This window comes from Podarcis raffonei, chromosome 12, assembly GCF_027172205.1.
Source record: "Podarcis raffonei isolate rPodRaf1 chromosome 12, rPodRaf1.pri, whole genome shotgun sequence".
In the NCBI taxonomy this organism is placed as follows: domain Eukaryota; kingdom Metazoa; phylum Chordata; class Lepidosauria; order Squamata; family Lacertidae; genus Podarcis; species Podarcis raffonei.
Window position 1 is genome coordinate 44959629 of NC_070613.1, and position 256909 is coordinate 45216537.

The following is a 256909-nucleotide window of genomic DNA, read 5'->3' on the forward strand; positions in this document are numbered from 1 at the left end:
GGTCTTTAGTCTTGCTAATAACTCGTTGAACGAGTCCATGGCCTTTTCCCCGGTATTAGCTGATACAATGGCTGAGTAGATGGTCTTCACGTCTTCCGAATGGAGGAGATAAGTTAATCCATGTACAGTTGTACCTCAGGTTACAGATGCTTCAGATACTTCAGGTTACAGATGCTTCAGATGCTTCAGGTTACAGATTCTGCTAACCCAGAAATAGTACCTCGGGTTAAGAACTTTGCTGGGGGTTGGACTAGGCGATCCTTGAGACCTCTTCCAGTTCTACAATTCTATGGTTCTGTGATCAGAGAACCTGGAGAGAAATTCCACTCAGTTTCGATTAAGTGATGGCCACCTCTGGCTCCTGTTTGGCCTTGACTGGCCACTAGTACCTACTAAAACGAATTGGCAAAAGCTGTTGTCTTATGCAATGCAAAGTCTGACATATTTGCTAAATATGCTTAAAAGCAATCCATCGCCAACAAACCTTTCCTTCTTTCCCCATATGAATATTGTGCAAAAGATTGCTTATAAACACCCTGTTTCCAAGCTTTAAGATACATACCATCACCGCACTGGGGAAAATAAAACGAAGAACAGTCCGTTGCACAATTGCTGACAGTCAGACTAGCCTAACACAGCACTGCCTGTCTCTTTGACACAGTTCTTGCTCAGCACAGCTTGATTTGTTTGACACCAGGGAATTGGTGGGGTTAGTTACTGCCATTAATGTTCAGGGGCACCCTGACCCAATTATTTGGCTTGCACAAGTTCAAATAACTTAGGAGAAATCTGACGAAGGTTTCAGTGCCTTTTCTGTTATTAGGATCATATAATGTGAACGATGCTATCAAAAAACAAACCCTGTAAAAGTCTAATTTTACACTTTACTGTGGACTGACTTGCATGGATTATTGACCTATTTCGCTCTGACATATTTGACATGACGCATTCTGGTTAGTTTTTAATGTATTAATAGTGCGATCCAGGGGTGCCAACTTGAATAAAATATTGGAGGGGGGCAAAATCCTACCCCACATAATCAATCACATTATGTGATTTGAATAAAATATTGAAGGGGGCTAAATCCTACCCCACATTATGTGGTGCATGGAAACCATTTGAATACCAATGCCTATCAACTAGGGGGGGCGCTCAGATATTTTATTGAGGAGGCCCCCTCGCCCCCTAGGAGTTGGCTCCTATGGTGCAATCCTAGGCATGTCTACTCCGAAATTCAATGGGACGAGTCCCAGGTATGTGTCCATCACAGGGATAGAAACCTGAAGCCTTGTAGATATTCTTGGACTCCCATCTGTCCCAGCCAACATAGCCAGTGATCAGGGATGACACAAGGATATGCCAGCAGAAGAAATCCTGAGTTGGTTAAAGGTAAAGGTAAAGGGATCCCTGACCTTAGGTCCAGTCATGGCCGACTCTGGAGTTGCGGCACTCATCTCGCTTTATTGGCCGAGGGAGCCGGCATACAGCTTCTGGGTCATGTGGCCAGCATGACTAAGCCGCTTCTAGCAAAGCAGCGCAGCGCACGGAAACGCCGTTTACCTTCCCACCGGAGCGGTACCTATTTATCTACATGCACTTTGATGTGCTTTCGAACTGCTAAGTTGGCAAGAGCAGGGACCGAGCAACGGGAGTTCACCCCGTTGTGGGGATTCGAACCGCCGACCTTCTGATTGGCAAGTCCCAGGCTCTGTGGTTTAACCCACAGCACCACCCGTGTCCCTCCTGGGTTGGTTGCTGTTCTTCAAACCATTGCAAAGGAGCTTACAGAAAGCCACACATGATTCAGTGCTTGGCCCAAGCACCCATCTTGACATAACGTGCAGGGAATTGTAACAGGAGCACACAGCTGGATTTCAGCTCACCTTTTTCGTGCAAAATGTCTTGTGCTGTGAAAAGCCCTTTCATTTGTGGAAGGCCATCACTGGATCTAACCCAATATGAATGACCCATCTTTGCAGGGCTTTTTAATGGGCTGCTGCTGTGATAATTTATGTGAAGTGCTTGGAATGTACAAGCACTCAGAAGCGCCATATCAAAAAGCAGCATATAGCAATCATTTTTTATGAGGGAAGTACTTGATTCAGAAAGAGGGCAGGGCACTAGGTGAAATTATAACCTCGATTACAATTAAAGGATTCACATCTTGCTGTTCCACTATCTTACTCATCTTAATCCTCCTATTTATTTATTTTATTAAATGCTGAACTCCCACCACTCCCACCTGGAATGTAGCTTTCTGCATTTTTAAAGGCAGCTTTATATGCGCTTATGTGCAGAAGTGAAGAATGAATCTTGGATCTTCTTTAATGGGTCCTGAACCACTGGAATCCGTAAAGCAGAAATATTTCCTCTGGCTGTCTGGCCATGATGCTGATTTATGGCTTGCTTTCTGGTCGAACCACCGTAATTTTGTGAAATGATAGAAGTATTGATTCTAGAAACAGTTTCACTTTTCTGAAACTACCAGGCAAGAGGAACTAAATGAAGCCCTCAGAGTGAACAATACAGCTTTCTGCTTTATCGGTTCCATGTGCTTTTGCCTAACCTTTGCTTAACAATCTGCAGCGCTTCCCTTTTGGATCTCTTTCTCTCTTCCTGGCTGACTCTACGGTAAACAAACAGAACCTTTCAAGTGTACCTATGAGCCTTGAAAAGCTATTCTACACATGTACATTATTCTGCATTAAAATCAGTGCAGGGAATCGCTTGTCAAGGATGTCAGGATCACTCACGCCGCTTCTCTCCTCCAGGGTATTTCCTTGGGCCTTAATCCTGATCTTGAGAAATATTGATGCAGGGAAAAGTTTCTTCTCAAATCATGTTCACTGCATTTGCTATCACCATGTTTATATTCCTCTGACCACCTGCTCTTCCTTGCAAAGCTCAACCCAACTTATACTGGGCAAGACTACGATGGCTTTAGGAGGGTAGACAAAAAAAGCTGAAGTTGTAGGGTGGGTTTTAATGGGTAGGGGAGGATATATTAATTGCAATTTATCCCTCCAGGCGCCCATGCATGTGGGTTAAACAGAGTTTCGAAATCCCATCCTTGGCAGTAAAATTAAAAGTACAGTGGTACCTCGGGTTACATACGCTTCAGGTTACATACGCTTCAGGTTACACACTCTGCTAACCCAGAAATAGTGCTTCAGGTTAAGAATTTTGTTTCAGGATAAGAACAGAAATCAGGCTCTGGCGGCAGCAGGAGGCCCCATTAACTAAAGTGGTGCTTCAGGTTAAGAACAGTTTCAGGTTAAGAATGGACCTCCGGAATGAATTAAGTTCTTAACCCGAGGTACCACTGTATAGGAATTAGGCTGCAAAACCTTGTTTTGAGCAAGTCTCGCTGTGGAGTAGGTTGGCTCTCCCTTCTTACCCCATTTAGCAAATAAACAAGCAACAACTTGTAAAGTATAATTTAAAATAGAATTTACTTATTATCATGCATTGGTTCACAGCAATGGCAGCAGTAAAACCGATGCAAGCAAAATACTTATATTTACAGTACAGTGGTACCTCAGGTTACATACGCTTCAGGTTACAGACTCTGCTAACCTAGAAATAGTGCTTCAGGTTAAGAACTTTGCTTCAGGATGAGAACAGAAATCATGCTCCGGCGGTGTGGCAGCAGCAGGAGGCCCCATTAGCTAAAGTGGTCTTCAGGTTAAGAACAGTTTCAGGTTAAGTACGGACCTCTGGAACGAATTAAGTACTTAACCTGAGGTACCACTGTGTAACCATTGCGGTTTGGCATAGTGGTCAGAGTGCCTGTCTAGGTCCTGAAGACCAGAGTTCACATCCCCACTCAGTCACAAAGCTCACTGGGTGACTTTGGGCTAGTCAGTGCCTCTCAAACTGACTGACCTCCCAGGATTCTTGTGGGGTTTAAATGAGGAGGGAGAACGGTGTATGCCATTTTGAGCAACTTGGAGAAAAGGCGGAATGTAAATGCATCAGTTTAATGAATACACAAAATCATGAATACTCAATCTAGAATGAAGTTCATGCAATTTTACTTCTAGAGAAGCAATGTAGAAATGCCAGGGTTGAGAGGATTTAATTTTTTTGAAAATATTTTAAGCCAGGTGATATTCTGCCTCTCTGCTGATTGTTGTGACTGCCTTATAGCTGTGACAATTCAGCACACATTATCATATTCATCATGTGGGAAAAGCTGATCCATTTCACTTTGCCCAGATCAAGCAAATACTGACAGTGTTTACATCCATTGTTTCATTGTTGTCAACAGTTTAACCAAATTGAGATACGGCTACAATGAATAATTACCAGTTTCAATTTTGGGGTGAAAACAAGTATTTTCCAAGAAGTAGACTTAAAAAATAATAATACTTCAGCTAAACTTGAACAGGGATTTAGGAATTCTTAAAACCAATTGAATCAATTAGCTTACATATGCCTGTATATTGAATTTTGGCTTTAGATTGTACAAGTGTTCATCCCCCCCCCCCCGTTCAAAACCATTTCGCCCCCACTCCATGCTTCTTTCCCCTTCTTATTTCTGATAATCCTAAATCAGGATCATGTAGTAAATGAGAGAACATCACAACACTGTCTGCTTGAATTGTCCTTCTCAGTCTCCCCCCGCTCCCCGAAATCCATCAAATATTTTTGTTTTGCTCTGTTTGCAATGCACCCTTTTCTTGTTTCGACCAGCGACCATTACGCAATCTCTCCCACTCCCATTGGTTCACAGCCGTTCCAGATCTCTTAAATTCTCCTTTTCTCAAAAACCCTCTCAGAAATAAATTATCCTTGATTGCATCAGCAAGGATGACAGCGGCAGAGCTCTTCAAACCTGGTCTTCCCCACCGACGCGCTTAATCAACGAAGCACTTCCATCTTTGGCAAATGGGCTCCCGCCACTGACAAAGCAAATACCCGCAGAGACCATTTCATGAAATGTGTTAATCACTGCAAAAACGAGACCGATGCCACGGAGGGGGCCAAAGAGAGATCTGGTCCTTAAGAGCTCATCATGTTAGGGAACAAAGGGGATCTGTAGAGTTGCCATTTGCGAAAAGGAAAGTCTCCTGAGCCATGCCTGGACGTGTCTTTCAAAGTCATTCCCTGCCTTATGTATTTCACATGGAAAGCCTATTGTTTTGCTATCAGATCCTTGGCTTTTCAAGGAAGTCTCCGTCAACATTGTCATTATGTCAAATATGTCAACCATCGGCTCCCACAGAATGCCATCCTTTTAAAACACTTCTCTTTGCTAAGAAGCAAAAATCGTGGACACAGAAATGTGATGAGCATGGCATTCCCACCCTGCATTCCGCCTTCTCTTCCTCCATAACCTTGAGTTTGGCTGTCATTCAGGAAAAGAATCACATCATTATGGGAATCTTCAAGATGCTGAGCTTTGCTGTACCTTTATGAGTCGCCACACTTCTTCCCGTTCTTTGATGAGTCAAAGAGCTGGTGTGTGCTGCTTCTTCAACACTAATAATAATAATAATAATAATAATAATAATAATAATAATTTTTTAATTTATATCCCGCCCTCCCCAGCCAAATCCGGGCTCAGAGCGGCTAACAACAGTAAAATAAATACAACATTCTAAAATCATTTCATTCTAAAATCAATTCAAATCAAATTGATGGCAACCATTGGGCTAGAGTTCTGTGAAGATTGCCAAAGGAGGGGGTCAGGCTGTGCCCTGGCCAAAAGCCTGGTGGAACAGCTCTGTCTTGCAGGCCCTGCGGAAAGATGTCAAGTCCCGCAGGGCCCTAGTCTCTTGTGGCAGAGCGTTCCACCAGATCGGAGCCACAGCCGAAAAAGCCCTGGCTCTGGTTGAGGCCAGCCTAACCTCCTAACCGCATGTCAAACCTCGTACCTGACATGGTAGAAGCAGATGCATCCATAATATTTAGCATGTACCCCCCCCATCCTTTGTGGCATGTGAGGCAGTCCCGTCCCCCCCGCAAATGGGTACATTACTGGTGGAACCCGAAATAAAATCTTGTAGTGTCGATTGCTCCTGAAGTGTCAGCTGTCATTCCATGCTCAGCCCTGGCCAGACCATTTTGCAGCTTTGCTCCGCCCCAATGAATGCCTCCCCCAAATATTGCTTGGATTTCTGCAAACCTTGGGGTTCCCCTGAGCCCATTGATACCTCTCTCATGTCCATGGATGGTGCCATCTTGTTCTTGGTCTTCTGTACTAAATAAGCAGCAGCCCTCAGTAAATCGAGATCACTGTTAATGCATATGGTACATTAGCCAGTTAATCACTACCAGTTTGCACACAGTCGTTCCACCAGAAAGAGCTCTCCACCCAACACAACAGGATCCCTCCATATCCAGAGAGATACACTTACGTTACCATCTCCAACGCCAAAATGAATGGAACTCCATATTATCCACTGACCGTATAGCATAGTCTCTGTTGTCTCTGTGATATTTAACTCTGCTGTTTGAGCTATATTTATTATTATCATTAATAATAATAATAATAAATTTTTATTTATGCCCCACCCTTCCCGGTTTAAAAACTGGGCTCAGGGCGGCTAACGGCAAATATAAAACATTAATTAAAATGCAACTTAAAAGCAGCATAAAATACAACATAAAATGCAACATCAATATCAATAAAATTCAAAAATCCAGGGGTCATTTTGTGGGGAAAAGGGGGGAGGAACCCAGTCAGTAGACATCAAATGATCACCAGGGCTAAGTGGCCAAGTTGGTCCTACTAGGGCCAGCAAGGAGACCAGAAAATAATTTAAATGTGGGGTCCCAGAAAGGGTTTCTTCATAGAAGAGGAAAGGGGAAAAGGGAATAGAGGATCAGGCTAAATCAAATTGAAGGCCAAGGGTAGCTCTGTCTTACAGGCCCTGCGGAAGGAGATCAAGTCCTGCAGGGCCCTAGTCTTGTAGGACAGAGCATTCCACCAGGTCGGAGCCGTCACTTAAAAGGCCCTGGCCCTGGTGGAGGATAGTCTGGCTTCCTTATTTAAGTCACGATTAGCTCCATAAGAATATAAGAAGAGTCTGCTGGGACAATTCAATGCAATGTCCCATTTAGTCCAGCATCCTGTTCTCACAGTGACCAACCAGATGTCTGTGGGAAACCCACAAGCAGGATTCGAGCACAAGAGCTCTCCCCCATCCTGCGGTTTCCGTCGTCTGGTATTCAGAAGCATTGCTCCCCCCAATTGTTGATTCTCTTGCTATGGTATCCACATAGAATCATTAAATTGCAGAGTTGGACGGGACCCCAAAAGTAATCTAGTCCAACCCAATGTACAGCATGATGTGTAACATATGGTGCATTTTGTCTTTGTTTTATGGATGCAATTCTGTTGCTGATTTTATGCTGTCCACCGCTGTGATATTTTGTCTTAATGTACAGATTTTTTTGCAAGCTAGCAAATAAATAAGTTTAACCACATAGTATGCATATTAGAAGGGATGCGGGTGGCGCCGTGGGTTAAACCACAAAGCCTAGGACTTGCCAATCAGAAGGTCAGCGGTTCAAATCCCCGCGATGGGGTGAGCTCCCGTTGCTTGGTCCCTGCTCCTGCCAACCTAGCAGTTTGAAAGCATGTCAAAGTGCAAGTAGATAAATAGGTACCACTCCAGCGGGAAGGTAAACAGCGTTTCCATGCGCTGCTCTGGTTTGCCAGAAGCGGCTTAGTAATGCTGGCCACATGACCCGGAAGCTGTACCCCGGCTCCCTCGGCCAGTAAAGCGAGATGAGCACCGCAACCCCAGAGTCGGTCATGACTGGACCTAATGGTCAGGGGTCCCTTTACCTTTACTTATACATATTAGACCACAGGAATCCGATGGCAGGGTTGCTCGTAGCACTTTTGGCTGCCTTGAGAATTTAAACCAGGGATGGGGAAACAGCGGTCCTCCAGAAATTCTTGGACTGCAAATCTCATCATTCCCAACCATTGGCCAATGCTGGCTGGGATAAAGGGAGCCAAAATGTCCAACGGCATCTGCGTGGGTCACGTGTTCCCCCGTTCCTGGCTGAAACCAAACTGCCAAGGAAGCATCCTAACCTGTTCGTTCTTCCAGTCGGGTTCCTCTTGTGTGCCCTCCATCAAACAAACACACGCCCATTTTCACATGGAGACCCACCCCATCTGTCGTGCGAAGATGGAATCACTCATTCTTTGCAACTGTTGAGCAAGGAGAGTGCAATAAATCAAATTAATAGCCAGAAAAGGAATAGCTCAGGATGGGGAAGGGAAGGAAGTCATTGGCTCCAACCGGTTTAGTGTCTTCCTGAGGAATTCTGTGAAGCAGCAGCTACGCACCCAAGGAATGTTTAAGTGCATCAACGTTGGGACACTTAACCTTGGTAATAGACCTCAGTCCTATCCTGCCCAGTTAATAATTGATGCAAGGATTCTGAAAGGCAATTCCCATGTGTAAATCCCATGCGAAACCTGATTTAATATCTGGACTGAAATGAGAGTATGCTGGGAGAGGAGGGGGGTCATCCTTTGTGCTGCTCAGCAATGAGATCCACAAAGCTCATATTGCAAACAAACAAACAAGACCTCTGGAACAACACTTTTGGTTGATCTAGTCTCGTTGCAAGGCATTCATTATAAGTCTTCATTATAATGGGTGCTTTTTTTAACACTTTCTCCGTGCTTCGGGGAGGTGGGTTGGAAATAAGGTGTCACAGGAGAGGATGGCAAGTTTGGCGGGAATATTCAAGGACAATCAAACAAATACTTAAATATTTCAGTATAGTATAGTAATATTTGGGGGGGGGGATATACAACCAGAAAACAATTCCGTACCTCTCTTCAAGAGCACCAGCTATTCTTCTGCAACTTTCCACAGCATATTGTTGTGAACAGAGATTTTCAACTCTGACAAATATGAAAGATCAGAAAAGAGAAAGGAGAAAAGAGAAAGAGCAGATGAGAGTTTGTTTGTCTCAAATTAGACCTAGTATAAATGAGATTCACCAGCAAAAATAGTTGTGTTCTATGTTGCCAATCAAGCACTGCTAGGAGTTGTTTCTTTTTGTTTTCCAAGGTACTTAAATCCCTTAAAAAATTAGGTATGGCACGAACAAATTGTTACAGTGGTACCTCGGGTTAAGAACTTAATTCGTTCTGGAGGTCTGTTCTTAACTTGAGGTACCACTTTAGCTAATGGGGCCTACCACTGCCACCACGCAATTTCTGTTCTCATCCTGAGGTAAAGTTCTTAACCCGAGGTACTATTTCTGGATTAGCAGAGTCTGTAACCTGAAGCGTCTGTAACCCGAGGTACCACTGTAATCTGAAAGTGTGGCCCAGAGAAAAAAGTGGGAAAACCAGTGTTGGACCCAGGGCCTGGGAGACCAGGATATGAATCTCCACTCAGTCAGAAAACTCAAGGGATTACCTTGGGCCTGACAAACAAGCACTCTCACCCTGGCCTACCTCACAGGGTCATTGTGAGGCTGAAATGGTGAGATTGGTACCATGGGGTATATAAATGCAATGGATCCCTAAATAAGCTGAAATACAAGCTCTGTGAGGGTGGCATAAGGATGCTGGGCCTTGCAGCATCCTCTTCTGAGCAGAAGTGCTGACCACATTCCCCTGCCGCCGCCTCCTCCTGCTGCTGCTGCTGCATTTGCTCTCTGGCACTAATGCCCACGTACGCTGTCCATAAATATATTTATTCTGTGTTCCTGCCAGTCCCAGACTAATAGGCCTAATGCTTCCTGAGGAGCAGCCCAAAGCTGCATTAGCCACAGATGTTTGATTGATTTAAAACAAAGAGCCTGACCACTGAGCCGCTCTCTATGGCTTCTCTTCCTGTCACTTTGCCTGTAGGGTTATCTCTGAAATGCAATTAAGGTGCTTAAAAGTACATTTTCAGGAAGATGCGGAATTGATGATGGTATCTGTGCCAATGGGTGACTCCGAAGGGGGAGCGTTGCAAAGTCATGCTTTACCCTTTGCAGCCATGCGCAAGACGCACCCCACTTAGCCGGGCCTTTTGAAACAGAGGGCAAGGGTGCAAAGTGGGGGGGGGGGCGCCTCTTCATCACGAAGACTTCGCATTAGACATCCCGGGCCACTTAGATCACCATCTTCTGATCTTTTGTTCATTCATCTATTATTGAAAGTCAAATCGTTCTCTTATTAGACGTTTGCGCAGGAAGTTAATCGCGAGGGCATGCTGCCATTTTCCATCTCTGCCGCCCTCGCTCGCTCGCATCATCTCTTCAAGGGGCCGTGTTCTTCTTTTAGCTCGGCGGTGGAGAACCTCTCCCAGAAAAAGGGCTGCATTCCCTTGGAGCCAGAGGAGAAAGCAGGTGGAAAACTACTGTATTTTTCGCTCTATAAGACGCACCAGACCACAAGATGCACCTAGTTTTTGGAGGAGGAAAACAAGAAAAAAAATATTCTGAATCTCAGAAGCCAGAACAGCAAGAGGGATCGCTGCACAGTGAAAGCAGCAATCCCTCTTGGTGTTCTGGCTTCTGGGATAACTGTGCAGCCTGCATTCACTCCATAAGACGCACACACATTTCCCCTTACTTTTTAGGAGGGAAAAAGTGAGTCTTATAGAGCAAAAAATACGGTATTTATTTATTTATTTATTTATTTATTTATTTATTTAACGGCCCTATACTAGTAGGTCTCAGAACAGTTCACAACACAAAGTTACGATATACAAAGCACAAAATACAGTGGTACCTCGGGTTGCATCATACGCTTCGGGTTACATACGCTTCAGGTTACAGACTCCGCTAACCCAGAAATAGTACCTCGGGTTAAGAACTTTGCTTCAGGATGAGAACAGAAATCGTGCTCCGACGATGCAGCAGCACCATTAGCTAAAGTGGTGCTTCAGGTTAAGAATGGATCTCCAGAACGAATTAAGTACTTAACCCGAGGTACCACTGTACATAATAAAAATAATCAAAACATAATCAAAATAATCAAAACAATTGGTTAGGCTGTCTAACCAACAATTTCAAAAAGGGTGGGGAGTGTATAGAGATTACTTTAAAAAAAACAGTGCCCCCAAATCAAAACCTGGACTTGCTTTGAGTAATTTTTGCAAGACAAATTATGGCCTACAAGCATAGTATATGGAAAAGGATAGAAATGATGAAACGAGAAAAAAACAGTTTATCAGACACGAAACCAGAACCGCTTTGAGGAGGAAGGAAGTCTATTAGAATAGAATAAGAATCGGAAAGAGAAAATAGGGTAACATAAGTCCGTATGTAACAACTTTCAGATTTATGGCTGTATGTTTGTCATTTGTTTTGTGGTTTGTTTGTTTTTTGTTTGTTTCTTAAGTGTTGTGTGCGTGCGTGCTGCAATGAAAAGTTAATAAAAAGCATAATAATAATAATCAAAACAATGAATACTACTAATGTATACGCACTAATAAACAGTACGCTCCCTGACAAAAACCCCTAAACTGTACTCCAGCCCACAAATACAAATATAACATGAGAACAGATCTTTTCTGCTTATATATGAGAAAACAAAACCACGGCGTATATTCTCAAAAGCCCTACTTATATAGGTCATTGTGGAAATTATGGCTCTAGAGATTCGCAGCCGTTCTCCCTGCAACATGCCTAATAAGGAACACGGGCCATTAAGGATTGGAACAAATTGCCTAAATGAGAAAGACAAAAAAGAAATTCTGCAGTTGATCGTTTGTTATTAATAAATCATTATGCTCCTCTAGTCTCTCGCTCTTTCGGTGAGATTGATTTTTAAAAGCTTTGCAAAGAAGGCTGGGTAGGGAGCTTCAGAGGACGGCATGCGGCAGCTCCTATCAAAGGGTGTGGCGCCCACCCGCCATTTTGGATCTTCTTTAGCTGAGCCTCCCTCCATGGCTGCGAAAACCCATATGTTTTTATGCGTTTCTAATACTTCTCCCCGTTCTAAAGAGCCAAGAAGCTCTCAACGCGGCTTACAAACCATTCTTATGATGAAACCACACTCTAGTCTGTACCCTTCAAGGTTCGCTCCTTTTTTCCAGAGACAGTCCCGGAATTACAAAAGCCACCCCAGCTTCTGATTTGATCCCGGAATGTCCCTAGTTCCCCCACCACTGAGCTTGGGGAGGACATGGTCCTGAATGGGGTAACTGTGACCCTGAAGGACCAGGTGCACAGCCTGGGGGTCATTTTGGACTCACAGCTGTCCATGGAAGCATAGGTCAAATCCGTGTCCAGGGCAGCTGTTTACCAGCTCCATCTGGTATGCAGGCTGAGACCCTATCTGCCTGTGGACTGCCTCGCCAGAGTGGTGCATGCACTGGTTACCTCCCGCTTGCACTACTGCAATGCGCTCTACGTGGGGCTACCTTTGAAGGTGACCCGGAAACTACAACTAATCCAGAATGCGGCAGCTAGACTGGTGACTGGGAGTGGCCACCAAGACCAGTCTTGAAAGACCTACATTGGCTCCCAGTACATTTCCGAGCACAATTCAAAGTGTTGGTGCTGACCTTTAAAGCCCTAAACGGCCTCGGTCCAGTATATCTGAAGGAGCGTCTCCACCCCCATCATTCTATCCGGACACTGAGGTCCAGCTCCGAGGGCCTTCTGGCGGTTCCCTCACTGCAAGAAGCCAAGTTACAGGGAACCAGGGAGAGGGCCTTCTCGGTAGTGGCACCCTCCCTGTGGAACACCCTACCACCAGATGTCAAAGAGAACAACAACTACCAGACTTTTTGAAGATATCTAAGCCCTGTTTAGGGAAGCTTTTAGTGTTTGATGTATTGCAGTATTTTAATTTTTTTTTGGAAGCCGCCCAGAGTGACTGGGGAAGCCCAGCCAGATGGGCGGGGTATAAATAATAAATTATTATTATTATTATTATTATTATTATTATTATTATTATTATTATTATGGCAGCAGTGGCAGCTGTGAGGGAGCATCCTATTGCCTCTCTGTGGCCTCCCTGTGGCTGCTGCTGCTGCTGGCTTCCTCCCCTGGGTAGCTTATAGTGGCAACTGGAGAACAGGTGAGGTGCAGCTCTGAGGGACAGGCAGAGGGCAGGGCCGCCCTTGGCAGGAAGAAAGGGGGAGCAGAGCGGAGCGCAATGAGTATTGGTTTTTATTTTTTATTGTAATGTTTTGTGCATCCGCAACTAATTTCCCCCCTTTCTAAAATTTATTTATCAGTTATTTACCAGTAAATAGAATTAAATCAAGATTGAGGGGTTGTCTCAGGATAGTGGAGGGTTGGTGCACTGTCCCATTGGTATGGTGCATTGGTATGGTGCATTGGCCCAGGGGCCGGATCCGGCCCAATCGCCTTCTCAATCTGGCCCACGGATTGTCCGGGAATCAGCGTGTTTTTACATGAATAGAATGTGTCCTTTTATTTAAAATGCATCTCTGGGTTATTTGTGGGGCATAGGAATTTGTTCATTTTCCCCTCCAAAATATAGTCCGGCTCCCCACAAGGTCTGAGGGACAGTGGACCAGCCCCCTGCTGAAAATGTTTGCTGACCACTGGTATAGTGGTAGAGTGTTGTGGGGTGGGTGGGGGACAAAAAATGGGGGGGTTGAGGAGGGTCAGTTGGGGGGCAGGCGAGTGAGAAATGTCCCTATTTTCATTTGAGGAATGTTGGAGTTTTTGCAGTCTATTCTGTGCCCCTAGCATGCTTTGGGTCTTCCTTCCGGGCTTGCAGCCTGCCCCGAATTCATTCCTTGTCTTTCCCGATCTCATTCCTTGTCTTCGACCTGATCTAACTTGCCTTTTTGATAGCCCTGCTGTCACGCCTCCCCTTGATCCTACCAAGACTTACAACTCCGGTCCTCATTCTGCAGAGACTATTCACGCCAGCGACGCGGACTTATAAAAAATATTGGGGGGGCCCGGGAAAGCTCATGAATAATAAATAAGCTCATGAATATGCAAATAAAGTGGCGCCGCCTCCTCGTGAGCGAATAGGGGAGAGCGTGCTGCGCCTATTAATCAGCTCCAAAGGAAATTGGGTGGAGCTTTTGCTCGGGAGGGAGGGCAGGAGGCATGCAGCCCGCCCCCCCTGTGCATTTTGGGCTGGGGGAGGGGCGGCGATGGCGCTCTGCTGGAGGGGCGCCGGAGATTATTGGGGGGGCGGAGCCCCCCCAAACGAATTTTTGAGGGGGCTCGGGCCCCCTCAAGCCCCATGGAGTCGGCGCCTATGATTCACGCCCACAGGACTTATTTAGTTGCAGATCCCATGAGGTGCATGATGATCTGGGGAGATGGAATGTGACTTGGGAGAGTCTTGAGGGCCACACAGAAAGGCTTGGATGGCCACATTTGGCCCTGGGTCTGAGGTGCATCGTTGTCTCTGCCTTATCTGATTCAAACAGCCTGCTGGATCAAACCAGTGGCCCATGTAGCCCAGATTGCCGGCCTCACGGTCGCCAAGCAGGAAGCCTTTCCTGCAGTTTCCAGCAGCTGGTTTTCAGAAGCATACTGTCTCCAAACCGTAGCACATACATCTACTAAATTTGCAATACAAGACCTCCTCCATTCATGGCTCTGCCACCAGATCCTTTGGTTCATCTGCATCTGCATACCCTCCAACCTTTTTCCGATGACAATAAGGACGTCCCATTCCATAATAATAGTAATATTATTTATACCCTACCATCTGACTGGGTTGCCCCAGCCACTCTAGGCGGCTTCCAACATATATAAAAACATAACAAAACATTAAAAACTTTCCTTCAGATGTCCTTCAGTTGTATAGTTACTTATCTCCTTGGCTCGAGGGTTACATAACTCCATACCCTCCAAGATTGCTCTGATGAAAATAGGGACATCCTAAGCAACAAATAAGGATGCGGGTGGTGCTGTAAGTTAAACCACAGAGCCTAGGACTTGCCAATCAGAAGATCGGTGGTTCAAATCCCCGCAACGGGGTGAGCTCCCGTTGCTCAGTCCCTGCTCCTGCCAACCTAGCAGTTCGAAAGCACGTCAAAGTGCAAGTAGATAAATAGGTACCACTCCGGCAGGAAGGTAAACGGTGTTTTCGTGCGCTGCTCTGGTTCACCAGAAGCGGCTTAGTCATGCTGGCCACATGACCTGGAAGCTGTACGCCGGCTCCCTCAGCCAGTAAAGCGAGATGAGCACCGCAACCCCAGAGTCGGTCGCGACTGGACCTAATGGTCAGGGGTCCCTTTACCTTTAAGCATCAAATGTAAATCTGGGGCTGTCCCTGGAAAATAGGGACACCTGGAGGGTCTCCAGCTACATTTGCTTTGCAGTTGCAGGGAACATGGCTGAAATAGCCTCTTTCTCCTGGAGATTATCATCAGCTGCCTGTTAAGATTTCGCTTTCAGTGCAAAAACAGAAATAAATAAATGGTAGGAACCCGGATTGAATGCAAGGAGTCGGCAAGCAGTGGGGGCCGAGACTACTGAGCGATGCCAGCAAGAATAAATAAATGGCATCTTGCGCTAAGCAAAGACTGCTGACGTGGCTTGATCTTTTCACAAAGCCCAAGGCAAACTCGACAGCAATAATGGCAGCCTTTTTATCAAGTGTCCTTCTCATGGAGTCATCGGATGGTGATTATTTGCGATAATAGCAAATATGGGTAGTGGTTTTTGTTGTTGTTGTTGCTTTTCAATAAGGCTGTCTGCAAACAAAGGGATCACTTCCTCCTCCTTGGCTCTGGTAGAAAAGAGAAAGAAAGCAAGTAGAATTATGACAGGCTGGGGAGGCTTAGTGAGAGATGGTCCCCCCACCTGCTGGCTCTGCCTGGGAATGGCAGCCTTGACCGAACAAAGCCACATAATGCATTGTTTTAGAATGAATCGAGCGCTAGGCGAAATTGCAGTAATGTGATCCTGAAATGAGTATGGCCGGCGTGCATGCGTGTTGTGGCTCCAGATCAATAAGCAGCACTTATTAGATTCTAAAAGGTCTTTAAAAATAACTTTCATGTTTAAAAGACAATAAATTACTGGAAAAATCTCTCTCTCTCTATATATATATGGGATATGCAGCCACCTCTGTGAGTCAACATTTTTATTCACCCAACCCCAACGGCAATATAAATATTTATGGGGGTGAGGGAAATAAAAGTCTAACAAGCTGAAGTAGCAGGGGCTATAAAGGGACCTACTGAGTTGCCTAGCCTTTTGTTTGTGCAGAGAAAGTGTGCGTTTTTAAAAGTCGTGGGACAGATTCAGAACTGAAAGGCCGCAATGTTGCAGGTGCCAACATGGCTAAGGCTCCTGTTTACGCTTGGGCTTCAGAGTTATTGTGGAGTGCAGAGTACGCTTTAAGCCCTGGGCTGAGGAACAAACAGAAAAGCAATTGGCTTTGTATGCTGCCTGTCAAAGGTTTTTTGTTTTTAATGCTACTATAGGGCAGGGCTGGCACCGGGGATCAGCATGGCTGGGCATCTGCCTGCAAGCCAACAGATAGCCCCCCCCCCGACAATAGCCGTTTGGACCATCTCCTCTTCTTCACCATGGCAACCTGCTTGCTTGTTCAGGCCTGGCATAGGCCTAGTCAGTGTTGGTGGTGAGGAAAAGCAGCGCTCGGCCTGGCAAGAAGGAGGCAGTAGCAAGGAGGAGATGCTAAAGGCCGCAAGGGGGCAGACCTGCTCAGGGAGAGAGAGTCCTCGAAAGGTGTCTTGCTCGAAGGCTCTCCAAAGCCTGCTAGGCAAGGCCGGCCCACCAGTGAAGCGGGCTGAAGAAGCTGCCTCAGGTGGCAGAATCCTGCGAGGCGATGCCCCGTTGGTGCTCCACCTGCCACCTCAGCCACCACTGGGTGTGTGTGGCAGTGGCTTCTTCTTTCCATGGTTCATTTTACATATCTTAAACCCCTGCATATTTTACAAAAAACCATACCATTCAGAATTCCCTTATTGCATCCATCAAAACTTGTTTACACTGTTGAATTTAGCTTAATGATGCCAGCGTTTTCAGCTGTACACAGTTATTTCCCATATATTCAATAAACGTTTTCCAATCTTCTTTAAATGTATGTTCTTCTTGTTCTCTTATTCTATATGTTAAGTCTGCAAGTTGTGCCTATTCTGTCAACTTAAGTTGCCACTCTTCTTTGGTTGGGACCAGAGCCGTCTTACCCATAGGCGCTAGGGGTGCGGGGCACCTGGATGCCAGGCTCTCAGGGGCACCAGGCCAAGAGTCCAGGGCCCGAGAGTTGAGTCAGGGGAAGAGCCCGCCTGTCGGTTGGAGTGCCGTGGCGGGCTCTTCTGCTGCGGGCGGCTCTGTGCCGCGAGTTCGGGGGCGATCGAGCCAGTGAGACGCTGAGGCGGTGGTCCGACTCTGCCCTCCTGTGCGCCTGGGACTGGGCAACCTGAGGGGGGGGGGCGCTAGGCAGATCTTTGCACCCTGGTGCCACATATGCTTAAGACAGCCCTGATTGGGACCTCGCTCGTTTCCCATTTTTGGGCTAACGAAACATGGGCTGCAGTAGTGGCATACATAAATTGCCTTTTAGAAGAACCACAGCCCTTTCCAGCAGCCCTGAAGGCCCATCTGTTGTAAAATCCAGATCAGCCCATGGTGAAAACTATGGACCCTGTGACACAGGTCTAGATTAAAAACCAGCTGCACCCTTGTCCCGGCACATCTTTAGAGCATAGATATGGCCCTTCAGGTGTTGTTGCTCTGAGGTGAGGGGAGGAGGACTTCAACAACATCTTGGAGGGCAGCAAGTTCCTGACTGGCCTTTGCTTCACACTCTCCCTGAATGGCCGGAATGCGGCTTTGAGCTGCTATAATAATGCCTCTTTTTGTGGGTTACGATAGCGGAGATTAATTCTTGCACTTTCTTTTTGATGTTCAGACAATAGATAGCTACTGAAAACAAGCCAAAAGCCATCTAGAGTTCATAGGTAATGTTCTGCTTTTTTTTACGGACGGCGTCTGGTCTGACTCATTCTCCTTCAAAGTGGCAAACTTTGGAGGATAACATCATCATGGCAGCCTTGAACTGATCTTGCCTGAAGCTGTGGTTTTTTGACAGTTGCTAAAAAGTGATATAAATGAAGGTGGAAATCTGGATTACTGGATGTAGGCAATAAATTATTGCAGGATCCTGTCTGGAAAATGAGCACCAATTCTGAAGCACTGCATTAGTTTGCCACCTATTTGCACTAACTTGTCTTAAGTTCCGCTGTTTGCCTCATATATATTCCTGTCAGCCTCCAAGCGTCTCTTAACATTCCCATCTACTCCACAAGTGCATTTGAAATCTTTGTTAAGACGGGCTGGAAGTGAGCAGGAAATGAAACGTTCCTGATTTAAAATAGCTTCTGTATATTCTCTTGACTCTCTCAATGTGGCACACAATTAGAATGTTAAAAGAAAGGGGTTTTTTCCCCTTAAAAAAAGGGTATTAGAAGAAACAAAATCGCCTGTAATTTCATCTATAGGTTCCTTTCACAGATCTTTCCATGTGTTCATTAGAGAAATAATATTAATACTGCAATAACTGTAAGTGATTTTGCTAGAATGCTTCTACATCACAGGTCTTTTGCATGTACAAGGTGAATGAGAATCAGGCTACATAAACACCATACATTTATACTGCACCCCCCTCAAGAATCCTGGGAACTGTAGTTTACCCCTTCACAGAGCTGCAGTTCCCAGCACCCATAATGAACTACAGTTCCCAGGAAACTTTGAAGGAAGCAAGGTGCTTTAAGTGTGTGGCATGTGCACAGTTTCATGTCTATCCAAATGAAAATCTAAGTACCTCCATGTATGTAGCATACTGATATTCAGCAATCTATAAGGAATCATTAGTATGGAAAAAGTTGTCCTTTATCAACACAGGAGCGAGGCCTGCAACAAAATGGTTGCCCATCTGTCACAGGAGTGCTCCTGTTCAGGGTTCCAGCCAGATAGTCACATTCTTTTCCAGGTTACCATAAACTGGTTTCCTAGTTCCAGTCTACGAATGTTGTCTGACAATATGAGTGAGGGGCTTGAGAAGAGGACAATGAGGATTTGGGGCATGGGTGGAGGTAATAGAGGAAGGCAAATGACTGAGCAAAATAGCAGGGATGCATACCCTTCAACATTTCTCTGATGAAAATAGGGATGTCAATAATAATAATAATTAATAATAATAATAATAGCAATAGTGGGTTTTTTGTTCTAAAAAAATGTTTAGGGGTACTCTCATTTTGACTCAAGAAAATCACCATTTTATAGTTCAAATTGGGGAAAATAAATATGGTAAATAGACAAAAGTACAAAGATTCACAAAATGTTTAGGGGCATGTGCACCTCTGCGTCCCCCCAGAAAAAAGCACTGATAATAGTTATTATTATACCCCTCCCTCCACAATTATGGTTCTAAGCTCCCAGATTATACAAGTGAAAAAGCTAATGAGTGATGAATTCTAGGTCATTCATAAACCTGAAGAGCTCTACAAAAAGTGACAAAAAGCGGTCTTGCAAGAGAGGGGCGTCCCCTCCCCTGGTTCTTTTTCTCTGAGCACTATGGTCTCCTAGGTTGTGGGTTCAAGTCCCACGTTGGGCAAAAGATTCCTGCGTTGTAGGAGGCTAGATGACGCTTGGGCTCCCTTCCAACTCTACAGTTCTATGATTCTATGAAAAGATGCTGTACTAAGGTCCGTCAGATGTTGGGTCTCCAGCTATACAAGCGATGCAGTGGGACAGATTTTAGAAGCTGGCTGAATAAGTGCACTTGTGTTGAGTGGAAACTAAAATGTTGCCTTTTCTCCTGGCTATAACCCTCCCCAACTGCATGGGACACTCGGTTAGCATAGAGGCTTTTAAAACAGAGGTGCAAGGACCACTTTTAAGGGCACTTCCTGCACTGACAAAAGGGCTGGTGGTCTTTAATGTCCCCACCATGGTTCTATACTTCTATAGATCTCGCCAATAGCACTGGGGGTCCTGCATGCCTTTTGGAAGAAGGGAAGAAGTTGCAGAAGCTCGATGGGGTTCGAGAACGTGCGCTTTTCCAGAAACTGGTGGACTCCAAGTCCTATCAGCCCCAGCCAGCTTAGCCAGTGAACAGGGATGATGGGAACTGGAGTCCAACAGCATCCATGTGGCCACATCCCATCTTAGAAGGAGTTTTGCACAACACCATCCATAAGTGCTCTAAGCACTTGGTGCAGGCGAACTCGGCAATCCTTGTAACAAGTCTCTGAAATAGACAACATTAGAGAAGCCAAGTTACAGGGAACCAGGCAGAGGGCCTTCTTGGTAGTGGCACCCGCCCTGTGGAACGCCCTCCCACCAGATGTCAAAGAGAAAAACAACTACCAGACTCTTAGAAGACATCTGAAGGCAGCCCTCTTTTAATGTTTACTAGGTTATTGTATTTTAGGGTTCTGTTGGAAGCTGCCCAGAGTGGCTGGGGAAACCCAGCCAGATGAGTAGGGTATAAATTATTATTATTATTATTATTATTATTATTATTATTATTATTATTTATATCACTCACCAGTGAGTTACGGCTGAGGTCAGGACTGAAAGGGGTTTCTTGGCTCACAGCTCTGTGTTAGAGGCACGGAAAGTCTCTGGTGGCAACGCATAATCTATAAACGCATGTTTCTGTACAGCAGTGCCTTCTTTCATTGGCACCGGTTCTGTTGCAGAGAGTGCTTGGCATCTAAGAATAGTACTCCTTGTCGGTCGCTTTCTTTACAAAAAAAGAAGGGGGGAACTGTGTTGATTGGCAGCTGCATCCTCAGCACAGATGCAATCATGGCTGGTCTCAGCAGGATATTTAAAAAGCAGAGAATATATATATATATATATATATATATATATATAATCTCAATACTGAGATAAAGTTTGGCACATAGTATGGATACTTATCTCACCTCTGAGATTTGCATTTAGAACACAGGAAGCAGCGACTGCAGAAAAAAACTCTTGGAATCTTCCTCAAACCAAACAGGGATATGACAGTTTCACTGAAAGCAATAATAGATTCATAGAACTGGAAGGGACCCCAAGCGTGATCTGGTCCACCCCCCGCCCCCCGCAATGCAGGAATATTTTTGCCCAACATGGGGCTAGAACCCACGACCCTTGAGATTAAGAGTGATATGCTGCACTGACTGAGCCAGCTCCCTATATGCTAATCATTTATAAGCAGAACTGTTTGATACTTTGGATTTGCGAAGTGCTTCAAAATCTCTACTCTGTGCTGGGCTTGACACAACTGATGTGGCTGACAAATTAGCATGAGATTGTAATTTATGAATCCGTTCCAAGTGCAATGGTTAAGTGTAAAAGAATGAAATAAATGCACATTCCCTTTGAGTCACTTTTGAGATGAATTTGGCCAGAGATGGTCCCCCATTAGGAGTGTCCAAATGAATGCTTGACTATACTGGTTTGTTTTTATTCTTATTTTGTGTGTGTATATATAATTACACACACACACACACACACACAATTTACATATAAACATATAAAATTACACACACAGTGTTTGTGTGTGTGTAATTTGTGTGTGTGTGTGTGTGTGTGTAATTTTATGTTTGAACCACCCTGAGATCTACAGATGAGGGGCGGTATAAAAATTTAATAAATAATAATAATATCTCCGAATATTCATGTGGAAAATGGACAAGTAGCAACCAATTTACTTATTTAACTGAGTACAGTGGTACCTCGGGTTACATACGCTTCAGGTTACAGACTCTGCTAACCCAGAAATAGTACCTCAGGTTAAGAACTTTGCTTCAGGATGAGAACAGAAATCATGCTCCGGCGGCCTGGCAGCAGCAAGAAGCCCCATTAGCTAAAGTGGCGCTTCTGGTTAAGAACAGTTTCAGGTTAAGAATGGACCTCTGGAACGAATTAAGTACTTAACCTGAGGTACCACTGTACTAGGAAATTGAGTCGTACAATAGAGATTCAAACCACCACCACCCTTTTTTTTGGATCTCAAGTATCAGTTCAGTTTGAGTCTTCCTAATCTGTGGTTCCCAAAACAATTTGCAAACCCAAAATCACAGATACATTTTGAAATCTGCTCTTCTCCAAATGTTGCGATGCAGTTCTCCAACAAAAACAAGGTGCACAAAACATATAACAGGGGAAACCTGCATAACTGCCTATATTATAGAAAATAACATTGAAATTCCTTACATTCAGAAAAAGTGCTTGCAAAAATATGGAGATCAGGCAAAACTGCACATACCAATGTACATTAGAAATGCACACTAGAATGCTGGTGAGGTCATAAGGATATTATTATTATTATTATTATTATTATTATTATTATTGCCAATTCATGCAAATAGGGGAGAGGAAGTAGCTCCGGTTTTGGAACTGACAGCCCCCTGCCCCCTCATCAAGATCATTGAAACCATACCCAATACTGTTTGGCAAGTAATCCATAAAGTTAGAAAAAGTAAAAATTCATTTATTTATTTTTGGAGTGGGGAGAGTTGTTCACTCAGTGCGCATACTGTACTCTGCAGCACACAGAATTAGCAGTGAAACACTCATCAGAGGACAGCTAATACATTTTGAAGGAAATTAATAAATCAACATCAACAATACATTCAGTTCCATTTATTAATGCCAAACATTCCTATGGCATTTTGTTTTGAAAAGTATTCGAAATGCAGCTGGAATCTGCAAGCAGAACTGCAGAATGCAAAACATTTGTGTGTGTTTTGCCTCTTAAGAACAAAACCCCAAACCATCCCTGAAGTAATGATCTCCATGCCTTCCTTTTTTCTTCAGCGGTAACTACTCTGGCAAGACATGTAGGTTTCTCAGATTCACCCACAAGTGGCGGAAAAAAACATTAACTTTCCCTGTCATTTCTTGTTCACAGCTTTAGCCGGAAAAAGTAGAGAGGAGAGATGCTCTGAGGAGGGGAAAGAGGAGATTAGTGTTCACACATCTCTTTGAAACATGGTGAGTCTCCTGTGACTTTAGAGGAAGGAAGCTGGTTTACACTGAACGTTGCTGGTGGCAGCAGCAGGGGGAGTCTTTCCTGTGTCAGGCCATAGCTTTTTAATCTGATGCACACACAGCATGGCACAGCTGGCTTGCAACATCCAGCTAAACCTATAAATCTGTGGAAATAAAACCTCTCTCATTCAGATAGATAGATAGATATTAGTGATGTATGGAAGTGAGTGGAAGTGAGAAGTGAGAGCTGGACCATAAAGAAGGCTGATCGCCGAAGAATTGATGCTTTTGAATTATGGTGCTGGAGGAGACTCTTGAGAGTCCCATGAACTGCAAGAAGATCAAACCTATCCATTCTTAAGGAAGGAAATCAGCCCTGAGTGCTCACTGGAAGGACAGATCCTGAAGCTGAGACTCCAATACTTTGGCCACCTCACGAGAAGAGAAGACTCCCTGGAAAAGACCCTGATGTTGGGAAAGATGGAGGGCAGAAGGAGAAGGGGACCACAGAGGACGAGATGGTTGGATACTGTTCTCGAAGCTACTAGCATGAGTTTGACCAAACTGTGGGAGGCAGTGGAAGACAGGAGTGCCTGGCGTGCTCTGGTCCATGGGGTCACGAAGAGTCGGACATGACTAAACGACTAAACAACAACAACAACAAATATATATGTATATATTCCTCTCTTTTCTCATCAATTCATTCCTTCTGTTGCTCATTTTTTGGGGGGGAAATTCCTATTTATTTTGTTGTTGTTCATATATTTATTTAATCTCCTCCTATAATAAAGAGTTAACACATACAAAAACCCAGCAGTTACATTTAAAACAGAACATACTCGTGGCAAAGGTGCATTCATCCAGCTGGGAAAGCCTGGCGGAACAGTAATTATCTCCACTTGCTTCTGGGAAGTGCAGGTTTGATGTTAACATTTGGGACCCAATGCTGTAACATAGCAACTATTGTGTAAAGGGCCTGTTTTGGCACAGTGACCTGTAAGGAGGCCGACATGGGACTGCAAAGCTTTGTTTGCCTCATAACGCCAATATAGCCTATAAGCAATTCTTCCTTTCCACCCATTTTCTCCAGATACAAAAAATAAGTTTGGCTAGGTCAAAATGGCCTTGGGAGAGGAACAGAAGTGGAGGATCAGTGTCAGGGAACGGCCATCAGCTCAGAGGCGAGAGGTGGAAGGGCAGTTGTGTTATAGGGAACCTCCGAAAATCTTGCGAAGCAGTTCCTTCTCTGGCGAGGAGGGAAGCCCCACTCCAGTGGAGAGGAAGTGGTGGGAGCAGGGGATGCTAGGGAGAGCCTCAACATTGAGCCTGAGCAAACCGGAGGGGAGGGAAGTACCGTATTTTTTGCTCTATAAGACTCACTTTTTCCCTCCTAAAAAGTAAGGGGAAATGTGTGTGCGTCTTATGGAGCGAATGCAGGCTGCGCAGCTATCCCAGAAGCCAGAACAGCAAGAGGGTTTGCTGCTTTCACTGCGCAGTGATCCCTTTTGCTGTTCTGGCTTCTGAGATTCAGAATGTTTTTTTTTTCTTGTTTTCCTCCTCCAAAAACTAGGTGCGTCTTGTGGTCTGGTGCATCTTATAGAGCGAAAAATACAGTACCCCTTTACCAGCACCCATTCTGCGCAGTAGGTTTAGGCGCAGGGAAGGGAGGAGAAGGTTGGGGGTCACACAGCTGTTATGCTGGGGGAGGTATAAGGACTGCCCACTCCCAGATTCTACTAGCGAGTGAGCCAGACATGAACTTGTGACGCTCTTCACTGTAAATAAAGGTAAAGGGACCCCTGACCATTAGGTCCAGTCATGACCGACTCTGGGGTTGCGGTGCTCATCTCGCTTTACTGGCCGAGGGAGCCGGCGTACAGCTTCTGGGTCATGTGGCCAGCAGGACTAAGCTGCTTCTGGCGAACCAGAGCAGCACACGGAAATGCTGTTTACCTTCCCGCCGGAGCGGTACCTATTTATCTACTTGCACTTTGTGCTTTCAAAATGCTAGGTGGGCAGAAGCAGGGACCGAGCAACAGGAGCTCACCCCGTCACGGGGATTCGAACCGCCGACCTTCTGATCAGCAAGCCCAAGGCTCAGTGGTTTAGACCACAGCACCACCCGCATCCCTGTAAATACTTTGCACTAATAATAAAGCCTGGAAAAGACAGGTCGGAGTCTTGCCTGTTTGCTCTTGAGCAACCACACCAGCACCTGAGAATCAGTTTCCAAGGAAAGGGCTAAGCATGACTCCAGCTACCCTGCTGAAAGAGGCTACTACAGACGGTGGGTGTGGAATTCACTGCCGGTTGTCATGACGACTATAAAATGCAGCCCATAAGCAGATAGCAATCCTAATTTTGTTTGCTTACAGCATTTCTATCCCACCTTTCCTCCACAGAACTCAAGGTGACGTACATGGATTTTCCTCAGGGATTCTTCAGCCAGATCTCACTGGAATTCAGTTCCAGCACCTCTCAGGTGGGCACCATTGCTGTTATAAGAGAACATGGTGAGTTCTGGAACCTCTTATTCTAGAAAAAAAATAGCACTGGCTCTCCTCTTCTTTACAGTGGTACCTCAGGTTACATACGCTTCAGGTTACATACGCTTCAGGTTACATATGCTTCAGGTTACAGACTCTGCTAACCCAAAAATAGTGCTTCAGGTTAAGAACTTTGCTTCAGGATGAGAACAGAAATCGTGCTCCAGCTGCGCAGCGGCAGCAGGGGGCCCCATTAGCTAAAGGGGTGCTTCAGGTTAAGAACAGTTTCAGGTTAAGTATGGACCTCCGGAACGAATTAAGTACTGAACCTGAGGTATCACTGTTCTGTTATCCTCACAACCTCATTGTGACATGGGCCAGTCAGTCTCACCTAACAGCCAAGTGCTGGGATTCTCTGTAGCGGCTCTCCGTCGGTGGAATGCTCTCCCCGGGGAGGTTCGGCTGGTGCCACCATTATACATTTTTAGGCGCCAGGCAAAAACGTTCCTCTTCAACCAGGCCTTGGGCTGATTTGACATCTGATGCCCTTTTAAATGTGTTGCTGGGGGGCAACAGTTTGTTGCTGTTCTTGATTTTATTATTTATACTGTGGGTTTTATATTGCCATTTTATGTTGTGAACTGCCCTGAGCTCTACGGATGGAGGATGGTATGCAAAAGAATAATTTGAACACTGGTTCCCTCGATCCCAGTCCCACAAAGGACAGACAATCTGCCTTGTTTAAAACAGTAATTCCCATGGACACAATGGCTTCTACTACAGCGCTAGGATATTGTACCTGCTGTTTAGCTATTGCTAAAGGGGACAGAGGTGTCCAGAGTGCATGTTGTTGTTGTTTTTGCAAGAGAAGGGTAATTTGGGGGGACGGACCCAACAAACCTCTTCCTCCTATCCAAACAAGGAAGTCTCTGCTGAATCAAAGAGCGTTCCATCAGTGGAGAAACACAACTAGATATAGTGGTACCTCAGGTTACAGACGCTTCAGGTTACATACACTTCAGGTTACAGACTCCACTAACCCAGAAATAGTATCTTGGGTTAAGAACTTTGCTTTAGGATGAGAACAGAAATCGTGCTCCAGCAGCACAGTGGCAGCAGGAGGCCTCATTAGCTAAAGTGGTACCTCAGGTTAAGAACAGTTTCAGGTAAAGAACGGACCTCTGGAACAAATTCAAGTTCTTAACCAGAGGTACCACTGTATAACTTGCCATGTGGAGTGTCAAACATTGTGCCTGTCTAACATAATGATATTTGTTCAAAAACACGCTGCCTATTTTTGGGTTAGCCAGCATTTAGGGAAGCAGCTGTAAATGTACAGCTGCTGATTGCCACAGAGTCATCAGAGTTCTCCGTTAACTATGCAACTCCTTAACTTGAGAAATGCACTTAAAATAAAAGCAAGGTTCTGCATTACTGATTTAAGTAAACTGGACTGTTCAATGATGACAATACTCAGCATCAATTTCACACTGCGATCAAGGAGTTGTGGTGACTGAGTTTATCATAGCAAAAGGGAAGTCCCGTAATATCAGACCATAAGACGCACCTAATTTGGGGGGGAGGAAAACAAGAAAAAAATTATTCTGAATCCCAGAAGCCAGAACAGCAAGAGGGATCCGCTGTGCAGTGAAAGCAGCAATCCCTCTTGCTGTTTTGGCTTCTGGGATAGCTGCGCAGCCTGCATTCGCTCCATAAGACGCACACACATTTCCCCTTACTTTTTAGGAGGGAAAAAGTGTGTCTTATAGACCGAAAAATACGGTTATGTTATCTCTTGGCCAGGGAACACGGTCCATTACTCTAATACAACCCAAGGTTATATCTTTAAGGGATAGCAAAATAACTGATTTTCAAGCATCATTTCAGACTGGTTCAAAAACTTTATGTAAGAAAGATTGAAGATTCAGTAGTTATTCCAACATTCACAAGCTAACCAATAAGTTATTGTGCAGACAGTTTGGTTTACAAGCATTCCATTGCTGTAAAGTTGACCAAAAACCCCCAGCTTATCTTATTATTAACCAAGTACCTAAAAACATACTGTTCTGTAAAGAACCAGAGCCTAAATAAGCTCTTATTAAAAACACTGCATAAAATCAAGTATTTTAATAAAAACATTTTGAGGTAAGATTAGGTTTCTTGATTCATCTGTCTTATTTAATCTAAAATGCCTTCTTCTTACAGGATACCTGGGTTTTTGACTGTTAGGCATTTTCCAGTCAGACTGGCTCAAAATTCCAATAGTTTATAAGAAAAAGCATATTCACAATTGAGACCACTTTATCCAAGGACTAATTAAACATGGAATTCTATCCCAACTTGTACAAACATGAGAATCAGTTCCGAAGTAGATCTTCCAATAATCTTATCACCAAATGAACAGGTTGTATGAAGGCAATTAGTCTTCAGATCCACTGGATTCTACATTGTCTCTTTAAAAGCATAAGCATTAGCAATATTAGCATCCCACAAAATGCAGCTCCCCTAGGAAAACAAAGACCCAAGAACAACAGTTACTGCAGCGAACAAAGGTTCCAATATAACTACTTGAGTCTTTCCCTAACTTTTCCTACGTTGGTTCTTTTCCTGGGTGTTCATCGTTGTTAATTATTTTGGCAAAGTCCACTTCATAAGGTACAATAAAATGTGAAGATATCCTACGCAAATCCTTCCTATCACAATGAAAAACTGAGAAGCTACAACGTATGGGTTCTGAATGCTGAAGTAGCCAAACTGCAATTTTGCTATGTATATTATTATTAAGAATGTTGAAACGCTCGCTGTATGTGTAGAACACCATTTTAAAAGCTCTACATTCTTCAAAAAAAAAAAAAATTAAAATCCAGTTTTAAAATGTGTTTAACATATGTATATAGAGAGACAAACACCTTATCTAAATATATAAAGAACAGCATCCAACTAAAATGTACAAAGTTTCCTCTCCCCATCCCAGCAAAAGGCACTGCATGGTTTAAATTGTGCAAACGTTTTGAAAGGTGTGGTGCAAGCAAAATCTGTGTTTGCTTGCTAAACCTCTGTATTCCTTATCTTTTATAATATACTGCAAAGTATTGCTTTTAATTGCAATTGTGTCTGGCTTTTGCGAAGAAGAGAACGCCGTCAGTCCACAGAATTGCAGATCTCTTTTATTTTCTGGTTGAAGTCTTCAGGTTGATCAGCATACACATAATGACCAGCACCAAGGATAGCCTATGGAAGAGGAGAAGGGGAGGGGGAATCAATTTAAGGTACTTGCAAGAAAAAGAGCTTTTCATAGCCAATGAAGTGATTAAATTTTAGGTGATGTCAACTAAGTCATACAGTCGTACCTTGGATTCCGAACACCGCGGAACTCAGACGTTTTGGCTCCCAAATGCCACAAACCTGGAAGTGAGTGTTCCGATTTGTGAACTTCTTTGGAACCCAAACATCCAAGGGGACTTCCGCAGCTTCCAATTGGCTGCAGGAACTTCCTGCAGCCAATCAGAAGCTGCACTTTGGTTTCCAAACATTTTGGAACTTCCTGCAGCCAATCAGAACGTTTTGGAAGTCAAATGGACTTCCGGAACGGATTCTGTTCAACTTCCGAGGTACGACTGTACTCAGAACAGACCCACTGAAGTAAATTGATTTAAGCTACTTAGGTCTATCAATGACTTTAGTCTTAAAACGGCTTCGTTGGCGTACGAAAATATATCCTCTCCCAAAATCCACACTTTTACAACAGCATGGGCAAAAACTCAGGTCAAGGGTTGCTGGCTTTACTTGCAGCTCCACTGTAAAACATCCAACTATTATCCAGTTCACGCTCGCTTTGACACAGGTGGCTCTGTAGAGCCATAACTGTTTTAGGTTCCGAGGTAAGCAAGCCACTATCACCCCCCTTTTCCAGTTTGGGATACCAGCACATTGCTGAAATTTTGCACCAGTGTAATGATAAGGAACCAAGTCACTGCGCACACACATAATTTTAATTTCAACTTGAGTTCTGTCTCTAGCTGATAAAGTCGACAAAACCAAACAGGATGTAGGAAGAAATTGTGACAGGAATACTAAAACGCAAAATGCTTAATTCCTTCCTTCCACCCAGATTTTCTCTTTTCTCTCTGACTCGCCTTTTTCTTTAGATTGTGGTGCTGCAGGCAAAGGCTCTGTTCTCTCTATTTATGTGTAAAACTCAGTACATAGGAGACACTTTTAAATAAACAAACTTCATTTAAATAAATTTTAGAAACAAGATGATGGTATTCTTGTTTATCATCTCCCTGCCCCCACCCCCCACAATCACGAGTGCTTAAACTAGTTTGCCCCAAACAGCAACTGAAGCTGTAAGAGTAATTTGACGAAGGCAAAAATCACTTTAAAAAAGGAAATGCAAAAGTTGTCTTACGCTTCAGGGGTGTTTCTTACACATACTATGCAAAAAATAGATGGGGGGGGAGAGGAGAAATTAGTTTTAGATTTATTGGGTTTTTTCCTATGGCAATCATGCTGAAGCTGGAAAGAATAAAATTCTTGAAGCAGCACTTTGCTGAAATTCACATTTTTTATGTTTGCCACTGGCCGTGGCAAGGTGCATCTATGTAAGTGTAGCAGCCTAACTTGCGGAAATGGCTCTTCCCAAACCCGAAAAATTTGCAAGTGTTAAAGGGAACAGGTCAAGGGCAGAAATCCTCTTCACCCTTATCTGTTCAGCAAGGGGAATTTAGCCAGCATTACTGTAACCACAGATTCTCTGCAGCACGGCAAACGAAGTTCTGAAGCAATCTACGCGGATACATATTACATTTTGCATTTATGCATGAAAGGTAGGGAAGTCTTACAGTGGTACTGGCAAAGCGTTGTAAAGGGAAATTTCATTTTTCATTTTGGGTTTTAATTTTACGCTGCGATCTTACAATCCTAAAGCTGTCACTGAAAGGCGAGAAGAGCAGGCGAATTCCTAATAACAAACACGGCGTCTAGAATGTCCCACTTACTATCGTTTTCACATATGAATTTGGTCGCAGAGACTGGATGGTGGTCCCCGAATTGCCATCTATGCACGATCGTGCTCCATAAATCACAGTGATAGGAATGTCTTGGTGCATGTGGGCAATCCGCTGCAGCATCGGTCTTTTCGCCCATCCATAGGGAACCGTCATGTTTTTGAAAGCCGTTTCACCACTTAAAAGATATCAATGAAAAACGAAGCTGAATTTTCGGGCACAGAGTACCTGGCCTATATCAATCTGCTACTCCCTAACACCACAGTTTTTGGTTTTTTTTAAAAAAAAGCCTTCTCTGAGTTTTGTCATATGTGAAGTATATTTAAAGTGAGAATACACATCAAGGTTTGAAGCTTCCCATTAGCACAAACATCCATACAAAAACACATTTCCGGAAGTTAGAAGAAGAAGAGTTTGGATTTGACATCCCGCTTTATCACTACCCTAAGAAGTCTCAAAGCGGCTATCATTCTCCTTTCCCTTCCTCCCCCACAACAAACACTCTGTGAGGTGAGTGGGGCTGAGAGACTTCAAAGAAGTGTGACTGGCCCAAGGTCACCCAGCAGCTGCATGTGGAGTAGCTGAGACGCGAACCCGGTTCACCAGATTACGAGACTACTGCTCTTTAATGCTTTAATAAGCACAGCAATAACGCAGGAGCCTTGCAAGTATAGCACAGCAAAAAGAAAGACATATTGATGCTTAGGTGGTAGTACCACCAACTCTCTCTCTCTCTCTCTCCATGGATAAGTTACAGGTAGGTAGCCGTGTTGGTCTGCCGTAGTCGAAACATGTGTATCTGAAGAAGTGTGCATGCACACAAAAACTCATGCCAATAACAAATTTAGTTGGTCCCTAAGGTGCTACTGGAATGAATTTTTTTATTTCCATGGATAAGAAGCAGCTTCCTCGGGATGGTGTGCTAAAATCGTAAAACCATGGAAAGTGTACGGCAAATGTTCAATCAAAATGGCGCCAGAGGGCTGGCAAAGCAACCTCAAGACCTCTCATCCCAAAAGTTTGCTGAGCTGCACAGCCCCCAGATGATTAAAGTGGATTTTGTAGCCCATCAGCTGGATTAATTAATGGCGAAAAGGCAATTTATTCTACAGTTTACTAAAAATCACAGTAGAACTCCCCATTTATTATATTAAGCCATGTAGAAGAAAAAGTTGTACTTCAGTCCCACTTAACTTTCCCTGCCATCTTTAAACATGAAATTCTAACCTTTCCAGGAAGTAGACTTTGCCTGCCTGCTAGGGCAAGAGAGTTTTGCACGTGTATCCTGTCTGGGCAAGGATATCACGGTCAAGGTTATCCTAGCTGGCAACCTATGCTACGCCCCATGTGCTGCTACCACTGTGAGCATCTAGGACTGGCTAACTTATGCTTACCTTGGTGACTGCACATTGCAGTGGTAGATATATTCAGTGACTGTGTCATCATCAAACATGGACGAGTACTTTCTCTTGAAGTCGGGCCTAATGCGCTGTACAAGGCTCAATCCTGTCGTGAATCAAGGCGAAAAAGAATTAGAACCTGGCAGGTGGATGCAGGGTGGTGCTTTAAAAATGATCAGCAACAGTGCTTCGCAGCTGTGGATCGTCAAGAATGAAGATTTCCATCTCTCTCTCTATCCGGAGTGATCTGTCCCCCTCCCCAGCAGCTAGAAGACAAATGGTGGGCTGCCGGCCTCCAGTATGTGCCCCCGTCCCCGATTACCCGCAGCCTTCAACAGCAACGAGAATGCAGCTCGCAACAGTTTTGTCATCTTAAGGAGAATTAAACATGGCTGATTCTGATCCCCATCTCTGCTTTACTCTAGTGAGAGAGGCACAGGCCAGAGCAATTAGGCAGAATGGTAGTATCTGCACACACTGAGCATCACTGCAGATGGCAGTCTCCTCCTCATATAATGGAACAAATACATCATTACAGCATATGAGGAATCTGCAAAGCAGAAGCAGTTAGGGAAGGAGTGCTTATGCTCAGCTTAGGCCGATGCACCAGCTACAGCTGTTCTTGGAGTGGGACAGCCAGGCTTCGGCTGTCCATTCTCTGACCTGCCATCTGGACTGCTGCAATGCACTGTTATGTGGGGCTGCCCTTGGAGGCCGCCCAAAAGCTGCAGCTAGTGCAGAATGTGACTGCTTGGATGGTGAGTGGGGGAGCCCATTGGGATCATGTGTCCTAAAAATACTGCACTGCCTACCACACTAGACTGCTGGTGTGTGGCAGATGGGGACTGAAAGCCGCCCTAAAGTCTAAGCTATTACATTTTCAGAACTGATGGCAGACGGTAATCCCTTTGTTAAGGAGGCAATGGCACCAGCACAAACCATTAGCTAGTACTCACCAAAGGGTCCTGCTATTCTGAGACCAGCCAGTGGATTAAATGGGCTCAAAACTGCTCCAAGTGCTTTGATCCAGATTGGAATGGGCCTCTCATGTTCGGCACTGGAAGGCCTCTCTGGGAAACCCCACGGCTCCACTAATATGAGATGTTTTGCTCTGCAGGTATAAAAGTTAGGACGTTTTGTCAATAGGAGCACATATATTATAGTACACGTGGTATTTCAGAGCCAGCATCACCAAGTGTATTTCTACCCCACCTAAGCTTTCAAATGAAATGATTTTAGGTTGCTCCTGCTCTTAACACAGAACAAAGCTCTGCCACCTGCTACTGCCTCAACTCCTTTTAAGTATTACTCTCCCTATAGAATAAATGCTACAATTTCAAGAAACAAGAGGAGATTATGGGCGGTCAAAATTTAAAGGACATTTACTGCGCAGCCGCTGGTAGTATTATGCAACCCAGAGTATTTCCTACAGTCTGTGCAAATCTGTGCTTTAACCTGTGATCAGAGATAGCTAGCTGTGATTCTATGTGACACATAATCATATACGTGCAAGGGATTTTCTTGGAAGTACATGTGTGTAAGATGGCAGCCTTGCTGAACTACTAAAATGTCACATCAGAATATTCTTGAGATACACTAGCCAATCGCTAGGTATATGTCATTTGAAGATCTCAATACAGCTAAGTACTAAACAGATCTCCATATAAGCACTCTCTTACCACTTGCATACTCTAGAATAACATTTGTAATTGTCCAGCCATATATGATCTGGAATTGGCTTAAGGTGATAAACTGCATGAAGAACTAATATGTGTATTCACTAAGAAGCAAGCAAGGCTCAGTTTTTCTTCAGAGTGAAAAGGGGTGCATCTCCAACTAGCTGTTTTTTTTTATCACATGATACAAAACTGATATTTGTGCAAGGAAAGTCACCATCTTCATAGTGATGTGTTAGTCTTTTATGTTCCATTACTGTTCTCTTCCTCTGCCAAACTTGTACAGAATTAAAAAGGCAACAAGTATTTGCATGACCGTCCACTAAGGCATTCTTGCCTGTCTGCCTTTCCAGCTTTTTCTTTTAAAAAATATATAAAGATGAGCAACAACAATCATCTAGACAGCTTAGTAATTTTGCATTAAATTTGTGAAGCTTACATCCAAGAAAAAAGGCTAGGATTGGGCTGCAAATTGGTTTGCAAATAGAAGTACACTATTTTTTAAAAAAAATCGTGGATCACCTGTAGCTATTCTTGGCATGTTTGATTCCAGCACTATACCATTACTGGTAAGAAACTCTTTTTCCTGAATACTATTACAGCTACCTGGTATGAAAGGTACTTATAGCTGATAAGCTTGAACATCACATTTTCATCACAGATGCACAACTATCAAATCATACTTCATGCATCTGTATTTCATTTCTTAAAAGCCTGCCAGAAATATATCCCAACTAGTTTCCAGATAGTTTCATTGGGAATTGCCTGTTTAAGATTTGCATTCTGTAGCATTTAAGGAAAAGGTCAGCCTTCTTTCTTTACATAGAAAACTTCTCTTAAACATACTTGTCCTGCAGCATAAGGAATGGTATTTACTTCCTTTAAATGTAAAGCTCAACTCATTTTGCAAATATTTGTCCTTTATACTCCAATCCTTTGGGTCCGTCAGCATTCTAGTTCTTGAGAGATAGTGGTATCTGCCCAGTTAAACACATCAATTTCCTTAGAATATATGACATTCCAGAGATAGCCAAAGCAAACCATCATGTTCTATTTTAATTTCCAAAAACTGCCTACTTATTCAGCTCCAATAAGTTACACATTATAACGTAGTGGGTTAATCCAGCAATTGCTTCTGTAGCTCTGTAATAGAGGAAATGCTTTGCAAACAAAAATCCCAAGTTCAATGCCGATTATCTCCAGGTCGGCCTGGGAAAGACTCCATTTAGAAACCCTGGAGAAACTGTTGCCAGTCAGTGCTGGCAATACTGATCTATATGGGCCAATTATCTCATTCAGGACACGGCAGCTTCTAAGTGCCTATGACGAGAACCAACTGACCATTCGCCATAGCCACTAGCTAGAAATGAAACCAAACCAAACCAAACCAAACAAAACCAAACCAAACCAAACCAAACACCCTCCTTTAGGTTCTGTTCTGTAGTTGTGCTCAAGCCCAGCTCATAATCCAAGTAGCTAACAAAGAAACGAGTATGCTATAGTTAGTATTAACTGTCTTGCACTTGTTATTCTGCTGTGTAACTAAAACAAGCTTTCTCCTAAAAGCATTAAAAAAATAAATGGCCAGTGTGATTGCATGCTAGTAATGTGACACGTGGCTGTGTAAAAACAGTGGGTAGTCTGGCTACACCACAACTTACAAGTACTCTGCGGCGACACCCTGGACACAAAATCTAAGGTACGCTGAGAAATTTGAGAGTAGAAAACACCCTACATTGCATGCAAGTGCAATCAGAGGAAAACATATGATGCAAGTTAAATACAATTTGCATTTTAAGTTTAAAGTTATGAAACTAGTTTTTCAACAATGCTCTATCTCAACCTCATTAGAGAATGTTTTCTAACCAGACTGCCTCATACAGGTTTGACAGTGTTCTGCTGTCAAACCTATAACTGAATTTCAAATGAAATGCCGGAAGAACTTCCGCTTGTCTATTATTTTCAGATACCTTGATGGGTACTTCAGTGAGTAAGCAGCTGCCAGGAATCCTCCCAGGTTGTGCCCCAGTAAAATCATTCTGTCCAATCCCATTTTCCGCCTCCATTCTTCAATAGATTCTACAAACTGGTTTTCTGCTACTTCTGCGTCTGTGTCAAACTGCGGTCTACTGCTGCGTCCAAATCCCAAGAGATCAAATGCATACACAGTCCTGTTTTCACAAAGGTCTTCAAAGTTCAGTGCCCAAAGTCCAACACCTCCTCCGAACCCATGGAGGAGGACAAGGGGAGTTTTCTGAGAGAGGCTGTGGGAGAACGTTAGCGTCCATATTTTGTTTCCATTGGATATGAAGACATACTGTTTACTGTATGTACTTGTGATACCTGAAGAGAGAGAAGTGCAAATCTTATTAAACAACGATACCTAAACAGCCCTCTAAAACTATATACCTAAACAGCCCTATAAAAATAAGGGCGTTTATTGCAGCATGTCCACAGGCAGATACTCCCACTTCCATCATAGCATTTGTAACAAAATCAGAATGGCAGGGATTAGCGCCTGCCATAAAGGTGGCAGAGTTACGTTATGAGGCTCACATTTCTCCTCCTTTTGAGGACTGTGTAGCCTTTGCACAACTTACAAGACCTCATAAAGGCAAGTGTAATGGTTCTAGGGGTTGCTCGTGCGTAAACCAGTGCCAACACCTGGCTGGGTTGCCTGAGTGAACCTTTCCTGTCCAGACAGTCACTCACCCGTGGCTGTCTCAATCACTGGCAGAATCCGTCAGTGGGCGTTTCTTGAACTTCTTCCAGCAAAGAAGCTCTTTGACGCCTAGTCTCCTCCTACTCTCCCTGCGCGGAAGCCTTCTGCGCAAGGAGGGCGTAGGTAGCGGAGGACCCTTACTCTCCCCACTGGTCCCCGGCAAGGAGTCATGGGACTGCCTCGCTGATTCCCCCATCTGCCCCCCTTCTCCACTGGAGCTACGCTGATTCCCTTCCCCAGAAGATGGGCTGCCCTGAAGGCAGTTCCCTGACAGCAAGAATCTGTATAAGCCAAACATCCATCCCTTATGCTCTACATTCTCAAATGCTAAAGAACTAAACACAGATAGATCCGGAAGGATAACAGGGTTACAGAGTCATTTTTTAAAAATTGCTGATAAACAAAGGTGTGGTACCTCAAGAGCCTCCTCTTTCGATATGAACCTACCTGAACCATGAGATCATCTTCTGAGGCCCTTCTTCGTGTGCCTCGAGAGGTCTAGAGGGTTGCAACACAAGAACAGGCCTTCTCTGCAGTGGCTCCCCATTTGTGGAATGCTCTCCCCAGGGAATTTCACCTTCATTATACACTGGTACCTCTGGTTACGTACTTAATTCATTCCGGAGGTCTGTTCTTAACCTGAAACTGTTCTTAACCTTAGGTACCACTTTAGCTAATGGGGCCTCCTGCTGCCACCGTGCTGCCGGAGCATGATTTCTGTTTTCATCCTGAAGCAAAGTTCTTAACCCGAGGTACTATTTCTGGGTTAATGGAGTCTGTAACCTGAAGCGTATGTAACCTGAGGTACCACTGTACACCTTTAGGTGCCAGGCAAAAACGTTCCTTTATAACCAGGCCTTTGGTTGATCTGATTGATATCCTATACGCTTTTAAAACGTGTTTTTTGGGGGGTGGGGGCTATTGGGTTGCTGTTTTTATTTTTATCATGTATTTTGTGGTTTTATATCTTGTTTTTATTCTGTGAACAGCCCTGATACCCCCAGGTATAGGGCAGTATATAAATTCAATCAACAACAACAATAATATCATATTAGATTTGTATAGTACTATACTTGCTTATCTTTTGTAAGTCTTTTTTTGTGTTCAAATAAGAGAGTGCACAAATGAATTAATTTTAGGAAAAGCTAAAGAAAAAAGAAGGTAGGGCAATGGTCAAAAAGTGCAACAGTATCTCAGGACCAGTCACACCAAAAGGAAAAAAAAGGGGGGGAAAGTTCAAAGGCGGAACTCATACTGCAGTCCGTCCTACATCCTCAAAAATTTATTCACTGATGGCATTTATCTGGAGCAGATCTCACAAGAACTGCCTGTCTGGATGTGTAACTAGCATAACTTTGGTCCCACTCATTCTTCTTTTACAGGGAGGGGGGGAAATCAGCCTAATGAAAATTTCACAAAACCCTCAATCCCTAGCAGAAGATATTGACAACTGTGCTTTGAAGAAGGCCTGATGAAAACCCCACATTCTTTCCACGGTGCTCACGTGTAGTAATTCCTGAGGTTTCTTACCACAAAGTGCTTACATTTCAATATTTTCTCTTCAGCATCCTTAAGATGTACCAGTGATGTAGGACACCAAGCAGGCAGCCAACTGGACAGCCATCCTGACCTAGAGTAATGAGAGTGAAACAACTGTATTAAACACTTATATGCTACTAACTGTAAGTAGGCCGTGTGCAAGGGATTAAGAGTTCTTGGCTAATCACTGGAGAGAATTAGAAACTCATTTGGACTTGCATTTGGTGGCCATCACCAATACACTCAGCAATATCTAAAATATCTTACACACAGTGTTAGAAACTCAGATATATAACCTAGGTGAAAAATGGCTCCTTAAGCCAACATTACAGTTGCCAAAACAGGATGTCTAGTTGCCATTTTGGGGCAAGACAGCCCTAAAGTCTTATTTTTCAAATGATGGACTGACTGTGATTGATGCTAAGTTAAACATCTGGCTAGTTCAGTTGACAACATTCAGCTAGGTTAAGAACTTCAAGAACTTAAAAAAGCAAAGTCACTTGATCCAGGGACAGGTCCCCCCACCCCAAATACACACACACACACACACACACACACACACACACACACACACACACATATTGGCCTATTCCTACTATTCAAAACAGAAGAACAACTGTGAGCAGGGCAGTGGGGTGGGGTAGGTAAAAAAAAGCTACAATAATTAGCTATAACATTCACTGCTCCTGCTCAGGCTGCACATAAGAAGCATTTTGCTTCCTTGAATTCATTCTGATTATGCAGATAAAATATAACTGATCAAATTCTACAGGACGAGGTATTAGTGTATGAAAACAGTCCAGGTCCCAGGCATGCACCTCCAGATGGTGGAGATGTCAGGCACTATCTTGGCGCCCAGGCATCTTCCCTTGATCGCAAATGGCCAATAGTCAGGCGCAAAATGCGGCTGGCTAATTTCAAACACTGCTTATACACCTTGCCGTCAAAAGCCGGTGGCAGTCAAAGCCAGTTCTAGTCGCACAAACCTGAAGTGCCGCAGATCATAACATTTAGTAACATCTGGTACCTCACAAATCAGTGATAATTAAATTTAGCCTCTTCAGGGGAATCCAAAAAGCACCTCTTGAATGGTGCCTACATCTGGGGTAAAACAGTATTGCTGTGGGATGGTGGTTAGAAGTAAGGGCATGAAAAGGAGTGGTCAGGTCAGTGGAGCAAAGCAGGAAAACAACTGCCGTCTTGGTAGTTAATTATAGCACAGGGTAGGAAGAAACACTTTATCTCATTTATTTGTGTGTGCGCATTATTAGCTTGAATCATGACCTTACACAAAAGTTTTATGGCACAGGATATAAAACAGGTCACGTCCGAGGAAAGTCCATAGCCATTAGTTATGCAACTGACCAGCTATGTGTGTGTATGTGTGTGTAACTATACAACCCCCCCCCATTTTATACAATATGCTTTTTAAGTGCACCTATTGTCTCCAACGCGGGTGGCGCTGTGGGTAAAAGCCTCAGCGCCTAGGGCTTGCCGATCGAAAGGTCGGCGGTTCGAATCCCCGCAGCGGGGTGCGCTCCCGTTGCTCGGTCCCAGCGCCTGCCAACCTAGCAGTTCGAAAGCACCCCCAGGCGCAAGTAGATAAATAGGGACCGCTTACTGGCGGGAAGGTAAACGGCGTTTCCGTGTGCTGCGCTGGCTCGCCAAGATGCAGCTTTGTCACGCTGGCCACGTGACCCGGAAGTGTCTCCGGACAGCGCTGGCCCCTGGCCTCTTAAGTGAGATGGGCGCACAACCCCAGAGTCTGTCAAGACTGGCCTGTACAGGCAGGGGTACCTTTACCTTTATTGTCTCCATATATATGCATACATGCATATGCTTTTTTATTTTTTTAAAAACCACCACGCATAACATAAATGACAATAATTTTTACGTTTATATCTAGCCCCCCTCTCGTCACGAGACTCAAAGCAGGGTACGCAGACTGGCCAGGGAGTTTCATGTCCAGACAGGCACTGACCAAAATCAGATCCACTTAACAGCAGCGAGCCTGCTGTTATCTATCACATACCTTCAGACCGTGTTCTGGGACCTTTGAAAAAACAAAACAAAAACCCCTACTGCCACCAAAGGCCTTGACCTTAATGCAACTTTTACACAAACAACTTATTTCTCAATCCTTCCTCCCGCTGCCTTCATTTAAACGTGCGCACGCAAAGGGAAATAAGTTTGACAAAGGTTCATTCTAGGTAACGGAGGCTAGAATTCTAAAAAGCAGTATGTATCTATGGAAAGCCACATGCACCAATAATGTGCATCGTCAATCTCCCTTGCCCACTGGCTGCATCACACCTTGCCCGGAGGGGACTGGGTTGGTTTGGGGTTTTTTTTTCAGGGACATGGGTGCAGCATGAAAGGGGTCAGAAAAGCTCACGTTTGTGCAAAAAGCACCACATACAGCCACCTGGAATCCGGCCATTTTTGTGTGTGTTTGTTCTTTAAAGCGTATCTGAAATGGAGTATAGGCAATTCTAAACTTACATGGTGGGACGTGGGTGGTGCTGTGGGTTAAACACAGAGCCTAGGACTTGCCGATCAGAAGGTCGGCGGTTCGAATCCCTGTGACGGGGTGAGCTCCCATTGCTCAGTCCCTGCTCCTGCCAACCTAGCAGCTCAAAAGCACGTCAAAGTGCAAGTAGATAAATAGGTACCGCTCCGGCGGGAAGGTAAACGGCACTTCCGTGCGCTGCTCTGGTTCGCCAGAAGTGGCTTAGTCATGCTGGCCACATGACCCGGAAGCTGTACGCCGGCTCACTCGGCCAATAAAGTGAGATGAGCACCGCAACCCCAGAGTCGGCCACGACTGGACCTAATGGTCAGGGGTCCCTTTACCTTTACCTTTAAACTTACACGGGGTTTACGTTCCAGGGATAGGTGCGTACAGCCAAAACCACATCTAGTAAAAACACACTGGGTTCAATGGTGGGCAGGACTGCCAAATTCTTTTTCCCCAGGCATGTAAAACAGAATGCACACAAGGTAAATGCCCGTAAGTTGCATGTTACCGGAACAGCAAAATAGCCAAGTCTCTAAAATTTTAAGATCTGATTTTTTAAAGATGTACAAACATATGTTTCAGAATATCTTGCATGCATGGAAGCATCAGACAATTTCCCCCCAGGCCTGCAATCCACAAAGAGATTGCAAACACCTGTGTTATTAATGTATTGCATTAATGGACTGCCTTTCTGTGCCAAGGTACCCAAGGTGGTTTGCAATTTTAAAGTACAGGCAACGCCCAATTAATGTGCATCCGATTGATGCGTGACTGCGCATGTGTGCACGACAGTGAACCAGAAGTGGCCGGAAAAGGGGGCACTTTTGGTATGCTGTAGGGTGCTATCCTGCCACCAATATCTCTATCAGGGTTTCCCAAACTTGGGACTCCTGCTGTTTTGGGACTACAACTCCCACCACTCCTAGCTACCAGGACCAGTGTTCAGGGATGATGGGGATCGTAGTCCAAAAAGAGCTGGAGACCCAAGTTTAGGAAACTCTTGATCTATAGGAAGCCATTGGGGATGGTCATTAGAAGTCGTGGGGCAAGGTGTCACCAGACTGCTACTGGTGATGGAGTTTAAAGGGGATTAAGACAAATTCATGGAGGAGGGGGGTATACTATTAGTCATAGCAGCTCAATGCAACGTCTGGGTTCAAAGCCAGCACATCACTGAATACTGGTTGCTGAGGGCAAAGGATAAGGATCACTGCCTTCATACATTGGCTTGGTGGTTTCGCAGCAACTCTTGGTTGCTGACAGCTACGGGGATACTAACCTAGACAGTGATCTGATCCAGCAGGGTATATATATATTTAAATTAAAATTAAGCGAGTGACCACATGTTCTATTACACATGTCAACAGCAAACCCTCAAACCTATCATCTCACATTTGTAAACATCTGTACTAATACCCTTAAGATTGTCTGTAATATAGGCAAGTGACACATAAACTTAGCAGATATTGCCTGAGTAGAGGTGGTACAATGAATCAACTGTGCTGGAACAGAGAAATCAAAGTCCATTGCTCACAGTCATAAAATGCGTACTTCCTGCCCTCAAAATGTACATGCAAGTCACTCAATTCTTTTTTGTACCTGGATGTTACAAACCACCCTTTTCCTGTGCATAGTATCAGTTAGCCCTTCAACCATCATCAAAATGCCAATGCGGTCAACATTTTAGTACTACAAATTATTTCACAGACTACTCATGATGTCATATTGTAGCATATCTACAACAGAGGATGGCTGGAAACCAGATCTAGATGTGCAGGCAAAACACTTGATAATTTTCCAGATCTGCAGGCAGCCCCTTATGTTTCATGGGCTGTGACTCTGGAGAGTTCCCCGACCTTCAGGAGAGGCTTCTGGGGGATGCAGGGGCTGTTTCCAGAGAAGAGAACTCTAAACTGCTCTGTGCATGCACAGAGTACTATGCGTGACGTTCTAAACCCAAGTCTTTATTAATATTGTTTTGCCTTGAACTACTTTGTTTTGAAATAGGGCTACGTATCTAAAATAGAATATGATTTTAAAAAGTAAACTAAAATATAGTTTTTAAAAAGCATCCAGTTTTTTGAAAGCACAGGAACAAACCTTGGAGGTAGCTGCACTTGAACTTTAAATATAGTTCATGCGCCTGTGTAATTTCATTTCTTAATGCGCCTGGCTATTTTCAAACACTGTGTTGTAGCCCTCCCACTCAAGATCCCCAGAAGCTGCTATTCAGAAGCACTCTGCTGCCAACAATGGAAGAAATATTGCCATCATGACCAGTAGCCACTGACAGCTTCATCCTCCATAAATTTCACTAATCCATTTTTAATCCTCCCCGCCCTAAATTAGGATTCTCCAACAACCCACCCTACAAAATCATTAGCACTACAATTAGCACAGTATGCCTGGGATTCAGCAAGCAGATGCAGACTTGTCACTCCTCCCATTAATAAGAACAATTCTCTCCTGAAAATGAGCAGAGTATGGAGTTTTATGCAACCCATCTGGAGAAAGTACATTCATATTCTTAAGAAAGATGTTCTTTATTACAGAGAAGGAAGTAATAATAATAGTAATTTATTATTTATACCCCGCCCATCTGGCTGAGTTTCCCCAGCTACTCTGGGCGGCTTCCAATCGAATGTTAAAAACAATACAGCATCAAGTATTAAAAACTTCCCTAAACAGGTCTGCCTTCAGATGTCTTTTAAAGATAAGATAGCTACTTATTTCCTTCACATCTGAAGGGAGGGCGTTCCACAGGGCAGGCGCCACTACCGAGAAGGCCCTCTGTCTGGTTCCCTGTAACCTCACTTCTGGAACTGCCAGAAGGCCCTTGGCGCTGGATCTCAGTGAACGATGGGGGGTGGAGATGCTCCTTTGGGTATACTGGGCCGAGGCTGTTTAGGGCTTTAAAGGTCAGCACCAACACTTTGAATTGTGCTCGGAAACGTACTGGGAGCCAATGCAGATCTCTCAGGACCGGTGTTATGTGGTCCCGGTGGCCGCTCCCAGTCACCAGTCTAGCTGCCTCATTCTGGATTAATTGCAGTTTCCGGGTCACCTTCAAAGGTAGCCCCATGTAGAGCGCATTGCAGTAGTCCCAAGTGTCAAATACTTACTAAGGAATTCTTTCTTTTTTGTCTTCTTGAGGAGAGTAAACCCCCACTGCAACTTCAAGTAACTAACCTGGTTTCCTATAGCAAGAAGACCCTGCAGCATCCCCCCAGATGCTGCCTAAAAGGTGATAAAGGCAGCAAACCAGAGTCTCGTCCACTACGGGGGGCTGCTTTCACTCTGCCTTCTCTCTCTCCCCCCCCCCCCGTGTCTCTTTCCCCCACTTCCTCTCGTCCTCGCCTTCTTTCCCTCCCGCCCGCCTCGAGTCCTGGCTTCCTTTCTCTTCCCCCTCCCTTTCCTTTCCTTCCTTCTTCTCTCCTTCCCCGCCAACCCCCCATCCGCCAGGTGTGAGCCGAAGATGGCAGGCTGGCAGAGCTACGTGGATAACCTGATGTACGATGGCTGCTGCCAGGAGGCCGCCATTGTCGGCTACTGTGACGCCAAGTACACATTACGCCTGTAGAAATAGATATGATTGTAGGAAAAGACCGCAAGGATTTCTTCACCAATGGTCTAACTTTGGATGCAAAGAAGTGCACTGTGATCAGAGATAGCCTCTATGTGGATGGTGACTGTACAGTGGACATCAGGACAAAGAGCCAAGGCGGCGAGCCAGCATATAATGTTGCTATTGGCAGAGCTGATCGAGTCTTGGTCTTTGTAATGGGCAAAGAAGGGGTCCATGGAAGCGGATTGAATTCTGTTCATCCTTGTTTCCTTGTGTACTCCAGCATTGGTTATGGGCATGGGAAAGGGAAGGTGTGTCCATGGAGGGACACTCAACAAGAAAGCTTATGAACTGGCTTTACACCTGAGGAGGCCTGATGTCTAAGCAGCCTCTCCCCATCCACATAGCAGCTGTTTTCATCACCATCACTTGTGTTAAAAGTACTACCAGCCTACAGATGGCGGTTTCATTTGCACATTTCCCTATTGTCATGGCTCCAGTTACCCTTTTCGCTTGTATGTAATCAATGTTGCACCCATGTTCTGTATCTGGCACCATCTTTTGCAACACAAAGATGATATGCATGATACGTTGAAGCCTTGGGGGGCAATCATGCCAAGCCAAGGCGTTACTCGTTTTAGCAATTGGTGTGACACTGAGAACCAAACCAATTTAAACTAGATAAGGTGCCGATTGTACAATCCAGATTGATCAATGCCTCCTTAGCACTTTGAGCATTTACACAGCTCATTATTCCTTTTGTAGAGCATGGTTGGGAGGGGAAAAGTGCATGCATATCTCTACTTTCTTCCCCCTTTCCTTACCTTTAATCTACTCTTCTTTTTTGTTTGCTTCCATCTCTATCTACCTATATATATACATTTTTAAATACAGTGCCTGGTTTGTTTAACCAATTTGCTGCTTGAAAGCTGCCACAAGTGTTGCTTTAGTTTTGTTGTTGCTCTTCTGTGTAGACTTGCAAAACTCTTCATGGTTTTGTTTTTGCCAGCTCCTGTTCTGTAGTTGAAATGTAAAAAGGCTGCCATCATGGACTTTAGATATCCCAGTGTAACCATCTGGAGTGTGTCCGGTTTCATTTGATTTGCAGCTTGGGTTTTTATATGAAACTGCATTGTCGTTGTCAACAAACTACTACCTCCAGCTATACACCTATAGCTTAGTCTGAGATCAGTCTGTCAGATCATCAGCTGAGAAATAAGATTTGCTGCTCTGATATCAGTGTATGTTTTGAAGGTTGGTAGTTGTAAGATAAAAGGGTCAAAACGGATACCATTTCAAATCTAATCTTCATTTGGCCTGTTATGCCCTTGCTGCAGAAATTGTGAACTGCCTTGTGTACTAGTCATCCGAAACATGTGTAACCAAATTGTCAGTTTGAACACAGTACTAACTCGTATGTCCATTTAAAAGAGAACTGCAGAACTCTGTATACAAAAGAGAAAATGGAAGGTGGTCTTGGTTGGAATAACTGAGTTGGTTGTCTTGTGATGAATTTTTAATGTATTCTGTGCCATACTAATGTTTTTTAAAAAATGAACTGTTGCTATTGTGAGATGGATTTTAACTGACAAGAAAGATTTCTTCTGAATGGCACTACTTTAGGGACACTAGTATTTGCTTCTATTGTTCGGGCCTTTGTGGATAATGTACAGACTTAAAACAAATTCTTGTTGCTGATTTGTCCATTTATTTCCCTGCACTTTGTTACATCTGGGATACAGTCTAACTCATGGCATTTTTTGAAATGCATATTAAATCAGATAACTATTTAACACCTTGTTTACAGACAGATGAAATTTATTCCAACCAGAAAAAAGAAAAAAAGAAGGCAAACCAGGCAAACGTGTCTAGCGAGTTAAGTCCCACAATTCAGACCACCACAGGAAAGGCCCTCTGCTCCAGCAGCACCCACTTAACCTCTGACAGTAGGGGCACATGGAGAAGATCTTAACTTACAGCAAGTTCATGTGGGAACAGACAATTCTGTCCCAAGTGTAGAAGTAGACCACAACAGATGATCATCTGCAAAATCTAAGGGCTGTGTCACATCTATTCTCAAAGCTGGCAAATTCAGCACTTACACCTCCAAAACAACAGCTTGCCCACTGCTTTGAGGAAAACGGTTTCTTGTGTGAGCTTTTCTGAGGTTGAATTTGCAAATTAGCTGGGACACTGCAGCTCCTGACACTTTGCCAAGATACCCTGACCAAGACAAACCTGTCCGCAAATCCGAAGCAAATCAATAGGCTGCAACAGGAAATTTAGATAGAAAAATATTATTTTGAATAAATGCAAGCCCAAGCTTTCTTGACTGTGGCATCTTCAACTTGATGCTTAAGAACATTAGATGTATTGATAAAGTGGTGAAGATTACAGACAGGATCTAAAGAACTGTGAAACTAGCTCCATGAGCCAAAGGGACCTTCAGATTCCTTCTTCCCCTCATGTGTAGCTCTGGTGCTGCATAGTAAGTTGTCTTTTAAAATGAGGGTGCTTCAAAGAAGTTTCCGATATGGCGCAGTGGTCCGCGAGTCAAGGGAAACATTTTGCTGGGCTAGATCATGCCCTCTGCATGAACCTAAGTAGGTCCATGTCTTGAATGGTGTTTCACTTCAATAAGTTAGTTGCCGGGTGGCACACTACAAACATATGTGAGAAATGAAATACAAAATAAAAATAAAAGTAGTTAAGGAATGTCAGCACGTTCTACTATGGAAACCATGCCAGTATCCTGACCTTCATACAAGCCTGGTTTATTTGCATGAGGAAAACATTTTCTACAAAGTTAATCCAGTTTAAACCATAACCTTAAGCAACCACCGCTCCTATTCCCAGATTTCCACACAGGGCTCAATGATTGTCTTGTCGCAGAAAGGAAGTAACAGAATCCAGCATGCTTTGCTAGCCAAGCATTACTGTGAATGGAGATAGCGACTTCGAGAGACAGTGAATTGAAGATCTGGCCGCAGTGGTCTTTAGTGTTTGCACAGGAACAAAGTTGAAACTGGCACTGGTATAAAATGCGGCACTGTGGAGGCAGCACATTTCAAATTCTACTTCGATGACAGAATTTTACAGCTGACTGACATGGAGAAACACGAAACCTTTTGAATACAGCACAGCATTATTTTAAAGAGCATTTCCATTCAGTTTGCTTTCTGGCTTATATAAAGGAGAAAGGCAGGGTGGGGCAGAACAGAAGTCATCTCCTGCCCATGAGGACATGAGAGGAGTAAGGGACATAATATATGGAAAGTCAGGTTTCATAATTAAAAAAGCACAGTGATATAGCCAAATGCTTCCTGGACATTCAGTGTTATGAACCAGTCCATAAGGCTTTTCACAGAAGGATAATAAATTTGGCATCATGCTACTACCACATCCTGTGATGGTATATATGACCAGGAAAAACAGTAACTACCACATAGCACCCTTACGTCGTCACACAATGACACTGTGCAAAAAATAACCTGAGGCATAACCTAGTAATTCAAGAGCCACGTTGCAAGTAATGTCAGCACAAAACCACATCCCTCATATTGTAAAGTCAGGTGTAAGAATGCAATTTTAAAATAAAACTAAATAAATAGAACAGTAGAACACACTAAGTGTGTGTGTGTGTGTGTGTGTGTGTGTGTGTGTGTAGAGCTGAGGCAGTGGGCAAAGTTGCTAAAATTATTTAGGAAGCTACCAAAAACCGAAGACAGGATTTGAAGCTCCAATTTTATATCAGATCTGAGTAACTGCTCAGAAGATCCAAATGGAACACAGTGGAACACAATTAATCCATGCAATAAATATTACTGAGGCATGAGTTTATTCACATTAATAAGTATACATCATTTTCTTTTGGCTGGGGAACACAGCCAAAGAGTGGGCATCCAATTAAATCCCTCATTGCATGTTAGCAGGAGAGCTTGCAAGAGGAAATGGATCTCAAGACCCAACAGCAACAACAGGTCCATGGAAAGGAAATGGTACAGAGGGTGGAGACAGCTCCTGGTGCTGGATTAAGATTACTTTGAAGTGACATGGGATAATCTGAGTCACTTGCACTATGAGCGGTTAAACTATCCGAGTCACATACACTGCTGCAGATTAAAAACACCATGTTCGCCGCAACCATTGTTTATCGAGCTGCTCCTGACAGGTAGTTCATTCCGAAGATATCTCAGATGGGGCTTCGTTCCTCACGGTGGGTACATTTAATCCGCTTCTGCGAGTTTATCTTTAAAACAAAGTAGTGGGTTATAGTTCCTACGCTGGAGAGGAATACCAAGGGAGAGGGGAGGGAGCTACTGCACAATATTTCTAGGAAGTGTTCTGTACGCCAGCTGTTCCAAGAGCCCTTGGCAGATAATTGCAGAACGTTGCTACATTAGGTCAGAGGTAAAAACAGCTCTTTCCTTGTATAATTATTGCCTCTTGAACTTTGTATTGAGAAAAGATGGCACTCAAGCAACCAAAGGGGAAAAAAATATTATAGAAGAGAATTCGTCCACCCGGAGTTTTCTAAGCACACAACTGGAGACTTACATTGGCCCTTGACTTGCCAAACACCAACATGAGATTGTAAATAAGATAGGCCATTTAAGGGTTTCTCTTGTTTTCTCAGCCTCCATGATATTAGGACCAATTCTAATAATCTGCTGCAGACGTAGTGTATCTTGATTTTAGTAAGGCTTCTGACAAAATGTGGGCTGGATGAGGTTAACTGTTAGGTGGATTTGTAGCTGGTTGACTGGCTGAACTCAAAGAGTGCTTACAAATGGTTCCTCATCATCCTGGAAAAAAGGACAAGTGGTATACCGCCGAGTTCTGTTCTGAGTGGGTCTGTTGCTGTTCAATGTCTTTATAAATGACCTGCCTGAAGGATCTGAGGGGATGCTCATCCAATTTGCATATGACCCCAAACTGGGAGGGGTAGCTAATGCCGCAGAAGACAGAATTGGGATTCAGGATGACCTTAACAGTTTTGAAAGCTGCACCAAAACTAACAAAATGAATTTCAACAGGGTCTACACTTAGGCAGGAAGAACCAACTGCACAAATATACAATGGGGGAACACCTGTCTTGCCAGTAGTACATGTGAAAAGGATCTACGGGTCTTAGTAGACCACAAGCTTAACATGAGTCAACAGTGTGATGCAGCAGCAACAACGGCTAATCTTCTGTATGCGAAGCAGTTGCTATACCACTGAGCTAAGATCCTTCCATGTGACATCAATTTTATGCAAGTTCCTTATTGTCTCAGGTCTTGGTTGTATTCAAACCAATGGCTATCTGCCTGCCTTCTGAAAAGCACGAGAGGAGACCAACAAGCTGCACTAGTACATTCAGGCTGCTTACATGAACTGCCACAGACCCACCTGGGTTGGATCCCAAAGCTGCTAGAGTGGCAAACTAGAAAATAAAATAAACCCCCAAGGTATTATTTTTACTTGCAGAGGGATGAAAGCTACAACTGAAGCTATATAGCACTGTGTGGAATCTGCAGTCCTCCTTTTAATGAGCCGTTCAGTCTCATATCTCAAATCCTCATACTAGTCCATGATCTACATTTGCTTCCTATTGTCAAGAGTATACTAAATCCTGATTCAGATGGAACAGAGAAACAGACCTGGGTGTCATCTACATATTGATCACACCGAAACTCCTGAGGACAGCGCACAGTATGGGGAACATGACGACACCTTGACAAACAACATACCATAGTTTCCATGGTACGGAACAGTGGCCTTCCATAATCACTTTCTGGAAGCTGTCCTGGAGATAGGAACAGAATCGCTGAAGTACTGTGCCCACTCTCCTGAGATGCTCCAGAAGGATACTGTGGTCAACAGTATCAAAAGCTGCTGAAAGTTCAAGCAAAACAACCAGGGTCACACTTACCACCGTATCTCTCCCAGCTGATGGCGTCAACTAGGGCAAAGAATGCTTTATCAGTGTTATGGCTAGGCCTGAAGCCAGAGCAACATGAACCCAAGTACTTGGTTACCCAAGTAATCAATTTCTTCCAAGAATGCTGGAAGCTGGAGCCTGCCACTCTCTCAAGCACCTTGCCCCAAAGGGGCACAGGGAGGTCTTCTTAAGGAGTGGGCACGCCACTGCTTCCTTCAAGGCAGATGGAGCTTCTCCCTCCTCCAGTGAAGCAATGGTCCTTGGCAGCACTTCAAGCAGCTTGTCCACATCCTCAGGCCACAATAATCCAGACTGCTCCAATATAGATGGAACCCTAGTAGGGTGCAGTACCCAGCCTAAACTCCACCAGGGAATGATCCATTCATCACAACGAACTCACAAATGAGCCCCCGATTTGCTCTGTGCCCCTCCAAAAAAAGGTCAAATGTATGTCAGGCAGGGCTGGGGGATACGTGGTTTTCAACATCTCAAAATACTGATATATCACAATATCTAAAATAAGGGTGGGGCTATGTAGAGGCACTGGTTGGCTTCACAGTTTTCCCACATTGTGATTGTTGCACAGCACAATTACCGTAATTAGCGATATGATGCCAGGTCTAAAATTGTGAAACCAATATTACCATATGGACTTGAAACAGATTTTGGATGAGATATTGCCCAGCCCTAATGTCAGGCCACATGTGTTGTGCCATTGATGGTGAAATTGCAGTGGCAAGGCTGCAATCTGGAACTTGTTCCAAATTTGGATCGGGGGCCCATGCCTGCTTTCTGCTGAAAATCACTCCTCCCATTCTGGCTGCTCTTTGCCTGCAGAGATGTTGATTATAGTAAGCATCACTGTTAGGCAGGCATAGGCAAACTCAGCCCTCCAGATGTTTTTGGACTACAACTCCCAGTGGTCAGGGATGATGAGAATTGTAGTCCCAAAACACCTGGAGTGCCGAGTTTGCCTATGCCTGCTTTTAGGGGTAAAAAGCAGCCAGGAGGGAGTGGTCTTTAGCAGGAAACAGGCAACTGACTATGATTAACAATTCATCCATTAACGCTTTTTTCTCCAAAGCAGAAGCAGCCAAATTAAAGATTTCTGTTAGACCCTTACCAAAAGAGCCATTGAGAGGAGCATGTAGAAGAAGAGTTTGGATTTGATATCCCGCCTTTCACTCCCTTTAAGGAGTCTCAAAGCGGCTAACATTCTCCTTTCCCTTCCTCCCCCACAACAAACACTCTGTGGGGTGAGTGGGGCTGAGAGAAGTGTGACTGGCCCAAGGTCACCCAGCAGCTGCATGTGGAGGAGCGGAGACACGAACCCGGTTCCCCAGATTACTAGACTACCGCTCTTAACCACTACACCACGGGTGTCAAACACAAGGCCCGTGGGCCGAATTCGGCCCGCCAGACCTCGCCATGTGGCCCGTGTAGCCGCTTTTTTTTTGACACAAGAAAGCCGCCTCTTCAGCGCATGCACGGCAGCCTACAAGCCAGAGAACGTCTGCCCTCTAGCGGCGCCATCCGTTCTACACAGGAAACCTCCACTTTACATGCATTCAGGAAACCTCCACTTGTTTTTATATTGAGCGCATGCCATCCTGTGATGTGACAGATCCAACAGCTGCCTGAACAACCGGCCCTTTGAGGGTGACCAAACTGCTGATGCGGCCCCCCGATGAATTTGAGTTTGACACCCCTGCACTACACCATACTGGTTTAAAATCCTCATAGCACTGTGATTCTACATGCAATTTTGACATGCATTATTCCTGATCTACCACAATGCTGGGCATAACGAAACTGCTGAAGAAACACATAATGGGGGGCAGAGGTTACATGACTGGCTCATCCTGTAGAATGTGACTAAGTACAGCAATAGAAATTAATACCACGCAAATCAGTCATATGACATCAAATATCACACAGGTATCTCACTGATTTCATTTCCCAGAACAAGAGACGTGACTGTCTTATTGAGCATGTCCAACAGGGCAAGGTAGTTCAAACTAGTTTTTTGAACTGGTGTGGCACTGTGGCAAAGAGACTATATATATAAAAAAATAATAAGAGAAGCACAACAGCGTCCTCCCCACTTGGGCTTTCCAGCAACGGATATCCAGGGGCATATCACATATATATTGGCATAATATAGATATAATGGTTAATAGCCATTGGCAGCTTAATCCTCCATGAATTCACCTGATCCCTTTTTAAGCTTCCATAATGATAGTCATTACTACATATTTTGGTAATGAATTTCATAATTTAGATACGAGCTGTGTGAAGTGCTTCTTTATTATCTATCCAAAGTCTTCCCAGGTTCAGCTTGTTATGACTTGAACAGGCCTCTACCACTTCACAGAAACTACTGCACATTTGCAAAGCTAAGCAGGGTCTGGTACGGCTTCAAATTGGATGGGGAACCATGTGTTGAGATTCCTGTATTGCAGGGAGTTGGACTAAATGACCGCAGGATCCCTTCCAGCTCTACAGTACTATGAGAAGAAGAAAAACTTCTATCCACTAGTTCAAATCTCAAACCACCTATGAACTTACAAGAAAGTCCATGCCCCTTTTTGCAATAAGTACATACCGTATTTTTCACTCTATAAGACGCACCAGACCACAAGACGCACCTAGTTTTTGAGGAGGGAAACAAGAAAAAAATTCTGAATCTCAGAAGCCAGAACAGCAAGAGGGATCGCTGCGCAGTGAAAGCAGCGATCCCTCTTGCTGTTCTGGCTTCTGGGATAGCTGCACAGCCTGCATTTGCTCCATAAGACGCACACAAATTTCCCCTTACTTTTTAGGAGGGAAAAAGTGAGTCTTATAGAGCAAAAAATATGGTAAATCTTGCCTGCCTTGAAGGAGGATTGTACAAATTACAGAAACAATGCACATGAAACAGCTTGAATCCCCTCAAATGCTGTATCAAAACTAAGCATTAATTTGTTATTTTTGGTTTGCGTAGGTCAAGTGTGCACTTGGGAGACAACCATGATTTGTGGGAATTGTTTTGTGGCAGAACAGAACATATACATCATGGAGAACAGACAAACTCAAGGAACTGAAATAACCAGGACAGCAGGTACTTAACACATAATGTGCATTGTGATCTAATTAGACAAAGGCCAACAGTACAAGTTCTAGGAGAACAAATAAACTATTGTAATCTATACTTGGGATAAGCTACCGTAAGTAACAGAGGAAGTAAATGTAAAGAATAAACTATTTTGCAATATATACATAAGAATAATTGAGGGTACACAGCAGGAAGCTTAGAGGGGCAAGGAGAATTTGAGAAAGCATAATACTGAGTATTTATTGAGTTGGGTTTGTATTTTGAAAAGATGGAAGGAATGGGAAAGTGGGGATTTTAGCTCAGCGGTAAAGCACATGCTTTTCACACAGAAAGTTCTAAATACACCCCCTGCCATTTCTACACAAAAGTATCTGATAGAAGATGACCTGAAGAGATGCAGGAGAGCTGTTACCAGTCAGTCTAAGTATTATTATTACTACGGTATTATTATTCTCTGCCTTTTTCCCTGACAGGAAATAAAATAAAAAGCTAAAAACATAAAACTAAAAGACAATTAAATAGAATAAATATTAAAGATCTATAAAGACATATGGATCATTACAATGAAAACAGCATGGCACCTGTGTTTTCATTAAAAGTTCCCAAAAGCCTGTTGAAATAAGGTCTTCTTCACCTGCTGGTGGAAGGACAAGGAGGGAGCTAATAGACAGAATTGATGTAGAAGATGGAGAAATATGTGAAACTAGAGAACAACATATCTAGGTAAGATGCTACTAAATATACATCAGCGACTGAGAAGGCAGAAGCAGTATGTCTATCAAAGGTGTTTTTTGAGGAGACAGGCTGAATATCCAGGTACTGTACAAGGAAGTACAAAATGGATAATACATATACAAAAATGATAAAAAGTGGGTGCAGACAAAGTTCAAAAGATAAAGTCAGCGGAAGGTGGGGGCTCGAGTACATTGTGCTCGAGTGCTAAAATTGAGGCATTTTTTAGGTTGTCAAGTGCACTTGAATGATTTCTGGAGAAGCCATATGGGGAAACAGCAAAAAAACCTGCTTTAGAGACAGCATAGTATATGGATGTGCCAGCATCTATCATTGTGTATAAATACAGTTGGAATAATATACACACACATCTGAGTAACCATACACAGTGATTTTATTATGAAAGGGTTATGTGGGATGATTTACAACAGCGGGAACCACTTTATATGGGTTGAACCTGAGCCAGAACTCACCAAGATATTTAACCCCCCCTTGACATCCTCAAAATGTGAAGCTCAACAAAAAAAGGGCCTGTCCAGACATCATTTTTAAAAATTGTGCAACCATGACAACTTGTGCCCATTATGGTATAAGGGAGCTTATACAAAACCCCTCTCTCGATACACTTCACACCAGCAAAGGTTTCTTTCTTGCTTTGATTCCTTGGTTTAGCAAACTGGTCCCCCAAACGCCAAGGCCTCACTAGGAGATGCCTGAAGGCAGCCCTGTTTAGGGAAGTTTTTAATGTTTGAAGTTTTATTGTGATTTTCATATTCTTTTGGGTGCCACCCAGAGTAGCTGGGGAAACCCAGCCAGATGGGCAGGGTATAGATAATAAATTTATTTATTATTATTATTATTGGAGCGCAAAAGCGCCAGAAACACTTGTTATGCCTATGATGTAAGGAACTCACATTTCTAGAGAAGCCTTTATGGGAAAACCACCCAGCTGCTTGAGAGACAGCACAGATCTTGCTGTCCTGGCTCCTATGTGGCAGCATCAAACTTCTCCCCATGGCTCCATCCCCAAGTCAATGTTTTGGAGAGGGAACCACAGGGGAAGACGGCTGGGTTTCAACACCCCTTTTTTAAAATAAAAGAAGAGGGGGGCACCTTTAAATCAGCCCCATATTCCCAGCAATAAAATAACAGTACCTCTCACACACACCCTTCCCCCCTTTCTTTTTTTAAAAAGGAACTTTAAATCAAACCCTTATTCCCAGCAATAAAATAACACTACCTCACTCCCTCCCCCCCCTTTTTAAAAAAGGACCTTTAAATCAGCCCATTATTCCAAGCAATAAAATAACACTACCTCTCTCTCACACCCTTCCCCCTTTTTTAATAAAAAAGGACCTTTAAATCAGCCCATTATTCCCAGCAATAAAATATAGGGCTACCCAAGTTGGGTCCTGAAGGATGCAATGGGGGGGACACTTCCTCGTGTTTACATGGGCTAACAAGAGCGCGCGGTTACGTAAGGCGTCCTCCTCTGCACTCGCACCTGCCTCACGCAGGTGCCCCCGCAGCACAAAACCGAGGCGCGTCTACATGCGTGTAGCCGTATGTGTGTATGCGCGTTTGCGTGTGTGTCCCTCCGCCCGCCTGTTTCGCCGAACCGGCCTCCCCCCCCCTTCCCCGCACTCACCCTTCGCCGGCCGACTCCGGGCTCTCGTCTTCGGCCATGGCGTCGCGGAGGCTGCGTCCGGGAACCGGTCCTGGGGCAGCAGCAGCCGGGAGCGCGCCGACTGACAGAACGACGGCCGCGGCGGCGGCGGCCATCACGGGACCCGCCCGACGGGCCGTCGTCGCGTCAGCGCGTCGGCCCCGCCCTCCGCTCCGCCCGGCCATAGAGAGCGCGGCGGCCGGAGCGGCGGGGTGGGAGGGGGAGGACGCTCCCTTCGCGCCTGCGCACTCTCTCTCTGGGCGGAGAGTTCGGGGCTGTTCCCTTTCGCGGTTGCTGGATGGGGTCGCTTGCTCCCGGTTACACAACCTGGTGGGGGTCTCCGTGGGGTTGGGGGGCGTGGAACGGCGGCCCTTGGCAAGCGCCACCCGTTCTGGAGCCCGTGTTGCGCTGCCACCCGCGGTCGCTCCGGCAGCCGACGGCTGCCTTTGCCCCGCTATGTAAGGTTTGGAGTTTGCTCTGAATTTGTTTTTCGGGAGTCAAGCCATTGCCGGATTTACGTATAAGCTAAACAAGTTATAGCTTACGGCCCCACTCTCTTGGGGGCTCCCAAGGGGGAAAAACCTGTATGTACATTTGCAAAATATAATATAAAAAACAAACAAAATAATTGTTATGAATAAAGAATCATTTAAAGTTAATTATTTCACTATTAATAGACTTCTTAATTGTATTTCAGTTCAACAATTACTTTGATAAAATACATATTTTGTTAGGTGCAAATGGCTTTAGATATCTATTAGGTCCATATATTACCATATTGTATGCGCTGTGGGTTAAACCACAGAGCCTAGGACTTTGCCGATCAGAAGGTTGGTGGTTCGAATCCCCGCAACGGGGTGAGCTCCCGTTACTCGGTCCCTGCTCTTGCCAACCTAGCAGTGCAAGTAGATAAATAGGTACTGCTCCGTCGGGAAGGGAAACGGCGTTTCCGTGCGTTGCTCTGGTTCGCCAGAAGCGGCTTAGTCATGCTGGCCACATGACCTGGAAGCTGTACGCCGGCTCCCTCGGCCAATAAAGCCAGATGAGCGCCGCAACCCCAGAGTCGGTCACGACTGGACCTAATGGTCAGGGGTCCCTTTACCTTTACCTTATATATTCAGCACAAAAAACAGTGACAGTTTGCTGTTGACAAAGGACAGCTGCACATATAAAGGGCCCCATTACCTTCAGTAGCTTAGGGTCTCATCAAACCTAAATCTGGCCCTGGGTCAGGCGTTTGTTCTCTGCGCTCCCAGTGTGGAAGCTGAACGTGGGACTGACTTCCACGCAACTTACTTAGGATTGTATTTCGCCACCGGGGTCGCTGCCTGCTTTGTGGATGCTGCGCTGCTAAACAACTGGGCAGAGGTTGAGATGCCCTGAGTGTTTTTGTTTGTTTTTGTTTTGTGGGGAGAAAAAAAAAATAGAATTGTGGAGTTGGAAGGGTCATCTTTTTACCTTTACCATCTAGTCCAAACCCCTGCAATGCACGAACCTTTTTGCCCAACATTTAGCTCCAACCCTTGACTCCTAAGGCAGAACTTTCCAAACTTTTTCACGTTGGTGACACGCTTTTTAGATCTGCATCATTTTGCAACGCAGTCATTCAGTTTTACTAGCAAACCGGAGGTTAAGCAAACCCCTTTCTGCCCGGGAGGACACATCGCGTGACATATCTACACACTGCAGCTGACACTGATGTGTCACGACACACAGCTTGGAAAGCTCTGCCTTGAAATTAAGAGCCGCCTGCTCTACTGACTCAGGAAGTTCATTTGGTGATCTTAATCCGGCCACACTATTTTCCTGCTTGATGGGGTTGCCAGTTTGTTTTAAAGCCCGGAAGCATGCCTGTTTCTCTGCACATGGAGGAAGGGAGGGGGATAAATACTGTAAATAGGTTATATAAAGCATGGTGGTTATGTCCTTCTTGGGGGTTCCTCATAAGCACCTGTTTGGCCACTGAGAACAGGATGCTGGACCAGGTGGTCTTTTCAGCAGGCCTACTACAGAACCTAGGACTTGCTGATCAGAAGGTCGGCGGTTCGAATCCCCACGACTGGGTGAGCTCCCATTGCTCGGTCCCTGCTCCTGCCAACCTAGCAGTTCGAAAGCACGTCAAAGTGCAAGTATATCAATAGGTACCACTCCAGCAGGAAGGTAAACGGCGTTTCTGTGCGCTGCTGTGGTTCGCCAGAAGTGGCTTAGTCATCCTGGCCACATGACCCAGAAGCTGTACGCCAGCTCCCTCGGCCAATAAAGCGAGATGAGCGCCGCAACCCCAGAGTTGGTAGCGACTGGACCTAATGGTCAGGGGTCCCTTTACCTTTACCTTACTGTTTCCTCAAAGCTGCTTCTGGCTGAGAAAAATTTTGCATATTGAATTCTGCATTGGATGACTTTAAAGGGATGGAAGAGAGGGCTATTGATGGCTAATAGCCATGATGCCTATGCTGTACCTCCACAGCAATGCTTTCAAGTACCAGATTCTGGAAGGCACAGGAGGGAAGGGTGCTCTTGTGCTCATGTTCTTGTTTCCCAGCTAGGCATCTAGTTGATGGCTGCTATGAAAACAGGTTGCTAAGCCATTGGTCTGATCCGGAGTACTATTCTTATGTTCTGAATAACCTTTGTAATTACTTTCGGAACAGCATACTGATACAAAAGTTAAGCTGATGTTGCAGCCATAAGGTCTATAAAGGTGTTGCCCAACTGCATTTTGGAGGGTTGTTTTTTCTTTCTTAGAACAGGTTAGAAAGAAAGAAAGAAAATAAAGGAAGAAGTTTAGGCAATGCACCTTTATCCTATACTGGCTCTCCACACCCATCACAAATTAATTGTGATTGCCTTTAAGTGCTCAAGAGCCTTGCCTGTCTTCCTTGATTTCTTAATACTGTATATCAATCTGCCTATGACCTTCGCTCCTCCAACAAAACCATTTTCAGCTACCCAAAGGTCTCTTGCCCACAAACAATTTCATTTTCTATTACTATCTGGAACTCTGAACATAAGTGTGATATTGTTTCTATTCCTTCAAATCTTTCTCCATATAAAATGTGGGCTTTCAAGTCTTTGCATACACACTATACATTTGAAGCATATGCCTTCCTAAAAATAATCCAGGAAACTGGATCCTGGAAGACCTGCCTGCAGGCCTTATTCTACCTAGCCTGGGAGGGCGGGACCCTGGCTGACTCGAGCTACAAAAGCTGAGGTTGCTGAAGAGGCCAGAGACCATCTTGGTGTCAGGAGTGCGTGCAGGAGCCAGGCCCTGTGACCTGTAGGGCTTTGCAGGACTGAGGCCTTCTTAAGTTTTTTCTGGAGAGGCAAGGCACGGCTGCACAGGTGAGGCTGCTTGGTAACTCACTGCACCTGGTGTCAGAAGTTGAGAAGGGATATAAGGTCAGCATTTCCCTTCGGCTCTTTGCCATAGCAACTCATTTCTCGCCTTGCTGCGTTTGGCTTCTTGCTTCCTGATCCTCGGACCCTTCACTTTGTCACTCCCTGCTTCCTGATCCTCGGACCCCTGGCTTCTGGACTCTCTTTCCTGCCCCCACCCTGCCATCTTGCCCCCGGTCCCGACGTCCTCAGCCAGGACTTTGACCGCCCGCAAACTGGACCGTGACACTTGGCTGTCTCTTAGTGCGGAACCAGGTCATCAAGTCTCAGCTTCCACAGCTTTTGCCCACCATGAACCACTATTCATGCTGCTGGCAGCAACATCAGCGAAAATCGAACCATAGAATTGTACAGTTGGAAGGAACTCTGGGAATCATTCTAGTCCAACTCCCTGCAGGAATATGCAGTTCTCCTATACAGGGATCAAGACTGCAACCTTGACATTATCAGCACAATGCTCTAACCCAGGGTTTCCCAACCTTTTTCCGACCACAGCCTCCTTCCAACCTTGTTTCCTTCCTGTGACCCCCGCTTGGGCATAGACAAGGGGGTGCAGGGGGGCAGCTGTCCCCCCAAATAAGTAAAAATCAATACAAATCTGAGGTTCTACGCCCATCCCCACTCCATCCTACTAGTAGATAGGCAGCTATTTAAATGTTTTGTTTGCAAATAGAACATGCTTTCTTTACCATTTTTATAATTTATCCAAAATACAGTTACATAAAATGATAGGAACAGAAGGAGAAAAACAGAGAACCATGGAGCTGGAAGGCAACCCAAGAGTCATCTTTCTAGTGAAACCCCTTGCAATGTAAGAAACTCTAAAGCATTCATGACAGATGGCCATCCAACCTCTTCTTAGAAACCTCCAAGGAAGGAGAGTCCCGAAAGTAAACAACACTTATTTGACCCCAGTTATTTGACACAGAGAGGGAAACCTCCTGTATAAAGCCTTAACTGCTCAGGATTGCAATACCTCAAGGACTGCCTCTCCCTATATCAGTGTTGAGTCTAAATGTTGGTCTTTAGCAACATGTTATTGTGATACGGAACTATTGCCTAGTTCCTTCCATCCAAAATGCAATTGTCCAACACCCCACATCATCTGCAAGGGTGGCAGAGAGAGTACTTTACAACCCATTAGCCAATACTCAGCTATGTTAAATTCTGAGGATCTCCATTGTGAAAAAGGCACAACCCAGCAAGAATATTCTTGTGGGCAATAATTATCGATCTGAACTGTGCACACGCCTTCGTCCTTTTTTATTACTCCACAGGCAGCTAGCGCTATCCAGGGAATTGCAACACAACCATCCTCTAATGAGGCAACAACAAATAGTGTCTCATCTCATTTACATCATTTTAAAAGCATAAATCAAACTCTCAGCCATTTTGCATTTATTAGAGAAAGATGTTTCATAATGTGGTATCCTCAACACATTAATTAGGAAGGTCCATCTCAGAGATTTCCATGGGCGCCTATTTCCCGTTGTATGTTATCAGAGTAGATCCACTGAAATTAAAGAACCTAATTACGCATGTCCATCAATTTCAATGGGTGTATTCTGAGCCTATCGATTTCAATTAGTCTATTCTTAGGACTAATATTGGCTACAGCCTATTCTATTTAGAATATCATGGTGTTGTTATTGTATTTAATTGACAATAGCTAGCTGATTAGACCACACAACTTTTTGGCTTATGACTAAGGGCTCATGTTTAGGGAAGGTTTTAATGTTTTATCGCTTTATTATTATTATTATTATTATTATTATTATTATCATCATCATCATCATCATCATCATCATCACCACTATTAATACTCTGTTGGGAGCTGCCCAGAGTGGCTCAGCCAGATGGGCAGAGTATGTATGTATGTATGTATGTATAAATATTATTATTATTATTACTGTTATATCATTCCCAGGGCCTGGGTGGACTATGTAACAAATGATAGGATTTCGTTTATTTGGGATATGAAGTGAAAATACAACTCCTGGCCAAGATCCTAAAAAAGGAAAAAAATTCAAAATAAGCTTAACAATTTTGCAAAAAAAAAAAAAAAAGCAAATGGCAGCCACTGAGATCTGTTGCTACTGTTGCTGCAGGCAATTGGATCTGTTGCACTATGGATCTTAACTGCTTGAAGCGGTCACCTCATCATGCCTCATGGGTGGGCCGGCCCAAAAGCATTATTCAGCACAGCAGCTTGCACAACTTACTGAGGAAGATAGCGACACAGTAAAATTCAAAGTACATAGGAACCATTATTTACAAATTTATTCAAAATCCAATCAAGACTGTTGAGTCAACCAAAGCGATGGGATTTGATCCAGCGATAACCAGCTTCCCAAAGCCCTATAGTCATTTACACCTGCAGTGCCCCCTAGCTATGAACACTCCCCCAGGTACGCCGCCCACCTTGAGAGGTGCCAGGTGCTGCCCACTTTGGGGGGTCGCTGAAAATTATTTCCCCTCCCATACTAAAAACGGCTTTTAGAAAGGGCTCCAAAACTGCGTGAACTCAGAACTTTTGAATTATGCAACATTAAGGCCTGTGTGTGTCCCCACCATAGGGGACATAGAACTCCTAGGGGCTGAGTTCTCTTTGCTCTCCCCCCAATAAAGTATTTGAGTGCCCACCCCAAAAGTTGATGGGCATCGCCATTCAAAAAAAAGTGTGTTTTGTGTCATGTGATTAATTATGTGGGGTGGGGCCTGCCACCCCATATTTTATTTATCCCTGATCCCCACCCCTCGCTCCCAGTCCCAAGATCCAAGACGCCTTCCCTGCAAAAACCCACAAGGAAGACAAGAAGAAAGAAAAAACAACAGAAATCGAAAGAATCAGAAAATTTTAAATAAAGAATGGGGAAATTTTACAATTTATTTTAAAAAACCATTGTAAACAGTTAAAATTGTTATCATCATCATTTTTAATTTGTATACTGTATTTATATCTTACAACACTCAAGGCGGTTTACAAGCTAAAGAAACAAAAAATGTACATCTTATAACAATCTAATGGAATAAAAAATGTGATAATAAAACATAACTTAAAAATAGGCAACCTACATCAAAAAAGTAACATTCAATCATTATATAGTAGAAAATAATATCAGCATACAAAAGTTAAACTGAAATCCACTCACCAGTTACAATAAATAATATCTAAACTATAACCAATAAAACAATGGCAAGCCACAGTACATAAAACAAAATAATACACATTGAAAAGCATTGGATTGGAATAGCACTTGTAGCTTAATGGCGAATTTTGGACATAATGGAGATGTAAAAGATTTGGATTATTATAAAAGATGCAGGAGGAGATGATTAATAAGAAGACCCACAAAGTGGAGGAGGCAAGTCCAGGAGATTCTACGGAATCTTGTCTTTATGTTGTATATGTGATTGTAAAACTGTAAATTGGAAAACCGAATAAATAATTAAAAAAAAGAAGAAAGAAAAAAGTCCGAAACCACCAACGGCGGAAGAACCCCTTCGGAGGAACTCTACGCTCTTCGCAACTAGACCCGGAGTTGGGGGCGGGCCCAGTGACACGCAGCCCCGTCCTCGTGGCCCGACCGGCTCCTCCCGTTGGCGGCTGTCCCCGCCTGTCTCCTCCTTCGCGGAGAGAAGAGGCCGCGGGTGAGTGAATGTGTGAGGGCGGCCGGGGCCGGGCTAAAGGGGACGGGAGCCCCTTTTTCTTTCAGTTCCCCTCAGAGCGAGGGGGAGGAGAGGCGGGAGGGGTCTGCGACGCCGAAGCCGTTAAAAGGGCGGCGGTGGGGAGAGAAACCCGCGGCGTGGGAGTTATGTGGAGGCTTAGGATAAACATTTAAGGGGAAAAAAATAAAATTAAATAAAATTTGTGTCAGGAAGATGAGGGGCGTCGACCCTCATCCTTTTCGCCCCGTTTACACGAGCGCACACCCGTATTTGGCGCCGCCCGGCCTCGCCTCTCGCCTGCTCTCCGTGCGCGAGAGCCATGAGGGGATGGCAAGCCGGGTAGCCGCGTCTGACAGGCTTTCCGGAGCAACTCCCTTTCCGACCCCGTGAAAAGAGCGGCCGCTCTTGGGTTGAGGTGTTTTATTTCCCCGCGTTTCCCAGCTAAATCCCTAACGGGCGCTTCCTCCACAAGGACTAGCGCCTTGAGAAGTTCGCCCGTTTCCCAACGTTCCGGTTCTCGGGGCGTCACCCCAAATCCTGCTCCAGGCAGGGCTTTCTTTAATCGAAAGTAAACTGACATCCCCAAGCGCTCAGGAAAAAAACCCTTGTCAAAAGCCCTACTTTTAGTTAAGTATTTTTATTTATTTACTTGATGCTCTCTCTCACCCACCCACCCATGGTTTTTGTAGCGGAGCGAGGGGGAATTTCAGGGCAGTCCTGTCAAATGAATCAGCTTATTTCGAGAGAGAAGTCAACTAACTGCAGAGGGAGAGACTTGGCATGACAACACTGCAACTTTTCTAATGAAAAATCACATATACACACCACAATTTTTTTTATTGGCCAAGCCAGATCCCGAGGAAGATTTTGGGACTATGAAAACTTCCCGTCAAACTGATTATGAAGCAAAGTAGTAGTGGGAGGAGGAGAGAGATCATGACTTTTGAAGCCACGTAGAATTATCTCTACAGTATTGGCCAAAAAATTATTTTATAGACTTGAAAAGGCCGTGGCGGGGGGCCATTGTCACGAAGAGCGTGCTCCGCCACTTGTAAATGAGTCGTTGAGATGATGCAAATGGAAAATTGGCACACACATATGAAAACTTACTGGATTTCCTCCAGAAAGGGTAGATCCTGATTGAATTGGGGCAGGGGGGAGACTAGCATTTTGATGGCAGTAATGTTATGTAGGAGGGACGCGGGTGGCGCTGCGGGTTAAAACCCCAGAGCCTAGGATTTGCCGATCAGAAGGTCGGCGGTTCGAATCCCTGTGACGGGGTGAGCTCCCATTGCTCGGTCCCTGCTCCTGCCAATCTAGCAGTTTGAAAGCACGTCAAAGTGCAAGTAGATAAATAGGTACTGCTCCGGCGGGAAGGTAAACGGCATTTCCGTGCGCTGCTCTGGTTCGCCAGAAGTGGCTTAGTCATGCTGGCCACATGACCTGGAAGCTGTACGCCGGCTCCCTTGGCCAATAAAGTGAGATGAGCGCAGCAACCCCAGAGTCGGTCACGACTGGACCTAATGGTCAGGGGTCCCTTTACCTTTAATGTTATGTAGATGCTGCAAAATAATAATTGCATGCTGATTCTACAATAAGCATACATCTGGAATAAGTGTACATCTGGAAGCGCCTTTTGTCTCAATGGCACCTTGAGGTATACATCTACAGTGGTACCTCAGGATGTGAATGGGATCCGTTCCGGAGCCCCGTTCGCATCCCGAACAGAACGTAAGACGCAACAGCTCGTCTGCGTTTGCGCGGGCCGCATTTCGCCGCTTCCGCGCATGCGCGTGACGTCATTTTGACCGTCTGCGCATGCACAAGCGGTGAAACCCAGAAGTAACGCGCTCCGTTACTTCTGGGTCGCCACAGAGTGCAACCTGAAAGCACTCAACCTGAAGCGTATTTATCCCGAGGTATGACTGTAAATGCATCATATGAATGCCCTGGATAAACTGCTTTCAACCACATGTATATCTGAGAGGTACATCCGTCACTTTACCCATGCCTCCTTGGTGGAGTCTGACAGCTGTATACACATGCGTTTTTCTGCCACGGCAGTGTACACACTGGGAAGTATACACTGGCTAATTATCTGTTCCCATTTCAGGGACCAATATATCCATATATGATAGATCATGCAACAGCTTCTGCAACTCAACTCAAATAGGGAGATTTTTTTCTATGTAAGGGGAAGGGTGAGGTGTAGCTCAGTACATTTTCCTGCCTGATTTGGAGCAGCTGACTGCTCCCTAGCTCCCCCTATGGCGCATAATACTCAAGGCCTGCAAGGTATTTTGACGCCTGAGGCAGAAAATCTCACTTAACTGTACTTTTTTGGGGTGCCCGCCAAAAACATTATTGTTTCAACCCAGATGCTTAGGAAGTTGAGGTAATTTTAATCTGTTTTAGTATTTTAACTTTTGTATGTTTTAAAGTATAGTAATTTTTTCTTGATTTTGTTTTATCTTTTTATAAACCACTTTGAGGTGGTTTTGTTTTGTGTTTGTTTTTTGCAAACAAGCAGTGTATAAATTTTATGAAAACAAACAAATTCTTCATATGATTAAAGGATAACAATAGTACATTAAATAATCTGCTTTCACGGCGCCCAAAATCAGCCTTTGAAGATGACAATCGGCCTCTCTTGGCACAGCCTTAAATCATGATAAAAGCAGTGTTTTCTGAACCCTTAGTGATGCGTTGCATCAAGAAAACACGTGTTCCAGCTGGGTTTCGAATGTTTTTGTATATAGAAGTTGTAGATAGAACTTAAATCTTCCTGGAATCCTTGTTCTCTAATTGTAACTTTGTGCTTGACTCTAATGTGTCCAAACATTCAAACTGCAGTCAACATAGCACTTACGTGGTGACACCACCTCCTTCGTTGCTTATCTGAACTTTCCCATGCAAATAAACGCTCACTTAGGAGGAAAATGGTAATTTGTCAAGACACTAGACTTGTATTATTTGCAAATCTAACTAAGGCATTTGAAACATCAAGGAGTGGCTCAATCTTGTTTGACATGAGTATAAATCACACAATATCCTAATTTAGTAACTGGAATTATCAACAGATTGTTCCTAAATAATTTGAGAATCATTCCCTAGTTTTAGGATCATATGATTTCTGATCATACAGTAGTATTAATATATTCTGAGAGAAGCTGGCTAGAGAGTCTCCATCCATTGTTATAGTATTGCTAGTACAAGCTCTTACGATCAAATTTAAATAATGTTATTACCATAAATATATATTGCATGTATATATAAGCAAAAGGAAAAAAAAGTCTTTCGAAATGTTACCTAATAGTACAGTGGTACCTCAGGTTATAGATGCTTCAGGTTACAGACACTTAAGGTTACAGACTCTGGTAACCCAGAAATAGTACATCAGGTTAAGAACTTTGCTTCAGGATGAGAACAGAAATCGTGCTGTGGCGGCAGCGGGAGGTCCCATTAGCTAAAGTGGTGCTTCAGGTTAAGAACAGTTTCAGCTTAAGAACGGACCTCCAGAACGAATTAAGTTCTTAACCCGAGGTACCACTGTATATTAATTTGATTTAGACAGAGTCTATCTCTGTTATGCTTGCACAAGGGAGAGAGGATAACAAATGATTCACTTATGGCCTAGCCATTAATGCTGATGATGTAAAGTGCTAACACCAGTTATCTTGGCTAAAGTTTGAATTGAGAAACTAAATTAAAGATTTGCAGTGTACAAAGGATATTCCTATCTATTTTCGGAATTGGGTAAATGTGTTAACTTTGTAGCAGTGCAATCCTTTGCTATGCTGCTTTAGATTGCAACCCCTGGGCATAAGCCCATATTGAAAATAGGGGGGTTTACAAACAAATTAATTTGCCATTAATATGGGATTGTGCTCCATGGCTACAACTACAATTCATTGGGGCTTACTTCAGAGTAGATACAAGATTTCATAGTATGGTACATTTAGGAAACTATACTTTTTAATTTCACTAAATGAGATCTAGGGAGCAAAATGCCCTATTAAATAACTTAAACTGTAACTTTTCAATTCAACATTTTCATTTGATTTGATCAGAGGGCTTGCCATATTTGATAGAAAATAATATATATTTGGGTTTTTCTAATGCAGTCTTTACAGCTGAACTTTGTCAACAACATGTCTATAATTGTAGTCTAACAAGCTATGTGGAAATACTGGAATATCCTTTCTTCAAGGCTGAAGGTGAAATGTTGCTTTTAGCAAAGCAAAAAAACTGGGGGGAGGGGGGAAGCAAAAGAAAAGTAGGTGATAGTGCTACCCAGTTGTTGATTTACAGTAAATTGTATACCCTTGAATGTTCATTTCTTCTGCAGCACTCAAACTATTTTATTCTTTTTTCCTTCCTTTGGTAAGCCAGTTATCCAAAAGATGAAGATAAGCTGGTCAGCGTATGACACATTTGAGGCGAATTTCAAACCACTTGTGGTGGTTGAGCTTGCAAAAGACACCAAAGATGAAACGAAAGAATGGCTGACACAAAAGATAATAGAAAAGAAGAAAAATGGAGGTTGGTACTCTTTACTTTTATGGAAATCTCTGTTTCTTAAAGTATGAAAATACAATTATACAAAGACATTTTAAACAGAACAAAAATAGAACATTATATATAGTTTATTTAAATATTTCTTAATGAAAAAGGATCTTATTCTGAGATTTTATTTATATAGATGAAAGTTGCATGGTTGAATATTATCTTGATACTTCATATTCAACTGATTGACAAATTAACTCTCCTTTTTTGCTGAAATTGTGTGGTGAACATTTTCTTTAAGTCTCCTTTAATATATGCGAGCCTAATTAGCAAGGCTGCCATCCACATTTGCACGAAATCATCTGTTTCTAAAGGTTGTTTTCGTGTAAGCATTCATTTACCAAGCTACAAGTCTTATGTGCTAAGTCAACTCCAGATGCTCTTAGATGAAATGGTTTCTCTAGGTCCATTTCAGATGGGTTTTTTATTTTAGAACTGAGACTGCCAAAATAAAGACACTGTTCATTCTCTTCAGCTGTTTTTTATCTCATTGACATCCTTCTGGATAGGCTGCCTGAGTTGGATTTTGGAAGTACATTAGGATGGCCAATTTGGATGCTGTTGAGGGTTCTATTCGCCGGTGCTATTTTTCATCTACATGAAAGTACTGGGCAAGGGCACCTAAATATTTCAACTAAGATGTTGCCAATCTACAGTTGACACTCCGCTCTGTCTCTCCTTTTTATCAAATCCAGGAGAGGTTTTGTTGTTGTTTAGTCGTTTAGTCGTATCTGACTCTTTGTGACCCCATGGACCAGAGCACGCCAGGCACTTCTGTCTTCCACTGCCTCCCGCAGTTCGGTCAGACTCATGCTGGTAGCTTCGAGGACACGGTCTAACCATCTCATCCTCTGTTGTCCCCTTCTCCTTGTGCCCTCCATCTTTCCCAACATCAGGGTCTTTTCCAGGGAGTCTTCTCTTCTCATGAGGTAGCCAAAGTATTGGAGCCTCAGCTTCAGGATCTGTCCTTCCAGTGAGCACTCAGGGCTGATTTTCTTCAGAATGGATGCGTTTGTTCTTCTTGCAGTCCATGGGACTCTCAAGAGTCTCCTCCCAAGAGTAGTGCTTGGCCGTGCTAATATATTGGATGAGGGCCAATAAACCCTGCAGCTCAAGAGGGTCTATTTATTGAGAATTCATCACGATTTGCTTGTACAAAAGTTATGCAGGAGTTAGATTGTATGCAGTCTTTATTGAGCATTCATCTGCTGTTTTTTAGTGGATTTGTTGCGCATGGGAAACACAGCACTTTAAATCCCCTTTAAATTCTGGTCTCCCTCCTGAAAAATAGTGACAGCCTGGAGGCTTTGATTTGATTTAAGATTTGTATTTTGCTTTCCCAACAACAAACGTTGAGCTGAAAGCAACTCACAAAAGCATTAAAACAGCAACAAATGCTGCAACTATCGTACCAAACACAGCATATAAATAAAGCAAACAACAGCAACTGTTTCAGCAAAACAATTAATACAATTCAATGGACTCCTAGTAACTCATAATATTGCCAGCATACTTCCTAATCACATGGAACCTAAATCCAGAACAGCAAGAAATGGATTAGCTGTTCCGTGTTGCTGCCCTTAGATTAGAAAAGATAGAGGTATTTTTAATGGATGACTCATTCAGCTGCTTGAGTGGTGTTCCATCTGTTCTGGAGGGGATTGCATTCCCCCTAAAGCAGGGCTGGGAAACCTGTGTCTCCCAAATGTTGTTGGATTCCCAACACCCATCTGAGCCAGCCAGCATGGCCAATGATCAGGAGTGGTTAGAGCATCTGGAGGGTACATTTTCCCCATCCCTGGGCTTGCAGCTTTGTCTGCGGAAGCACAAGTGGCCTCTAGTTCATTATCAATTTAGGCTGATTTACCAACTATGGCCTTTCCTGGACAGGTAGCCTTACAGCAATTATCCATGCTCTCTTAACCTCTCTCTTGGGTTGTTTTTCTTTTCCCCATCAGCCAAGGGCTCCCTCAAATTATTGCTTCTCTGTTTTTAACTACAGTGGTACCTCAGGTTAAGTACTTAATTCATTCCGGAGGTTCATACTTAACCTGAAACTTCTTAACCTGAAGCACCACTTTAGCTAATGGGGCCTCCTGCTACTGCCGCTCCGCCGGAGCCCAATTTCTGTTCTTATCCTGAAGCAAAGTTCTTAACCTGAAGCACTATTTCTGGCTTAGTGGAGTGTGTAACCTGAAGCGTATGTAACCTGAAGCGTATGTAACCCGAGGTACCACTGTACATACATCTTAAGTGGTTTTTCTTTTTTTGTATATAATTTGTATTAGATTTTCTGTTTTACAATTTAAAATACTCATTTTACATCCTTAAGATATCCATGACTTCCCTTCTTCTCTTTCCATGGTTCATTTTACATATCATAAAACCCTGCATATTTTACAAAAACTTTATCATTCAGTATTCCATTATTGCATCCATCAAAACTTATTTACACTGTTGAATTTATCTTAATGCTGCCAACGTTTTCAGCTGTACAGTTATTTCTCATATATTCAATAAACGTTTCCCAATCTTCTTTAAACATATGTTCTTCTTGTTCTCTTATTCTATATGTTAAGTGTGCAAGTTGTGCATATTCTGTCAACTTAAGTCGTCATTCTTCTTTGGTTGGGACCTCGCTCATTTGCGATTTTTGGGCTAACAAAACACGGGCTGCAGTAGCAGCATACATAAATAACCTTTTTTGACACCCAGGAATTTTAGTCTGAATTATCCCCAACAGAAAGGACTCTGTTTTTTTTTGGGAAAAGTACTTTTAAATTATTTGGGAAAGTATTTTTTTTCAATTCATTATGGATCATTTCCCAATACTCTCTTACCCTTTTAGAAGTCCACCACATATGAAAGAACGTTCCCTCGACCTCTTTGCACTTAAGTGGCTTTTCTTAAAACACACACAAACCATAAGCATCATTGAGATTCTTATATGCATGTTTTCTCCTAAGGTGTGTACTTGTTCCTTAGTTGTAGCTCACAAGCAGAGGCTTGTGCTCCACTTGCCTTTTAAATCTATCTAACTCTGGCCACAATCCAGCCAAACTTAAGTATTTTCAAATCTTAATGATTTGATGGTTGGATATTTAAGTATGTCCTTACTACTGAATGTTCTGTTTTATTATCTTGATAACCCAAACTTTTTCTATAGATAAGGAATCATTTCTATATAACCCTTTAGATGTTGTGCCTCTTAAACTCGGCCTGAGCAATGCATGGGTCCAATTCATTAGGTATTTAAAATATCTTATATTAAAATGACATTCCGTTTAATTTCTTAACTTATTTTGAAGGAGCCCAGCTTTTGGTGAAACCCTTGATGGCAGATGGGAAGAAAATAGAAGGGAACCAGAATATTTATCTTGTTGGAGCATCTCACTTGAGGCTGCTTCTGGGAGCTGAAACAGTGGGGTTGGTGAAAGAATGTAATGATAACACAATGAGAGCCTTTACATATACCGCTAGAAAAACCTTCAAAGATTTTGCAGGTAAATTAAACTGTTTTTAGAATTGTTTCCAACATAATTGCATGTTTTGCTTTTTAGGGCATAAAAACCATTTAAACTGAACATTGAACTTTCACCTCTCAGTCATGAAAATATATGCATTTCTGAGTTTTGAAATGTGATCATGCTTTTCTACATTATGTGGAAATTGGTTAGCTTAATTTTCATGTCATTACTATAAAACCTGTTGAATTTTAAATTTTGACTGTTAAGCAACTTTTTAAAAAAGTGGATTCCAGTGTTTTTTAATAAATGGATCTGAACAAGTAGCTATCCATTGTAGGGGGCTGGAGGTTTGACACTGTATACAAACTTCTTTGACAGTACGTTTCATTGAACTCAGTGAACTTTTCTTCTAATTTGACATTTATAGGATTGCATTTTAATGTCTTGGTTAGTTATTTCCTTAGGAGACCTCTTTCTTTGGTGACATATTGTGCCTCCCAGATAATTGCTTCCTCTAGGTATTTTGCAAGATAAGAGAACACATGTTCAACCATATCAACTCTTTTCTGATTTAGAGGACAATCATGATTTCCTTACGATGGCAGAGTGTCAGTACATCATCAAACATGAACTTGAAAACCTGAGAGCCAAAGATGAAAAAATGATCCCGGGTTATCCTCAGGCAAAGCTTTATCCGGGAAAGTCAATTAGTGAGTAACTTTGCATTGAAGTTGTTAATTGCATAAGCTCTGATATTGGGGGAAAATGGATGTGAAACCATCATTTTTGTTAGCTTTGGGGGAAAACTTAGATATTGCAAGTTGGCATGTGCAGTTTGCCACAGCTTCTGCTTACATTAATTTTATATAACTAATTCCTATTATTCCTTGATGGAACAACCTAAAAGAAGTCTAGACATGCCTAGCAGCTTAACTTCCTTAACATATTTTGATTGGTCCTTCTGCAGCAGGTAGGTTTTAGGTTTGATTTATTCTGCACTTAGGTGCTGCTTGCTTCCATCACTCTATATGTATATCTATAGGCAAAAAGCCTATTTCATAATATTTGGCACTTGCAAAAGTGCAGACATGTAGGAATATTGTATCCAAATCAAATTCCATTATTTATGTAATGTTTCTAGAGCTTAGATCTGTGAATATGATTTGATAGAAATTTAGAATTGAGCTCATGGATCTGCCTTGGAAAAAGTAAGTCTGATACTTTAGTGGTTTTAATATCAAATTACATGCCCGCGTAGGCTTTCTGGAACAAATTTTTTTGTAGGAGTTGCCAAAAACTCTATACAGTCGTACCTTGGATCCTGAATGCCTTGCAAGTCAAACGTTTGACTCCCGAACCCCGCAAACCCGGAACCGAAGGTTCTTTGGAACCCGAATGTCTGACGTGGCTTCCATGGCTTCTGATTGGCTGCAGGAGCTTCCTGCAGCCAATGGGAAGCCACGCCTTGGTTTCCGAACATTTTGGAAGTTGAACAAACTTCTGGAATGGCCGTGTTTTGGTTTCCGAACATTTTGGAAGTTGAACAGACTTCTGGAATGGATTCTGTTCAACTTCCAAGGTACCACTGTATTGTATAACCTATGTAATTGTTGTTGTTTTGTTGTTGTTTTATTTATACCCTGCCCATCTGGCTCGGTATGGGAATATGATATCAGGACTAAAAACTATAATAAAAAATATAGATTGAAAAATGTTATTCAGAGAATCATTTAGTGTGGTCTGGATAAGTCAGATGAAGCATATTTATTGTGCTACACAAACCATTCCAGAATTAAGACACTGTCCCTCATTTCTTTTTTTCTTTCAGTGCGAAGGCTAATATCCAATGGTATTCTACTTCAGATTTTTCCACTTCATGACCCAGAAGAACTAAAGAAACTTGGACATACCTGGTACAAAAAACTGAAAATTAGCTACCAGCCTTTAGGTAAGATAGCCTTACAATCTTGCCTTCTTCTGGTATGAACTGTGCGATTTTATTGGGGCCTCATTACTTATAAGGCCATGTACATCAGCCTTTGATGTGAGATACAGATTCAAGACCACAGCATACCAGAACTGTGTAAGCAACAAACAGATTGAGAAAGTTCACCAACAAATAGTCTGCGAAGGTACAGAAAAGTAAGTTAGGTCATGTGTTGAAGGGGACCGGGAAGCAAAACCAAAGGACACTAGCCAATCTGTCCTGGAGGAAAAGTCCCTCTGTTTAGAGAGAAACAGACCACCAGCCCAGGTTTAGACATCATGACAAACTTGCCTCCCAGCAGCTCACCAAGTGAAACGGCACAGTCCTTGTTTGCATTAAGCCAGAGTTTATTTTTAACCATGGTTTAAAACACCAGGGCTTTGTCACAATGTACTGGATTCTTACACTGTTCCAAAGGCTTTTGTGTCTGGACTTCCTAAAGCGGCTACCCTTGGAGCACAAAGAAAGCTCAGTAGTGCAAACTTTCACATTGTTACACAAGTAACTGGAGTGCTTAAAATCAGGCAACAGTTAAAAGGATTCAGCGGTACTGGCAAAAGCCAGAACTGCTTCTACATTAAGCTGACTGGGGGGAAACCATTGTTTCATAAGAATTTGTCAGCTGCAAAGACAAGCACATGCCAAAACGCAACAGAAGGAAACATAAGGTGATGAGATAATATGCCATATTTTTGAAGGATGGCTCGGTATTATTTTCCCAACAGCCAGCTCTCACACAATACAATCCTATGCATGTTTACGTGGAATTAAGTTATTCCATGTTCAATGGAGTTTACTCCCAGGTAAGTGGGAAAATAAGTGCAGCCTAACTCAACTTATTACGGTTGACAAGGAGTGTCACAAACTACACTGTACATTCAGCACTTAACCTTCTTAAAGCTGGAACAACTCTCCCCAAACTAACAGACATTAATACTTTTCCTATCCTTATTCTACGCAAGAGCAAATTTCACAAGAAAAAGTCAAAGTAAAATAGAGGCTCATATACAAAGCACTAAGATACACGCTTAAGACTAGAGACATTAATACTAATGGAGTGCTTTAAATTAGCAGTCCCATTTGACCCATTTCAAACGTACAGGTATTAAAAATGTGCTACCACCATTGGGTTTAAGCCCTTTGTGGAGTGACCAACGTGTTCAACTGCTTTTGAAGCTATACATTTAATTGGCAGAAAATTGTTCTTCTGATGCCGCTGGAAGTTCATGAGTAGACAATCACACACACTAAAGCTCACAGAAAAGGAGTGATGCAGCCACCTGAAGGAGGCGTTTTTCAAGGTGGTAGCTCATGTTCTGCAAATTTTGATATTTCTGCAGTAGCTACCATAATTTATAAACATAAATATTTCAGTACCTTTATACATATGGAAGAGGTAAAAGAACCAGGAACTTGTCTATTTAGTGTCACTGAATCTAAAACAGCAAACTAGTGGTGCTGCCTCAGATTTTACCCGTATTTTAAATAAGTCACTTCAAACTTGCTCTCTTCACTTCAGCTACTCACATTAGATTTTGCTCTCTGCGTTACCCCAATCCACCTACTCTTGCTTTTAGTCAAACTGTCACTCTGAAACAACATGATCAAATGACTCTAGCAAAGAAAATGCTGATAATTGCACTTCGTAACCCACACCTTTCACCGTAGGAAAACATCCATTAGGAAACTAAACAACTAATTCCCTTCTCCCCACTGCAACCTTTAAAGAGCACCCATCCCCATGTAAAAAAACAAAAAACAAACCACCAACCATTTCCCTCTGATCTGTATGGTTATTACTCTGATCTGTCATGGGATTTAGTTTGTCTTATCCTGAGCTTGAGCTAATATAAATGGGCATTTCACATTGACAGACTAACAATGGAATCCCAACCAAGTCTAGTCAAAAGTACATCTTACTGAATTCAACAGGGCTTATGCCTAGGAAAGTGGAACTAGAATTGTAGTTCATGTGATTTATGTGTGCTTTTTAAAATTACTGAGCAATGGGAGACTGCCTGAAATTGTCTGCACCTGGGAGCAGTTGCATACAACTAGATAAATGTGCATTTACTTGCCACATGGATCAGGTGTGGAAATACATCCTTTCAGCAGTTGGAAATGGCCTGGAGAAAACTGCCTAGCAGAGCCTGATTCATGTGGTGAGCCAGATGATTTTGGGAAGTGGTCCTAATTTACACTTATCACTGCACTTGCAAAGCAACAGCTTAAACTCCGGTATTGCTCTATTTTTGAGGAAAATGAGGTACAAATTATTAAGTACTCCATATACTACATAAGGCACTTGATGCTTCAGAATGTAATAGAGTGGTACCTTGGTTCCTGAATGGCTTGGCTCCCAAACAAATTGGTTCTTGAACGCCACAAACCTGGAAGTAAGTGTTCTGGTTTGCAAACGTTTTTTGGACGTCAAACGTCCAATGTGGCTTCCGCAGCTACTCCAGCTACCACTTGAGTGCAGGAAGCTCTTGCAGCCAATTGGAAGCCGCGCCTTGGTTTTGGAATGGTTTCAGGAGTTGAATGGACTCCTAAAACGGATTAAGTTAGAGAACCAAGGTACCACTGTAACCCTTTTTATTTCTATAAATGCCCAACAGCTAATGTAAGGCTGCCAAATTTTGTGTGTATGATACTTACGTTTATTCTCTTTGTTTTCCCACAGATGACATTCGCTGCTATTTTGGCGAAACCATTGCTTTCTATTTTGCCTTTTTGGAGTATATCACATTTGCTTTGGTTCCAATGGCTATCATTGGGATTCCTTATTATATCTTTGATTGGGAAGATTATGACAAGTATGTGCTGTTTGCAGGTTTCAACCTGGTTTGGTCTGCTATTCTCCTTGAACTCTGGAAGCGGTGTTGTGCTCTAATGGCCTACAGGTGGGGGACACTTGTGATGAAGCGACAGTTTGAGGAGCCCAGGCCAGGGTTTCATGGAGTTTTAGGCATTAATCCCGTGACGGGGAGAGAGGAGCCGGTATACTCTAGCTTCAAAAGACAGTTACGAATTTATTTGGTCTCCTTACCATTTGTGTCCCTTTGCCTCTACTTCTCACTTTATGTCATGATGGTTTACTTTGAATTGGAATACCAGGCGCATTTATATCATGAAGAGAACCAATCCGAATTAAGCAGCTTAATATTGTATGTGCCCAGCATAATTTATGCTGTTGTGATTGAAGTTCTGAACCGCATCTATAGATACGCTGCAGAGTTCTTAACCTCATGGGGTAAGATTTCTCTCTTATGTTGAATCATGTTCTAAGTATCGATTCAATGATCAGGTGATCGTTTGGCTGTTATGAAAGAACCTCTTTATTATGTGAGCTATAATACCTACCACTGTGAAGGAAGCTTATTGCAAAAAGGTTGCGCTAGAAACAATGTAGAGAATTTTGTTTGTGCCAGATAAGATGCCTATGGATGTGTGATATAGATAACATTTTTGTTCAGTCATGTTGACCCCTCAAGAATCCCCTCCCACTCCCACTTTTAGAAACATAGTACAGATTCTTAAATAATCTGTGGGCCACATTTTAAACAATTAACAGTGAAATCATATATTTGTCTACTTAAAAGTAGGCTCTGTTTAGTTCAGTGACACTTATTCCCACCACCATCCTAATACAAGTGTGTGTATAAATTAGTGGAGACTGAAGGTTTTTTTTCCAGTTGGGGTTAGTGGCCTGAACATAGAAAACAAAAACTCGACCTTTTCTCTCATTTTGGGGTGGAATGAAGCCAGAGCTATGTGATCTGAGGGCTCCATACACTCCTTTCCTAAAATACATTTTATAAGGACAAACTGGCAGCTGTTGTATATTTGTAGGAAGAAAATGTTTGAATTGTGCTTAACATGGGAGAGTGCCCTGATTGAATGCTTGCAAAAGTGCAAGGAAGACGCTGTTTGTTCAAGTCTCATGGGCTGCAATCTGACAACAGGGGTTTCCATGACTGCAAAACAGAGGTGGATCTGATCGCTAGACCATGGCCAGGAGCAATCCAGCATTGCCTGAGCTCTGTGAGTGCAGCTTTCTCCCGATTGAAGGGCAGATTGTTTGAGGACCGGGAAACCAACATGCTTGTTTCCAAAGCTATTGTACTACCAGTCTTACTGTATTCTTGTGAAACATGGATCAGTTATAAATGCTATCTCCAACTCCTCGAAATATTCCATCAACAGTGTCTCTGAAAAATGTTACGTATCACTCGGGAAGACAGGCGAACTAATGTCAGTGTACTGGAAGAAGCAAAGATCACCAGTGCCGAAGCAATGATTCTTCAACATCAACTTGGTTGGATTGGTCGTGTTGTGCAGATGCCAGATTATCATCTTCCAAAGCAACTACAGTAGAACCTCTACTTACGACCGCCTCTACTTGGGCCTGATCCAAGTCGCAACCAAGGAAAACCCAGAAGTAAATACTGGGTTTGCTGCAATTCGCTCACACGCAGAAGTGGCTTCTGCTGTTTGCACATGCGCAGAAGTGGCTGCCACCGTCTGCACATGCACACAATGGTGCTTCTACCAGCGACCCTTTTCTCCTAAAGGTTGGGCCGCCAGAATGGATTATGGTGCTAAGTAGAGGTTCCACTGTAATCTATTTCGAACTTAAAAATGGAAAGCGTAATGCCGGTGGTCAACAAAAGAGGTTTAAAGACTCTCTCAAGGCAAATCTAAAGAAAATGTAGTACAGTGGTACCTCGGGTTAAGTACGTAATTCGTTCCGGAGGTCCGTACTTAACCTGAAACTGTTCTTAACCTGAAGCTTCACTTTAGCTAATGGGGTCTCCTGCTGCTGCCACGCCGCCGGAGCACAATTTCTGTTCTCATCCTGAAGCAAAGTTCTTAACCTGAAGCACTATTTCTGGGTTAGCGGAGTCTGTAACCTGAAGCGTATGTAACCTGAAGCATATGTAACCCGAGGTACCACTGTATAAACACAGACAACTGGGAAACACTGGCCTGCGAGCGCTCCAATTGGAAAACAGCCTTTACATTGTTTCCAATCAAAACCGGAGAGGTTAGCTTTCTTTTTCTGGGCGCCTGATTATCTGGACAGGTGACTGTCAGTCATGATGCTTCCCTAGGCGTTAAAACCCTCCACCAGCAACACTTACCAGCTGCAGGTCACCCCGGCGACATGTCTTGCCTGTTTGCAGCTCCCGGTCTTGAAACTTTAAATGTTCAAATGTAAAGAAAATCGATCTGGAGACAAGTCTGCTCGTTCTTGTTTTTTGAGCAGATGTTTTGTAGAGCCAAAGTGTGCCTCCACGTCGAGAGGTGAAATGGAAAACCGCTGTCAATCGAGGCAAAAAAAATTCCCCCAAAGAAAACCCAGAAAGTGTTGAGCCAGTAGAAATGCTGAAATGAACTCCGCCGATATCCATTTCGGGGAACCGCGGAGGAAGAGGGAGAAGCCCTGTCAGCAGTGCTGGGAAGAGGGGAGAGACTCCCAGAATCCTCTGCAACCTGGCCTGATCCTGCAAAGCTGTCCTTCGCCATCCCTACCTGGGCTTCCCTCCTCTTCTGTCTGCCACTTACCTCCTTTGAGGTCTCCTGAGTCCCACGATGTGTTGCTCTAGTAAACTTCATGGTCTAAGTTCAGCAGGCTGTCTGAGCCAGGGTCTCTCTGGGGTGCAAGGGGTTTCTACCCATTTGTGGTCCTGCACACAACTTCAGAGTCGCCGATATCCATTTCGGGGGAACTGCGTAGGCAGAGGAAGAAGACCTGTCAGCAGCACTGGGAAGAGGGGAGAGACTTCCCAGAATTCTCTGCAACCTGGCCTGACCCTGCAAGGCTCTCTTTGGCCACTCTGTTTGCTACGTACCACATCCGTGAGGTTTCCAGAGTCCCCCAAGGAGTCACTCTCATAACCTTCATTGTCTACGCTCAGGGAGCTGTCCGAACTGGCATCCATTTCGGGGAACTGCGGAGGAAGAGGTAGAAGACCTGTAAGCAGCACTGAGAAGAGGGGAGAGAATGTGTGGCAGCTGCTATACTCAGAAGCTACAATCGGAGGCTGACAAGAGGGAAGGTGTTAGCATGAGGAAGAGACGGGTGGATCAGAGAGGCAATTTGTGCAAAAGCCTTTCCAGGAAAGTAAACTTGGGACAAAGACTTGTATCTGACATCAGAGTAGACCCATCAAAATGAATGAGCATGAATGACTGTGATCCATGACTCTGAATGGGTCTACCCTGAGTGGTATCTAATGGGAACCACGGCATGTTTCCAGAAAGAGGGATTTGAACGGGGGGAGAAAGAGAATGATTATTTTTTATTAATTCATCTACTATAAATGGCTTCTCAGCTTTTTCTAACCAGTAACACGAACATTAAAATACACAATAAAACATTAAAATACAAGGCACCCATAATTGAAGCAGCACAATAAAACAAGGACTCAAAGCCCCATTAACAATTGGCAGTTACCAAGAGAGATCAGTCCCCTCACCAGTTTCCCCACCATTGATTTCCAGAATTTGCTGATGCACAATTTGCTTTTCTTGCTTTCTCAAGCAAGTGGGGATTTTTTAAATCTAAGCCTTTTGGGGGGTGGGTTGCTATTTACCAATTCTATCCAAGCCACCGACAAACTGCTGATCCACAGCTCCTCAACTGCAAAGGTGGGTTGGGGTTCTGAGGCGACATCACAAACGGGTTCCGGATGTGGGAATGTAGTGGGTGGTAGGAGAGGATATATTGATTAAATATTATCCTTCCTACTCTCGCTAGTTAGCCATATAGTAGAACTCATTCCCCTTTACACAACAGGAAGCTAGTTGCAGATTTGTTTGAATCTCTTTAGTTAAGCAATCTAATCTGTCTGATCCTGGTAAATCCCCTTTTGTTCCCTTCTAAAAAGAACAAAGACAAAGGATTATCCCGTATAAATAATGAAAAGCTTACTTACATTCAGTTCGTAGTATGATCCCTGAAGGCAGGCTTTGACTTGTAGTTACAGATACATAGAAAGGTGTGGATTCATCTCAGCAGTGCAGTTCAAGAGAAGCAAGTGGCTCCGAGAGGAGAAAGATGGCAAGAGAGTCCAAAAGAGAGAGATGGCTGTGTGACTGGACCTTTTGTTAGGTCTGCCAGGGTCACCCCCACCTACCTGGTCACATGCAGGGGGAGGATGCTCTAGACAGGTGTAACAGGAAGTTCAACGGGCTGGATCAACATCCCCCTGTCTTGTGTCCACCCTAGGGAAACAAGGAATGTTGTATTTGACTGCTACAAGGATTACATCCCACATATTTTACTCTGTGCACTTATAGTTATATACACATTGCTTTTTATCTTTCAATAAAGAATATAGAATGATGACGATGATGATAATAATAATAATGGTGCTTAACATAAATTGCATCTATTCTGCTTTGCGTTTATGTATGTTTCGTTAATTGGGATTTTTTTGGTTAAATTTCAGAAAACCATAGATTGGAGTCTTCATACCAGAATCACTTAGTTCTGAAAGTCCTGGTGGTATGTAGAGTCAGAAATACTTTCTTATTATTTGGGAATAGCTCTTGTCAGGATCCATTGAAATGAAGAGTTTGATCTTTGGCTCCAAACCAATATTTTTTACCAATGTTTCAAGCAAAACACACTTACATGTGTGCATGAATAAATGTAAACTCTTACTATTTCAGTGGCGTTTACATGGATTTAACGAGGGAAAATAATGTCTCCTGTAAAGAAAGAATCAAAGTTCATTTGCAAAAATGGTGGAGTTCTTGAAGGATTGTTCTGATCAGGGGTGTGAGCTAACAAAGCATTATTTCGTGGATATTGCATAACAGTCTTGGCTGTTAGTGGAAATCCCTGTGATCTAGTTTAGGATAGTCGTGTGCTCATTTTGCAAAAGCTTCATCAAAATGAATGGGGATTGTGTAGGACAAGACTGGGGAAACTGAAGACTTTATTTCTAAACACACACACTTCTCTTTCATACATACACCCCTAATTCACACGAATGCACCCCATACTCATGTACAACCCCCCCAATCCTCTACAGACAAATTCCACTTATGCATCCATATACGTACACCTCCATTCACATCCCACACAAACATGCCTATGTCCATAGACACAGAACCAGCTGCTAAGGACTGTGAATGGAGGAAAAGAGAGAGCCCTTTCTTGGCTTCCATGCTGCATGGTGAGACAGGGAAGATCGTTTCTCTCCAGGTAGCGCTGAGATGCATCAAGCTCCTTCTTTCCTCTTGCTCCAGAGCAGTGCGGAGTGGGGAAGACCATAGGGACCGAAGTTTAAACTCCTTCCCTACTGCCGTTGATTGGAGATTACACTCAGCAGTGGGAAAGGGAACATGTAACCCAGGGCAAATTGCAAGGGCCAGATTCAGAGGCTTGGCACACCAGAGGTCCCCTGGGTGTTAAGACGGGTATGTGGTAGATTAAATCTATGGTATCCTAAAATCTGTGGATTTTTGCTGTGTATGTGCCCATAGATCTGTGTTTAAAAACCCCCAAAATCAGACATATTCGATATGAATGCTAAAAAAACTGATAAGGAAACCTGATTAGCCAGATGTGTTCTTTTAGTGCATAATCTGGAGTATAGCTGTTTGACTAAATTACCCAAGATTAATTGGCAACATAAGGTCTCTTGACCAGATCAATCCCATTTTCTCCTTGGGAAGTTTATTTTCTAAAATAAAGATTGTAGAGGAATCACCACAGGATGGCAGATGGGGGGGAGGGAAGAGGCCTTCCTGAGATTGTTATGTCACATGGTCCTTAGTTTTCCCATCTTGAGCTGATGATGGAATTGAATATATATTTCTTTTTTTCTTTTGCAGTTCAACTTTTTAAATTGCTTTGCATCGTTATTCTACATTGCTTTTGTCATGTTTGATATGAAACTTTTGAGACAGGTGAGTGATCTTACATTGTTTCAGTTATCTGATTATCTTAATATCTCCAATTTTTTTTAATTAATTTACATTAGACTGATTCAGATAATAATTTCAAGCTTGGAAATATCTTCCAGAATCTCTGCAGCTGATGTGCTGTGATAGGTAGTCCTTAAGACCGAACTTAAGGCTACTGTGCTGTAATGTGAAATAATTTATTCATGTTTAATATGGCTCTGTGCTTCTTTGCTTTACTTGCCGTACATTGTAGTGACTTTTCTACTCTTTTCAGTCTTGTAGTAGCATTTACAGCTGCATCCTTTCTTCACACAAGTTTGAGATACTCTGGTACAAGTGGGTTGCAAATGATATTTTTGTGTGATTTAGTTTTAAGTCAAATTTCTGGGTCTGTCCTTTCTTTAGTAAACAGCTGACCATGAAATTGTTAACATAGTAAGGCTAGTGGGAATGAAAACTGCTACCAAAATGAGCTGCTTCAGTGATTGCTGCCATCCTTATTTTTTCAGATTCAGCCTAAAAATTTGCTTTGCTTCAGTTCAGTGTATTGTGGAATTCTTAGATCTGTAGTGCTTGTTACACAGGACATGCTCATTAGTTAATTGAATGTAGATATAATACCCTTTTTAAGAACTGCTACAGTCTCATTACATGTTTGCTTTGCTTAATTTTCTTAAAGAGCTTGGCAACTTTGCTGATAACTTCCCAAGTCCTTAATCAATGTGTAGAAGCTGTGCTGCCGTATTGGCTCCAAAAGAGGCGGACCAAGAGTGTGAAGAAAAAGGTGAAAGCTTTGGATATAGATACTGACCTGACTTTGCTTGAGCAAGTTAATCTGGAAAAAGGGATGGATACCTATCCGGTAAGTTGACTGAATCCTCTTCCATGGTTCATTGCATCTGAAAAGTGGAAGCTTAAGAACAAAACAAAACAAAAAACAAATTTGACTATTGCAAATATTGGAAACCTTAATGGAATTTACAGTGGAAATAAATGCCCCCCCCAAATAGTTAGAAAATAAACATTTTTGTGCTAGTTCAAGCCAGTGGTCTAAAATCATGCTTTATGTTGAGTTCACCCCCCCCAATCTTTTCCCAGCAGGTAAATCCTAGTGCATGTGACATAGTGGTACCATCAGGACTTTAGGGTCCAGGGCCCCACTCAGCAGAAGGGCTGGCTTACCATATCTATCTCTATCTATCTATCTATCTATCTATCTATCTATCTACAATCAAACCTTGGTTCCCAAATGCATCCGTTATCGCACGTCTCGGCTCCTGAAATCCGAAAACCCGGAAGTAACTGCTCTGGTTTTTGAACGATTTTCAGAAACTGAATGGCTTCCGGGGAGTTTTTTTTCTTTTTTCTCCATTGACTTTGCTGACCGCCCTTTGATCCTCGGTTGTCAAACGTTTTGGAAGTCAAACGGTTTTCCAGAATGGATTACGTTCGACAACCGCTGTTTGGCTGTATCTGTCTTCTGATAAAACGTATGTCACATCTTTCTTCATTTTGAAGTAAGTGAAGCAATCCACATCGTATTCCAAAAAGGGAGCTCCCAGTAAGACCATTCTAAGCTAATTCCATTCACCCGGACCACCTGTTGCACTAGCTTTAGGAGTTTTTGATTTAGGTTTTCGTATAATAAGAATTGTCAAGAGGTTGGGGGTCGTGTACTCGGCCCTGTTCATCAACGTTGGTTCTGCCTGGAGCTCAGACTTCCGGGTAAAGAGGCAAGCTCATGAGGAAGCAGTTTTTCTTTCTACTGGCTGCTAACACTCTCTTTAATTGCACCTGGGTGCTGGCTTGTCTCTACCAGGGCTTCAAGGCCAGCGACGATGACTTCATTTATTGGGAAGAATTTTGCAGTTGTGGAGTCACACATACACCCTAGACTCTCAGCTCTGGAAAGTTTTGGCCTAGACATCTTCTGATTTGCTGGTTATTAAGTATTACCCATGGGCCGCGTGTGATGCCTCACCTTTTCCCTTTGCTTCCCTGACTGTCACCTGTGTTATAGGGCCATGGATTCATTGTTAATGTATCAGGCTAGATTAGCTTAGCCTTTTTGCCTGTTCTGTGATTTCCCAGATAGTCCTATATTCCTAATACCATTTTCCTTTCTTATTTTTCCTATGCGATAAGCTGACTTCATGATATGCTGCTATTTTAATTGTGATTAGAAAACCTCTACATCTTCATTCTGAGCCATTGTCTAGACTCTTTTAGTCACATCTGTGACTGTATAATTTGGCTTCTTTTGCATGAGACCTCGAAAGCAGAGAGTGGTACTTCAGCTCTTGGTTCTTGGGATCTTAGGGATGTCTGGAATCTCCTGACTCAGATTGGGTGGACAAACAGCCTTGGGGGCAGCTGTTCAACCTAAAAGCAGTTTGTTTACTCCTTGTGTGTTGGCCGCATTTGAAACACCAGTAAACATTTACTTGGGTTTGGGGTAGATTTCCTGACAATAATTAGTAAGGTTTTATTTAGTAAATTTAGAGTTGAGGCAAAAGCACATACCAAGCACAGTTCTTTAAGAGAGGATGTAATTATTAAAACATCACCTTCATTCTAACTGGTGATTTATGTTGGGCATGGAGCAGCGCTGTACACCGTCTCTTATGTTCCACACAAGATGAATTAATTGATCTTCAAATGAATAGAAATGAAGACAAATAGTTGGTATGTATACTCTGCTCACGTCAATCTTCCACTCCCTGCTTTTTATTTTACACCCACGCTCTCCACTTTAATATTTCTAATTGTGAAAATACATAGGTCTGCCAGGATCTGTAAAGCTGCTTCTAATCTTGTATTTATGGTTAAATTATTCTCTTTTCTTCCAGGGTACTTTTGATGATTATTTGGAGTTGTTCTTGCAGTTTGGCTATGTGAGCCTTTTTTCATGCGTCTACCCTTTGGCAGCTGTTTTTGCAGTGCTCAACAACATCACAGAGATGTATTCTGATGCCTTAAAAATGTGCAGGATCTTTAAACGCCCGTTTTCAGAGCCTGCTGCGAATATTGGTGTATGGCAGGTAATCCTTTCAGATGCATAATGTTTGAATAACTTCGTCATTTCTTTATTTGTTTCTCTATTTGCCATTGGAATACATGAGAAGTTGGTCATTTTCCCACTCTTTTAAGGGTATAAAAGTGGGATATACCGTATTTTTACATCTATAAGATGCCCCCATGTATAAGACGCCCCCTATTTTGGGGGACTCAGATTTAAGAAAATGGGGGGAGATGGCCCAGAGTATAAGACGCCCCCTAATTTTTGACATTATCTTTTATGGGAAAAACCTAGTCTTATATACAGAAAAATATGATAAGTCTATAAAGTATGCCATGAATTTACAGTAACCTGAGAATTCAGTTAAAAAGCAAGCATAGGTACAAAATGACAAGAGACAAGAAATAGACATGTTGTTTGGGGATTCAGCTGTCAGTGTAGTATTTAGCTATAGTGTCTTAAGACTGTGCAATAGTTCTTAAAAGAAGTATCTTATTCCTTGCAGATGAGGCAGATTTACATAACGTATTTTTCGCTCCATAGGGCGCACCGGACCATAGGGCGCACCTAGTTTTTAATAAAATAAAGGGGTAAAAAATTATTCCCCCCCCCCCGGGTCCAGGAGCGGCGGCAAGATTGCGCGCAACCTCGCCGCCGCTCCCGGAGCTTGCGGGGCTAGGGACGGGGGACGCCCAAGCTTCCCCCGACCCCAGCCCCTAGAACAGGCAGCTATCCGCAAGCCTTCGGAGCGCAGCAGGAACTCCGAAGACTTGCGGGTAGCTGCCTGAAGCCCGGCGAGCGCAGCAGGAGTTGGCGCTGCGCTCGCCGGGCTTCAGGCTGCAGCCTGCTATCCGCAAGCCTTTGGAGCGCTCCGAAGGCTTGCAAATAGCTGCCTGAAGCCTGGAGAGCGAGAGGGGTCGGTGCGCACCGACCCCTCTCGCTCTCCAGGCTTCAGCGAAAGCCTGCATTCGCTTCATAGGACGCACACACATTTCCCCTTCATTTTTGGAGGGGAAAAAGTGCGTCCTATAGAGCGAAAAATACCGTATTTCTTTTATAGTGGCGCCCACCCTGTGGAACGCCCTCCCATCAGATGTCAAAGCGATAAACAACTACCTGACACTCAGAAGACATCTTAAGGCAGCCCTGTTCAGGGAAGTTTTTAACATGTGATATTTTAGTGTATTTTTGGTTTCTATGGAAGCCGCCCAGAGTGGCTGGGGAGGCCCAGCCAGATGGGCGGGGTATAAATAATAAAATATTATTATTATTATTATTATTATTATTATTATTATTATTATTATTATTATTAGCTACAGGGCATTCAATTTAGGGTAGAGGTGGGGAACCTGCGATCCTGCAAATGTGGTTGGCCACAACTCATAGAATCATAGAATGTGATTTTAAGCCATCTTTAGGCTGTTTGGGCCAGACTATTAGTGGCCGATTTCATGCAGATACCTGCCCCAAACTTTTGGTTATTGGCACTTTTGAATGTAACAAAGAGGAATGTCAGGGTTATTCAGGAGCCTGAGAAAAGAGAACATATTTTTGTTAAAGGAATTCTGGTTCTTTTTCTTTTTGTTTCAGTTGGCTTTTCAAACTATGACTGTCATATCAGTGGTTACCAATTGTGTCCTTATTGGCATGTCACCTCAAGTAAATGGACTTTTCCCAGAATCAAAAATCGAGCTTATCCTAATTGTAGTGTTGGCAGAGGTAAGTTGACGATTTAATTATTTGCTTATGGTCTGTAAGCAGTGCTGTTTTTTTCCAGAAAAAGAGGTGCAGTAACTCCCACTTCTTTTTTGATGTGCAACCCTAAGGTGGCGGAATTCAGTTCCCTGTCCATAAGAGTTTGTAAGCTGTGCATTTCCTTGACTGCTGCATCCACCATCTTATTAGCTAGAGAATCTTACGTATCAGTGCTTTTCAAGCTTTCCTATCTGTTAGGGAACCTTTTATACATGGATAGGTCTATTATGAGATCCCAGCAAGTTGCAGAGGGGGCACACACATAGGAGCTAGCTGCATGCTACTGGGGCAGATCCATGCATTGGAAAGCAGTTTTTGCAAAACAGTTGTCTTGACCAATTGTTGTGGCCAGATGTATTCTAGCTTTGGAGTCCAGCTGAAAGCAAAGTAGTTCTCAGGATGGGAAGCAGCAGGTGGGGTGAAAAGTCCAGAACTTGCGTCCTGCTTCAAGTTGCCCTGCTCTCCTGCCACTTTGTGGTATTTTGAGATAATCTACCTGCAGAAATGCCATCATACGTGGTCAGATTTTCACGGCTTAATGTGAGGTGTGGACAAGGCCTGTGAGATGAGATGATTCTCAAGACTTCCTTCCAAAATACAGTGGTACCTCAGGTTACATACGCTTCAGGTTACAGACTCCGCTAACCCAGAAATAGTACCTCGGGTTAAGAACTTTGCTTCAGGATGAGAACAGAAATTGTGATCTGGGAGGCCCCATTAGCTAAAGTGGTGCTTCAGGTTAAGAACAGTTTCAGGTTAAGAACGGACCTCCGGAACGAATTAAGTACTTAACCCGAGGTACCATTGTACTTTCCTGTCAATTATTCTGCGATGTTTTCAATCATTTCTTAATCAATGTTCATTATTAAATTCTGTAAAATAATATTTTAAAGAATAAATTGCTTTTGCTTTGAAATTCTTTTGCTTTAGAGGCAAAATAAACATTTTGGCTTCACACTGTCGCAAGAGAGACTTATGGAAACAGTAATTTAAGAAAAATTAAAAGGGGAATTTGTGGGGTGCTTGGAGGTATGAAAAGGCTTTGGCGTCATAGTATTATAGTGAGGAAAGGGGAAGCAGTTATAGACACACACACACACACACACACACACACACACACACACTGTGGAATCTTTTGAGGCTCACCAATAAACTTTTTTTATCAAGTCATCGCAGCAGGGGAGGGGGCCCGTGGGAGTAGTCAATAATTGTAAAGAAAGGCTATTTTAAAGCCAAGTTTTGAGGGGGGCCACAAAAAAACCCTTGAGATACCATATACAATCCATAGTCTGAATTTGTTATAAGTATCTTAGAAAATTTGCGGCAATAGTTACCAGCAGCTTGAAGGTAACAAATTAGCTGGCTGAGATATCTACAACCCTCTTATCTCTGGAGAAGAGGATTTCTGGGTTTCCCATAGCATTTTTTGGTTACACAAAAATGCAGACATCTGGTAAGACTCTGACTGACTTGCTTCATTCTCTTAAAGAAGTTTGAAAACACAGAATCATTTGAGAACTAATGAGTAAAGCTGCTCATTGGCTATTTTATTCAGATATTTGTATTTGTTTTCAGAACCAAATAAGTAAAACGCATCTCTGCTTGCATGCTAAGCTCACAGATGGTAAAGTGCAGCTTTTGAAAATCAAGCAGTGACTTGGTTCAGTGGTACATACACGTGAAAAAGAATTATCAGGCATAATTAATTCAAAATGCTTCAGGAGGTTAATCAAAGTCCATGGTGGTTTACATTAACACATATTTTCTACTAAGGAGTTTATTTAAAGCTCTAATAGCGCATTTTCACACAATATGAAACACAAAATCTCTCTGTATGTTTGCCTCCATGCTGGACAAGAATTAGAAATTTTGAATTCTTTCGGTCTATAAAACCCCCATCTTTGGCTATGATAATTTCTTTGCAGTCCAACTGAAAACTTTCTAAATAGCATCTGAACCCTATAAATAGTCCTTGGCACTGTTCACATACAAAACAGTTTGGTAATATCCTGTCGGCTTGCGTGCTCCTTCTCTGCTAATTCTTTCCGAATTTCTGATTAGGGGGAAATCACAGCTTTTTTCTGGTTTGGGTATAGCTTCAAATTATGATTAGCTGTATACCTGGACATCAGGGAGGGAAATTGGAACAATGCAGGTGAGCATGGAGTGCATGAGCCCACAGATTACTCATGTCTTGTCAAACCAGTAGTTTGACATTATATGAAAACCAGCTCACTGTTTTCCAGCTGAATTTTCAATGAAGATTATTACACTGGAGCAACAGAAAAGGTATTGGTTCATAAGTCAGCAAATCTGAAATAAGATTTATGTTTAGATTTGAAACAACTAAGACAACTTACCTGGGGTTTGTTTGGAAAGTGAAGTTCTGCAAATTGATATACGTTGAAGGGAAAACAGATGGAGTTTAGTTGTAAGCATGTTGTGGCTGGTTGGTTTGGGTTTCTTTCTCTCTGAACTTAGTATCATTGGAAATGATGAAAATTAGTTAACAGCACCCCCCCCCCCATTTATCTTTGGATCTTACAGACTATAACAAGAAGATTTTGCAGTACTCTACTATTTTTTCCCCCCAGTGGGACATGGGTGGCACTGTGGTCTAAACCACAGAGCCTAGGGCTTGCTGATCAGAAGGTTGGCGGTTTGAATCCCTGCGACAGGGTGAGCTCCCGTTGCTCGGTCCCTGCTCCTGCCAACCTAGCAGTTCGAAAGCACATCAGTGTGCAAGTAGATAAATAGGTACCGCTCTGGCAGGAAGGTAAACGGTGTTTCCATGCGCTGTTCTGGTTCGCCAGAAGCGGCTTAGTCATGCTGGCCACATGACCCGGAAGCTGTATGCCGGGCTCCCAGAGTCGCAACCCCAGAGTCGTCTGCGACTGGACCTAATGGTCAGGGGTCCCTTTACCTTTACTATGTTTTCAGAGTCCCCCCTCCCCACCCAAAAAAGTATTTTGAATTTTAGCTCTCTCTTAATGGAGGAAATTATATCATAAAGGCTGCTACAGTGATCGCAAAGTGCTGGCCCATGGTCGGCGGTCAGGAATGCTAGCTGGAGGCCATAAGTTTCCCAGCCCTGATATAAGGAGATCACTGGGACCTAGTATTCAATGATAAAAATCTTCAAAAGATAAATTATGCTTCGTATTCATTCAGAGTTTTGTACACTGCCATCTTGTGGTGAATTAATACAATTAAATGGAAAGTATTTGCCTTTGTAGTATTATCTCTTTAAAAATAATGCATTAAAGCAGCATTTCCCAACCTTTTTCCGACCGTGGCCCGCTTCCAACCTCGTTTCCTTCCTGTGTTCCCCCCACCCATGGGCATAGCCCGAGGCGGGCAGCTGCCCCACCAAATAAGTAAAAATAAACAAAAAATACAAATCTGAGGTTCTGCCCCCCTTACAAAAGCCGTCCTCCAACAAAAATCCTGGCTATGCCTATATCCCCGGCCCCATGTCATCCTACCTGTAGAAAAGGTAGCTATTTAAATGCTTTGTTTGTAAACAGAACATACTTTTTATATTTTTTATAATTTATAAGGTAAAGGGACCCCTGACCATTAGGTCCAGCTCATCTCGCTTTATTGGCCGAGGGAGCTGGCGTACAGCTTCCGGGTCATGTGGCCAGCATGACTAAGCTGCTTCTGGCGAACCAGAGCAGCGCACGGAAACGCCGTTTACCTTCCCGCCGGAGCGGTACTTATTTATCTACTTGCAGTTTGACATGCTTTCGAACTGCTAGGTTGGCAGGAGCAGGGACCGAGCAATGGGAGCTCACCCCGTCGCGGGGATTCGAACCACCGACCTTCTGATCGGCAAGTCCTAGGCTCTGTGGTTTAACCCACAGCGCCACCCATGTCCTGTACACAATACAATTGCATAAAATGATAGTAACATAATGAAGTTGAAGCAGAAAAATATAGCAACATAGAATCACAGAGCTGGAAGGAACTCCAAAGGTCATATTCTAGTGCAGCCCCCTGCAACGTAGAAAACTCAGCTAAAGCATCCATAAAAGATGGCCATCCAACCTCTTCTTAGAAACCTCCAAGGAAGGAGAGTCCAGAACGTCCCTAGGAAGATCCATCTTCCATGTATTATAAAAAGTAAACAACACTTATTTAACCCCAGTTATTTGACACAGAGGGGGAAACCCTACAGATACAGTCCAAAAGGCATACCGGGAGTTCCATATATATGGGAGAATTTTAAATAGCAAGTGGTCCTCGCTGACCTAGTGCAAAAAGATCTTGTCATCTAGAGGAGCCCTGGCTGCCTAGATAAAACACTATAGTCCCACACACCTTTACTTGGGAGTAAGGCCTGCTGAACTCAGTGTGGCTTTCTTCTGAGTAGGCAGTTATTTACTAGATGCAAGTCAGCAGCACCAGACGACTCCACTCGGCTGGGCGCTGGGGTGGATTTCACCCCACGCCTCACAGAGCCAGGGCATCACACTTACCTGACCTGGGAGTTCTAGATCACAGGCTCTACTGGTTGAAACGGAAGCCTTGGTGATCATTCTTTCCCAACAGAAGCAAACCAGGACCGCTCCCAAGAAATGCACGTGGCAAAAAGGAGCGCTAGTCCCTGGTGAACCGTTCCCTTAGCCGCTTGTGATTGGCCAAGCGGATAGCCAGCCAATCAGGATTTTAAAAAAAGTTTTCCCCCTTCACTTCTTACTTCCTTCTGTGGCCCTCACAGCCTCATGCTGTGGCCCCCCATTTACGCGATTTTCACCTGGGGCCCCCTTGGAATATCCTGGGGCCCCCAGGGGGCCATATCAGTAGTTGGCCTCCTTTGTCATGTTTTATTTTGAAATCTTTAAGATAATATTTTAGTTTTCTGTTATCTTGCTTTGACTGTATACTTTATATTTGACTTTCTTCAGATTGTTTTGTTTATGTTTAATTAATTTAATATGCTGTAAACCACTTTGAGATTTTTCTTAAAAATATAGAGCGGTATAGAAATTTAAAAAATAAAATAAATAAAAATAAATGTAGTCCCCGATTGTGAAACACTGCCTGAAGGGCTCACCCAGACTTCTACTTGACCTGCCGTTTTCCCATGGGAAAACCCAGTCTTTTGTCTCTGACTCAGAGTAATTTCAATGTGATTTCTGTGGGTTGACCTTTTCTCCCGATTCAGCGCTGAAGAGCAGATTTTCCTGGGGAAAGCAGTGGGGCAAATGGAAAACGGCTCAGATCTGTGCCCAGAAAGCACATGACAAGCGGAAGTGTTGACGAGCCCTTGCTCACTTTTCCTTTAAACAGCCATCACCTTTGACTCCTTTGACCCTCAGGGATTCCTCCTTGACTAAAGGACGTTGGGCATAGGCCCATGACACAAATTTGAATAAAACTGGTGTAGGACAAATTATATGGATAGATACGCCTGGGCAAATTAAGATGGTGAGTGGCTGGGTTATTACCCTGAACCTATAAGCAAAGTAAAGCAAAACTTTGGTTTTTGGTTTCTTTAAGGGAGAAGGAAAGGGGCAGGAGATCTGGGGCCTGTCACAAAGTATCTGGGAATTAGCTTTCCGGGGCCATTCCCAATAACTAGTTGCCGCAATACTATCAGTGGAATGTTTAATTGAAATTTTAAGGCCTGACCTGCAAATCTTGTTTAGATTTCATTGACTTAATTGGCTTTGTCTCTGGTGCAAGTGCCTTGACAATTTCAGTGTGTACAGTTATTGCCCGGTTAGTTGAATATAAACATTTCATTTGTCACAATCCAGGAGAAAGGCCAATTACTGCACTATTGAAGCAGTTCGTTCCTCTCGGCTAAGGCTCAATCCACATTATCTGCCACGTATTAATAGACAACCACAGGAGAGGGAGTGCGGGCTGTGCTTGCATCGACAGCAGGTGGTGTTTCGGTATAGGAGGAAACAGGAGAAGGGGCATTGAAATGGGGAAATTATATGGTACTCCATATCATTTGTTGAGCTTCGGTGCAGACCACAACAGTGCAATTGCTGTTGGCAAGGAAGAAGTGGACCCTGATTTGGGGTTTAGAATTTGGATACACTCTATTCATTATTTGCAATTAAGAAATGAGTGGCTGCCGTGGGACTTTTTCTCCCCCACCTCAAACTTTACCTAAAGAAATGGCCTGGTTATCCACATCTTATATCTGCTTTGGGTCCAAGACTTTGGATCAGCCCTAACCTGGGACCAACTGGATCTGGGCCCCAAATTGATTGGGGGGGCTGCCCTAATGTTTGTTTAGGGTTTTATACGCTAATCAAGTGTATGGTCGTAGAGTGTGGGGGTGAGGGAAGAAGGAGAAACTGCGTCTTCTTCACCGCCACCCCAAATGTGGGCTTAATCAAGAGTTTTGAAACCCTTATTGAACTTACGGTTGGGAGGGGGTGGAGAAAATAGATGTATCCTCCCTGCCTCCCGTTGTGTTGCAGAGGCCAGGAATAAACTTTCTGTTCACTAGCTGGTGAGCGGACAATGCAGTCCTGCTCATCTCGGCTTTGTCTTATGTGTTCTCCTGCTGGGAACATACATAATAATAATAATAATTTATTTATACCCCGCCCATCTGGCTGGGTTTCCCCAGCCACTCTGGGCGGCTTCCAACAAATCACTAAAATACAATAACCTAGTAAACATTAAAAGCTTCCCTAAACAGGGCTGCCTTCAGATGTCTTCTAAAAGTTTGGTAGTTATTTTTCTCTTTGACATCTGGTGGGAGGGCGTTCCACAGGGCGGGTGCCACTACCGAGAAGGCCCTCTGCCTGGTTCCCTGTAACTTGACTTCTCGCAGTGAGGGAACCGCCAGAAGGCCCTCGACAAGCAGTCAAAGAGCATTGTGGGGCTGTTTGAAAGCTGCCTTACAAGCAACCCCATAGTGCTTTTTGATGTAGATGCCTGCCTTTACACACACACACCTCCACATCCACACACACCCCTGCCCAGCCCTGGCTTAAAAAAAATATTTCATTCATTTTTATAACAGTTAACATCACAAATAAATCATATTCATATACACATAGGATTCTCTGAATCCGTGGACTTGCCTTCACCCCTCCGTGGTTTCCATAGTTATTCTTTTCCAACTGTGTCATATAATGTTCTCCATATTTTCTTAACAGTCAATTCTCACCATAGTTCTCGTTACTTTGCAAGTGTTTTTTTTTTTTTAAATCCTGCCAATGTTTTTAGTTGTTTACGGTGTTTTGGTCTGTTTTTGGCCCAAATCCAGTGTACAGCCCAACTTGCGTGCTATTCTCAAGCTTGATGATTTTGACTGCAGTGAAACTCTTTTTCTAGACATATGGTTAGGCTAAGAGCAGGTCCCTTTTCTAGCATGTGCCCAGATCCGCTGGACATTCTCATTGCACATTGCACAGCTGCTAATCAGAGGCAGGTCCCTAGCTATGAGGAAGCCCCTGTTTGTCTGCTAAGAGTGTTAGGAAAGCCTCCCCCCCCCAAAAAAAGGTATTGACAGCTGCACAAATTATGATAGCTAGGAAGTGGAATGGGCAAGCAGAATATAAAATGGAAAAATGGTATAAAGTGGTGTGGGATATGGCTATTAATGATAAATTAACATGTGCTATTAAGGTAAGACGGGGAATATGCAGGAGAAATGATTTTGAGGAGCTATGGAGGGTGTTTGTAGAATTTGTACCGTTAAAACTGCACTGGCTCCCGGTGGAGTACAGGATCAGGTTTAAGGTGCTGGTTTTAACCTTTAAAGCCCTATACGGCCTAGGACCCTCGTACCTACGGGACCGCCTCTCCTGGTATGCCCCACAAAGAAACCTACGGTCTGCAAATAAAAACATCCTGAAGGTCCCAGGCCTCAGAGAGGTTAGGCTGGCCTCAACTAGAGCCAGGGCCTTCTCGGCTGCGGCTCCAATCTGGTGGAACGCTCTGTCAGAAGAGACGAGGGCCCTGCGGGACTTGACATCTTTCCGCAGGGCCTGCAAGACAGAGTTGTTCCACCAGGCCTTTGGTCAGGGCGCAGCCTGACTCCCTCCTCTGGCAACCTGCACAGAGTTTTGCTTAATGGTTGCCATTAACTTGATTTTAATTAATTTTTATAATGAAATATTTTTAGAATGTTGGTTTATTTGATTGTTTGATTATTTGATTGTTGTTAGCCGCCCTGAGCCCGGCTTCGGCTGGGGAGGGCGGGATATAAATAAAATTTATTATTATTATTATTATTATAAAACGGAAAGGGGTCAAACCATTGCAAGAGGTGTTGAAATTTTGGGAGGTTGGATAGTTATTATGGAATGGTCTCGGTGGTGGGGTGCACATTTTTATTCTTATTTATTTATGATTATTACTTTGTCAAAATAAAACAAAAATAACAAAAAGGAGTGTTAGGAAAGGTGCGTTTTCAACTTAGTCCTCTCCTGGCTCACCTCCCAAGTTGTGATGGTTGTTCAGTGCAAAGACCATTGAGAATACTATCCTAACTTACAGAGGACTTAAGGAAGGCAAAAAATGTGCCTTTCTGCAGCCAGACATGAGAAAATTCCTTTCTGGCCCCCAAATGGAGCAAGCAGCTGCAGCCTGGAGTAAACCTGTTAAGCAAGGGGGCGGGCATTGACTGCCAGCGTCCCAAAGAGACTGGGCAACATGAGATGGGCTCATTTGTTTTTCGCTGTCTCTGGTTCAGAGCTGCAATAATGCAGGAGATAATCCTGGAACTCTGGGGAATTCCATAATGGCCTTGGGAAACACGATCACAGATGTGTGTTCTTGGTATCTGCTAGCGATTGCACAAATCCAGTTGTGTGTCAGACCACTGTGACCTGCTTTGACCCTGTACTTGGAATACATCCGACTGTACCGAATGTTGCCCTCGTGAACATGATGACAAAAGAGTTGGGACATGACCTAGTTAGTGCTGCCATTACGGAAGGGAGAGAAATGTGATTCAGTTCCCATTTTAATGTAAAACTACCCTGTTCACATTACCTTAAACAATATATGCACTGGAACACAGCTATCCTTTGAAATGCACACTGTTACGAAATGCACACTTTTTAATTTCACAATGCTCTTCCCCAACCAAATGATGTGTATCAAAAATTCATATATTAGGGGAAAGTGTGTTTAAAAATGCATATATTAATGAATATAACATTAAAATGTGCCTTTTATTAGGGGGAATTGCTTGTGAATAGGTTTAGTAGGAGAAATATACAAGAAATGTTAATGAACCTTAAAGAGGACTTTTTTAAAAAAACAACAACAACACCCAAGCTGATGTGGAAATTGAGGAACTGAGCTTAAGATTTGAGAAATGAGAAATGGAATGAAACCAAGATGGACAAATTTGGCCATTCGTGGTTGACATGGGACTGTTGTTTACCCCTTTTCTCATAATCTCATTTCTCCCTACTTGAGCTAAAGTGATAGCATATGCCATGCTGTAGGTCAGGTCTCTCCAGAATTGAGCATGCTAAAGAGGTAATTGAGTCCAAGCAAAGACCAGTAGCGCTTGGAAGTATGCTAATGAAATATGCTGTAAAACTTTAATTTCAGTGTATTCAGCGACTGTGACATCAACATGATTTATATAGGGATTCTCTTTAAATCCTGTTATTTCAGGACAATTTAAACATCTGCTAATTTTGCAAAGCAACTTCTGAAATACAAAAGAATTGTCTTTTAAAAATTATATTTTGTTAAATAGGGTTCTGGAATGAATACACATACACACAATTTTTCTGGAATTAATTTAGCAAAATGCATGAAATGGAATTTTTGAATATATAGGCTAATGGGCTGTCACAATACATTATGAAGTGACTGTCAAAATAAATTATTTACTCATTTCCCCCTCCCCCCCAACTGATTAAAAAGTGTCAATCCAAAGCGTCACTTCTCTGACTGGAGGAAATTAGTCGGGTGGTAATTCTCAGAGGTATTTTTGGTGCTGTGGAAGGGACACAGCATGCAGCTGCTTTCTCTTTTTTATACAGTTAGGTCTTCAAAAGAAGTCACAGGAGACTTCTAATGTGTGCATATAATAAGCTGAATCTGTATAGTGGATAATACAAAGAAGGCACAGCATGCAGCTGCTGAAAATGCGTACCCTATAATACGCTTGATCAAGGTTAACACTAGTCAAAGGAACTGTCATAAGATGAAAGTAAGCTATTAGGAGGTGTGTGATAAATGCAAGCTAAAATAAATATTTTGTTTGCTCTTGTTATTACACAGATAGCTTTGCATGCATCTTTTTAAAGCCATCTAAACTGTGCCATCTTTAAATCACTTGCTACCTCTTCCAGCCAGCCAATAACATCACTAATTGACAATGTCAGGATTTCAGAGTAAAGAATATGGTCATTTTGTGTATAAAAGTTAGGCACAGAATCTGAAAAAGAATTTAGAAAAGCAACTTTGCAGTCTTCCACACACTTACTTGGGATCAATGGGATTTTGCAAGGTCAATGCGCAGAAGACCTCAGACTAGATCTTCAAATTCCTTGGGATGTCTCTGAAGCGGTGTTGTCACGCAGTGGTCGCATCTCACCTGTGTCATAAATAAATGGATGCTGTCATTACATATTATAAGACGTTGGAAACAGTTATATTGCTAAATTCAGCATCAGTGAAGCCTTTGTGTGAATAATGTGTTCACTTCTGTTTGCCATGTTTCAAGAATGAGAGAGTGAAGCTGGAAAGAATCAAATGAGATCTACAAAAATATGTTTAGTAAAGTGAAGAATACAATTTAGGATGAACATCAGACTAGATAGGTTTAATTGGAAAATAAAAGGCTAAATTGGGATTTGGTAATATATAAAATACTGCCTCAATTCGGATGGGGCTCAGGATGTTTTTTCCCCTTGTCTGCTATGACAAGATAAGAAATAACTGGCTCAGTTGGTAACCAAAATGATTTGTCCTGGATGTTAGGAAGGGCTTCCTGTAAAAATGTGGCAAATACTTTCACTTCTGCCCAGCTTGCTTTAGCTGGTCCCAGAGTCAATGAATCAGGCCCCATAACTGATGCACATATTAATTATTTCCCTCAAGCCAATGTAGTCCAATTAATAATAATAATAAATTTTTATTTATACCCCGCCCTCCCCAGCCAAGACTGGGCTCAGGGCGGCTAACAACCAATAACAATAACAAGTTGATTAAAATACAATTTAAAAAGATTAAAATACATTAAAACATTAGGATGTAGCCTCTTCACCGGAGGAGAAAGGAAAAAGAAAGACGGGGAGGGAATCAAACTGATTCTAAGCCAAAGGCCAGGTGGAACAACTCTGTCTTACAGGCCCTGTGGAAAGAAATCAGATCCCGCAGGGCCCTGGTCTCATGAGACAGAGCGTTCCACCAGGCCGGAGCCAGTGTTGAGAAGGCCCTGGCTCTGGTTGAGGCTAATCTAACTTCCTTAGGGCCCGGGACCTCTAGGGTGTTACTATTTATGGACCTTAAGGTCCTCCGTGGGGCATACTGGGAGAGGCGGTCCCGTAGGTACGAGGGTCCTAGGCCGTGAAGGGCTTTAAAGGTCAAAACCAGCACCTTAAATCTGACCCTGTACTCCACCGGGAGCCAGTGCAGCTGGAAAAGCACTGGGTGAATATGCTCCCATGGCAGAGACCCCGTGAGGAGCCTCGCTGCAGCATTCTGTACCCGCTGGAGTTTCTGGGACAGCTTCAAGGGCAGCCCCGCGTAGAGCGAATTACAGTAGTCAAACCTGGAGGTGACCATCACATGGATAACTGTTGCCAGGTCGGGGTGGGAAAGGTAAAATTAATTAAAATAATTGAACCTATTGCATTGGAAATACAAGTTATCTCTTGGGGGTGTCCTCTTCATCCTAACAAGCGATGGAGACCACATGGGCATTCCAAGCTCTTGGTCCCCTATTCCTAATATGTCTGTTTCTCCTGCCATAAAATCACAAAACTTTAAGCTTGATTTAGAAGACATCAATTACAAGCAATAAGCCACACTTACAGCAAAGTCATCAACCACACGAGTAGTAAGTTGCAAACTGGTCCCAACTAACCAGAGAACTTTGTTTTCCCAGAGATACAAGACTACACCGGAATTTCTAATTGACAATTTTAAGTATGGTCAGATGTGCCCCAGGCATGCTTCTGTGTCCAATAAACTTAATATGTGTTATTTTGTAGCTGAGATTTCTTGGATTTATTTCATATGTTCAGATATTTTGAGGAATGTAGTATCCTCCTCTAATTTAGAATGATTTTCTTTTCCCTCTGATAATGGTGATAGTTGGCAGTTAAACTTAGAAATGTCTTAATTAGCAATTAAGCTTAGCAATGTCTCATAAATTTATATTCTTCAAAGGAAAATTTAGTGTAGTTCAGTTGGTAGCGGGTTGCCAACTTGAATAAAATATTTGGGGGGCCCAGGTAAGCCCCACCCTGCACAATCACAAGAAACGGCATGCACACACAATTTGAACGGCAATGCCCATCAACTTTTTGGGTGAGGGCAGCCCCCTCAAATATTTTGTTGGGAGGGCTGAAGGGACCTCGGCCCACAGGAGTTGGCTCCTATGCTTGGTAGAACATGAAATACTTAATCTCAAGGTTGTAGGTTTGAGCCCCATGTTGGGCAAAACATCCCTGCTTTGCAAGGGTTGGAATATATGAGCCTTGTGGTCCCTTCCAACTCTTATAGAATTCTAGAATTTTATAAATATTCCTTCATTGTAGCACCAAGTCAGTCTCCTCTTTTGACAGCCTCATGTCTTTGCTTGCCTGCTCGATGACCTAGGTCATTATGAATCGGGAAAGTATCTCAACTCTGCATCAGTGTGCTTTAGATCCGTAATGCTAGCTTGTATTTTACCAAGTTTTTATGCTGTTGACTAACATCTGTTATTTTCTCTTCTGGAACGTTTCACTAAGCTTTATTGACTAAACAAAATGCGCTTAACTGAACCTATATGTCCAAGAGCCATCCCTGAATCCGTCATTTTCTGGGTGCTGAAATGAAAGCGGGGCTATCTCCACTCCACTTGCTGTTACTTCTGTTGCAGGGGGGACGAGGGGGCAGTTTAAATGCTTTTGATGGGGTTACACTTCCTCTGAAGGACTGGGTTCATAGCCTGGGGGGTACTCCTGGATCCTTTGCTGTCACTTGAGGCTCAGGTGGCCTCGATGGCACAGAGTGCCTTCCATCAGCTTTGGCTGGCGGCCCAGCTGCATCCCTATCTAGACAGGTAAAGGTAAAGGGACTGGACCATTAGGTCCAGTCATGGCCAACTCTGGGGTTGCGGCGCTCATCTCGCTTTATTGGCCGAGGGAGCCGGCGTACACCTTCCGGGTCATGTGGCCAGCATGACTAAGCCGCTTCTGGCGTACCAGAGCAGCGCACGGAAACCCTGTTTACCTTCTCGCCAGAGCGGTACCTATTTATCTACTTGCAGTTTGACATGCTTTCAAACTGCTAGGTTGGCAGGAGCAGGGACCGAGCAACGGGAGCTCACCCCGTCGTGGGGATTTGAACCGCCGACCTTCTGATCGGCAAGTCCTAGGCTCTGTGGTTTAACCCACAGCGCCACCCGCGTCCCTCCTATCTAGACAAGGATAGCCTAATTTCTGTTGTTTATGCCCTGGTAATGTCTAGGTTAGATTACAGCAGCATGTTAAATGTGGTGCTGCCTCTGAAGATGGTTCGGAAACTTCCTCTGGTGCAGAGTTCAGCAGCCATATTGCTCTCCAGAGGCAAGACGGTTTGAGCACATAACAATGATCCTGACCTGACTGCCACTTTCCGGGCCCAATTCAAAGTTCTGGTCTTGATCTATGAAGCCTTAACTGCTCAGGATTGCAATGCCTCCCTATATGAACCAACCCAAACCCTGCAATAACCATCTGAGGCCCTTCCTCATGTGCCCCCTCCATGAGAGGTCCGGAGGGTGGCAACACAAGAATGGACCTTTTTATCCAGTGGTTCCCCGTTTGTGCAATGCTTTCTTCCGGGAGGCCTTTGGCAGATTGAACAGTCTCTGGCCTTTTAAAATGTGTTGGTAGGAGGTGGGGGCTATTGGTTTGGTTTGGGTTTTTTTGTTACGCATTTTGTGTTCTTGTTTTGGGTTTTTAGGTTGTGAACTGCCCTGTGATCTTTAGATGAAGAGCGGTATACAATTTTAATTAATCAATAATAGTAAAAAAAAACCTGTCAGATTGTCTAGAGCAGGAGTCAACAAACTTTTTCAGCAGGGGGCCGGTCCACTGTCCCTCAGACCTTGTGGGGGGCCGTACTATATTTTGGGGAAAAAAGAAAAAAAGAACAAATTCCTATGCCCCACAAATAACCCAGAGATGCATTTTAAATAAAAGCACACATTCTACTCATATAAAAACACCAGGCAGGCCCCACAAATAACCCAGAGATGCATTTTAAATAAAAGGACACATTCTACTCATGTAAAAACACACTGATTCCTGGACCATCCATGGGCCGGAGTTAGAAGGCAATTGTGCCGGATCCGGCCCCCGGGCCTTAGTTTGCCTAGCCATGGGGAAGATTGACCAGAACATCTGTTGAGGTCTTTTCTGTATTTTCAAGTGCGCTCCCTCAGTAGTAATGAGGTAGTAAATGCAGTTGCCTACCTTGTGTATCCACCACAAATACACAGACATAGGCCCATTCTGTATAGCTGTGTACAATTTGGGGTCTCAGAGTTCAGTCTATGCCATTAATATAACTCAGGTTGTGTTTTTGGCCCAGATTTGGCTATCATCACATTAGATAGACAACCCTGAAAATATCGCCAAAAGAGGGAATTTAGGATGTATTTCTTTCTGCGACAGTGTCCTTTACTAGTAGGATGTTTAGCGAGGTTGCATACGGGTTCCTGCTTGAGGGGAGTAATAATAATAATAATAATAATAATAATAATAATAATAATAATAATTTATTTATACCCCACCCATGTGTTTCCCCAACCACTGTGGGCGACTCCCAACAGAATATTATTATTAATAATAATAAAGCGATAAAACATCAAACATTAAAAACTTCCCTAAACAATAGAATAACAAGTGTCACTAGCTGGAGAGGTTTGCATACTATAAACACTTCATAATTTGCCATTCCTCTTCAAGACTCTGTTCAAAATCAATAGTAAAATACTGTTCAGGCATTTTGGTGAAAGCCTAATTAACTGCCTTAAAAAAATAAAAATCATCTTCTGGAACTGTTGTTGAAAGGCTGATCTGTTTTATCATTTTAAAGTAGTCTATTTGTCATCATAAATAGTTTTTTAGAAAATGTCAGCTAAATTAAGTGACTAATCCCCACATCTTGATTGCCATTAAGAAATACTTTTATGGAGTAGGTGTTTAATGAATGTCTCGTTTATTAAATAAGGGAACTCACCCACTAGAGGGCACATGAGTACACAGGCTGTTAGTTAATTTAATTGAACTCTGTCTTCTCATGGGTCTAGTGAAATTTCATTTTGACATTCCAAATATCAACAGGAATAATAAAGAAGAAATGCCTCGGGTGAAAATAAATGAAAAACTTCTCGCAAGCTTTACCAGTGCAATTCTGTGCATGTTTACTGCAAGTAGCTCCTGCTGTTTTTAAATGGAGCTTACTCCCTAATAAGTAGGATTGCAGCTTTAGCATCTAATCATTAGATGTAAATTACTAATTTTAGTTTAGATTTATTAGAAAGTTATAATCCCAATCCTGGAACAAATGTCTGTAAGTATATTAAGAAGTTTCAGGAATATATTTGAAACATATTCTTTTTATGCCTTTGTATAGTCTGCTGGGGACATGGGTGGCGCTATGGGTTAAACCACAGAGCCTAGGACTGGCTGATCAGAACGTCGGAGGTTCGAATCCCCGTGATGGGGTGAGCTCCCGTTGCTCAGTCCCTGCTCCTGCCAACCTAGCAGTTCGAAAGCACGTCAAAGTGCAAGTAGATCAATAGGTACTGCTCCGGTGGGAAGGTAAACGGCGTTTCTGTGCGCTGCTCTGGTTCACCAGAAGCGGCTTAGTCATGCTGGCCACATGACCCGGAAGCTGTATGCCGGCTCCCTCGGCCAATAAAGCGAGATGAGCACCAGAACCCCAGAGTCGGTCACGACTGGACCTAATGGTCAGGGGTCCCTCTACCTTTACCTTTATAGTCTGCTGGACCATGTTTCGTAGGGTCAAAGGAAGAAATCTAGAAAACAAAAGAAGGAACCTACCTGCTACAGAGCAATCCAAACCCCCCACGTCCTTCCAGCCACTTAAACAGCAGCTTCCTATTTGAATTCTTTATTTTTTTACAAAGCTTGCAGTGTTGCCTTTTGACTGCCAGGTGGTGCCAAACCTAAATCCCAATCTGGCATCAGCTTTTATGGGGTCTCCAGAAATACCTTTCGTGGTAAGTATAATGGGCTGCTCAATCCCTTCAGTATCAGTGCTTATTCCTGTTTTCCACCTTACACAAAGTTCTTCTTCTGAGCTGCTGCCCCCCCTCCCCCCAGTTACATGTAATTCATTTTTCATCTAAGCCTTTGTTCTGCATCTGTACTAGGGCTGGGTAATAGATTGTTATTAGTGATGTTGATAATGATGATGATGATAATGTGAAAAAACATCAAACATTTAAAACTTTCCTAAACAGGGCTGCCTTCAGATGTCTTCTAAAAGTCAGATAGCTGTTTATTTCCTTGACATCTGATGGGAGGGTGTTCCACAGGGCGGGCGCCACTACTGAGAAGGCCCTCTGCCTAGTTATTGTATTTTAATATTTTGTTGGAAGCCTCCCAGAGTGGCTGGGGAAATAATAATAATAATAATAATAATAATAATAATAATAATAATAATAATAATAATTTCTTTCTTTCTTTCTTTCTTTCTTTCTTTCTTTCTTTCTTTCTTTCTTTCCTTCCTTCCTTCCTTCCTTCCTTCCTTCCTTCCTTCCTTCCTTCCTACCTTCCTTCCTTTCTTTCTTTCTTTCTTTCTTTCCTGTTCCTCACTGGCTTCAGCCTGCACCAGGCCTGACTTGGATATACTGTAGCTCTGCATGGGCAATTGTCACGCTGTGTTCAAAATCAGGTTTAGAAGAAGTCTTTTGAAAAATAAAGGCAGGATCTTCTGAGTATATAATGTTTCAACATAGTGACTTATCTCTTGTCCCAATGATCTTGCATTAAACATCTTATTGATGGATCTCGCTTTTGCAACAATGAATTATCAGATTGCAAATGAACATTTCTGGGTGGGGAGGATGATACTTAGAATGTAGCAGTCCTGCAATAGTGGTATATTTGCCCTTGTTACGCCAGTTTATTCTGCTACAGTTTGTTTTTCCTTCCATTTGTCCTCTTTTTAAGTATCTTGCAAGTTCTGCAGACAAGAAACCTTTTATGAAATGTGTTTGACAGCTGCAGGATTCGAATGCCAAGATCTAGTCCCCACACATCGTATCCTCCCTTTGACTTCTTGTCTAGTATTTTGGCTGAGTTTTGCTGCCTGCTGCAGCCTATGCTTCTGGGTACAATACAAAATCGGTTTGTTCAAGTTCGTCACTCCTGCTGACATTTATTTGGCAATTGTCAGCGTAAGAATTAGTCTCCTCCTGAGTATTTTAGCACAGACAAAATTGATGCATTTACGTTGTTTGATGGGCTGCAATAACTGTCCTTATTATGCAACTGCCTTCCCTGATTCCTTGTGTTCAGATTCGATGCATTTGACTTGATCTTCTACACGTTAGAACTACAAATTCTACTGAAGCATTTCCACCATTAACAACGTTATGAAAAGCTGACTCTTAAGATTGGTGCAAACAGTCCATATTTAGATATTTGAATTGTCATGTCCTGGGCTCTATTTGGGTTAATAATTGTATCTGTTTATAGTAGATACTTCATGGGCATGGCACACATTTTAAAAATACTGCGTGCCCTTTATTGACCTCGTACAAATCAATTTTTCATATTCAGAAGAATTTTCTTGCAATCAAAGGTTTCTCATTTTAATATGATTGCTGCTTACATGAGAGAACATACTGCACTCACTTCACATTGGACATTTTTGACTGCATGCTTTTTGTAGTAGACCCTTTGTGCCACTGCCTTTTCATCTGTGCTCGTTCAGGCCAAAGTCGGCTTGAAGCTTCCTGGCTCAGTGTTGCATCTATTTTTATCTAATGATTGGTTTTCTCGCTTCGGGGATTCACACATTGTAAACTAAGACACTGATTGCCTTGTCCTTGCCTGATGTGTTTCTTGTCTGGTGGATTACCACATGAAAAGTAATAGCATCTTCCTTTGGAATACAAGCAACAAATGCCTCAGATGAGAGCCTGCTGTGTGATATGTGTTACTTAACACAGCTTCCCTTAGACAGTTCTTGGTATATTTTATGGTTATGCTTTGGCAAAACAGTACAGTGTGCGTGCGTGCAATATGTATGTATAATGACAATGCACAGAACTATCACAAACCAATGGCTTTGGTGTGCATGTGGGTTGAATATACGTGTGCATGCAGACTCTGCATATGCAGGAGATGCCCTGTTTTCTTCCAAGTTGGAGATTGGTTCATACTTAAGCAAAACCTCAAGTGCATACAGTAGTATCTCAGGTTAAGAACTTAATTCGTTCTGGAGATCTGTTCTTAACCTGAAACTGTTCTTAACCTGAGGTACCACTTTAGCTAATGGGGCCTCCACTGCTGCAGCACCACCACCACGCAATTTCTGTTCTCATCCTGAAGCAAAGTTCTTAACCCGAGGTACTATTTCTGGGTTAGTGGAGTCTGTAACCTGAAATGTCTGTAACCTGAAGCGTCTGTAACCTGAGGTACCACTGTATTTGTAGGGCTTTGGATCACGTGCTGTGTGTTGGTATGTGTAATGCAGATTTTAGAAGCATATCTTGTGTTTCTTGTGAGCATGCAATTTTCCTTGTATCAGTAACCAGTTTTTACCTACGAATTTTGGAATAATTAATCAAAGATGAAACTGCAGAGGAACAATAGCTAGCTAGCTGGTTAACATCAGTAATATTGCACAAGCTGAATGGAATCTTCAGTGGGACATTCCCTTCCTCCTCTCACCTTGACTCTAGATCCTATTCTGTTGTTCTGAGAACTTAGCAACACAGTTCCTTTCCCCATCTTATTCTACTAACTGTATTTCTCCACTCAAATCCATAAATAACAGACACATTTTTGAACATTTTTTTTGTTTACTGCCATTTTCTTCCAAATTTACTTCTGTCTTAATGCGCATGTTTGACCCAGTATTTCCAACAAACATGCTGCCCACATGAAAGTTTCTAAGAGTGTTTCATTAAAAGAAATGTTCTAGACGGTATAAATCTCCATCATGGGATAACCAAGTCCTCAGCCAACTTAACTGTGCTGTCTCATAGTATATGCTTAGAATAGAGGTTGCCAAACTTCCCTTCTGTTCTGGGGCTTCCATGGTATTGACATCAAATTTGGGCTGTTTATATGAGATATCATGCCACATAAAGCTGCTCAGCATTTTCTGCCAACTTTTTAGTTCTTTTGAATCTACTGACAGAGGTAGTGCAATAAACAGAAACAGGAATCTTGGCAGAATAACAATCCTAATCGAGTTTACCCGGGCTATCCAGGATAAATTCAATCCCCCCCCCCAATCTTTTAAAGTCAGACTTTATGTGCTGAATCAGTTTCTTAAACTTCACATCTTCTATTAATCTCACTCTTAAATATTTTACTTTATTATATTTAACCTATGTGGTTGCATTATATAAATTTTGTCTTGCACATCTAAATTAATTTTTAAAACCTCTATTTTCTGTTTGTTAACCTTATATGCCAATATCTTGCCAGATGCATCTATAATCCAAAAGATATGTGAAAGCGATGCTCTTGAGTTTTATGAATTTTATGCCCAGTTGATCCTGTCCTGGAACCTTATTCACTCCCCCCTTCAGCTTCTTTCTTCTCCTTTCTTCAGCTCCTTTCTCCTTTCTTCAATGAACTATAATTCCCTCCCTCACTTCCTTGTATGGACAAGCCATAGTTTGCTGTTGCATCCAAACCAGAAAGCTATGGTTTCAGCTTGCCCTCCAAACTAGGAATGAAAGTCATTGTTGAAGTGGGTTTCAAATTCTAGTTTAAATGACAAACATGCCAATTCAGATTTACTTTCAAACCATAGTTGCTCCAAATAGGGAGTAGATTGGAGCACTAAACCAAGGGTTGGCTATTACACCAGAACAGCCCATATTCTTGGTGTAGATTGCAGTAATCGCCCAAGGATTTTATCCTAGCTATGATTTGCAAAGCAGAGTCATTTGGATCATGTGTATGATTACAAAATAGGAAGGAATGCAGACCTAAGATTATACTTCCTAAATGTTATCTTTTTGTCAGTTCATTATCTAAGGGTTTTCACCGGTGAGGCAGTTGGTGTTGCGATTAATATTGTAGCATAATTTGAATTAGCTTTCAGAATGACATACAGCCTAACACAATTGCTTTATGACTAGTCCATAGAAATAACTTTATATTAGATAGTTGCATTACTGTTCTGGAGTATCAGAAATGAATATACTATATTCTTACAATCCTTCTATCTGTGTAATGTAGAATTTATTTCTAAAAACATGTATAAAGTTTCCTCTAAGTTAATACAGTCTAAGCATTTTTTTAAAAAATCCGTCCATGGAACGTAAAATTGTGTATCAGCAAAGCAAACATTTAAAAGCCTACAATGCGTGATTGTAGCTACAGTTTTTAATTGCGTAGTGTTGATACTGGAGCTGGCATGGTGGTATTACTGAACATATTTGTAAAGTGGATGTGGACATGATTGAATTATATTAACTTTGTTTATCCGTCTGAAGCCAGGGCTGTTACAAATGAAAATCTGCTGCCACGTTATGGGATGGAAGATAATTATGAAAATGGAGTCTATATAGGAGAGATAAATTTTACAGTCCATATGCTAATTGCACTCTTGATTGAGAGAAGCTGGCAGCAGTTATAGAAATGCACCACTTCTATGTAGGAAGCATTCTGTAACCCCTGATGATATATATTTAAGCTATGGGGAGGCAATTGATGTCTCAACAATACAGACATGACCTTGGAGGGTCTCTGGCTCCAGTTTTCTGTGCAAAGCCCTTCCACTGATACCATGGGTCACACCGGGTCAGATCCTCTGGTTGCTTTTTGGCAGCTAAGAAAGGCCTACTTGTTACCCCCTGTGCCTCACTCAGTTTACAGCCCCATGCAGTTATTTAAGCTGGCACAGGATCCCTTGGCATTGCTGGCTTATATCCATTAGGGCACCTCCACCTGGGTATTGTAGTTGAGAGGGCACACAGTGCATGTGCCTGCAAAAGTATGTTAGGAAAAAATTGAGAACATTATAAACTAGATCAGGTTGCACTTTTGCTTCACAGCGGATGCATTGTTTCTTGAAGAAGAAGAAAACATGACAGGTATTTTATATTGAGATGGGAACACAACACAACCCTATAAGCAAGAGCCCTTTCTTCCCACGAATATTTGGAAACATTATAAAGAGGAAACTTGCTCACATTTAGGAAATGTGAATCTCTGAATATGTATTTCCACAGCTGTGTGTATATACACGCTTGATCATGTGTGGTTTTTCTCGATACTATAAGATGCTGAGCACCACAGCTTCTTTTGATTCTGAGAATTTTAGGTGTCTGTTCCCTCCTTAAAATAAGATTGATATAATGAAGACAAGTCCCTTGCTTGTGCAATCAGAGACAGTACATAGGGCAGTTGGTGTGAAAGGAGTGCCACTGTAAAGCATGAATTTGTCTTCATGGTAAAATTTTACTTGTCTTGCATCTGTTTTCAAAAGCATTCAAGTTTTTTAAATTACTGGTAAAAAGCTTTGTTCAGGGCATGATAATAAAGGTTTTTAAAGGGATCAGAGTAGGAAGGGGACATCTTACAGCCTTTAGCACAAAAAGTGAAAGTTTTTATCAGGCCACAGTGAATATAAATCTTTAGTATGACAGCTGTCTTTCAGTATTCTGTATTTTGTTCCTGCATGCATTTTCATTTTGTACTATGATGTTTCCTTTTTGAAATATCTACATCTTAGGTAGCCCGCTTCTGCTGAATACCAAATGCACTTTGACATTTAGATGCAGTCTTTTAGTTCTGCCCTTTTCTTCCATAGCTGACAAGATGTGATGACAGATTGTTTTTTAATGGTTTGGAGAAGTTAACCCTTCCTCTGTTTTTCTTTCTTTCTACTCTATCAATTTGCTAGTGGGATCCAATTAGGGATGGGGGAATATGTCAATCTCTCTTTCTCTTAGTTTCTCATTTTCCCCATCTTAAGTTCAGCTTGCAACATTTTTTGCATCAGTTTGCATTGAAAACAAGCAAATTCATTGCAAACAATTTTTATCAGCTATTGATTAAGTGGGTAAAGTTGCTAAGGGAATACACCTTTGCCCTCCTCTTAGATTTGGCTCTCCAGTTAATACAGTGTTCTAATCTAAATTTTTTTTTATGTGAACTTTTCCATACAAGGGTCACATCCACACCGCGCATTTAAAGCATTCTTATACCACTTTCAAAGTCATAGCAAACTGTAGGAATTATTAAGGGTGCTTGGATTTGTTATGTCTGCAAGGTCAGATTGTAAGTCTGCAAGGTCAGTATGCAGGATTCTTGCAGAAGCCTGTCAGTTAAAGAGGCATAAGAGTGCTTTAAATGTATGGTGTAGCTATGACGAACAATTATATGTTGTTATTTGATTATTCATATTGACAACTAATATCCCTTAGCTGAGTATTGCTTAGGACCACAATATCTCAAGGACCGCCTTTTCCTATATGAACCTACCCAGAACCGGAGATCATCTTCTGAGGCCCTTCTTCGTGTGCCTCCTCCTCAAGAGATCTGGAGGGTGGCAACATGAGAACAGGGCCTTCTCTGCAGTGGCTCCCCATTTGTGGAATGCTCTCCCAGGGAAGTTCGCTTGGCACTTTCATTATGCACCTTTAGGCGCCAGGCAAAAACGTTCCTTTTTAACCAGGCCTTTGGTTGATCTGATGGACATCCTATACCCTTTTAAAATGTGGCTCTTTTGGGAGGGGGCATTTTATTGGGTTGTTGTTTTCATTCTGATTTTATGTGTTGTGAGCTTTTCTGTGAACCACCCTGAGACCTCCAGGTATAGGGCGGTATATAAATTCCATAAATAAAAATAATAATAACTGGCTCCACTGTGCTTAGGCACTTCCTAATTCTGCCCTAGGGCGAGGATGAACTTAGGTGTATTCAGTAAGAGGCTGGAGAGGAGGTTCACATAGCAGAAGCTCTGCTTCACTGAAGAATAAGGAACATTAGCATTGATTTAATTACAATGCATATTGCAAACTCCTATAATCAAAAGAAATATAGAGAAGAAAGCACTTCCTTATAGTTGTGGGACAAGGGATCCTGAAGGAGTCGAACGGTAGAAATCCTAGTGTATTGTAGTTGGTATATTTGTTATTTAAAAACAAATACACCTGCTTGTCCTGCTGCTTTCCCCCAAGAAAATAAACATCAGTCAGTTTTTCTGCAGATTGATGTTCCATTTCAGCGGAAAACTGCAAGTTTCCCCAGGGACAGTATTGGGACAAGCTAAAAAACCTCTCGAACCCTTGCTCAGAAACCATGAGACAAACAGAAATCCTCTTGGACCTGTTCTTTCTAGACACAGAACAAGCAGAAGTGTGGGTGAGCCCAAAGTTTCTTTTGGGTTTTTTTTTTTTAAGGCTGAAATGGGAGAAGATGCTGTAAAACATCTTGGCCCTGCAATTTTAATTTGTTGTTCCCTCTTCTGTAACGTACTGAAGCTAATGGAGTAATCTCGGAAGTCCACCACAGTGTGCTTTGTTTCCGCATACCTGAAACACACTCCCTTTAGAAAGAAACACATTTCCTCTATCCATTTCCAATAATTTACATCATCTGTGGTTTTCTGGAATGTCCTGTCTCTCTGTGTATTGTGACACATAAAATTGCCTACCTTACGAATGTATGTGCCTGGTAGTGAACAAACAGTATAAAATAATTTCTGCTAAACGTTATATGTAGAATAATGTGTGTCAGCATCAGTGGCTTCTCACATATTGTTTATTCCTCCACAAGCAGCACCATTCTCTGTCAGCTGTCATTTTGTGACAACAAAACAGCAGCAGTACCATTTCTCCAGATTTGACATTTATATCTCCTGGAGCAACAAAACACAAAGTCTTTCTGGACATTTTAGAATTTTTTTTTGTCTTAAAGGAAAAACATAACCTTGCATTTGCTTAAATAATTTGTAGGATTAGATATAGGGATTATTCCAATCACTTTTTCCTTGTCCTCCTTTTATGGTGACTCAGACAAAGCTCACTTTAGTTATCCACAACAGACAGTATACCATTTGGCTTCAATTAAATGTATGCCTGATTAGACTTCATTGTGGTGAGCTTTTCTTCACATTTTGAATAGAGAATGCGGGCCCAAAAGCAAAGCACCTTATTTTAACAAGCAAATTATTTTCGTAGTCCTGTGTCACAAGTATTAATAGCATTTACATCATTCCTTGTAAAGAAACAACTAAAAAATGTGTAAAAAAGAAAGAAAGAGAGGAAGTAAATATAGATTCAGATGTTTGAAACTAAGAAATCATTGCGGGTCCAGGAGGTCAGGAATCTGCGATAAAGACAGGACAATAGTTTGGGATTGAAATGGCCACACCTTTATTGATTAGAAATGTCAGTAGGTTTTGGCATGGGCACTGAATATGTATCCTGAATCAACAAGCCCAATTGCTGGCTGATTATTCTGTCTTGACTAAGAAATCATTATTTGAACCATGAGTTATATGCATTTACATAAACTTCATAACACAGTGGGACTTACTTTTGAGTAAGCAAACACAGTATTGCATAGTTAGTAACTAAATAACAACAACGTATGAATAAACAATATGTATAATATGATACTAAGGCTGTACACTATTAGGCTTTCAGGGTTTTAAAAAGGAGTGTATTGGCAGCTCATGTGAATTTGGTCCCACTTAGAGCCTTTCTATGTATGTCTAGCTCTACTGGGTTCAGTAGGATTGCATTGCTTTGTACAATATGCTAAGTATAGGATTTGCAGCATTAGCATATTTTTGAGCAATTATACTTGTGTCAGAAACCAAATAGTTGATTTATGTGAACACAGTAGTGTAACAAACTGTTGCAATGAATGAACAAACCACCCTTCCATCTTTAAGTGTAACCTGTTGCAATTGAGTCTAGATGTTGTGGTAGACAATGTTCTCCATTGCACTCGATGAGGTGTTTTTCTAGGAAGCAAAAGAAATAATACATTTTTCCAGGAATTTATGAATCACATATAAGTGATTGGGGAAGGAAAATTCTTCAGCTGGATGGAGAACTATTCTGTTGTCAAAAAGCTGGCGGAGTGATTTGAGATTAACTTTAGCAATTGCCAGAATTATTCATCGTAGAGTAGTATTATGCGTACTGAAATAATTTATGAGGTGCCTGCTTTCATTCAAGTGAGGAAAATAAAATATTTAAAGTGTTTGAAAGACTCACTATACAATAGTGTGGGCAAGGTTAAAGCAGTTTTCAGTAACACAGTAATTGTTATAATTTCTAACACATTTCTCTTGTAGCTATTAACTGTTGCCTCAAGATGCAAACAGGACTTTTAAGTAGAAAACAAAGACCCACTTTATGCCCTGTTTTCTGTATTGAGGTATGGGCACAATGTTGCAGCCTAAAGATATTTGGAATATTCCAGGACCTAGGCAGTCCTCAGCCAGTGATGTCCCAAGTCTGCCTTCTGCTCTGACCTGCTAATTTCTTCCTTGCTCATCACCACATGCTCCCTGTGCAGTGGTACTTTTGGTTGTCCCCTCCCTACTTCCCACTCATACCCTTTCCCTTTTTTACCCACCCCACTCCCTGTAACAAATCCACTTTTCTAGGCTCTTAGCTATATTCTTCTATCCTTTTGATACTGCCTACAAAGTTTAAAGCAGGGGTCATCAGAGCCACTAGACCTCCCCATTTAGGTGGCCGACGGACGATTTTGCCCATGGCATGCCCACCTGCCATGCCTGGTGCCATGTTGTGTCTGGGCCAAAAGGGGTGTTGCAAGCTGTTCCAGTCAGCTGATCAGTGCCTGCAAAGCCCTTTGCAGGGTGCTTTGAAGCCCCAACTGTCAGCTGATTGGCTGGGTTTCAAAGCACAGTGCAGGGTTATCTGCAAGCACTGACGGTCAGCTAGGATCATTTTTTAAATAGGTCTTCTTTCCCCTTTTCACAGAAAGCTAGAGGCAGCACTTTGAACACAAACCACTTACCCTTCATGGGGAAGATGTGGTGCTTTTAGGAGCATTTGCCCCTCTGCAGAGATGTCAAGGGGGTTCTCTAGTGAGCTCCTGTTGCTCTGTCCCTGCTTCTGCCATCCTAGCAGTTTGAAAGCACACTAGTGCAAGTAGATAAATAGGTACCGCTGCGACGGGAAGGTAAGCGGTGGTGTTTCTGTGCACTCTGGCTTACGTCACAGTGTCGCGTTGCACCAGAAGCGGCTTAGTCATGCTGGCCGCATGACCCAGAAAGCTGTCTGTGGACAAACACCGGCTCCCTCGGCCTGAAAGCGAGTGTCGCAACCCCATAGTTGCCTTTGACTGGACTTAACTGTCTAGGCGTTTTTACCTTTACCTTTCAGGAAGCTTCTTGTAATGTACATTCCTGGTGTTAATCCGCTGATTAGTGCTGGAAGTGCTGTAACCAGCAGCCTCCTTTGAACTTTCGCAGGCGGGTGGTCCTTTGCACCTGTCAAAGTTGGCCTGTGAGGGCTGGTGGAGATAAGGATCTGGCCTGCTGACTGGATCCAATTTCCTATGCCTGGTTTAAAGCATTTTCACATCCCTGAAAGTCTTACTTTCACAATTTCTGATGCAGTAGCCTGTACTAGGGCAGCCAATTATGCACCGCTACAAAGAGCACACAGAATTGCATAAAATTTACATATGTTAGGTTATGTGGCAATGATATAGGAATTAGATGGAAAATATCTGAGCTGGTGAAGTCCACATCCAAGATTTTCAGGAAGTGCCATCCCTACTTCAAAACTGGCGATTGTTTTTAGAAACAAAAAATGCTTATTTTCCTAGTAATTGGGCCATGGGAAGTGTTGTTTTCTTCTTAATCCCAGCAGGCTGTCTATGAAAATGACTTTGGAGGTCTTGAGCAAAGAACATGAATGGAATTATTTAACATTTCTGATACTAGAAAAATCTCAAGAGGGTCCAGCAGTCATTTACATTAGCTTGTCACACCTTATGAGAAGGCTTGCCTATTTGCAAGTTGTAGAAACAGTAGGCCAGCCCCTCTCCCTTCCCCAAATAGAATAATTTGCTCTCTGTGATCAGTAGGTATGCTATACTGATACTTTAAGACATGTTCCTTTTAGCAGAATAACTAACATGGTAGTCAGGTTAACATTCCTAGTACTAAAATGCAGCCTTGTGTGTTAAGGGCACATACTTAATAGCTGCAACAGTGTGAGGGAAGGAGTGTTTAACATTTCCTCACTGGCAGTCCCCCCCCCCCATCAAAATTGCTCTCATCCAAGCTGTTTTCCTCACCTCTCAAGGGAGAAAATGTAACACGTGTGAGAGTAAAGTCTTTTTGGCACACACAGTTCAGCTGTTCCATATGAACATCCATCTTTAACAACCCCAAACTAAATCAGACATTGGAGATCTGTGAGTGGCCCTCTGGTTTCTTCATCCTTTCTTAAAAGAATGAAAATAAAAGATACAGGGGTGAAGGGTGATACCGTTCAAGACCATAGCACAGGAGGAGAGGGTATTCCAAGCCATTTTCTTAATGTAAATCCTCACCCCTCTTCCCATTACTGTTTGGAAACATTTATAGATACTAAGCCAACTCCTTAATTATTTGAGAACTGGAAGTAGTCAACTTAGACTCCCTCCTGAAACCCACCAGTGAAGGAGGCAGGATAGCCAGGATGAAGCACTGTGACTTGTGCCCCCAAACTCCCATGCATTCCTTGTCTTTCTGCAAACTTCAGTGGTTAGCATTACAGCCAGACAACCTGTGCTGCTAAACTTCACCTTTGCCTGTGTTTGCTACAAGGATCTTCTCCCTTTCAATACAACTGCACTGCTCCAGCATCTTTTGTGTGCTCACCATTTGTGAATTAAATGGAAGAAAAAGGTTTTATGGAGGGAGGAAGTCAGGGCAGTAATTTATACTGACCATTTAAAGTTAAGACTTCTAGCATGATGGTGAGGAGAGGAGAAATATCCCTGTCTTCCAAAGACCTTTCTCTCCCTCCTTGAGTGGAGAGGGGTCTACTGATCTCCTAGTGCTGGCTCTGGTTAAGGCTGGGATGCAGTCCCTGAGTGCATGCCCTCCATTGTAGATGGGCCTTGAGGGCAAAAGGTTGCCCACTCCTGATTCAAACCAAGAAGAGGTTTTTTTAAAGGGCTTGTGCACAAAAAAATTAGTCTCCATGTGTACAATTTTGGAATTCCAGATATTTCATATGCTGAACAGAAATGTCACTTTTTAAAGATTCCAGACATCTTTCCACTAAGGTACATCAGTTAGATATAACATCAGTGTATGATACTGGCAATCAGTTAAGAGGTACTTCATAAAGCATGGCATTTATCACAGTGTCACAAGTTGAATTGCTTCTTCATTTTTCTCTATCCGCTTTTCATGTAGAATTTATTTCAGAGCATGATCAAAGCTTTACTCTTCATTAGATACTGCATTAGCTAATTTGACTTTTGGCAACCCACATCCTTGTTCCTATTAAACACCATCCATAAATTGAGATAAGGATTCTGCCAAAACGTTTAAGGATTGCATGATGGAAATATACTATTGGGTGCATTATGCAACTGCATTCTAGACTTCTGGGTTGGTAAATTTGAAGTTAAGAAATGCTATCTTATATACTTGAAAATAAAAGACGGCATTTTAAAGCACCTGAATATTGACAGAAATACGAGAAAAGACAGCCTTAAGGTCCATTGATCAAGGATCAATGAATGAGCTGTCGTGTAATTTATTATGGCTGATTAGGGGTTTGTTTGTTCGTTGTATTTACATCTCTAATACTTGCTGGATACCAATTCATGTAGCTGCTTATCGAGAGTTTGCCAGGTATTTTCACAGTTGTAAGGGACACAGGGGGCGCTGTGGTCTAAGCCTAGGGCTTACCGATCAGAAGGTTGGTGGTTCGAATCCCCGCAACGGGGTGAGCTCCCATTGCTCGGTCCCTGCACCTGCCAACCTAGCAGTTCGAAAGCATGTCAAAGTGTAAGTAGATAAATAGGTACCGCTCCAGCGGGAAGGTAAATGGTGTTTCCATGCACTGCTCTGGTTCACCAGAAGCAGCTTAGTCATGCTGGCCACATGACCCGGAAGCTGTCTGCGGACAAACGCCGGCTCCCTCGGCTAGTAAAGTGAGATGAGCGCCGCAACCCCAGAGTCGTCTGCAACTGGACTTAATAGATTTTCAGGATACTGCATTGTTTCCAAAATAGTACCATGCTTTTGCTACAGTTGTGCACAATCACAGGGCGCTCAAAGCATTGAATATGTTTGCACATCAGCATACTGGATTAGTTTCTATGTCAGCTGGAACTTTGAATCCAAAGGACCATGTTTAAAGTTCTGTTTGAGCTCGGAGGCTTTTTCCTGGCCGTCTCTCATGCCCCCCTGAATGTTGGGTATACCCTGGAATAGTTTGGGTGCTGCAACCAATGGTGAAAATAATGAAAACCGATCTCCCCCACATAGAGTGCCAAAAGGGCATGTTGGATCACACTTGAAGAGATAAAATAACATGTCAAAATTGTTTTAGTAAATATGGTAATCATCCATGATAAAGTTATGAAAGTTTTAAGCAACACCCACTCCTCTTATCAGTCTGGTATCCTGGGCATGACTGATAATTAGAATTAACATAGAAATCGGTCCCGATGTTAAGATGTGTTGAAATTGAGTAAAACTGTAGTCAGTAGTCTGCTGTGAATTACAAGAACATTTTCTGTGGTTTGGTTGGTCTCTTAGTTGGCAACACGAAAGTGATCTTGAGCTTTAATAGCGTATATCCGTGTTGTTTCTCATTCTAAGCCCTTGCAGAGCAACACTATTCTAAATTGCGAGACTTAAAGTCATTCTGCTTTTCAAACACATGTTCTACATGATGATTACAGGGTGTATGTCTTGGTATGAGGAAAGCAGGATAGAATTAACATGGCTCCCTGGTGTCAACACTAAAATATCCTCCTATTTTGCCATCTGCCAAATGGGTAAGAAGCAAAATGTCAGTGTCTCTTTCACCCTTGATAATTGCAGCACTATCAAACTCTTCGTGGACTTCTGCCAAGTGCTCAGAGAGCCAGTGGAGCTGGCCAGTTCTGCAAAAAATTACCGCCATGAGCAACAGGAGCAGCTGTGTTTCCACATCAGTGTGTCCCTCAACTTTGTCTCTGCTAAAAAATTAGATATGAATTCTTGGAATTTTGAGCAGCTAATTTGATTTCTACAGTGACAGCCAGCCACTATTGCATAGATAAAATAAGATCAATCCAATTATCAAGAGAGGTTAGGAAGGAGTGTGTTCAGGAAGGAAATCTAATTGAAACTCTGTTATAAACCGCTGGTGGTTGCTGAATTAGTAACAAGCTAACTTATTTATGATTTTATTTTGAAAACTTGTACCAAAGCAAATTCAATGTTGCTTACAATCCAAAACATCAAAACAACAATGAACTATAATGCACCCCATTAACATTGCTAGTATTAACATCGAAGTCAAGCCTCCATAACAGAATCCTAAGCAGCCATCCAAACTAAGGGCTCATCCAACACTTTCGCTTGTCCCACCGCTTTCCCCCAGGAAAACCCACTGCATCAGAACAAACATCTATCAGTTTATCAGCGGACTAATGTTTGTTCCGATTCAGTGGTAAACAGTGGGTTTTCTGGGGGGAAGTAGTGGGACAAACAAACAAACAAACAAACAAACAAACAAACAAAACCCCTCTTGGACCTGTGCCTCAAAAACACGGGACAAGCAGAAAACATCTTGGACCTCTGCTTTCTAGGTATGTGACAATTAAAAGTGCGTCTGAGCCCTAAGAAATGAAAGATAAACCAGCAAAAACAAAACCATCAGCTAAAGCAACCTTTTAAAACAGCCACGTTCTTACCAGCCACCTAAAACAATATAGGCATGGGGCCTGGCATACCTTGCTTGGCTCGACATAATCCCTGTTACGAAGTCAAGATTCCGATTTATAGAACCTATATGCAGGGTTAATAGGGCACTAATTTATATATTGTATATTTACAAACAAGAACTTAAGGATCAAATTAGGCATGGCGCCACATAGAGCACATCGGAATTTTCATTTTATTTTACTTAATAGCAGGTGCCAGAGAGGGGAGGCTTTTTCTCAGAACTGTAGCACAAAAGGAGGAGGGAAGGTTTAACTTTTCCCTTCCCAGCCATAATCCCAACTGAAGTGCCTCTCACACACTGCTGTTAGCCCTAGTTTCTGCTTTTCCCTCGGCACCCGTAAAGAAACGACAAAGTCCCCAAAGCAATGTGTGTGTGTGAATTTCACTTTGTGATTTGAAGCAGTCAGTCAAACCTTTAGCCACAGTCTTCTGGTTTGTGGTAAAATGCAAATAGAAATACAGTGGAACCTTGGTTTTCGAACATAATCCGTTCTGGAAGTCTGTTCCGACTTCTGAAACGTTCGAAAACCAAGGCACAGCTTCCGATTGGCGCAGGCACCCTGGAAACAATAGCCGACAGCCGCATCGGATGTTCGGGTTCCGAAAAACATTTGAAAACCGGAATACTTACTTCCTGGTTTTTGACGTTCGGGAGCCGAAATGTTTGAGTACCATGGCGTTCGAGAACCAAGATTCCACTGTACAATTTCTAGTCTTTGTTTACATACATCATACTTGCCAATCTTTTAAAATACACTTGCAGCATATCGCTCTGTTCTTTGTCCGTTTGCCTGATCTCTGGTTTTCTAATCTAATTGAGGTACAGCACTACTTGTTACTGCAGAATAGACTATTTTTGGTTTGAGGCCCACAGCTTAAAATACAGCTTCATGGATGGATGGAGGGAACCTAACGGATCAAGTGACATTTAACGATTTACTTTCTCCTTGCTAATATCTGTGAAAGTTGACATGGTAGATTGTATAGTCTTATCCTGTCAATGTCCTGTCTCCACTTACTATCACTTACTCCCTAGAACAGGCACCCCCAAACTTGGCTCTCCAGCTGTTTTGGAACTACAACTCCCACCACCCCTAGCTAACAGGGCCAGTGGTCAGGGATGATGGGAAATGTAGTCCCAAAACAGCTGGGGAGCTGAGTTTGGGGAGGCCTGCCCTAGAATAGTGCAGAAAAATTGCTATTCACTTGTGTTGCTGATAATGTTCATGTTATACTTATCCCTTGTGCGTTTTTAATCATTGATGATGATTTCTGCACTCAAATACATGCACTCATAACTGAATGGTATTCTGTTTATCTCTTCTCTCCTTGTTCCCCCGACCAGCATTTAGCACTAGCTGTGAAATTTCTTATGGCATACGCGATTGCTGATAAACCACGAGACATCCAGATAAAATTGGCAAGGCTGGAATTTGAATCTCTGGAGGCACTCAAGCAGCAGGTAAGAAGTAAGAATATTGTAGGAATATTGCAGGTGAGAGAAAGATGGTAATTGTCACTACTGTCCTTTTTTCCTACTGAGTTTTGTTACATACCCTTAAAGCATCCAGTCCCTTAAAATAATTCATAATGCATTATTGCTACCAACATTCAGTTTTTAAAGGCGTAAATGATGGCTCGGCTGTATGGATACATGCCAATATATACAAGACTATTTCTTCTCTTGGCGTTTAATGTCTACTTATAATGTCAAAATAAAGGGGTATTTCTAGTGCCAATGCACATTCATTGAGTTCTGCATTTGAGGCCACATTATTTGTCATTAACTCTTGTCTTTTCAAACTTGCCTAGGAGGCACATCAACTTTCTCAGCTTCTCCTGCTAAATTGCTCTTGTTATAGGTCCATTTCCCCAGCCTTCCTCAGCTGTAACTGTACTGCTAAGCCAAAGCAATTTTTTTTTAAAAAATTAAATTTTTATTGATTTTCAGTAAACATACATACATTCATAAATTACACATATATAGGTTACATATTTAACTTAGGCTCTATCATGCCTCTGAGTTCCCTCCATTTCTTTGGTAAGTATCAAATAAAATTCTAATGTCGCATACTTTATATATCAGATTATCAACTACACGCTGTAAGAGTTATTCCAACCCTACCAGTGTCTTCAAAGATTTACAATTGGTTCTTATATACATCAAATATTTACTCCAATTTTCTTGAAACTTCTGCTCATCCTGATCTCTTAATTTTCCTGATAGTCTGGCCAGTTCTGCGTAGTCCATCATTTTAACCTGCCAGTCCATTATATTCGGTATTATGTCTGTTTTCCAATTCTGAGCTAACGTATTTCTGGCTGCTGTCGTGGCATATAGAAAGAGGTTTTTATCTTTTTTTTCAATTTCCTTTCCAATCAATCCCAGTAGAAAAGCTTCAGGTCTTTTTGGGAAAGTATATTTAAAGATTTTTTAAAGTTTGTTATAGATTAATTCCCAAAAGCTTTACTACAGGTCCACCACATATGGTAGAGGTCACCCTCCACCTCTCCACACTTCCAACATTTCTTATTTTTTGTTCTATACATCCTTGCTAGCTTTACCGGCGTTAGATGCCATCTGTAGATCATTTCCCACAAATTCTCCTTTAAGGAGAAACAAAGCAATTTGTTGTTAATTTGGGTTAAAGCAGCTCAAATATTATTTGGATAACTCAACAGTAACAAAAACAGTTACATCTCAATAATATTAAAATCTCACATAATAGAATACCCACACCTCTCTTATTCTGCCATCTCTGTACTACCACAGACCAGTGACCAGAAACCCAACTAAACAGGAAAACGTAAGCTGGCTTCCAGAAAAAAGTCGGGCTTGTGCTTTTGAGGCAGGGAAGATACTATAAATGTAGAGCAAATGCTGAGGCTGCTTCTTGCAGGCAATTTTTCTTGTTGCTGCTGTTCTACTTAAGTTATTTTTAAAAACAACAGCTTTGTGCTTCTCTCATTCCTTGGGGCTTCTCTTCCCTTTCCTGGGATTGAAGAATTTAATAGTCTCCAAGTTAAGAAATATCTACCTGAACATTATCTACAGGTCCAATTAGCATGTATAAGACATTAGCTATTGTTTTCTCCAGGCTGGTGTATTCAGCCTTTGAAGAATTATCCAATTATTGGCAGCTTCTGCTGAAAAAGCCATCCAAATGGATGGTATTATATATACATGCAAATGCTAATAACTGACTTAGGAAAAGTGAGCATGGAAATTTGAGACCATTCCACAGGGAAGCAGCCTCATCAGTTTTTAGATGAGGTTCAGATACATCCTAATTCCAGTGGCTTGGAAAAAAGGGAGATCCTTAGAAGGTTTTGCATATTCTTTAACTGGATGTGCCTTATATCTGAATGCTGTGTCAGAAGTTCCATTTGAGGCATTTCTCTTCCAATTCTTGGTGTGTGTTCCCATCCAGGTCAGGGCTCTCTTCCGCAGTAACTGCATATCAGGCTGAAGATTGAATCTAAGGTGTTACTGCTCAATTTTGCCTTCCTCAGATGCATTTATTGAGAAGAAACCATGGCTAGACAGCAGCTTTGCATAATATTACAAGAGCAGGATTGTAAACCTACTGGAGCTATTTCTTTTCACTGCATTAAAAGAGGGGAAAGTAGGTCACCCATTGAAACCTTAAACACACAAGTTATTCTAGTCACCTTTGGGTTAGAGAGTATAAAACATAATGCCAACTTCAATTTACTGAATCTTTCAGTCCGTAACTATTTGATTCCAGTTAAGGATATTTTCCTCAATTTTTGAAGTGTATCCCCATCATATTTGTCTAAGCCCCAAGAATTCAGACATGGCTTAGAAATTATTTGGTGAGCTGAGCCTCCTGAATATTAATGAAAGCTAAGCTGGCACTCTGTTGATTTGGTAGGCAGCCCTGTGGCAGACTCGCCTAACATGGCACTAGTTTCATTCCCCCTTTCTCCACCTTAGTACACCTGTGGTCAGAGATAAAGCCCATACTAGAATATTTATAATTAGCCATTGCTTTTATTTTTATTTTTTACTTTTGCAGATGTCTCTTGATTGTGTTCTGTACTGTGGGCTTACCCACCCTTCCTCTTGTTCCACTGCTTTCCCCACCGGGGAAACCACTCTCTAGTGCCCAGTCGGAGCAAACAGCAACCAGATTTTCTGCGAATTGTCATTTGTTCTGATTGAGGCCTTCTCCACATTTACCTTTTGCCCTGCTCTTTCCAGTCACAGGCCTGCACTTTAAAGCTCTGTGTCAAGAGCCTGGGGTTTTCTTGGCCCAGAACTTTTCCCGTGGAAACCAGAACTTTAGCACTCATCGGAGCAGATGTCAATATGCTATTGGCTCCAATTGAGCTTTAAAGAGCGAATTTTTCGGGGAAAGCTCCAGAGCAAAAAAGAAAGAAAAGTGTGTGTGTGTTTGGAGTTTTAAAGTGCAGACTATGCCTAGAAAGAACAGAGAAAATGTAAGTGTGGATAAGCCCTTAAGCTAAAGAGCAGGTTTTCCCTGGGAAAGGAACAGGGCAAGTGGAAAACGCCTCAGTCCCATGTGGGTCAAGTGTGGGTCAAGCAGAAAACTACTTGGACCAGTGCTTTATAAACACGGGACAAGAAGAAATGTGGACAAGCCCAGCCTTTAAGCATTTGAGTTTTTAGTTAATGTAGTGAAGTAAAATGATTATATGAGCTGTCACTCATTGCTCCATTTCTCACGATATGGACAAGTAATTGAATGACTCGAGCACTTAGACATTGTTTTTAAAGAACGTTCTCACAAAATTATCACAGAATAATCTCCATCATCTTTTACAAAGCTGTCTGCAAAAAGTATACTGTCATCTGCAATGGACTTATATGGAAATTAGGAATGTTTTTAATTGTATATATTTCTAAGTATGCAATGCAAAATTGGCAGCACTAGTTCATCAGTAAGTCACTTGGATTAAATTTGGCAGTGCCGATTTTAAAGGAGATGGAGAAGATGATGTCAAAACTGTTTTATCCGGGGTGGATGGGCCTGTTGTTTACATGCCAGTATTTCCAGGAGAACACTGTACATTTTGAAATGGGTGGATGTTTCTCAATGCATGAGAATACTATTCTCCCTTTTGATTTTCATGGCATATATCATATTCAGTGCCAATGTACAAGCACAGACATGTCCAGCATCTAATATATCAAATGCTTATCAGATCTAGGTGAGAACTAAAATCCTTGTTTTCTGCTTTAGCTTGTTTGTTGTCTAAAGTGGGTCTGCTTGTGTGTAACTTGCAGTAATCCTGTCCTTGCATCACATAGTGTTTGGAATGTATGTAGTATTGCGGAAGCAGTTAAGAGAAGAAAAAACATATTTCAACCCACCATTAAGACGTAGGCTGCAGTTCAGTTGAAAGTGAGCTCAATCCTATTGAAATGAGTATTAAACACATTTCACTCTAGTTCAAAATGTTCCCACAGTTTTGAAGAAATGCAAAGTACTGATATGGAGTATCAGTTTCTTATAAATTATTTTTCCCTGTTACAATTTAAAAACAAATAGCTGGCAAGTAGTATTGCACCAGAGGCAGATTTTGGGCAGTGCGACTGATTCTGCCACACTGGGCGCCTGAACTCTGACATAGTGAATTGAGCAGAACAGAAGGTGAGAGGTGGGGGCACGATGAATTTTGGACAGGGTGCTGCTGAAATTTGAAAGACCAAAGTCGGCCCCTGGTCGCACCACTTTCATTTTTATGATACGGGACTCAGCACAGTTGTGAATGAGGACTTCCTTACCTCCGCCCCGTTAAGCTGAATGGAAGTGAAACAGAAGATCATGACATTGTTGTTCCACTCTTCTATTTATAGGGAATAATTAAGACCGGGTTAGAGAGGAAGATGGTCAAAAGGGAGAGCAGAGGCAATGTTGCAGTGAGGACAATAGTGCTCTTGTTTCTTTCTTTGAGCTGCTGTGAGCTTGTAACACTGGTGTTGCTATCCATGTTTTCCTCTTTCTGTGCTGTATTGTCACCGTATTTATGCTGAGTTGAACTGTACTGAACTGGTGCCAGCATTGTTTTCAGTCACCAGTGTAATGCACCAAGTATTTTGTAATCTTTCATATCAACTCTGTGGCCTGGGCTATTAATATCTATGTCTGACAGATGAATAACTGTAGCTGAGGAATCATAATGCCTAGAGTTGTCCAGAGGGTTTCGAGCCCCTCTGGCTCTTCTGTTTTACTTAACTTTAATACACACCAGTTTCATTTAATGTAAGAGAATCTTGCTGCTAAGGCTGCTGTGGTTCAGCATTCCTTCTCGGGGACGAACAGAGAGCCTGCTGTATCAAGTGCCACTCTCACTGCCACTGTGTAGGTAAGGGATAAAAAGGTAAAGGGACCCCTGACCATTAGGTCCAGTCGTGGCCGACTCTGGGGTTGCGGCGCTCATCTCGCTTTATTGGCCGAGGGAGCCGGCGTACAGCTTCTGGGTCATGTGGCCAGGATGACTAAGCCACTTCTGGCAAACCAGAGCAGTGCACAGAAACGCCGTTTACCTTCCTGCCGGAGCGGTACCTATCTATCTACTTGCACTTTGACGTGCTTTTGAACTGCTAGGTTGGCAGGAGCAGGGACCGAGCAGCGGGAGCTCACCCCGTTGCGGAGATTCGAACCACCGACCTTCCGATCGGCAAGTCCTAGGCTCTGTGGTTTAACCCACAGCGCCACCTGCGTCCCTAGGTAAGGGATACAGCAGGGTAAATGGCATGGTGGTCTTGCCCATAGCCACTGCAGGGGAGGTAAGCTTCAACCAGCACCCTGTGCTTGGATACTTCACCTTGGTCATGTGACACATTCAGATCAGTGAAAGGATGCCTCTGCCAAAGCCTGATCATGTCAGGGCAGGCTATGATCATCCAGATCATGTGATAGAATTAGGCCAATAGAAGGGCACCTTTCCCTAGCCTGTTCAACAGGCTGCCCCTCGGTTGCATTTGAAATCTGCATGTGTATCATATGCATACGTACCAATATCATCAAGCAGTTGTTTGTATGAGTGCAGCAGCCATAGCTTTCATATCACCCCAAGTTTCACATCACCTCAAACAACGTACTTACAGTGGAGGCAACTCATATATTTAGTGTTAAGACACTGAGTGTTATGATGGGCATCTTTCGATTAGTCCTCTGAGAGGGAAGGAATTCTGCATCGGCTAGATTAGTTAGCATTTTCCCTTTGGAAAGCTGAGAGGTGGCCCCTGAAAGCAGAGGTGTCACTTATTTGTGGATAGCATGTTTAGTATTCAAATTCAATCCCCAGCATCTTTTAACTAAAAACCCCAGGTAGCGAGAAACATCAGTAAACCCCTGTTAACGGTACTGAGCTCAGCTGTTCCATTGCTTTGGCTCAATATAAAACAGTGCTCCCTAAATTAAGATGTACACCCCAAAACCTGTAAGATAAAAACTTTAACTTAGCTAGTCTTGATAGCATTTTTCTTTTGCTGAACTTTGTGTTACCTGTCAGTGATAACAGGATATGTGAGATAACACCAAGTACGTGGGGCGTGATGATAAAATTAGGTCTGTAATGAGGGATAATTGAGAATTAGCATCAAAACTTTTAATTAAATATGTGTGAAACTTATGTAATTAGTTATTTCCTGTTGATGGAATTGTGAAAAAAACCTTTCTAGAAAGTTGAGGCTTTATTCTCAGATTGTTTGACCTCTTCCACGACATTGGGTAACTGTAGATACACCCTGATGCACTTAAATAATCATTGCTAAGACACATTTCTGTCAGTCTTAATATCTGACCTGTATCCTAATGATAATATTTAAAATTAAAATTCTTGCACTAGAGAGTATGCATCATGCTTCTATAGGAAAATAAGAAGCAGGTCAACAGAAAAAGTCTGGGTGGTTTCAGTAAACTATTAAAGATGCGTAGTTATCATGAAGATAGTAATGCCAAATGGTTTCATATTAAAACCATTAGTTTTGGAAATTGAGGAAAGTGTTTACAAAGCATTGAGAGTAGGATTTCCAGGAAGGTAAGGTATGCATGGTGGGGAGAGGCAATCATACAGCCACCCTCTCCCCAGCCAATGAATGTACTTAAAATATCAAAATAAGCACTTTGAAGAGGTCGTGGAAACTGATTGGAAGCTAGTGGAGATGGCAAGTGCTAGCTTAAGTGTGTTCATATTCCGTCATGATTTACAATCTTCCATATTCCAGACTAACTAAAGTTTTTGGACAGTTTTCCAAACCATCTCCATGTACAGCGGGTTGCTGTCATCCAAACAAGTAGTTAACAAGGCACTGATTGCTAAAGGAAGACGCTGTTCAGGTAGGGTTCTATATCAGTCATATCAGCCTAAACCAGTGTTTCTCAAACTTGGATCTCCAGCTGTTGTTAGACTACATCATCACTGGCCCTGCTAGCTAAGAATGAGGGGATTTGTAGTCCAACAGCTGGAGACCCGAGTTTGAGAAACATTGAACTGATAAAAGGTGCTTTGATCCACCAAGATAGCATGTGCCTCTGCTGACAGAAAGGGACCATTGAACACACCAATCTACAAAACACACCAATCTACAAAATCCAGAACAGATTGAACACCACTAACCCAAGCATAGGTTACCCCACCACTAACAAGTTCCTCCATCTTGTCTGCATTGAGCTCAATTTTGCTTAGTATTCTCCTGTCTCTCTTTTCCTTTTCAGCGTGGCATAGCCTTGTTCCTATTTGGGAGGCAACAGTTAGCTTCTGTTTTCTCTCCTGTTGTAGATCAGCAGCTGGGGAGGAGATGGCGAACGCCAACAACCACCAGCTCTGTCAGTTTTCATGAGTAATTGTTATTTATTAAAAGGTGCTATATTGTACAATAATTCAACAATACAGACAAAATGACCATTAAAAGAGAACAAAAACAAAACCACACAGTAGCACCCATCAAAAACCAGGATAAACAAAATGTTCATTGCAGCTTTCTGAAAGCTAGGCAAAGGAGTCAGCTTGGTCTCACGAGGACTTAATGTGCTGTAACTCCATGCTCCAAAACTTCCAGATTTGATTGTTGCAACATGCTCTACATGGGCCTACCATTGGAGATCACTTGGGAACTTCAGTTGGTCCAAAATGCAGCAGCCAGATTACTGGATGGAGTTCCATTTAGATCTCACATAACCCCTGTTTTAAAACAGCTGTGTTTTGGGACCCAATTGAAGGTGCTGACTTTGGTGTTTAAAGCCTGAAGTGACTCAGGCCCAATAATCTCCTATAGACCTCAAAGCCTGACTGAGGACTTGGATGATACCTTCCCAGAGTAGATAATACGTTACTTCTAAGTGCTTGTTGTTGTTGTTTAGTTGTGTCCGACTCTTCGTGACCCCATGGACCAGAGCACGCCAGGCACTCCTGTCTTCCACTGCCTCCCGCAGTTTGGTCAAACTCATGCTGGTAGCTTCGAGAACACTGTCCAACCATCTCGTCCTCTGTCGTCCCCTTCTCCTTGTGCCCTCCATCTTTCCCAACATCAGGGTCTTTTCCAGGGAGTCTTCTCTTCTCATGAGGTGGCCAAAGTACTGGAGCCTCAGCTTCAGGATCTGTCCTTCCAGTGAGCAACCGAAGGGCTAACTGCATGTAAACTTCCTTATCTCAGCAGTGGCCTAGAGTGCCTTCCACCAGCTTCAGCTGGTGGCCCAGCTACGCCGCTATCTGGACAGGGATAGCCTAACTACTGTTGTCTAAGCTCTGGTAACTTCAAGGTTAGATTACTGCAATGTGTTATAGGTAGGGCTGCCTCTGAAGACGGTTCAGAAACTTCAGCTAGTGCAGAATTCAGCGGCTAGGTTGCTCACTGGAGCAAGACGGTTTGAGCATATTACACCAATTTTGGTCTGACTGCACTGGCTACCAATTAGTTTCCGGGCCCAATTCAGAGTGCTGGTTTTAACCTATAAAGTCTTAAACGGCTCAAGACCACAATACCTCAAGGACCGCCTCTTTCCATATGAGCCTACCCAGACCCTGAGATCATCTTCTGAGGCCCTCCTTTGTGTGCCCCCTCCTCGAGAGGTGCAGAGGGTGGCAACACGAAATGGGCCTTCTCTGCAGTGGCTCCGCATTTGTGGAATGCTCTCCCCAGGGAAGTTCGCCTGGCACCTTCGGTATACACCTTTTAGGCGCCAGGCAAAAAGGTCCTTTTAAACCAGGCCTTTGGTTGACCTGATGGACATCCTATACCCTTTTAAAATGTGTTTTTTTTGGAGGGGGCTATAGGGCTATTGTTTTTATTTTTATTTTATATATTGTGATCTTTTTTGTGAACCGCCCTGAGACCTCTGGGTATAAGGCGGTATATAAATAATAATAATAATAATAATAATAATAATAATAATGTTCAGTTTAGTTTTTGCTGTTAATAAAAAGCCTCAGAAGGGAGGAATTTGGAGCAGAGAAATAGCACTGCTGGTCTCTTGTGCCAGATGTACCTTTGCTGCAGCTTTCAGGCCAAGAACCTTCCACAATGCATTGATGTATTCAAAACCTGAAAGCTGGTGCTTTCATAATTATTTATCTTTGATTCTGGTAGTTGCATCTGTCAAATATCAACAAATCTTGTCATTTTAACCTGTTGGACATGTTATGGAGCATATTACTGTATTTAAACTTCAGTCAGTTTTATGCCTCAAATGAACTGTGATGATCACCTGTTTTGACTTCCTGCATGACCCAGTAGCTCATCAGAGCTACAACACCAGGATATGCTTGAGGCTTTAATCATGTGTCTGTTCAGTTGAGACACTTTATGACTTCAGCCTTATATAATGCTATAATATATTCACTGTTGTGGTCACACCAGTGCATCCTACGCAGTCTGAATAAGGGTAGCATAGTGCTATTCCTTTGTCTGTGCTGCAACTGTTCTTTTCTATGTAGGCATCTTTTATTCACAGCAAACTCATCTGACTATAAACAGCCACTTCTCCCCCGGGCAGCCAAACCTAAAGTGTTTGTCTCCTTGGGTATGCGTAATATTTTGAAGCAAACCCTAAATGTATTGGGACAGTGGTGGGGTTCAAAAGAAATATTTCTGAGACCTTGTTTTATTGTTGAAGCCTTGTAGTCTGCTACTTTCAAAATAAAGGTCATCCTTTTCACTCAGATTGTATGATTGGCTATTAATTAAAAGGGCCTAGTAATGTCTATAATTTAGCATCCATCCCTGAAATATCATTATCAAAGCAGTAAGGGACATGGATTGAGACAGATTATATATATTTTTAGAGATTAGAAGGTGGTAGGATGCAACCATAGTTGCTTATGATGTGTTTTCTTGGTTTATCTCTCTTTACAAGTCTTGCAGGTTTTTATGTTGTTGTTTAGTCATTTAGTCGTGTCCGACTCTTCGTGACCCCATGGACGCCAGGCACTCCTGTCTTCCACTGCCTCCCGCAGTTTGGTCAAACTCATGCTGGTAGCTTCGAGAACACTATCCAACTATCTCGTCCTCTGTCGTCCCCTTCTCCTTGTGCCCTCCATCTTCCCCAGCACCAGGGTCTTTTCCAGGGAGTCTTCTCTTCTCATGAGGTGGCCCAAGTATTGGAGCCTCAGCTTCAGTATCTGTCCTTCCAGTGAGCACTGAGGGCTGATTTCCTTAAGAATGGAGAGGTTTTATTTTCTTGCAGTCCATGGGACTCTCAAGGGTTTTTTATAATATCCCATAAAACCTCTGGCTGCAGATAGGCTATAAATAAATGTTGTTCACCGGCGGTAGAGAATCTTTGACTCTAGGTGCTGTTGGGCTCAGTTACTTCATAACCTTCATTAGGCCCAGGGATAATGGGATTTGTAGTTCGACATTTGGAGGCCCACAGGCTGAATGGCTAACAATGGCTCTCTTCTACCTGGGCAGGATTAATTTAAGGAAATTGATACAGATGGTTTTGCTTTCCTTGTAATCAAATAAAGCTGTGATACGCTTTAACCCTAATGCCAAAGTCCACAAGCTCAAAAACTGTTTCTCTCTGCAAGTTCATTATTACTGCCGTCTTTCTGATTCCATGCATCCAAGGAAGGTTGGTAAAGGTAAAGGGACCCCTGACCATTAGGTCCAGTCGTGACCGACTCTGGGGTTGCGGCGCTCATCTCGCTTTATTGGCCGAGGGAGCCGGCGTACAGCTTCCGGGTCATGTGGCCAGCAGGACTAAGCCGCTTTTGGCGAACCAGAGCAGCGCACGGAAACGCCGTTTACCTTCCCGCCGGAGCGGTACCTATTTATCTACTTGCACTTTGACGTGCTTTCGAACTGGTAGGTTGGCAGGAGCAGGGACCGTACAACGGGAGCTCACCCCGTCACGGGGATTCGAACTGCCGACCTTCTGATTGGCAAGTCCTAGGCTCTGTGGTTTAACCCACAGCGCCATCCGCATCCCTAAGGAAGGTTGACTTCAGTTCTAAACTTGCAAGTTCTTTTTTTTTTTTTAAGACAATGGAATACTTGTCAATAGTCTGCAAATTATTATGATGCTGCATAGTGCAGAAACCTAACTCTAGGTAGAAAGTATTTTGCTTTGGGCTATAAGCTGCATGCTGCAGTGAAGTTCTTAGCCTGTGGAAGTTTAAGGTATGAGATGTTTGCCAAAATGGGCTCAGAGTGGAGGTGCAAGAGTCCTCCAGGAAGCCATATATAGAACCTAAATGCTCCCTGGTGGGGAGGCTGAAAGAGAGGAGTATTTTTGTCATGTTGCCCACATGTGATTATGTGCCATTTATATATTGAAAAGGCCAAAAGTTTAGAAAATTGTCATACAATCCCTGTCTGTCTGTCTCTCTCCAGTTGTAGCTTTAGAGAGCAAGAAAGCTGCCTGACAGTCAAAAATCCTAGAGATCCTTTTGCTGTCACAATATATGATGGTTATATAACATATATAAAGCAGGTTACGTAAGTGCTGCCCTGTAATGCGGTCAATCAGTCCTATTTTGGAAACTGATTATAATTGGAGTATTAAAGAACATTTCACAAATTCAACTGAGAAAAAAAACACAGAATTCCAGTGACAGCACTTAATATCAGCAATTTTGAGCTAGTCATATTTTCCTGAATCTATTAAATGCAGCAGGATCAGCTGTAATATAAAAGCAACCTGAGCACTTTGTATTCATTTTAATTAAGAGCAAAAGCTGGGAGCTTTATAAATCCTAATCTTCTAGAGCAAACCAACACTTGTTTTGTTTTTTATAGAATGGTTGTGTGTATATGAAAATGCATGTCTGTTTAAAAGAACTAGTAATCTCAAAACAATGTATTTTTTTATCTACTTACCTTTTTCTCACCTGAAATCAGTCAGAGTTGCGCATACACCAAACAGTGTGCTGCATCTGATCTGGAAACCAATTGCCCAATAGAGAACTGTATTGTCATCATAGCAAATGCATATTGATTGAATTATCATATATGAATAGATTTTTTTTCTTTAAATGTATGAATAATCCACAGGATCAGGTCCAGAACACATCTCCTAACGGACAGTTGGCAGTGCTTAACACAGGCAGGCCCAACTTTTCATACGAAGTAGACCGCAAGAGTACCGTATTTTTCGCCCTATAGGATGCACCGTCCCATAAGGCACACCTAGTTTTTTTGGGGAGGGAAATAAAGGAAAAAAAAATTATTCCCCTCCAGTCGCGAGGCTGGGGCGGGGGAAGCCCGAGCTTCCCCCGACCCCAGCCCCCAGAACAGGCAACTCTCCGCAAGCAATGGGAGCCCAGCGCCAGGCTTCCACGCCTTGCGGAGAGCTCAGCGCGCCCCAGGCTTCAGCATGCAGGCAACTCTCCGCAAGCCGTGGGAAAACTTGCATTTGCCCCATAGGACACATGCACATTTCCCCTTCATTTTTGGAGGGGGAAAATTGCGTCCTATAGGGCGAAAAATACGGTACTTTGAGTCGGAACCTGTGGGTTGCATACTGCTTTGTTTTGTGGGGAGGGGAGCATGGCCACAATTTGATGCTCCCCCCCAGCCCCTGTGCTACCTTCACAAAGCTGGCTAAGTTCCTATGCCCTTTTAAAATGTGTTTTTTGGGGGGAGGGCTATTGGGTTGTTTTTATTCTTATGTATTTTGTGATTCTATATCTTGATTTTATTCTGTGAACTGCCCTGAGACCCCCGCTTCCTTCCCAAAGCTGGGAAAATGCTAACTAGGCTTTGGGAAGGAGTGGGGAATCTAGGACCCTGTCAGAGCCCTTATGCCTCCTTCCCAAAGCCCAGCGCCTCGCTTACCTGGGTTTCGGAAGGCAATGTGAGGGCTGGGCAGGGGCATCAAATGTTGCTGAGGGTTGCCAAAAAAGGCTTTGAGGGCTGCATGTGACCCCCAGGCCACTTGTTGGACCACCTTTGCTTCACACCTTGTGAGAGAATAATGCCCATTCCAGGCCTTCCTGCCTCTTAATTGATTATTAGGAGGTTCCATGTGCAAATATCACACTCATACCCATTAACGTATGGACAAAAGAGAGGACCAGAAGAGAGCTCAAATCTGAATGAAACTGGCATGTCCTGGTTTTTGCATATACAGTGGTACCTTGGTTCTCAAACTTAATCTCTTCTGGGAGTCTGTTTGACTCCCAAAACGGTTTGAAAACCAAGTCACGGCTTCCAATTGGCTGCAGGAGCTTCCTGCACTCAAGCGGAAGCTGCGGAAGCCACATCGGACATTAAGCTTCCAAAAAAGTTCGCAAACCGGAACAATTTGCGGCGTTCGGGAGCCAAGTTGTTCATGAGCCAAGCCATTCGGGAACCAAGGCACCACTGTACAATCAAATTTAGAAATTATCACTATAATTTAAATAGGAATACATGTATTTCACCAGTGGGGGACACTATGACCAGGTGAACTGTCTGTGCCTGCTCAGCTTTCCGGATGCTAACTGCTGATGGGCAACTACACAGCCCCTCTCCCAACTTGCAGTTATGTAATTTTAACTAGGCTTGGAGTAGCCAGCCATTCAAATAGAGGATTGTCCTCTAAAGCAGGTAGGGGTGGACAGATCAGTCCATTTCAATTGTCCCAGGTTCTGATTTTTTCCAGTCTTAAATTTAGTTCCCCAGATCTCTGCAACAATTAAAAAAAAAAATCCTCAGCATTTTTCTGCAGATTTCTCCTAATAAACACATGTTTATATGTAATTGTCCCTAATACAAAAAAATTGCAAAATGATTTTTCTTGATCTAATATGTTCTTGTATGCTGTTTTCACTAATGCAGTATATGCATTATTCACTAATATATGCATTATTTGTACACATTACTTGACTGGAGAACCACTTTGCAAAATTTGGAGCAGTGTGAATTTTGAATGATGGCTGTGTTTTGATTTGTTTAGTGTTTCAGAAGGTGCAGGTTTGGTCGGTTCAGATTGAAATGCAAATTGCATCAAAATTGTCTCCCAACCCTAAAATCAGGGCAGAGGACTACCTTAGCAACTGCTACATGCTCAGATCTGTTAAAGTGGGGAGCAGTGTTTTGAAAACCCTCATTTATTATGCCACTGTAGCATGCTACTTTAGATAAATACCGGAATTATTGAAGTAAATCACAAAATCTGTCTTAGAAATACCCCTTTACACCAAGCAATTCATTTAAATTGATTGAATTAGGTTACAAGCACATAAAGAATGAACTGTGTCCTGCTTTCATCAACAATATTCTTTATTTGGACACAATCTTAGGCCCGCCAACTGCTTTAAACTGCATTTAATTTGCCCTCATTATACCCCACATTTCATCTACAACGCTCACAAAAGCTTGGTTCTCAAGGACTTTCTTGGACTGGGAAGAGAATGTACCGCTTTTTGTAGGAAAGCCTTAAGGCAAACAAAAGCAAATGGTGAACCTTCTCTAAATGAAAATGGAGGGGGCTAGTCAAAGGAAAGCTGTGAATTTAGGGCACCTTTCTAACTTGTACCTAGTATTTGCTTTCACTGATCTTGGGTTGATGTCAAGTTCACACTGTACTTAGGCCTGTCATGTTGAAGACAATACCTGCATAACTAGCTTCTCTCTCAAATTGATAACGGTGAAAATTGTATTTAGGGAGGCACGCATCTATCTTCATATGTCAGCTATTCATATATTTGTGTGGCTAGATTTTCCCAGCATCTCTTTGTTTTCTGAATAAGAGTTTATTTCAGTGGCGTTGGAATACTCCTATAGTTAAGGCAAGTAGCAACAATAGGGTCCAGCCATTATTCATTCCGTACCACAATGAACTTTCCACCAGAAGGATGAAGTTGCTTTGAAACCTGGGGTGCTTGGTAGGGCTAAAATGGTCTGGATGGTCTGGTGTTGTATTTGCAAAAAAGTGAGAAGGGTTAAGTACCAACTTCCAGCACAGCACCACTTTGCTTAAAAATTCCACAATGCCAACACCACTTTGCAACAGAAAAGATTTGGGAACTTAGTTGTCTAACTTGATATTCTGCGTAAATCCCCTTGGGAGCCTATTTTAGAAGGAAAGAGACACTAACTTATACATTCACTGAACTATAAATAAACTATAAACTTAAATCATTAAGGAAATCATTCCTACCTAGAATCTGTATGTTGCACGTTTTCTTTTTGCCTCTTTAAAATCTTGAAAACTTGCTTTGAATTTTTAAATTGCTGGTATGATTATCAATTGTAATGGTGCTAGGAGCCAGAAGCACCATACTCCCTTTTTTTAACCTCAGACTTGCCCCACTTGCATGAGGAGTCCGCTTTTCCCACTCTATATAACACTGGTCCTGAAAGACCTACATTGGCTCGCAGTACATTTCTGAGCATAATTCAAAGTCTTGGTGCTGACCGTTAAAGCCCTAAATGGCCTTGGTCCTGTATACCTGAAGGAGCGTCTCCACCACCATTGTTCAGCCTGGACACTGAGGCCCAGCACCGAGGGCCTTCTGGCGGCTCCCTCACTGCGAGAAGTGAGGTACAGGGAACCAGGCAGAGGGCCTTCTCGGTAGTGGCACCCACCCGGTGGAACGCCCTCCTGTCAGACGTCAAGGAAATAAACAACTATCTGACTTTTAGAAGACATCTGAAGGCAGCCCTGCTTAGAGAAGTTTTTAATGTTTGATGTTTTATCATGTTTTTAGTATTCTGTTGGGAGCGGCCCAGGGTGGCTGGGGAAACCCAGCCAGATGGGCGGGGTCTAATTAATTAGTTAATTAATTAATTACCCAATCCTGTCATCTACAGATGTAAGCAACAAACAAGAGTGGCTGAGGAAACCCAGCCAGATGGGCGGGGTATAAATAATAAAATTATTATTATTATTAGGCATGGGTCAACTCCCAGGAGGATTTCTCTAGCAGTACAGTAATTTGTCAGTGAATATACAAATAGTCAAGTTACATCTGAGAGGGAGTGAAAGTGACCTGAGAAGATCAAAGATCATGATTCCTCTCTGTGCAAGTGATGCATATAAGCAGACTACCTCCTTTAATAGTTTGTTACAAAACTGTGTAGTATCAGGCCTAACCTGGAGACCTGGGTGGCTGTAGTACAGAAAATGCCAAATTGTCCATGCCATTTGCTCTATTCACTCCATTCCCCGCTCCCCAGTTCTTTGCTAGGTGATGGTGAGCGTGTAATGAGATCTTTGCAGGAGTGATTCTTTAAAAAATGGAGTTGACTCTATTATGAACGGAAAGCTTCTGTATGAATGCTCTCTGGGGCAGAATAATACAATTAACAATACTTACCACTGTCAAATTCAATACATATAAAAGGATCACCACTTCCCTTCTAATTTCTTTGACCGTGACATCGGGATGCCTGTCATTGCACAGAATAAGAAATTTATACCTTTGTATGTGGTTCTTCAAGTGGTCCATGTTGACTCTCCAGGTTAGTGTTGAACAGGCTCTGGGTTGCCAAGGCAACAATCTGCTGTCGTCTTGAGATGTTGGAGGGTGCTTAAATGGTAAGATTGCCTTCTGAGAGTGCGTTACTATATTTAACATTTTAGGGCCATTCAGAAAATTATCTTAACTACAAAAGGCTTTGAGCAGGCAGTGGGCTGCTGCAATGTGAACCTTCAGTCAAAGCTGAAATCTCTGGTGTGAAAATAGAGTCCAGAATTTATTCAGAGTAAAGTGGTCAGTGCTGCTTGATTTCTATTGGAGTGTTGTGATTTTTGAATCTTTGTCACATGGTAGTTCCTTCAACCAATTCAATATTCCCTCGTGTGTCATAATGTGCTCACTATGTTCCCGCTGTGTTGCGTAATAGTTAAGCAAGGCTTCTGTGGCCTAGTTCTTCTTTTGTGTGGCTTAAGTGCAGGGCTTTTAAGCAAAACACATTTATTTGGGTTTTAGGCACTGTTGTTACTCAATCAGCACACGCTGCATGTGTCAGAGGTTCTTATGAGTATATATAATGTTAGGGTTTGGCCGGGCAGAAAATTTCCCTTGAGCTTTTGGCCTGTGCTTACTCCCGAGACAGACGGATGCTGACTAGTCACTCCCACTAATCTTGCAAGTGCCCAACCTGTGATTTGGATTAGCAAGGATCAGGATAGGCAGTATGTGCCATAAAGTAGATATTTAAAATGACACATTTCAGATTCGGCAGGGCTGCGAGGAAGATTATTTTCTGATTATATTTAGTCTCCATCCGCATGGTTTTGCTGTTGGTGTTGCTTTACAATGTGACTCCTTGCTGCCTGCTGTTTACTCCATATATACAGTATATATATTTGGTTTTTCAGACTAAAATTTTACAGTCACATATTCAACATATAATATAAAAACAAGATTCCAAGGAATCTCTTGGACTTCCCTCCTCTCTTTGGTGGGTCCTTTTGTTAATCATTTTCTCCTTCATCTTTTGTAATCCAAATCTTTTACCTCTCCATTGTATCCAAAATTCACCATTAAACTACAAGTGATATTGCAATCCTACTTACAATGTTAACTGTTTACTATGGTCTTTAAGATAAGTTATAAATTTCCCCCATTCCTTCTTAAAATTTTGGTTGTCCTGATTTCTGATTCTTCCGGTCATTTTAGCCATTTCAGCATAATTCATCAACTTGATGTGCCATTCTGTTTACTCCTTATCTGTTCATCACTTTCCAGGGTTTGTCCTCAGAAGCTGCATAGTTGCATTTTTATTTGCTTTCCCTATAAACTTGTACGTGGCCATGAATATTTTCGAGGTGAAGTTAAATTTGGATCCAAGGCTGCCATAAAGAATGCTGTAGCCCTGTGACATACACTTCTGTCATGGATTACTTGGGCTTCCTTGACTCCTCTAGTCAGCAAGGATGGGGATCAAGTAAGGATGGGGACGTGACAGACATGCCAACTTTTACTCAGCCCACTGTTTAGTGTTACGTTTATCTTGATTTCTCCTGCTCTGGAGGGTAAGACTCAAATCAAGGGCTTCAAGTTACAATGCTTGCCAATCAGAAGGTCGGTGGTTCAAATTCCCGCAACGGGGTGAGTTCCTGTTGCTCTGTCCCAGCTTCTGTCAACCTAGCAGTTTGGAAGCACACCAGTGCAAGTAGATAAATAGGTACCACCACGGCAGGAAGGTTAAACAGCATTTCCGTGCGCTCTGGTTTCCGTCACAGTGTCCTGTTGTGCCAGAAGCGGTTTAGTCATACCGGCCACATGGCCTGGAAAGAAGTCTGTGGACAAATGCCGGCTCCCTTGGCCTGAAAGTGAGATGAGCGTCTCAACCCCATAGCTGCCTTTGACTGGACTTAACCGTCCAGGGGTCCTTTACCTTTTCATCTTTTACCTTCAAAATGATTGTGGACTGCTAGTATACACTTACGGGTTTGCTGTGTTCGCAACCCGAAAGTTTGCAACCCGAAGGTAACGTAACCCGAGGGTCCACTGTATATATCTTTTGTATTTGTCAACAAGCAAAAATCTCTGCTTAGATGCCAGCCTGCTTCAGCATAGATTCTTGCATTGTATTGTTAGAATGAAAAAGAAAAACCATATTTTGTTCTCTAAGCATACAACTGTATATGCCACTAGTCTTGGCTATATGTAGGACATTTCATATTCTTACAACAGTTAAATAATGCCTACATTTATATATTACCTGTGACGATTTCTCCAAAATCTTTTATGCACACATAGGCCCCAATCCAATACTAAGTTAAGGTGCACTTAAATCTGTTGAAATGAATTGAATAACGGGCACACTGTTGGATTGCAGAGAACAATAATAACGACAAATGTTTATGGCTTCAAAATTTCCAGAATGTTTCTATCTCTACCTATCCCCGTGTGCTGGGTGCTCATAAGATGCAGTCTTTCTTGAAAAAGAGATACTGTTGTATTCTGGGAGACATAATTATTGACAAAGTGTTTTGGTCTGATTATGCCTTTGAAATATGACCACATTGCCAACCATCAGTCACATTATAGCAGTGCCATAGATACAGATACATATTTTCTGTGTGTGGGTTGGGTGCTGTTAATATTATTGCCTGACAGATGATCATTCATGACTTTTTATAGACAATTCTTTGAAATTCCCAAGCCATTGCCAACCAATCTCTGTTGGCTTCTAGCTCTCGATTTGTTTTAAAATAAAGACCACAGAGCAGTACCGTGCTGTTTGTGAAACACCTATTAAAAAGGGTGGTTCAGAATGGCATGGCATGTCTGCTTAATCTGTTTCATATAAATGTGCTGTGAAAGTGCTGGGTCAATATGGATATTGTGCAATCTGTTCTAAACAGCCAGTTGCACAGTAAGTGTAATATGTGGTAGACAGTTATAGATCTCAGGAGTCCTTTCATCAGTGCATGTACCGAATTAATCTGCTCATAAATGCTCATTCAGAGAGTGCCAGAAGATGGTCTTGGTTGGTTGCCATGGCAGATATTATTCTTCATGCTCCTCTGAGAGGTATATTTTTATGAACTGTGAATCTTTTTTCTCAAGTTTATCACAGGAGCAGGCTGTGGTTAGTGTGTGTTTTCTCCACTGTCGGACCCACTCCCCTGTCTGATTCTTGCTTTCCTCTCTGTTTCATTATGTTCCCATCAAAATATTTTGAGAGGTTTTTTTTTAACCAGTCTTCATTTAATGGAAATCTATTTTTATTATAAGGAGAACCCCCCTCCACAAAAACGAATGGAAATATTGCTATACACAGCAGTGTCTAACCAGAATAGCTAGACATGCCTGCAAAAGAACAAGTTGGAATCTCCTGATATGTCCGAGCAGAGAGCAAAAAATGTTCAAAGATTTTTTCAGACGGCAGACATTTGTCTTTAACAAAGAGAAAAACATTAGTCCCCTACTAGAGGATTGAATGAACTGATAATGTTTAATTAATCTTAATAGTTTAAAGGCACGTCACCAAATGCAATATTACATTGGCCTATATGTTGCTGTCCTGTTTTACAAAATGTTTTTGGTCACACACAAAAGCCCACATGCACCAGATTTTAGTGGGCAGGTATAAAAGGGTTTTTGCTTTGCTTTTCTGGCTGCAGAAACTTGCTTCCAGGCCAGCTTGCCAAAGTACTTTCTGTTGGTGAGGGTGTGCATTGAGTGTTAAGTGCTGCAAGTTGCTGCCAGGAAGAAGCCAAAAGCCATTGTCCTGCCACCTCATTGTGTACATGACTTTTGCTTGAATGCATGCAGTTGCCTCTCTTGGGCTGTAGCCAAATGTTTAAAGCATATATAGAAGTAGTAAGCTAAAATGACATGTTCCAGAGTGCAGTTGTCTTACAGTGATTCCTAACAGAACATTCTTTTAGCACTTCAACAACAAAATCTCCTGGTCACTTAGGGTGAACCATAACAAACCGTATTAAAAAGACAGAGCTGGGATTTCAGAGGAACAAACAAACCACATTAAAGGAATACGATGAACCAAAGAACTAAGCTTTCCATGTTTTCTAACTTCTGTTTCTAAGATGTGTTCGGTCATTATGGGGTTCAGAATATTTTCCCCCCAGGATTAAATTGGTTTGCATAAAAGTGGAGTCTGTATGATTGCTTCTCTCTCTCTCTCTCTCTCTCTCTCTCTCTCTCTCTCACACACACACACACGGTTTTTTCCTGTACTAATTATTTGTACAACTCTTAAATATTATATTCAAGCGTTTTAGACACAGTGTTGCATATGCTTCCCTTAGTATGGTCCAGTAAACTCAGTGCAGAATCTCTGTTGGTAGAAAGTTTGGCAATTTCAGCCCTTATTCACTTTCTCCTTTCATTTATTTATTGGGGTTGTATACCCACCCTTCACCCAAAGATCCCAGGGTAGGTAACAACAGTTAAATATGTAGCACGTTTTCAGAAATAACAGCTTGCACAAACTGGAAGTTTCCCATTTGAGCATACAGTGGTACCTCTGGATGCAAACGGGATCCGTTCTGGAGCCCCGTTCGCATCCTGAAGCTAACACAACCCGCGTCTGCGTGTCTGTGCGGGTTGCGATTCGCTGCTTCCGCTCATGCGCATGACGTCATTTTGAGCATCTGTGCGAGCGGCGAAACCCAGAAGTAACACATTCCGTTACTTCCAGGTTGCCGCGGAGCATAACCTGAAAACGCTCAACCTGAAGCATACTCAACCCAAGGTATGACTGTACATCTGTGCGCATTTATTGAAAGGGAAGTTGTCCATGCATCTGAAAAAGTAAAATAATTAGTTGCCGAGTTCTGCAAGGAGATTGAACTAGTATGCTTTTTAAGGAGGGAGGTTATTGCTGTGGAATTGGATTGTCTTTTGCTAATGTTCTGCTATACTGAGGTTCAACAGCATTCATGTAATTAGCAGTTTCATGAATGTGTTAAAGTAAATATCTCCCCGATGCAAATAGCAAGCACGGGGACAAATCCGTCTTGCGATCATAGTGGGGACCCTATGCCAAGGCCTTCACTGGGCCTCCAGGCCTTCCGTTTGCTATTTTAAAAACTCATTCATGGACCTGAGTGAATGGCATCTCATCAAGTTTGGCCCTGTATTATGTTTGTCTTAAATTTGTTTTAATCTGCGAGAGACTGAGAGGCAAGGGAAAAACATATTTAAAGAAAATATCCAGCATTAAGCACTTGGAAGTCCTATTGACTTCAGTGAAAGAGATTTCAGCACATTGAGCTCAATGCCCTTGGAAGCACTTAACTTGATTCCATTATGCTATGAGTAAATATAATTTTTAAAATATTTTTGGCTGAGATATCTTCACTGTCGAGCTGTGAATGGCTGCTCCATCCTAAGCCACGGTAGCCAGAATTTTAGTCGAAAGGGAATTGCTTTAGTGAAGGGAATTGAATGCCTTTCTTCTTTCCACACTTACAGCTGTAGTAGACTAAGTCAAGACCTTTTTGTATAATGGGCTTTGTCAATATGCAGGTAGTAACGTCAGAAGTCTGGAGGATAAACTAAGCTCTCGGTTTTAAAAAAGATTTTATTATCACAGACAAATCCTCCTCAAGGCGCTGCATGAAAAGGCACAGCAGACAAACTCCTTAGAGCTTGGAACATCCTAAGTAACTTGTTTTTCCCTTTCCCATCATAAGTCAGTTATTCAGTAACAGCCAAAAAGAAGGATGAAAAAGCCTGGCACCTTTGCAGCCCGACACAGCTAGTCTTCCAGAATTAATTTTCTCCGATTGTCCTATTCACAGATGAAACCCCACCATTAAATGAGATTTAATTACATTCAGGCATAGACCGGGGCCTGTGATTTCTATCAGCTCTTCAGCGGCGTGCCGTTGTGCGAGGAGCCATTGCTCAGGAAATGCCATCTGCCTTCCAGCACCTTTTGCTGTGGGGTCGTCTGTCAATTGGGATGTGTCATATTCACAGCAAGCGGACTTGCCTTCCGCGGCGTATTAACTCGCTGGCCCACATTTTGCTAATGCTAGATTGTCTTGGGGTGGGGAGAGGGGATGTCATGGCGAAGCTTCCCGCTGTTGAAAGCAGCAAGGAAGACTGTTTGCTTCGCATGCGAGTGGTAATAGACATCTTCCTGATCTTTGTAGGAAAGCGGTAAGACTAGGGCACATGCACAGAAGACTCCAGGTACCACCAATTTAAGCGTTATTGTGTTGCAGTAAAGTGGGGAAGAGCTGAGAGCCTGGAGGAGAGCAGCTACCAGTTGCAATAGATTGTGCCAAGATAGACAAATGCAGTGTAATACAGCACCATACATAACTTAATGTTACATAAGCCCAGACACTGAGGTCCAGCTCCGAGGGCCTTCTGGCGGTTCCCTCACTGCGAGAAGTGAAGCTACAGGGAACCAGGCAGAGGGCCTTCTTGGTGGTGGCGCCTACCCTGTGAAACGCCCTCCCATCAGATGTCAAAGAAATAAACAACTATCTGACTTTTAGAAGACATCTGAAGGCAGCCCTGTTTAGGGAAGTTTTTAATGTTTGATCTTTTATCACTTTTATTTTTATTATTATTATTATTTATTAATATTCTGTTGGGAGCTGCCCAGAGTGGCTGGGGAACCCCAGCCAGATGGGCAGAGTATAAATAAGTTGTTGTTGTTGTTGTTACAGTCGTTCCCAAATGTTTTTTGGGGGGGTCACTGTACCTTGGTTTCGTAAACTCATTCTGGTGCCCCCTGCCCTACAAAATGGATTGTTCAGAATAGCTGTTTGCACAACCCACTAAGGAAGATAACAATAACCATTAATTGCACATTTATTCTGAATCCAATGAAAACTAGTTTAGTTCCACAAAATTTATGAACTTGATGCAGTGATACCAGCTTTTCAAAGTCTGATAGTCATTTACACCTCCAGCCCCCCCTCTCCCCAGTCACCTCCTTGCTTCTTAGCGCCCCTCTAGGTAATTCCCCCCCCCCTCCACAGGGGATGGTACCACCCACTTTGCGTACCACTGATCTAGTAGATTTTGCATGTGTCTGGTATTTTGAAGAGCTAAATACCACCAAGTAGGACCCATAACAAAAAGTGGCAGGGTAGAGCCCTCCTGGTCAGGATACTTTCTACACACACCCCTTCCATCTAGTGTTCCATTCGCCACCCAACAAAAAACAACAACACACAACCTGCCAACTATTGAGGCTATTCCACTTCTTTCTAAACATCCCCCACCCTGCTTCTGCAAATCCTGTGGTTCTACCAAGCCACTTCTCCCTTGTGGGTGGTTTCATTTTGGCCAGTTAAGGAACCACATTCAGGAGAATGAGCTTCACTATTAGTATATATTCTATTCTTTGGGAGAAGAAAAAGCTAAGTAAACCCATCATAAATCTGTGGAGTCCCTAAGATGGTTGGATGGCGTCTTATATGCCTCCTTCCGGCAACTCCTGCAGCCCGGCTGGTGCCAAATGTATTGCTCTGCTTTCCTTTGGACTACATCAGCAAGGCTGAGAGGTGGTCTTGTCGTCTGGGCAGCCCAGGACCTTCAGACACACTGCCCAGGCTTGCACCCAGGAGAGGTCATTTTGGTGCTGCTAATGCAGCAAAAACAACGCAGGAGGCAGCACTTACGAGTTACCGATCTTTGCAGCCACAGCAGGCGCCGTGATTCTCCAATGGTTTGATTTCACTCCTGGAGGTGCACTTTTACTCTTAGATCCTAACTTAGATCTGCCAAGGAACTCAAGGCAATGCAGGCGGTGTCTCCCTTCCCTCATTTTATCCTCATAACCCCCCTGTGTGGTGGTCCCAAGCTCATATCTGGAGCTGCATAGCTGAACCTGCATCTCCTGGTCCTAATTCAATACTCTCTAACTGCTACACCACCTCCAGATATCCGAAACCGCTCCTAGTTTTGATATGTAAACCAAATTTCTTCCCCATTCATTCTTTGAAGACAGTTTTTATCAAGTGCTATTACCTTTGTGTGATTTATCTCAGGCTTTTAAGCAAGGAACATCCCCCCCCCCTTTTTTGTTAGCATCTCTACTGTAGCATTTTTAAGGTCACTTCTCATTACCATAGAAAGTGCTTCTTTTGAGCGTGTGATGCGTATGAGTTTTACTTGGATTGCTGGGGAAAAAGGGAGTACAGCTTTGGCTTTTTTTGCTTTTCTCAAGGATCCATCTTGTTTACTGCCATTGTATCCTCTCGGCAAAGCTCCAAGTGGAGCTGTCTTTGAGCATTCAAAGGTCAAAGGTTCAGTGCCAGAGTGTTACCATCTGACCACTCAGTGGCATGCCGTGAAATGTTTGCAAAGCTCTTTGGGGCCAAAGTCGCCCACATCAAATTTGACACCATATGCGAAGCAGGTCAGAGAGGGGTCCTTGAAGCACTGAGTGTTCAGCGATCCAGGGATCAGTTTCAGTTGTTGTGGCCTGAGGATGTGGACAGAGTACTTTCAGGGTGAGGCTCATGTGCCTTTTTGGCCTTGGTCCATCCTGCCTTGTAGAAACTAGTCAAAGAGGATTCACTGGGTTGGTCTAGGGCAGCGGTTCTCAACCTGTGGGTCCCCAGATGTTGTTGGACTACAACTCCCATCATCCCTGAGCTCTGGCCTTGCTAGCTAGGGATGATGGGAGTTGTAGTCCAACAACATCTGGAGACCCACAGGTTGAGAACAGCTGGTCTAGGGGATGGTTAATGCTTTGCTGCAGAAGAGGATGATGGCCACCACCAGGGCTGGGAAAATATGCAAAAGAAGCATGCAGTATGCTTAGGGCATCGAGGGGAGGGGAACACCACAGAAAATTCCCGTTGCTGGATTTTTAACATTAACGGTCACAAATGGCTCGGCCGAGTATTCATTTTCTCAGCTGAAGTAGATTAAAAATCCCAACCGAGCAACTCTGCAACAAGGAAGGCAGGATGCCTTATCTCGACTAAGTATTGTATATAAGCAGATGCATTACGTAAGATTAGTTTTGAGGATCCGATCAAAGACTTTGCAGTTAGAAAAAAAATAGGAGAAAGAAATTCAAATATAAATAAAGTGGAAGTATACAAAAATAAACATCATTTTCCAACTTTCCGGAAGAATAAGAACTCAAGATAACAAACTTTTTGTAAAAGAATGGAAATGGTTTATTGAATATTTACAGATAAATTGCAAACAGATAAAAACATTAGCAGGATTATTGTAATAACCTGCAGTTTCGTAAGAGCATATATTTATAGTAGATAATTAAATGAGCAAGTGAATTGAATTTGGATATGCAGAAGATATTAAATAATAAATTTAAGGAACCGCATAAAGAGGGAGAAGGGAGTCAAATTTTGAAATTGATTGTAAAACAAATGAAATGTATAAATTTGAAAAGAATGAATAAATGGATAAATAAATAAATAAACCATACAAAAGGACTACCCATCCATAAAAAAATAACACTATAGCCTACGATATCACCTTTACCACGTGTGCCCATTCGGCCACTTCAATTGGCAGAATTCACACTATGACAGATGCCACTTAAAATACCTTTTCCGCATTTGTAAGAACTCTGTTTAGTGTGGCAGTGTCTAAACTTTGGAACTCCCCGCCTTTTGAGACCAAGCTGGCACCTTCACTGTATTCTTTTTGGCACTCGCTGAAAACATTCTTATTTAGACACTTAGATGGTCAAGGTGATGTTAATCTGTTTTGGTATTTTAACTTTTGTACGTTTTAAAGTATAGATGTGAATTTTTCTTGATTTTGCTGCTTTATCTTTTGTTATCTGCTTTGAAGATTTTTATAGTCAATTATTTACAAAATTCATAATCATTTGTTTAATAAATGAAGAATTATAAAACACTTTACAGAGTTTCCAAGATTTGTTCTGCATATAGTGAGCACAGCAGAACAGAACACCTCTTCTGATTCTACATTTGCCATAAATTGCAGCACAATAACTTGAGCAAATTGCTCCAGGATAAACGATTTAGTCCAAGTCTGATGGGTCATGAATTCAATAGTACTTTGTATTCTGCCTTCTTCTGATAGTTTTACTATTAATTAATGTAGCCGTGGCTGCTGCTGCTTCTTTTTTAAAGGCTGACTAAATGGAGCAGCAAAGCTGCCTAAAGGAGAATTTGAATGCCATCATTCAGCTCTGGAGATTTCTGTTACAGGGATCTCACAACATTGTGCAACAGGAACTGAATTAAACTTGTTAATAGTTGATCTGGAAGTGTAGCTTCATCGTGTTGTCGTTTTGAATATATTTTACATTTGAAAGATATACGGAATGTGTCCAGTGGTTTGCTGGAGCCATGACCCTCCCTTCTGCCCAAAGGACTTTCCTTGCCATTTCAGAAGCACAGCACAGAACTGTCCTTTTCAGCAACAAGTACGACAAAACAGTTCTGTGGTCCCATAATTTAGTGCTGGTTTTGAATATATAAAATCCCAGATCAGACTCGGTGCACTTACTTTCTCTTTCTTTCTTTCTTTCTTTCTTTCTTTCTTTCTTTCCCAGTTAATTTTTATTGCTTTTCAAAAAATTTAACAAATTAACATCAAATTATTTCAAATTTAATACAAATTTAAAAGTTGATTTCCCATCCCGCTACATTGATGTTTCTGTTCCCTTCCTTACTTGCTGCTCAATGTTGCATACATTTCCCAACTCCATTGCAGATAACCTCCCTGTAACCTCACTTTTCATGGTAAGGGAACTGCCAGAAGGCCCTTGGAGCTGGACCTTAGTGTCCAGGCTGAACGATGGGGGTGGACACGCTCCTTCAGGTATACAGGACTGAGGCTGTTTCGGGCTTTAAAGGTCATCACCAACACTTTGAATTGATCAACTGGATGGCGCTCATTCAGACCTTCAGGCCCACTGTGTTTGCTTAACTTCCCTCATTTTTCTTCCTTCTTCTTTTCTTTCAGCAAATGAAGTTGGTGGCAGAGTCCCTGAAAGAACAAGCAAACTAGGATGCTAAACTGAGCAGCTGCAGAAGGATATAGACTACACGAGAATTAACAGCAAGACATGCATGGTATTTGTACTACGTTCTAGCACTCCACAATATAGCATTACCTATCCTTATTCACCACTAAAAGTCTCATTGAAAGAATATGATTATTTATTTTCCCCCTTCGCATACGCTGCCTGTGCCAGCTCTGGTTTACCATCTAAATAGCACAAGTGTGAGGCAGCAGTACTTAATGCACAGCTTCATATCCCCCAAAGCAGTTGAGCAATTGCATCCTTCTGCTAGAATATCTAGTCATCATTATTTTCCGTAAGCGGCTTATTAGATGGTTCCCTGCATTTATGAAGGAATTAATCCAAGTCTTGTTTACTGTAAAATATGATGTATAAATCTGTCCTATAGGACCAATACAGCCCAAGGTTTTGGATCTTTTTAAAGAAAAAAATGTGTACTGTAAAATGTATGAGATTGAGTATTACAATATTTTAAGCTTAAAACCTGTGCCTTGTCAAGTTATTAATTTTAAGGAGCTGGGCAGGGAAGAATTCAGCATGCAGCAAAGCTCACTCAACGTGATGCATCCTCACTGAGATGTACAAATTGAACCCTGCTTGTATATTCTTTCTGCTCATCATTCACTTCCATTTTGCCGGGTCATGAGATATAGGCTGTATTATACGATGGTTTTATCTGACCAGCAGGAGAGCCATTAAAAATATCTAATCATTGTGCATCTAATTTTTCCTGTGTGTACCAAGATCTTTCTTTGTGGCTTTCAGGCTTTCAATTTGGAGAACTTTTAACCCAAGATCCTCTCATGGACATGGCGTGAGGCCAGCGATTGTTTTCTAGTGCGTAGGTGTGGCCTGCCCTAGAGGCGAAACTTCCTTCTCTGGAAAACCTTTTGAAGTCTAGATAAGACTCTAGTTCAATACTGTAGCTACTAAGACTGTTGGACTTATTCTATAGTAACATCTGGTATTAACAATGGTGCAGATCAAAGTCCAGCATGCACACCAACTTTCTCCTAGCACTGCGGTCACAACCCAGACAGAAGTAAATTGTCTGGGTTCAGGGCTTGTTTATTGTTTTACAATGGAGTAGTCACACAGCTTGTTTACTGGGACTAACTAAACAGCAGTTGGGAAATCATTTTGATAGCTCAACCTCTTTTGTTTTGCAGATGCATTGAACCACAAAGTGTTATAGTCATACCTTTTGTTACTTCCAGCCAGGAACACAGTGGGGTCTGCCCCTCCATAATAACCTAGGCGCCTTCATCAGATGTTCAGCTTTAATTAAACAGACAGATGCAACCAATATTTCTACAGACATACATAATTTTATTTGTATGCCTCCTTTTTACCATTCTCAGGGAGGCTTACAACATGAAACAAATGCATAGCTGCAACATAACAAAAGCAGCCATAAACAATATTTAAAAAAATACATCACCCAGTATTTCTGCCCAATTGCTTTCCAGAAAGAAAACCTGCTTTTGCCATCTGGTGTTCTGACCAAACATAGGATGACCAGCAAGCCTGAGGCACTTCTATAACTTTTAGAGTAGTTAAATGAAACTATCTGCCAGCTGAGCCAAACTAAATGGTCATACTTCCACCATTCCGGCACTTCTGTTGACCTCCAGGCTTTGCCTCACTTGTACTGCCAGTTTTGTTGTTGTTGTTGTTGTTTAGTCGTGTCCGACTCTTCGTGACCCCATGGACCAGAGCACGCCAGGCACTCCTGTCTTCCACTGCCTCCCGCAGTTTGGTCAGACTCATGCTGGTAGCTTCGAGACCACTGTCCAACCATCTCGTCCTCTGTCGTCCCCTTCTCCTTGCGCCCTCCATCTTTCCCAACATCAGGGTCTTTTCCAGGGAGTTTTCTCTTCTCATGAGGTGGCCAAAGTATTGGAGCCTCAGGTTCAGGATCTGTCCTTCCAGTGAGCACTCAGGGCTGATTTCCTTCAGAATGGATAGGTTTGATTTTCTTGCAGTCCATGGGACTCTCAAGAGTCTCCTCCAGCACCAGTACTGCTAGTTAAAATGAGCCTAATAAAGCCGGTTGAAGAGGGTGTTTAACATGCTGTGCAGTTGCACTAAATAATAATAATAATAATAATTCAGTATTCTGTATTCCAGCATTCAGTGTATTGTAGTCCAAAGGCATCCAGTTGGTTAGAGCATGGTCCTGATAACGGCAAGGTTGCAGGTTCGAGCCCCATATGGGACAGCTATGTGTTCCTGCATTGCAGGGGGTTGGACTAGATGATCCTCAGGGTCCCTTCCAACTCTGCAACTCTTTGTTTCAACCATGAAAGAACAGGAAGTGGCCTTTCATGGTATTTGAGAATTGCCCTTCCTTACAGCCAGGCAACTTTTCTCAACCATGGTTCTGTGGTAAACTTTGAAGGGCAAGAGCTCAGCAGAACATGCCCCCTGGCCGTTCCGCCATAGTGTGTGTCCACCCCCACTCCTAAAAAGAGCAAGAGAGCTACGTTGCATCATTATAGAGAGAAAATCAGCCATATGTATGCAGCATTCTGCCCAATTTATTAGGATCAGCTGGCAGGCTGCGGAAAAACAAACCGAGATGGGGCAGTGGAATGGTTAGCATGTAGGGTTTTAGCTTGGGAGACTTGGGCTCACTTCCCTGAAATCTTCTGGCTGCAGGACTCCAACTTGGGAACCCATTAAGCTTTAGATACGTATCTGCAGGTGGCTGAAATACAGCTCCGAGCTTTAATTAGGTAAAAAGACAAGAATCCAACTTGCAAAGTAGCACTGAAGACTTTTGCCGCCCAAGGCAAAGGGCGAGAGAGCATCTTCCCTTCCCCATCCACTAACAGAAGCTGCCTAGACTGCTAGTTAATACATTGGCCCCGGTGATGATGGGATACTTTGGCAGCCATGTAATTGGTACATAAATGAAAAAGTGTCCCCCAGTGAAGCAGCAAGCTATGCAAGCACAGAGCGTTAGACTAATAGTTTGAAGTAGGAACCCATCAATGAAAAGTACTGCCTACCCGCCATGTCATTATTTTGCTCATTCTGTTTTCCTCTACCATCACAAAAAAACAGTAAAACTTGGAAGCCCCATTTCTACCTCATTCACTTGCCAGAGCAGATGAAAAAAAGGCCCAGATCTGTGGTTCCTTCACATTCCTCCTCCACTATATCACTGGTCAGCATTATCTCCCTGGTAAAATTGTGCATAGCAAGCAAATAATACTACATTTAGACACGAAACACTGTGCGGAAAAGAGAAACCTCCTTTATAATGTCCTCTACATTTGTGCTTTCAAACGAAAACTTAATATAAACCATATTTTCTTCTTGCAATCAATGCACGATTTGGAGTTGCACATCTGGAGGGGGCTGGATAAAACCAAGGTCAAATTTAGCAGAAGTTAATACGTAAGGGCAGCGCAAATCCATATATGCCCACTTTAAAGCTTAAGCAGAGGTCAAAGGAGCAAATACATTAGGATAATATTACGCAAGCTGAAATTATCAGAAATGCACATGGACAGGAAATCGGGAACCTGATCAATCACCTTGACATAAATTCAACTTGGTCCATTTCAGTGGAGCGTTATGCACCATCAGAAATACAATTTGTTGCATTTTCTACAATCTGAACACAGGCACAATTAGTTCTGTAGCTTTGATGTTTTTTGAAAATGTAGATAGTCACAGCAGTGATAATTATTAATGTGATAATTAACAATGTGATAATTATCGGGGGGGCGGAGAGAAAGTTTAACCTTTTCCTTGCCGGTTGTGTAGCCCTGATGGAAAACACAAGTTTGAAGCTATTTGCATTCAAAAGAAACTCCTAGTGGGTGCTAGCATGGGATTTCCTCCCGAAACCATAATGGACCTACCACAAGGAATGTCAACATGGTGCCTTGCAGAAGTTGTTGATCCCATCAGCTTCAGTAAGCATACCCAAGGATCAGGAATGAAGGCAGCTGTAGATCACCAAAACCATGTTGGCTATCCGTGACAGATTCAGGAGGACTGCAACAGAGAAGGAACAGGAGAGGAAAGGAAAGGATTAAACTCCCTTTCTCTGTGTCAAGGGCCAGGAGTCAACTTTGCTTGCTGAACAGCAGCCTGAAGGGGAAGAAGGCAGAGTGACTCCACCTGCAGCTGATCAGCCTTCAAGGACTCAGAGGAGAAGGCACTGATGAGAACCAACTGGCTTCAGCCTTCTTAAGCAGAGCTTCCAGCAGCAGTCAGACGCTGGCAACAATGCTTGGAGTTTCTGGCCTGATCTTGCTGCTTCCTGCTCGTCTTGACCCCAAGATCATCGGATTCCCTGACCCCTGGACCATTAGACCACATGGATTGCTGTTCACCCGTTCCTCGGACTGGACCTGACTTTGGATGCTGATTCTGTCTCCAGGCAAGAACACCTCAGAGACTCTTCTGGTTGGCTGGCCTCCAGCTCCTGAGCTCTGCAATCCTGGTATGTTTTGGCCCTTTCTTCAGCAGTTGCATTTTGAGATAAATGCATGCGCGCACACACACCTCCCCACATACTCACTTTCCGTTGTTGGTTTTATCTTCCGGGTGCAGAAGAGAAGCAGCCCCTAATTTTGAGGCACCACCCCCATTCCATCTTCAGTGGAAAACCCTTTTGACTTTTCCTTTCCCCAAGGCCACCTGCCTAATCTGCAATATTTCACTTTTGCATCTAAAACCCAACTTAATGCAAAACTTTGTATTGTTACGTTCTACAATGATAGGATTTTTGTTTTCCGAGGAGCTTTAGTTATTTTAACCAAGGCAGGTCAGACAGTTGGGATGGCAGTATAAAAACAAGTTAACTGTTGATATTTAAGCTTAAAGTTTTCAGTGAATCCTAACCGTATATGAGCAATCTCTCTCATACACTGGTGTAATCAGGTTACAAGGTAGAACTGGTGATCGTAATGCCATAGCAGCAATGGTTACAGTCCTTTATATACAGTGGTACCTCAGTTTTTGAACATAATCTGTTCTGGAAGACTGTTTGAGTTCCGAATCATTCAAAAACTCAATATGGAAGCCTCAAAACAGAAGCCACGTTTCATGTTAGACTTCCGAGGCGCGTTCGAAAACCGAAGCATTTACTTCTGGGTTTACAGCATTCGAAAACCGAGATGTTCATCAACAGAGACGTTTGAAAACCGAGATGCCACTGTATATACATGCAAATTTATGTATATCAGCCACTTGGATTCATTAAAACAATTGGGGGGGGGTCACATTGAAAAGAGGAAGTGGAGACCAGAGTAAAAAAGCCAATGACCTAGAGATATATGAAAAAATGGCATTTTTACCCTTCTCCGTGATTGTAGCTAGCACTGATAGAAGGCAAAACAGTGAATATTGAGGAGTGAGGTTTTTTTTGGGGGGGGTTCATTCATGCATTTTAAACAGCCTCAGGATTGGGAGGGGGGGAATCTTTAGCAGCAGCCAGAAGCATATCCATGCTTGCAGAATATAAGATATAGTAATATTAACTGTCAATTTATTGATTAAGCCCACAGACTTCACATTAAAATATTATACACTGTACAGAAACAGAATACAAATTCATCAAATATCTGTTAGCAGCCAGGAAAACATGACATTGATTTTCACTGGTGGCTTCATTACTCTCAACACGAATTTAGCTAGTTTGTGTCATAAACTTTATATTCAAAGGTGGTGAAAAATAACCTTCAGTTATAGTAGCCAGGATACTAAATTACTAATAGATTATTTGATTAAATTGTATTGTGTTTTGTAGAATGCAATTTTGTGTGTTTGTGTGTGAGGTCTGTTGACTGGATTAATGAACTGATTCATATCAACTATTTTGCCCCAATGTTCATCTGCACATAGAATTTTCAAGGGGACTGACAGAAATTACATGAATCTAGAGCTTTCATGGGAGTTTTTCCTGGAAAGCGCCCTTTACCAGAGGCCATTTTATGAAAAAGCATTTTAAAGCAGCATCTCTTCAGCTGGTGAAGCTGCGCTGAATATTTTATTCTAAGCCATTTCAGATGACTTGACCCAGGGGCAGGGAAGCAGAGAGAGAGAGAGAGAGAGAGAGAGAGAGAGACGCAAACTCTGTGTGCAGTTCTCACCCGTATGCAGAGAGTAGTTTTGGACTGCAGTCAAATCTGGATTGCAAGCCCAAAGGCGGAAAATTGCAGTATGGTTTGAGGCAGCTAACAGACTACTTAGCATCCTTCCAAGCTCTTTCCTAATAAAGTAAATTTGTTTCTGTTAACTCTGGACTGGCAGGTGGTTTCAAAAAGGTTGTGATCAAAGAAACTTTGATTAATCCATGATACCCGGCCCTTTTATTTTCAAATATAAGGACGGGTGTGTGTGTGGAAGAGATGGGACTTGCAGACATCTCAGGATGTCAAATTTGTTGCTCTTCTGACCATGTCTGTCTAAGTGCCCCCACAACCTGACCAAGTCAGATAAAGTCGAGTATTTTATATTGTCCATTAGCTCTGTTTTCTTCAGGCTTGTCTTATGAATGATTGAGTTTAAAAAGTTATATTTTAAATTCCTGCTATTCCATTTCTATAAAGAATTTTCATTTCCAACCTTAAATGATGAATAAATCTTATGTTTTTATTTCATTTTTTGAGGCATTCGTCCTAAACAAATGTGAAGTCCTATCGTCTGGAGCCTTGGGTGAATTGCTAGCAAATTCAATGCTGTCATACCCTGTTTCCAAGGAAGGTAGTATACGGAGTATAGTCATCCAATTAGCACCTCCCCCAAATTTTTGCATTTTCAAATATGGGCTTTGGAGCCTTTTTTTTAAGGGGAGCGAGAGTCCACAAACACACCCGTACAGATTTTCTCCTTCCAGTAGTCTCATCAAAACTTTTTTTTCAAGTTACAAAACACAATGACTAACACCCAAAGAACAAGACACTTCCTGTTCACATGAGTGGTAGATACAAGAGCTAGCGCGAGTGTGTCTCATGCTTTTTGGAAAACTTCAGAAGTTGCCATATGTTTTCCTGCACGTGTACAGTTTCCAATGCGTGACCGCATAGAGAGCCACTCTAAATGTAATACTGTTTTTTACTTCTGACAAAAAGTCACACTACATCAGCTTCTGGTGTCCTCAGGGCCAGAGAGCGTATAAAGTTGACATGGACATCATTTATGCACCAATCAAGAGGTCGTTTTTATTAACTGGATTTTTTTTTCATTTGTCACACACCATGAATGTTTATACAATGAAGAAAGCCAAACATCGCTGGAAGCAATTGACAAGGATCAACTGGTATTTCTGTACCCTCCCCCTAATACACGTAGCTTTTCTCCATTTTATTCTGCTTTGTTTTACTAATTGTAAAATTCTGTGTCAAGATTGTCACATCTTAAATACAGATAAAGTTGCTAGAGGTACATTATATACACATACAGAAAAATACAAGACTAGTTGCTTTCCACAATATTTAATTTATATGCTACGTTGACTATATGCAACTTGTAAGACAGATTTAAGGGGTACAAGAAACTGTTACTTGTTCTATAATAGTTTGGTCCAATATATTTCAATGTAGTGGTTATTCTCTCCCTCCTTTTAACATGACGTAATACAACATACAACACATGCACAATCATTCACCGGTGAATAAATGGATTAAAAAGACAACACTCAAGCTAACATCTGTACACCCAGAGGTTCAACCAACCATACACAACTAAATAAGGCTATGTTACAGCTATGCAGCATAAATGGTCAACACTGCTGTTCTAAAGTGAGCACCGTATATACACATTTGTATATAAAAAACAGAGGGAATGAAAAAACGTCTGGGATTAGTCAAAAGGTGCCATTCCAAGGCTGTACATAACGTGTGGAAAGAATATTTACAAGACTTGAAAATAAAAAGCTGCAACAGTTTATTGCCAATGCCCTTTATAAACTTTCTCCTACTTTTTATATAGATGCTCTGTTCACCGTCATCTGTGAACTGTCCATATTTCTGGCCCTTTGTAAGATCCCTGCTTAAGAAAATTTCAAAGAAATATGCGCTATGGCTTCGCCGGCATGCCTGTTCTTGTAGCTTTCAACTGTGTAGATATCATACATGTATGATAGGATGTTTTAAAACTACATTGCAACATAAGCTTAAAAAATAAAACTAAAGCAGTGTTTCATTCGTAACTTGTTTTGCTGGGAAAATATATTCCCCTCCTAAGCTTGATAATAAAATAGGCTGCACGATTGAGATTTGCAGCCTAATTCTGAACATGTTTACTTGAAAGTAAGCCATGCTGAACACACTGGGATTTACTTCCTTGTAAATATGCTTTGGATTGCATCCTTTGCCACACTAAAAAAAGCAAACGTGAATGTATCATAACCAAAAACAGTTCTTTGGTGCTCTACAGTCTATAAGGTAAATGAAATGCATTCTACTTGACCATTTTGCTAGCATTTAGATACTAAACTGTGTAAAGTCTCTTAATCAGTGCCTGCCTGGGTTGTTGCTACATAATACCATCAATACTTACCAGCATTGCTTTGAAGACCCAGCGCACAGAGCTTGAAAAAATAACATTCTCGTCCTTCCCAAAATTGGGAATCTGCAATATATTTTATTCTAGATAAAAGTTCAAACAAGTTCACCTGGTCAAAAGTTTCCTTTTGTACATTAAAAATGCCAGCCTATTTATCTGCTGACATCTCAGTAGCAAGGGGTTAAAAAAAGAGAAAAACTAAGAGCTGTGCAGAATGTAAAAAGAAATTGATCCATGCAACTTGTGTTGTCTGACTCAATTTGGAGAGAGAGTTATGGAAGGGAAATAAACAAGACTGTTATACCCCAAACTAAATTTTATATTGGGGGGAAAAAAATCTAGAAATTTGCAGTACATGGCACGTTTTGAGATCTGTGGAGTGTATTTAGGATGCACAATGTTAATGCACTCCCAATAAGATCCTTCCTGATCTGAACAGACCTCCTATTCAAATTCTAGCAACTGTTTTCTGCTCTACCTAAATTCACTTAAACAATTGGTTTAGATGACTGGATACAATGCTGCATTTTGGAGCACTTTTGATATATCCCACACTACACGGACACCCATCTTGATTGGCCTGTTCATTTGTTTACATGGAAATAATGGAAATGTGGAATTAAGATGCTCAGTTACATCCTTCAGGTAATCAATAATATTGAGAGCAGGCTTCAAAATGCTGTGGAGTGAAAGACAGGAAGAGGAAACTTTGTTAAGCCTTTTACTATGCTTATGGCTAGTTAATTTACAGGAACTAGCTTACTGGAAAAGACCTCTCAAAAGTCACACAAATTGGTCCAATTTAAATAGTCTTGCACTGTACCCAACAACTGCCATGATAATAGACTCTAGTAACAGATGTGTTCTCCCTTAGCTTGTTTTTTAAAAAATACTCCAAGCAGATGACTTTATTATTTTCCTTTGTAATAGAGTTTTTAAAAGATTGTCTGCATGTATAATTTTTCTCGGGGGAAGCTGCCTTAACTATTTTCCCCCCCATCTTGTCTGTAACAAACCAAGATCTTCAGCCACCACCTCCTGTATATTATAGTTTAAGACAAAAGAGATGTGGGGATAAAAATTATAGTTCAAGATCTCTTAAATTCTCAGTGCATCCTTGCTTTGTACAAGCCTTGGAAATCTGAAAGCTCACAGAAGTTTTCAGCATCAAAACATTATTGCTTTGGTTCTGTTGCAAACACACAGAATTATGCCACATCTCACATAGTTTAGGAAACACAGAAGATCAGAACAAGATTGGACATTTCACAAAGAAACAAAAGCGCTCTCTCTCTCTCTCATTTAAGTGCAGAATGTGAAACTACTAAGTGCTTCATTTACACTGGATTCGGACACAAGCCTTACTGTAATCCAGATTTTCTATAGTAAAATTATAAATGTAAAAAAGTACACAAATCCTGTTATCGTTGGGAACAAAAAAAAATTTGTTGGCTAGCAGCATGCACAAAATCATGCATTGTCATTTCAAGCAAACTAAATTAAAATGTAATAAATTACTGCTCAAAGCTCATTTAAAAATATTAAGACAATGACAATGAAGGGTTTCAGTGAAATAAAGTATTCACAGCGCAGAAAAGGAAGATTGGTGATGTCAAGTAGAATGAGTTAAGTCTGATTACTGTCAAACAACGTGACAGCAAGTAGCTTGGCCAGCGGTACACAGCAATCCCTCCTTCGGGTTTCGCTGAATATTCACAGATATAGTCTTTTCACACAGAGGTAGTTGGAGCACGTTATTTTTCAAGTTCTTGCTCTTTATCCGTTCTAATTCGTTTGCAGTGTCTGACATCTGATCAGAAAAGAATTTTATACTGCCCAAGGACGAAGCTGGATTTGCATTCCCAGAGGAACTTATGCACATCTTCCACGTGGATTTCTCCTGTACCTTGACGCTGGAAAATGAGATGGTGTTTTGCGGATCAATAATGTATTTAGTGCTACTGTGAATCTGTGAACCTAAGCAGAGGCTCATTAATTTGAGGCTTTCCACCAGGTCGCCCGCGCTTCTTGAAGACAACTGCATTGAATTTCCAGATCCAGCGCACCTGCGAGTGGAACCCGAATTGTTATTCGTGCTTCCACTAGAACTACTGGAAGGACTTCCGCCCCCTTTGTTGTTGTCGCCAGGGCTCGTTTTGTCTACTCCTCCGTTTCCATTGCTTGGTTTTCCTTGTCCGCTGCCGTCTCCCTGATTGCCGGGAGGTCCCTCACTACTATCCCGTCTGTGCCAGGAGTAAGTAAACCCGCTGTCTTTATCGAGACGCCGCCTGCTTTCGGAGTCGTCGTCGCTTGTTTCTGAGCTGCTGCAGCTCGATCCCCGACCCTGGCTTTTCCTTCGGTGGTAGCGCTTGTGCACGGTGCTTGGCGAAGCAATGTTCATTTTTAGACGGCTAAGTTTGGGGGGCAAGTTCTCATCCATGTCAAACTCGTCGTCTGACTCCCCTTCCTCAAAGATCTGATTCAGGACCGGGGCGCTTTTCCGGGAAGTCAGACGGTTTGTAACGGAAGGCTTGCGGCGCAGGACCACTTGGGTTGAAAGGGAGACTGGTTTTTTATCTTCTTCGTCCTCCTCCTCGTCTTCTTCCACCCTAAACAAGCACTTCCGACCGCTAGTTGTAGGTTTTAAGCTCACCGAAGGAACGACGGAAAGTGCTGGTCCTGCTAATTCAGGAATGTCCTCCTTCTTTGATGAATCATTAAGTGCCTTGCTCCGGTGACCATTAAGAACATTTTCAGCACTGCGAGCTGGAGACTGAGGAACGCCTCCATGCGAGAGAGGAGAAGCTGTAAGGTCATCTTCCAAGTCTTGAGGAACATCGATTTTGGTTGGCCATGACTGCCTAAGAGAGGTGCAAAAAAGAGGAAACAAAGGATTTTAGTAAAAGTTTTAAAAGCAAAGCTCCTCTCACTGTAACTTGAAAAAATGTAAGGTGATTTTAAAATTTACCAAGCAGGCAAAGAATTAAATTTGTACATATTGGCCAATATCCAGAGATCTTACCAATTAGTTCTGCACAACTGATGTATCTTTGGGTTGAGGTTTCTCTAGCAATAGCAGCAGCAGCAGCAGCCAGTGGCAAGCCTCTCTGGGGGTTCCCTCCCTGTGAGAAGTGATGTTACAGGGAACCAGGCAGAGGGCCTTCTTGGTAGTAGTGCCGCCGTGCGGAATGTCCTCTCCTCAGATGTCAAGGAAATAAGCAACTATCTGACTTTTAGAAGACATGTGAAGGCAGCCCTGTTTAGGGAAGTTTTAAATGTTTGAAGTTTTATTCTGTTTGTAATGTTCTGTTGAAAGCTGCCCAGAGTGGCTGGGGAAACCCAGCCAGATGGGCGGGGGTAGAATAATTAATAATAATAATTATTATTATTATTTATTGAAGTATTTTCAAAAAGTAATTTGTGATCTGGTATGGCAGTCTGCTGTGTAAAGGGAAAAAGCAGAAAATTCTAATAAGCATGCCCACGCCCAAGATTACAGGATTCCAGTCTTTTTGAATTTGTAGCTGCCCTGGTAAATGCCTTTTTGAATGGAAAGATGCAGTTCTTTTCAATGGCATTTCCATCTGCTTTTTAAAAAATATTAAAGTGTATATCATTTTATGCTGCTCAACCTTAAAAAAAAGATTTCAAGAAGTCACTATCTGATAAGTGGCATAGAATACAAACAAGTCCACTTTTTTAAAAGGCACAATTTTTACTGAAGTTATGAAGACATTCTTGGTTTTAGATGAAGCAAAGTTAAGACAGGAACAGACATTCTTTGCTGCTCTGAATATGCCAAAGTAATACTGGCAAGGCAAATCAAAATTTTAAAAGCAGGTTCCAAAGCTATTGCCATGAATGCCAGAGACTTTCAAAGAAATTGTTCATAACAGTTGCAGGCTGGCAGATCAAAAAAATAGCTAGAAATCAGGCCAATAAGAGCCAAATGCACAAAGTCACTTAACAAAGTGCACAGCAGATATCCCAGTGTCCCCTTGCACACAGAGTGAGACCCAGGTATCAAATAATCCTTGAAAATACATATGTTTGTGGAGTAGTACATTTCCAGTCCAAGCTTCCATGGTTGTGGTAATCATACATTTATATTACACATAATCAGCTTTGCTGAAATTTTTCTCCTAGTAATGTATTTAAACTTTTTATATCCTACATCACTTCTGACTGATGCATTTAACAACTAAGCTAAAAAACTATCTGTCCAATTACTTTTCTTGCCTGTCAATTTCAAGTGTGGTTTTCCAGAATTTGTATCCATGCAGCCTCGTCAAAGCATATTCAGAATGAATATCTCCCACTTTAGCAAAACATGCCTTACTCCCAAGTGTGCAAAGGTTGGCAGCTGCAATATTGGAGTCAAACTAGATGCAATTTTAAACACACTTAAATATTTCCATGCTTACAATTGGCAACATAATCTCTCTCCTGCCCTCATCCCGAACACAACTAAAACTAGTTTGGGACTGCAGGACAAGGGTTATCCTTCGTTTATGGTTTTCCTTCTAAAAATCACCCCCCCCCCAAATTGTAGTTATTTGCTCCAATGTAGTTGTTTTTTTAAAAATTAACAGAGCAAATATAGGCAGAAAGGATGCTATCATCACAAAGGCAGAAGTGTGGCCAGTCCTAACATTTAAAAGCACACAGAAGGCAGGGCACATGAACTTTTGCTGTTTATTGTCTTCCTTTTGACAAGACTTCAATTTCTTAAAATAAGGCCTCCTGCCTTTCATATACTCTCTGATGGAGCTTTTTAAACACAGTGACATATTTCTGGACTTGTTTGTGTTTCTTCTCATTTGCAGTTTACATTTTATTTTAGTCTCTATTGCAGTGGTTTTAAATAGTTCTGCCTTCCTGAAGGGATCTTCCTAATTATACCTTTCAGCTTCTTTAACTATTCCGTTTCTGAAAATACAACTTTCTAGGCAATTTATTTTTTTAACTACCTACTCCTTTCCCACAAGCTCACCAATGGAACTTTGGTATGGGCTTCAGCAGTAACTTCCCATTTACAGTTCCTGACAGAGCCACGATATTGCTAAGTTCTATAACTCAGTGGTAGAGCACACACTTTCTCATGCATGTGCTATGCTCAATCCATGGCATTCCTGGTCTGATGATCTTTAACAGGGAAAGCTTGAAGGATCTCTGTCCAAGATGGCGGAGAGCTCCTGCCAAGTCAGGTTAGACAAAGCTGAGCTAGACACATGTAGTTGTCCTCCACACTCCCAACTTTTCTTAGTCCCAGCTGGCATGGCCAATGGGTGGGGTGATGGACATTGTAGTCCCTCACCATCTACAGGGACACAAGTCTCCATATCTGATCTAACAGGAATGGGATGCACCGATTTCCATCTCTCTCTGAGCTCTCATTCTTCATGGGAAATTCTGCCTGTTGGAATAGGGTGCAGACTCTGCAACACCACCACCACAAAGTGGCTGATTCGTTCTGTGTTACAGTTGTGGCCTGCACTGGGGCAAGCATGAACTCAGATATTCCTTACCTAACATTACCCTGGGTTGTGAATTCAATGATAGAAAGGCTAAGAATGGCGACTTCAGCATGACAGGAGAAAAGAAAACAAACATTTCTCCATGGAACCAATTCTGTGGCTGTGCTGCTGGTGAATAAGCTTCCAGATCCCAACCTGCAGAACAGTTAACAACCTTCAGCCGCAAAATGCCTTCAAAATTACCAACTTAGCTGTGCAGAAGCTGTAGAGCACACAGTATTTTGGCAATGATACACCACAGTAGCATGACAATCTATTTAAAATTATCAAAAAGGTGGGCCCTTTTAAAGAATGTATGATTAAAACTCTTAAATTTAGTACAATTTGAGTACTTTAAATTATTACCTAAACTGAGCTTTGATATTGCTTGGGCTTGCTGATCTGGTTTGTATTTCTTTCTCCTGCTTCTCTCTTAGAATCCGCTCTGCTAGTAAGAAGTAGGTAGCAGTGATGTGATTGTATTTGTTGGTTTCCAGAGCCCTGGGGGAAATAAAATTAAAATGGAACACATCATACATCAACAGTTTTCTGAAACTGGACATGCAGCCAGCACTGCTTACAATGCACCTCAAAGCAAATACTGAACAGTGCCTATAAGTAGAAATTAGTCTTTTGACATATTGACGAATAGCTTTTAGTTTATTAAGAACTGGACAACCTAATGTGGCAAGTTCAATAATCAAACTAGGCTATATTAAGGAAAGCAACCAAAAGCTGAATAGATTTTCCCCAATCACAGTAATTTACTGAATGCCAGTCTATGCTTCAGTAACCTTTTGCAGCTGTCAGATATAACTATACTTTACTTTTACAGATAGTCTGCTCAAACAAAGGAATTCTCTTCTTCCAGTCTAAGCTCCTGATACATACATTTGTGACTATGATTACTGAGATTAGGAGGCTGGGAGTGTCTCCACTGCCTCCCTGCAATGACCTCTCACTGCAGGGAGAGGCAAACCCAGGGAAACAAACTTTGTCAGTGTTGACTGAGACTTTATCAAGTGCTTGCCTTGAAAGCAGGAGAGCAGTCTCATTTAATAGCATGGACTTTCCTCACATTCTCCCCCAACTCAGCTCACGGGAGCATTGTTGCCAGCTAGCCACTGCCTAGCACTACACAGGGGAGAGAGGCAAAGCACCAAAATAAAATCAATTTGCAAACAGGCGATATGTTACATTTAAATCTGCCACTGATCAAGGATCTTCCATAGCCAAACGGACAATGTGTTCATCTATTTAGTCATTAGGCATTAACAGCAGGCTTCTTAGCAGATACAAATTCCTGTTTCAACTGTTTTAAAGCATCCACTTGTTAACTCGGTGGCTTCTGTATTGGGCCTGTCTCCAACATTGCCACTTGAACTATTCAGCAGCTGAACATATAAAGTTAATGTTTGGGTTACAACCAAACATAAAATTTAAAAGCGGTTTACACTAGGAAGAAGCCACATAGTGGAAATACCTACTCCTTTAAGCAACACCCTACACCCCCCATAACCCAGTGTTTCCTTAGCATGGCTAAGGATGTTGGGAGCCAGATACTAGTGCATAAAGAACAGGACATGACTGAACAAGGTGCATGTCATAACCAGGGTGCCTCACTCTCTGGCCTGCTGCTGCATACTCTCCATCCCCAATCAACTAGATATGGGAGAAAAGGAAACTGCTGCTAAGGCCATTGCCCAGAGACCGAGGAAGAAAGAAAACTCAAGCTACTGAATAGAATATGAATGACAATTTGATTATTGGGCTTTACACAGGGCTCCTCTTTGGCCAGACTTGGTAACTTATTTCCAAAAAGTTATTGATATTTTGACATGTTCTGTAAATGAATTAATTTGTCGTGGGCCACTTTAGCTTACAAAGATACATACAAAAGCTTGATAAATCTTGCATCTGAAAATATTCCTCTGAATACCAGTGGGCATAAATCAGGGCAAGTTGGTTGCCTTCAGCTTTACTTTTATGGCTGGAAACAGAACACTGGGCTAAGGTGACATGCACCTGATCCAGAAAAAGATTTTCTTGTGCTCTATACAGAAAATTGTTGTGTAACAACAAAATTGGAATTGCAATCCTGGAATGTAAACACGACAGAAAAGGGTGGCTTACTCTACTATGGTATCTCTGTCTGCGATGTCTCCCAGAACCATTCGCTGTATGATGCTGTTGTGCTCTTCCTCGGATAGATTTTTGTATGAAACCAAAGGAATATTATATTTGGTTGCAGGCGATGGATCAACTCCTTGTAGCCAGGGATGGTTTTCAATTTCTTCCAAAGATGCCCTTCGTTTTGGGTCTCTTTGTAACATTCGTGTGATTAAACTGGGAACAAAGATACAGCTCTATAAGTATGTTAGCACCATCACAGTAGGAAAATGTTCCCCAAGCACCCAAAGGGTGTCATTCCCCAAGTTTAAAAGTTAGTTTCTACACACATCTACAAACAAATTTGAAAGTATGGATGTCTGCTTGCTTGTTTAGATGGCAAACTAGCTTATCTACCGTGACTGTTTCCATGTCTCTCTTGATGCTCCTTACACATACATAATACAAACAGAGGTATGGAAAAAATAAAAACAAAACAATGCATACAGTTGAAGGACAAGACAAAATTAAAACTGCAACTAAGGGGCTCTGAAGCAGTCATAGAATTATGACAAGGTAGAATTGTTTTTGGGATTACTTTCCACTTTTTAGGTTTTTTTACCTGTCTACAGAAGTCACAAAATGGCTATGGACTTGTGTTAAGCAAGTGTCAAATCATAAAAAGCAATCAAAATTACTAAAACCAGAATTGCAATTAAAAAACAAATTATTTCCCCCCAGCTCCAACAGACTTCACAATGTTTATTGAATAGACTTGAGTACTTAAACAGTCTTCTGTTTTATTAACAAATTACTATTCTACAATGGGCCATGTGAATATAGAAAATCACTCAATAAAAAATAGTTTACAGGATTTCACATTTCCAGTTATCAATGTATTCTTCAACTGACAACAGCAGCCAAGTACTGCTGACAGGAGGGCTTTGTGGGCTTTGGCAATGAAAATGGTAAAGGGAGAGAAGGTATTCCTTTAGCTTTGAAAATGTTTCTTATCTGTACATAGACTTTGCATCCATCACACTGATGAAAGTAGATATGCACAGCTTCAAAGCAACCATCAAGTTAATATTTCCCGTTTGGACCTCAGCTTCGAATAAGTTACCCCTCTCCTGTAGAGCATCAACATGCAAACATTTAATGAATGTGATAAAGGGTGATGTTTAAAGAAGCAAACCATTTAAAAAATGAAGAAAAACTTCATATTTATCTAGGGAGCTCAAGGTAATATATATGGTTCTTCTATTTCATTATCATGACAACCCTGTGAGGGTTGAAAGAATAGTTCCTGGACCACAGTCCTGAAGTGAGAATAATGGATGAGCTGGGATTACCTGGGACCTAACCCTGTGCTAGTCCTAACCAATCACCACATTGGTTCTATACTGAATGGTTAGTGTTACGATTTTAATTTCAATACACTATGTTCAACGTTTCACTTACTCTTTACATTCTTTGGACACACGTGATGGCACCGTGTATTTACAGTCCATGATCATTGTCAAAGTTTCGCTGTCATTTGCTTCTTGGAATGGTGGCTGCCCGCATACCAACATATAAAGGATAACTCCCAGGCTCCATATATCTGTAACAAGATTTAAAAAATATTGTACTTGAAAAACAACAACCTATTGCAACCGGCACAGGGGGGGAAATTAGTTTCCTATCATAGTTAATTTGAACCAACATTTTAATTGTTCAAAACTGAGCAGCATAATACCACAAATGCCTTATACACAGAAAGATGAAATGCAGCTTCATATGCTCACTGAAATAAATAGTGGAAATGTGAAGATTATATTCAGCAATGCTGCCAGTTATTACCTTGGTGGGTGCAGATTTAAATTTTTTAGATACTATTGCCCCCTCTCCCCGGATAAATTATTCACCTTTGTTTATATATATAAACACGTCTTTATTGTGCCCTGCATGCAACACACTAACCTAAAAAAAAAATTTAAAAATCAACTATTGGTTGAAAATGGGTATCATGGAAAACTGCTAAAGCATTTAAAACAACAAACAGCTTGAAAATCATCACAATTTTACCATACTAATTTAAGAGCAAAGTTTGTACAGGAAAGAATACAATAGGAGGAAATGCAAACAACATTGTTTATACCCCTGTTGCTAGCCATCAAGTCTAAAGTAAGCAAGATTTTGTTTCCAGGTACCGTCCCATTTCCCTTGGGAACTTAACGGTCATTTTAAGAACTCCCAACATTAGAAGCAGTTGGTGTTTTGTTTTTTTAAGCTTTTCTATTTGTTGCTAGCCTATGTAAATAGCCTGGCAGCATATCTTCACAAAAAATCTGGAACGACGTCAAGTGAAAAAGCACTGTTAGCAAGAATCAATGTTTGTTTCCCTAAAAAGTGGATTTAGAATTGCACAAAATATGTTCAGGAAGAGGATCTGAATGAGAACTGTGCAGGGACATTCTGTGGTTTTAAAAATAAATTCCTTCTCTCAAAATAGGACGCTGTTCTTAAGGACTAGCGGGCTATATGAATTGTGACAGACACACAAATAAGAATGTGTTAAGTGTTGTTGGTCAGCACCTGTGTACCTTCAATGTTACTGAAAAAATCCGATTGAGAAAGAGCTGTTTGAGTACGATTCTTAGAACCATGACAACCAGCCAGTGTATATGCAACTTCCTTACATAACATCAAGTCACTGCCATGGAAACCAAGCCACGTCACTGACTGCCCCTGCCATGCTCATCTCAAATCTAGTGAGGAGACAGCACCAAGACTTGGCTTGTATTTACATATACAGGCAAAAAAAGGACAGCTTTTCTCACACAAAAATACTCCACACAAAAATATTAGGCCACAAATCTCATAGTGAAGGCCTAAAACATTCAGAAATTGCTCCTTGTGAGACCAGATCTTCATGGTTTACAGAAGCTGATAATCACACCGTATTTCTAAGGCGTTTTGAAGCAATTCCAGCATCACAGCAGATGCTTGCCTTCTCAATTTCTAAGTCTCTAAAACAGTGTTTTGCAACCTGTGGGTCATGACCCACAAGTAGTTCACAAAGCCTGAGCAAGGGGGCTGTGGGCTTTATGTAAACCCAAAATAATTGCTGATTTTAATCTGAACTGGTATAATAAACACCTGTTACACCATTTCATTTTGTTAGCCTATTACAATGTTGTGCTGAACTGAACAATGGAAAGGTTTGAGTCTTACATTTTGGGAAGTGAGGTTATCCAAATTTTAAACTGCAATAATTACTTAAATGATTCAAAATGTCATTTTCACATAAAATCAGTATTAAAGCAGTAGAGACAGACAACTACAGATCAGGCTCAACAGTTTCAACTACACTTTTACACAATGTCTTTCCCACGGTCTACGCCACCCCAGCAATCCACTGTGATGATGTTCTCACTCTTTCTTGCCCCCTTCCTTTCTGGTTTGGAGAGGATTTCCTGTCTGTGCTGTTGCTACAGAGCGCTTGGCCTGCAAGTTCGGTTTACTGTTATGCCACTGATGACAGTGCAGGTACAGTTCAGGAAATGAGTTGCACTAAAAAAAGTCACACACAATGACGGGATGACAAGAAATTCAAGATGTTATCATAAAAAGGTTGTGTTGACAGGAAACAAGGCACAACTTTCTTATGAATTCAGAGAAGTTAAGCAATTTAGTGTGGTAGCACCAATTTTGGACTGAACGTAGAACCAAATACCTTGGTTGTCAAACTTAATCCATTCCGGGAGTTATTTCAACTCTCGAAATGGTTCAAAAACCAAGGCACGGCTTCCAATTGGCTGCAGGAGCTTCCTGCACTCAAGCAGAAGGTGCGGAAGACGTTCGGCTTCTGAAAAACGTTCACAAACTGGAACACACACTTCCGGGTTTGTGGTGTTTGGGAGCCGATTTGTTTGGGAGCCAAGCCATTCAACAACCAAGGTACCACTGTATCTCTTATTTTTCATTCCTTTCTCTGCTGCCAAAGCAATGGAACTGAGTTTATAGTTGTCCCAACAAGATTCATTCTATGTGACTTGAACAATCGCTTCAGATCAAAAGTTTTATGGGGCTCTGATACACGTACAAAGCTTGAGGCCCGCTGTCTCATTTATTTTCGTAATTGAAAGTTCTGTACTCAAATTATGCTTCTGGATGCATGAAATATCCACACACACTCTGGAATCTCTAAATGAACTTAATGTAATTTAATGCAGCAATTGGCTAGGATCCAATGCTTGATGTCAGAGGTTGCCCACCAATTTTTGAACTTAATCCTGGAGAAAAGCTGAAAGAAGCTGGATAGCATCCTATTCGGAGTGTATCATACCTAGAGGATGAGGGTGAAAATAATTCTGACAGGACTACTGATTATGTGCTCTTTGGCATACAAACTATAAATCTTAAATGGAGTAGATACACCCCTCCAAAAAATTGCTGTGGGTGGCAATACCAAGCTCCAGAAGTAATTCAGTACAGTCAAACCTCGGTTGTTGAATGTAATCCATTCTGGAAGCCCGTTTAACTTCCAAAATGTTCGACAACTGAGGCACGGCTTCCGATTGGTTGCAAGAGCTTCCTGCATTCATGCAGAAGCTGCATCAGATGTTCAGCTTCTGGAAAATGTTCGAAAACAGGAGCATTTGGGAGCCAAAACGTTCCAAAACAGAGCCATTCAGGAACAGAGGTTTGACTGTACTAAGGACATACTGATACTTCACTGACCAAAATGCTCACAGTGATCTTGAGATGGAGGGTGAAAATCAGGAAACATAGTAACGGATGCCTTCAATTGTAATCACAGAGACTGCTAGATGCATATTCTGGTCACACAAAAATATGCATTTTTCATTAGCCTCAATATAGTGCCCTGGAACAGTCGGTCATGGAATCCACCAAAGGAGGAAAAACTATGGATGCGGCTCAGGACCTGGTAGAAGTTCAAACACTGTTGAAACCAACTGGAACTAGTGACCACAATGCTATAAAATCCAACACGCATAAGTATTCAATTGCCAAAAAATCCAACATAATCACATTTGACTTCAGAATAGTAATATTTTACAAGTCTCCTCATTTTAAAGATTACTATTATTATTTATTAAATTTATATACTGCCCCTATCTAAGAAATGCATACCACAGCAGCAAACAATACCCCTCCCCCCCGTGCGCGCACACAGTTTAAAAGGCCATAGATTGGCCAATTAAACAAAGTTGAAAGGGTAAGTCAAGAGGATAAAATCTTCCCACAAAGCCACAACAATTGCTCAGCTAGAATGTATTCAGTTTATCGGAAAAGATACCACTAAATCCAAGGATGCCAATGTTGTTAAAGAAACAAGCGCCAAGGAAGCTATTAGAAGCAAGAATGCTTCACTCAGAAAACTGAGGTTTTGCCCAAATGATAATATGGAACACAAATTTGAACACAAGCAGACAATAAAGGGTGCCTAAAAAGAATTTGAGGTGCACATCACTAAAAACATTCAGATCGACAATCATAATGTCTTTAAATAAATTAGATGCACAAAACTTAAGCTACTGTCTTAAAAAAGCAAGACACAAACTAGGTAGGCACTTGAACAATGGATGAAGAAGTGATGAGGTGTGCTGAAAGGAACATAAGGAAACTACAGAAAATCTGAATGAATTATCTGTATAGTCGTACCTCGGAAGTCCAACGCCTTGCAAATCGAACGTTTCGGCTCCCAAACACTGCAAACCTGGAAGTGATTGTTCTGGTTTGCGAACGTTCTTTGGAACCCAAACGTCCGACGTGGCTTCCACAAATTCTGATTGACTGCAGGAGCTTCAAAGGTGACTAGAAACTGTTTTGGCGCCCTACAACCCAGGTTCAAGGTGCTGTGTGGAGTCTTGCTTTTCTTTCCCAGTTTTGAATGCTGCTAGCAGCATTTACTCCATCAGACTGCAGCAAGAGTGAGATATAGGAAAGCACACTCTGATCACTTTTGCTGAGACCAGTTTGCCTCCTAGTTTCCATTGTGGCTGATCAGTATATAAACCACTTTGTTAACTTTTAAGAAACAGCTCCTGAGTGCCCTTGTTCTTCTCTCCTCATCTCCTTCTTTATGCGGTGTTTTTTAGATTGTAACTCTGAAGGCAGGAACCTTGTTTATATTGAAGCCTTTTGGGCTTAAGAGCAGGGTAAAAAAATCCCAATAAATACCGTATTTTTCCGTGTATAAGACTAGGTTTTCCCCCTAAAAATAATGTCAAAAATTGGGGGGTGTCTTATAGATGGAAAAATATGGTACATATTCCTAAAGGTCCTGTTTTTCTTAAAGAATCTAATTACAGAAGACCATCACACAATTGTAAAGGCTCATATTTGGAGCTCACTTAGAGAGAGAGAGAGAGAGAGAGAGAGAGAGAGAGAGAGAGAGAGAGAGAGACTCTTGCTGTTATCTCTCTGGCTTTCAATAAACTATGTTTGAACTCTTAAACTTCCATTTATGGTTTGTTGATTAGTACAGTGATTGACTACTTGATGTAGAGCCAATGTGCTAATAAAAAGTATCTATTTGCAGAAGGGTACAAACATTTAACTCTAGGTACTGATATGTCCTACCTCCTATCAAGGAAATGACCAAGCTATTCCCCCCCCCAAAAAATCATTCTACATCTACCCCCATTCCATAGTGTTCCAAGGACCTGTGCTGATATAGAAGATATACAAAGTAACATAGCTGTATGAGGTAAGGCTGAAAGGCAATGCAATGTCTTTTTAACCAACCCAAAAGTCAATCCTTCCCAAAGAGAAAACTACCTTTTTTAACTACCTAGTAAAAAGCAATAATCAAATTTTCAAAATTTGAAGCCGCATCTATTTTTTTAAAAATCAACTTCTAATTTGCTACCATATAAGCATCTCTATTCTTTTTCCTCTTCTATTTTTCTTTAAAACAAACAAATGAAGCTGCACCCTTAGCTCCACCCCTGTTTCCTCTTGCTGTGTTGTAGCATTATTTTCGTGTTAGTTTTAGTCTCTAAGGGCATTGGTCTTCAAACATACAATGATCTATCAGTTGAAGACCAATGCCCTTAGAGACTAAAACTAGAATGAAAATAATGCTACAACACAGCAAGAGGAAACAGGGATGGAGTCAAACTGGAGTAACTGGTAACTTTTATTCCTTTACTGCTGAAGAAAGAGCCTGAGACAAGTGCAGAATAACCATTTCCACATGGAAGTTTAGAATGTTAGACATCTAGCTAACTAGTCAACGTAGTAAATTACACTAAGATATAATTAAAACACCTAAATTCTTCCTGCATAATTTACGCACCCAATTATAAACAGTTCATGCAGGTGCCTCACCCTTCCTAAGTTCAAAATTTACAGCAGGGCAATGCCTTAATAAGGAGCAACTAGAATAGAAAAAAATAGTGAGTTCTCCAGGCTCACTGGAGTTCTCCAGTGCTGAGTTCTCCAGGCTGAAAATTAAGCAAATGGCTTGGCTCTTGAGGCTGATGTTAAGCAAATGATTCAATAGCATCCAAAATTGGAAGCAGAAGCACATAACTCCCAAACCCAAGTCTCCTCTTCAGATAAAAGGTAATGGCTTCTAATCACTATGTATATTACCCAAATTGGCTTCTATCAATCTTTACCAATGTAAAATGTATGTCGGCTCTCTCCCTTACAAGGGACCTCTGTTTCCATCTTTGTGGGAGAAAGATTTGAGTAAATGTCAGATTTTATATCTCCAAAATCTGGGGGAACGGCCACTGGTGTTTGTGCCAGCAGCCTCTGCATCCAGAAATCATTTTACATCTAGAAGGTATTAATCTGCTTCAATGCCATTGGTGTTTCATTTAAAGAATCTTACAAACTGCAGTCTTTTGGGCTCCAACATGTCCAGCTGTCTCTCCCCTTCCCCCAGGAAAACGCAAAAGTTTGTTTACTGTTTTGAGACATTTTAATTGGTCCTATTATGTTACTGTGATTTTTATATTTTCTTCTAATAGATCAACACGCCTACATACATCCCTTATATGTTTTTACTCTTTGGTTCTAGAGAAAAGTAAATATATTTCTATTTGGAGGCATCCCACATTCATCTAACCAGAAGCTCTGATAAATATGTCCCAACACTGTTTGCTGTAAAATGTACTCTGTTCACACCACCGCCTCCACAAGGATAAAACCGGAAAGAGCCATCGGTTGTACTGTACTTTCCCCACATACAGTGGTACCTCGGGTTACAGATGCTTCAGGTTACGGACTCCGCTAACCCAGAAATAGTACCTTGGGTTAAGAACTTTGCTTCAGGATGAGAACAGAAATCACGCGACGGCAGCAGGAGGCCCCCATTAGCTAAAGTGGTACCTCAGTTTAAGAACAGTTTCAGGTTAAGAATGGACCTTCAGAATGAATTCTCACATGTACATAGGGGCTACATTGTTTTAAACAATGTAACAGTAAATGCTGACGCAGACATGCACCAGCAGAAATATCTAAAAGGAAAAGCCTTAAATGTATCTTAATCCTTATTCAATCAAGCTGTAACGCGTCATGACTCAACTGATATTTCCCTTTCTAGCAAGTAAGTCCTGTTTGGGATTTATACAGGCAAGTTAAATATTCACAAATCCAGCATTTATCATAAATGTTTTTATGAAGAAATATTGATATGCTGCTCATCTACATTTTCTGCATGCATGTGCACAGAAACACGCAATTAACTTGGAAATGTACAAATTAGTTTCTCATGAACCTCCCAATACAGGTCCAGCAAGAAGTCAATGGAAGTTATGGGCATCTATAATGAACTAGGCTTAGTTTCATCACTGTGCTTAATTTCATTTACATTTCTCTAGTTGGCTCCTGCCAACCCACACATTGACACCAATGGGAACAAAAAACAAACAAACAGAATTTCAAGAAGCCTATCCATTTCCTGCATCTTCAGAAGTTAGCTGAGAAATACTAGGAAAACATCAATTAGAACAAACAATTATCTAATATAATTCAGTTACTATATGAAATTAGCCTATTGCATAGCCACGTGAAGGACACTGAATGTCAGGTGTACAACCACCCCCCCCCGGTGGTATTCTGGTGTTTTCAGGCCTGATCAACATCTAATTCTGTTTTCTAAAGTCACTAGCAGAGATCTGAAGCACCTCTTATGTATCTTAGGGCAAACACATTTAGTGACATCAAATGGACATTTACTTGTCAGAAACAACCCTGCCTTGGGCACCCTGCTTAACGTATTTTCTTCATATAACACAAGGCTTATAAATATGTTCCTACGTTACAACTATAGGGTGCCAACAGATTGTGATAACTTGAGAATACACTCCCTGCAGGCATTGACTGCCAATTCTTGCATCCACTGAAATGATTACAGCTGTCCAATATCATCCTCGTGTATTTGATGTTATCCTGTTCATAAAAGGAAGTATCACAGTTTGAGGGGGAAACAAACATTTATTTGAGAAGACACTGGATGAATACAGGAGACCATTTACCAAACACTCTGTGCTACTGCTATGAACAAGAAAGCCTAACTATGTTCCTAATACTGATAGGAAACGCAGATATGTGGCAATTCTCTGCATCATGAGAGCAAATGTGGCTGTATGTACACCACTTGATAAATTGCTGTCAGTATTCACATGCTCAATATGGTCTACACTGACTTATGGGCATTTTTCCCAGCGCTATCTGGAGATGCCAAGGATTGAACCTGGGAGATTTTCATGCATGGGCTCTACCACTAAACCACAGCCCTTCCTTTAGTATAGCTTGTCATAATTTAGATCTCTTAGTTCTAGCTGGAAACCTTCGGGCACTTGTATTTCTAGTGTAAATTTCTCCAAACAAACCATGTTCATTATCAAGGATGCACAAATACTCCTATCCAAAAAACTACCAACAAGCCTAACTGCATCAACTCCAAACTAGAAGGCACTGGACTAGATAGTATGTTAAAACATAAACAGCATAATGAAGAGCTACACAGGGACCTTTGCGGACTTTCATCTTCCTACTGTATTTCTAAATATTTACTTCCAATGGCAGCTTGCTCTGAAACAAAATATTTTATGCAATAAAAGTGACTTTAGTTTGCTCTTAATTCATTGACTTACCTACTGCAGGTGCATCATACTCATCACCAAGTAGAATTTCTGGAGCAGAATATGCAAGAGAACCACAACTTGTTGTGAGTTTTTTCCCAGGCTGGAATTTGTTGCTGAAGCCAAAATCAGTCAATTTCACAAGTCCTTGTTTTTCAAAGAAGACAACATTCTCCGGTTTTAAGTCTCTGTGAACTACATGCAGTTTATGGCAGTAGGATATAGCATGAACAATCTGAGCAAAGTACTTCTTTGCCAGATCTTCGTTAAGCCCTTCTTCGTGTTTCATGATGTAATCAAACATATCTCCTCCATCACCAAGTTCCAAGATTAGGTAAAGTTTGGTCTGGGTGTCAATAACTTCATACAGGCGAACAATATTAGGATGCTGCACTAGTTTCATGCATCTAACTTCTTGGAATAGATGTCCTGTTGCTAGAGTATCTAGCTTGGTCTTGTCAATAACTTTCACCGCTACTTTTTCACCTGTAAAAACGTGTCTGGCAAGTTTGACCACAGCAAAATGCCCTCTCCCCAGGGTTTTATCCAAATCATACAGTCCAGCAATTTTTCCATCATACCCTCGCTTGAAACCAGCCATACTGCTTGAAGTAGTAATGCTGAAACTTTTTAAAAATTTTGTCTTCTCATATGAAAGTATTTGAAACAGATGCACAACCCATTTTCACTGCCAAACGTACCTAGAAGTCAAAAAGAATTTTTTTATAGAATATACATTTACTTAAGATAAGAAGAATAAGATTTCACCTACTCTAAAAGCTGGCCTTTGGTCCAGAAAACAGGTTTAAAAATACTTTCTTGTAGGAGAATTGGAATAGCTGTGTCTAAACTCTAAAAACGTATAAGATATGCTGTAGAGTTTTGCAAAGCACTTCAGAGTAGTTAGTTCAGTACATAAGTACAAATTTATTTCAGGAATGAAGAAAAAAAGAATACCAAAAAAAGGATTTCTTCCTGGGACTGCCTGTGCCTAAAATATGCATTAAATGGGAAGAATGATGAAACTGCTGTAAGCTAATCTAAGCAAAGACATTATTCACATACAGTATTGCCATTCATTATTTAATGAGGGCAGCATAACATTAAGATCTGTGGTACCTAACATACAATTAGACCATTCAAAATAAAAAATACCATGTAGTTACCACCACCTCAATAGTTGCTTCAAGCAACATCTACATGCTTGACCCATGTGGTTATGTACTATGCTAGTGAAGCATCTGCAAAGTAAAAATGTCATCAGTATGATATGCAATCATATAATTCATCACATTATATGGAGGTGATGCTACAGGCAATGTGCAAATGAAGTTTTAGGAAAGCTCTAATGCTGAGAGTTGGAGGAAAATAATGATCGCTCTATAGGGCTAGTGCCATCTGATTGGAAATGGGAAAATATAGTTCATCCATGCATTAAGATGTATGAAACTTTGGGTATCTTCCAACCAAACAATAGGTACTTATACTTCAAGAATTCAAGTATACTTCAACATCTGAGAAAACCTTGGAAGAAACTAACTCTAGTTTTTCCAAGCACAGCAGCTACATCAAAAGTGATTTCACTAAAAAATGACTCTTGATGTTGCATGGCTAACTATACCTCTAATATATTTCTGCAAGAGCCAGCATCTGTCTGTCTATGGTAATCATTTTACAATGCTGTACAAGGCCCTCCTTGGTAATGAAACACCACAATGTGACTTTCCAATGTACAGAGTGTGTGGGCCACAATCATGTCTAGAGTGTATAACCGTCACAAGTAGTATTGGCTAGTTCTGCTGGCAGTCATTCAATTTTCCAGGCTTATTTAAAAACACTTTTTTTTTCAATGAACGTCCTCAACATCACTGTCAGTAGCAATTAATGGCATTGCATTTAAAACTCTAGCCTCACTTTTCCAAATCATTCCCAATGTTTCTTCGAATTCTATAATTCCATGTTTCTAATATGTTAGTGTACAACTTTCAGAACTCCATGGAAGTGCAGAGTCTCTTCACAGAAAATGCTTGTTCCCAACCACTGTAAGCACCCTTAACCTGCAAATACAGGGATATCATTTGGAAAAAAATCTCTCTTTTTTGTATTCTTGATACCAGAATATAAAATTCATTCACAGTACATTTTTATTTAAAAGTATATATGCATGCTTTCTTTACTAATTCCTCATTACAATACAAGAGCTCAGCAAACAGGAAAGGATCTCAGTTGAATGTATTAAGGGAGCAGTCAAAAAACATGCATACACATTTCATGACATATGGACTGCATTCGGACACAATATGAAACCATGGTTTACCATTATGAGAATAAACTGCAGCGAGCCTCAAATCTGCATACTTTCCCCTTTAGCATGACCATGAAGAGATCAGGAGTTACTGTTTTATATAACAGTTTAGCAGGCCATCTGAACTCTACCTTTGGTTAATCTAAACTATAGTTAGTTGAAACAAGCCAGTTTCATAAACTGGTTTGAGGTACAGTTTATTCAAGGTACAGTTTATTCAGGTTCAGACAAAACAACAAGTTGCAGCTAATCTAAAATAGAGGTGAATGCATCCATACTGCTTCACACGGCCTCACTAGAGAAGGGGTGTGTAATGAAACTGAAGGTATATTTCAGTTTGCTCTCATATAAGCCTAAAACATGCCTTAGCAAAAAATCCAAATCAATCCATTGTGCACATTTTGTAAAATCAAAATGTAAAGCATAATATTGTTACACTAGCAAAACTGCTTGGAAATCATGATATAACTGCAATACCTCCAGAGGAATTTCACAAGCACTGCAGTGAAGTAATTTTAAAAAAACTACATTTGAATAAATCAGAAATGAAATCTACCAACCATGGTACTGCCCTCTCCAAAGGTATCATCTTATCTATGCTTTGCTCATGTAGTTTCAATTTTTCCTCATGTTTTCCATAGATTCATCTGCTGATACTTCCATATCCAGTTCTGAGGAAAGATTCGCATTCTTCTTCCCTTATTCCCTAAGGGGGAAAAAATACTTAAGTTCTCTTCAGGAATTATATAGCTAACATACAATCAAATGTGTGCATAAATCTCACAGAACTCAGTGGTATTTATTGTGCGCATAGACTACCACCCCAAAGATCAAATGGACCAATAAAAAGAGTGGGTCAAATGTTGACATCCTGAGTAATAAATATCATGGATGAATTCAGGAGCTTATCCCAACACTCAGCCTGTACAAACCTTTAAAGTTTAATACACCTACAGTAGTTTTCTATATTGCTGTCTTCCAAGTACTGTTTTAATGCTTTGAAGAATTATGGGACATGGTGTCTGACTTCAGTTGATGCAATATTAGGTTTAAATATTACAGTTGCTTTGCGTGACGGTTCCAAAAAGAAGCAGTAATCAACCAAAGATAGAAAATTTGCAAGGTTAACAGTCCTTAGTTCTGGCACATTTTCTAATCTTAAGATATACCACTACTACACCCACCTATGGTGCATAATAACTGCCTCTAGATGAACAGAAAGGAGAGCTTTTTTGCAAGTTGGTAGAAAATGAGTCATTTACAAGAGCTACAAGCTGCTTACACTTGTATACATGGGCAGGTGGACTAGTAAAAAATTGTGATCCACTAACTTGTATTTGTACAACTGGTACAAAATTTCTCTTATAATGGCATTTTTGCCTTTACTAATTTCTTTTTCTAGTATATTGTGAATGATAATAAAGTCTGAGTAACCTCACTGCAGAATCAGGCTAAATAATCAGCTGCAAACACACAATGGATAACTTCTTCATGATGTGTGACAAGTTCTGTATATCTACCATGTACAACTTATTCCTGCCATTACTCAAAATTCTTAGTAAGATGTCAGCACCAAACAGATGTGGCATGGGAAATATATGGTTAGGATCCCTCATAGTTTTACAAAGTATTAACAAGTCATGGGGGGGGGGGGGAGAAGGGACTTTGATCATGACTTGCAGTGATGCGGGATGGACTCAACTGTTTTCCATCTACACTTTTTCTTCATCTGGCTTCCCCTCCTAAAGTACCTGCCAATTCACCCCTCAGGGATAAAGAACCAAGGGGTCAATTCAGATAGGGTTCAAATGATACAGAGGAAAGGGTTAAACACACAACTCAAGTGTCACAACCCTGACCCAAATCCCCCACTGAGTCTTTTTAAATAAAGCCAAAAATTCCAACCACAGAATTCCTGCATCACATCTGTTTTAGACTGTTGTTTCAAACCATGAATTCACTAACTGGATCCACCCCACATTTTGTTGTGACATTATCTAGATGAACTGTGTGAATGGAACTATTAAAGAAAGAAAATCTCAAAACTACTGTCATCTTCTATTGTCCTGCTCCCAAGCCTTGACCCATTTAAAGTGTCTTCAAAGCACTTCATACAGAAAATCCAATAAGCTGTATTGAATGAATTTTTGCATTACTTTTATACACGGAGATGACTCTGCAACCTATTTCCACAGAACAAGTGTACAATTGAACAGGTACACCAACAAAATCAGGTCTTTAAAAGGTGGGTTAAAAGTATTGCCCTCTTCCTTAATTGTGAGAAAGAACAAGGGGGACCAGAAAGTCACTTGGTGAAGTCCTAAGTTTCAACAAGTAGGGTAACAAAGCAGTGTATTACAGCAGTGTGCATAGGGGACAAGCAGTAGCACAAAGGTTTTGGAAGAAGCACATTTTACCCCGTCACTTGGAAGTTTACCACAGGCAACTGCTTAATTAGAAGCTTGCTCTACAGGTTTTATGCAATTTCAATGTTAATAAAAAATACACAAAGGCATGTGTGTGTCAAACATTATTAGGCACCTTAAGTGCTTGTTAAGGCATTCTTTTATTGTGCACAATATGATCTTGTACATCTTACTCACCATCATTTCACAGAAAGGCGGAAGACAAATGACCTGCCCCATAAAGTCTCTCTAATAACTTAAGTATCCAACCCCAAATAATGCAGGATGGAGACAATACAATGGGAAACAGAACTGTGAAATGAATTTGGGAATGGGGAGAAAGAATACCATGAAGGTACCTCTCTCTTGCGCTTGTGTGAAATAAGCAACGAAAGATATAAAGGTGACATCAGGCACAACAGAGAGCATGGTATGAAATAGTGGTGCAAACAGGCATACAGATATTGTTTCTAGAGCACTGGAAGGCCAGAGGTGCAAGCTGATAAAATTAAATTCCAGTGCAGAAGAGCTAGTGGAATTATCAGAACACAAAGCCCCTTGTCAAAAAGTGATTTCTGAGCATTCCAGACTGACTCAAAGAAAGGACACTACTGCAATCTCTACTTATCCCTTTAAAATATCAGTGATGGGTGCCTTTTTTTCTAGTCAGTAGATTTAATTAGGAAGTATGACCTGGTTGCCTAAACATTTCAGTAAAGTTAACTGTGGCTCTAAATCTTCTATTAAACAAAATTCTATATCACTAAAGCTATATTGGCATTTATTTATCTGGGGAACTAAAAGGAATTTGTTCAACCATTCAGGCATTATTTCAACCAATAGCTGTTCCAGTTCTTCCAGTTCAATACCTTCATCAGGTACTCTACAAAAACAAGCAGTGTACAAAATGCATGGTTACATTTCTTCTCTTTAGATACTGTATGATAACCATTGAATATGTCACACAAAAAGCAAAAATGTACATTTCTGGGAGAAATTATCAATGTGAAAAATGACAATGCATCATCACTATTCATCTTACTCCATGGGGCAACAATATTAGTGGCAAATGATGCAAAACTTATCCAATTTTAATACTCATCAGTGTGTTTCCTTAGTGGAGACTTTCTACGTGTTTTCTATAGCTTGGGAAAGGAATTGAAAATGCATACTTCAAAACTCTTGCCTTTTCTCATTTTCTACACCAATTATCTATTGTTATGAATTCCCAAAAACTGCCATATAAACACAGCAGCCTAAATGAGTAAGAGTGGCTGCACTAGAGGGCAGGCTTTAAACAGATCTGGACTCACATTCTTTAAAAAGAATTCATATCTATACTAGCAGACTGTAGCAAAGCCATATTTAAAGCTCTAACTACCTTAGTAGCCAAATAGATTATTTCCAGTCCCTAAATATATAACAGCAAGCTTCAAAATACAAGCCACATGAAGCTTCTCCTTCAATTTATTTATTTAAAAGATTTCAATGCTGCCTTCTAATGATACTCCCCTCCCAAAGTGGCTTCCATACAGTACTTCCAGGGTCTACTCAAGAAACAAGGCATTAATAACAAAACAATTCATAATATTGCACATACTGATAAAGGACCTTACTGAAATTAATCATGGTAAATTTCCATCATTCTGGTCAATACAGTGGTTTTCCTTTCAACCATTCAGTGCTATAATCATTCTCAGTGAGACAAATACCATGTCTTTCTACCTACCTGCTCCGTTACTGCTAACAGCCCAAGAGGGGAGAAACGTATTTTAAACAACAAAACCCCCACAGCTTTGGTGCCTGTGTTGGCATATAAAGCAGAAGTTGATACAGCTTAGAAAAAATGGCTGTTTGCCAAAGAGATCATCAATGCCATAATGTGTTTTCGGCATGACAACCCGATGCAAAAAAGCCCTTCCACGGGGGGAGGGAAAGGATGCCAAGCTCTTTCCTTTGTGGCAGATACACTCTGCAGCATCGGGGGGGGGGGGGAGGCGGCCACATTAAACGCTCCGGACAAACCTGTTGGCTCCGTCTCCGGCTTGCAGAAATAAGATGCACCGTCATCCCCACCCCCAACCAACCACCACCAAACAGGTCTGCAGCTCGGGTGCAAGAACTTCTCGGCCACCCCGTAAGCCTGAGGAATATATAGCCGTGAGGAGGGATCCAGGGATCTGCTCGCTCTCCTCGATACTGCAGGGGATTTGGAGGGGAAGGGAGGGAAAAAGAAGAGCGCTGGCGACGTCCAAGAAAGGAGGGAGGGGGGTGTTTTGAACTCAGCTCCAGCCTGCTTTCCAGAAGCGGCTTGGCAAGGAGGTGGAAATGCCGGATGCGTAGCATTGCCAAGCCTCGCCGCCGCCTCCCTCCAGCGTACCTGATACTCCATCCCGCCACTCTCTCTCTTTCTCCGCTCGCCGTTCAGACGTGCACATGAAACACGCACACGCAGCGCTCCATCTTTCGCGCACGCGCACTCACGCCCCTTCCCCCAACCTGTCGCACGGAGGGCGCGCGCGGATGCGATGGAGACGGAGACACGGAGGGCGGACGGGGCTCCGCGGGGACCCAAAACCGCGGGGCTGGGCCTTCTGCGTCCATTCCTTTTCCTGAGGAGAGCGGCGCGGCCCCAGCGCCTCATACCTCGGCGCCCCTCAGCAACTTACTCCCGGGCGTCGGCGCCGGCCGCCGGCCGCGGCCCTCGGCTCCCTTCCCCAGCGCCGCATGGACAGCGGCGGCGGCTTCTTCTTCGGCTTCTCCTCCTCAGCGAAGGTACCACACGCGCCGGAGGGGCGAGGCGAGCGGCCTCCGCCTGAGCGAACGAGCGGACGGAAACGGTCTTCTCCTCCTCCTGCGGCTCGCGCCGCTCTCGTCCTGTGAGGGAGGCTCGCTCCCGAGCGCGCGCTCGCGCTCGCGCACACACAGACCCAACGGACCTCCGCCGCGTTCCCGCGACGTCACCGCGACCAACCGCGGCTCGCGCTCTCCGTCGGCGGGGAGGGGAAAGAGGCGAAAGAGAAAGAGGCCGCTGCTGCGCGTGCGCGGAAGGTGCGGCGGGAGGGAGGGAGGAGGAGGAGGGAGGAGCCGGCCAATAAGGGCCTAGCGTCGTCGCCTCGGATTGGAGGGCGGCCGGGGGCGGGGCTGAGGGGAACGAGGACGGCCGTGGCCTGGCTAGTAAGCTGCCAGTACCCAGGTGCCTCCGGAAGCGTTGCTAGGATGCTCCCGAAGCAACTGCGTTCATTTGTTTATTTGCATTTGTACGCCGCTTGGTTAAAAATAAATAAAATCAAAGCGGTTTACAAAAAAGGGCAAAAATCAGGGGGAAGGGGGGAATCCACAGCCCGCCTCTATTATGCTTTCCTATTTGTTGGAAGCAATAATAATAATAATAATAATAATAATAATAATAATTTTATTAAATTTATTATAATTTAAAGGATTATTATTATTAATTTAAAGGGTACAAAAGTTAAACAGGTTAAACTTACCTCAGCTTTCTGAAGCATCTGTGCAGGCTTGTCAAAACGGGGATTTTATTATCTTTTGTATATAATTTTTATTAAATTTTCTGTTTTACAATTTAAAATACTCATTTTTACATCCTTAAGATATTGATGACTTCCTTTCTTCTCTTTCCATGGTTCCTTTTACATATAATAAATCCCTGCATATTTTACAAAAAATAAGCCATTCAGTATTCCATTATTTCATCCACCAAAACTTGTTTACACTGTTGAATCTATCTTAATGCTGCCAGCGTTTTCAGCTGTACACAATTATTTCCCATATAGTCAATAAACGTTTTCCAAACTTCTCTAAACGTATGTTCTTGTTCTCTTATTCTGTATGTTAAGTCTGCAAACTGCGCATATTCTGTCAAGTAGGCAAATCGCCCGGGGCAGATGGACTATTGGTAAAACAGGGATGTTTTGACCCCTTGCTGGAAAGAGCGCAACAGTCGCCTGCTTGGTCTCAAGAGGCAGGGAGTTTCCCCTCTATTTTACTTACTACATTTATGTGCCACCCTCCATACAAAGACACCCCCCCCCCCAGGGCAGTTCGCAGAATAAAATGCAAGTGAATAATTCAACCGAGACAACAAAACGGTAGCCATCGCCGTGACTGCCCTACCAATGCTGTTGTCCAGCTCAGTGTTGATGGAAAGGGGGCTGGCTATGGTGGAGCCCAGATAGGCAAAATTGTCTGCCATCTCAAGTGTGTGATCGCCAGTGCTGGTGCTCTGAGGGCTGACAATGTCCTGACCCAGGATGTTGGCCTTCATCAGGTTGATTGTGATGCCGAACTCCCTGTGGGCTTGGGCAAAACGCTCCATGAGTCTCTGCGTCCCGGGAGTGCGTTCTCAAGACTGCGTCATCAGCAAACAAAGTGTCTCGGATCAGAACATTTGGTATAAAGTGTTTGGTATAATTCCCTGCGCTTAGTGCACAGAAATAAATCAGGAAGGAGATGTCTCTTAGGAGCCTTAATTTCAAAATCCTTTATTTAACATACCTGTCACAATATCAAACATTTCCTTCCTTTTAGTACATGTTGAAACTTTGACGAGAGCTGGATTCAAATCCCCGCTCAGAAATCCCTGGTGGGTTCAAGAGTAAAGGCTAGAGGATTGGCAACTTGTAGATGTATAATGAGTGGAAGGCCACTTCTAATTTGCTGATGCTTCAACAACTGCTAGGTATCTTATATAATAATGTTTCACACCTTTGTGAGTCCATCTATGTGCTTTTCCCTCCTGGACTGCTTTGCTAGTACAGTAGTACCTCAGGTTAATTCATTCCGGAGGTCCGTACTTAACCTGAAACTGTTCTTAACCTGAAGCACCACTTTAGCTAATGGGGCCTCCTGTTGCTGCCACGCCGTTGCCGCGAGATTTCTGTTCTTATCCTGAAGCAAAGTTCTTAACCCAAAGTACTATTTCTGGGTTAGTGGAGTCTGTAACCTGAAGCGTATGTAACCTGAAGCGTATGCAACCCAAGGTACCACTGTACAGTGGTACCTCAGGTTACAGACGCTTCAGGTTACAGACTCCGCTAACCCAGAAATAGTGCTTCAGGTTAAGAACTTTGCTTCAGGATGAGAACAGAAATCGTACTCTGGAGGCGTGGCAGCAGCAGGAGGCCCCATTAGCTAAAGTGGTGCTTCAGGTTAAGAACAGTTTCAGGTTAAGTACGGACCTCCGGAACGAATTAAGTACTTAACCTCAGGTACCACTGTACTAGCAGGAGAGATGCTGTCTGTATGCTGAGAGGGATTTGAAGGTAACAGACTGGTAACAGAGTCCACAAATGTTATTTCCTTCTAGCAGTTGCCTAGGGAAAAGCCCCTGCATTCCGTGGCTTAAGGAAGACATCAGACGTCAGATTTTTTTACAGCAAGCAATATGACGACTACACCCATCCCTACCTACCTATCCCTATGCCAATTTGTATAATGTCCCTGGAAAATAGGGACACTTGGAGGGTCTGAAACTTATGCTCTGCAATAGTGCCCAAGTATTCCTGACTGATACCTTGCTGAGCTCTCAAGCCTCCATCCAGAAAGGGAGGTGGCAGCTCCTCTTCAGTTCCTCTCTCTATATAAATAATAATAAATGATAATATAAAGCAAATATCTAACACCCTTTTATGTTGGCGCTTATTTTTAGGTTGAAATGAACATCTGCGTCAATTAACGAAGCGGCTGCGGGACGTTGTAATCCCCGCCACCTTTGGCTCTTTTAACAGCCTCGGTTCTTTTTGTGGACTGCAAAGAAACTTAATTAAATATAGTGCGTGCTCAGGTGTGACAAGACGAGGCATGAATTCCTGCAACCGAACCTCCGCAAGTCATGTCTCAACAGCATAACACCATGGACTTAAACAGAAGCAATTTGGGAGACTGAATTTTGGAGCTCGCCTGTATATTTGGGGAAGCAGCCTCGCCCCACCCACACATCCACCCCCTGACCTGGACATTATCAACCGCGCTGTTTCAAAATCCAGTCTGGGGCAGCAGCAGGCATTTCCAGGGAAAGGGGTTATCTTGGGTGAGGCAAGGAGGCCAGAATCAACCCACAGATATTGGTGAGGGAGGAGGGCAACTCCAGCAAGCTGCCTCTTTGCCGATTCCAAGTGCCACCCTTTGATGTCAGAGGGTCTAAATCTGCAGCAGGAGCAGCTCTGCCCCTCGATCTGATCTAGGGTGGGAGAGATCTCTGAGACTGCAAGAATTTGCATAGATGGAACTAAATAATAAGAAAACCACAGAGAACTGGTGTCTTGGGTTTTCTTTTTTTCCTCTTCCCTCCCATTTCTTTATCCCTTCCTTTCTTTATTTCATAATAATTTTATTGGTTTCACGATTTAGTTTTACATTCACACACACACACAAAAAGAGAACATCGAAAAATATAGAATTCTCCAAATTCTCGGACTTCCATCCTCCCTTTCGTGGAGTCCTCTAATAACCATTTTCACTGCATGTCTTATCATCCTCCATTTTCTTTATCCTTTTAGAAAGGGGGAAGATTAGACATGGACACACAAAGTATGGAGAAGGCAATGAGATGCTCCCTCGCAGCCATCACTACCGCCACCGCCGTTGTCCAGGACAAGCGCCTGCTCTCCTCCCTGAGCCGCCGAGACCACATAACATTGGCCTTGAAAGACCTATATTGGCTCCCAATACATTTCTGAACACAATTCAAAGTGTTGGTGCAGACCTTTAAATCCCTAAACGGCCTCAGCCCAGTAGACCTGAAGGAGCGTCTCCACCCCCAGTGTTCAGCCCGGATACTGAGGTCCAGCGCAGAGGGCCTTCTGGTAGTTCCCTCACTATGAGAAACAAAGCTACAGGGAACCAGCCAGAGGGCCTTCTCGATAGTGGCACCGGCCCTGTGGAACGCCCTCCCACCAGATGTCAAAGGAAAAAACAACTATCTGACGTTTAGAAGACATCTGAAGGCAGCCCTGTTTAGGGAAGTTTTTAATGACTGGTGTTTTAATGTATTTTTAATCTCTTGTTGGGAGCCGCCCAGAGTGCCTGGGGAAACCCAGCCAGATGGATGGGATATAAATAATATATTATTATTATTATTATTATTATTATTATTATTATTATTATTATTATTATCTCGGCTATGGCAGCTGTGGCAGGGGAACTAGGGACACTCCGGGGTCAAATCAGAAGCTGGGATGGCTTTCATCATTCCAGAACCATCCCTGGAAAATCGGGACACTTGGAGGGGATGCAAATCTGCCGATCCATTCACTCTGTAATGGTGTCGTAAAGTGACAGGGCTTCTGAACTGGATTGGGACCCTAGCGCAGGGGTTAGGAGGGAGGGTTAACCCTTTGCCCCCTACCGCTAGCATGCTGGTTTGGATCAGGTGTCCGCAGCAGAAACCTGCATTACAATAAGCAAATAAAGATCCCAGAGTTGCAATATTTCAAAAAGTAAAAAACCAGGACAGCCTTTAGGAAACCACCGAAATTGTAGAGCTTTTTTTTTTTAAGGAATCCCCCCAAATTTATGCCCCCTTTTTAATACAAAAAAGTCATGATTTTGACTTGTCAAAGATCCGGAACAAAGCACCACCTTTTGGAAATTCTGGTAATGCCTGGGAAAATCCAGACATATAGCAGCCCTAAAAATATCCTATTCATTCACAACTCCCTCAGTGACGTTGGGCTCATTCCTAGAATGGCACACTCTGGAGGGAGATGAGGGGAAATTGGAGGGGGAGGCAGGGCAAAATGGAGGTTCTTCCTTTGCAGGAGGCTTTTGGGCTAAAGTGCAAGGTATTTATTTATTTGTATAGGATTTATCGTTTATATTTAGTTTACTATAAAAGGTAAAGGGACCCCTGACCATTAGGTCCAGTTGTGGCCGACTCTGGGGTTGCGGCGCTCATCTCGCTTTATTGGCCGAGGGAGCCAGCGTACAGCTTCCGGGTCATGTGGCCAGCATGACTAAGCCTCTTCTGGCGAACCAGAGCAGCACACGGAAACACCGTTTACCCTCCCGCTGGAGCAGTACCTATTTATCTACTTGCACTTGACGTGCTTTTGAACTGCTAGGTTGGCAGGAGCAGGGACCGAGCAATGGGAGCTCACCCCGTCGTGGGGATTCGAACCGCCGACCTTCTGATCGGCGAGTCCTAGGCTCTGGTTTAACCCACAGCGCTACCCGCGTCCCTATACTATACTTATATATATATACACACACTTTACTATAGTACCCCTCTTATTAGCAAGAGAAGATCAACCAGATTAGCCAAGAACACACATTTTTAAGGGTTAACATCCAACAATCTTGGGTAAAGAGTTGATTGGTGAAATTTCAACAGAGGAATGAGAGAGACATTGCAACGGCTATAGAAAAAGAAAGGCGGTTAGGTGCTTTTTTTTTAAAAAAAAGTTTTAATTAATATTCTCTTTTGAATTTTAAATGTTGCCCTGCAGTGTCCTGCTTCTTTGCGAACGAGAATGGGAAAGGTTATGTGGGATGATAGAGGAATGCAGCTGACCTTGCCAGCAAGCCATTTGGTTTACAAAGTTGCTAGTTTATAGGCGCATGTACTCAGGGTGAATTGGAAAGAAAACCCTAACTCAGATTGACTGCAGTCCTTGCGACCTTTACATTCTGGAGAAATCCAAACCTGAATATGCATCGCTGAACCGAAGACATATTTTTCATTTTGTTACCGTTGTCTTCATCTTCCTTCCTTCTGTTGCTCCCTCTGTGCCGAATTTTAGAACAGAAGCTTGTCTTGGTGTTTTATTGTTGCTTTGCGAAGTCCCAGGCCCATTGATGGTGCTGTGCAAACAATACAGTGGTACCTCGGGTTAAGTACTTAATTCATTCTGGAGGTCCATTCTTAACCTGAAACTGTTCTTAACCTGAAGCACCACTTTAGCTAATGGGGCCTCCCGCTGCCATCGCGTCGCTGGAGCAAAATTTCTGTTCTCATCCTGAAGCAAAGTTCTTAACCCGAGGTACTATTTCTGGGTTAGCGGAGTCTGTAACCTGAAGCGTATGTAACCTGAAGCGTATGTAACCAGAGGTACCACTGTAATTAATCAAGATCTCACTAAGGCAACCTCTCTGAGAAATGGGGGAATGTTTTAAGCAGCAATGTTCCAAAATAAAATGTGTGGGCTTTTATTAATAAAGCCTTAATGCAAGGCTGGGGAATATGTGCTCCCCCCAGATGTTGTCAATTCCATCTCCTTTTATCCCCAACCATTGGGAATGCTGGCTGGGGCTGAAGGCAGCTGGAAACCAATGGCATTCTGCAGAGCCATAGGTTAGCTGTCCCTGCTTTAATGTACAGTCGTACCTTGGAAGTCGAACAGAATCTGTTCCAGAAATCTGTTCAATTTCCAAAACGTTCAAAAATCAAATTGCGGCTTCTGATTGGCTGCAGGAAGCTCCTGCAGCCAATCAGAAGCCGCAGAAGCCCCATCGGACATTCGGGTTTCAAAAGAACGTTTGCAAACCAGAACAATCACTGGTTTATGGCGTTCTGGAGCCAAAACGTCCGAGTTCCAGGGCATTCGGGATCTAAGGTATGGCTGTACAGTGGTACCTTGGGTTAAGTACTTAATTCGTTCTGGAGGTCCGTTCTGAATCTGAAACTGTTCTTAACCTGAAGCACCACTTTAGCTAATGGGGCCTCCCACTGCCGCCATGCCGCCAGAGCACGATTTCTGTTCTCATCCTTAAGCAAAGTTCTTAACCTGAAGCACTATTTCTGGGTTAGCGGAGTCTGTAACCTGAAGTGTATGTAACCTGAAGTGTATGTAACCCGAGGTACCATGTAACCCGAGGTATAGGATTCATTGAGCTTTCTGGGCACTTATTCCTTTCCTTTAAGAACCTAAGATGGCTCAAATCTTATATTATTTGCACGTGTCTCAAACTATTGCATTGACATCCGCCTGTCTTGAGAGACAATGGAGTGTGCCTCCGGGGGTGAAGTCAAACCGCTGCATTAGCAGCACCAAAGTGACCTCGCCATGGTGCAAGCCTGGGCAGTGTGTCTGGAGGTCCTGGGCTGGCCAGATGACAATACCTCCTTCTCAGCCTCACTGAGGTGGTCTAAAGGAAAGAAGAGCAATATGTTTGGCACTAACTCAGCTGCAGGAGTTGCTGGAAGGAGGCATACAAGGTGATAGCCAACCATCTTAGGGACTCCACTCCAAATTTGTGCCATAGCCCTTTCTTCCCCCAAAGAGACCTCTGCTGGAAGGAAAAGGTGCAAGCCTCTTGGAAGGAACTGCATGGCCTGGCTCGGTTATGTATGGAAGGCTGAGTGCAAGTACTGGAAAGAAAGAAAGAAATAAAGAAAGATGCAGTTTGTTTGAACGTTTAAGGAAAAAGCGGTCATCTTCAACGCAGAAAAACTAAGCCCATGCTTGGATAAGCATGTGAATGCAAATACTTTGCATATAAAGGTAAAAAAGGTAAAGGACCCCTGGACGGTTAAGTCCAGTCAAAGGCAACTATGGGGTGCGGCGCTCATCTCGCTTTCAAGCCAAGGGAGCCGGCGTTTGTCCACAGACAGCTTTCTGGGTCATGTAGCCAGCATTCTGGCACAACAGAACACTGTGATGAAAACCAGAGCGTACGGAAACACCATTTACCTTTCCGCCGCAGCGGTACCTATTTATCTACTTGTACTGGCGTGCTTTCAAACTGCTAGGTTGGCAGGAGCTGGGACAGAGCAACAGGAGCTCACTCCATCACAGGGATTCAAACTGCCAACCTTCTGATTGCATATATTCTTCTTTAGCTGTATGTTCTGCAAGTGAAAGCTTTTGGATACTTTAACTTCAAGAATCGAGTCAGCCTTGCACAGGACTTGGCTTGCTGGCTGCAATTTAGCTCCTCAGCCAACAAGAGTCCCATCCAGGATTGTATATTAGGTCTTTGCATGTTCTTATGTTTATGTTCACAACCAGGAAAGGCCTTCGAGGCCTGTCCTCTTTGGCAGTCAGTCACTCTAGCCAAATTATCCTATACTAATTAGTCTCCTTCTCTCCAATGTTGCAGTGTTTGGAAGCAAGCGCAGTAGCTTCCAATGTAAGCGCTAATTAGAGCCATCACAAATCCATGGTCTTCCGCCTCCCTGGTTTCCTTGGATTTTCTAGGGATATGGGACAGATTCTCATTATTTAGTTGGTGCGGTGACGAGAATCTGAAGGGAACTGGGATTTAATACTGTTCTGCAAGTGCAGCGGTCAGGGGCACCATCAAGGGGAGGAAAATTGGGAGCTAGGCCCTCCCATTTTTCATATTATTATTTTTAACATTTAAAATATTATGATATGACTTTAATTTTTTGAAATTATTTTTATTTGATTTTACAAGTGTAGAATTATAACAATACCAAATAAATACCCATATTTAGAGATTTCTCTGAATCTCCAGACTTCCCACCCTCCCCTCTGTGGGTCCTATTGTCAACTTTCTGAGGTGCATATTATTTCATCATCCATTTTTTGTATCTCTCCATTTTGTCCATAATACTTGCTACATTACAAGTGTTATAAGAATCCTGCTAATGTTTTCATCTGCTTACAGTGGTCTCCTAGATAAATTATAAATTTCCCCCATTCTTTATTGAAATTTTGTTCTTCTTGGTTGCTGAGCTTTCTGGTCAGTTTTGCCATTTCGGCGTACTCCAACAGCTTGGTTTTCCATTCCTCTCTGGTAGGGACTTTGTCTTCTTTCCATCTCTGGGCTAGTAACATCCTTGTGGCTGTCGCTGCATACATAAAAAGTCTTTTCTGCTCCTTTGGGATGTTGATACCCATTTTTCAAGGAGGGAGCTGGGCCCCCTCAAAATTCCATGGTGTGTGCAGCAACTGTTTGCATGTCTTGCAATGTGCGTGCCACACATCAGCACATAGCATGGCTTGCGTGATTGACGTCTGTGCGTCACACAGTCCTAGCCCCCTCCATTGTGGAGCAAGCTTGCTGCGGTTTGTGAGCGACATGACAGCTGCCCAGGGCACAGCCCTGCCCTAGAGATCCATTGGCTCGGGAGGACTCTCGGTGTGCTCTTTGCAAGGGTGTCCCATCCAGGGAGCTGTGGGCATTGTGGGCGCTCTCCTCCCTCCCCTTTTGGGTACCGTTCTTCTAAAGCTATGGTTTTCCCAGTAGTGATGTATGGAAGTGAGAGTTGGACCATAAAGAAGGCTGATCGCCGAAGAATTGATGCTTTTGAATTATGGTGCTGGAGGAGACTCTTGAGAGCGGAACCTTCAGATTCTGGACCAGTCCTGGACCACGTTGCACGGGTTACCCCTGGGCCCAGCACACTGTGTAGGATAGTGGGTAGAGCGTGACAGACTAGGATCCGGGAGGCCCGGGTTCAAATCTCCACTCAGCCATGAAGTTCACTGGGTGAGCTTGGGCCAGTCATTACCTCTCAGCCTAATCTACCTCACAGGGCTGTTGTGGGGAGGTACCCCACCAAGGCACCTGGAAAATTTGGTTGCCATAAATATTAAATTAAAAGATGCCTGCTTCTTGGGAGAAAAGCAATGACAAACCTAGTCAGCATCTTAAAAAGCAGAGACATGACCTTGCCAACAAAGGTCCGTATAGTTAAAGCTATGGTTTTCCCAGTAGTGATGTATAGAAGTGAGAGCTGGACCATAAAGAAGGCTGATCGCCGAAGAATTGATGCTTTTGAATTATGGTGCTGGAGGAGACTCTTGAGAGTCCCATGGACTACAAGAAGATCAAACCGATCCATTCTTAAGGAAATCAGCCCTGAGTGCTCATTGTAAGGACAGATCCTGAAGCTGAGGCTCCAATACTTTGGCCACCTCATGAGAAGAGAAGACTCCCTGGAAAAGACCCTGATGTTGGGAAAGATGGAGGGCACAAGGAGACGGGGACGACAGAGGACGAGATGGTTGGACAGTGTTCTCGAAGCTACCAGCATGAGTTTGACTAAACTGTGGGAGGCAGTGGGAGACCGAAGTGCCTGGCGTACTCTGGTCCATGGGGTCACGAAGAGTCGGACACGACTAAATGACTAAACAACAACTTGCGAGGAACATCATTGGATCCAACTGTCCGCAGGGATGACTGGGGACTCTCAGCACTTTGGTTGATCTTGGTGGCGCTGTTGGGGGCCAAAATGTCAGGGACTGGACTGAGGAGGAATGGTGGAGGACGCCCCTCCTGAACCTTCCAGAGAAGAGGGAGACAGTGTAGATTTACAACAGTGGTTTGCAGAAGGTCACAGTTCAGATGCTGCAGAGAGGAGAAGCTGGGAAATATTGGGAGGGGAGCAGGAGGAAGAAGAACCACCAGGGGAGAGACAGCTGACAGACGCAGTTCTTTATAAAGCATTCCAGACCCCGCTTCTCCCAGGACCCGGCGGGCACTGAAAGTAGGAGAACAGGAAGCTCAGATTGGCCAATGTAGGGATGATGTGTTATAAGAAAAAAACTGCTCCTTTTCCCTTATGGTGTATCCAAGAGCCCTTATAGAGTCCTTAAGTGGGTTCCCTATCAGTAGGAGAAAATAACAGAGGCCAACCAGAGAATATTGAGAAGTAAAGCGGCTAGTAAGCCTGATCTTTATTAAACTGTTGCAACAGGGTTCCCTCTCACCACATGCAGGACGGAGGAGAGAACCCTGAACAATGGTGCACAAGCCCTTATACAGACTTTTGAAATTGCCTACCCTGTAGCCCAAGGCCAATCCCCAAAACATCATACGTACATCACAGGGATTCAAACTGCCGACCTTCTGATCAGCAAGCCCTAGGCTCAGCAGTTTAGACCACAGCGCCACCCGCATCCAATTCAACATATATCTGAAGTACAGTGGTACCTTGGTTCTCGAACTTAATCTGTTCCGGGAGTCCGTTCGACTCCCGAAACCATTTGAAAACCAAGGTGTGGCTTCTGATTGGCTGCAGGAGCTTCCTGCACTCAAGTGGAAGCCGCGTCGGACGTTCGGCTTCCAAAAAACATTCACAAACCGGAACACTTACTTCCGGGTTTGCGGCCTTTGGGAGCCGATTTGTTTGACAACTAAGCCGTTTGAGAACCAAGGAAGCACTATATAGGACTGCTCTGCTAGTATGGGATCTTTTCATTGGCAGTTTTTCTTTTCAAGTGGTGCTGAAATTTCGACCTAACTTGGGAATTGTTCCCCCACCCCAAATGTCAGGCAGCAATCTGTGGTTGGATGAACACGATGGAAAGGCTCTCTGTACATGTTCAGATTGTTCTCTCGCTTATTTGGTGCTCATTGTTACATTCCAGGGCTGAACTTTGGCACCAAAAACAGGTTCTTATGAATCCTACTTCAAGCGGTGCATGCAGACACACCCAAAGCTTAGCAAGTAGAATGTCAAACTACGCGATACAGTCAGCTTAATGAAATCCGCATTTATCTGAACAGCCAGAAAGGAAACGAATCTTTGTGCTTCAAACAACCGCTAAAGTTCTGGAATGCAGTGCTTGGTAACGATCATAGGAAACAATGAACTCGGAGATCTGTTTTGTGTTTCTTTTAAGCCTCTGGCTTATTCTTTTTTTAAAAAACAAAAAAACCCCTCAGAATTAACAACAAAAACAAATTAAACATATGGCACAGGCCACAATTCAGCAACAGTTAAGCACCTTTAGATCCCGATGACTTCTTCGCTTCGCTCTCTCATCAAATTCAATCCAACCTGAATGTACTGAACTTTCGTCACTCACACAACAATCGATACTACTTGTCTTAAATTTGGTTCAGTCCTGAGTCCCCTTTGTGCTTATTTGCATGCAAAGGTTTGCAGAGGACACACAAAGAGCCAGTGTGGTGTAATGGTTAAGAGCAGTGGGCTCGTAATCTGGTGAACCGGGTTCGCTTCCCCGCTCCTCCACATCACATGCAGCTGCTGGGTGACCTTGGGCTAGTCACACTTCTTTAAAGTCTCTCAGCCTCACTCACCTCACAGAGGGAGGAAGGGAAAGGAGATTGTTAGCCGCTTTGAGACTCCTTAGGGTAGTGATAAAGCGGGATATCAAATCCAAACTCTTCTTCTTCAAAGGAACGCACACATGGCTTTGGTTCCTCTGTCGGACAAAGTAAGCAACCCCTGCGGACGGCTCCTTGCATGCAAAGGATTTGCTGGATGGGGATAAATGTTTATTTACATCCAGAAAGAAAGAAAAATCCGAGGAAGTATTGCAGAGTATAGTTAATGCTATCCTGCACCACTATGTCTCCTACGGAATGGCGAAACCTGGAGATAACCCAGCTGCTGCCTTTGCATTCCTACAGGAAATGATTCCAAGCCCGAAACCTGTACATCACGGTAATCTCGAAAGCGATGTTGACGTTGGTGAGGTCAGGCAGACCCCTGTAAGCTCTGCATCCCACGTTGACGCTCCGCTGAAAATCAAAGGGAGATCTTCCTTTTGAGGGCTGAAAAAGATTAAGGCATGAAGAAACTCCCCAAAGAAAGGCCTTAACTAATTTAAAGCCGAAGAATCTGCAAGTCTCGTTTTCTCCTCACTATTAGCTTTGGTTTGAAGCTGGAGCTATGGAATTTGAATGCCAGCCCTTCGTTTCTTGTCTTGATTTTGGTCGGCTGGAGAGCCGCTGCTCACTTCGGAAACATTTTATCAAAATGTCTACTTCCTCAGCTGTACAGCTTATGACATCTCTTGCCAAGTGGCAGTGATGCTCATACCGGAAAAGTTATTTCCAGGGACACATATTGTTCTCTTTCCCCTCAGAGCTACCCTGTTAACTTAGTCTCCTCAGAAATCAAATGAGGAGAGTAGTTCAACTTCGCTTTTGGTTTTGTTAATCCGTCGCCCCGTTCTTCATTTTTTCATTTCACTATTAATTTGCATACCGCCTTTCAATTTTCCTGTATACAAGGTGTTTTACGAGCAGAAGAAACAACAGAATATACAACGAAGGTCACACACATTGTAAAAATCTGATCCAATATAAAGAATCATGCTTCACCTGTAGGTGTATAATTAATTTTATATGTGGGACATGGGTGGCGCCGTGGTCTGAACCACTGAGGCCCTTGGGCTTGCCGATCAGAAGGTCAGTGGTTCGAATCCCCACAACGGAGTGAGCTCTCATTGCTCTGTTCCAGCTCCTGCCAACCTAGCAGTTTGAAAGCACGCAAGTGCAAGTAGATAAATAGGTACCACTGTGGCGGGAAGGTAAACAGCGTTTCCATGCGCTCTGGCTTCTGTCACAGTGTTCTGTTGCGCCAGAAGTGGTTTAGTCTTGCTGAAAATTGAGATGAGCGCTGCAACCCCATAGTTGCCTTTGACTGGACTTAACCGTCCAGGAGTCCTTTACCTATAAATCATTTAATGTATCAATATGAATGAAGTCAAAATTAAAACAGTGGTTGCGATATAAGGGACTGTTATTTTGACTGGAGCGTAATGGGAATTTATAAGATTTTGGAACACAGAAATAAAGTAAATCATCAAACCATCAATTCTAGCATGCAGGGGGCCGCTTAAATTGTATAATTTGGCATCTCAGTGACTGGTATTATTAATTGCATTATAATTTGGCAATGTTATAATGAGGCTATTATTGGATTATTGTAATTGAAAACTACTAAAAATTATTATATAAAAAATATAAAGAATCATGAAACATTGCCAGAAGAGGAACTAACTAATGCAATATTCAATAACCTATTAGAATACAATAGTACACCATTAAATTAAATAACAACAAACAATCCAACATTAACCATTTCAATAAATGACTGTCACAACCCTCAAACAAATTACATGTACAAATTAACAAACTTAGAAAATTCTGTTGCAAAATACAAAAGCAAAATATAAATTAACAGAAAGCATTTAAGAACAATTTAAAACAACGACTGCCGCCCCAGGTAAAACAATATATGCACATCTTTTACAGCAAACACAGTCACAGGGGTTCCTTTACAAGACGAAACAGGGAAATAGATCTTGATGGGAACATCAAAGATGCGTTCCCTGGCGGTGGCCTGCAGAACATGTGTAAAGCTACAGCAGATTGTCAGGAATATGGTTCAAGCCTCGATTACAAAGAAATTTAAGCACTTCAAAGGGAATAACCCGCTGTCTCAATCTGTTAGTCCTCTTCACTACTTGAGAAATGTAAGACACATTCCTTATTGCTTGCTTGCTTGGATGGTAAATGTCTGAGAACTCTCTCCACACCCAACCGCAAACGGCAAATGCCTTCATTCTGAGTCACACCTGAACGTAACTCCAACGAGATCCCCAAACTACGGGGCACTGAAGCACTGCAGTATGATATATATTTTGTTTCGCACTCTGTCAAATATCTGATGCGCGTCTTCTTTAAGGACAGCAGCAATGACGCAGAAAGCTGATTGAGTTAATCCGACTCTTGTTTAGGTGTGGTGCACAAAAGGAAGGCCCAGGTAGTCAGTGCCGCAGGACTTAATTCGTGCTGGGTGCATTGGGCTTCAGCTCTGTAACTTAAAAACAAACAAACACATATCAGAACACACCTCCACACCAAGTCAGAAGAGGTGTCCTCTGAGCATGTGCAAAGTGACATTTCCTGATCACCAGAAAACCACATCTTTATATGCGTGAGACTGAAGGCCACTTCACAACCTAATAATCACGATGATAGTTTTATTATTTATACCCCGCCCATCTAATAAAACATTAAACCTTTTTTTTTAAAAAAAACTTCGCTATACAGGGCTGCCTTCAGATGTCTTCTAAATGTTGTACAGTTACTTATCTTCTTGACATCTGATGGGAGGTTGTTCCACAGGGCGGGTGCCACTACCAAAAAGGCCCTCTGCCAGGTTCCCTGTAACCTCGCTTCTTGCAGTGAGGGAACTTCCAGAAGACCCCCAGAATCTACAGAGGGGTATTGGGAAATGATTTATAATGAATTGAAAAAAATGTTAAAAACTACTCCCCCCCCCTGCAAAAAACAACAACCCAGAGTCCTTTTTGTTGCGGATAACCCAGACTGAAATTCCTAGGTGTCAGAAAAGGTTATTTATGTACACAACAACTGCAGCCTGTGTTTTGTTAGCCCCAAAATGGAAAATGAGCGCGGTCCCATCTAAAGAGAGTTGGCAACTTAAGTTGACAGAATGTGCACAACTTGCAGATTTAACGTATAGAATGAGAGAGCAAGAAGAACATATGTTTGAAGAAGACTGGAAAACATTTATTGAATATGTGGAAAGCAACTGTATACAGCTGAAAACGCCGGCGGCATTAAGATAAATTCAACAGAGTAAATAATTTTTGACGGATGTAAAAGTGGAAAATGGATTTGAATGGTTACGGTAAAATATGCAAGGACATATGATATGTAAAATTAACCATGGAAAGAGAAGAAGGGAAGTCATTGGATGTTTTAACGTTTGTAAAACATTTATTTGGAATTGTAAAATTGAAAATTTAATTAAAAAATATGTGTGTTTTTTAAGAGCCTACAGAGGGAACCTATAGATTTCCTTCAGATTGCCCCTAAACAGAGCCGGCTCAAGATATTTTGGCACCTGAGGCAGACCCCCAAATGGCTTCCCCCTTACCACCAGGAGGCATGGAAGATCTACAACAGGAACAAGGAGGGTGGGAAGAAAGAATTCCAGCAGGATCTGCTACCTCACCTTGCCTCGTGGATGGGCCAGCCCTGGCCCTAAATCACCTCTGATGTTTTAAAGACACCTCCTGTTCATTGGGACGTGGGTGGGGCTGTGGGTTAAACCACAGAGCCTAGGACTTGCCGATCAGAAGATCGATGGTTCGAATCCCCGCAATGGTGTGAGCTCCCATTGCTCGGTCCCTGCTCCTGCCAACCTAGTAGTTTGAAAGCACGTCAAAGTGCAAGTAGATAAATAGGTACCACTCTGGCGGGAAGGTAAACGGCGTTGCCGTGCGCTGCTCTGGTTCGCCAGAAGCGGCTTCGTCATGCTGGCCACATGACCCGGAAGCTGTACGCCGGCTCCCTCGCCACAACCCCAGAGTCGTCTGAGACTGGACCTAATAGTCAGGGGTCCCTTTACCTTTACCTTTAGCTGTTCATTGGCCAGTCTTTTCATTCACCCTTCCTCTGCCACCTACGGGGAATGGGACTCCCGATATACGATACAACAGCGTAGGGATGAGGGTAGGGGAAAAAGGAACGCAATGTGAAGGAGAGCCGATGGCTGGCTGCTGCATCTCCAGATTTATCAGCAGCCTTGAAAGAAGATAGCGACTCTCCGGCTGTAACCTGGCAACCCTATTTTCCCTTCACCGAGATAATCTCTGTGTGCAGGTGTGCACCACCATGTGTGAAAATTGTGCCGGCGACAATTTTGCTGCAAGGCTCTACGTTTGGGGAGCTCCACATGGCGCAATGTTCCCAATGCACGTGGCTTGTTTATTTGCTGTTTGCCTGCATACAAATTTACGTAATTGGCATTTTGCTAAAGAGCAGGTATAGCCAGCTCTAATCTTGAGGGGCTTCTCAGCGACAGGGTGAGCTCCCGTTGCTCTGTCCCAGCTCCTGCCAACCTAGCAGTTCGGAAGCACGCCAGTGCAAGTACAGTGGTACCTCGGGTTAAGTACTTAATTCCTTCTGGAGGTCCGTTCTTAACCTGAAACTGTTCTTAACCTGAAGCACCACTTTAGCTAATGGGGCCTCCTGTTACGAAAAAGGAGCAATGCAGCAGCGAGCTCCAGATGGCTGGAAAGCCAAACAGGATGTTGATGTTTGGGACTGTTCCGTGGGAACAAAGGGACAGTCTATTCAGTGTACTGAGCACCGGATGTTAGCTCAGAGTGTTATCTGACCTGTACTGGAAGTGCAGGGGAGGAGTTATTCTCTCTCTGCTGTTGGTGTTAAGAGAGTGCAGTCACGTTTCTCTGTACTGCTGGAAAGACAGAAATAAAGGCATGTAAATACATTTCTGTCTGTCTCTCTCCCCTCCCTGGGGATGGCAGGGGAGGAGAGGTGTGTTCTTCTCACGTTAGAGGAGGATCGCCGATTGAGATCTCACCTGATCTTGCCGGGAGTCGCAGACGGGGAGGTCAACAAGGAACTCAAGCCGGGTGCCTGGAGAGTGGCCAATTCCTCTGACTAGGCTTGATTCCTGCTGCCACCGTGCCGCCGTAGCACGATTTTTGTTCTCATCCTGAAGCAAAGTTCTTAACCTGAAGCACTATTTTTGGGTTAGCGGAGTCTGTAACCTGAAGTGTATGTAACCTGAGGCATAAAGCAGACATGGGAAGCAACCAGAGAAAGGGAGAATTGGAAGCATGCATGATGGTTTGGATGCCTTGTCCTTTGGCTCGGTTGCGAAAGGGTATAGAAACTAGAGGGGTGATCCAAAGCAGACAAGGGGAAACCTGTGGCCCTCTGAGCGTTGGGGGACTCCGACTCCCATCAGCCCCCGCCAGTGTGGTCAAGGATGATAGGAACTGTAGTTTGTCAATATCCGGAGGAGAGTCAAGATATTCACTGATATGCATGAAATTTCATATATAGCTATATAATCCCTAGTGTAGTAAGATAAGACCTTTGGAGCAGGCATTTTTTTAAAAAAATAAATAAATTATGAACTGCCCTAATAGGGCAGTAATTGTTCCTTGATAATTTGTCACCCCCCTCCATGGTGGCACCCGGGGTGACCCACCCCCACCCCCCCTTTCCTATGCCCCTGGCACCAAGTGAAGATGCCCAGGTGCCAGGAGGTGCATGCCCGGGAATCCTTCATCTTGCCTGTTTTCACACACTAACACCACATCCTGTAGAATTCTACCCATTATATTTTATCTGCACAATCAGAACAAATTTCCGGAACCAAAAAGCTGTGTTGGAAAATACGACTTTCAAGCCGCCCAGCCCCAAAATGGCAACTAGGCCTTCCATTTTGGTGACTGTAACCCTGGTTTGAGGAGCCGTTTGGTGCCTAGCTTACATATCTGAGTTTCTAACACTGGAGCCACATTGATGCATTTGGTTTGGGCGGTTTGTTGCACAACAGCTTAAATCAACAGCAAGTTTCCTTTGGCGTGGTGGGAATTAGCAACCAAATGCTTTCTCTGAGTTGCCATTTCTTCTTTCCTCAAGCGTGTCCAAGCCAAGGACCATTTTAGGAGAACAGCAGACAAGGAAACTCTGTTCTCTCGTTCCCAGGGACAACTCCGGAAGGAAAATGGTCCCCAGGGACATAGCCTTCTTAGCATTCGAAAGACACTTCTGTGTGAATCCAAAGTTTGCTTCTCATTCAACAGCCGTGAAGGAAGCGGACGATAGATATCTGCATGGTGCAAACCCAATGAGACAATATTGCACAAGCTCAAGCTTAGTTGTGATAACGTCTTGGTGTTGACAAGCCTTTGATGTCACAACACAGCCTTAAACTCATTGCTTTGTTTAAGTTGCTGTCTGTCTTTGCTTCCAAGCAAGCAGAAGAGTTGCTTCGAAGCTGGAGCACATTTGCTCAAGTCGATGATGCTTGCTGCTCAAGTGTCAGGCTGTCAGCTGTCCAAAGTTCAAAATGCTTGGAAACACATCTTGTTTCCTAGGGAACTTCTCTGCCTTCAGGGGTTTTTTTCAAGGCACTCAGGGGATGTTTCGTGAGAATTACTTTGCATCCAAAGGCAATCAGGGCATAAAAGTTGAATTGGCTCCTCCCACCTCACTAACCGGAAATGTTCTTGATGTAGAACTCCAATTATGGTTGGCACCAAACAGATTTGCTTTCTTTCCATCTTCCCCTGTTAAATTTAAACTCCTTTATTTCTAGAACAGGATTTCCTTTCCCGTCTCCGATCCTCACACCCAACCCTTTGCCTTCCTTAAGGAGGGAGAAAGCCAAATCTATCAAATTTGCCATTTCCAAAACAACATGTGAATTTTGTGAACAAGCTTGAATTTTGCAGTGTGGTTCTCCGCAAAAAATGCACTCACAAAAATAAAATAAAGTATCAATTTATTAGGAGAACCTGTGCATCTGAAAACTAACCATCTCACTAAACCATTTATCTTGCAATAAGCCTATTTGCATGTGAAATACCTTCAAATGAAAATACCATATGATTTCTTACTTAGCATATATTAAAAGGATATTATAGTTATTTCTGCATGGATTGATAAACACAAATGACAAATAATTGTGTGGAGTCATTAAGTGTATTTTTGTCACATCAGGACGATAATATCTGTTTCCAAGTCTGCTTCCCCCGTTTCCTTTAGGTATTTTTTGAAAAGCAATTATGTAAATGGTGAAATTTGTTAATTGCTTTGTATTTAGAGGCTTCTCATTATCCGAGGCCCTAAGTTGCCACTTCCTTTGCCTGTGCATAAATCCAATACTGTTGGCAGGTTGTGGCTCATGTTCTGTGAAAAGTATGGCTTCTGTTGAAAATTCGTTGTTAACCAAAGGAAGTGAAGTGGCAGACTGAACTATACCACCTCAGAAAAGGGCAGGACAGAGCAGAATATATACGATATTTGAATTCTCCCCCATGTGGGGCATGAACTGCCTTCAAGTATGAAGCCAGAACATCAGAAAGAGCTGTTCTAATCCAGTTCGCTCCTTGCAGTTAGATCACTACTTTTACACCACAAGAAAAGGACAGAAGAGGACACACATTTGCTTAAATTTTGCACATATCCCCCAACATTTTTCAAATTGATTTTCATACAATTTAACAAATTCAATTCGGTTTACATACAATATCCCCTAAACATTTTGGCTTCCCATCCTTACTTCCACGATGTTTCTGTTTAATTCCTTTATCTACTGCCGTAAATGTAATACTTATTTCTATAAAATATATCCCACATTGCATTTCTTTATCATTCTCATTCCTTTGCTTATTTTTCCAGTCCTGCCTGCAATTTAATTTGACTATGATATTTTCTCAGATAGTCCGAAAAGGGTCTCCACTTTTCCACGAATGTTTCATCTTGTTGGTCTCGTATTTTCGCTGTCAGTTTTGCCATCTCCTTGTAGTCCAATAGTTTTAAAGCCCACTCCTCTTTTAAATTTTGCATGCTATGATTTACATAGGCTGAAGAATTGATTGCCGAAGAATTGATGCTTTTGAATTATGCTGCTGGAGGAGACTCTTGAGAGTCCCATGGACTGCAAGAAGATCAAACCTATCCATTATGAAGGAAATCAGCCCTGAGTGCTCAATGGAAGGACAGATAGTGAAGCTGAGGCTCCAATACTTTTGCCACCTCATGAGAAGAGAAGACTCCCTGGAAAAGACCCTGATGTTGGGAAAGATGGAGGGCACAAGGAGAAGGGGACGACAGAGGACGAGATGGTGGGACAGTGTTCTCAAAACTACCAGCATGAATTTGACCAAACTGCGGGAGGCAGAACTTCCGGGTTAGCGCCAGCGCTGAATGGCGGATTTCTCCCGGAGCTCCGGGAGAGATCTGCTTCGCGGGTTCGGGTCTTGTTGCTCACGGCGGAGCAAAGACCCTTAAAAGTCACAGGCGCGTAGCCTGTGAACCGGAGACTCGGCGGGCACCTTTGCCCCCCCCCCGACGTTGTGAAATAGCCTTTTTAAAGGCTATAGATCAGCGGAGGGGTGTGTGGAGCGGTGCTGAGAGTCGCTTTCACCCAGCCTGCGAAGCGAAGCCGCGTCGCCATCAGCGGAGAGCGCTGACTTCTTCCGAAGATTTTGGACTAAAAGAGAGCAACTTTCCGTGAGTAGGATTGAGTTTGCATTACAAATTGGACGTCAAAATTAATGAATTTGGGCACCGAGACGGATAAGTACTAAAAAGGAAGTCTGCTTACCGTCCTGCAGCAAGATTAAAGCGAAAGACAGTGAAGCTGTAACTTCTGACAGGAGCTTTTATGAGCTAAGAAACCCAACACCAAGCAAAGAACTCCCCCCCAAAAGGCAGGGGAGGGGGGGAAGAAGGCTTTAAAGGGATTTCCTGCCTAATTTAAAGGAGATTGAACTGATTACCGCTGCTTATCTACCTGGGGGTCGGACTGCCGGAGGAAAGACACCGGCTAAGGACGGTTGCTACAAATAAGGTTAGAAAGTAACTGACATATAGACTTTGGTTACTCTCAACTTGAAACATCGTATTTGGTTACATAGTAAGTCATTTGCAGGACACTTTTAATTTGGATCTTTTACAAAGTAAGGGACTTGGAGGGCTTTTGCTTTTTGGAAGTGTGGGAACAATTTAAATTTCAGAAACTGATTTTGCGCCCTCTAGAGGATTTGGTCAGCTTCAGGAACTAAGTGGAATTTAAAACCTGAGAACTTTTTATTGTTGACAGTTTAAGAGTGTGGGAATGACCTTGAACGAAAGACTTTGTTATGGCAGATGGTAAACAGAAAGAAGATCCACAAGAAACAACTCTGAGATCTGGTAGACAATACAAAGTGGACTCTTCTATGCAAAGAAGGGCCTCTGTATCAGGGGCCCCGGGAACTGCAGCTGCAACAAAGGCAAGAGTGAAAACAATGTCTTCAGAAGATGCGTTTACAAAGGCCTTGGGAAAAATAAGTGATTCTTTAGAGGAATTAAAGAAGCAAGGTGCTGAAACAAATAAGAAAATCGAAGAAATCTCTGGGAAAATTGATCTGAATACAAAAAGTATAACTGACCTTGGAAATAAAGTGAACTCTAATGCAGAAGCAATTGGGAAACTATTGGAAGATTCATCTACAACGCGAAAGATAGCCGAAGAAGCTAAGGAAATTGCTACTGCTGTTGAAGGGAAACTTCCACCGGTGTACAGGAAATTGGATGAGTATGATCTGACACTTTCTATGCAGGATATGCAACGCAAGGAGAAAAACCTAAGGATTAGACTTGTGCCGGAAAAGGAAGGAGACAACTTGGTGGATTATTTGACAAAAGAGTTTTCTGACTTTTGGAAGCAAGATTTGAAAGAAGAAGAGCTCAAAATTGAGAGTGCATTTAGGTTGGGAACAAGGCAGAAGAAGAATAGACCCAGAGATTGCTTGATAACTCTAAGATCCAAAGAAGAGAGGGATAAAATATTGAACCTGCATTATCAAACAACCCTTCGGATTGAGGATTCTTATATTGAGATTTTTAAAGACATCCCTAAAAGTATCTTGGATGCAAGAGGTCCTTATAAGGATTTGGTGACACTACTGAAGAGGAACTACATACTATTCAGGTGGGAGTTTCCCCAAGGCTTGTCTTTTAAATACAAAGGCAAGAAAAGAAGAATAAAAACAGTGAGTGATAAAGACAAGTTCTTGGGAGAACACGAAGAAGACCTACAGAAAGAGACCCATCCAGGAGAAGGACATCCTTCAAGATTAGACAAAGACACAGAACCACCGACAAAGGACGAACAACAATTGGGAGCTGTAGGAGGAATTAAATAACCCCATCATGGCTTTGCAACTTCTAACTTGGAATTGTAATGGTCTAAACAACCCCCGAAAAAGAAAAAATATATTTCATGCTTTAAAGAAAGATCATTTGGACTTGATTTGTTTACAAGAGACCCATGTGACAAGAGCACATAGAAAATTGTTAATAAATAAGAGACTGGGACAAGAATTTATATCTTCAGATAAAGTAAAAAAGAGAGGAGTGGTGATCTACGTAAAGGAAAACTTGCAGCCGAAACAAATCTTTAAAGATGACCAAGGAAGATATTTGGCAATTGAAATTCAATTTCAAGGAGAAAAATTTCTGATAGTGGGGGTGTATGCACCAAATGAAGGGAAAACAGAATTCTTTAAGAAGTTGCATGAGACTTTAATGGACTATATGGACTATAAACTGATTATGATGGGAGACATGAATGGAGTAGTTTCAACAAATATGGACAAAGCACAAAGACAGGTAGTCACAAAAGATGGAAGACTACCAAAAACCTTTTTTGAAATGACTGACAATATGGATTTGATTGACATTTGGAGAACAAAACACCCACTAGAGAGAGAGGGAACCTTCTTTTCTGAAGCCAAAATGACATGGACTAGGATCGACCAGATTTGGGTGACTAGCGGTATGGCGTCGAATATAAAGAAAGTGGAAATCTGCCCAAAAACTTTCTCCGACCATAATGCAGTAAAGATGGTGATGAAGCAAACAACAACTGGCTCTTTCAGATGGAGAATGAATGACACCTTATTTAGAGACGAGGAGATCTGTAAAAAGGCCCAAAAAACCCTGAAAGATTATTTTGAAATTAATCTAAGGACTAAAGTAGAAAAAAGAATAGTATGGGACGCAAGCAAAGCCGTGATGAGAGGGTTTTTGATACAACAAAATACATTAAAGAGAAGAAAGCAAAATGAGAGGAAGGAGAAAATTCTGGATAAGATAAAAGAAGGGGAAAGGAAATTAAGATTGAAGCCAAAATCGCAAGAGATTCTAAGAGAAATTAAATTGTACCAAACACAATATATGGAACTGATGAATCAAGAAATAGAATGGAAAATTAAACAAATGAGACAGAAGTCTTTTGAATCTGCAGACAAATGTGGCAAGTTATTGGCTTGGCAAATAAAGAAGAGACAAAAACTCAACACGGTAACAAACTTAGAAGTGGAAGGAAAGAACATATGCAACCCAGTAGAAATTAGGAATTGTTTTCAGAACTACTTTAGACAATTGTATACACAAGGGCCGCAGAATGAAACAGATATACAACAATTCCTCGAGAAAAATGGGCTGAAAAAGATTTCGCAGGAAAGTAAGATAATTTTGAATCAGGAGATATCAATACAGGAAATAGAAGATGCCATTCAAAACATGACGTTGGGCAAATCACCTGGACCAGATGGACTGACTTCCAAATATTACAAAGTTTTGAAGGAAGGACTTATACAACCTTTGAAGGAAGTCTGTAATGAGATCATGAAGGGGAAAAGGGCACCCGATACGTGGAGAGAGGCCTACATTACACTTATACCAAAGACAGAGACTGAAAAGACCCAACTTAAGAACTACCGACCCATCTCCCTACTAAATGTGGATTACAAAATCTTTGCTGATGTTTTAGCAAAGAGACTGAAAAGAGTTTTGATGGAGGAGATTCATGGGGACCAAGCGGGCTTTCTCCCGAAAAGGCATTTGTCGGACAATGTAAGGAATATAATTGACATTTTGGAGAAGTTGGAAGTGAATATAAACACTAAGGCTGTTTTGATATTTGTGGATGCCGAGAAAGCCTTTGACAACATTTCTTGGAGTTTTATGTTGAAAAACCTCCGGGGGATGGGGGTAGGCCAAGGGTTTGAAAATGGTATAGGTGCAATATATTCTGAACAGAAAGCAAAATAAATTGTAAATAATGTTGTAACAGAAGAGTTTAAGATTGAAAAAGGGACACGACAGGGGTGCCCTATATCCCCATTACTTTTTATATCGGTCCTTGAGGTTTTGCTTAATATGATCAGGAGGGACCAGTTGGTTAAAGGCATTCAGGTCGGAGTCAAACAATACAAATTGAGAGCATTTGCAGATGACCTGGTGCTTACATTACAGGAGCCAGAAGCTAGCACGAAAAGAGTTTTGGAAATAATCCAAGAGTTTGGTCAATTGGCAGGATTTAAATTGAATAAGTTAAAGACTAAGGTATTGGAGAAAAATCTAACACAGATTGAAAAAGAAAGGTTTCAGAATGAGACGGGGTTGACTGTGGCTAAAAAAGTGAAATACTTGGGTGTGAATATGACAGCTAAGAATGTGAATTTATTTAAAGACAATTATGAAAAAACTTGGACAGAAGTGAAAAAAGATCTAGAAATATGGTCAAACTTGAAACTTTCCTTGTTAGGTCGAATTGCAGTTATAAAAATGAATGTTTTGCCAAGAATGTTGTTTTTGTTTCAAACATTACAAATAATGGATAAAATGGATTGTTTCAAGAAGTGGCAGAAAGATATATCTAAATTTGTCTGGCAGGGCAAGAAGCCCAGAATAAAATTTAAGATATTAACGGATTCAAAGGAAAGAGGGGGGTTTGCCCTGCCAGACTTTAAATTGTACTATGAAGCGGCAGCTTTCTGCTGGCTAAAAGAATGGCTGCTTCTTGAAAACACAGACATTTTGGATTTGGAAGGATTTAACAATATTTTTGGGTGGCATGCATATTTGTGGTATGACAAGGTTAAAGCGCATAAAAGTTTCAAAAACCATATTGTCAGAAAAGCACTGCTGAATGTCTGGGTTAAATATAAGGACTTGCTGGAAAATAAGACTCCAAGATGGTTATCACCAATGGAAGCTAAGGCAGTTAAAAAGCTAAATATGGAGTCGAAATGGCCAAGATATTGGGAAATCTTGGAAAAGGAAGGGGACAAACTGAGATTGCAGAGTTTTGAAAAATTAAAAGGGAAGGTGAGAGATTGGTTACATTATCACCAAATAAATGAAGTGTTTAAACTAGACAGAAAAATAGGCTTCCAGGTGGAAAAATCAAAATTAGAGACTGAACTGTTAGAATCCAGTACTAAGAATTTGTCAAAAATGTATGACCTGCTGCTGAAATGGAATACACAAGATGAAATGGTAAAATCAAGTATGATTAAATGGGCCCAGGATATTGGTCATAACATCATGTTTGCTGATTGGGAAAAGTTGTGGACCACCGGGTTGAAATTTACGGCGTGTAACGCCTTAAGAGAAAATATAATGAAAATGATTTATAGGTGGTACATAACCCCAGTCAAGCTTGCAAAGATCTATCATTTGCCTGATAATAAATGTTGGAAATGTAAAGAAAAGGAAGGTACATTCTTTCACCTCTGGTGGACGTGCCCGAAGATTAAGGCATTCTGGGAAATGATATATAACGAACTGAAAAAGGTATTTAAATATACTTTCCCCAAGAAACCAGAGGCCTTTCTCTTGGGTATTGTCGGCCAGGGGGTGTTAAAGACAGATACAACTTTTTTTATGTATGCTACAACAGCAGCTAGAATACTTATTGCAAAGTACTGGAAGACACAGGATCTACCCACACTGGAAGAATGGCAGATGAAGGTGATGGACTATATGAGCTTGGCAGAGATGACGAGCAGAATCCGAGACCTGGGAAGAGAAGCGGCGGAAGAAGAATGGAAAAGGTTCAAGGACTATTTAAAGAAATATTATAAAATTGGAGACAGTTAGAATGATGTTGGATTAAAACAAATGGTTACTATCAGTAATGGTTATGACAAAGAGAATAAGGGGGATTAGCATAAATTTATAATAAAATAAGGCAAGATTTCGCTGAATAACTGTAAGATTTTGGAATACAGAAACGGGAAGTAAGAGGAGGTCGAGGAAGTAAGGTTTAGAAATTGGGTTATGAAATGGTACTTGTTTTATGTTTTATTATTGTTGAATGTTTGTTCATGTATGTTTTGTTTCTGTTATATAAAAAATTGTTCAATAAAAATATTATAAAAAAAAAAAAACAAACTGCGGGAGGCAGTGGAAGACAGGAGTGCCTGACGTGCTCTGGTCCATGGGGTCACGAAGAGTCGGACACAACTAAACGACTAAACAACAACAATGATTTACACGCAGAAGTGCAAATTTAGAAATAATTGCTAGAATTTAAACGAAAATACGACTTGTCTCATCGTAAGGGGAAAGTTTCCTCTCCAATTGCTGTCAATTGGCAACTTCAAAGCTTCTCCTCTCCCTTCTTACACCTTCTCTTTGTCTTTACATCGAACTTGGGCTGGACAGCCCTTCAAACAAACAACACCTACAGACAGACACAAGGCCACCTGGCTTTTTTTTGTTATTTTCTGCTAACAGGAAGTATTTTACAGGGCAGCGTTCAAAAGCGACATCCACTGGGGTGGAAGGTTCACAGGCTATGAAGGACTTGCTCACAAATTTATTGACAGCTGCACGAATTATGATAGCTAGGAAGTGGAAGGGGCAAGCAGAATATAAATGGAAGAATGATATAAAGTGATGTGGGATATAGCTATTCATGATAAATTAACATGTACCATTAAGGTAAGATGGGAGAATATGCAAGAGAAATGATTTTGAGGAGAAATGTGTACTGTTAAAACGGAAAAGGGTCAAACCATCGCAAGAGGTGTTGAAATTTGGGGAGGTTGGATAGTTAGAATGGAATGGTCTCTGTGGTGGGGTGCACATTGTTATTCTTACTTGCTTACGATTTGTCAAAATAAAATAAAATAAAATAAAATAATATGACATCTACAACCTGATGTATCAGAGTTCCAAACCATGCTTGCCAGCTTTGGCAGACACACACAAAAAATTGTTTTTAAATACTCATGTTTCAACAAGAATGATTATGAAATAAAATATCTTCGTCAGCAGTGTGTGTGACTGGCCATCGCTGCACAACCACTGATTGCACAAAAGCATAACAGACACCCAATTCCATTCCTATTTTTTTTAAAGAAAGCATTTCCCCAGCTGATTCATGAAAACTGACAGTGCTTTCTTCTGTATTGTGCAATGAAGCGCATATGTTTCCCCGCTGCCCATTTTATTTCTTTCTCTGGATCCATATTTAATGCCCCGTTGTAACCATTTAGAACGTCATTATATCGGTTCTCAAACATGCACCCTGTGGCCTATTATCTTTCCACAATAATTTGTCACTGCTTTTTGAAGCCATCCAAGGTTTTGCAAGATCCATAGACCACCAATCGATTAGAGTTTGCAGGTCGCTGATTTCATTTTTCCCCTTTATTTATTTGGTGCTGAAAGGATTGTTTTTCGTCCTTGGCTGTAGCACAAGATGCGAACTTCTGTGTGTGCCGACACAGCTTATTATTAACAGGACAACATGTGTATTTAAGGAGCTCTGGGAACGGAAATATCAATCTGAAAATGGAGACAGATATGAGAAGGTAAATGGCATGACTTTGTTGCAGCAAACACACACACACAAAAGAGGCACCAGGTGGAACAACGCGATGCATCAGGTGTGGGGAATCTTATTCGCCCGAGGGTTGCATTTTCCTTTCACATGCCAGCAGGAGTGGAGCTGGAGGCAAACTGGGAGGAGCAACTCATTTACATTTTACCTTTGTTATTTTCTTCACATGCAGACACAAACCCTCTATCCTCAGACCCGCCAAGTGTCCCTGTTTTCCAGGGACAGCCCTTGATTTACAGAAGGCGTTTCTGATTTGATCTGGCAATGTCCCTCTTTTTCTTAAAGGTAAAGGGACCCCAGTCCAGTTGTGGCTGACTCGGGGGTTGTGGCACTCATCTCGCTTTATTGGCCGAGGGAACCGGCGTACAGCTTCCGGGTCATGTGGCCAGCATGACTAAGCCACTTCTGGCGAACCAGAGCAGCGCACAGAAACGCCCATTACCTCCCCGCGGTAGTACCTATTTATCTACTTGCACTTTGATGTGCTTTCGAACTGCTAGGTTGGCAGGAGCAGGGACCGAGCAACGTGAGCTCACCCTGTCGCGGGATTTGAACCGCCAACCTTCTGATCGGTAAGTCCTAGGCTCTGTGGTTTAACCCACAGCACCACCCGTGTCCACTCCCTATTTTCACTGGAGAAATGTTGGAGGGTATGGAGTTATGCGACCCCCGAGCCAAGGAGATAAGTAACGCTATGTCAGGCTTCAGGGAATCGACTTCCTCCCCCCGTGGGACAAGAAGACAAGAAGATCAAATGAAAGGAACACCTTACCATTTAGAATCTTTAATAATCACAGTGAGAGACAAAAGAACATGTCTCCCTAAAAATGGCGGTGCTTCCATTTAAGGCTCACTCCCCCTTCCATCCCTGTTAATCTACATCACTCCTATGTATTGCAGCATAAGTTTGTACCCTCTGCGCTTTCTGTTCTGACTTTCTGAGCTCTTCTCGATTTTAGGGAGGGTGGTGGAGGAATGCTGTCCAATGACTGTGAATCTGTTAACCCTCTCTCTTCCAATATTTCTTCTTCCTCTAGCTGCTTTCCATCCAGTATTTCCCAGCTTCTGCCTTCTGAACTGTGCCCCTCTGCAAACCACTGTTCCAAATCTATACTGTCCTCCTGTTCCTGGGAACATTCAGGATCAGGGGGAGGGGGTGGCTCCCCACCATTCCTCCCTGACACTCTGCAACCTTTAGAAGACATCTGAAGTCAGCCCTGTATAGGGAAGTTTTTGAATGTTTAATGTTTTATTATGTTTTTATATACAGTGGTGCCTTGGGTTACAGACGCATCAAGTTACAGACGCTTCAGGTTACAGACACCGCTAACCCAGAAATATTACCTCGGGTTAAGAACTTTGCTTCAGGATGAGAACAGAAATCGTGCGGCGGTGGCGTGCCGGTAGCGGGAGGCCCCATTAGCTAAAGTGGTACCTCAGGTTAAGAACAGTTTCAGGTTAAGAACGGACCTCCAGAACTAATTAAGTTCTTAACCTGAGGTACCATTGTATGTTGGAAGCTGCGCAGAGTGACTGGGGCCACCTAGTCAGATGGGTGGGGTATAAATAATAAATGATGATGGTGATGATGATTAGTCAAAATGGAGAACTTGACTTAGGAGTTGTACCTTACTGGTGAAACCAATTACAGTGGAACCTTGGTTTTCGAGCAACTCGAAAGCAGAATGTTTCGGAACCCGAACGCCGAAAACCTGGAAATCAGTGCTTCCATTTTCGAACATGCCTCAGAAGTCGAACGGCTTCCATTGCGTGTTTTTCAATTTTCTCAATGGAAATTGCTGGCAGCCCTTTGCGCCTCGGTTTTCGAATGTTTCGGAAGTCTTCTGGAATGCATTATGTTCGAAAACCGAGGTTCCACTGCATTGAAAACCACTAACCCCGCCCCAACTCTTCCCCAATCCTCTGAATTATTATCGGCTCAATTTGGAGCCATTGATGGGCCTTTAAGGGCAACAAGGCTTGAAAAGGGAGGTTGCTATGCTATGCTATGCATCCTTGTTTTTAACATCTATTTTTAAAGAGTGTTATGGACATCGCTAAGTCCTTTCAAGCATCTGAAATAGTCTACAGGCAAGTATCCAACATGGTGCTGACTTGCCATTGATTTCATTAGGTCCCTAATGCATTATATGAGTGATTCTGCTCATATGGGGGCAGGCAGGAGTAATGCTTGCTTTGGGTTTTGCAAGAACAATCTTCCTTTCTTATTCATCTGTGTGTGCACACATCACTTAGCTGACAACTTAATCTCCTCTTTATACCTTTCGCATTGCGCAAGATTAGCCCTAATATAGCTCTTTATTGGCCTGACATGGATACATGATCTGATTTACAGGTGTAGGCTCAAGTTTTTAACTCCATCTGCCGAAAGTTATGCCAAGGGGGTCACACGCTTACATAAATATTTAAGGACACATATTTACGAATGATGGATTTCAAATATAACTGTCCGTGTGTGATGGCCTGGGACTTGGGCTTGGAAACAGAGGAGACTCAGTCTGCACCCGATCCTTTGCCTCAGGCATCACCTGAAGCAAGTCTGGGGCCTGATCCTGAAGAGTCCCAGTCTGCACAGGTTCCCCTGCAACAAACACCAGCTGGGCTGAGTCAGAGGCCTGAGCCTGCCCTGGCTCCAGATGCGGGGATTACCTCGTTGCCTTCAGCTGAGCCATCGCTTATAGCTGCTCCACTACCGGTTGGGTCAGGGGCGGCTGAGGCGGCCCCTGGGTCTAGTAACCCACCGACTTCTCCTGAGCTGCAGAGACTAAGCTCTGAGAGAAGGAGAGACCTGAGTACTCGCAGGAGGAGTGCTCGCCTTCAGGCAAAACAGGGAGGTGAGTCACTGGGGGATCAGGACTGGCCGCTACCCCGACAAAGATAAAAGGCTGTCGGGCCCCGCCCCAGGTTGTGGGAGCAATATTGCTGTATGCTAGATCCTGCCTGAGATCCTGTACCTGTCCTTGCCTGGTTTCCTGCCTCGTGTCCTGCCTTGGCCCTGTCGGACTGACTCATAGTGGAACCTTCAGATTCTGGACCAGTCCTGGACCACGTTGCACGGGTTACGCCTGGGCCCAGCACACCGTGTAGGATACTGGGTAGAGTGTGACAGACTAGGATCTGGGAGGCCCGGGTTCAAATCTCCACTCAGCCATGAAATTCACTGGGTGAGCTTGGGCCAGTCATTACCTCTCAGCCTAATCTACCTCACAGGGCTGTTGTGGCACCTGGAAAATTTGGTTGCCATAATATTTGGTTGCCATAAATATTAAATTAAAAGACGCCTGCTTCTTGGGAGAAAAGCAATGACAAACCTAGACAGCATCTTAAAAAGCAGAGACATGACCTTGCCAACAAAGGTCCGTATAGTTAAAGCCATGGTTTTCCCAGTAGTGATGTATGGAAGTGAGAGCTGGACCATAAAGAAGGCTGATCGCCGAAGAATTGATGCTTTTGAATTATGGTGCTGGAGGAGACTCTTGAGAGTCCCATGGACTGCAAGAAGATCAAATCTATCCATTCTGAAGGAAATCAGCCCTGAGTGCTCACTGGAAGGACAGATCGTGAAGCTGAGGCTCCAATACTTTGGCCACCTCATGAGAAGCGAATACTCCATGGAAAAGACCCTGATGTTGGGAAAGATGGAGGGCACAAGGAGAAGGGGACGACAGAGGACGAGATGGTGGGACAGTGTTCTCGAAGCTACCAGCATGAGTTTGACCAAACTGTGGGAGGCAGTGGAAGACAGGAGTGCCTGACGTGCTCTGGTCCATGGGGTCACAAAGAGTCGGACGCGACTAAATGACTAAACAACAAATATTGCTGCAGACATTTCTGAGATCATGGTCTTTCTGACAAGTGGTTTTTGTCCAGGTTTGTTAATTGTCTTACTTTCAATGCTGTGAGGGTCCTATGCCCTTTTAAAATGTGGGGTTTGAGGGTAGGGGGTTATTGGGTCATTTTTATTTTGATTATGTATTTTGTGGTTTTATATTTTGATTTTATTCTGTGGACCGCCCTGAGACTTCCGGGTATAGGGCGGTATATAAATTCAATAAATAAAAATAAAAATAAGACTTGCTCTCCTGAGAGAAAAAGGCGGGAGAGAAATACAATAAATCACGTTAACCAGGTTTTTTCGGTCTGTTAAACCTGTGTCCTTGGGGTGTCTCCGGGCGGTCACTATTTCGTGGAAGGGATGCAAGTACGTACCAAAACTTTAAGTCTGTGCAGTTAAATTGGATTCAGGCACACACTAGAATTTTAGGTTTCCAGAGTTAACAGTGGATTCAAGAGCTCTGTTGACAAACACACTTAAAAATAATAGCGAGACTTTCTGTGGTTTCAAAAGTGATGGTTTGAGGAGTGCTAACACAGCGCCAAATATTTTCAGGAGTGGTGGAGTCGTTGACTATATATAAAGAAGAAGAAGAATAACAACTTGTTGGCATCTGTCTGTCTCAGATGACAATGGAGGAGTGTGTCTTTGGGGGTGAAGTTAAACCATTGGAGAGTTATAGTGCCTGCTGTGTCTGTAGAGACCGATATGGAAGAGACATGTTTTGTTGCAGCTGGGGCAGACGAAGGTGTCCGGTTGTGCTGCTGCAGATGCCCCATGGCGTTTCTTCTCTCTACACTCCTCCCAGCGGTCATTTCTCCTCTGGTCACTGCTGCAGGGAGGTTAAACATGCAGCAAAAACTGCAGCTGAAACTTCCTTTGCTGCCATCATTGGGTAATGAGTTGTTGGAAGGCAGATAGCTATCCAGAAGCAAAATGACATTTCCCCCCAAGATAACAACAGTTTCTAGGAAGTTCTTTCAAAACAGATGTACCGGTATATATTTATCTGGTGAAGAGATTGCAAATCCTGCTTTCATGTACGCCCTGGCTGTTTCGTTGCTTGCTTTGTTCTTTTCCAGTTTAGAAAGAACAATGAGAGTTCTCCATCTGTAATCCATGCCGAATTAGAGACTGGAGATTTCCTGCTAAGTATTCTTCCCATTCCCATCACAAGGTTGCGCAACCAGTTCTAGTGGCTATCACTTTAGCTTATGCAGCTGATAGTGCCGCTTCTACAAAGTCCTAAGGCAGAGACAAGAGATGTTTCCAGTCTCTTGGTGCTTTCGGATGGGATTTGATAATAAATAGAAACTGCTTGGTACAAGTGGATTAGGAGCTGTGTTGCGATGAGCCTGCTCCCCTCAAATATCAGATTTTGGGGGGATAAAGCGAGGTGGGGGGGAATGAACTGGAAAATGCAGGATAACGCTTACTTGGCCTATGTGGCCTAGGACCCATGCACCTATGGGACGGCCTCTCCTGGTATGCACCGCGGAGGACCTTAAGGTCCACAAATGACAGCATTTTGGAGGTCCCAAGTCTCAAGGTGGTTAGATTGGTCTCAACTAGGGCCAGGGCCTTTTCAGTACTGGCCCCGACTTGGTGGAACACTCTGTCACAAGAGACTAGGGCCCTGCGGGACTTGACATCTTTCCACAGGGCCTGCAAGACAGAGCTGTTCCGCCTGGCCTTTGGTTTGGACTCAGTCTGACCCTTATGTTTCCCTCCCCTTATGGTTTTGATCTATGGGCTACTTTTAAAATGAGGCTGCATTTTAAATTGCATTTTAACCTATATTTTAAATTGTCCCCCCCCATTATGTTTTTACTGTAATTTTACTGGTGTTAGCCGCCTTGAGCCCAGCTCTGGCTGGGGAGGGCGGGGTATAAATAAAATTTATTATTATTATTATTATTATTATTATTATTATTATTATTATTGGTACAATGTAAGCTAATTTCTCTGCTAGCAAATCAGAACAGTAGCTGCCAGTGAAGATGAGAGAGGCAGTTTTACTTTCCTGGCTTTCCAGTGCAGAGGCAACTGGCAGTGACCGAGAGGAAGAGGAGAGGGTTGAGGCAGCAGGGGGGTTGGCATGGCGAGGCTGCAATTTGATGTCTTCGGCCTGCACCCATGCAGTGCCAACCGCCTTGCCCCATCCTCGGTTACCAGCAGTGACCTCCACAATGAGAAGTGCTACCTTATCTTAGCTCCCTGAAAACAAATCAGGATGAATGCTCAAGAGATGCATTTTCTGGAAGTGACCAGTGTGTGTGTGAGCATCTGAGGCACTGGATCTCTTCTATTGCAGCACTATAAAAAAGGTAAAGGGCCCCTGGACAGTTAATTCCAGTCAAAGGCAAATATGGGGTTGCAGTGCTAATCTCGCTTTCAGGCTGAGGGAGCCGGCGTTTGTCCACAGTCAGTTTTCCAGGTTATGTGGCCAGCATGACAAAACGGCTTCTGGCACAACAGAACACCATGATGGAAACCAGAGCAGCACACGGAAATGCTGTTTACCTTCCCGCCAGAGTGGTACCTATTTATCGACCTGCACTGGCGTGCTTTCGAACTGCTAGTTTGGCAGGAGCTGGGACAGAGCAATGGGAGCTCACCCTGTTGTAGGTATTTGAACCGCTGACCTTCTGATTGGCAAGCCCAAGAGGCTCGGTGGTTTAGACCACAGCGCCACCTGCAATTGGCACCTGGCCATCGGGGCTTGGGCACAGAAAATCGAAGGCTGCCGTGTGATCACTAGGAGTTGTTTCTTCTTGTTTTCTAATGCATTTCTTAGCAATGAAAACAATCGGTGTGGCGCAAGCAAATTTTCGTTCCAAAATAAAGAGAGAATAGTTTGAGAACCCCTATTCCAGTCCGATACCCAAATCGCTACGACACATTGGCCGTTCATTGCGCAGAACCAATGAGCAGCAGGCCGAAGGTCTAGAATGATGCATGTGCCTGAACCGTTATCCCCTGAGGTTGCAAACAAGGGAGAGGCAGGTGATGGCCACTCAAACAACCAAAATGATACCCAGTCTCTCATATAGACCAGAGAACACTAAGCAAGATACAGTCAGCTGAACATCAACGCTTTAACTGACAAATGTTCGCTCTGCCTTCACTCAAAGAGACAACTCTTGTCTCTCTGTGTTTACATGGCTACACAGTTAAAAGCGCATGACTGTATTAACACTACAAACTGGAATTCTGACTGCAGTGATAGCCCAAATGGTGTCATGCCTGTTCATATTCTCTCTCTCTCTCTCTCTCTCTCTCTCTCTCTCTCTCTCTCTCTCTCACACACACACACACACACACACACACAATATGGGATGTTTCACAGCAGACAGGAAAAAGAACCCCCGAGCCTCATATCCTCAAAAAAAATTATTTATTTTTTGGCGATGTTTGCTATTATAATATCCTGCTGGCTGGTGAAAAACGGATCTGTGGAAACGGATGTTATTAACTCCTGTCATCACAAGTATTTATAAGACTTAGCACCCCAGTCATGATTAGCAAAGTGAATAATGTGCTGTCTTTGGGAGCGTGTTCACACCTAAGGCACATGGATGCCTCAGTTGTAAAGAGCAGAATCAATTCTAAGGGCTCTTCCAGATGACCTGTTTATTCAGAATTCACCCTGGTTTCCTGGAATGAAGCTTATGTGGTGGTTCCACTATGCCTGGTTTCGTATTTATTTTAAAAATTTATACCCTGCTTTTTAGGGACCCGGGTGGTGCTGTGGGTAAAACCTCAGTGCCTAGGACTTGCTGATTGCAAGGTCGGTGGTTCGAATCCCTGCGGCGGGGTGAGCTCCTGTTGCTCGGTCCCTGCTCCTGCCCACCTAGCAGTTTGAAAGCGTAAATAGGTACCGCGGTAGTGCCTGAACGCTTGGTTCCAAATATATGCTGCCCTTTAACTTTTCACAGTCAGATTTTTTTTTGGGGGGGGGAGTGTGGCTTATATATGGGCCAATACGGTATATAAAATGCAGCTAGACTGGGGCAGGGGGACAGGTTTCAGCTGGAACTCTCCGGAACTGAGTTTTGGCACCTCTCAGGTGGGCGACATGGCCATTCTAAGAGAACAAGGGTGAGTTCCGGTACTTCTTTTCCTAGAAAAATATCACGGAGCTATACTGGAACACCACCACCCCATAACAAACACAGCAGCTGAACCTTTCGGATCTGTGCACAAAAGATAATAAATACCCTCTGGACTTCCAGAGTACTTTGTTTCCTAGAATGACCAATTATGCGACACACTCTCAACCGCCCAAGCGAGGGCCGGGTTTCATTGCATCAGTATTTACAACCTCAATATACTGGTTCCCTGCGGCCAGGCGAAATGATTGACAGGGTTCCTAGACTTTTAGTCACTAGGTAGAAGCAGGGGGTCCCACCAGGTTTTTCCACACCTGGTGTACCTTAGTCTTCTACGCAATTAAAGTTGTAGTAGCCCCATCCTCTTCTTCATCTGACCACCCTATTGTGACCACGTGGTTTCTGCAATTTTAAGGCACCTTGGTCTGGGATTGCTCTGGCAATGGAGACTAGGTACACCTAGCACTTTCTCATTTTGCTTTCTTGGGACAACCCTGGCTTACAAATAAATGTCTCAATCAAGCCCTCCCCCCAAAAAAAACCCAGGGGAAACCAAGAATTTCCAAATTAAGATGACATGGTAATTTCAGAATAAAGTGAATGAGAAAATTATTCAGAAGGATAGGTAATCTGTGAATTTTAAAGTCTTGTACATCTCACATCCTGTTCATGGTGCAGTGTCTGGAAGGCTGCAGGTTCCCCAAAATTATCTTAAGGCTACAGGTATTTGAAGTGCCACCTTTATGATGTTTTTATCACTCCATCTTTTACTGGAGAAAATCTTTACCTGCTGTACGTTTGCCCATCAGGGAAAAAGATAATCCTGCTGCAAATGTGTTACGTACTGAGTGAATAGGATCCAAAATGCAGCAGTCTGATTGGTCCTAGAACAGTAGGATTCATATTGCAGCAGTATGATTGGTCTGCAGGAGCCACCCAATCCGGCTCCAGATGGAAGTGAATCCACAACCTGATTGGCCTACAGGAGAATTCCGGAATTAGCCAATCACATGCAGCCCATTGTGTAAATAATGTATATAAAGCAGATACTTTGAGGGGACATTCATTCATTCCTCCTCACCACTATGAGCTGAATAAAGAGCATGAAATCCACTCTCGACTCAGAGTATATTTCAAAATGTTACCTGATGAAATTCGGAAACTGATGTGATTTTGTGTTTTTTTTAAAAAGGTGCCTATGGCTTTGTAACTGCAGGATTCACAGAGCCCCCAAGAGTGCTGTGCATTTGTTTTTACCAAATGGCCTTCCTTTGTGTACTTCCACAATAATTATGCAACGATCTCTGGAAAGCTGGAGGGGTGGGATCCTGCCTGAGAGCTGCCCTTGGAAACAAAGACCAGAGAATATTGTCAAAGAGCAAGGTTTTTATCCTGCTTTGAATCTCTTGAGCCTCTTCTGCTGAACTCCCTCCCTTTCTTTATTAATGCAAAGCTGGGGCAGCAATTGGCAAAAAAAGGAAAAACCCCGCCAACAACCACACATTAAAGGAATGTGTCGGTACAGTGTGTTGTGTAATGGAAATAACCGAGCGGGCGAGGATGTGTTGTTTCTTGCAACCATGAGTTGCAAGATTTGACATGCCTGAAATGATGCTTCTGTGGTTGCTGGAAGATGAAGTCAGACTTGGAGAATTTGCAAAAGCATGGTTCCCCCCACCCCCTTTGAGAACAAAGCTCCTACGATCACTTAGTTACATTCTTGTCTTAAAATGACCTGGATTGCTCCCTGTCCTTAGTATAGGGCTGCGGCTCAGCGGAAATGCGCAGGCCTTGCATGCACAAGAGCATCTAAGGAACGAGGGAAGCTTGCTTACGCTGAGTCAGAGGACTGGTTCATCTAGCTCAGTAGTGTAGGCATTGCTTGCTGGCTGCTCTCCAGGATTTCAGGCGGTAGGCTTTTCCAGCTCTACCTGGAAACACCTGGGATTGGTGGCATAGTGTGGGTTGCCAGTGCCCGGGGCCATGCGGGTGGGAGGATGTTAGGGAAACGAATGGAATACGCATATACATTTAACTGTCTAAAGCATCCTAAGGCCCATGGGCCACAAGTGGCCCATGAAGATCGTTTAACCGGCCCATGAGCCACCCCCGAACTAAGCTGCCTGCTCAGTCAGTCCCCACTTGCTGCGCTAAACCGGTGCAGCACAACACAAGGACTTGCTTCCGTGACACTGGAAATTATGTCAGCGCATGCGCAGATGCTGACATCAGAAATTGTGTCTGCGCAGATGCCGACACCAGAAATCGTGAACGTGCGCGTGCTAACATGCACCCGAGATCCAGCCCACGGAGGGGACTCGGTGGCAGTGAACCGGCCCAGGCAAGGTAAACCTTGCCAACCCCTGGTCTAAGGCATCCACATCACCCAGGAGATTGCAGCTACATCGATAAGAAAAATGGTGCTGTTCCATTGTCTGATGTGGTCACTTCCTGGTTACGGGACGCGGGTGGCGCTGTGGTCTAAACCACTGAGCTTCTTGGGCCTGCCAATCGGAAGGTCGGCGGTTTGAATCCCTGCAACAGGGTGAGCTCCTATCACTCTGTCCCAGCTCCTGCCAACCTAGCAGTTCGAAAGCACACCAGCGCAAGTAGATAAATAGGTACCGCTGTGGCGGGATGGTAAACAGCGCTTCTGTGCACTCTGGTTTCCGTCCCATTGTGCTAGAAGCAGTTTAGTCATGCTGGCTGCATGACCGGGAAAGCTGCCTGTGGACAAACACTGGCTCCCTCGGCCTGAAAGTGAGATGAGCGCCACAACCCCACAGTCACCTTTGACTGGACTTCACCGTCCAGGGGTCCTTTACCTATTTATCTTTACTTCCTGGTTTGCATGGAGAAGTCATTTTCAACAGAGCCCAGCCATGGAAGCACGTAGCTGTATAAAGGCAGCACCCGATTGTTAAAACTTTGCACCCTGAACCATTTTTGCACCTGGGGCAACCACCCCTGTGCCCCCCATGCCATGCCACTGCCTGGGATTGAATCTGGGACCTGTTTGATGCAACGGATGTGAGATGTGGTCCTTTCCAGATCCATTCCCCATCATCTGCAGGTTGTTGTTGTCATCTGTCTGTCTCGAGTGACAATGGAGTGCGCCTCTGGGGTTGAAGTAAAATCGCTGTGTAAGCAGCACTGAAGTGACCTCCCCGAGGCGCAAGCCTGGGCTATGTGTATGGAGGTCCTGAGCTGCCCAGACGATAAGACCCCCATCTTGGCCTTGTTGAGGTGGTCCAAAGGAAAGCAGAGCAAGACGTTTGGCACCAGCTTGGCTGCAAGAGTTCCTGGAAGGAGGCGTACAAGGTACCACCCAACTGTCTTAGGGACTCTACTAGGGTTACCAGATGTCCCCATATTTGCAAATCTGTCCCTGGACAATTTCCGACCCCGGAATGTCCCCATATTTGCAAATCTGTCCCCGGGAAGCGTGGCAATGGCAGCCTCAGCAGCCAGGAGCCAGCCTTGTAGCACAGTTGGCTCTGGCTGGCTTCAGGAACTGCTCGCTGCCGTGGCCCCCCCCCCTTTTTCCTCGCTGGAAGTCCCCATATGAAGTGTCTTGTGCACAGCTCCTGAAGCCAGCCAGAGCCACCTGCGCTACCAGGTTGGCTCCGGGCTGCTGACTGCCACTGCTGAAGGGGAACCAGGGGTGTCCAGCAGTACAGATCTCCTGCCCCCTTTGTTTTGACTGATCAGGGGAGGCTTGGGAGTCGCAGGCAGCCGGTCGTTGCCCAGTTTTTTAAAAACTGTGCATTTATGTTTCACAGGGTGCGAAAGAAGGGCTTTGCACCTTTATACTATATGCATGTGTGCTTGGGCCCAGGGTCTTTTGCCTCACCATCCCCACTCCTTGTTGCTACTCAGCTTCAAAAAAAAAAAAAAAAAAAAAAAAGTGTCCCCGGATTCATTGAAAAAAATCTGGTAACCATACTCTACTCTGGATATGTGCAGGGTTTGCTCCTTAGCCTTTTTTCTCCTGAAGATGTCTTGCAAAGCAGCAGAGGTTTAGGACCAGAGTTTTCCTTCTCCCAGATGGGCTGCCTGCCCAGGTTAACTAGGAAATACAGGAAATCAAACCCTGGAGCAGCTGCCACTCAGGGGGGAAGGAACAATCTTCTGAGTCGGCACATCTGAGACCATTGTAGGTTTGCAGATCAGCAACGTTAATAAAAAGGAGAGTGGTTGTGTCAATTAATTATAATTTAATTCAGTTAATTGGATCTGTGGCATTCCTTGCCCTGAAGGAATCTGAAATATACTTGGAGTCGAGTGTGAATTTCATGCTCTTTATTCAGTTCGTAATAGCAATGAATGAAACTTTCCCCAAAATGTCTAGCTATATATACATTATTTACACAATGGGCCCCGCGTGATTGGCTAATTCCAGGCTGCTCCTGTAGGCCAATCAGGTTGTGGATTCACTTCATCCAGGAGCCTGATTAGCTGCTCCTGCAGGCCAATCAGGTCAGGTCACTGATTCACTTCCACCTGGAGCTGGATTGGGTGGCTCCTGCGGACCAGTCAGACTGCTGCATTCTGGATCCTATCGTTTTAGGATTCAGCTCAGTACATAACAGAATCATTGCACAAGAAGCAGAGCAAGACAATAATTTGAGTAAGACATATGTCGGCTTAATGTTATGTTGACTGTACTCCTACTAGTGCAACAGAGGAAATGTCCTTCATTGCTCCTGGTAATGGGCAAAAGCTCAGAGCGAGCAATTCCGGATATTGGCATCTTCAAGATCTCATTGGCGAGAATTTCCCTTCTTCCTAGTTTTCCATCTCGCCCAGTTAGCTCTTTGTAATTGTAATTCATCTTGTTGCACAAAAGTGACAGGGAGCCTGGATAAGAATTGCCTCTTTCAAGCAGCCTTCTAAGGGGAGATTTTAACCCCACTCAGTACTTCCTCTGGATTTGAAATGTTTTTTTAATATATATCTAGTTGTTCTTATATGCCATGGTTTCGAAACGGTTTTATATATGCATGGGAGAATAGGAGTTCACAAAATTATGGAGAAAACTCATGGCTATTCAAGGAAAATTCAGGGCAGATAAAAGAAAGTGTTTCTTCATGCAGTGCATAGTTATACTATGGAACTCCCTCCAACAGGAGGCACTGATCACTGAGGACCAGTAACTTTGATGTTTTTAAAAGATTAGATAAATTTATGGAGGAGAAGGCTTTCAGTGTTTACTAGCCATGATGGCTGTGGTCTGCCCCCATGGTCATAAGAAGGAATTCTTCTGAATATCAGTTGCTGGGAACAGAAGGAGGGTAGTTGCTGGGAACAGAAGGAGGGTAATAATAATAATAATAATAATAATAATAATAATAATGACGACGCCCATCCGACTGGGTTATCCCAGCCACTCTGGGAGGCTTCCAATAAATTAAAACACAGTAAGACATCTAACATCAAAACCTTTTCTATACAGGGCTGCCTTCAAACCAGTACAAAGCAGCCAAAATTAATCACCTTTCCAGGCCTTTTGATGACAATGGGGGGAGATCTGAGCATGTGTTTCACTCTCCCGCTGAAATCTGCTTAATCTGGACTTGGCTGAGCCCTTTGGTGTGTTTCTTCTATTTCCTGTTTTCTTTTTTTCCACAAAGGCGAGCTCTATTGTCCTTTAAATAAGCCCATGTTCGTTTCAAAGATCCCTGTGCGATTTTAATTCTAGATTGCGGAACCCTTTGATGACCAAAGCTAATAATTACGCGTAAGCTGGTCATCAGGGTTTTTTAATTTTATGGTAATGAATGACAAATAAAGTCAGCAAAGTCTATGCAGAGACACATCTAACCAGGGATGCTAACTAACTTGAATAAAATATTGGGGGGAGGGAAGTAAGCCTCACCCTGCAGAAACAATCACATGAAGGGGTGCACACACATTATTTGAATGACAACTAGAGATGGAAAAGCTTGAGAAAAAATTGGGGGAAATGGAAAATATCCCAGTTCCCCTCCCCCCTTTCCCCGCTTTTCCCGCCGACTTTGGGGGAAAACGGGGGAAAAACTGTTTCCCCAAATTTTTCTTGTTTTTTTCCAGGCCTTCTCATGTCTAAGACAACGCCCATCAAATATTTTATTGGCCCCAAAGGAGTTGGCTCCTATACATATAACTCTGACTGGCAGTGGCTTTCCTGGGTTTCAAGACGGGGTCTCTAAACTGTACCTGGAGGCACATGGGATTGATACTGGGACCTTGATGCTATGGTCCTTCCGGGACACGGGTGGTGCTGTGGTCTAAACCACTAAGCCTCCTGAACTTGCTGATCAGAAGATTGGCGGTCCGAATCCTTGCAACAGAATGAGCTCTGTCCTAGCTCCTGCCAACCTAGCTGTTCGAAAGCACAGCAGTGCAAGTAGATAAGTAGGTACCTCTGCAGCGGGAAGGTAAACGGCGTTTCCGTGCGCTCTCGTTTCCGTCATGGTGTCCCGTTGCACCAGAAGCGGTTTAGTCATGCTGGCCACATGACCCGGAAAGTTGTCTGTGGACAAACGCCAGCTCCCTCGGCCTGAAGTGAGATGAACATAGCAACCCCATAGTTGCCTTTGACTGGACTTTGCCTTTTACCTTTATGGTCCTTCCTCAGTGTTTTCCTTAACTTTCTCCGGTTAGGTGTGGTAGAAGGAGAAAAAGAAACAAGATATAAACAACCATGACACCCCCCTCCTCGAAATGAAATAAAGCTAACCATAATACAACCACAAGAGAAGAATCATAGCAAGAAAGCAAATACAGTGGTACCTTGGGTTACATACGCTTCAGGTTACATACACTTCAGGTTACAGACTCGGCTAACCCAGAAATAGTGCTTCAGGTTAAGAACTTTGCTTCAGGATGAGAACAGAAATCGTGCAGCAGCAACGGCAGGAGGCCCCATTAGCTAAAGTGGTGCTTCAGGTTAAGAACAGTTTCAGGTTAAAAACGGACCTCTGGAACGAATTAAGTACTTAACCTGAGGTACCACTGTATCAGATAGGTCCATATAAGTGGATTTTTCATGCGTACTTTGCCACTTCCCCATTGTGAGCCAAGAATTGCTACAATCATCCATTGGTGTGACCTTTGTATACTATTGAATTTTCCTAGTTTCGTAGCCCAGTAGAGTCTGACACATGAGTAGAGTTTCCTTAATGCATTGAAACACTTATTTTCCCAGTAGAAAGCATTTCTCTATGATAAAGTCTATGGTTTCCACCTTGAATTGTGTCTATTAATGGGCCCTAGCCTTTTATCTTTTCCACTCCCCTTTCCTCCCCTTCTGCTACTTAACCCTGGCCAAAATCACCATTGTCATTCTCAGGAATCCAAATGTTGGAGGTAGAAAAGACGCGCATGCAGTATTGCCCGATCGACCTGAACATTTGTTTTGGATCCGCTTTCTTCAGAAACAAACAAACAAAAAATTAGAACAGTATACACCGTTTGCTTAAACCATGCCCAAGATTCAGGTTGGGTGGGTGGATGGGAAACCTTCAAACATGCAGATAGGAGGTTTTAATATAATTAAATATCCTGGGGGTTGACGGGAGGAAGTGACAGATGTGTGGCTTGACTCTGCGATCTGCTGAGGCAGCACGTCCAGAGGCCCCGATGAAAATCATCTGTCAAATTCATCAGCCACTCAAGACACTTCATCACGAGGTACAGCAGAAAATAACTCTTTAAACGGGATCGATTTTAATGCACTGGTAAGCGCTTGTTTAGCACGATTCTCCCCCCCCCTTTTTTTGAAAAAGAAAAAATTAAAAATCCAATGCTCTTCCATGCTGAGATGCCCCTTATTCCGCAGGCACCGTTAAGGAGGTTATGCAATGCGATGCCATAACAGCTTTGCCATCGGTAATGAAAAATCGATAGCGTAAGGATCATATTTGTTTCCAGTCGCTGCTCTGAAAGCCCTGCCTCAAAGTCTCAAGCCAAAATGCTCCTCTGAGCCGTATGATAAATCTTGCTGCGGATAATGCCCTCCCTATGGACATGAACTAAAGCCCATTGAAAGGCATCCACAGACTTTAGTAGATTATACCATGGCTTAAACGCATTATCTTTCATTGACATAAGACAGGCTATTACAGATGAGAGGTAGAATTTACTGGGAAGAATAGATCCTACAAAAGCCTGGTTTAAATGACAAGCAAGCTGCGTTAGAGAAGCGGCACTCCTACGGAACGGCTCAGACCGGGGAACTGCTTTTGAATTTCTGAGAACAATATTTAGTCTGTAAAAAGGGTGGTAAACATTTTTGGCATTTGATGTATCCTAAATAGTTTGCAGATGATATCACTTTTCTGATCTCTCCTTAATTGATCGTGGGACGCAGGTGGCGCTGTGGGTTAAACCACAGAGCCTAGGGCTTGCCGATCAGAAGGTCGGCGGTTCAAATCCCCGTGACGGGGTGAGCTCCCATTGCTCGGTCCCTGCTCCTGCCAACCTAGCAGTTCAAAAGCACAAAGTGCAAATAGATAAATAGGTACCACTCCAGTGGGAAGGTAAACGGTGTTTCCGTGCACTGCTCTGGTTTGCCAGAAGTGGCTTAGTCATGCTGGCCACATGACCCGGAAGCTGTACACTGGCTCCCTCGGCCAATAAAGTGAGATGAGCGCCGCAACCCCAGAGTTGGTCACGACTGGACCTAATGATCCGGGGTCCCTTTACCTTTACCTTTAAAGAGGGAAAATTTGGAGAGAGAAAGTTTTTCTGTGTAAATATCCATGCTCTGTGGTTCCCAAAATCCAGCATCTTTTCCCCTGAAGGCCCTGTGCAGTGACTGGCAGTTGGTCTGGGGCTGCGGGCCAATGGGAGCATCCCTTTCCCTCCCTTCCTCTCTCACAAACAATGACATCCACAGATGACATTCTTCCTCACCATCTTTCTCCCTCTCACAAACAGAAACAGACACAAGCCCTTCCATCACCCTCGACAGACACAGGATGGCATGATGACTCCCACAGGGCTGTTAGGATCAGGGTTGGATCGGCAGACTCTAATCCAGGAGGAGAAAGAAATGGGGAGGGGGGTGAATGGCAGAGACCTTAGGTTGGAGGAGGGGATCTCCCCTTTCTGCCCTGACTGCAGCCACTTTGGAAGGGGGAACATGGATACCAAGACTTTCCCCAAATGTCCTGCGGAGTGGAGACCCTTAGTGAAGGTTGGAGGAGTCTTTCTGCAAGGTGAACATGTCTCGAGAGTGAGCATGTCACACCTCATTTTAAAAAGCTTGGCAGTTCATGTGTGGAAACTTGTTGGGACATCTTTGCCACTTCTGAACTTCTTGCTCTGCTCTTTTTTTAAAAAAAATTATTAACAATTTCAACATAACAAAATATCAAAACATATCATATTCATTATTTCCCCCCTTTTTTCCACCCCATCAAACTCCCCTCCCTCCCCCCAAGACCTCCCTCAGCTCCTCTCTCTGGTTTCTCAACACATATTAAATGTAAAATTGTAAATGTTAATCCTTATCTTATCTTATCTATTTACTATGTTAACAATCAATAGATTTGTGTATGTTTATTCAAAACCTGCCAAGGAGTCCATTTCATTTTGTTGTCTTTTTATAAGTAATTAGTAAAAAGTTCCCATTCTTCTTTGAAGTCACTGTTGTCCTTCTCTCACAATTTATATGTCACTTTAGCCAGTTCTGCATAGTTCATCAATTTCTCTTGCCACTGTTCTATTGTCGGGGTTTCCTCATTCTTCCATCCTTGTGCTATCAAGACTCTTGCCGCTGTTGTACCGTACAACTTCTTGCTTTGTTCTTGAACACCTGAGCTGTGACTCCTGAGCCCTGTGTCTGCAGCTGAGCCTGTACCATTACATGCCCAAATAAAGGTATCTTGCTTACTTATGCGTGAGACCTTCTGCTTGCGCTTTTGAGACTGGAGCTGGACACAGACATACACACAGACACCTTCACAGAAGCACCTAATTAAATTGGCTTTACGGTTTAAATAATCCCAGTTACCTATGAGTTCAATGTGCCCCTTTCCCTTTATTCCTTTTTCTGTTTGTTGAATTTGGTTAGGTAGCTGGAAAGCACAGTAGACTTTGGCCTTGGCCTCCTGATAAAGAGCTTTGCCGATAAAAGAAACAAACAAACAAATGAAAGCGCTGCTTTTAAAGGCCATCATTAACTGATTAAATCACGGCAACAGTGCTGACACACCTTTGAAAAACCAGCAATCAGGGTGCAATTTTCTTCCCCGACAAAAAGGGCAGGCCGAACAAGACAGCCCCAACACAAATGTGCAAGAATGCGGTAATATCAGAAACTGTTCTTTTTGTGCAAGTGAGTGTGCGCTCATGCGTTGGTGCAAGTGTCTCTGTCAAAATTCGGAGCCCTGTCGAATCAGACCAATGGTTCATTCTGGCTTAGCAGGAGGAGTCAAACATCAAACATTAAAAACATCCCTAAACAAGGCTGCCTTCAGATGTCTTCTAAAAGGCAGATACTTGTTTATCTCCTTGACATCTGAAGGGAGGGCGTTCCACAGGGCGGGCGCCACTACCGAGAAGGCCCTCTGCCTGGTTCCCTGTAACCTCACTTCTCTCAGTGAGGGAACTGCCAGAAGGCCCTTGGAGCTGGACCTCAGTGTCAGGGCTGGAGGTAGAGACGCTCCTTCAGGTATACTGGGCCGAGGCTGTTTAGGGCTTTAAAGGTCAGCACCAACACTTTGAATTGTCCACAGCCTCACATTTCCCACTTTGGCCAGCCAGATAGGAACTTAGGAAAGTCCCTTGTACTGAGCCGGACCACCAGTGCCCTTCGTTATATTGAGAGGTTGATACTGGAGTCCGATGCAATCGCATTCTGTTTTTACAAGATTTATCAGGACCACGTATATCGATTTGCTTGTCTCTTCATCATGGATGAGTGTGATTGCTTCCAATCTAGCTTGCCCAACTTACCTTTGTCGTGAACTCTTGATTATTTCTGTCCTTGATTTTGAGGCGCTCGTTGGCAGGAACTGTGCAAGATGCAGTTTCAGGGTTTATAACTTTGGCCTGATAATGCTAATGTCTTCCAGCATCTGGAATCTGTATACTTCATTATGAATCACCCTGTCTATATGGTGGTCATAGACCCCAAACCTGTCAAGGGCTGGCTGAATTAAGAGGAGTGCTGGGAGACTCCAGCCTAGGAAAGTCCCAGAGGAGGAAGGCTCTGAAATGTCGGAGCTTCTGTACGACCGAGCTGTAATGGCTCTCCTCCTCATCGTACCTTCGGAATCCATGGACCTCTGCTCCGATGGTGATTAACGACCTAAGCCTTTAATGAGAAGAAAAAGAAGAGTTTGGATTTGATATCCCGCCTTTCACTCCCCTTCAGGAGTCTCAAAGCGGCTAACATTCTCCTTTCCCTTCCTCCCCCATAACAAACACTCTGTGAGATGAGTGGGGCTGAGAGACTTCAAAGAAGTGTGACTGGCCAAGGTCACCCAGCAGCTGCATGTGGAGGAGCGGAGACGCGAACCCGGTTCCCCAGATTACGAGACTACCACTCTTAACCACTACACCACACTGGCTCTCCTACACCACACTGGCTTCAGGCACACTCCCATTACGCAGAGTATCCAGACAGCAGCAAAAGGAGCTCAAATACGTGCTACATTGCTATGTTTATTTCTAACTACTCAGGACAGAAAGAATATGCGTCTGCTCTCTGTGAGAGGCAGTGAACAACAAGGAACAAAGAAACAGGAAACCAGTAACATCAACATCCGTCTCCTGTCTTCCGTGAGACTTCCAACAGTCTGGAATGTCAACAGAGTCTTGTGACTCCAAAAACTGCACAGTGGCATAACAGAAATCTAACAAGAACCAGGGGGTTGGTGGTGTGACACGGGGAACAGGTCAGAGGATGAAGGGGGAGCAGAATGATTGGAGGCTGAAGAAGCGGCTGGCTTGAGTGAGAGAGATGCAGTAATTGGTCTTGTCCTGGGAGTTCAGAAACAGAACAGAATCATCGTCCCAGATGGAATGCCCTAATAACAAACACATTCTCCGAGGGACCAACACGACATGATCTGCACACGAGAGGGGGAAAGGAAAGGTTGTGAGGAAACTGCAAAAAGTAAACCAAAATATATTTGGGGGTGGGGGACTCTACAAAAACATCCCCAGGAGGAGGACTGAGCATGCTCAGTGGCTATGGAATGTTGATGTCATGTTGAGGCAAGGAGGGAGTAGAAAACCACAAGGAAGCGGTCACGGAATGGAGCCTCTTGGGAAAGGGCTTGGCGGGCTGGCTGGCTAGCAAGCATCCTAAAGTGGAACACACAAGACTGCCACATTTTGTTGCAGACCAGTCCTGCTTGTTATTACTCTCCTTGCACTAGAAACAAGTGCTATTTATAATGAAGGCAAGGCGTATTATTGCCAACCATTTTACCCTAGCCTATGAATATTTTAAAAATAACTATTAAGACGGAGGGGAGTGGTATTTTCATACCCCCATGCTGCTGAGTTCAGAAGTGGGGGTGGAAAGGAGGTGGAAACATTGCTGCCTTGCCAATACCTGCAGGAGACATTATTTTGTTTGCCTGCAGGATATAATCCTCTTTTAATTTAATTATTCAGCTTTCAGTTGTTAGGAGCTGTACTCTGGGCTAACAGCTAAGCTTTTGGTCATTTTTCTTTTTAAAAACTGGAAGCCCCTTCTGTAGCCAGCACCCCATGCATGAAGTAGGATGAGAGCCATGTGTGCTGAACATTAACGTAGCCCTCTGTTGTGTGGTGTCAGTGCACAGTGTTTACAGTGAATCTGAAGCAAGCCACCGGCTTTTCTCAATCTCTCCCCACCACCTGCCCAGTTATATTATCCCAGAATTTTGCAGTTTTGGTGGGACAACAGGGGTGACTGTTCATGTTGGCGATGCTCCTCACCAGTGGTATATCCCCACCCATCCCTTGCCACCCGTTCCTCAACTCTTTCCTCCAGTTACGAATCTCCGGCGAGAAATGAATGGATAGAATAATGGATTCTGGTCAAAACAATATGTACGCCGTTTCACACCAAGGATGGTATTGGGGGGAAGGAAACAATAAGACACAGTATACCTGAAGGAGCGTCTCCACCCCCGTCGTTCAGTCCGGACACTGAGGTCCAGCGCCGAGGGTCTTCTGGAGGTTCCCTCACTGCAAGAAGTGAAGCAACAGGGAACCAGGCAGAGGGCCTTCTCGGTAGTGGCACCCGCCCTCCCATCAGATGTCAAGGAAACAAACAACTATCTGACTTTTAGAAGACATCTGAAGGCAGCCCTTTTTAGGGAACTTTTTAATGTTTTATTGTGTTTTTAATATTGTGCTGGGAGCCGCCCAGAGTGGCTGGGGAAACCCAGCCAGATGGGCAGGGTATAAATAAATTATTATTATTATTATTATTATTATTATTATTATTATTATTATTATTACAGGATCTAATCACAACAGATACGGGTGATCCTCACAAGGGCGGGTTACCCCTAAAACAAATGGCGAAGTACTGTATTCCTTATAGACGAGATCACAGTTTCTGTCCCATCTGCCTCAAATCTCTGACTTTGCTGTGGGCATTAAAGGCAGAGGAGCTTCAATGGCGCTGCCCAACAGAGGAACCAACTTGTCAGGGAGATTGGGGAGGGGGGTGAAGTCACGGACATGATGCTGCATGCTATGTCCCAATGTCATATCAGGGCTTGGTTTCCAGACCCTTGATCATCTTGGTCACCCTCCTCTGCCCATGTCCCAGCTTACCAACATCCTTCTTAAATTGTGACACCCAGAACTCCCCAAGGCACGGCAAGCTACTAGTCTTTAGTCCCATACAGAGCTATTTTTCTAGACAGAGAGGTGCCGGAGCTCACCATGAACGTCTCCCTTGTTGTCTTAGAATGGCAATGGTGCCCATCTGAGAGGGGCCAGAACTGAACTCCTTCGAGCTCCGATTGGGGAGGGAAAGGGGAGGCGGGGGGGAAAGCCCTGGTCCCATATCTGTCTCCATTATCTGAGCCACAGACAAAAGGAAGACTTAGAGGTATTTCAGTGACTCCGTCAACTCGCCAAGGTCCTCCAGCTTCATCAGGAGCTCTCAGAAGTCTTGATCCCACCTCCGTCCATGACAACAGCAGGGCTCCCTTTAACTTTAGGCAGAACAAGAACTGCCTGGAGATGTAGACGGCTGACGACTACAACATCTGGAGCCTGTCAGTATTATGCTTCTCATCAGCCAAAGGGGCTCATTAGAGAGCCATGTGAAAGGCTTCTCCACTGCCAGGGGCTGAACAGGCTGTTTTCATGGTGCGTTCGAAGCTTTCTCTTCTCAGATAGTTACAGGAGCTGGATGCTGTTGTTGTTGTTGTGTGTGTGTATATATACAGTGGTACCTTGGAAGTTGAACGGAATCTGTTCCAGAAGTCCGTTCGACTTCCAAAACACTTGGAAACCAAGTCAAGGCTTTCATTTGGCTGCAAGAAGCTCCTGCAGCCAATCGGAAGCCACGGAAGCCGCGTTGGATGTTTGGGTTCCAAAGAACGTTTGCAAACCAGAACACTCACTTCTGGGTTTGAGAGCCAAAATGTTCAACTTGCAAGGCGTTTGGGATCCAAGGTATGACTCTGTGTGTGTGTGTGTGTGTGTGTGTGTGTATGAACAGAAAATACTTTTTATGTATGCGACAACAGCAGCACATATACTACTAGTTCAGAGATGGAAAGAAGAAAGAGTCCCTCCCAGAGAGGAATGGCAAACTGTTAGACTACGCCAAAATGGCAAAACTGACTGGAAAGCTCAGAAACCAAGGAGGCAAAACCAATAAAGAATGGCAAAAATTTATAATTCATTTAGGAGACCACTGTTAGCAGATGAAAATATTAGCAGGATTTTAATCTCACTTGTAATGTAAGAAACACTATGGATAATATGGATAGATACAAAATATAGATTATGAAATAATATGCAGTTGAAAATGTTGGGAGCCATGGAGGTGTTAGGGGAAGTCTTGAAACTAAGAAAAATCTCTTCATACAGATATGTATTTGGTATTATTATATTTGTAAAATCAAATAAAAACAGTGGTACCTCGAGTTACAGACGCTTCAGGTTACAGACTTTGCTAACCCAGAAATAGTACCTCGGGTTAAGAACTTTGCTTCAGGATGAGAACAGAAATCGTGTGGCGGCAGCGGGAGGCCCCATTAACTAAAGTGGTACCCCAGGTTAAGAATACGGTAGTTTCAGGTTAAGAACAGACCTCCAGAATGAATTAAGTTCTTAACCCGAGGTACCACTGTAAGCAGAAAACTCTTGAAATCTGTCTGCCCCTGAAAATCATGTTTGCGAGTGACAAGGCAAAATGGGTGGCTCAGTAGGGGCGGTATATGGTCCAGGTTACACAAGACTAAAAATGCAGACCAAACCCAGTGTGCATTAGTGCTGATGGTAATGGGCAAAAATGAGCATGATTTATGTTTGCAGTGTGGTACATTTACAAAAGGAGGCCCTTCTGCGTCTCACTTTGGAAATGTACCCCTGCTGGATGAAAAATGCTGCAATTAAAGAAAGCTATTTTCTTTCAGCTGTGGGCGACTTAATTAAACAATAAGATATGACCGATGTATATTCAGTCTTATCTACATCAGCACATCTTGGCAGAGATTAATACACCCAAATGTATGCATTAGCACCTCACCTCAGTAACTGACAGCACCCTTTTATAAACCCAGACATGAGCTCGACTGAGTTCAACGGGTTTTACTCCCAGGTGGTCTAAACCACAGAGCCTAGGACTTGCCGATCAGAAGGTCAGTGGTTTGAATCCCCGCAACGGGGTGAGCTCCCGTTGTTCAGTCCCTGCTCCTGCCAACCTAGCAGTTCGAAAGCACATCAAAGTGCAAGTAGATAAATAGGTACCACTCCGGCGGGAAGGTAAACGGCATTTCCGTGCACTGCTCTGGTTCGCCAGAAGTGGCTTAGTCATGCTGGCCACATGACCTGGAAGCTATACGCTGGCTCCCTTGGCCAATAAAGCGAGATGAGCTCCGCAACCCCAGAGTCGGTCACGACTGGACCTAATGATTAAGGGTCCCTTTACCTTTACCTTTAAGTAGGTGCTCAAGACTGCAGACTATTTATTGCATGTTACTAAAGAGCTGGGTGTGTATGACCAAAACTCCATGGGCTTCTCTTTTAGTTTCCAAAGGAATATCTTGAAAAACTACAACCACTCGATGTGGCTCCAATGTACAGTTTTAATGATGCTGAATCTGTATGCCAATAAAGGTTGGTTGGTTGGCTGATGTTGAATCTGAAATATTTTAAATACCAGAGCTTAGTGGACTTTAGAGCTATTGGACTATACGGAGATGGCGAAATTGACGGCAAAAATAAGAGAGCAAGAAGACGAAACGTTTGTAGAAGAGACCCTTTTCGGACTATCTGAGAAAATATTATACTCAAATGAAATCGCAGGCAGGACTGGGAAAATAAGCAAAGGAATGAGAATGAGAAGGGAATGCAATGTGGGATATACCAGTATGTTATAGAAATAATTATTACATTTAAGGCAGTAGATAAAGGACTTGAACAGAAACATCATGGAAGTAAGGATGGGAAATCAAAATGTTAAGCATGGAAACTGAATAGAATTTGTTTAATTGTATGAAAATCAATACAAAATTATGGGGGGGACACACCAGTGCTTTTGTGTGTGTCTTTTGAATACTGCTTTTCATTTTCTGTTGAAAGGGACAAGAATCTAACCACACACACACACACACACACACACACACACACACACACAAGATGACATTCAGACCAAAAAGAAAAGGAGAGGAAAAATAAAGGATTTTTGCATTACGTAAAAATTCCAACCCTTTGTACCTTTTACTTCGTGTTGCTTGAAATTCTTCAGTAACAAATAGGACAAGATGTGGAGTATTAAACTCTCTGTCACACACACTTTGAATTCCAGATGCTAAAAACACACTCCATCCTGCAATATTTGGAAAATCCTCTCCGATCTGTGCACCATAAGGATGAATAATTTACATGGGACCGAGGAAAATCCATCTGGTTCTTTGAAGAGTTATGATAGTCAGTATATCTGTCTTAATGAACGTCGATCTTATACCACCCATTGTTTTCCAGCATCGGTGTGGAGATGACCTCAAGAAGCCAGGTCTTCCGTCGTGAGGGGGTTTACAATTTATAGGGATTGCAAACCAATCCCTGAATAATCTAACCCATGTGTCTTTGAGTTGCATTTCAGGGCACACATGTGAGGGAAGCTACTTACCAGAAACAAGCCTTTGCAGGATAAGGGCATTCTTGCCCGATCGTAAATCTCCCAACAAACCGTTAGATGTTAACGGATCAATTGGGTGCCTTGGCTTGGTCTAATTTATTTTGATACATTTAATTTAAAGCGGCCTGTCTTCTCAGCAGCCTATTAACCTGAGGTTGAACTCTTCCTGTAACGTGAGGGTAGGCAAAAGCTCTTTCCGAAAGCGGTCTGGGTTTGTGGGAGCTGCACATTCTCGCAGGAGCAAAGGGTTGCTGTCAGCTAACTTTTACTCAGCGTGGAGCCCTAGAAAGCAATGGAGCTAAGTTTGTCACGGCCATCGATTTCAATAGATCTCCTCCAAGTCAGTTGACTTGGAAGCTGGCATAAGCGCTTGATTTTGAAGTGCATATGTCAACCGGCCACAATCCACATTTTCCTGAGTTTTGTGATGCAGTTCTCTGGCCAGATAATGTGTATGAAAAAATGTATATATTGGCCCAGAGATGGAAAGAAGATAAAGTCCCTAGCAGAGAAGAATGGCAAATTAAGTTGACGGATTATGCCGAAATTGCCAAAATGACCGGAAGAATCAGAAATCAGGAAGACCAAAAGTTTAATAAGGAATGGGGAAATTTTATAACTTATCTTAAAAACCATTGTAAACAGTTAAAATCATTAGTAGGATCAGAAGTTGAATTTTGCATATAACGGAGATGTAAAATTTTGGATTATCATAAAAGATGCAGGAAGAAATGATTAACAATGGGGCCCACAAAGAGGAGGGAAGTCCAGGAGATTCTTCGGAGTCTTGTTTTTATGTTGCATCTTGGATATGGGATTGCAAGACATTAATCTGAAAAACCAAATAAATAAATTCTTAAATAATAAAAAAATGCATATATTAGCCAAACTCCATACAAGATGTATAGCATTAGGGGCAAATGCTTTGCAGAAATGTGTCTAGAAGCATGTGCCCTAAAATGCTGACATATTTTCAGGAGAACCTTTTTTTAAAAAACCACAAACTGATGCGGAAACATGGAGAAAATTTGAAACCAAGAGTAACCGAAATGGGTAGATTTTTACATCTCTTAACGCAGTGGTGTAGCATGGAGGAAGGCACAGAAGCGGTTGCTCTGGGCACAAAATTGTTAGGGGCACAAAATTTCAACACCTGGTGCTGCCTCGATACAGCTATGTGCTTCCGTCGCTGGGCTCTGTTGAAAACGACTTCTCCATGCAAACCAGGAAGTGACCTCCCCAGACAACTGAACAACTCTTCTTTTCTTATCTGCAGCTGCAATCTCCTGGGAGACGCAGATGCTGTTAGGCTCTTGAATGTGCATGAATACGCCATCCATTTCCCTTCCTCCCACCTGCGGCCCCGGGTACTGGCAACTCACGCTATGCCACTGCCTTAACCTGCCATCACCATGCCATTATTTAGGACTGGAGCTCTTCATTCCTTTGGGAAGTGTAGCGTGTCATGCCTCCCATTTTCCTGGGCTCTTAAATGCTTCTTTATTTGAACCTGGTCCTTGCCCAGTGACAGTCTTGGGTGAGCACTTTGATAAGAGTTCATACTTTGGTTTTGTTCTGCACAATGTTTACTATGTGTAACTGGAGAGAACATGAGTTGTTGTTTTGCTCCTCCTCTTTTCTCGGGCTTGGTGGTGGTTTAGGCCGATGCCCATTGTATATGTCGACGTATAATATAGAAAAAGCAAAGAAGGAGAAAGCAGAGTTTGAAGTTCTATCATCCGACAGTCAGAGCCAGCTTTGTAAAGCAACAAATCTTCTGGGTAACTGAAGGCCACACTTTCCCCCTTTCCATTTCCTCTCAGTTGTGTAGATTATTCATTTTAAGACACAATATTTTGAAAGATGTATCTGGATTTAGAGGGCTGTATGGTCCTCCAAATATTGCTGGACTACAGTTCACATCATCCCTGACCATTGACCATGCACAGTGGGAATTAGAGTCCTAGAACATCTGAATCCCTACTCTTCCTCTGCAGCCATTTCCTGTTCTTCCTTTGTACAGTCGTACCTCGGGTTAAGTACTTAATTCGTTCCGGAGATCTGTTCTTAACCTGAAACTGTTCTTAACCTGAAGATCACTTTAGCTAATGGGGCCTCCCGCTGTGCTGCCAGAGCACAATTTCTGTTCTCATCCTGAAGCAAAGTTCTTAACCTGAAGCACTATTTCTGGGTTAGCAGAGTCTGTAACCTGAAGCGTAAGTAACCTGAGGTACCACTGTATTCAAGTCTTCAATCATTGCAAACTTTTTAAAAATGCCTGCCAGCCGATATCAAAACCTCTTTATTGCTGTATGTCCAAATTTATCTGTATATAACATCAGAAATATGTGTGTGTGGTGACTTGCTAAATAAAATCTGTTCTAGGTGAAATGGAAATGATTGAAAGCTTTTCCTCTGTCGGTGACACCGAAATGCGTGGTTGACATTAACAAGAAGCTAGAAAGATGCTTGTTTGCTTGGTTTCTCTCCTCCCTCCTGTCTCCACAACATTCTTCAAACAGAAGAGTATCAGAAAGACAACAGCTTGGTTAATAAGGAAGGTCTGGGAAATGTCCGACAACGCAGCCCTGTGTAATTACTCATCTTCAGAAGCAGTCCTGCTATGATAAAATAATAGCTAAAAATAACGTATCCATGTTCACAGGTAGGAACACTCCCATTGGTAGACGATGGAGACAAACAACATGAGTTGAGATTTTTGTCATGCGCAGCAAATGGACAGCCCAAGCACATTGGGTTAGCCAGCAGTTTGATGGGACTTAGGGCTCACCCAAACTTTCCAAGCACAGATTTGGACTTTAAAACACAGCAGAGACTGTCGTAGCTTTAAGAAATATGGTTTATTCACCTGTTTACACCTTCAGTCTGCATGGAGGGAGTCCTGATCTTGCATGAGGCTCTAAATCTCAAGGTCGTGGGTTCTCAAGGTCGTCTATTCAAGAGGGGTTGGTTCTCTCCACAGCGGTGTAGCCCTGATGTCCAAGCCAGCCTGCCCAAGATGGATCCCAGTCTTTTCTCTCTCTTCTTCCCAGAACACCTTGCTCAAAACTCTATTTTCCTGTCACTTCAAATGCACACCCCACCCCCTTGGTAACATCTGTCTCCCCAGGCCAAAGAATTCCTCTCAGATGGCCCACTGACACCTTTTGTCATGTTAACAGTTTTGCTCTTCATTAGGCCAGAAAGGCTAGTTTGCATAACTCTGCAGCTTGTACTTTCAGCCACATCCCAATTAATCAAAATCCTACCATTTATTAATTTCTATGGTTTAGCCCTCCAAATCTATAACAGCTACATTCTTTGATTAGCTTAACAAAAGGAGAATCTATCTTAAACTTTCAATATTGGTTCCACCAGATTTATTTTTTAGCCAATGTGCTCTTTCTCATTCATCACGTATGGATGCAGTTTATATCTTCTTTTGGATGTTTCCAACATTTCAAAGGGATTGTGCAATATACTTTGAGCCTTTAAAAACATGCCCTATATTTCTGCAGAGTAAAAATTGCCTCATGCCCAAGATCATCATCTTGCCTAGAGGTTCCACTTTTCATTCTAGGGGTGTTCAGTGGTTGCAGAACAACCTGGTGTTCACCAAAATGTAGGCAAATTTCGTCTTTTAAAAATTTATTTATTTTAATTACCCTTTCAAGTTTATACATTTCACTAGTTTTATACATTTCACTACTTTTACATTCATTTTGACATTTCAAAACTTGACTTCCTTCCTCCTCTTCTTTGGTTCCTTAAATTTGTTTTAATACTTTCTGCATATCCAAATTAACTTAATTTGCTCAATTATTCATCTTCTTTAAATATATACTCTTATAAAACTGCATGTTGTTACAATAATCCTGCCAATGTTTATAATTTATCTGTAAATATTCAACAAACCATTTCCATTCTTTTATTAAAAAAATTGTTATCTTGATTTCTTAATCTTCTGGTAAGTTTCACCGTTTCTGCATATTCCATAAGTTTTTGTATCCATTTTTCCTTTACTGGGAGTTCTGCTGCTTTCCAATGTAGGCAAACTTCTAATTCTTTTTTCTTTTAAAGAAAGAAGGAAATGGGTTGACTTTGAATTAAATTGGGAAACGATTGATATTGAGGGCAAAAATCCCGTCTCCTTCAGTGCAACTGGATTTTCCATGTCTGCGGCTGACTTAGTTTTTCTACAGCAGCTCAGCACACCCTATTAATCACAGTCTGATCCAGCTAAGAGACACAGCTGCATGTCTAGTCAGAATGACTTAGTGTCAGCACCACAAAAAATTAGAAGATCTAGCTGTATGGCATACAAAACTCAGACTAACATTTCAATAATAATTCCACGAGAGAGGCCTCCGAAGCTTCCTTAATTCTGCAAAGTTCACGTACGGCCTCCATTCTTCAACTTGTTTGTGCATAACCATATCATCGTTTGAATATTTGCATGTGTGTGTCTCGGGAGATATGCAGCTTTTCAAGGTGAATTTGCAGGAAGGAGCTGAGGATAAAGACTGCCAAAAGTGATCTTTCCCTGACGGAACATCTCAAACATTTTGCATCCGACTTCTCCGAATAGAAGGATCCGCCGGCAGATGTCTGCGCGATTTCTTTGTTTTGTTTTGCTGCGGTCTGTTGTTTGTGTCAGTTTCGTACATCTCCCTGTCAACGGAATGTAAAGAAATGACACTCAGCTGACAGTTAAGGGAGAAGAAGATTGGAAGGAACTGAAATGGATGGCAGAATGTTGTGGGAAGATTGAGGGATGGCATATAAAAGAAAGATGGGGTCTTAGTGGTTCTAACGTAGGGTATTCTATTCACACCAACAATGGTTTAATAGCAGCAAACAAACTTTACACATGCTGCACACAAGCCCCCACCTGAAGCCCCTTTTCCTTCACAATGGATCCATCTGAACAGGCCAGTTTGCTTTGGAGAAGGGACAGGGAGGCAGGGAATGCTAAACTGTCATGGGCTGGTTGGACGCAGAGGAAAAATGGGAGGACCCAGCTGGGGAACCACCCAAGGAAGAAGGCTCAGAGCCGAGGAAGTGTTGGTGGGATGATGAAGAGACAGAAGAGGGAGAAGACTGGGAGGACGAGGTACTGGAAGCTGAACCATTAACAGGGCTTAGTGTGATGGCCTGGGATTCAGACTCAGAGGCTGAACCTGAGGGATCCCAGCCTGCACAGGATTCCCCTCCTCCAGAACCAGCTGAGCCGGGGCTGGGGCATGAGCTTGAAGGGTTCTCACCTGTGCTGGATCCTCAGGTGCAGGCACCAGCTGAGTCTGCTCTGGCTCCTGAGGTGATGGAGGACCCATTGCCTGCAGGTGCTCCACTCTCAGCCCCGTCAGAGGAAGCTGAGGTTGCCTCTGGGTCCGGTAACCCTCCAGCCTCTCCTGAGCTGCAGACGCTCAGGGCAGAGAGGCGGAGGGAACTAAGTTCCCGCAGGAGGAGTGCTCGCCTCCAGGCCAGGAGAGGCGAGTCACCTGAGGATTGGGGCCGCCCTATGCCTCGGGGCAGATAAAAGCCAGCCAGCCCTAGTCCCAAGTTGCGGGAGCAACATTGTTGGTGGCCAGTTCCTGCCTGCACCCTGTCCTGCTTTTCTGCCAGAGCTCCTGACCTCACCCAACTCCCTGCCTTGGATCCAGCTTCAGCTTTGACAGACTGCCTCCATGCTGCACCTTCAACTTCGGACTGGACTCAGACCTCGCCTCACGGTTAACCCACGGGACCAGCACACTTAGTGAGCTGGCCGAGTCTGTGGCAGAGAGAAGTCCAGAATCAGAGGTGGAAGCTGAAGCAGGAGAGGTGGGAGGATGAGATATTCGTTCAACTCGTGAAGAGTCAAGGGTGTCTCCTGCTCCTGCTGTGACAAGCTCCCCTCCCCACTTGCCTCCCAGAACCAGAAGAGGCATGGAAAGGGCGGGGGAGAGATTGGCAATGCACAGATGCAGTCTCTTGATTGCTTAGGGGGAAAACCCTGAAGAGGAGGGGACTTAGGCAGCTGTGGGGAGGCAGGGACCTTCAGTCTCAGCAACTGCTTCATGGGGATGCGGGTGGTGCTGCGCTCTAAACCACAGAGCCTCTTGGGCTTGCCAATGAGAAGGTCAGCAGTTCGAATCCCCGCGACGGGGTGAGCTCCCGTTGCCCTGTCCCAGCTTCTGCCAATCTATCAGTGCGAAAGCACACCAGTGCAAGTAGATAAATAGGTACCGCTGTGGCGGGAAGGTAAACAGCATTTCCATGTGTGTTTTACATATTTATTTTTTTTAATGCAATGATTTTGTATACACAAAGAAAGAAAACAAGATAACGTTTTTCTCCAGCTGGTCGTATTCTATCAGTAAAAAGGTAAAGGGACCCCTGACCATTAGGTCCAGTTGTGACCGACTCTGGGGTTGCGGCACTCATCTTGGTTTATTGCCGAGGGAGCCAGGGTACAGCTTCCAGGTCATGTGGCCAGCATGACTAAGCCGCTTCTGGCAAACCAGAGCAGCGCACGGAAACGCCGTTTACCTTCCCGCTGGAGCGGTACCTATTTATCTACTTGCACTTTGATGTGCTTTCGAACTGCTAGGTTGACTCTAAATCAAACATTGGGCCATTGTCCGTCCCTATTTATTCCACAAAGAGGACAAAATGCAGGAGAAGGAGGTCCAGGTCGGTCTTGCTTTGAACAGCTGCTGCTCCTTGAAGGTTTCAGGAGGACTTTTGCATGGCTGGAGCGATGGGGAAGCGTAAGAGCTACAGAGAGATGTCTGAATGGAAGAGGAGCTGCATCCTTTGGGGAATAAGAGATTTTAACATTCCAAAAAATAAGAAAGGGGAACCCTGTGAAGTTGGGGGTGCTTTGGCAAGTGGCCTCGGTGGAATTAATGTGGCCCATTTTGTAACGAGGGCTGGACTGGAACAACTGGGCTGCTGCGTTCTTTTCGCTGGTTGGCAAAATTCAAAGCTGGTGCTTTTCTGAGAATGTTGACTCTCTTAACTGTGCCAAGAAGGCAGTGGAGAATTTATTCAATCTTCACAGGGCCTTGAGCATTCCAAGATAAAAATATCTTGATCTGGGGCTTTAGATCGCAAGGAACTATTTCTCTCTCCATCTCTCTCCCCCCCCAGCCCCCGCCTTTAAAATCAAAACTTGGCTAAGCTGATGGACTACGCCGAATTGGCAAAGCTGACCGGAAAGCTCAGGAATCAAGAAGACAAAAACTTCAAGAAAGAATAGGGAGGGATTATAATATATTTAGGAGACCACTGTAAGCAGATGAAAACTTTAGCAGGATTTTAATCGCACTTGTAATGTAACAAATATGATGGATGATATGGATAGATATATAGACTATGATGATGATAATAATAATAATAATTAATTAATTAATAATAATTTATTTATACCCCGCCCATCTGGCTGAGTTTCCCCAGCCACTCTGGGCGGCTTCCAATCAAGTGTTAAAAACACTACAGCATTAAATATTAAAAACTTCCCTAAACAGGGCTGCCTTCAGATGTCTTTTAAAGAGAAGATAGCTGCTTATTTCCTTCACATCTGAAGGGAGGGCATTCCGCAGGGCGGGCGCCACTACTGAGAAGGCCCTCTTCCTGGTTCTCTGTAACCTCACTTCTCGCAATGAGGGAACCGCCAGAAGGCCCTCGGAGCTGGACCTCAGTGTCCGGGCAGAACAATGGGGGTGGAGAAGCTCCTTCAGGTATACTGGACCGAGGCCGTGATGTAATATGCAGTTGAAAACGTTGACATTAGGACCCACTGACAGGATGGGGGAAGTCGCAAGATTCAGAGAAATCTCAAAATATAGTTATGCATTTGGTATTGTTATAATTTTTTGTTTTGTAAAAGCCAATAAAAATATTTATAAATTAAATTAAATTAAATTCGAACTTGGGTTAAAAGCAGCAGCAGCTGGGGGCACCGATATAAGGGAAAGTTGTGCTTTGATGCCAGTTTGTTACACTTTGAGAAAAAGGACAGACCGCCGCACTCCTACTTTGTTTTTGTTTTTGTTGTGGTATATTATGGTCAGAGGCCTCCTAAAACGATTAAACCAGCACAATAACTTTCAGCTGGTGGATGAGTGTGGAATAAAGAGCACCCAGCATCAGTTTGTACAGCTATTCCTTTACTTAATTTATTTATATTCGCTGCTTTCTGTTGTAAACGGCCCCAAAGCAGTTTCCGTATAGCAAACCATACAATATGAATAACATATATGAACTAAAGTTTAAAATGGCAGCATTTTGGAAAAGGAAACACAACGGTTCGAACTGAGATTAAGGCAGACAGTAAACAAGGGCAGCTTCCGAGTGGTCCTATGAACAAGTGGTTCTTTGTCATAAAATGAAATCCCCTTGGAGATGTGGCAATCCAAACATCTAAAATGCCACCTCCTCTGTGATGAGACAGGTAGTGACCATGGAGATGGCCTTTTGGAGGGCAATGTCTGCAGATCATCTTCCTCAGGAAAGGGCCATGTGGAGACAGGCGGTTCCTCTGGTACTCTGCTCTCAAGAGGTAGAGGTCTTTCAGAACCAGCATTTTGAATTATCTCTTTATTCATTATTTATCCCGCGTTTCCTCCAAGGACCTCGAGGTGGCAAATGCGGAGTCTCCCTCCTCTGTTTTGTCTTCACCACAACCCTGGGAGGTAAGTCAGACTGAGAGAGAGAGGGACTGGCCCAAGGTCGCCCAGCGAGCTTCACTACCAAGGCTGCATCTACACAGCTATGAAAAACGCTATGAAAATGCTCTGGGAAAATCTTCTGTTTTACAATTTAGAATATTCATTTAAACAACATCAAAATGTCAATGACTTCCCTTCTTCTCTTTCCATGGTTCAATTTGCATATCATAAATCCCTGCATATTTTACATAAACCAAACCATTCAGTATTCCATTATTACCTCCATCAAAACTTGTTTAACCTGTTGAATTTATCTTAATGCTGCCAACGTTTTAAAGTGTACACAATTTCCCCCCATATATTCAATAAATATTTTCCAATCTTCTTTAAACATATGTTCTTCTTGTTCTCTTATCCCTGACCACTGGTCCTGTTAGCTAGGGATGATGGGAGTTGTAGTCCCAAAACATCTGGAGGGCCGAGTTTGCCTATGCCTGTTCTATATGTTAGGTCCACAAGCTGCGTATATTCCATCAGTTTAAGTTGCCATTCTTCTTTAGTTGGGACCTCATTCGTCAGTCTCATCGTCTCTCCTATGGGTGTTGCTACGTGCCCTTTGTCTTTGAGCTCTTTGCTTTCCTACTTTCAAGGCTCGCCAGGTTTTGGGAGACGGAGGGTCTGGAATGATTTCTAAAGACACTGTGTCCATCAGCTGTCACTCCCCTGGTGCTTCCTCTTCCTCCTCCTCTCCCAATATTTCCCAACTTTCCCACTCATCTGCCTCTGAGCTTTGACCTCCCTCAAACCCCTGTTGTATATCTAAACTGTCGTCATCTTCTCTGGAAGGGTCAGGCTGGGGAGGCGGTCTCCCCCATTCCTCCTCTGCCCAGTCTCTGATAGTTGCTCAATGAAGCACCTTATTCCAGCTCAGGAACTCTGAGGCAACCTAATTTAAGAAGAGAACGTCGGAAGAGATTTGGATGAGATGACGTCTCTTCTGCTGCCCCTACTTAATAACGAAGCTAGATTTAGCATCCCGATAATTAAAACGAAGAACTTTGGAAGAAACGAGACATCGTCTGTGGAAAGCTGGAAATTAAAAAGACGATGAAGAATGATCCCTATGTCTTATTCAGAAGTCCAGTCTATATTTAACACATTGTGCATGAGGAACTATTAGCTCTGTTCCGTCATTTGTCTCTGGGCAAACCGAGTGTATAGATAAGGATAGAAGCTTAAAGGAGGAAGTAGATAAAGGAGGAAGTCGATAAAGAAAAGTTTTTTGCTCCTTCTCTCATAATGCTAGAACTCAGAGGCGTTCAATGAAGCCAAATCTTGGAAGTTTCGGGACAGACAAAAGAAAGTAAGTTTTTCCCCCCTAATTTTTTATTTGCTCAACACATAACAAAAAAAGGACAAATTACACCATAATAAGAATACCACCAGTCGCGCCTTACATAAAGAATTAATATAAATTTCATAATCCATAAATTGTAACGGTCTCTTCCTTTTAAGTCCAACTTCCCATCTACTCCATACATCGAATTAAAAAGAAAGTAAGTTTTCGCACAGTGCATAGTTAAACTATGGCACTCGCTCCTGCAGGAGCCAATGATGGAAAATGAAGCTTCTAGTTATTAGGGCTCGGGCCTGTGGAAACAGGAGAGGAGGGAGCCCAAGAGTCAGAGATGAGTCAGGCTGGTGAAAAAGCCAGGGGGTCTTCCTCTCCTATTATGACAAGCTTCCCTCTCCCTGGTTTTCCAGGACCAGGAGTGGTATGAAGTGGGAGGAGAAAAGGCAGGGATGCAGGCATACTCTCAGATTGCTTGGGAAAGGCCTGGGAGAGGAGGTGACAGGCAGCTGTGGGAGAGTGAGGACCTTCAGTCTCCACAACTGCTTCACACGGGCAAGAACGGCCGAAGAAGAGTCCTTTTGGACTCACAGCTGTCCATGGAGGCCCAGGTCAATTCTGTGTCCAGGGCAGCTGTCTACCAGCTCCATCTGGTATGCAGACTCAGTGGCGTAGCGTGGGGGGTTCCGGGGGGGGCGGCCGAACCGGGCGCAACATCTGGGGTTTAGGGTTAGGGGGCGCAAATCCATGGGTTAGGGGGTGCAAATCCACGGGTTATAGGGCGCAAATCCACGGGTTATAGGGCGCAAATCCACGGGTTAGGGGGCGCAAATTACTTGCCTTGCCCCGGGTGCTGACAACCCATGCTACGCCACTGTGTAGACTGAGACCCTACCTGCCTGCAGACTGTCTCGCAAGAGTGGTGCATGCTCTGGTTATCTCCCACTTTGACTACTGCAATGCACTCTGTGTGGGGCTACCTTTGAAGGTGACCCAGAAACTACAACTAATCCAGAATGCGGCAGCTAGACTGGTGACTGGGAGTGGCCGCCAAGACCATATAACACCGGCTCTGAGAGATCTGCATTGGCTCCCAGTACGTTTCCGAGCACAATTCAAAGTGTTGGTGCTGACCTTTAAATTCCTAAACGGCCTCGGCCCAGTATACCTGAAGGAGCGTCTCCATCCCTATCATTCTGCCCAGACACTGAGGTCCAGCTCTGAGGGCCTTCTGGTGTTGGTTCCCTCCCTGCAAGAAGAAACCAGGGAACCAGGCAGAAACGGCGAAACTTACCAGAAGAATAAGAAATCAAGATAACAAACTTTTTATAAAAGAATGGAAATGGTTTATTGAATATTTACAGATAAATTGCAAACTGATAAAAACGTTGGCAGGATTATCATAATAACCTGCAGTATATATTTAAGAGTATATATTTAAAGTAGATCATTAAATGAGCAAGTCAAATGAATTTGGATATGCAGAAGATATTAAAAAAATAATTTAAGGAGCCGCAGAATGAGGGGGAAGGAAGTCAAATTTTGAAACGTGAAGTGGATTGTAAAGCTAGTGAAATGTATAAATTTGAGAAGTATAAATAAAATACAGTGGTACCTTGGGTTAAGTACTTAATTAGTTCCGGAGGTCCTTTCTTAAACTGAAACTGTTCTTAACCTGAAGCACCATGGGGCCTCCTGCTGCTGTCGCACCGCTGGAACACAATTTCTGTTCTCACCCTGAAGCAAAGTTCTTAACCTGAGGTAATATTTCTGGGTTAGCAGAGTCTGTAACCTGAAGCATATGTAACCTGAAGCGTATGTAACCCGAGGTACCACTGTACTAAAAGAAAAAGAAAAACACTTGTAGCTGTGAAAACTGCAGAATTTTCCCCTCCAACAGCTTTAACTCAACCTGTTTCAGGAGGCTGGGCAACGTGGCTTTTTACCACAGCTGGAGAGGCATGTGCTGTTTTTGGCAATGCGAAGCAGGTCCTGGATTAGGCCTGCCTTGTGCTTTAGGTGCCGCATTCCTCGCCAACATTTGTTCCAGGTTTGTGCTGATTGCAGAAAGAGTTGAGACGGATAAGAAGCTGAACTTGGCACCCCGGATGGGCACGAAACAGAGAGAGCCAGTGTATCGTAGGGTGTTGTTGTTGTGCTGGTAAAGCTTATATCTAATCCGGCGCTGCTGAGTAAAGCTGGGACCGATTCAAGAATTCCCCGGGTGTCCAATTTCATTTGTCACTTGTGATCTTTGAACCACTGATCGCTCTTGAAAGGGCACAAGACCTCTGGCAATTCACACTAGATGCTGGGGGCAGCACTTCTGAATCGGCCTTTTGCCAGGCACAGGAGACATTAGATGCCCTTTTTGACACTCTCCCTGATAAACTGCACAATTTGTTTGCGCAAGTGGGACACACAGCCTGCCTTCCCACTTAGCATACTGTCATAAAAGTAAAGGGACCCCTGACCGTTAGGTCCAGTTCACAGACGACTCTGGGGTTGCGGCGCTCATCTCGCTTTACTGGCCGAGGGAGCCGGCATACAGCTTCCGGGTCATGTGGCCAGCATGACTAAGCCGCTTCTGGAGAACCAGAGCAGCGCACGGAAACGCCGTTTACCTTCCCGCCAGAGTGGTACCTATTTATCTACTTGCACTTTGACGTGCTTTCGAACTGCTAGGTTGGCAGGAGCAGGGACCAAGCAACGGGAGCTCACCCCGTCGCAGGGGTTCGAACTGCCAACCTTCTGATCAGCAAGTCCTAGGCTCTGTGGTTTAACCCACAGCGTGACCCATGTCCCAAGAGCATACTGTCATATATTTGCAGAATTTAATAAATGGTGGGGTTTTAATTGTTCGGGATGTGAAGGGAGAAATACAAGCCGAGTCCCTCAGCCTGAAACCGAGATGAGTACTGAACCTCATAGTCGCCTTTGACTGGACTTAACTATCCAGGGGTCCTTTACCTTTACCTTTTTTTTAACTAGGAAAATTGCATACAAGCAGAAGGAGAAATTCACACTTTAATGCAGATGAATTTTCATGATTTGAAAAAGAAAACTCGCAAAATGGTGGGGAAAGGAACTTAAGAAAGACCAGGAAAAATGAGGAACCGAATGAAAGTGAAAGGGATGCAATCGCCCATTCCTAGCTAATGCCGCCCTCTTGTGCATGGGGCGGCACTATTTTGGGTACAAAAGCAACAACATTCAGAGCATGAATGGCGGAAATCAAACAATAAGGTTGAGGTGCACTTCCACGCTACGTAGAACTTTTCAGGTTGCTTTTGGAGCACAGGAAGGGACAGAAAGTGTAAACTTTCTGTGCAGACTAGAGCTAAGGACATACAGTGGTACCTCAGGTTACATACGCTTCAGGTTACAGACTCTGCAGAGGATAAAACCTAGCTAAAGATTTGAATGAGCAGGCATCAAGTTTATTTGATCGATATATATGAAATGAAAGATGGGAAATGGCAAGTTGGGGAAGCTTTTGCTGCCTGTGTTTTCTTTCAGCACCAATGTGATCTGTCAAATTAGTCTCTGCTCAGTCTCCAGCACTATATTTATCATCAGCCGAGATTAAGTCCTTAGCTACTTGCGAGTTATGCCTTCTGGGCCTTAGCTACCACCTGCCAGCAAGAAGGAGGATGTTTGCTTTAGAACAAAAAAAATATTTAGAGCGGAATGCTCAGAGATGGAAATGCCAAGAGATAATATTCTGCTTTCCTGTGTGAATAATGAAAAACAGAAGAGCATTCAGATCCTCCACAATAGTTTCCACGCCATGAAGATGGCCTGCGAATCAGGGCTAACTTTTTCTGCTTTTGGGAAGAAAAACGAGCCTTACAGCTAGGAGAGAAATTACTGTCATTTTCACACACGGAATATATCACTTGAATGTTGCCTTTTTAAAAATCACCTGCGCATTCTACCAAATGGCAGATTCGGGAAAGGCCAAATTGTCGTCATCGTCTTCACACTGGTGAAAACAGCCTTTGGAAGATAGCCTTTTTTTGAAATCACCTGTGCATTTGACCAAACGGGAATAATAATGATAATCAACTTGACTGGTCAAAATAGTCTTCGGAAACCAATGAGATGTTGATCCCAGAATGATGGCTTGCTTTCTTTCTTTCTTTCTTTCTTTCTCTCTCTCTCTCTCTCTCTCTCTCTCTCTCTCTCTCTCTCTCTGCCTTTACCTTTCCTGAGTTAAAACCCAAGCCTTAATTTTTTTCTCCTTAGGGTTAGGATATCAGTTCCGGCAGCTACACGATGTTAAAAACTCTCTGTGGCTTAAAGGTAACACGGCCCTCTCTCCAAACATGCCTACAATATAAATTTACATCTGCTCCATACCATTTAACCATCATGTTGTTTCCAAGCGAGAAACTATGGGAATTGTTCTCTGAGGGATTAAGGATCTCTAACAGAGAATTCACAGCGACAAGATTAACATTCTTAGAGTTTTGAGAGAAAAGCCATGACATTGTAATCAAACCCCCAATTCCACGTACAGAGAGTTCATGGTTCAATCAACCATACGGAGATAATTTCAGACCTGAGGTTGGCAACAAACAGAACGAATGCTGTCCTAAAATGCCATCAACCAATCAAAAGAAACTAGTTTTTCTCTCTCCCTCCTTTTATAGTGCTTCTCTCTGTAAGAAAGATTTTTTAAAAATAAAATAAAATTGAGAGTAATCCTTTAAATCATTTCCTGTTGTTTTGTTAAGCTGCAAAGAATGTGAAGCAGCCCTGTTGGTTGGTTTCACTTTTGATTTCTTTTTGTTCTGCTTTGATCCTGCATTTAGTTTATCATCCAAATGCAAGTGTTATTGCAGTCCTGCTAATGTTTTCATCTGCTTACAGTGGTCTCCAAGATAAATTATAAATTTTCCCCATTTTTGTTAATGTTTTGGTCTTCTTGGTTCCTGAGCCTTCCAGTCAGTTTTGCCATTTCAGCATAGTCCAACAGTTTAATTTGCCATTCTTCTCTGGTAGGGACTTTATCTTCTTTCCATCTCTGGGCTAATAGCATCTGTGCAGCTGTCGCCACAAACATAAAAAGTCTTTCTGCTCTCTTGGAATATCAGCACCTACAATTCCTAATAAAAAGGCCTCTGGCTGCTGTTGTTTTTATAAAAGTTAATTTGAACATATTTTTCATCTCATTGTATATCGTTTCCCAGAATGCTTTTATTCCCTTACAAGACCACCACATAGGATGAAAGGTGCCTTCTTTTTCTTTACATTTCCAACAGATATTTGTACTTGTCTTGTACCTTTTTGCTAATTTGTTGTTGTTGTTGTTTAGTTGTTTAGTCGTGTCCGACTCTTCGTGACCCCATGGACCAGAGCACGCCAGGCACTCCTGTCTTCCACTGCCTCCCGCAGTTGGTCAGACTCATGCTGGTAGCTTCGAGAACACTATCCAACCATCTCATCCTCTGTCGTCCCCTTCTCCTTGTGCCCTCCATCTTTCCCAACATCAGGGTCTTTTCCAGGGAGTCTTCTCTTCTCATGGAGCCTCAGCTTCACTATTTGTCCTTCCAGTGAGCACTCAGGGCTGATTTCCTTAAGAATGGAGAGGTTTGATCTTCTTGCAGTCCATGGGACTCTCAAGAGTCTCCTCCAGCACCATAATTCAAAAGCATCAATTCTTCGGCGATCAGCCTTCTTTATGGTCCAGCTTTCACTTCCATACATCACCACTGGGAAAACCATAGCTTTTACTATACGGACCTTTGTTGGCAAGGTGATGTCTCTGCTTTTTAAAATGCTGTCTAGGTTTGTCATTGCTAGATACCAAGGGGACGTATTATTTTGAACCAGATGCTTTGGACAGCTTCTTGGTGCAACCTCGACTTCTTTTGCTTTAGCAGAATTAGGAAAATATATCTATTGAGGGATGCTTTTGTGGCACTGAATCCTGCTGCAGCAGAGGGTCAAGGTCTTTGTCTTATACTTCCAATGTGACCAGCTGACCTGATAGAGCTGCAAAAGCTATTCCTGGCGTGTTTCTCTTTAGACACCCAGCCCATTGCTTGCATACCTTTCCCCCATATCGAGCATACTTCCTATCAAGAGTTCCCCAAATGCTTCTGTAGCTCTGGATCACATCCCCATAAGGTTTATTTTCTCTGCGGGCTCATATTTTCCATGAAGCGTGCCACGGAAACATTAGAGCCAGAGAAGAGTTCTCTGCCAGCTTGTTTAATGTCATGGTCCTTTAGCCTGGTAGCAGTTGCAATTTGCCCTCATAGCAGTGAGGTGGGGAGACCTCAAAGCCCTTCTGCTGCGCCCATGTTTGATTCTGGCTGAGAAAAATCACAGGGTTGAATCCAGATTGTTTGCTCGCTTGTTGCATGCATTGTTAGCTATCTTGATTTAATTTACGGAAATTGGGAATGCTTTTTTAATATACTGCATTTTTCCATGTATAACATGCCCCCGTGTATAACACGCCCCCTATTTTGGGGGCCCAAACCTAGACAGCATCTTTAAAAGTAGAGACATCACCTTGCCAACAAAGTATAATAAAAGCTATGGTTTTCCCGGTAGTGATGTATGGAAGTGAGAGCTGGACCATAAAGAAGGCTGATCGCTGAAGAATTGATGCTTTTGAATTATGGTGCTGGAGGAGACTCTTGAGAGTCCCATGGACTGCAAGAAGATCAAACCTCTCCATTCTGAAGGAAATCAGCCCTGAGTGCTCATTGGAAGGACAAATAGTGAAGCTGAGGCTCCAATACTTTGGCCACCTCATGAGAAGAGAAGACTCCCTGGAAAAGACCCTGATGTTGGGAAAGATGGAGGGCACAAGGAGAAGGGGACGACAGAGGCCGAGATGGTTGGACAGTGTTCTCGAAGCTACCAGCATGAGTTTGACCAAACTGCGGGAGGCAGTGGAAGACAGGAATGCCTGGCGTGCTCTGGTCCATGGGGTCACGAAGAGTCGGACACGACTAAACGACTAAACAACAACATTTTTGGGGCCTCCAAATTGAGAAAATGGGGTGAGGATTGCCCAGAGTTGTTGAGCTTTTAAAGGGGGGGATTGCCGCAAAAAGACCGCCCTATTGCCACAGCAGCAGCCAATCATCAGCAACCCTTCACACAGCCACCAATCACCCATTCCATCGCCGCTGAGATTCTCTTGCTTGCGGCTGCAACCAATCGCCTGACCGTATGCTGCACTACCCTTGTATAAGAAGAGCCCCAAATTAAAACCTTCTTTTTTAGTAAAAAGAAAAACCCTAGTCTTATACACGGAAAAATGTGGTATCTATTTTTATTAAATTTTCTGTTTTACAATTTTAAATACTCGTTTTACATCCTGCAGATATCAATGACTTTTCCTTCTTCTCTTGCTATGCTTTTCCTGGCTGCCAGCCGTCGGGAAAAAAGAGGCGTAATTTGAAGATAGTGTCATGGGACAACACCCTCTCCAAAATAATGCTCAGGGCTACCAGATACTGTCATTTTGCTTTTATTTATACTTGTCCTTGTACAAATTATAATACTCACAACAGCCATTTAGCAGGATGAGTGGACGTCACCGGCTTACCTTGAGTCAGTCCTCTATTCAGCACGCTCAAAAGCTGTTGTTGGTATTATAATTACTTGTAGAGCAGCTCTTTAAGGTCTTAGACAGAGAGGCAGGATCTCCTGGAAGCAGGGCTGGATTTAGGTTTGATGAGGCCCTAAGCCACTGAAGGTAATGGGGCCCTTTATATGTCCAGCCATCCTTTGTCAACAACAAATTTTGTGTTGAATATATGCTATATGGTAATTTATGGACCTAAAATGTATCTAAAGCCATATGCACATAAAATATGTATTTTACCAAAGTAATTGTTGAACTGAAATACAATTTCTGATTTGTTTACACATTTTGTCTCCTTGAAGAAGCCATGGTCCAATCTGAAAAGTACAAATATTTAGGTTACAAAACTATAAAAATAAAGAAAAAATAAGTTTGCAAAACAATAATTACCATGTGGTTAGGGTAGATCAACGTGTCAGTGTCCACTTATCCCCAGTGTAAATATGACATATTGGCAAAAGTCGGAAATTGAAAGATAACTATAGCATGTACACGAAAATTGATTTCAGATTTGAAATCAGCATTGAAAGAACATATAAGAACAGTTGAAAAAATCTCATGCAACAGAAAATGGAAAAAAAAAATTGTTCCTCGAGTGATCCACTGAAAAATGGAGCCATTTTCTTAATATAGGCCAGATTATTCTGTTGCTCAATATCCTTCATGCGCTGGTCAATAAAGGTTTTTGCCTTGGGGAGACCCATTTTCAGGAGATGCTGTGCTTGGAGGCCACATGTAAGTAGTTTTTGATGCACTACTTTGGACCACCGACTTCTATGAGCATCTCGTGCTACTAGAGGTAGTAGTTCGGATGGGTTTAAGTTTAAGCGAAGCCAATAGTTGAATGTTCTTAGCCAGGTCCGGGTTTCGACGGAGAGGAGGCCAGTCTCCAGCCGTAGGGCCGCATTTGGTACGCATGGTGGAACGGCTAGAATCTGTCTTAAAAATTTAGACTGGACCGTTTCAAGTGTGCGGCAATGATTTCCCATCCAGATTTGGGCCCCGTAGAGTAATTGCGCCAAGGGTTTTGCTTGAACGACCTCCAGAGCTGCTGGGATATATCTGCCCCCCTTCGTAAAGTAAAAGCGAGACAGTATTTTGGCGCTTTGAGGTGCTTTTTCCCTAGCATATTTATGATGGGCCTCCCAGGCCCCTGTTGACTGGAAAACTACTCCGAGGTATTTGAAAATTTTGACCTGTTCTATTGGCTGATTGTCCATCTCCCATCTGTGATATCTGTGTCTCCTAGCGAAGACCATGACTTTGGTTTTTTGGTGATTAACCACCAGTTGATCTCTCCTGCAGTAGGCTGAGAATTCTCTTAGTAGCCTTTTGAGGCCTACTTTAGTTCGTGATAAGAGAACCGCGTCGTCCGCATAGAGGAGCGCTGAAATTGATTTTTCGGCCAATTTGGGGGCATGAAACTCCGGGGATGTTAGGTATTTGACCATGTCATTTATATATAAGTTGAATAGGGCCGGGGCTAAAATACAGCCCTGCTTGACTCCTTTGGTGGCTGGTACAGGGCCAATTAGTTGCCCATTTACTGAGGTTCTTACATATAACTTGGAGTCTTTATATAGGCTTTTTATCAAGAATAGTAATCTTTTGTGAATGTTGGTAGCATTGAGTTTAGCCCAAAGTTTGACTCGTGAGATCGAGTCAAAGGCCGCCTTCAGGTCAATAAATGCTGCGTATAGAATCCCACGTGTTTTATTGACGTATTTGTCAATGAGGTGTGCTAATACGAAGCAATGGTCTATTGTTGTTCTGCCCTGTCTGAAGCCGGCTTGCTCCTCTGCCAGAACTGCCTCAGTTTCCATCCAGTCAATTAGTTTGATGTGGAGGTGTTTGGCATACAATTTGCTGGGGATAGTAAGGAGGCTAATGGGTCTATAGCTCGCTGGATCTGCCATAGGGCCCTTTTTATAGATTGGAATAATTACTGCCTCTGTCCAGCAACCAGGTATTATGCCTGTTGAATCGATGTATGTAAATATTGACGCCATTATAGGAGCCCACCAACTAATATTGTTCTTCATGAGCTCTGCTGGAATATGGTCTATGCCCGGGACTTTGCTGTTTTTCAGTTGGGCAATTAGTTTCCCCACCTCCTCTATGGAGACAGGAGGCCAATATGGTAAATTCTCGGAGTAGGCACTTGGATCATTGTGCTGAGCTTTGTCGTCATAGAAGAGGGTTTGAAAATATTTCATCCACTCCTGGGGTTCTACAGTACATGTGGGACCAATCCGCTCCTGGCCCAGGAGGCCCATAATGGTACGCCAGAAGGAGGTTGAGTCTTTCTCATTCAAGGCCTTCACTAAATTACACCAGGCCAATCTCTCAGCTTTTTGTTTTTTTACCTTTAATAGCTGTTTGTAATTTCGTCTTAAATAGATGTAAGCCATAAATAGCGAGGGTGCTCTGGTGTTTCTATAATTCCGATAGGTTGATCTCAGACGTTTCCTTGCTTGTCTACACTCCAAATCAATCTCTCTTGATCCTTTGCCCGCTTTGTAACAGAATTAAGTATCTCAGTTGTTATTAAGGTCTTTAGTCTTGCTAATAACTCGTTGAACGAGTCCATGGCCTTTTCCCCGGTATTAGCTGATACAATGGCTGTGTAGATGGTCTTCACGTCTTCTGAATGGAGGAGATGAGTTAGCTCTGTATTGAGCATGGGGGTCCATTTAATTCTTCTGGGGGCCAGTGATCCCAGATTAACAATGGGGGTGTAGTAAAGGTTAGCCGTGGGTTTGTTAAACGATGGGCCATTGAGCGCTAAAATTAGTGGGAGGTGGTCGCTTTCGGTGTTATGTCCCACTTGAAACTTCGACACAGAGTTATAGGCGAACCTTGATATCAGTATATAGTCTATCACACTTCCTCCCATCTTTGAAAAATGGGTATACTCCCCTGGGTGATCCTCTTCCTTACTACCGTTTAATATCATCAGCGTCCTTCTTTTTGCGACCTGGGCTAGACATAGCCCCGAGAAGCTGCAATTATTATCTTTAGAAAGTCGTGAAACGCCTGCTTCGGTTGGACTTTCAGGGTCCTGAATCTGATTATATTGGCTGTAAAGATTGTTATCATCAATTTCCATAGGGGTGTTGAAATCCCCCCCAATTAAAATCGGTGTAGAAGGGTGGGAAGATTCTATGGACTCTAGGAATGTCTCTAACTCTGCCCAGTTAGCTTTCACTATAGATTTTTTTTTGGCAGGGGGGCAGATAGACATTGACCACTACCAGTGCATCTCTCTTAAATTTGAGTAGGACTGCTGTGGCTAGTGAATTGCAGTTTGGGAGGGCTTTTAAGGAACGTTCAAGCTCTGTGGAGATAAGGCTAGCTAAACCTCCACTAGGCCTACCTTCCCTCGCAGATGGAGTAGCAAATAGGGAGTGACTAGAATACCCATTGAACAGAATGGGGTCGCTGTGCCAGGTCTCCTGCAGGAGGATGATATCGAATCAATGAGACTGAGAGCTGCTATCTGAATGACATCAGTGCCGTCACCAGGATTCCTCGCCTAGGATCTTATTATTATTATCATCATTACCTCTGCCAAGTTTTAAGTACTGAGATTATTTTATGATAACTATTTCCGTAATATATTTTTGTTGGTGTCTGTCCTTTGATGCTATGGCCTGTCGGCTACGCAAATAAAGTCTATTCTATTCTTCTTCTAATGGAGCCCTTGCCTCCGGAACTTTCTTTGGCAACGGTTCTAATACTGTTCTTTTTCCACTCGGCAATCTATCACTGGCCAGCAGCAGATGCGAGACATTCTGAACTTTGCCTGGTGGAGCTATTCTGAGCAACTCGCCGATCGCACCTGCAGGAGGGAGATCACATTCACAAGGGAAATAGCCGTGGAAGAAATCCTGCTAAAGACCAGATCACAGGATTACTTCCCAGTTACCCTTTTAGAGAGGTGCAAATGATTTCTGGCAGTGTTTTGTTGCTGCGGTGGTTCTAAAAGGATATCTGTGGGGCTAGGAGATCGTATTCTGAAGCGAATGAGCTGACAAATGATCGTCCACAGCCTAGACATGCAACAAAATCACATGCCTGTTTACTGAGAGGCAAGTCCCAAGATAGGAGGGCCAACTTGGCCCCTCAACCATGGGTACCCAGGGTGCCATGCAGCGCGCATGGCCCTGGCACTGAATTTTGTGGCTGCTTGGGCACCCAGGACCCCAGGAAACTGGCACATGTGTCCCAAGAAGTAGTATGGGCAGTCACATCCACAACATACACTTAAAGCACATGGCGTTTTTCTTTTTAAAGTTTTTATTTATACTTTTCAAATTTAAACATTTCATTAATTTCACAATCATTTTAACATTTTAAAGTTTGACTTCCTTCCCCCTCTTTCTGCGGTTCCTTAAATTAATTTTTTAATACCTTAAGTAAAGGTAAAGGGACCCCTGACCATTAGGTCCAGTCGTGACCGACTCTGGGGTTGCGGCGCTCATCTTGCTTTATTGGCTGAGGGAGCCGGCATACAGCTTCCGGGTCGTGTGGCCAGCATGACTAAGCCACTTCTGGAGAACCAGAGCAGCGCACGGAAACGCCATTTACCTTCCCGCTGGAGCGGTACCTATTTATCTAGTTGCACTTTGATGTTCTTTCGAACTGCTAGGTTGGCAGGAGCAGGGACCGAGCAACGGGAGCTCACCCCATTGCGGGGATTCCAACCGCTGCCCTTCTGATCAGCAAGCCCTAGGCTCTGTGGTTTAACCCACCGCGCCACCCACGTCCCTTAATACCTTATGCATATCCAAATTCATTTAATTATTTACTCTTTTGAAACTGCAGGTTATTGCAATAATCCTGCCAATGTTTTTATCTGTTTGCAATTTATCTGCAAATATTCAACAAACCATTCCCATTCTTTTATGGAAAAGTTTGTTATCTTATTCTTCCGGTAAGTTTCACCATTTCTTCATATTCCTTAAGTTTTTGTATCCATTCTTCCTTTGCTGGGACTTCTGCTTCTTTACATTTTTGGGCTCACGTGGCATTTTTCAAAGAATCATAGGAACTGTAGTTTTTTAAGGGTACTGGGAATTGTAGCTCTCTGGTGGGCATACTACAGCTGCCTTCACATACCCTCCAACATTTCTCCAGTGAAAATAGGGATGTCCTCTTGAATAATAATAATAATAATTTTATTATTTATACCTCACTCATTTCACTGGGTTGCCCCAGCCACTCTGGGCAGCTTCCAACAGATATAGAAACATAATAATTTGGATAGAAACGCAATAAATAAATTAAAGCTCAATTAGAATAAGAATAAGATCTAAATAAATTAAAGCTCAAGAAGAACAAGCAGGAGGAGGCTGGAATCTTTTCCATCCACAGTTAGGACAGAAGATTGAGAGGGCACAAAAGTCATGTGACCACAGTCTTCTCCACTAAGTTGAGATGTATGGCATTTCTATTTAAATTACATTTTTTCTAAATGTTAAACACAGATTAGCGCATGCAGATTTCATGCAAATCGGTGTCCTATTTTGACCTCCCGTGATGCAGCTCCTTTTGTTTGGCGAGGCACAAGTGCCCTTTTCTTAATACTGCGGCTGACGTAGCTTAAAAGCACCGGATTGCCATTACAGTGGTACCTTGGGTTACATACGCTTCAGGTTACAGACTCTGCTAACCCAGAATTAGTGCTTCAGGTTAAGAACTTTGCTGCAGGATGAGAACAGAAATCGTGCTCCGGCGGCGCGGCAGCAGCAGGAAGCCCCATTAGCTAAAGCGGTGCTTCAGGTTAAGAACAGTTTCAGGTTAAGAAAGGACCTCCGGAAGGAATTAAGTACTTAACCCGAGGTACCACTGTACCATAGCTGTCAAGTGTCCCTTATTTGAAGGGACAGTCCCTTATTCCAGCGCCATGTCCCGCTGCTGTCCCTTATTGATGGATGTCCCTTAAATGATGTCCCTTAAATTTCAAAGGAAGCAGCTCCTCTCCCTCC

At 42.8% G+C, this 256909-nt stretch overlaps 3 protein-coding genes, 2 long non-coding RNA genes and 1 pseudogene across 10 annotated transcripts; 2 read left to right on the plus strand and 4 right to left on the minus strand.

Annotated features, from left to right (window-relative positions):
• Positions 1–27254: 27254 nt before the first annotated feature.
• ABHD5 (abhydrolase domain containing 5, lysophosphatidic acid acyltransferase) lies at positions 27255–55366 on the minus strand. The gene is made up of 7 exons (XM_053410587.1): positions 55200–55366; positions 37725–37810; positions 35429–35801; positions 32739–32893; positions 31777–31888; positions 30374–30560; positions 27255–28604 (listed from the first exon to the last, which is right to left on the minus strand). Exons 1-7 carry the CDS (start codon positions 55331–55333, stop codon positions 28515–28517), a joined length of 1137 nt encoding a protein of 378 aa, XP_053266562.1. The 5' UTR covers positions 55334–55366; the 3' UTR covers positions 27255–28514.
• On the plus strand, positions 43546–44795 carry LOC128424434 (profilin-2-like; annotated as a pseudogene).
• LOC128424437 (uncharacterized) lies at positions 47624–50869 on the minus strand. Its single transcript, XR_008333022.1, has 2 exons — positions 49445–50869; positions 47624–48051 (listed from the first exon to the last, which is right to left on the minus strand). It is a non-coding gene; the product is annotated as an uncharacterized LOC128424437 (long non-coding RNA).
• Positions 55367–62142: 6776 nt separating the features above from the next.
• ANO10 (anoctamin 10) lies at positions 62143–146879 on the plus strand. Of its 3 annotated transcripts, none has more exons than XM_053410584.1 (13): positions 62143–62267; positions 66678–66827; positions 70160–70354; positions 70894–71028; positions 72147–72266; positions 74989–75558; positions 79763–79818; positions 81156–81230; positions 81907–82089; positions 84077–84268; positions 85837–85965; positions 118652–118768; positions 146095–146879. In XM_053410584.1, the coding sequence occupies exons 2-13, from the start codon at positions 66689–66691 to the stop codon at positions 146137–146139; spliced, it is 1956 nt and encodes a 651-aa protein (XP_053266559.1). In that variant the 5' UTR covers positions 62143–62267; positions 66678–66688; the 3' UTR covers positions 146140–146879. The 3 variants fall into 3 exon arrangements, with proteins under 3 accessions (XP_053266559.1, XP_053266560.1, XP_053266561.1); XM_053410585.1 differs by having other exon boundaries at positions 62156–62267; positions 66674–66827; XM_053410586.1 differs by lacking the exon at positions 62143–62267 and adding an exon at positions 64149–64680.
• LOC128424436 (uncharacterized) lies at positions 75377–78385 on the minus strand. Its single transcript, XR_008333021.1, has 2 exons — positions 78161–78385; positions 75377–78037 (listed from the first exon to the last, which is right to left on the minus strand). It is a non-coding gene; the product is annotated as an uncharacterized LOC128424436 (long non-coding RNA).
• A 6434-nt stretch (positions 146880–153313) lies between the features above and the next one.
• SNRK (SNF related kinase) lies at positions 153314–180114 on the minus strand. 4 transcript variants are annotated; one of them, XM_053410580.1, is made up of 7 exons: positions 179798–180114; positions 175284–175429; positions 172431–173119; positions 163771–163912; positions 162334–162546; positions 160567–160701; positions 153314–157545 (listed from the first exon to the last, which is right to left on the minus strand). In XM_053410580.1, the coding sequence occupies exons 3-7, from the start codon at positions 173017–173019 to the stop codon at positions 156327–156329; spliced, it is 2298 nt and encodes a 765-aa protein (XP_053266555.1). In that variant the 5' UTR covers positions 173020–173119; positions 175284–175429; positions 179798–180114; the 3' UTR covers positions 153314–156326. The 4 variants fall into 4 exon arrangements, with proteins under 4 accessions (XP_053266555.1, XP_053266556.1, XP_053266557.1 ...); XM_053410581.1 differs by having other exon boundaries at positions 179775–180114; XM_053410582.1 differs by lacking the exon at positions 179798–180114 and adding an exon at positions 179509–179743.
• Between the last annotated feature and the right edge of the window lie 76795 nt (positions 180115–256909).

Excerpts from the sequence above, each read along its gene's own strand:
- SNRK (XM_053410580.1), bottom strand. The coding sequence starts at position 173,019 with ATGGCTGGTTTCAAGCGAGGGTATGATGGAAAAATTGCTGGACTGTAT. Across the intron at positions 160,702-162,333 it reads GACAGAGATACCATAGTAGA|GGCTCTGGAAACCAACAAAT; the intron begins GTAAGCCACCCT and ends TATTTCCCCCAG. Across the intron at positions 157,546-160,566 it reads AATATCAAAGCTCAGTTTAG|GCAGTCATGGCCAACCAAAA; the intron begins GTAATAATTTAA and ends CACCTCTCTTAG.
- ANO10 (XM_053410584.1), top strand. The coding sequence starts at position 66,689 with ATGAAGATAAGCTGGTCAGCGTATGACACATTTGAGGCGAATTTCAAA. Across the intron at positions 81,231-81,906 it reads ATATGAAACTTTTGAGACAG|AGCTTGGCAACTTTGCTGAT; the intron begins GTGAGTGATCTT and ends ATTTTCTTAAAG. Across the intron at positions 85,966-118,651 it reads TAATTGTAGTGTTGGCAGAG|CATTTAGCACTAGCTGTGAA; the intron begins GTAAGTTGACGA and ends TCCCCCGACCAG.
- ABHD5 (XM_053410587.1), bottom strand. The coding sequence starts at position 55,333 with ATGGCCGCCGCCGCCGCGGCCGTCGTTCTGTCAGTCGGCGCGCTCCCG. Across the intron at positions 35,802-37,724 it reads TGAAGAGAAAATATTGAAAT|GTATCACAAGTACATACAGT; the intron begins GTAAGCACTTTG and ends CTCTCTCTTCAG. Across the intron at positions 31,889-32,738 it reads CAGAATAGCAGGACCCTTTG|GATTGAGCCTTGTACAGCGC; the intron begins GTGAGTACTAGC and ends GATTCACGACAG.